The sequence below is a fragment of the Anopheles stephensi genome, chromosome 3 (genome assembly GCF_013141755.1).
Source record: "Anopheles stephensi strain Indian chromosome 3, UCI_ANSTEP_V1.0, whole genome shotgun sequence".
NCBI classification, from domain to species: Eukaryota; Metazoa; Arthropoda; class Insecta; order Diptera; family Culicidae; genus Anopheles; species Anopheles stephensi.
Genome location: NC_050203.1, coordinates 41,206,694 through 41,464,274, shown reverse-complemented (window position 1 = coordinate 41,464,274; position 257,581 = coordinate 41,206,694). Strand labels below are relative to the sequence as shown.

General features: G+C 45.0%; 13 protein-coding genes across 39 annotated transcripts; 7 read left to right on the top strand and 6 right to left on the bottom strand.

The window, feature by feature from the left end:
* The first annotated feature begins 11,965 nt into the window (after positions 1-11,965).
* Positions 11,966-31,042, top strand: LOC118512271. The gene is made up of 5 exons (XM_036056460.1): positions 11,966-13,233; positions 29,471-29,920; positions 29,991-30,111; positions 30,185-30,533; positions 30,670-31,042. The coding sequence occupies exons 2-5, from the start codon at positions 29,488-29,490 to the stop codon at positions 30,982-30,984; spliced, it is 1,218 nt and encodes a 405-aa protein (XP_035912353.1). The 5' UTR covers positions 11,966-13,233; positions 29,471-29,487; the 3' UTR covers positions 30,985-31,042.
* LOC118512269 (arrestin domain-containing protein 3-like) lies at positions 18,364-20,415 on the bottom strand. The gene is made up of 4 exons (XM_036056457.1): positions 20,182-20,415; positions 19,960-20,091; positions 19,128-19,892; positions 18,364-19,046 (listed from the first exon to the last, which is right to left on the bottom strand). The coding sequence occupies exons 1-4, from the start codon at positions 20,300-20,302 to the stop codon at positions 18,811-18,813; spliced, it is 1,254 nt and encodes a 417-aa protein (XP_035912350.1). The 5' UTR covers positions 20,303-20,415; the 3' UTR covers positions 18,364-18,810.
* Positions 31,043-34,388: 3,346 nt separating the features above from the next.
* LOC118512259 (paramyosin, long form) lies at positions 34,389-48,587 on the bottom strand. The gene is made up of 10 exons (XM_036056423.1): positions 48,159-48,587; positions 47,095-47,151; positions 44,641-44,727; positions 44,407-44,573; positions 42,442-43,441; positions 42,252-42,364; positions 35,972-36,491; positions 35,805-35,900; positions 35,445-35,726; positions 34,389-35,377 (listed from the first exon to the last, which is right to left on the bottom strand). The coding sequence occupies exons 1-10, from the start codon at positions 48,276-48,278 to the stop codon at positions 35,171-35,173; spliced, it is 2,649 nt and encodes an 882-aa protein (XP_035912316.1). The 5' UTR covers positions 48,279-48,587; the 3' UTR covers positions 34,389-35,170.
* A 5,817-nt stretch (positions 48,588-54,404) lies between these two features.
* On the bottom strand, positions 54,405-55,744 carry LOC118512273 (chitinase-3-like protein 1). The gene is made up of 2 exons (XM_036056462.1): positions 55,640-55,744; positions 54,405-55,563 (listed from the first exon to the last, which is right to left on the bottom strand). The coding sequence occupies exons 1-2, from the start codon at positions 55,701-55,703 to the stop codon at positions 54,452-54,454; spliced, it is 1,176 nt and encodes a 391-aa protein (XP_035912355.1). The 5' UTR covers positions 55,704-55,744; the 3' UTR covers positions 54,405-54,451.
* Positions 55,745-59,019: 3,275 nt separating this feature from the next.
* LOC118512251 (FH1/FH2 domain-containing protein 3-like) lies at positions 59,020-135,576 on the top strand. 14 transcript variants are annotated; one of them, XM_036056395.1, is made up of 16 exons: positions 59,020-59,125; positions 67,494-67,868; positions 70,997-71,083; positions 72,291-76,762; positions 77,252-77,270; positions 107,316-107,425; positions 108,417-108,475; positions 124,784-125,192; positions 125,856-126,607; positions 126,804-127,418; positions 127,578-128,149; positions 128,214-128,361; positions 131,356-132,172; positions 132,238-132,477; positions 132,550-132,854; positions 134,582-135,576. In XM_036056395.1, the coding sequence occupies exons 2-16, from the start codon at positions 67,848-67,850 to the stop codon at positions 134,653-134,655; spliced, it is 8,700 nt and encodes a 2,899-aa protein (XP_035912288.1). In that variant the 5' UTR covers positions 59,020-59,125; positions 67,494-67,847; the 3' UTR covers positions 134,656-135,576. The 14 variants fall into 14 exon arrangements, 11 of the variants coding, with proteins under 11 accessions (XP_035912288.1, XP_035912287.1, XP_035912291.1 ...); XM_036056394.1 differs by lacking the exon at positions 59,020-59,125 and adding an exon at positions 65,274-66,147; XR_004906275.1 differs by lacking the exon at positions 59,020-59,125 and adding an exon at positions 133,298-133,583 and having other exon boundaries at positions 66,562-67,868.
* Positions 66,147-67,437, top strand: LOC118512291. The gene has a single exon (XM_036056513.1). The coding sequence runs from the start codon at positions 66,260-66,262 to the stop codon at positions 66,518-66,520; it is 261 nt and encodes an 86-aa protein (XP_035912406.1). The 5' UTR covers positions 66,147-66,259; the 3' UTR covers positions 66,521-67,437.
* A 4,236-nt stretch (positions 135,577-139,812) lies between the features above and the next one.
* LOC118512270 lies at positions 139,813-147,382 on the top strand. Its single transcript, XM_036056459.1, has 4 exons — positions 139,813-140,183; positions 143,679-143,831; positions 143,920-144,183; positions 145,352-147,382. The coding sequence occupies exons 1-4, from the start codon at positions 139,946-139,948 to the stop codon at positions 145,990-145,992; spliced, it is 1,296 nt and encodes a 431-aa protein (XP_035912352.1). The 5' UTR covers positions 139,813-139,945; the 3' UTR covers positions 145,993-147,382.
* On the bottom strand, positions 147,114-211,090 carry LOC118512277 (band 7 protein AGAP004871). 5 transcript variants are annotated; one of them, XM_036056472.1, is made up of 8 exons: positions 173,878-174,018; positions 172,228-172,508; positions 158,774-158,806; positions 154,872-154,981; positions 151,480-151,552; positions 151,160-151,242; positions 150,685-150,944; positions 147,114-150,597 (listed from the first exon to the last, which is right to left on the bottom strand). In XM_036056472.1, exons 2-8 carry the CDS (start codon positions 172,256-172,258, stop codon positions 150,306-150,308), a joined length of 882 nt encoding a protein of 293 aa, XP_035912365.1. In that variant the 5' UTR covers positions 172,259-172,508; positions 173,878-174,018; the 3' UTR covers positions 147,114-150,305. The 5 variants fall into 5 exon arrangements, with proteins under 5 accessions (XP_035912365.1, XP_035912363.1, XP_035912366.1 ...); XM_036056470.1 differs by lacking the exons at positions 158,774-158,806; positions 172,228-172,508; positions 173,878-174,018 and adding exons at positions 210,703-210,720; positions 210,892-211,090; XM_036056473.1 differs by lacking the exon at positions 158,774-158,806 and having other exon boundaries at positions 173,878-174,017.
* A 5,132-nt stretch (positions 211,091-216,222) lies between these two features.
* On the bottom strand, positions 216,223-221,385 carry LOC118512254 (tripeptidyl-peptidase 2-like). The gene is made up of 8 exons (XM_036056407.1): positions 220,942-221,385; positions 220,052-220,682; positions 219,058-219,981; positions 218,484-218,989; positions 218,307-218,412; positions 216,986-218,240; positions 216,737-216,920; positions 216,223-216,656 (listed from the first exon to the last, which is right to left on the bottom strand). The coding sequence occupies exons 1-8, from the start codon at positions 221,368-221,370 to the stop codon at positions 216,447-216,449; spliced, it is 4,245 nt and encodes a 1,414-aa protein (XP_035912300.1). The 5' UTR covers positions 221,371-221,385; the 3' UTR covers positions 216,223-216,446.
* Positions 221,386-221,741: 356 nt separating this feature from the next.
* On the top strand, positions 221,742-232,559 carry LOC118512267 (tumor protein D52-like). 7 transcript variants are annotated; one of them, XM_036056449.1, is made up of 8 exons: positions 224,377-225,205; positions 225,837-226,682; positions 229,514-229,635; positions 229,786-229,946; positions 230,181-230,240; positions 230,610-230,621; positions 230,905-231,067; positions 231,146-232,559. In XM_036056449.1, exons 2-8 carry the CDS (start codon positions 225,968-225,970, stop codon positions 231,260-231,262), a joined length of 1,350 nt encoding a protein of 449 aa, XP_035912342.1. In that variant the 5' UTR covers positions 224,377-225,205; positions 225,837-225,967; the 3' UTR covers positions 231,263-232,559. The 7 variants fall into 7 exon arrangements, with proteins under 7 accessions (XP_035912348.1, XP_035912342.1, XP_035912340.1 ...); XM_036056450.1 differs by having other exon boundaries at positions 224,385-224,623; XM_036056447.1 differs by having other exon boundaries at positions 224,377-226,682.
* Positions 232,560-233,625: 1,066 nt separating this feature from the next.
* Positions 233,626-235,531, bottom strand: LOC118512288 (V-type proton ATPase subunit G-like). Its single transcript, XM_036056511.1, has 3 exons — positions 235,296-235,531; positions 234,986-235,086; positions 233,626-234,895 (listed from the first exon to the last, which is right to left on the bottom strand). Exons 1-3 carry the CDS (start codon positions 235,375-235,377, stop codon positions 234,722-234,724), a joined length of 357 nt encoding a protein of 118 aa, XP_035912404.1. The 5' UTR covers positions 235,378-235,531; the 3' UTR covers positions 233,626-234,721.
* Positions 235,532-235,784: 253 nt separating this feature from the next.
* LOC118512252 (death-inducer obliterator 1) lies at positions 235,785-245,576 on the top strand. Its single transcript, XM_036056405.1, has 9 exons — positions 235,785-236,596; positions 236,668-239,431; positions 239,500-239,677; positions 239,745-240,086; positions 240,157-240,879; positions 241,036-241,275; positions 241,351-243,105; positions 243,182-243,521; positions 243,590-245,576. The coding sequence occupies exons 1-9, from the start codon at positions 236,383-236,385 to the stop codon at positions 244,537-244,539; spliced, it is 7,506 nt and encodes a 2,501-aa protein (XP_035912298.1). The 5' UTR covers positions 235,785-236,382; the 3' UTR covers positions 244,540-245,576.
* Positions 245,577-249,980: 4,404 nt separating this feature from the next.
* Positions 249,981-256,855, top strand: LOC118512276. Of its 4 annotated transcripts, none has more exons than XM_036056467.1 (4): positions 249,981-250,346; positions 252,291-253,001; positions 255,710-255,841; positions 255,907-256,855. In XM_036056467.1, the coding sequence occupies exons 1-4, from the start codon at positions 250,307-250,309 to the stop codon at positions 256,143-256,145; spliced, it is 1,122 nt and encodes a 373-aa protein (XP_035912360.1). In that variant the 5' UTR covers positions 249,981-250,306; the 3' UTR covers positions 256,146-256,855. The 4 variants fall into 4 exon arrangements, with proteins under 4 accessions (XP_035912360.1, XP_035912358.1, XP_035912361.1 ...); XM_036056465.1 differs by having other exon boundaries at positions 252,291-253,013; XM_036056468.1 differs by having other exon boundaries at positions 249,984-250,346; positions 252,291-253,013; positions 255,923-256,855.
* Positions 256,856-257,581: the final 726 nt, after the last annotated feature.

Below are 257,581 nucleotides of genomic sequence, written 5' to 3'. Positions count from 1 at the left end.
CATCTGCCAAAGATCACCGACGGAGCGCCAATAGAATGTGCCGCTAGGCAATTGCATCTACCTCTTTGCTGTTGTTGTTTTCGTTCTGTTGCATTCGTTGCACGCCGGCTAGCAAAACTTTCAATGTCATTGCCACGCCGGATCTAGGGCACGCGACATATCGCACGTACTATTTTGTGCTAGTACTGTGAGTTTTCAATGGATGCGTTGTTTTACAAGTTTTGTTAAATAAGGGAAACGGTGCCATTCTACCTTAAACAGTTTTACTATCTTATCATTTTATTATACGTTTGTTTGAAGCTTTCAAATGTGTAGATAAGTATAGTTAACTCACCATTCCTTTCAATGAAAAAATGAAAAGGTTAAAATAGAAGTTGTTGTCAAAGTTAAGCAAGATTTTGTCTGTAAAAATATTTTATACGGTAAGTCTTGTAAAAGAAAGAAATGGCCGGCACGAATTACAAGATTGTTAAGTTAAGAAAAAGAATAAGATACAAAAAGTAGGACTGATCAGTTGGACTTCTTCTTCCTTGGCACTACAACCTCGAGAGGTCTCGGCTTGCCATTTCTGAGTTTCTGTAACTTGATTTTACCTGTAGCAAAGTAGTCAGCCCTGCGTACAGGGAGGCGGTGTCCCGCTAATGTATTATGATTGGTTCTAAAAATATTAAAAAAATAGAAGCTGACACGCACACACAGCTTTAAACACACTATATTACCGTAAATGTATGTATGATTTGTTTACTTAAACGTTTCTGGCCTTTGGTCATTTTTTTATTCTTAAGCAAAGTGAAAAGTTAGTGTATAGTTCTGTTAAGGACTGTACATACAATTTTTATAGCAATATCAGGCAAAAGGCAAAGACCAGGTTGTTTTATAAAAAAAAACATAATTTTTATTTATTTTTTATTTATTTATTTTATTTTATTATTTTTATTTTTAGTGTTTTATAAACATGACCTTGCCAGCAATACGGCCAATCTATTTCTAATGAATAAAAAATCACAGCCCGGCCGAATCTCCGGCTCACAACTACAGTCCTTAACACAACTATACAACACCTGTTATTTAGAAATTGAAACTACGAAGATTTGTTTAAAGCCGATTACACAAACGTTTCTGTAGCTGTTTGTCAAGAAGTGTTACTAGCCAACTTGGGCAGTGAGATAATTTTTGTTATATTTTTTCAACATTCTGTTACATTTTATCTTTCTGAAAACCAGATGGCTTTATTTTTACACAAAGTTTTCGATTTTCTGTACTCCGATATTTGCCATCTTTTCGCTTTGCTTAGCAATTTCTATCAATGCGTGTGGGTGTCATATTTCAAGTACAAATACATCATTTAAAAAATTATTAAAAAAGCCTTATTTCTTAAAAAAAATTGTATGAATAAATGCGCTACAAAATACTAAAATTAAAATTATGAAAAAATCGTGTCTTTCCCGTAAACACCGTATGGTAGGGAGCTAAAACCGTTTACGTCAAAACTACATCAAAAATAGTTTTACGTTTTGAACGATTTTTAAAACCATTAAAATAGCAAAGAAAAATATTTAAAAATATAAATATAAATAAATTATATTTAGCAATATTGTAGGTGCCAAAATAGATTGTTAAAGTGTGTGTAAAATTATCCTTTTTTCTTCAAAATGTGTGTTTTGTAATTCTCCACAACTTACTTGAACATCAGTTTCAGCAAACTCTTCTAGTTTTTATTTTATTCTAAAAAAAAAAAAAAAACAGGTGTTCGTATAATTGTGTTAAGGACTGTATTATTCACGCTTTAAAGTTATTGCTACTTTCAATATTGTCGTAAACTTTAGAAAAAAATAAAAATTAAACAAGAATTAATTAATTCAAAAAATTTAATTAGCTGACTGTCGACGCTCCTTCATTAGAGCATGAGTTCTTTGAAGTGGTGACCTCTGGACATACCATTGTGGAAGCTTTTCACCTTTTTGCTTAATCTGCGATAGACAAGAAACTTCATATTGACTTTATTTTTTTTTCGTAGTATATAATTAAAATTATGCCAGGAAATTTGATATGCATCCAATTCTATGTAAGCACTCGCGATAAGACGATTATCACTTAAGACGAGGAAATCAAAGAAGTAAGACAGTTTCTCGCCTGCAGTATTGCGGTGGCAACCCCTGCACAATGCGTTGCACAGTGTAGACAAGACAATTTGCAACTGAATAAAAAATAATATCAAAAATGATTCTATTTATGCTTTATGATTTTGCTTTGTTGAAAAATAGAGATTTTTCACATACGTCTTTTGGAGACGGTGATGTATAATACAAAAATGAATAAAAAAACCATAACAAAAAATTAGAAATTTAAAACATGTTTCGATTCTTTTCAAAAGGAGCTTAATGTAAAATATATGAACACTTAGCTGAAAACATAACTTACAATTACAAAAGCAAAACATTAAATTTAATCATTTATTTTCAATCAAATGCAAATATTATATTGCTCTAAGATATACTCACACATTTGCTCACTCGTGTATTAATTATTCAAAATCGTTGTTTGACAAAGAATTGAATATGAAAATGAATACATTCAATAAAGGGGCCTCGCTGTTCTGCACACAATAGGAAGTAGTGCTAAAGTAAGAAAAATATAGAACAGACATTCTCTTGGTAATTCAGTGAAAGCTTTCAAAACGTTAACATAACCGTCATTTCAGAACGCTGGCATCGGTGAAACAGTAGAAATTAAATGTTCGCCTCCGGAACACGCCCAACATGCCAGAGCGCCACTTCCCAGCAGGGATTTTCTAGTATCAGTAATGCAGGTGCCAGAAAGTCAGCCATACAGGATAGCGGAAGGTTGCAGGGCCCAAGGGGAAAATTTTATTAAACTAAAATCCAGTCAAATAGCTCGACTTAATCATAGTTTTAATCTACACTACAAACCTCTTGATTTTTTCAAAACGATTGTTCTTTGAAAGAAAAACTATCAAACGATGCATCAACCGGACAGTTGGATGATGCTCTACAGTTTACTCAACTGGTCAAATAAAGCATTCAAAAATAATATCAGATATGGTGAATCACTTCGTGCAAAATGTATTATATTTCTCATCGGGCATTTCATCGCTTGTTTTCGTTTTCCAATGAATTCTTTCAAACTTCGTTCCATACTTCCATTCTATGCTGCAACGTTGAAGTACTATTTGCGCACTGAATAATTAACCTCTTCGTCTTCTTTCAGCTTAAACACCACCTGACTGACTGTTGGTCAATGGTCGACGATCATTGACCATCGGTATAGTGAATTTTTGAGGTTTCATTCTCGTTCCGTTTCGATAACATATTGGCAGCGATATCCGACGTAGCAATGGCTTTATTGTACGTAGAATGCAAACATTGTGGTTAGGGAAAAAGTAAAATAAAAATACCTATTTTTTTCAATAAAACTGGTTTGCTATATAATAAAACTGGTTGCTATATAAGTGTCAATTTTAACCTTTTAAACTTTCCTTACACAAGTTGCAAGGTGCTTAGAGAAGAACAGATTGTTATGTCCATAAATTTCGCGGTTGTACATCGAATGCCACACTTCTGACCGAGCTGGATGTTTAAAATCCCATAAAAAAGGAAGGATGACTTAACTGACGCGTTTGGGGCCGATTATCGGGACGAAAAATCGAAGCAACTGTGCAGGTGATGAAGGATAAAATCGCATCCCGCTTCGTCCCGGTGTAAACGTTCTCATCAGACGAGTGATGAAACGGGCGAACAACTGTTTAAGTTGGTGCCGTCTGCCCGAACCGCATTCCGCACACGAAGTGGCCACCCGTCCCAATCGGGCCCCGTTCCAGCCGATGATTAGATAATGTTGCTTCGTGGGATGCTCCACTTTATTGATGTGGCGGTTTATCCCCTGAACGTGTTGGACAGCTCTTTGCTCTCGATTTCGTTCTCGAAAGCCAGGCGGCCATGTACGTGTGTGTGTGTGCTTGTCATGCCTCCTCTGCTTCGATCCAGTTTTGCAAAACGTTTCAACGATTTTCAGCAGTGCGTTGTTTTAAGCGTGCGGAGCAGTGGAAATATCTTAATTTATACAAACCGCGGGAAGCTTGACGAATCGTGGCCAAATGCGATGGGAGAGCATTCGCGAGCCTTCCTGAACTGAAGGCGAATGCACCCAAAAGGGAACGAACAAACGGTTGAAGGCAGGGCAGATTTGGTGATGTGCACAGGAGACGTCCATGGAGCAGGAAGGTTAAAGAACGTTCAGGTAGGACTTGCCTGAGGCAGATACCGCCGACCAGAATAAAGGACACACTGAGTCAATAGGAAACGGACGTGGATGTATCAATCGCATGGATGGTCAAAGTGTAATTGGGATTGGGCGAGTGAGTCATGAAAGTAGTCAAAAATCGGTTGCCCTTGTGGGAAGTGTGTTTTTGAGTTGAGTTTTAGCTCCTGATATTGGATAACCAACAAGTCATTTGGCCTATAGTTGGCTATAGTTGTAGTTGCATGGGATTCCTATAAGAAGAGGAGGAAGCAATAATGTTTGACTGAGCGCTGATCTCTCTGCCCGATGGCTTGGAACCATTTAATTTCGCATTTCACAACTTGTAGCGAATGACGACGATCAAGTGATTTCTTCCTCCATTCTTCACTCATTCACCCTGGCCGACAGGCAACACTGCGCCTCTTGGGCGTTAAGCAAGTGCCAGCTTTTTAACCTCCTTTTTTCAAAAAAGAATCTCATGATCTCTTGCGAGATCTCCCTTGATCTTGCACGGACGATTGCCCTGTGTTTTTTTTTTGTAGGCATTACCTCTGGCAGAGATTTTTTCTTGGCGGGCCAGACAGATAGGACGAGTGGTCGGAAGTTTGATAAAGATCTTTCGCTGGTTTCGTTGTTGTAGTCGTCGTAAAACTTTCCTTGCTGGCAAATGCAACAGCAAAATAAGGGGTACAGTAAGCATGCGCTTCGATGCAAACGTAGCTGGAAGTGTAGAAGCTACATCCGTTGATTAAGACTCGCGAAGAATTGTGTTGTTGGAGTGCCCGTAAGCCCGTGATTTGAAAAAAGCCGAAAATTGCGACCATGACAGGAAGGCGGGTCAGAATCACTGCAGCTGAGCTTTTGGCAGAAAGTCAGTTATGGTTTGTAGGTGTGTGTGTTTTTACATGTAGCAAAAGTCATCTGCTTAAGTTTAATGATCCATTCGTTAGACGATAATGTCTCTTCTTAAAATCATTTGCACATACATTGGTCACAGTATGCGACAATGAGGAAATGCATGAGATGTGTAACATCTTTGAGAATGACAATAAGGCGAAATTACTAAAGAATTGGGGCGGTCCGGAGTAAAACTAAGTCACAGAAAGCCAGAAATGGCAGGCCGAGACTTCTTGAGGTTGTAGTGCCAAGAAAGAAGAAGAACTAGAGAATAAATTGAATATCCTTGTTAAGGTTCTCATTCCTTTGGTTCTAGATTATCCATAGCCATAGGCAGAATCGATGGTGGCACCACCAGAGCATCCCTGTTAACAAATGCTGATACAAGCTGATCAACAATCGAGAGGTCCAGAAAACTATCGAGACTCGTTAAGCGTTACTGAGATACGTTAAAATGGACTAAGACGCGTTCGAGAGGAAGATGTTCGGAAGCATTTTTGGAGAAGTTGCTATGACGTCTAGTGGTTCGACCTTTATGGTGCTTTCACCATCGTGAAGCAAATTAGACTTTCCTAGCTCCGGTGGACAGTTCATCATGTCTATAAAATGGCACCGGACGACCCAACCCGTAAAGTCCTTTAATGCCATTCTTTTTTTCTTCTTTGACACTACAACCTCTATAGTGGTTGGTGGCATTGATGCGTCCATCAGCAGGGTCGGGACGTTGGATTGGCAGACTAAGGCGACTGAGAGCACTAGCAATGACTTCTGCAACAGGTAGAAGGTTGCGAAGCGCTTGAAGCGCCTAATAAGTAAGCATGAAAGTAAGTCAGAAAGCAAACACTGTGTCTATAAAGGACGTTCTTTGACTTACATACGCCTTTGAGACATTAGATTCGTTCCACAACTAAGATAAAGAAGGATTTTCGACTAAGATTGATGCCGGACAACTCCAGCCAGACTCTTGGTAGGCCCTCAACATGCCACAGACGAAGCGTGGCATTCTAAAATTGAGGTGGCGTTGATACTATTCGAACCAATTTTTTTGAGTGATTATTTGAACAGTTTCTGCATTAAAACAATATGAATAACAACTTCAGGCAGAGACATTTCTGGATCATCGGAGATAAACATGGCTTCAAGGCACCAATACACGGTCGGCAAAGTTCAAGCATTCGTTCAAGGTTCGAGCATATAATTTTGGGCTTTTGATTTTTGGCGACCGGTGACTGATCGAATGATTTATACTGAGTTTCTATTAAAATTTTCTTGCGAACTTACATAGGTATGGACAAAAAACTAGCTTAAACTTGCTTTGATACCTTTTGATGTTCTCGTCGATAGGGCTATTAAACCTATTTGATGAACATTCAGACAGTTTTTCAGTCCTTTTTTTGTTAGTGCATTTTACTTTCACTTGATAAATTTATTATCAAGAACATTAAGGGTTTCTTTAAAACTCCTTCAAACTAAAAGAAATTAGTTTAATGGAGTTTCTCCTGTAATAGTAGCTCCTGCATTTAGTTCCAATGCAATCCACATGCTGCGAACCATAATGCGCCGGTAAGGAAGGAAAGAAGAAAGGTAATGTTTTCTTGATGATAAGTACAAGCCTGTCATGCACAGGCTTGGAACGGTAGTAAGCTGGAACCTTCTTGCTAATTATCTAGCTCCATACTGTTCACTTTCATCAGAGTAAAATGCGAAATGAGTGCTGTCTGACCCTGGTGCCTTATTACGCTTGCCCTGTTTTTGCATATAGCTAAGTGCATACGAATAATTGGCCGCTGGAAGATAAAATTTACATGACTGTTGTTTTTGATTGACAGAGAGATAGATACTTAAAGGATAGTTTATGTACAATGCTTAAGCAATTTTAATTTATTTAATTTTTAAAGTAGTTAACAAACGTGGTCGACGTCAGAAGATATTACTTTATAGTTTTGAGGGCTGATGTGAAGACACTAAGGACATCTAATAAAAGCTGTATTAGCACTTAGCACTTTGGCATCTAATGGCGCATTTCTCGGAGCAGTAAAGTAAATTCGAATTCGATGTGGGATGTGGTATGTTGAACTACACTAAAAATAGAGCACGTAGCACAACCACGGAATGCTGGAAAGCGAGGAGGTTGATGCATTATTATAAATTCATCCCAATCGAGAGGAGGGAATTGAACCGTTCCCTGCTATGATTGCGATTAACAATCGATGCTGTGTGGATTAGTTCTATATAAGTCTGTGAATGTGTGTGTGTGTGTGTGTGTTTGCTATTTAAAACATAATCTATCAATCGCTCACTACGTTCAACCGCCTTCTGACCTCAATACCTTGCTTCGGGGCGGAAAGAACGAAAAAATGGCACGGTCGGAGCGTCGGCACCGACCGGCCAGAGCAGGAAGCGTGTCTGTGTGTGCGGTTTTTTGCACACAGTTCAGTTGTTATTAACTGCAAACGACATCGAAGGGCACTAGTCTGCGTTTTGTTTCGCGTCCTTTGCATGGATGCATTTGTAAGACAAAAGGGTAAGGATTCGGTACGTTAAACAAAAACGAGCCGAAACGCTGCCATAGAAAGAAAAACATGAAAACAAACTGCAGCCTCTAAGCACAATTACATTCCCAGAGCAGAGACGGATGCATGCCGGCGAACAGGTTGAGAGGTTGTAGTTTTTTCTGTGCGGTGTGTTCACTCCTAACAAGTCCCGTCAGCACACACCCCTCGTCAATTCTGCAGCATTTGTTTGCATGCAAAGGTTGGCAAAGATGGCGGATCGAAACGGCACGGTAAAGCATGTTGGCGACATGTTTTCACTCCTATGGCGATTTTGCAGTGTTCAGGGTTCTCATTGTTAGATCGTTCGGGGAGGGTTTTGTGTGTGCGCTGTTTGTACATTTCTCACTACACTTCGACACGTACAAGTGTCTTGAGTGCCAGAGGGGGAGGGAGGCCGCCAAGGTTTCGCCGCCGTCTGCATCTGGTGTCGAATATCAACCGAACTGGGGATTAAAATTTCAGAACTTTACCATACGCTGGATATAGATATCAGTGGTGGTGGCCATTGATGTGTGAAGGTGATTTCGTTTTTTTTTGTTCGCACTACATGTGTTAGGCTAAGTTAAGCAACTAAGGACACATGCGAAGAAACTACTAAACCCATCTAATAAAAAAGTGGATCAGAAGGAGTTCCTCTAGGAACTAGTCCTTTGAAATTTTTTTTAATTATTAGAAATTAAATTAAAAAAAATCATCTTCTACCATGCAGATATCCTGGACGACTCGGTGACACCGATACAAGCTTCATCAACTTTACGATTTTGGTCTGGTGCGAACTTGGTCTACCACCCAGTGCCCCCAAGTCCCTATTGCTAGGACACCTTGCCCGGGTCGGAGGGGATGTTGATGGGCATGTTGCCTTAGTTCGATTTGTGCTCTTCCCCATTACCACGCTATGCTCCACTTTTTGTATGCGACCATGGAAGGCTCGTGATGACGCGTCGGCAGACAAATAAGCTTGTCACTTCGTATAAGTGCAATGAAATCTACACCACGCCACCACCATTTTTGCTGAGGGCGAGGGTTCCGCATGCAAAAGTTCCGTGCAGTATTTTTTGCTGCTGCTGCTGCTGCTGTTGTTGTGGTGGTTGTAGTTGCCGCAGTTGATGCCTGCAGGAACTGCAAGGGCGAAGGGACTTGCCCATACACTTACTGATGAAGCGTGACAATAGCTGCTCTCCAGGCAGGGTTTTGATGTCTGGAATGAAATTCGGGCAAGGATCGGTCGGTCGGATGCCAGGATGTATCGAAGAAGCACTTGGGCACGTTTTCCGGTGTCGTTTTGTTTTTCTGAGTTTTTTATCGGCTACCCTAACTGGTTCCTTCCCACATCAGCGAACGGGTGATGAAAGGGAGCGGGAAGGGGCCGAGTGCAATTGCGCTTGGTGGGAATTCGGTGCAATCACATGGCATATTTAGTCATCAAACATCCGAACAGAGAGCAAGAGAGAGAGAGAGAGAGAGTGAGTGTGAGAGAGAGAGGGAGCACGTGGGGTTTCTATGGTTTCCAGTGCTGATTAACATTTAGAGCGTTCTAATGTGTCATAAAGACAGGCCTCATATGCATTGTGATTGGACTCCATTGGTTGTGTATTGTTTAAGGAGTGATGAAATTGATGATTAGTCTGGTTGATTGTAGAAATTAATTTATCATTATTTTTCATCCCTTTAATAAGTTCAACGGACTTGTCGTCCAAAGTTACGCAAGATCAATTCTCAAACGGGTTGGCAAAGAATAATATTGTAATTCTAGGGAGAAGAATAAATGATCGCTATCGCTTTAAGAATGCCAATTACCATCTTTTACATTTTCCCGATCGCTGATTGATAGAATCATTAGCCGGCGAGGAACTGATACAGCAGCCGTAAAACGGTTCGATCGCATGCTGATCGCATGTGGAACCGTAACGAGATGGTGAATCAATCGGCCCATTGAGTGGAGAGCTGGAACGGGGGAGAAATAAAAAAAAAAAACAACCACTCACTCCCGACTCCGAAAACCGGTACTTTTGAAGCCGTACGCGTTTCGGCGTTCCAAAGGCTCTAAATTCTCGAGACTTTGGTTCGGTGGAGCTTCGGGGCTGAAAGTCTCTACAGTCTCTCGACTCAGCGTGGACCAGCGCGGTGAGAGCATTCCACGAGACGGCAACGTACGGTCTGAGGTGATAGTGTTGTTCTCAACCCAAAGGGGCAGGTTAAAAACTACACAGTTTTACCAAATTTTAACTATTTGTTCGCCCGAAGGTATGGTTCCGTATGGATGTGCGTATGGCGCACACACACATCGGGGTTTTTTTTTTAAATATCGTCGGATGGAAGGGGATTCCTTGTGCCTGCCCGCACACTCCTGGGCTCCCATTTCGGCTTTGTGCATTTTTTTGCTCGGGCCGTCCGCGTGTACCGTCTTCTTTTCACACCAATGGAAAGTGCAGTTGAACGTGTGAAGGATAGAGATACAAAACAATAAGAGGTCCGTTCTAATGAGAGAGGGTTTCAGGAAAAGGGTTCCTGAGAGCAACACAACTACAAAAAATGTGCGCGAATGCAAAGAAGAGAGATCGTTGCGAATAAAAACAAAAAAAAAAGGCGATGAAGGTGAATGAGGAAGGTGCTCAGCTTAAAACCGTTCAACCCGCCGTGGCGAATAACGCCGACGACGATGATGACGACGATGATGGTGGTTGACGGTGGAGAAGGCTGGTTGAGAACAATCCGGTCTTGGGTCGGTTGTGCAAAGCGTGTGTACAGTGGGACGTATGGGTACAGATGGGCTGGCCAATATTTGTGATGGAAAATGAATTATTACAGTAGAACGTAATATCCACATTTTTGGCACTTTGATGATGATATAAGACAAGTAGATAAAAGTTTTCCTAAACCAAAAAGCTCTGGAGTATTTTGATAGCAATCTTAAAAGCAATGTGTACCCAATACATTCTACATTGAGTTAGCTTAACCATTGACAAACTTTTTTTACTACTTACTTTGTCTATAAAGATTTTGTCCATTAATATGTTTAAATCTATTTTTAAGGATGCATGATGGATAAGCCACAGTAATGATGAGGTCTGCATTTTACCCGTCAGGCTCCGGTGGGCTGGTCATGCCATGTGAATTGCATCGGACGATTCTAGCCCGTATGGTATTTTTATTCCGGCCGAATTGGCAGACTAGCCCGAGTTTCCTAGATCCAAGGTAAACAGCAGTGGGACTAATTTTGGTATTTCCAAGTTGCGATGGAGTTAGGGTGATGCTGGGAACACCACAAAGGATGGGATAATGGATCTGATCATGACGACCATGAGCGTAAAATGTTAAAACTAGTCGTTTAACACAAGAGCTAGTTTAGAATTCCAGAATTTGTGCACGGATTTCAAATAGATTAAATCAAATGATCTAACGTTATGTACAGTTAGCCTCGTAGCTAATGACTTAATTACACACTAAACGGAGTTCATACAGAAAGCTCAAAGTTCAAAAACAGATTTTCCTTTTGGTCGAGATCGTCAGCTCGATTATAGTTGGAAATAATGGAATGGTGCTAAACAAAGTTGCTACACTTATAAAAGTATAGTTGTAGCTCTTACATAGGACGGTAAGAAGTAGGAGAGTGTAATGTAAGTAATGGAAGTGGCAATCCGGTGATATAATGGTAGAGGAATCACTGGCTAACATAACTGGACTGGTATCAAATCCCATACTGGACGTAGGACTGATTATTCAACTACGGGTTAACTAAGTCAAGAAGGACAATCCCTCACGTCTCGAAGGATTTCGAATAAGATTCAACAAAGAAGCAGAAATCGTGAGATATTACGGTCCTCTTATAAGGCGTATGGAATATTAATTTTGCGTAATAAGAGCATCTCTAGAACAAACCTCAGATCCGATTCTTTAATATAAAATGCAAGAGTGCGGCTTTACATTAAAGGCTAAAATTATCATCACTGTCCCTTAGTTCCTTTCTGACCTTGTCTGCCGGTAAATGCAAGTAGCTAGTCGTCAAGCTCAAATTATAGCTGAGTGGTATAAAATGGGCGCTGTACATTCAGAACAAACTTGCTGGCAACCTAACCGTCCATCGAGACTCCCGCGGCCCATAGTGCGCGGGATAGGCTTCAGGACATTTTTTGCAAATAATCACGCATTGGGCCTTCGAAAGAGTGAAAAGGAGACCGAGGGTAAGCACGAGCGGGACCGAACCATTGAATCAACCTGGTGGGTCATGATGGTGAACATGCTGCCGGTCGGGTTTATTCGATGGCCGACGGTGCCGTCACGGTGGTGATGGGCAGGACGCGCTAGTACAACAAATGCACCTCCAGCACACCTTCCGTGGAGGCGAACGCTGCGCGAGGCTCGCTGGTTTTGCGAAACGACCGGATCGGCGAACGCGTCGAGTGCGTCGGGAGAAAAAGGCTGTTTGGACCCGGTTTTCGGCATCAGAAGGGCTTCGGCAGCCGCAGGTCGAACAGTGCAGCAGTGCCCGCTGCAGCGTCAGTTAATATGTGCAATCGGATGTGCGCGTACGTGCAACGGTTGGCACTGTTCGGGTTCTGCATCGTGGCGTTCAGCGTGTTCTGGTGGTGCTTCTTCTGCAGCATCTACGTCGTCATGTTTGGCGATGCGTTAACGGGCCCGTCCGCGACCACTGATCGTGGCACCGCTCAAAACACTGCCCGGGTTGGCATGATGGCCAGCTCCGACGACGGTCACTTTGGTTCGTCGTGGGCTTAAGCTGTGTAGCGTGTGTGTGTGTTTTGTCCTGCACACAAGGGACAGTGTTGATCAAGTGCTCTAGGGCGTACAGTAACGAACAAACGTAACGCATCCGGGACAGCGAACCAAACGGTGCTAGCGATAAGCATCGAACGGCATCCGGGGACGCGACAAGTGCCAAAAAGTGTGGTTGTGAGTGAGATCCGCGTGATTCGGCTTTTGTTGATCGTCGGCCAGTGTATTTTTTTTGTTGGCGCTGAAGATATCGTCAAAAAGAAAAAAGAAACCAAAACAAAGCAGCGAGAAGATCAAACGGCGACGCACAGAAGACCAGAAGAGAGCGTGCGAGCAAATGAAGTTATTAGGCGGGAAATAATAATCATCGTCGCGGGTTTTCGGCGCCAGCACGCGAGGAATGTGTTTGGTGAGTCAATTTGGCGAGTGAGTTAAAATGTGTATGTGTGAGTTTGTGTGTGATGGTAGCGTTTTGGCTTAGCGTTATCAGCGAATGAGGTGGTATCGCTATTACTGAGCGGTCTTCACGCGACTTGTTGCAACGTTCCCAACGCGTTTACAAGAAGCTGGTATATTGTGAGGTTGTGCAGGCAATAAAATTGCCCCTTAAATGTGTGCAACAGAATTCGATAAGAAAACCGCAAAGAGGCTAGACTTGTAGAATAATCACAATAATAACAATAAAGTGATCGTGAAGATATAGTACGACTCATTTGACCACTTGTCATAGCATCAAGATCAACCCACAACAAAATAGCAGAAAATTGTGAACGACGGTACGATTCAGGTAAGTTTGTTCCCTTATGTTATATCTTGCATAGTGCGGAAAGACCCTAAACAAAATTTAATAATGGAGGGTTAAACCGACACGCTAGCCAGCAAATGCAACCCCATGTCCGGTCCGGTCCGTCTGCAATATAGCAAGAACGATAAAATTACACCACACTTTAATTGCGTCATGTGTTGTGTACTTTTTACCGGGGTCCCCCGCGATTGCGATCCTCCCCCCCACTCTCTCTCTCTGTTTCATCAAGGGCCGGATGTAAAATTTATGAAGTTGCATTTCCAGCCCAGTCCGGTTCAGGGAAGGAAGCCGCAAAAAGAGCAGTGCTCAAAACTCAATCATTAGTTCGATCATTTCGGTTCCGGATGGCAAAAATGCAAATAACAAGTATGTTTCGGTGCCATTTTGGGCAACCAGTGCCCGGTCTGAATGGAGAAAGGTGGTTAACGCCAACAAAAAAAAAAAAAACCATGCAAAACTTACACCACAGACAGGCAGCGGACACCGACGATGAAGCCAATGTAACACGTTCGGACAAATATCGAATTGCAAGCGAGCAAACGAGCGAGCGAGAACTCAGACGCAATTTTAATATACTCGTTAAGGAGGGAAGCTTTTTTTCCGTTTCGTTTTTTCATGTTTTGTTCACAGCTTTATACGGGCACGCAATAATGCGTCCGTGGGGTGGGAAAGTGAGCAAATTAAAAAGTAAGATGGCAAGTTGTCCAAGCGTCCAACGGGGTGGGAGATACTAAGAGATGCATGCCTGGCGGCCGGGAAACAGTTTTACAGTCGGCAGGTATACTTGCCGGCGAGCGGTCATAAAGTAAGCAAATGTTTAACAACGAGAATATATTGAAAAGAATCATTAAAACCGATTCCTTCGGGTTTTTAGAGGTGGTGAAGCAGTAAATGTCAAGAAAGGTAGTAAAATATGGGCGCGTGTGTGTGTTTGTGTGCAGATATAAAACAATGTTATTGGTAATGAGATCGCCGCTTGATCACTTGATCGTTTCAGTAAAAGAGCGTGCTAGGATGGTAAGAATGCTATCGGAAAGCTGTTCTTGTACATCAAATACACTGTGAAGCACTGCATATGAAGCTTCCGTAAGAAATTTAACTATCTGTAAATATAAAGAATATGTTGTATACACAAAACTGGACTCAAACCGCTTGGATTGAAGCGGCGTAACTGCAGCTCGCGACAGAACGACTGTACGAAGCAATGAGCACCGAATCGTTAAACGGCTGCATCCAATTAGTCGATCCGAAAGCGATCCTGGGGAGGAAATATTTTATTTCTTCTAAACGATTGCTTGCGTTCCGTCTATAAAAGCGATCGTTTGCTTCGTTTGCTTCGGCACCGAACAGCAAGTCATCATGATCACATCGGGGCATCCGAAAAGGTGTACGCGAATGTTGCCTGCCGGCTGAAAACTGGCAGGATCATTGGTGGTGACGGTGGTGATGGTGGCCGCCCATAGGTATCCAGGGTTCGCCGTCGTCGATTATCTGCAAATTGGCTCGGGAAACAACGGACCCATCGACTGATGGCAGATCGCCCAATTAAAGGCTTTTGATGGTCGTGTATGGCGCTGCATGCGTAGGAGTTTCACGAGAACGAGGTCCGCGTGCGTTTATGGGTTTCTCCCGCCGGGAAGATTTCCCATGGTGCTCCCGGCAGGCAGGGTAAATGAGCCGAGTGCGATTGCAGCGCATTTCCAATTACGTATGCGGTTGCTTCTTTTTGGTTTTGTTTAATGAACTTTACACCACCCAGCCTACGCATCTTCCTACGATACGAACCTGGCATTATCTTCGAGGCATAAAGCTACAAACCCGGGATGGAACGGGAAGTGCATCTTTGGTAGATGAACTAAATGGGCTTATGCTGATTGGGTGGTTGTAAGGTAATAATATAATATTTGTCTTACACAAACGGATGTCACCGATGTGCTCCAGATACATATTTACATTAAGCTAAAAGCTCCATTTAGTGCTCATGTTAAGACATTAATGTCAAATGTTTAACTGTCTATTGTTTCCGATGTACTTACCTGCAAGTTTTGTGCTATGAGCTGTGATAAATAACATCGAGATTTCTGTGTGTATGTGTGGGTCTGCTTGTTTGTCTCTTACATCATGACAGACGTTTCGAACCCATTCATAGTCGCTCCAAAGTCTCATTAGAAGGCAGCTATGATGGGCGGTGCGGGTCGCGGGAAGGATCCGCCGGCTCTTGGGTGCAATTTTATGCCCCTGGCAGTCGGTAAAAGCCACTTTTGAAAAGAACTCAACTCAACGGACGAATGGGTAACATACGGGCGCGTGTATCCTTTCATTGGTAAGATTGTGTTTTTGGAATATTGCTGCTGGAGTGGAAAAGAAAAACGGCTTCGCCATTATCCGGCGTTTCGTCACGGCCAAAGATGCCGTCCGGGCGAGCCGGGCTGCTGTGGGACTGCTGTGGGGATACGGTGTGGGCTTTTGAGAGCAGGAAGAGGAAGAAAGTAATTAAAATTTATGTGTTTCAGCAACAACGCACCAGCTCTACCAGCTTTTGATGGTGCGATGCACCGGCAGGCACAAACGTAGGCGAGGGCGTTTTGGGATGAGATTTTCCAAGTTTGCTTTTCACTTTCGATGAGGATGGGACATGGTGAGGAAGGGAGGTTGGTTCTTCACAACAGGAAAGCCCATTCATGCATCTACCTGGCCGGTAAGGTACAAAATGAGTCGAAACGGGGCAGGGTAAGCGTAACATTACTACGAGCATCCGAGTTGCGGTTCATTGCGAGTAACAAGTAGTGAGGTATGTTTATGTGCATTTACATATAATTTAGCCGCAGGTAGAATCGTTTTTTTTTATCACGATTTGAAAGATGCTTGCAAGTGCAAGACTGGTTCGCATAAACGGTGCACTCGAAGCATCTTCTTTTTGCGAATTGTGAGTGAAAAATAATAACATGTGACAATGTAAGTTAGTATCGTGGACGGAATGTTAGATATGTTGCTAGCTCATAACAATCATTCAGTTCGTGTATAACGAGCTGGTTTTTTGTTGGATGCTTCTTGTGATGGTTGTTTATTTTTAAATATTTCTATTAAAGTCAAGGGAAGCCCGTACCTCGATTAAAAATATTATCAAACTGGTTAGATGAATGGCATATATTAAAGTTTTTACTATCGAATCAGAGTAACTTCTCCTTTACCAGAATAACTTTATTACTCTCTGACCTGGTCACTAATGTTAGATTTGTGGACACTTTGGGGGCTGTAAATATGTACGTAAGGTGTAGCTTTTATACGAGTAGTAGAACCATACGTTCAGTCTGTTTCTGGGTTCCATACGACCAATCTGAAATCTGAGTTCTTAATATCATTCGATAACACAGGACTATTTGTTAATGTGTGGTACAGTCCCTGTACACGTTTCCTGTAATGCTGTAGTGGATGCAGTTCGTGTCAACGTTGATTTACAGGGCACATAAACTCTTGTATCTGAGTGACGAGATCTTGAGCTCTTTGCGAGTCTTTGGGAGTGAGTACAATACCAGACAATAGTTTTTGTATAATAATAAGGAGATTTTATACAATTTTTAAAGAACTCAAATATGCACATATTTAGTTGATTAAAGAATGGAGGACATACTATCGAACTAGGTGGTAGCTATAACCCTAATAAGCCAAAAATTGCAGGAATGACCTAAGAGGTCGACGGAAGGCGAAGCATGCTGCAATACAGATAATCTACTAGTTGGCTGCAGTTTCAAAACGTTTGGTTAAATATAAACGAAATGGAAAATGGCAAACTTAATCGATTTGGTCCTCTTTAAAAACCTAATATTTCATACTATACTTTCCAGTGCTATCATTAACGTGAGAAAACCGTTTTTAAGTTAACAGTCTCCTCCTAGCAGTATTTTTTTTTGTTCAGCAAAGATTGATAACCAACTGCGTCGTGAGTAACTACTACTCGCGAAAGCCACATGGATCCGTAAGTGAGTCATTTTCTTGCCAATTCTATACCGTACGTATCTTATTTTGTGTTGCAGCTGAAGAATAAACAAGAAAGAGTAACATATTCACGGTTTAGACGGACGGGCACGAAGCGGACACAAGCATGGTGAGCAACTCCTTCGTCGTCCAGCGCAATTGTCCAATACATTGTGCTGACTTCCTTTGAAAGTGGTCAACCTGCTCAAGTGCAACCGTACACTGTGTTTCGCCAAAAGCTGATCAAAACTTCCCTCTCTCCGCGTCCTTTTATGGGAACCACGGTAGTTGAAGCGACTGGGGTCGAGACTAGTGATGGGAAAAGCCACCACCATCCTGAGTTGATCAGCATAGCTACTTAAATAAAAAATATATATCTTTACGGTTATTTTAGAAAAGATGGAGATCGTTCTCAGGAACTTATAATCAATATTTGAGGCGTCCTCATTCATAGCATAAAACTCAAGAACACTAAACTTTGTTGAACCTATCGATATCATTCACTGCGGTGAAGGAGCGTTCGAATCGTTCCACCAGGAATCGTGCATAGTTTCCCATCACTATGTCGGGACCACCCTGGCTGAATAATTTTCCTCTTCTCCGGTGCTTCGTCGTTACCATCGCTCGGGATCCGGAACCGAGATGGTTTTGCTCAGAGGTGTAATTTGTGGAGAGGTGGTACAACAGCAGAAACATAACTACCGATCGGGCCGATCGACCACCACGGAAAGGAAAGTGTGGCGAGGTGGTCTCTGTTCTTTTGGTAAATTGTCCCGTTTTTTTTTTTTATTTTCTTTTTCCAGTTGCATTCCTATACATGGAACTTTTACACGACTCGAACGAAGCACTGGAACGGTCGTGGCACTTTTCCGCCCGTGATGGAACTGAGTTGCAGGCACCCAATTTCAATGTTTGCATCTCGAGGCAGTGGCAATGTAGTTCTTGAGCTACATTTGAACAATTATTAACTATACATTAATCCTTTAAATATTAACCTTGAAGCAATTCCTAATTTGCTGCGTAACGGTTACTAACAGTTCTCATAGTTGTAACAGTCAAAACATTCCCTCGACGGTACTCGACCTTGTGGTCTTTAATATTAAATGTGTTTTAATGTGTAATAACTTACTTTAATGTGTGCTAACAACGTGTTTTTGGTATTATTTATTGCTTTATGTGAAGTTTTCGCTATGTTTTTACACTAAAAAAGTCATTCTCGAATAATCAAGTAGGAAGAAAGATTGAGTGCGCTGTTGACCTGTTATGTTGCCTTTCCTTGACCGCAGTCGTCCACAAGTTGTCAAGTACGTAATACAAGCTGCCAAGTACGTAATACAAGCTGTCAAGTATCTATTCTTAAATTGATTAATGAATCTTATTATAGCATATCATAGCTTATCTAACACGTGCTAAATAAACCCCTTACCCAGTAGCTGCTTTACGATCAAGAATCTCTTAACATACATCACATTGAAGATAGTATCATTGGGTGCTGATGTTTGTTTTAGGTAAATAGAAGTCTCTTACATACGGAATTGGCACAGTGTCTCTCGGCAATCGGTCAGCTTATCAGTATTAATCCAGCTATCTGTCCATCGTTGTCGGTTTTTTTGGTGGCAGTTTTTCGTGTTTGTAGCTCAGTGCCGTCTGTACGTGATGCGCAGGGTGTGCTCCACTGTGCGTAACAGGTTTATCATCTACGTCGAAATGGAACATTGGATAGCGCGGTGTAAAGGGAACTGCGCCCAGCGTCGGGGCCTCGTCATCATCCTGAATGTTGACATCGGCTCGCCCAGCAGATTTTTCAAATGTGTGAGGAACTGATTGATAGGAAATTTGAGAAAAAATGTCATTCAACGTGAATAGGAAATAAATCTGAAAAGTATTTTGGCGCAACTTACTGATGAGCGATGGCACACTACCGTGAAAATTTTTTCGAGTTAAGGTCGATGCAGTCGTCATGTGGGCCTCAACAATGGACGCCCTCTGTTGTCGTTGGTTGAGGTTCATTAGTGGCACGGTACCGATCATCACAGGAATTTGCACCTCGGGACTGTAGGCCATCCCCAGCACCTTGGCTGTCACCTCCACAAAGTACTCGAGCCGAATGATAGTGTCGCTGCGCGTCGGAGGTTCCGAGGGTACTAGAAACCGTCTTTCGTATCCGGCCGATCCCTTGGCATCGACACCACTGCATTGAAACTTGGCCAGCGTGTTGTAGACCGTTCGTTTCTGCTGGTAGGGCGTTTTGCTACTGTATCGTACCTGTCGGCGAAGCTTGAGCTTCACTTCAGCAATACACTTATTGCTTCCGTTCGAAATGTCCACCGTGACGAGAATAAACTGTCCCGGGACGTATCCCGTCATCGGCAGCTTCACGGTGATAGTGAGTGGCTCGGACCGGCATGGACCACAGTAAAAGTGCTTGATGTGCTCTTGCACGACAGGTACGTTCAATGGGGGCGAGATGGTGTTGAGGTTAAGCTGGTGCACGACGGTGAACGCAATTTTATAGGTGAGATCGAATTTCCACGGCCGCTCGAAGATGACCCGAGCCGTATAGCGGATGTAACCGTAATCACCTTCGAAGGATGTGGGCAGCGTGTTTGGCAGCTGCAGAGCAAACTTGTAAACCTGACGTCCCGGCTCCATTACTATCGGTTCATCTGGCAATGAGAAAGGAGGGAAGCTCGTACCGCATTCGCTAGATTATGAGGGACGTGTTTTGCGTACCCGTTTCGGAGTGTACAAAGACCACTGTATGGTTGAGAAAATCTTCCCGTCCCTGGAATACCATCGTTGTGCCTGTGCCGTAGGTTTCTGTCCACAGGACACTGGCTAGTCCGGTAACTTTTAATGAAATTCCTGTGGGATATTTTTGGGCACAAGAAGACTAGTGTCATTCTAGCTCTAGCACGCAACATCATTTGATGGTTTTGAAATCAGGAGTCCTACCTTTCACTTTCTTTGTTTTAGGAAGATCGATATCGACCGTGCCAGTAAACTTCTGGCCGGCAAAGAATACACCGTGAAAATTGTCATCGAACGAGATTGTACAGGCAGGGGAAGATGCCATCGGTTCGTTGAATCAAGTGTTTTCTAATATCTTAACCGACTGCACACACTTGAGCTTGGAGAAGTTTCACTGTCACGCTTCCGTAACGACTGTGGGCCGTTTCGACACAACACTAGGTCGTACGGATTTTTTTGCAGCACAACGCGTAAAGCTTATCGTTTCGAGGCAAACGCCGATAAGATAAGATTGGGTTTGGGTAGAGGAGTTTGCGATTTCACTGGGGGCTAGTTTTGTTGACTAGCGGATTGAATCCACCAATATCTTAGGCGTTCCGTACAAGTGACTAATGAGAGGTAAGAATGAGAGAAGTATGATTTGCGCAAGGTAGAGCACAAGCTGAAACGGATTATAATGGAGTCGCTGATAAGCGGGAAGCATAATTATCCCACGCAATTTTGACATTAGGATTAACCGTGGCCGTCATCAATCATCATATTTAGAATTTGAGCTTGAGCTTGAGTGCTAGTTTTGCAGGGTTTGAAAAATGATTGCTGTTTCTATCTTTCAATCAGATTGATAGTTCTAATGGGATATTTCTGTCTGCAGCATAATCTTCAATCAAGTAGTTATCTTTCCAAACACAAGTATTTGTATACCAATATTTGGGATATAAGCAGGGCCGAGGTGAAAGCAGAGTCGGTCTTTAAATGACAGGACCGAGGATCAAATCTCGCCCGGACCGTTCCCCTGTAGTACGGACTTGCTTATCTAAATTTTAACTTACCACTTGCTTAGATAAAGCTGTCCGGGTGTTTGGTTAGGCCAGACGACGGCGTAAGTTAATTGAGCCCGAAAAGGTAAGAATGGCCGCGGATACATGTTAAGTTAAGAAAATGAGAACCGTTAGGTTCTGGTGACTGGTATGGTGGAAACGTGTTAATATTGTTACATGCCTCAGGCATTCTTAGGAGTTAAGTCTACAGAATAAGATAATATAAGCTTATGCAAATGATCAAATACAAATATAAAAATACATTTCGTTATTGACTTTTGGACACATTCATTTTTGTATTACTGTACTGTACTACTTCGCCATTGATGAATTACAAGTGCGATCTTTTAAGTGGGACGAGAGAGGTTACCTCACCAGTCAAGCGAAAGAGATTTCCAGGGTGTGCATGCTAAATTTGACAGTTTCCTATGCAAAAAGAAAAAAAAATGATAAGTGAATCATTTAAAGCACTCTTTTAGGAATTGCAGCTTACCAAACTCTTGATTCGAATTATTGTAAAATAATCAACCTCTGCATCAATAATTGCCTCGATTCGGTACCGGAACATGGAACAAGCTCTGGCGACTATTTTCCTGAGAAAGGTCGCAGAGACGGATACTTTCTTTTGACTAATTCCACTTTAGTATTGCTCGATGTTCTATTGAAATCTGTTTTAACTTCGTCAAGAACGAAATAGTCCAATGCACTCAGGTCTGGGGAGTTAGGAGGCCTTTTTCCGGAAGTTTGACAGGAATACGTCGATCGAACGCAATATAATCGCCGGTGGTGAATCATCATCATACATGTGATTTGTTTTCCAAATTCGGGGTGGGTTCCACTTGTTTGACTCATTTAACATGATGGTCACTATAGTTCACACACGTTGTTAGCTTATGAATGAGATATTGCTTGTTTTGATATGGGAAGCCAAATTCGAGTAATAAAACTAACACGACTATATAATTTAGCTGGAACACCCTGTATGGTTCTAAGGATTATAAGCACTTTCAATGAAACACACTACAGCTACCTCTATGAATATGATGTGCTTTTTTGCTCAATGATTTGAAAGTAGCTCATCAATGTACTTTATGGATGCTTAATAGGGTTGTCATTGTATTGAAGAAGTATTGACACTTAAATAAGTTTTGTAGAAGCTTTGAATTACTAGACTTAATTCGTCTCTAAAGATGCTCAAATATAGTACAGGCCATCTCGTTACTTTGTACTGATGAGAAGCTTAAGGACACAGTCCGTCTGTCATCCGCTAACTTTGAACTCGATTTCAATTGGTTGCTGTAAGTCCTGAATGGTTTACATGAATGTTTTTATGTTTTAGCTTATCTACCCGTTTTCATCTCGTTCATTTGCATTCAAATTAAAATGCTGCATTTGGATAGAAAAATGTACGGTGTCAACTTGGCACAAGTCCGCGCGCACTATCGGGAGAGGAAAAGCCTTTCCTGGCCTTGTTTTAAGAGCACAATGCGTTTCTCGTTACATATTTCATGTAAAATTCCTGTGACCCCAAATATGGCACCACCAATCGAAGGCCCGATTGGTTGGTCTGGTTCGAGCCAGCGCAAAACATGGCAAAGCTCTTAAGTGGGTCCGGCAGTCACTGCCACCCTCCTCTTTAGCAGCACCATCACATTCTGAGCGTAAGACATAGCCTTACTTCAGGTCGCGCGCAATTCCAAACGGTTTGCGCTTGCAGTTGTTCCACGCAAAATGGGGGAAGATGTGCCTTACACAAACTGCGAACACCGGGCATACCCGTATGCGCAAAACCGGCCACTGCAGCGTGCGGTTTCGTTTGTGAACCGGGCTTTGTCAACGCGAACACTCGATTCATCAGAAATGTACATATTTTGTGCATTTCCAGAAATGCATTTCTATGCAGTCGTCTGCGGTCGCTCGTGTCTGGTCTGGTGCGGGAAGGCTCGGAGACACCAGGCTCAAAAACGGAGCGACTGCGAAAACTATTGATTGGTGCTGCAGGCTGGACATAATTTGGTGTGGCATGTGTTAAAAGGAGAGGGTCGGGAGGGGAGAGAAGGTCGGTTGAGGGTGGTAGCACTGATTTTAATTAAAATAAATTAAGCAAACCTTTCGGGGAGCACCGAAAGCGCGGACTATGTGTTGCCAATCGGTGCTTGCTGCAATACAGCAGATTGTGCCGTAGCGATAGGCTGGATGATCGATCAAACGATCAAAAAGTTAGACATGTTGCATGTCCAAAGATTGTGACACGGTACGGATGTACGGATTAACGGAGGCGATCGTACCGGGCACAACGCACTAAGCGCTGAGAACGGACACTATCGGAGGATTGGTACGTTGATTTATTCATGGTACAAAATGGAAAAGGTTTCACTGCAAGCCTACCTTCAAAATATGCAACTGTACCAGCTGTTGCATGTGATGTTGTTAACCGATATTCAGTTGTTACTTCGGAGAAACGAATGACAGTTGAAAGTCAGTTTTGCACCGATTGAACGCTTTAATCTTATCCAATTCTCGAAGAAATGTACGTATTAGCATAAGAAAATGTTACGCGAACCCGTTATCAAAACTAAACTGTCCATCCACGGTGGATGGTACGGAACGATCTTGCATCCGAAGCACTCCAATCTTAATGTGTGATCTTTCTTCACGATCCTGGCACCACTTGGTAATCGGTTCGACTGCACCTGCAGCTGTGTCCGCGCTTAATGAACTTAACGTTCGTTGGGCCACAATTTGTAGTCTGAAAATGGAAGCTTCGAAAGGATCGTGACGCTGTTACCGGTCGTCGACATTCTTTTCCGCTTTGCGTTTTTTCCATGTTATGTAGCGATCTCGGACATGTTTTGTCCTCTCTTTCTTCCTTCTGCCTTCATGGCGATCGAGATTATGTAAAGGTTTCTTTTTTTCTTGTTGTTGCATCTCTTTCCCATGAGAAGAGATGAATTTGACAACCATATGTGGAGCGTATTGTAAGATAAATACAGTTGCATTTAGAGTAAACATTGGCACATCCAGGAACTTCTGTCTTGATCAGTTTCGTGTAACAGCGTGCAAAGGTCTATTGTTGGGATAAAATCAGTTTCAATGTCATTAAGTTGGAGTGCTTCGGTTAAATACGTTTGTAGATTGGAAAGACAAAAACTATAGCAATATGACGTTTTGCTCCAAGCAGAGTCCTAAAATGAAGTAGAACATGCTCTGTTGATTTATCAAATAAGTTCTGCTAGAAGTGGAATTGGCGGCATAGTAAATACAAAAGGTTTGGTTGAAAATTAAAAAACAAACTTTCTTCGCATGCACAAATCACACTATCCTTCTTCTTCTTCTTCCTGGGCACTTAAACTGTCATTTTTGGCTTTCTGTACCAGCCCTGCGTACGGGAAGGCGGTCTGCGTGGGATTTGAAGTCCGGTCCTGCCGTATGAAGAACCGTTTACTCTACCGATTTATACGGTTTACTTTAAGGATAAGTAATGCAAATAATTCATTATAAATGTTATGAAATCGGAACAAATAATAAATTGCAGGGTTAAATGTTACCGGGTGTGTAATGTTGATCAAACAAAAATCTTAATGTTTTTACATAATTTATGATATTTTTATTATGTTACATTAGACTAAGAAAATATATCATGTCGTAGAAGATATTAGTCTATAGTTGCTACAGCATTTAGCAAAAAAAAACAAAGTCTAGTCATAAATTGAACTTCTACCGAGAGTGTTCGTAAATTCATTAGCTCCAGCTAGTATTCTCAAGCTTTAAACATGCTCAATGACTACAGTTTAAAGAGTGTGTCATTACAAAACTTGCATTTTATTGGTAGCAACTCCTAGAAAAGCGATTAAACTCAATTTAACTCGAATAAAACCATCCTACGCTTCGAATCAACTCGCTCAACTCAAACCTCATTTGTCACAGCTATTTTAAGCCAGTTATGTTGACGCTCGAGGTAGCGCTACGAACAAGAACACCTGGACAGGATTATTGCGGCTGTGAGTAGGCTCCCTCCTTTCGTAGCTCCGATTATTGCTGCAATTGCATTTGCATATGCAGCAGCGTGACAAAAAGGCTTAAAGTTGTTGCTGTGCAGTTTCAGCTCAAGAGCTCGGTGGAATTAAAACCTATGGTGGAACGATTGTTTTTTTTTTGTTATTGTGAAGAGTGAAGTTTTGTAACCTTTAGCAAACGAAAATGCAGGTTATTATAGTTATAACCAATTTAATACCATATATGCAAGAGTTGTAGTTAACTTTTTTGCAGTTATTCAGGCATTTCCCATTCAATTCACCTCGGTACGGTTTGAAATGCTCAAGCAATGGGATGCAAATGTTCAGCTGCTCGAAACATCCCGTAAGACGAAAGCGCTTGGGCAGAAGTTTGATTGGGGCGGAACATGAGTGCCTATTCATAGCAGTGATCCACACTTGAAATCGTGTCGGACTGGGCAATTGCTGCATCGCAAACTGCAGTCAATTTGAGTGTTTTGCTCAAGTGCGAGTGGTAGGATCGAGTATGATCATAAACCGACCACTTGAACACGCCTCCACTCCATCCGGTCGAAACTTACATGCGTTCGTAAGGAGTGCTTCTACGTAGCGTATTTTGAGTGTGTGTGTGTATGTTTTAATTGTAAGTGTGTGTAGCACGGTAGCTCTTGGCGAAAAATAAGTTTCGGGCGTACAATGCGTGAGTGCATTGAATTGAAAACTATCAAATGTGGTTGAAGAATCATGTATGCATTAATATTGCACTAGCACCAGATGTTTGTCGAGCGTGAAACACTTTTGCGCCAACATTTGGTAGAGGGTTCGGCTACTGAAAACTGTTGCAAATTGTGTCCAATGCAATTTTTAGTGAAGGTTCCCAGCAGTATGAGGCTAGAGCAGTGTAAGGCAGTACGGGATTGGACGGAACTCATATATCGTTTGTATGTCTGAGTAGTGATTCCAGACTTATATTGCTCAGATATTCGGGATGTTGTTATTTTAAAAATAAATATTAAAGTTTTTCTTTTTATGCAGTATTGGCTTGTGATTATTGTAATAAAACATAAAAATATGGTAAAACAAATAAAAGAAAAAAAATGTTCAAAGTATAAACTTTGTGATATGCGTGCACGTGAAACAATATTTCCTTTAATATTTATATTTTTTTTCAAAAATTTCAATTTTTTTTTAATAAAACCACAATATTTTATTGTCAAACAGGTGCTGGAGTGTTGGTAAAAAAAATGGCGAAACAAACGTCGGAATTACCTTCACTACATAGTGAACTAGTGGAGCGAGACACTAGTCGTCTGGCAGTGCTCTGGAGTGCTGCTACACATCAAAGGCGGGCAGAATTTTTAATTACGGTTTTTTAGTCACTGCTTCCTTTCCAATTGCTTTCTTTTTTTCTTTTTTTTTTTCTATTCGACCGGTTCCTTTCGCTGCGTCCTTTCGCGCGGGCGTTTTTTTTGTTCGTCCCCGTATCTGGCAGCGTGGTGTTTAAGGCCTTCTGGAGGAGGCCTATCATGCGGGTATCATAAGCCGTTGCATGATTAGAATGCCGCTTTATTCACGCTCGCTGCACATAAATGGTTTGCAAGTCTGGTGCACCTCTTGAGAATGTGAAGTTGTCGGCGAATATTATGCCACACAGCGATCGCTCATTACTGTCCTTTGAATAAAGATGTGCACAAGATACGGCACTCTAAGTAAAAGTCCTTGAAGCAATGATACAGCCTGTGGTGAAATGATATTATCGGACCCCCGTCTAAGAGGGACGGGGAGCGCTCTGGCGTGCGAACAATGCAACGGGTGAAAGAAGTCTTGCTTGGATGGAGTTTCTAGTTTGGCGATGTACATCGTGTTTGTGGGCAGCAAAATTTAAGTAGTTAAAAAATTGGTCCCGCACTTGAAGGTTGCAACTTAATTTACTTTTCCCTACGCGACTGTCCCCGAGCGGATGTGAGGTTTGATACAAACAGTTGAGAAAAATGGCGTAGATTTAGGACTTGCAAACTTTATCCGAACTGGCGTTGATTTGTTGGAAAGTGTTGCCGGCGAATTTCATTGAAATCTGGCAGAAATAATCGGTCCTTGAGCGAAGAATGTTACTACCGTCCGGACGCTCGTTGTACGGCGTTGTTGAGTTTGTGGGTGCAATATGCACGTAATGTTTGCACAAATATGCTCACCGAGACGCATTTGGCTCGCGTCCTCTGGGGGGAGGAGGAGGGGACCGTTTTATCGGATGATGAACGCGACAGCGCTGACAGACGACGGCGTGACGTACTTCACTCACGGGACCGACGCCGGATGCGACGACATATCACTGTTTGACCATGCAAATGAAGTCATTTGTAAAGTGTTTGAGCATTTTTTTCCTCGCCTCACATCATCTCATCGTTGCAAAAATGGGTTGCAAAAAAAAAAGAAACTGACGACGGCCACATTTCAGAACGATGGTGTTAAAAGGCTTGTTCCCAATACGAAAGGACGATGAACTTGTTGCGAACGGCTGAAAGCGCTGAGACCGGCTAAAAGCCAGCACTGGGTGAGATGAAGTGGTGCGGATTGCTGTTGTGCTAAACGAAGAACACTTCGGATGTGTAGTCTACGCAAATATAGTCGAAAGTGGATCTTGAGATTGATTTGAATCCGGATGGTTAAGCTATGTGTGATGCGGGCGATAGGTTGGGAGGTGTGTGTTAGGCTTTCCAATGTTTCTGACACTCCATGTGCAAGTTGGTGAGTAATTGGAAAGCTTCATTTATGTGGTTGTGTGAATTGAAATGGAATATTGCTTGGTTTGAATTCTCGACTGAGGCAGACACGGTTCAGCGACACCGTTTGATGCATGGGCATATTGGGATTGGTGTCGTTACACAACGCTATCCCGAAGTTGGCGCCGAGGAGCACAGACTATAGGGAAAAATACATAGTTATGAAAGCACGATTCAGTTGGACATTCAGTGACTCAAATAGATGTACGGACAACACAACTGGAGCAACTGTTCGATTTTGAAAACGATGTTTTTAGTCTTGGGCTGGATTTTCTTAGGCTAGTGGATGATGCTATTGCTCATCTGTTTATACACCTTTTATATTAATCATTTACAAAATAATCCGCTACAAGGTGTCCAAATTTCCGTTTGAGCCACTGAAGCAAAAGTTTGCCAACTTAATTCGATGTGTTGAGTGCTTGAGCACAAGTACCTATGATGCTCGGGTGTGATTTGAACTCCTGTTCTACCGTCTAAAGACGGATGCCGTCTGTCGCTTGATGATAGAGAATGACGATTTAATTTTAATAATTGCTCCGTCAATCAGCTTTTAGACACCCTTGATGTTGTGATGCTGAGGTCGCAGAGGTCGCCAAAGTCCAGCCTGCCAGCTGGTTTTATCTGGCCCACTAGAACATAGTAATTACTCTGACAAAGCACACCATCTATTCACCAAAAGTTCAGCTTCTTTTCCTGTGAATCTACTTGAAGCGGAGTTCTGGAACGTTCACGTCGAGAAATGTAATGACATAAAAAGGTGCTCGAAAGTCTTCAACACCACAAGGTTACGGTGAATTGGTGTTTTAACGATTGTAAGGGAGACAGATATCAAACATGCCAAAAAGTACTAATGGATAGTTTGTAGTCTTAATTTAAGAATGGTAGAAGTATAACCCTAGAGCTCGATATTCAGTCCTGAATACGGGGAGTCAGCACGGGCGCGAGTCGATACCTTGTCCTACCGTGTACCAATACCAGGGCCGTCAACTCCTCGGTCCTCAAGCAGACGTCCAACGAGTAAAGAAGAAGTGAAACATGGAAAAGAATGCTCGGGAAAGTCCTGCATAGTTTTGCAAACTTGACCCCCCTAGAAGGGAAGACGAAACACGACTTAAATTTGCAAATGGCATTAGTTAATGTGGACTTTGTAGGTCTTCTTCCATTGCATCCCGTACTGGAAAGAGTTTGACGAATACGGAAATTCGAGCGAAAGGTGCATTACCGTCACAAGGGCACTAATCGATTTTTGTCTGTGTCTGACCCGCCCTGGGACGATGTCATGAACATGACCGGTGTATTCTAAAATTTCTTAATACTGTTGCGAGCTGCACTTGGTTCGTGTTACATTAAATACCGCAAAACTTAACACGCATGTATGTGTGAGACTATGTTTTTTTAGTTGGTTAGCAGTGTTGAACAGCTTAAATTACATTTAGGAGGAAGTTAACAGCCAAAGAGATTGGTGATAATAAGGGGGCGATGGTTGAAGTGAGTGTTAGACGGTCGTTATGTTGATTATAAAAAAGAGATCTAATGTAAAGAGCTCATGCTATAGCCAACACTCCAACAGTTAAAGCAGTGATACGATCATAAATACATCATCCTTATTTTACGCTTTTCCTGTACTTAAATATCGGCAAATTACCATGTTGTTTGCTTTTGTTCCATCTCCTATCTGCAGATCGTTAAAAATGAAGGATGCTCACACAACTTAGCACTCGCGTTGGGCAACATGATTCCAAGTTTGCAAGCAGCAGCAGCAGCAGCAGTAGCAGCAGCAGCAACACCAGGAATACCAAAACATTGTCTACCTTCATCGCGCCAAGCCACAACATTACGATAGCCAACGATCGACTGAGTGGTGCACAATTATCCGCAGCTAGCAACGCAGTGAAACGAGTGAATTCTCTAAGCGCTTGGAGCTTAGAAGCAGAAAGTGTTTCGATGATCGACGACGAAATGCAGGTGATCGACACGATCGATCAGAGCTACTGGAATGGAAAGTTTGTCCCACCACCACCGAGACCGCAGTTCCTTGAGGAGTCCATTGCACCGGACGGTCTTACCACCTGTGATCTCTGCTCATGGGCCTGGCAGGACAAGGGTACACTATCTCTCGACGGAGCGATCAGTAAGTTCCGCGGAACGGGGAAAGCGTTTGAAAGGCGAACATTATAACTGATTGTTTCTCCCTTTTTCAGAGGAAATTTTTTCGTCTTCAGACACGAAGGAATTTAATTGGACCTTCGCGCTGATAGTAGTCTCGTTAACATCGGCTTTTCTCGGTGCCATAATAATGATAGTATTTCTTAGATGTAAAAGGTAGGTCCGATGGTAAATCAACTGCAAAGGGAAACGAGTATAACGCAACATTCCGGCGCTGCTGTCTTTCTAGGATTCGAACCAATCAGCATGGACTTCGGTCGCTGTGTTTCGATTCCAGTAGTACAAAGGACACCAGTGGGTTGAATTTTGATAACCAAACATCGAAAAACTCGACCAACGGGTCATGCAGCCCTCGTAGTACAAATTCCGGCCTGTGGACGTGGTTCAGCAGCCGCAAGAATCTATCAACGCCGGACCAGCTGGTGAACTCCCACACGCTGCCGGTGGAGAACCACTACACGCACATGGACGACAATAACTACAATCCGGTGCAGATCGATGAGGCGTCCTACGCGGAAGTGGGAAACGAGATCGGTCCGTCAGAAACTACCTCCTACAAATCAGGCTCCGTACAGCATGTGAGTAAGTTTATTGGTGTTCGGTGGATATGGATGTTATTGAATGGTTTACGTGCAAGCTATTAGCTGGGCCCCCTAACGATGTTATAGCAAGCGAAGAAGCAAACAGTTTCAGAGACAAATGCTTTGCTTTCAGGGTACAGACAACGACATTCTAATCATGAACTGCCCGTTACCAGCAATACCGACCGGATCACATAGTGCGGGCGGAGGGGCTAGCGGATCCGGCAGTGCGTACTACTCCGGCCTGCTGAACAACGCGAATATGGCCGGCGGTGAGGACGAGGACGAGCGGCCGTACGAGATTGTCGATTTGAAGGAGATGTCATCGCCTCACAAAAATCATAACGTACAAAGCCACTTTCTGAACGAGACGAACAATTTGCTGACGATTGAGAAACATTCCGAAACGCTGCCGGAAGGGACGATAAGTGCGTCAGACTATGTTTGATAATGTTAGGGTGTAACTCGTTGAAGGGAAACAAATCAACACAAAATGACAAAAAAAAGAAAACATTATAAAACTCCAAGGAAAGCAAACATCTGATCTAGATCAGTATGAAAGCAAATGTCTTATGTAGTGTTGCGTGTAGTTGTTAGAGGAGGAAGAACAGGCGTTTCGTTGGAGTTATATTTATTTCAATACTTTCGACATTCAATCCAAATACTCAGTAATGGTAGTCTAAGCGATATACTTGTGCAGAGGTAGATTTGCTGCATTTTATTCTACACATTTTACATTGAGATATGTCTTTCAAATGCGATTGGAAAATAGTGAATGTTTCCATATGTTAGGACTCTTTCGCCCAACAACAGTAACAAGTCATTTATCGTAGAAGGTGAACAAATTAGTGTGTAGATCATCACATAACATTATCGATCGACTGTCCACGTTTTATGTGTGCTCGTGTGCCTATTTGTAAGTGTGTGTGTGCGTTTCATCCCCCGAAGTAGCCTTAGTCATGTGTCGCAAAAGATCCTGTTGCATCCGTAGGAGAGTAGCGTTGAAAATGAATGAATTAAAAAGTAATAAAATCACATTAGCATCTGAACCAATTCTCCCCCGCCCAAATCGTACCTTCGTAGCTCGTAAAAGTTTCTTTGTACAAGAACTAGTCGTAAGTGTTAGTGCAGTGCGGTTTGGTCGTTGGAAGTCAAAATTAATGCAATATCTTACTGTAAAAGACTCATGTGAACTTACAAACATTTCATACAGGTAAACTTAAACACAATAACGTAGAACAACAGTATTGTCGATGAGGGACAACGTAGTAGCAAGGTAATAGATTTTCTTCGAAGAGCAATATCGCGATTTTACTAGAAATTTTGTAAACATTTTTAACACAGCAACAAGTACCACGTTTTGATGCGAAATTTACAATGAAAATAAATACTTTTGTCAGTTGGTTTTTATTCATGGTTGAGATGATATATCACGTACATGTTTGGGTGTAAGTATTCACTGTAGTACACTTCACATTGTCCTATTTTACGATGCACTGTAGATATAATCTTGTATTTTGAGAGATTTTTTTTTGATATTATCGGCAAGACATAAATGAGGACACCATGAACTAAACACTTGAAGAATTTTCTTTGATTCTACGAAAATTCTTAAAGAACATGGACTGAGGCATTCCAAATAAACGTATTAAACTTAACTGCATACAGCGTCCAAGCTTATCGGATCCGTCTGAACGAAAGTGATACGATGATGTGACTGCTGATTATTTCATGCATCAATCTTGCCACTGAATCTGCCACAAACAGGCGATGGGCGATCGTTTGTCAAATTGAGAGTGGCCGCAGTCCCAACAACGGTGTCCGGTTGGGGCGGTCCGGTGGCAGATTGGACAGCGGCGCCGGTCTTCACACGGCTGGACCGCATTTCAAATCCCATCCAAGACCGCCTTTCTCGTACGTAGGGCTGACTACTTTACTACGGGTAAAATTAAGTCGCAAGGGAGTAGTGCTAAAGGAAGAAGGCAGACCCAACAATAATCATCGACTAGCGTAATACGGGCAAATGTCGCCAGGTCTCCTCAGAAGAGACTCTGTACTGCACGCTACAATACGTTGACCCCAAACACGTGCGGCATCAAAAACTACTAGCATGGGAAAATCTGGTAATCGCGGCTTAAGTAAAAGAAAGCGTGCTGATGGGTTCCCGAATTATTGCTGCAAAATATTGTGTGTGTGTTTTTTTTACCAGGTGAACGGCTTAATTTTATTTAATGCACAAGAAACCCAAAATTTCTAGGACAGTAAAGAGATTTACATCATTAGCGTACACTAAAATCTTGTAATGGATGAGTAATAGGGCGGCGTCATGAGCGATGTGCAGGTATTACAGCGCTCAAAGGTTGCTGATTTGAGAAACACCAGGGTTGCTGTTGAATAGACGTTATAAATTGCCTTCAACCTTAACACGATTTGGCTGACAGGAGGAACATATGAATCGATCCATTTATTCATACCTTTACGAAAGCCTATGACAAAGGTTAGCTTGAAATCATCGAGGTATTCTACATATATTCGAAATCTAAAAATTTGACGTGTATAGTGCATGTAAAGTCGAATCCGTGTTATATAGGACACACGATCTCGAAATGTCTTTTCGATGGTAACCCAAATATCCCTGTGAGACCTTGATCTCATGAGGAGGGCCATCAGTATGAAGCAAGGGCTTCGAAGAGCTACCACGGCCAGTATGTAACGTCGAGGCAAAAAGCAGCAGAATTGGCGTCTCCAAGTCCAGCATGAGGATATTGAATCAAGAAATCAAGACATATTTTCTCAGAGGCGTCTTGTTTAGCTAAAATAAAGATGGCACCATTGTACTCATGAGTCATCGTGTCACTTTACAGTCTTAAGAGTTTGCAATTCTCCAACGCAGGAGACATTAAAAGATAATCAACTGATCTGCCAGTTTGAAGTTGTCAATTGACGACTTAGCAATCAGAATCAAACGATCAAACGAAAAAACCGAAAATGTCGTCGAGAATGTCGTGATGCTTTGTTCAAAAGCGTGCAATATTGTGTGCAATGTTGCATGATGCAGAAGAAATTGTGTGCAATCAACGTGAGCAGAGGAAAATTCGCAACAGTTTGAAAAACCACGAACTTTGTTGTGCTGTAGATCAAGACCAAAAATATTTGCGTATGATACATCCCTAAATCGACATTGAAGGATATCAGAAAAACGGTCCGAATAAGACATAAAAAGCTCCTAATTGTACGTCAACTGGTTTTGCAGTTTGAGTGAGTTTCGTGTAATATACGATCTAGTTTAATTCCAACGTAATTGATCTCTTATCGTGAGCATTGCATCATGTGTTAAATTCGTCGTTTTTCTTTTTTTTGGCTTTTTTTTAAAGGTCTCAGCCAGTCATTTCGGTGGCTTTTTGTGACTTGATTTTACCCCCAGCGAGAAACGTACGATAGCGTACGGGGAAGCAAACTTGATGGGATTTGATGCCCGGTTACATATATCCACTGCTCCCAAAAAATGGAAGAAGTATGGAATGCCCAGCGATCTTTGCTACAAAATGATACCGACAGCATTCCAAATTTGTTACCAATAGACGCAAACTGATCTTGGCAATTGTACGTAATGCACAATTTTACTAGCAAAACTGCACCAAGTGCATCGTGCGGGCAGGATATGGTGTTGTGCAGTTCCGATCGAGCACGATTTAGTATAATGTATTTTTTTATTAATATAAATCTTTATCGTACAATATATATACGGGTAAAAAAACAACTCAAAAATCCATTCGTACGCAGCGGTGTGTGCGCAGAGAGCGCTTTTGGAAAATCAACTACCAGCGATAAAACTCCAACGCCAGCTCGTGATATTGTTGTTTTGGTAAGATATTTTTTATCAGTAAACTTTATTCTTTCCTTTACAAGCGGTTTGTGTGCTGCGGTTGCTGTAGCTGTTTTGTTCGGTTCTGTTGGTCGGTTGGCTGGGGTGTTGGTTGGTTGCAGGTTTGCTCCACCGCATAGATCGTGTCAAACCCATGATGATCGGGCAGAGTATCCACATTTCTTCAGAGCAGCAACGATGCGCAGCACATACACTGATCGAGCTCATATGTCACAAACAATCACGCACTCGTTAAGATTTAACGCCTTTCCTTTTTGTAAAGAGCTGTTTTGTTGATATAGATTTAGAGATGTTTGCAGAGTACGTTCTAGTACGCGCTCTTTAGTTTGTTCGAATTGGGTTTAGTTCGAGTAACTTTCCATCTTACGCTGGTATTCTCCATCTGACGTTGTTTTTCGTAATAAAATTAAAGTACGCGGGAGACGCAAATGTTAAACACAACTATACACAACGAAACGGGAAATGAACAGAAAAAGGTAGCGAGCTAAGGAAAAACGGAAGAAAGGACACAAAAAATCTGCAAAACACAACACGTACACGCAGGACGCATTCGAGGCAACTCGGCTAAAAATAATGAACTGAACCAATTAGGCAGCGTGCTGTGTCCAGAGTGTGTTTCCGTGCTATGCGGCCGAATTGGGCTGGGACCTCTTGGATACGCTTTCCGATTTTTCTGCCGTCTAGCATTTCATTGACGACCGTTCGGCCAATGGTAAGGCACTCTGGAGGCAAGGGACGTAGCTACAATTTAGGAGGAAGTTTCGTTGATAGTCCGGGTGGTCTCTTGAACCAAGTAGACCTGGGATCCGGGCACGGTCGAGGTGGTGACGAACGTGCGGTGCTTGGCGCGGACCATACTCAGGTTGCTCTCAGCCACATCGGCACGGTCTTCGGCGGCTTCGAGCTCTCGCTGGAAACGGCGAACCTTGGTGACGCACTGCTGTGAGCATTGTTCCTGCGGGAAGACGATGTGTTAGACAAGCGCACAAAAACAAACAAACAAAGAGACGGCCCTTTCGTACCTGTTCGGTTAGCTGACGCTTGTAGGCAGCGATCTTCTGGTTGGCCTTCTCCAGGGCGTCCTGCAGGATCTGGATGTTCTTCTGATCCTCCTCGATCTGAATGTACACCTCCTTGACCGAGCGTTCCTTCTTGCGCAGAATCTTGATGGTTTCGGCGTGCTTTCGTCTTTCCTCGTCCAGTTCGACCTCGATGTCACGCAGGCGGGCCTCGAGCTTGTTGATGATGCGTCTGCTACCGGCCACGGCGTTGACCTCGACTTCTTCCAGACGAACAGACAGTTGCTGTTAGGCATGAGAAAAGTGTGATAGTAGATAATCCCGTTGCGCAACTTCCTGTATAACCAAAAGAACGTGACCTACCTTAACCTCAACTTCCAGCGACTTCTTGATGGCTTCGATCTTGACGATTCTTTCCTGCTCTTCGTGCAGCAGCTCGACGGTGTGCTTAAGCTCAACCTGTTAAAACCATGAGAACGATCATTTGTAAATCAAGTCAGAAGTGTCACAGCCGCGTTCTTCGATCATACCTGAATCTTCTGGTAGCGTTCGTCGCTGACGCGCAGCTCGCGGGTGACTTCTTCGTAGTCGGCGGCCAGGGTCTGCAGTTCGGTTTCCAGCTTAGCCTTGAGCGAAGCATAGTTGGCGTTAACCACGCTCAGCTCGTTGATACGAGTGGTGGCCTCCTCGAGCGAAACCTCCACCTGGCGCTTGGAGCGCAGCGAGGAATCGTAGTTGACGCGGATCTCCTCCAGCTCGCCGGTGAGCGACTGGATGCGGCGCTGAGCAATACCGTACTGGTCGACGGTAGACTGCAGCTGGCGCTGGATCTCCTCGTAGTGGGCCTGCATCTCGGTCAGCTGCAGCGACTGCTTCTTGATGGTCTTCTGCAGTTCGATGTTGGTGTGGTTGGCCACATCCAGCGACATCTCCAGCTCGGTGATCTGGATCTGCAGCTTCTTCTTGATACGCTGGACCTCGCTCTTCAGCTTGGTCTCCGCCTCGACGACACGGGCATTCAGCTGCTCGATTTCGATACTGGTCTGCTTGCTGTGGGCGGTAGAGAAGAAGGGAAGCCAAAAGCGTTACAGTCAGAAGTGAGCAACAGGTGAGATCACAAGCGCCATACGATGAATCATTCAAGGCAGTAGTAGGTTCGGTTGGGCGAGTACCTTCTGCATCTAACTATTGTAGCTACAGCACTTTATCTCTAGCGGTAGCAGATTGATAGGCACAAGTTAAAAATAAAATAAAACACAACAAATTAATGCTCGTCTCGGTCTTGTTCTCGTTCAACGAGGACGCTACGCACTGGGCGGATTTCCCGCGTATTGTTAGATGCTGTGAGTCATAGCACGGGTCGAGAGCGACCTTTAGCCGTTACGGTCACCTGCAATAGTGCTATAATTAATTGCACTAGGAGGAGGCTTTTCATCACCGTCAATGAGTTGATTGAATCATAACAAATCGTTCTAGGATAAAGAATGGCATTTTAGAGAAGCGATTACCGTTTAATTGAATGTTTTGTTGCAGCATGAATGTCCACTTATTCTGAGAGCATTTGATAGCGGAATGTCGACTAGACAGAAGTGAGCACCGTTCTATTGCTTTTGGCATGTTGCCGAGTCTTCCAAATGTGCTCGTAGAGAATATTATTAGATGTACTTCGTTAACTCGAGTGTGAAGCAATTACTGTTGTGGCCCAAGTGTTGGTGAAACGGAATCAGCTTTGTTGTTGACATAGTCCTTCAATTCTTTTGTTTGATGAAGCGAGCGATCGAATTCTAGACCTTCTTATCCTCACCGCATGGTATCTAAATCGAATTTCATGAGCAGCAGTAAACCGCACTCAGTTTTTATTAATAAATAAACAATCATGGTGATGAGCCACGAACAGCAAGTAAGCCAAATAAAACCGTGCAAATCGTGCCCAAAGTTATAGCTCAATATTAATATCAAACAACTTCACAGCCCCATTTTCACCGTCTGGCAGTTCGGTGTATGAGCTTTATGGCAACAGTAACATTTGTTCCGTGGTTGACACGCGAGAAGAGCAAGTGTATATTTATGTAATAAATTAAACCTTCGGTTGACAAGACTGTGAGCGTAAGCGGGTGCGTTACATAGTACACAAAAATTTCGTAACGCACGTAATACAAATAAATAAACTCAAAGTCGCTTTGTGCTTTGAAACGGCTCGGAAATGCGGGAAAGGCTAGACGAAAGCAGTTCAAGGTAAGGAACACACAATTCTAGGACATCTTAGGGGTAGCAACGGGTCCCACAAATAACATATCCCGTTCCGCGCAGAGACGACGGTATGCAAAAATAGTAAAAAATAATACCGTTGGTATGTGCCGACTTCAAAATGAACGCTCTTGTGGTGTCGTCCATCCGTCAGAGACTGGTGGCATCTCTGTCTAATACTACGCCTGTAGAACTCATGTGCGAAGCAACGGACGTAAATATATATATGGGTGTATAAATATATATTTAACTTCGAAAACATTGAACAGGCCATTCGGGTCGGTATTTATAAGCAGTTGCGGTTCGCTCTAGTCAATGCTACTGATCGCGTACAGGACTTGCCTAAAGTTTTACTGAACGTTGTTGGCGAGCTTGATGAATGGATTAGATTGGCAGAGCCGACCAAACGATGGGGAAAATGGCGAAGGCCTTGGGAGAAGAACGTCGATGGAAAAGATTTATAAATGCACAGGAAATGATGGCCCATCTGCATGTGGTGGAGAGTGGTAAAGAAAAATGGTAATTATGTAGAAGCAAACTTTTGCATGGCTGCAAAAATGTCACTCGAGAAAGCAGTGACAGACGAGGTCACGTACAATCGGACCGCCGCATCTGCAACTAGCGGAATGAGATCAGCACACTTGTTGTGCGGACTTTGAGTAAAGGAACCATCCAAGGACATAGAAATTTCGAGCAAAGATGCTCTCGACAGTGATTCGATACATTACCTTGCATTGGTGGGGCAATAGATATTCTGGATTCACGGCGACAAACAGCACTTGCTGGGGTTTTGTACGAGAGTAACAAATTACAAGGGATGATTGGGAACTAGCGACAGAGAACAAGTCCGTGTACGTGTACGTGTGTGTTTGGAGTTGAAGGGCAATAGAAGGACAAAATACGTTTGCCGTATGGGCGAATAAAGCACAGGCTGAGACTTTCCCATCAATACTAATCCTATACAAAAAGCAGAGCAGGAACGGCACATTGTGTTCGAGGTACTTATCACTGGACAAACTAAACACTAACGCTGACTATATCTGTTGCAGGATAATAAGGTAGGGGATGTGGTGGTCATAGTTGCGGTAGTTCACCTGGTATCGTGCAGAAATTCCTGCGTCTTGACGGCGAAGTTCTTAATCTCCCGGCGCACATTGTCGACGGACGTGTGGACGGCCTTGTACTGAGTGGATGCTTCCTCCGCGGCCTGGCTAACGTCGACGGTGCTGGTCGAACGCTTGACAATGTAGCGCACCTCGCTGTTGGCCCGGCTGCCCACCGCCTGGCGCGACACGGAAGAACTGTACCGGCTGTTAACCTGGCTCAGCGACCGCTCCTCGGATTCGCGCGTGCGGCGCGACTCGTTCAGCAGGATGTTCTTGATCTGGTCGGCCGACTTTCCCTTGATCGCCTTCTTCAGCTGCGGCGACAGCTCGTCCGAGCTCTTGAGATCGCCGTAGAACTGGGTGCGCTTGATCAGTGCCATCCTGTTACGTCGTTCGTCTGCTGCGTCCTGTGCGTTCCGTTCGGCAACTTTGCGCTGGTAGCGATCGATCACACTGTCCGCGGGTACGTGCTTCTTGAGCCTTGCTGCGTCGGCAGTCGCGGTCACACTGAGTACTGAGCGCTTTATATCGAATCGGTAGTCGGGTAGGTACCGTTCCGCCGTGTCGACGGCTGCCTCCGATAGTCGGACGACCTCCCGGTCGCTGTACGGTCGGAAGTGGAAGTAGCCCGTGTGATAGCGGTTCAGACCGCGCTCCTCCGTGTACGGCAGGTACGGACAGCGGGGATCGGGCAGCGGGGTCGGCTCGACACTCGCACTCTTCGTATCGAGATAGTCAATCATGGGCTGGTAGTAGTGCATCGCGTGTCCGTAGTTGTTTTGGTAAATCTGAGTGGGGATGAGCCTCTCGCGTCTTTCGCACCGGTTGTCCAACGCAAACAGTGGTGCCATCTTGATTGCGCCCGCCGAAGCTTACGCAGCAAAAGGAAGCGTGAGCGAGCAAGGCGCAGGATGCGCGCACAGCGGTGAGCAAATTGAGCAAGAGAGAGAGAGCAAGCGATGGAGAGAGCGAGCGAAAAATCTGCGATAAACCTCAGGAGTTTATGCACGGCAATCGATAGAATCCGACTCCCAATATTTCGATGGCTTTTATCGTTCACAAGGACCACACGCACGCAATCTTTAAAAATGTGTGATTTTTTTTAGAGAAATCGTCGTTTCAATCGCAAATTTTTCGCGAATTTTCTAAGTGGCCAGCGTATTTGTCGTTTTTGCACCTAATTTTTCAAACTCACACACAAAGACAACGTTTGTTCTGACTGTCGCTCCCCTGTTTTCGTCTTGTGTTGTGTTATGAGGCAAGTTACGGTTCGGTGCGGACGGAAATTGTCTACACTACAGCACGGGAAAGAAGAAATGCCGTAAAGAAGGAACGTCAGTGACGTGACGAAAGCACAAAAACCAGCAGTGAGACCTTTTCGAAATAGAACAAATGATTTGAAGTATTTTTAGCGCATGATAAAGGACAATGAAATGCACTGATGGCAATGATTAGAATGGGCGGTGTGCGAATTACGCACCGTGCTTCGTGGCATGGGACGGTACTGAAGTTCAGGCTCCCGTTGCTGTGGTAAAAATTAGAGTAAAAACACGCTCACGCACGCACACGGTTTGTGCCATGTTTGCGTAGTAAATTAATTGAGCAATTACGGCGTGTGTAGATTTTTATGGCAAACACGTTCCGAGCTCGGTTCATTATGAAATATTTCGAACGTACTCGTGACTACATTGTGGTTGTTTGTTTGTTGCAATAACAGTGGTTTGAGTTCATTAAATTACTCGTGAGTTATTAATTTATTGGGTATAATCGAAAACACTGGCTGGAGAATCTATATTTTGCAATTAATTGGAGGAACGAAAGAGTATTAATCAAGGTTTCTTACTATTTATCGGACATAAATTGAAATAAAAATTAAATTCAAATATTTAAACAAATATCACGTAAATATGAGTGTAAAATCTTTTACAACACACCATGATCAAATTTTCCTCCTTAGTTTCCCTTCTTATAATCTGCAGGTAACAGCTATAAGCGACGCCATTGACAGCTTTCAACATTGTGATATCGTTAAAAGCAGTAAGATGTCACTCCGTATGAGCCAATAAAAGGAAGAAATCGTTAGTGGCTTGCTGTCACGATCTATCAACACAATTGATAGTGTTGTAGCATATTCGATTCACAATTCTATTTATGGAGACCATTCCAGGCTCAGCGGCACAATCCAAGAGAGCATCACCAGCACGTAATGCATCGCAATGTGTCGTCACGATATTGGCAAAGTTATTTGGCACCGATTGGAATTAATTTTCCACTCAATAACAAGTCGAAGTACAGCAAATCGATTGCGCACAAAATTATCACAGCAATTTGGAAACGGTATCTGAAGCGACATTTAGCACTGAATCAGGGAGTATGAGCGTGTTGGAAAATAATGACTGTGTTGCGCGAAGGTCACCACTGCTTGATCACTGAACTGGTCTTCACCTTGGCTGCCGGTCGACTGACAGTAAGGTCAGTACCAGTTCTAGAAGGCAGGGGGAAAACTATCGCGAAAGTAAAACCAATCGAACGTACCCGAGCGAAAGTGATCGGTCAGAAATGTGGTAACGAATGTGGTTTCCCATCAGATCAGTGTCCTCGCGCCAGTGCTCGTGACAATAGCCACCGGTGGGGTTTTGTTTCACTTTCAGGACCACTGTCAGCGTTTACCGTTTCGTAGCGTAATGTAAGGACAGATCGATTATCGCATACGGGAAGCGTAGAAAACGTGCACGAGCATGAGATATTTTCGTATGCAACTCGTGCTAGCAACGTACTTTAGTGATGCACAGTGTGTTCAGGGGACCGCGGGAAAGAGGAACATTGATTCGATTGTTTTTCGTACGGTTGCGGTCAACAAACTGTGCACGGTTTCGTTCTAGGAAGAAGCGTACTCGTTTGTGTGCGATTTTAACGAACGGTTGTTTAAAGGTCGTCGCAGAAAGTGGCACATTGCTGAGGCAGCAGCACGAGCAGCGGGCCGATGGTGCCATTTAGCCTCGAGTCAACAGGAATGTGCATATTGTTTGTTTGATTTCGGCCGCGCTAATTTATTCGTGTAGCATGATTGTTTTATCCCGAATCAAAACGAAGACGATAAAATTACAACAACGATGGAGACGCCTGGTAGCTTGTAGAAAATCGTTAGCGGATAGTTGTGGGAACTAGAAGATATCAGGAAAAAACTCTTCTGACAAAGTCCTTAAAGGTGCGAAAACGTATTTGAAAATATTTCGAACCCAAGACCTTTAATAGCTACCCCTGCTAAACGACATTTAATCGCTTAGTCCAACTGCAGTGCAAGAGTACACGCGGCTTCAATAGTAATGCGCCATACGAGAGAACTTCACAGGTCATGTTGTTCGTGCGCAGTTCTTGGCATATAAAACAGCTGGCGTAGTATTCAACGTGACATTTGATACCGTTAGCACAGAGTGCACGATACGATTGTACTTACCGAATAGATTCAATTTCTTCATCCTTCTCCAACAGACGACGCTCGGTGTCATGACGGAACTGGCCGTACTCAGCAGAAAGTGCCTGAGCGCGCTTCTCCTCAGCCTTGCGGCCCTGCAAGTGTCGAAAACGGTGCAAAATTGATTGGTTAAAAACTGCTCCACAACCATCAGGCACAGCAGTGAACTTACGGCTTCGGCCTCCTTGTACGCGGCAGTCAGCTCTTCACGTTCATTCTCCAGACGACGCAGCTCGATTTCATACTCGTGAAGGCGGCGCGTCAGTTCGGTGACAGAGCTGCGCGATTCGTGCAGTTCGTTCTGCAGCTTGTTGTTATCGCGTCCCAGCTGGTCCTTCTGCTCGCGGGTCTTGTCCAGCTCGTGCGACAAGCGCTGGAAGTCGGCCGTCCGCTGGCGGAGATCGCGCTGCGACGCATCGTACAGGGCAATCGTTTCCTCCAGCCGGGTCTTGATCTCGATGTTCGTCTTCTCGAGGATCTCGATGCGCTTGGTGTACTCGCGGATACCGTTGTTCGCCTTCTCCAGGTCGATGATCAGCACCTCGATTTCGCTCGTCAGACGGCTCTTCTCCTTCTCCAGCTTGCTCAGGCGGGCCTGCAGCGACTCGATGTGTTCCTCCGACTCGGTGATGCGCACCGTGTACTTGCGGCGGATCTCTTCCACCTCCTCGACACGGGACATGCACTCGGCTTCGTACTTCGACTTGAAGGTGCCGGCTTCGCCATTAGCCTTAACCAGCTGGCGCTCCAGGTCCAGACGGGCCTCGGACTCTTCCTCCAGCTGCAGACGAATGGACTCCAGCTCCGTCTCGACCTGGTGCAGGCTGGACTCGAGCATCGAGCGGCGGCGGTCATCCTCCTCCAGGCGGCGTCTCGCCTCCTCGAGCTGTGAGTTGAGCTGGGTCTTCGAGAATGAGATGCTCTCAACGCTCAGCTTCAGGTCCTGGACCGACTTGACCAGGTCGATGTTTTCCTGCGACAAACGTGTCTTGTGCGAGCTGATGTCAACGATCGTGCGGTTCAGCTCCTCGATGCGAATGTTCAGCTCCGTCACCTGGACCTCGAGCTTCTCGATCGTCTTGATGCTGATCTGCTTGTCCTTAGAGATGCTTTCGACCTGCGACAGCAGCTCGTAGATTTCGGCCTGCAGCTTCGATTTTTCTTTTTCGACTCTGAAACGGTAAAGTGATGCAAGAGGAAGGTTGCGTGTGGATTAACTCATCACATACTCTGCCCTAGTCGATGGTTGAGTTACAGCGCAGCGTAACGGTACATGCATGCAGCGGCACGCAAGGTGCGAAAAACAACAGGTGATCAATGTGGGAGATGAAGTTTGATGCCAGCATCGCGCTCCGTGCAGTGTGGAAGGAACAAATCGGTAAGGAAAAGTTTCGTGCGCCTACCGACATATTTGGCCCGTATAAATGAGCAGCTCGTCCCAGTCTTAAAATAGACCGCCAGCCTCGAAACCTGTCATGTCATCTTCCCAGGTTTTACACGTTGCCTCTCTCGCAGGCAACCGCGAAAAGCGCTCGCTGGCGTTCTTGGGACGCATCGTTCTGTTTACATACCAGCGGCGGAATGATGATGATGATGATTGCACCGATTCACCACCGTCCATGTCCTCGGCAGAGAGCAGTATGTACCACCATATTCCACCGTGCCAGCATGATGGTGGTGTATCGCGAGCGAAGAAGCAATGCGAGCGAGCGAGTGAGTGAGTGAGTAAACCCATATGGAAAATGGGCAGTCACGGCGTTAGCGATAGGCAGTTATGTGATCACGCTTCGATATTACCGCCAGCAGTCGCGAACCAACACTGAAACGTGTTGTGTGACGTGCGCAAAGAGTTACGAAAAAAAAATGGTGGCATATCTTGAGAGATGTCGGCGGAATGTGGGTACGCGAATGAAATGACGAATCGTAACTTAATCATCACCCACAGCACGGCGGCCACTCGGGGATGAGTGGGTGTTAGTTGAATTGGTAGCTTTTGCTCTGCGATAGAATGCTGAAGCGTGAGAAGAATAGCTACAGATGTGGGTGCATAACTAGTGGAAGGAGATTTGATGGTGCTGTGGTTTTTTGTTTCAGATGTTAGTTTTAAGGGTTAAGCAAAGCCGAAAGTTAGGTTTACCTCTGCCTTGACTTTGTCAAAGTCTCGATCTGCTCGTTGAAGTCGCTGACAATCTCCTGGTGCTTGCGCTTCAGGATATGGGCAGTCTCTTCCGACTCCAGATGAACATCCTCAAGCAGTTTTCGCAGCTTGGTCAACTCGGCATCACGCTTGCGGTTGATTTCCAGCTGTAGCAAAGTGAGGGGAGGATTCGATCAATCAGTCGTTCTGTGTTCAACTATTGGTGTCACCTACCTGTCCCTCTGCACCACCCTCGGCTTCCTCGAGACGCTCCGAAAGTTGGATCACCTGCACGCTGAGGTCAGCCTTCTCGCGTTCAATCTAGAACGAGAGACATACGGTGTTAGGAGATGTTGCAATCAGAGGTTTCAGCTGGTTATGATTAGTTAGTACAGTTATAAAATAAACATGGTAACATTCCTCCTCACTTAGTACATCTTATTGACCTAGTATAAGCTTATTGAGGTGACTCGGTGGCCGAGGCGACAGGATACGAACCATATGCCCGTAGTGAGTACCGATAGCGATAAGTCTTATCAGCTAGAATTGGCAGGTCCTAAGGACTTGATGACCGAAGCAGGTCGTTAAGACAATGTGTAATTGACTGCTTTTCACATGAAAGTATGCTATTGGAAGTAGTAAAGCTTTCAAAATAGTGCTTTCTAGGCTAAATAATTTTCAATAATCATCTAATACAACCTTACATTCCGTACGGCGATCGCATCAATTGCACAACCTTTCGTAACGGTGTCATAATGATGGAAAGGTAGATTTCCCTGCCCTCGGGCGCGCGAGAATCCACCGGAGAAATTTGGTGAAATTCGCTTACAGAAATAACAGAAAAATGTGGCAATAATTTGCGGGCCGCAGCGCGCACCGCGCAGAAACCAAGGCAGGTAAGCTAGCACCGTTCATTGGAAGGAGATCTATTTTTGGCAGTCCCGCTATAGGTGTTCGAGAGATGTGTGCATTTCGGCAGCGGGGTTTTCGAAACGCAAGAAGGCCACGTCCTACGCAATGCGGCAGTGCGGCAGGCAACACGCATATGTAGTACAGATATTGGATACAGATACGAGGAAGCGGCGAAAAATGTGTCACATGGAAAATCATAATGATCACCCTCGGTTTACACTTAACATCGAGCGTGATTTAAATTTGTAATTGCAATGTTATCGTACCGCATGGGATGTCTCACCGGTTCGAAAATAAGAATGTAATATAAAACAGAACAGATCAAACCGTCAACCTCGGTACGGCAAGCGGCACACGCCACGCTAAGGCGACGAGTTTTATTGCAAGTGATTTTTTTTTTATTGTCGAGCGACGCAATGAGCCTGATTCATGTACTATTAAGACACGTCTGCCACGATAGGTCCAATGTGTCGCAGCCGCCAGGCTAGGCACACGCGCGTTCCTTAACTTGCTGCCCTCTGTGGAATGTGCCGACGAAAATAAAGGTGTGCGTGTGTGCGTGGTGCGTATGGGTGGATGGCGGAGGAGTATAGCAGATGGCTTACCGAAGAGTCACATCCCGATCGAGTATTTCAACTCGAGATGACTACGGTAATGTACTTTGGTTTATCAAAGTGCTTTTCGAGGGATTTGAGCTTAGCGCGCTGCAAAACCGTCTTTGCGGACGGCGCTGATCCAAGTTCAGCTCCACTTTAGCCTAACTAACGATCGTCTGTTCTATCGGAGGGAAGAGAAAACTATTTTCGAAAGGCCAATATTCTCTTTTGCCGTTTTCGGCTCATTTAGACATGCACACACACACACACGCCCGTACCAGTGTCCAAGAGCAAACTTACACATGCACAGACATGTGTGTACATCTTCTGTATGAAAACGATCTGAAAACCACCTTCTCCGTACGATCGCAGGAGCGCGAGCTATATTTAGCGCTCGAGGGAACCATCTCACACATTGGATGCGATAGTATAGTGTTTTGCCGTATCTGCACCAAACAGTTGGTCGACCTGTCGAGCGGGCGGTAGAAACTACCGTCGAAATCATCCCCCAAAACTTTATACCAACGCAAGGAACGAGGAACAATCGGCGCTCGAAGGTGTACGGAGATGATGTAATTTGCTTTGCCACTCAAGGACCCTTTTGCTAACCCCTGCCAATCAGCGGTACTTGTCCCGGAATGTTTCGCAGCCGCTCTCAGCCCCCGACTTCAGGCCAAGGTTAGGTGGTGTTGGGCGGTACACTGCGGCAACACTTCAAATACGTTTGTCCGACTTCTGACAGGTCGCATTTGCAAATCGATGAGCATGGGTGTCCGCCTACGAGGTGTAAAGCACAACAGTAGTAGTATGGGGGGCTGGCGATGGTCACTGCCGGAAGTGCGATTGACGTGTGAAAAAAGAGAGCAGGTCGTTTGAATGAGTGCAACCGATCGGTGTCGGCTGATTGAACGGTAGCGCCTATTTTTACAACTGGCCCCAAAAGAATCGAACCGAAACGTCGTTGATATGTGCCATTCTTCAATGTTTGATGGCTGGTTAATCATTAACATTGTACTTTGAGTAGGAGCACCAGAATGGATTATCGAAAAAAGCATATCGCCCCTGTATCAACAAGGTGTATGCATCTTATACACCAATGTATGTTCGTTATTTGTCTAGAGTCTAGAGTTATAAACTATTTAGTACGATCGTTTGTATGATCGCCAAAAGCATAACTTACCCTTTGACGAAGACCACGTTCCGACTCCAAGTCTTCCTGAAGGAGACGGATTTTGTCCTGAAATCAGACGAGAACCGTGGAAAGTGTGAGCCGTGCCTTATGCTGGTTAGCGACGAGTGTTGCACGCATGTTTTTGGGGAACCTTTTCGGGAATTTCACCATCTCACTAGAGCACACCTCCACACCACTAACACACTTGTGTTCGTAGTAGATGTAATGTTTCTCACACTCAAGGAAACGCACTGGTAAGCTTTGTCACACAATAGTAGTAGCTAGTACGATGATTGTTATCAGGGGTATACAAACGATCCGCGATCTTCGCAACATGCACTTGCTTCGGGAGCTGTGGTGTTTTAGCGGCACTTGGATTTATTTTCACCAAACAACACTTTAGCTTCCACAGCATTTGAAGCGATGGAGCATTGCAAGAATGCAGCAAATACGCATTGGTGTTGAGTTTTTTCATGGGATAAAATTTTGTAACACTTATCACACTGTACCGATCGCAATAGCAGTACTAGCAGTAGCAGCGGGCATTCAGGTAGCTAGCAGCGGAGCTTTTCACAAAAACCTTTTTCACCACGTCACCGAGAAGGTTCTCGAAACACACATTTATGCTCACTCAGAGTTGCACCATCGCTTATTTGGCGGGGACTTAGTGGAGTGTGTTAGATGTCACTCGATCGCGGTAGTGGTCAGTGTGGGTGAGTGCTAGTGAGGTAGTGTTGAGAGCTATGATCAGCTTGAAGCATTATGCAAAGGCGTTTTACTGTTCAATGGATTGAAGGTTATGCAAAAACAAAAACCACTCCAGTTGCAGTGTGAATGTTGTGTGAGAATATAAGTAATGTAGCATGTTATCAGGACGGCATGCCGGTAGAGATAGTGTTCGGTAGAGTTTGTTTTCCGCAGGCTACGAGTGTGAGTTTGTGCTTGTGTGTGTTTGTATGGGGCTCGTACGTTGAGCCTTGGTGATGGTGCCCAGGTATCAGGGCCGTAGTTCCCGTTTCTTGCGTGAGACACTGATGTTTGTTCGGGACGTTTCCGTAGCCCGAAAAACTCACCTCCAGTCGGGACAGAGCGCTCAGGTCAGCACTGTACTCGATGCTGACATCGGCGGTACCACCTCCGGACGAGCGGTAGGTGTACTTGGACGTTTTGGTAGTGACGGCGGACGACGACATGGCTTGCGTCTTACAATGGCGTTAGCGAACACAAATTCTACACTGGGAAAGATGCGCCTGGAACACACGAATGTAACCGACGCAATGGCGCGCGGAAGGTTCACACTCGTTCGATCGTTCGATTCGAGAAAGAGAGAGAGAGACAGCAGGAGAACGGAAAGAGAACGCGAAACAAAACACACTAGAACACGTCCCCTACTCAGGCTTAAACCAGGATCAATCCACCCTGAACACCGATTGAACCGACTGTCAGAAGCACACTAGGTGCCGTGGTTTTCATAAATGCCGGAGCAAGTTTGGTGATCTACTAACCGGCCACCGGTTTTTCCCGAGCCATCCTCGGCTTACGCATCCGCATTAGGGGAGTGAGTCGCCTGTGTGTGTGTGTGCGTGTCGACCGCTGTACCGATCCCTCTAGCAACCCATTTCGCATTTCCATCCGATCCGGCATGGTGCCGCTGCTGGCGGTGGCGTTTGCGCAGATTGCCGTTCGGCCGCAATCGTCAGTGTTGTGGCGCTGTGGGTATGGGTGCGTTTGCCACAGTAGTGGTGCTGACGGAACGGCCAAAAACCACCGGCTGAGGCAAATTGGAAAGGAAACTATCCCGATGTAATGGTACCACCAAGGTAGAGATTTAGGGAGCGTGTTTCCATACGTACGGCTCGGATCGCGTACCGTCGTCCCATCTATACACGGCGCACACCGTGATCCGTGTTGCGCACGCATCAAAACCGTTCCGTTCGCGTTAGTCAGGTGTTTTAAAATTAGCACGGACACGGATTGTTTTATTGTTTTATAAATACTCACGGTTTACTCATATTTTGTCCCGCCCGGCCGGCACTTCCCCGCTGTGTCTAGCGTTGCTGTAGCGTTCACATTCACCGTGCACCTCCATGGCGGTGCCGATGGCGTCATTCGCTTTCGGGAGGAATTTTCATCCCATTCGACACCGGCCTGTCCCATCGGGCCCGTGTGGTGTGTTGTTTTTCCCGACGATTCTGCTCACTGCGAATGCCCAGCGAACGCATGTGTTGGTGTCGTCAAAAGTTGTGTTGGACCGAACCTGTTGGTCGGTGTCGGTTTGCAAATGGCGGAAGCATACACCAACTGACCAGAGGGAAATGTGCGAATCGCAATGGATAGCGCTAGCCACAGATCACCATAACGATGATACGGTGGCGCGATAATTATCTCACATAAATGCAGCCAGAAACAGCGGCATCAGGCAGGCAGCAGACAGAGACAGAAAGGCACAATGTGGCGGTACATCACGATGACTGAAAACTCCTCTTCCATCGGCCGTGCACGTGCATGTGTGTGTGAGTGTGAGTGTGTCTTAACGGGCTAGGAGGGCCACCGTAAGTGGGACAACAATAATATTTGAGCCATTGATGAATTGAATCATGGGGATGCTTTGCTGTTGATGTTTTTCGCTCGAGCGTCTCGAGTGGGGCACGCTCACACTTGTTTATTGCCCCGTGAACGCTTGAGTTGAATGACTAATGAGGGGGTTGATTAAACTCAGCAAGTGGTACTTTCGAGACGAAAAGTCTGATCGTTTTGTAAATCAAACTAATCCTTCCAAGAAAAACCAACAAAGTTAGGAAATTTATCACATCTTCCCGTGATTTCTTCTATAAAAAATAACTCTGATAATCAACTAATCAACTGCATTACAATGTTAGTATATGCAAACAAACATCATGGAGATCCAAATTTATGATGTGGAAATTGTACAAACACCCGCAAGAAGCTGCCCTTACATTAGTTTATTTTTGGCTGCGCCAGCCCATATCCATGTCCACCAAAACAAAACCAAGCCAATGGAATGTTGGTTAGGTCGTACGTGCTGGCAAACTTTTCAATGTATGTGCGTTTAGCGCCACTGGACTTGGTGTTAAGATTTGAGAGCAGTACTGTTTGCTATGTAAAAGTAAAATCTTCTCTAGACGTCGATTGATGACCAGGAACTACTTTAGACCTTGTTGGTATTTGAGAAAATGGATAAGCTTGTAAGAATATTTTATTAAGACTGTTTTAAATTTTGAATAGATTAAATCAGTTTGGGGGACGAGCTAATTGACAGTTGAGATATTAAGTTTTGTGTATTATCACTAATATGATCTTGAAAGTGTGATTGCACTTAGAAAACATTGTAGATAACATTAAAGTGTTCCTTTTGAATCTAATCTTTGTGACATTCAAGCAATATCTGTTAAACTTTTCATGGAAAATAAAATGAAAATCTAACGATTCTGTCAGTAGTTCGATATGCGCATGCCTTTTATTATGATCGCATAATTATGGCAGGTTAACATGAGTGGACCGGTACAAAACGTAAAAAGAAGTAAATACAAGGAACCGCGCTCGGTTTGCATACAAATATTGTGAGACAACACGGGAGACCAACACGTTCATCGTAATCATCATCATCATCATCTCCATCATTTTCATCATCATCTTCAACAGTAGCAGCAACAGCAACAGAACCAGGAGCAGAAACTCCTCTTAGGACGACAGTTAAAATGTGTCGCATAGGTAGGGCCATGGCGTTCGGGTTTATATTTTTAGCTATTTTTCACTTTGCGATATTGGCCCGAACCGCCAAAGTCCGCAAGCATTCGCACCCCGTCAAAAAGGTAAACCCCGCGCTAGGTTGTCACTGGCCCGCGCTCTTCGGAGAAATGAGGGTAGCTTGGGTGTGTGTGTGTGTGTGTGTGTGTGTGTGTGTGTGTGTGTGTGTGGATGTGTAGACAGTGGGAAATTGAGGAATTTTCCAGCCTACTCGTATGTTTGCGACTGATCTTCCTAGGAAAGTGTCGCTCGTCGAGTTGGTGACGCCGACACCGTCGTCGGAGTGATCGTCGTCGAGGCAGGAATGCCGAAGCGTTAGGAACGGGCCGGACGGACGGCGATCTGTAGTGGTGAGATACTGCTGTAGAGGGCGAGAACGATGGTGATCGTTATAAATGTGAGGCAGTTCTCCGTTGGCCAACCAGCATCAACCGGTGCCTTAGGTGTGTGATGTGGACAGCAGCTTATTCTTTCCTGCCCGTTCGGTACGGCCCTGCTACGGATTCTAAATATATTCTATAATATTCCACTCAAACGATGGTTTGAATCCACGAGTGTGTGCTCGTGTGATGATAATGCAAGAGTGAATGTGTGCGTGAATAGTAAGGATTATAGTAGCAGCTAACTAATAAAGATTTGGTCCTATTACGAAATTGTATGGTATTTACCAAAAACACACCTTTTGTTTGGTTTAATTTGATATTGTAGTCTCATGAGTTTTCGTAAAATGTTGCAAACATTCTTTTCACTTGAAATTGTAGCAAAGCAATACCTCAACATGTAGCAATACGGCCAGGCCGTTCTTTATGAATAAAAAAAAATACCTCAACATGTATTTTCCCATCGTATGAAAGGGCGAAAGTTTTGGAATGAATGGCGTTTCTTTAGGAGAAATCTGAACAATGCATATTATCGCAATATTCTATCCTCGGTTCCAAGAATAGAGTACATATGAATTAAGGAACATTTAGTATCGCTCAGGAGAAAAGGAATGTTGGTTATCAATTTTCCTCAAAAAAAAAAAAAAAACGGGCCATTCCGAATGCGAATAATCGTTATTTGGCTTGGGCAAGGCACAAAACGATGTGAAATTGTGCGAAGCAGGTTACTCTCGCCGCGCGAACTACTAAGCGATCGTCACTGTCTTACATAATGATAAATGATGAACGTAAATAAATTAAGACACATGTTCGCTCCATGAGTCACCGGAGCCGGATCGAAAAAGGCTTGGATGATATAGGACGCATAGCATTCGTTGGTGAGCGCGGCAAAAAGGAAAAGCAAATCGTGTTTTTTGGTGCGGCTCAGTGTGGCTTCCAATTTTCTGAAGTTTGTTGCGTTCGATCGAGCTGTTCCATGTCTGGGCAGTGGTAAGCGATCGCGACTATGCGCAAAATGCCAGTGCTAATTTTAGTCCGTATGTGTGGGATGCTTCAAAGCAGCTTGTCTTAGACGGTGCGGATTGTGGACCATGAGATGTGCATCTCAGACAGTCAAAAATTGTATGCAGTACGGTACGGCGATCGCCGGAAAGCTAGCGAGAAAATGGGATGATCGATTGTACAAACATGGACAGTAGAGTATTGGCGTTAGCGTCCATTTATTATACCCTTAAGTAATAGAAACTTACAATTATAAATTGTTTATCTATTTTGTTAAACAATGCAATTTTGCCATAGAATATTAAAAATCCAATAAATCAAGAATAAAACAAACCTTCGACACTCTTATGTACGTGGTGGGGCTGCATCAAGCAAAGAAACGAAGAACATGCAGCGAATGCCAACACGAACATTTGTTTCTAAAAATAGGTCAACCACTTATGAAAACAAATATTAAATATGGAGTGACGATTTGAGGATGTTTTTGAGTTCATGGGTCAGCTTTGTTTGTTGATTTTATTGTAGGTTAGCGAGGTACACTTTGACTAGTTTGTTTTAGGTGTGGAGATGTTTTATGCATGGATGAAAAAACAGTGTACCTTTGTAGGGATTGAGACGAGGGAAAAGTGAAGTTTAGGCAATGCAATGTAGATTATCAAACTTGTTACTAGAAGAAATATAAAATTAGAATAAAAAGGTATGAAAGTAACAAAAGAAATAAGACAGTAACAAAGCGAAAGAAAACGTCAACGAGCAAAAAAAGAACGAAATGGCAGTCTTGTGATTATTCGCGCGGAGAATATAAGTAAAATAAAAACTTTGATATAAAAAATAACACAAACCTTACAATGTGGAAATTGCAAATGTTGAGTGAAGATCACGACAAGATAGATAAAATGGTTTACAACGTTTGAGTTACTAAACGTTGTGCAAACAGTTCGGGTTGTTAGTCTTTTACACGTTATTTGGAGGTTTTTTGTTGTTGTAAGTATTATAAATACTTTTTGGTTAGTGGAAGCACTGCTGTCATGATGGCGTATAGCAAAAAGCGTTAGATCACAACAGATAATAATACTTACGGAAGGGGTTGGGATGCAGACTGGACATTGATACGAATTTACGAGATTTCAATTGAGGAGATTCCAAGCACAATGACATCACAATTTGTGCTGACTTTCAACGTACAAGTTAAACGAAGAGATCAGCACTAGACCTCTAGATACTACTATTGAGGAGCCTTGTGATGCAAGACAATCGTGCATGCTCGATACGCTTCTTAAGAAGTGGCAGCCAAGCATCAAAAACCTAGTCCTGTATTGAAGACAGAGCTTCCATGACGGTGTTCTATAGTAAAAGAAGAGATTCCGAAGTTTATTTAAAATTCCAAGAACAAATACTAAACACGACAGTTGCATTCTTGGTATATTGGGTACCAGTATGGAGGCGCCCAGTACTTTTCAAAACATTCGGGTTATGAAACGAACATCGACTTGTTCGTGTTAATTGTTTTAAACATGTGTTTTATGCTCTAGTTATTGTTTACCGCGCTTCTCCAGCCATCTTTCTAATGGCGGATTAAGACTCTTGGAATCCCTAAGTGGAATGGAAGTGTTGGGCCTGTGTGTATGTATGGAAGATCTGCTGAAGGAATCTTGTGCAGATCTCTTGTGAGCTCGAGAGAGTTCACTGAAGCATAATCGAGCTTTGTCACCGTCAACAGCGCAATCGACGTGCCTTCGACAATTGACCATCGATCGTTTGTCGATCAAGTAGGGTAGTAAATCGCTGATAACGGTCAAACAATCGGGAAAATGTTAAGCTTAAAATATCCTACGTTTGGTCAATATAGGCAGTTCATCAGTAGGAAACGCTAGGAATATGCGTTGTCTTAATAGATATCAAGAACTTTAAAAAATGAACCTTTCATAAGATTATTAAAATACCTGAGATTAGTGAATCATGGTCTCAATAGAGTCACATTATCATAAAACTCCGGGATATCCTGTAGCAGGGTTGAAATTATGTACTGATCATGGCATAATACTGATTTGCCAACTGGTTTGTCATAACGTCAGAAAGTGCATCAAATCCCATGCTCTCGGGTCTGTTTTTATAAAAAAAATACTTCCAATCTTACGTGCTTGAGCCAATGAACAATGAAATGACAAATCAAGTTATTTATCTGTATTTATTTATTTTTTTAAAATATGCCACATTTATGTTAAACAATCATTGATAGCTCTAAGCAAATTAAACTGACTACCGCAGTACCCGCGAAAATCATCCATATCGATGGACCACATCATCATACCGGCAAGATTACGATTATTCACATAGTTGCACTTTTCCAATATGCTGTCTCTATCGTCGTATCCTATCCATTGGCTGTCCAGAAACCCATAAGGGATGCGTTGTACTGGTTCCCACACACGATGCCAGCCGGATCCAGGAAGAAAATGGGCACATGCCTCATGATACGCCATGTAACCGGACTGAAGTGTGTACGGGCCCGGTAGCCCAGGGCCATCCGATGGTGCCCGCAATCCATTGGAAGCCGCATTCGACAGTGTGAAGGACCGTCCGTACGCTGGAACACCTAGCACTAGTTTGGAAAGTGGAGCTCCCTGGCCTAGCCAATAGTTGATGCTGTGATCCACGTTCAGCATTCGCTGAAAATCGTTCTGATCCGAGGGTCCAGCGAAGAGCGGTGCATTGTGGCCAGTAAAATTGTTCCACGCTCCGTTGTAGTCGTAGGCCATGAGATTGATGAAATCCAAATGTGGGACAATACCGGGAATATCGTAAGAAATGGATGCAATTGTTTGACTTGCAGCAAGCGCACCGGTCAGAAGCAAACCACGAGACCGAAGCTCTACAGCCAGTTCCGATAAGAGCAGTACAAAGTTCGCCTTATCATTGGTGGTGTCGCCATCGTGCATAGCTGGAAACTCCCAACCAACGTCCACACCGTCGAATCCATGTGTGAGACAAAAATCTCGAGCATTTTGTGCAAAGGCACCACGCGTACTGGCACTCGCTGCAATCTGCGAAAAGAGCGTAGGATGAACGGTCGCTCCACCGATGGCGGCCAGTGTCCGGAGCTGAGGATTCTGCTGCCGAAGCTCATTAAAGCGACGAATGTTTGCCCGACCACCGTTCACCTCCAGATCGAGCCATGGGTCTAGCACCGTTACTGCGCCGGATTCATCCACTCCAAAGAACGCGTACAGCAGATGGGTGCAAAGGAATGGATCGATGTGGTCCACATCGAATCGTCCCCTTCCTGGGCGGTACGTTGCCCATGAGGCGTAGTAGCAAAACACTGGCTCTGAGCGAAACGGACACGAAATTTAGAATTAGCAGTGAATGATGTCTCGAAGTGATTGAGGTCCGTATTGACTTACTTCGTGCCTCTATGCTGGAAAACACAACAAACAAGCTCAGGCACAACAGAATCGGTCGAATCATTTTATCTCGTTACGTACAGCGTTTAATAAGGACTGAGGGATCTTTGTAGGGCAGCTGGTTAATAATTGAAATGTTTAGTCTGCCACAGATAAGCGAAGGTGAGATAATGAAAGATAAGACTGAGCTAAATTTGTTCAATATAGATTAAAGCTAATCTTGAGGTAGCCGTTTTAGTAATCGTGGTAGACGCGTGTTGTTGGTGGCAGTTTAATGGTTGAAATGTGTAAACAAACAGTTTTGGATGTATGGTGCGTCGGCTCTAAGGGTACGGTTTCGATACCGTTGACATAATCTAATTTGGGAAAGACGCGCCATTCATAGCGTGCATGCGGTATATTTATCTGGTGTAAATATGACAGGTGAAATGGTTTAGTAAATAGAAATTCTAGAATCGTTTTCTCTTGAAGTAAGAAATAAAATCAAACAAATGTTTGAATTGTATAGAACAAGTTTTTAATCACTGCTAGTAGCTATACTTATTCAACGTTTATACCAACTCCACTCCTTTGAGTTCTGGTCAAATCATATGCATATCACAAGCGTCTTCAAGAAAGAATTAAATCGAGGAAAATACAATTCCTGCTTCGTGTTTCCTTTAGACGGCTTTCAATCGTAATACGGTGTAAAATTCTTGATGAGGTCGAGAAGGTTTCGAAACGTATTTCCACCCAGGTCGTGTAGGTGAGATTATCCAGTAAAATAGCAGCATGCTAGAAAGCAGATATATACTGTTCAGCTGCTGCTATACTACCATCAGCAGGGACGGTTCTACGCAGCCTACGAAAAAAAAGAGTCAGTCAGAAAGGTGAAATTGGGAAACGGACACAACCAAGATGCTAAATTTTCGTAACACTGCTGCGCCAAAAGCAAACATTTCAACTCGACCACCTGGTGTACCCTGCAGGTGCGTTGTGAATGCGTGAGCAAACAGCCAACGCATGCTCTGCTCGCGTGAATGGATGCTGAGGAGTAGGAGTGGTTTTACCAATCATGGTGATCAGATAGTGTTCTGATGACAATTTTATAAAGAATTTCTTCAATTAGAGAAAATAAAAATTGAAAGAAAGAAAGTGGTACACACTCAATATAGTCGCTCCTCAAATTAACAATAGAAGTCGTTCCAGTATTTCAGTCGTTATACGAAAAACATTTTAAATGTTCTGGGATTGTCAAAGTCAAATTGAATCTATATATTCAGCATATCGGTCGGGGTGGTCCTTTAGCTAGCGGCCACCGAGATAGCGGCACCAGTATTCGGCAGGCAGGACCGAGAAACGACTCCCATCCAGACCGCCTCCCAGAACGCAGGATTGACTATCCAGCTACGGGGGACATCAGGTCACAGAAAGCCAGAAATGGCAGGCAGAACTTCTACCATTCGAGGCATTCGAGGAACTTCTACCGCCTAAGAAGAAGAGGAAGATATAAGTGTTCGGGTGGTCGAGTGTCAGAGGTGATAACGGACTCTTAATACGGAAGGAGCGGGTGTCGAATCTCGTCTATTCCGTTTCTTCGTACGCAGGACATAGTTGCATAGTCACATCCACGAGTAAAATCAATTCAAGGGAGCCATACATGAGAAGTGAATTCGCCTTGATATAGAGGGTGAATGGTTTCAAAGGAACTGAACCAGGAAATATATGAAATGGAATAGTGAAACAAGCAAAAGTAAATTAAATTTGTAACATGGAAACCCATTGTGCGTTGTTTGATCGATTGCCACAGTTGATATGCTCCATGAAATATTTCACTGTGAATGTGTGAAACATTTCAAGATTCAAACTTTCGTCGATTGCTTTAAACATGCCGTTATATTAATAGAACGAATTTTTGTTCGGATGTTTATATTTTCCATGTATTAAAAAACGGATGTTTCCATGCAATAAAAAAAAAAAACAAATTTCATAGAAATAATTTTAATTAGAGGATAACTCATCTATCCATACTTTTTTTTACCCAGCATATCTTATCCAGCATATCTGCGAGGCTCACTAGACCACCCAGCCAGTTATTCGGTTTATGCAGCTGGAGACTGGTACTGTACTAGTACTGTACTGTACCTCATGGTGAGGTGTTTAAAAATGTAGCATAACAGAAAATAGAAAATATTTTGTTCTGATTCAATTTTCATTGAAATACTGCCGTTATAAGTATATTGGATTAACATATGAATGTAGTAAACCGTGATCGGTATTGCACACTTCAACTGCACAGAAGAATTTTCAGCTCTTTACAAGTATGCAAGTAAGATGATAGAGAACCATTTGTACATATTATCCCGAACCGGATTTCTTCTCGAATGAATCGCACTTATTACGCTTCTGGTCCAACGGCATCTCATCCCAATTGTTGCTAATGAGCTTCGTAATGTGGTCACTTGATGTTCGCTCTGCTTAGCAATTACGTATAGTGGAAGGTAGGTGGTTACGTATAGTAGGCGGAAGGGTACAAAGTTCTATCGACGATATTTGCCGTGTGGTATGTTGTTTAATTATGATGAAAAACATACAGATCGTCCTGGAGCCTGGAGAGTCTTTGAAGTGTCGAGGCCAAAATATTCTCCAGATCCTTGACGGTTTAGTAAACATCAGTAGAGGTTTCTCACAGACGGAAACGGTCTCGTACACCATCATCGACGAGGTGGTTTGAGCCCTCGGAAAGTTTATGTGAGACGTGGGGATGTTGATCAACGACGGCGCTCTCAGTCGATCATTTCGACATTGTTCAGTTGTTTTTAAAGAAAGAGTTTCTCATCAGAAAACACCAACCTGCGTGCAAATAAAGTATTAGTTTGACTGATGTGAGTTATCATCCAATTATCAATAAATTTTATGTTTCGCGATATAAACATTGTTCTTGTTACATTGTTATTGCATGGTGGTCCCCTCAGCAATGTTTCCATATTGGTAAGGATTATCCAGGATTAGCAATGCATTTTTGTGTAGGAGTACTGAGATGAAATGATTTCTTCTGTTGTATCATGACTCGAAAGGGTTTTGTCCTGTCAATGTTGGGTTTCTTCACTTGGTATTTCCATGTGGCTGGGTGCGTGGATGTGAATACTCCGAATTAGATTTATTATTGGTAAGGACCAATGGGTGATATCACTTCACCACTCTTTGACCCAAAGAGTCACCAGAGTGAAAATTAACAATAAAAAAAAAAAAACATAAATATTCCCGAACTCCTAATGAGCCTTCCGACAAACATCCTACTACAACATACAATGTGTAGCGCTAATCATCGTGCCCGACAGAGTCGGTCAACGATCTTTCACGGGTACCCATACCACGCGGTACACGAGTTTTGAGAGAGAGGATCAGTTTCAGTGGCAACACGATCGCCGCGGGATGCACACGCACTCCCGATGACTGTTAGTGTATCGTCGCGTTAGTCATCTAGTAGTCAAGTGACAGTGAAGCGTAAGATCGTGATCGTTAATAACCTGTGCTTGAGGATACATTGAACGTGAGTGTGCAATGCTCGTCGAGTGGGCATGTGAATGGTCCGTGTGTGTGTGAGTGTGAGAGTGCGCGGTGAATAAACACTAGTTTTGAATAGAACTCTTTTTAACAATCGCGCTGTGTTCTGGTGCGATATGGTGATTGAGTTTACATTCAAATGAAGGTTGCAATGAACTGTGTTTTTTAGGTTGGCTGTCAAAAACCACATGTCGAATTGAAGCCGTAACTTCACGGAAGCGGTTTAGATGCTGTGAGTTCGTTAATGTTTCAGCACGGTTTTATACGATAAATTCCTTTTGTTCTGTGGCACGGAGTGCGGCAAGTGATAAAAATAAATCTGCTGTCTCGGGCCGTAGCGCTCAAGCATAATGTACGGAAATCTCCGCCTGTCGTTCTGTCGACTTTCTAAGTTCTTCCTACCAAAGCAAAACACCGAAAAAGAAACACGTAGCCTGAAGACAGTCAGCTATACGGTGTTTCCCTATCCACGAGAAAACTGTTTAGAAGATGCACGAACAGGAGTTTGAGCATTGCAACTCACAGAGAAAAAGCGAGAGCGAGAAAAAGAACTACTTTAGAAGCGAGCGAAAGAAGCAAACAACTAGGCAGAATTTAGTTTCCTCGGGTGAATTGCAAGAACCCAAAATTAGATCATCGCCTTCCGTCGTCTGAGTGTGGTTGCGTTGAGCCGATCCCACCAGTAACGCATTCTCGAACGCACACAATCGATCCCACAGGTGGGACCTAGCCAGAGCTGGTGTGGCTCGCAGTATTGGAAAGTAAATGCACGCACTGTAAATTCAACTAACAGGACCAACAGACACACATTGAGACCGGTATGAACAGACTCGTGAATAATTGTGCAAAACGATAAACAATCGCTAGGACACGCATGCAAATGTGAACCGCACGAGTATGACAACACCCGACTGTTTGTGAGTTTCGACGTCGGTTTTGAGGTTAGGGCATTGTTTGTGCTGCACTGTATGGGTAAAAACTGCCGGCGAGATTGTGTTTCTATTTTCATCCTCATTTCAACAGACAACTAATCGAACTGAACGCTGTGAATGACGCGAATATACGTTTGCATTAGAGATAAACAAACAGACGTTTTCGGCCGATGTGTTCCGATTAATAGTAATATTGTCTTTTTTTGTTTAAATTGGAAACTGGATGTGATTAGTTGGGGAGGCAAATGGAATTAAACCAATTGGAGTAGAATGCAGTTGATTGGTGAATCGCACTTAATTTTGTTTGATATGATGGATGTTATTTACTAGATTTGATGCATTTTAGAGGCGTTCAAATTCAATTGCACATCATTGATGAGAAAGATGCATCACTGTTGCTATAAAAGAGGCATTATAACTATCTAAAATCTAGTATCTGCTACCTGTTTGATTAAACAATTTTAGTCTCTAGCTTGAAGGTCACCTCCTCAAATCCCAGTCAGACCTTCCGTCGGTACGTAGGACACACTATCCAGTTAGATGTAAATAATGCCAAGGCAGTGAGAGATGCCAGACCAGGTTCGGTTGAGGTTGTAAAGTGAATGAAGAATGTTTACTTTTTTGTGTTGTCCATGAAACAAAAAAATCTTTCCATTCGTTAAAAGGATTAGTAGCGCTTCAAATGTAGATCAATGTTCAAAATTTCGGAAATCCGGGAAACAACAACGTGCATTGTTTTGCACCACATAATGAAATTTAAAATTCACTAAAACAATCCTTTCAAATGGATAGTGAAAAAATGCAAGTCAATTGTGGAACTTTGAAATCGTAAAATGGAATCTTACTCTTACACTTAGAGAATTTAACAACAAATCTCCCTTAGTTGCTCCATTATAGGATTGGAAAATTGCACAGTGAACTTGACATATTTCTCTGTTCATTTATTTATTTATTTTATTTATTTATTTATTTACTAATTTACAATTGTCTGCTACCTGGCTTAACAAAGATGAGTAAACCTAACCTAACAGCTAATAAATTACACAAACTATCGAAAAACTACCGAAAGCTCTATGCTGGAGAGGCATAAAGGAAAGAAGGAGAGACGGAGTGGACAGCAAAAAAAAAAAAACACTAAGAGACATGAAGAGAGGATACAACACGAGACCGGAAGGATCTTATAGAGGTATTAAAATCGAAATGGACACAGAATCGATTAAACCATCTGAAACAAGAGAGGAGTGGGTCATTAAAACAATACAAAGAATGACGCATTTCTAAAGATAAAGGATCGCGAGGACGGAGGGAGCGGAAAGGCGCATGTAAACAGACAAGGGAAAGCAGATCCGGAGCATCTGTAGACCCTCGAAGCATGGCGCCAACGAAACAAGGCTGAGCAATGTGGTGTCTCAGATTTAAGGAATCTAGTCCAAGGAGTGGACTATATCGTCGGAGTTGGAGAAGGAGTTTATGTTTCAAATTTAAAATGTTTCCCTAATTGATACTCTGTTAAAAAAACTATACCTCTTCTATGGCATTACAACCTCGTATCTGGATGAGATTTGAACCGCGGTCCTGCTGTTTGAAGATGGATGTCGCTCTCTCCTCGGTCACTTAACAGTCACCGAAAGATAAATAAACAAGACTATGGCGATTGAAACAAGCTAGCAAAAGGTATAAATATGCTTAAATTTGTGTATGTTCTCAAAAGCAGCAGTGTGGACACTCTATTTAAATTATATTTGTATCACACCATCCCGGAGAAAGCATGTCTTGCGAGAGCGAAGGCAAATGTGAAACTAGTTTTCACCATTTTCCGGTCACAAACGAATCACAAAGATTCCTTTTTTGAAGCGAGCAGCAAGAACTCGGTATAAATTTATCCCTGTCGACACAAGGATTAAGAAGCAAGTTTAGCTAGAGTTCTGACATGTGGGATTTTCTTGACACATGAACGGATTAGGGCGACGGCGGCTGTTTTTCTCATGCAGAACCAGGGACAACATCTGCTGCCCCCGGTACTGTAGAAGCGTCTGCTGCTAGAATCCACCGGAGTGGGTGTGTGTGTGTCAGGGCTGGGGAGAGATAAGCTTCGGTGCAGTGTGCAAATGAGAACGGAGTGGCAGGAAGCAAACTAAATATTGGATGATGGAGTTTACACTTTTCAACTTCAAACTTCTAAAGTCAAATGGTAGAAAGACGCTCGCTTTTAAATGATTAGTGCGGTGCGAAGGAAAGGCGAGCTGCAGAGGTTCTTAGCTTTGTACCTGATGCTTAATATAATGTAGACAAAGTTGAACAATCTTTTCACCTTTGTAATACGCTTGTATAAATGTGTAATTCCAACCCGAAGGCAGATGTTTTTTCCTCCCTCTCGTGGTTAAATGTCACACAGAACCAAACGCATACCAGATCGTGCGACGATGCACTCAAAACACAGACCACCGTGTTTTCGTTCAGCTAGTCCCACACGAAGGAGAACGTTTGGCGATACGCACGGTGACTAAAATAATGGAAAATGTGGGTCAGACTTTGGTACTAATATTACCAGCGCTGGTGGACACCCGTTTGCAGCATGCGTCATACGCGATTCTGTGTCGAAGCCGTTCCGAAGCCACTCACGGTGGCAGACTTTACTGGGGAGTGAATTGAGTGTGATGAAGTGTCGTGAAAGTCTGGCAGGGACACGTGACGGGATTGCCATCCGCCTTCGCTGTCGGTCGGTCGGCTGTTGGGATGCGGGTGTTCCTAGCGTTTGACGATTGCGGAAGAATTATGACCCAAATCTGGTGTGTGGCGAGAGTGGTTCTGACGATTGGAAACACGTTGCATCATGGGTGAGATGTTGATGTATTGAAGCTGTTATTTTCGAACACGCAGATTCGTTGCATCAGGTGAATTCAACGCTTGACGGGTAGAAGCAGTTACTGCTACTCTTAACATAAGGCAATATATAACCTTTTTAAATGCATAACACAAAAATTGAAAAGCAATCGAAAGGTGGTAGCTCGTATTAGGACTTGTGTCCAGAAAAATGTTTGAAATCACTGAAAATATTCTCTTTCGTTTGGCTCAATTATTCGCAACGATACAGCGTCAAGGAACAAAGCATAAAAAAAATGGCTGCAAACATAAAATTGCTACACCGACGAATGCAATGTTTATTTGCGGCGCGTTGTGAAATTCCGCCCTCGCTCAATAGACCCAATTTTCCAGTCAATTTTCACACGACGATACTTTCCAAGGCTACCACAGCTGGGCTAATGGAAGTTGGAGTTGGCCGTCGGCCGGTAGTTGTCACTGTGGTATATTTATTTGTTTACATTCGAACCTAAAATAGGACCGCAAAGATGAAACTATCAATAAAGAACCGTGAAATGTTTTTGTAAACAAGCGCGCCACCACCATTGCCACCGGATTCAAAGAAGAATAGCGGAAAACAACACATCCAACACGTTCCCTGACCCAATGAATCAAGCAAATCGTGGATTATGTGTGAACGTGGCGGGTAAATGGCCGTACGGAAGGGTATATTTTGGAGGAATCGAACGAAAGCAAAAAACAAAATGGGCTCAATTCACGTGACATGCCCACAACCACTGCTCTGATGCCGGATGCAGCCGTAACGATGTTTATGGTTCACCTCCACGTGTAGATTGTAGAGATGGGCATAATTGGCAAAACAGTGGAACTGGTTGCGGATGGTTTAAAAAAAATGGAACCAGTTCCCGAAGGTAGATTCAAACAAACCGTCCGGAACCATCAGAATCGTCGGAACCTTCTGGAATTGTCGGAATCGGCGTAACCTGGTCTTCTTTAAAATCGTTGGACCATTTACCAAAGGTGGGTACAATCCGGACCGTTCCAACGATTTCAGATGGTTCCGGACGATTCGGATGATCCCCCACGAATCCGCATAGAAACGACGGTTCAATTTCTTCGGAATCGGAACCGGCGTCAAACCAGCCTGTTCCGGTGAGGAAACGTCCAAACGACCCATCACTAGTAGAATGCAGTGCAATATGACAGGAGCACGATGAGTGATTTATGAGAATCAGTAACGATTTGCCACGCTGTGTAAATGAGGACCATCCGCCACTCCAGCACCAGCCAAAACGAAAAGCCTGGATCGTATCTCCCAATTCGGTATGATTTATTCACACTTCCATCCCAACTTCATCGAGTTTGCCAAAGGGCTTGAGCGCATTTGGCTCCGAAATGCACTCACCGACGATGGCCGTCAGAACATGATCAAAGCCGTTGGCTGTGATTTTCGCTTCAACTACCGCGTGCCGTTTAATGCCGCGAGCCGGCCAAATGGTGGTGCATTGATGTTTGCCAGATTTTGCCCACGATTCCGTACTCAAACAAGCTTGCTTCCGGAAGCTGTTCCGATTGTTGAATGGCACAGGGAGGGGGCGTCGAAGTAAACCACCGATGGGTATGTTTGGATTAGCCGGTTAGCGTGCTGACCCCGACCGGGCGTTAGGGTGGTTTTCGGAAGAGGATGTGTAAGCACAATCGGAGTGAAGTTTTTTGCTTCAATGGAATGATTTATTGGACAGGAGATTACAGAATCTATTAATGCAGGTGCGTTGTGCGTTAATCGGCCGAGCAATTGAAATATTAATTGCTTGGTGTGTAATAAATCCTACGATTGACTGCCAGGACTACAACTATTCGGCTTACCAAGAAGTGGCTGAACGCTCAGATTGTTTGCGATTTCGCATGTCGATGCTGTACGACACGTGATGTCAAAAATAGTTTTCCCGACTGTCCTTGAAAGTTTCCTCACCGCGCATTGCCGGCCATCGTCGCAAACGCACATCTGAGCGGTGGCCATCCTGATACAAAGCCGATCGAAACACAGCCGAACGTAGCGAGTATTGAGTGATTGTTCGTTGCCTGTCTCATGACTGCATTCCTCTTGGCAAGCGCATCAACAGGGTGTGTTTTCCACAGGGCTTCTGTGCTCGGTGGCGTCGTCGGTTAATATGACACTTTAATTGTTATTTATTTAACAGTGCGATCGTCTCCACATCTCGCAAGACGCGTATCCGCAATTGCTGTCGCACGAACCGTACCGATGAAACGGCAGTGAAATTGAAGCGCTAAATATAAGTCACCAAAGCAAACGGTCCACACAGGTCTTCCGGTTGTTACGGTCACGAAACACCGCGCTAATGGTGAAGAATGTTAGAACACCGATTTGGTTGGAGTCGGAGTCTGGCTGTTCTGATGCCGTACGGAAATGGAAAATCGTGGAGACATTTTTGGAATGTCGCTTTGTTCGTGGTGGCCATTGTTTTAGTGTGTGTTTTTTTATCCGCTTTCGGTCGCATACAAGGGTCACATTCCGGAATGAATCCGAATAGCTTTTGCTTTTCTATTTTCGTGTGCGTGGTTCGTATTGATTCAGAGCATGGATTAATGCTTTCCACTAAATGAATGAATTTTTCAATTTTCCGTCCAATACCAAACAATGGTAAACTGATCGTTTTTAGCTTCTGTGCCCATTTTGTATCATCCACGGCACGGCACGTCATCCGTACGCGTGTATCTTTGTAATGGTTACGGTGTCGTATGTCCTGCTGACATGCGCGCTGTCACCATCTTGCGGCGTTACGTTTGTCAGCGTTTCCCGATCTACTTACGATCTGAGTGATTAAGGCTGTCGTTCCCGGCGACGGTTAAGGTGGTTGACCATCTGCCGGCAGCGCCAGTATCAACGAACCGCTTCACCGAGAGCAACGCCTCGGTTTCTCGACTTCGAGTCCTCCACCGGGAAGGGGGCCGCTTTGTGGCGTGACGGCCCGTAACGCACACCTCCGATGGGCCCTATTGACGCCCCAAAACGATAGAGTTAGCGCGATCACGATCGCGAAAAAGAAGAGAACAAAACCGCGAAAGGTCGCGAATTTCACGATCGATACGTGCGTGCGATGCACATTCGAGTGTTCGAAACGAAAAATCGACCGTGTGTACGAGCAAAAGCTGCATCGGAATCGGAATCGGTATTGATTGTGAAAGGTGGTGAAAATCGTCCGACACAACGCCATTAAACAATTGCCAAACAGCACGAGTGTAGCTGCAGTGCGTGAAAACGGGGTTCACTTTACTTTGAGGCGATTGTGCGGCGGTGATGGCAATACTCTTGATACACTTGCGCCGCATTCTGCTTCTGGTCACGGTCGTCTATCTGGTGAGCGAGTTCGTGCGGAAGCTGCTGTACGGTGGGACAGCGGCCGTACTGCGCTCGTCGCGTTCCGTTGGCGGTTTCCTGTTTGCCAAGCGGCTTCACCTGCAGCCCTGGTTCTACATCTACACGCTTTATCTGTACCTGCTGCTACAGACCGGGGCCGGCTTTAATCAGTTGAATCTGTTCGATAACTTCTTCCGATAAGAGTGCGCCGGCTTTGCATATCCAGCGGCCGTGTTTTTGTGTCTAGCGGTGGCCGCTCGTGTTCGACGATCGAAACCGTGCTGGCTGGCTCCGGTAAGGTGGGCCGCGAGTGTGTCCGTGTGTTTCGCATCGGTTCGTTGGTGAAATAAGGGTGTTTACTTACGAGTGACAGGGAGCACGAGTACAGGCCGGATCTAAAAATAAGACTGCGCCAGCGAATTAGTCCGCCGAACACGAAACCCGGCACGGATACTGTACGAGTACGGATGGTATGGGTAGCGATGTTTGCGATCGTGGTACGCACACACGAGTGATCTGCGGTGATCTGTGGCAGTGCGTGTGTACGATGACTTTTGCACCAATACGCGGCGATGCAAGCGTTCGATGTGTTGAATGCGGTGCGCAAGGAGAAAATCCCTGAAACTCCCTGCCGCATTACTCCTGCGAGTTTTCCCTCTAGAACTCGTACTGGAAGAATCGGGTGCGTGTGTGTGTGTGTGCGTGCGTGATCTGGTGCAAGCGGCTCGGGACGTGCAGTACAGGGCCTACGTCGCCAGTTGTGTCGCGATTGTGAGCTAGTGTCAGTGAAATGTGTGCGAGACGAAGACATTCCCGGGCACCACAGCACATGGTTCGGGAAAGCCGTTTTATTTTTTATTTTTTGCGAAAGTGTTTCATGATCTGATCTCCGCGTCAAGTGTGTTCTATCGCGGCGTTAGATAAGGGCCATTATTTGGGTGGTAGCTGTTCGGGGAGCCGGTACGGAAATGTTCTAGGGCGAATCTAGAGCTCGCTGCAGTCCACTCCACGGTGAAGCAAAAGTGTAGCGTAGCGAACGTTAGTTCGAAGACGGAGCTCCGAGAGCACGAGTGATGCAACAAGTGGGCCGGCGAGCTCAATTTTCAGTGTGAAGTGATTGGTTTTGCAACGGACAACGATTCTAGCTAACGCCACTTTTCTCGGACATTTCCAGCCGAATCGTTCCGACAGTCCGGCGAGTGGTTCTTCAGTGCTTGATGTAATATCGATTGACAGCGAGCAATCGAGAAGGTTTTAGTTTAAGCTACCGTGAAAGAGTGTTTTAAGCCGTCCAAAGGTGCAGTGTGGTGACCACAGACAGAGATCTAAATCACATCATTGGGTTGGGTTTGAAATGGTAACAATTATATTGGTGAAGCGTTGTGTGGAAAGTATGTCAGTGTTCCAGTTAGAAGAAGTCTACACGAAAACAACCGCTGGTGATAATTAGTAGCAGCACGAGTCCAGTAGTAGTCGTTCGAACGACTCGCACATCTTCAACGTACGGATCTGAACGGATGCTATCAAAATGTCGTATCGAAGTTACAATGTAAGTAAAAGTCTTCCAACTTAAGGTTCTTCTTACCTAAGACGATTTCAAACAACACACAAAAATACGCCACAGTCCTACATGGAACTCGAGTAGCTTATATTGGGTACTTCTTCTTAATGTTGCAAGAACTCTCTACTAGCCTTTGCTCTATTCCGTTGAATCAGACGGTTCCTGCCAGCGAGAAGCCGGGAAAATCCCTCACCAATCCTTTGCACAATTTACGGCTAACAAATTAGGAATCGAGGAATCATCGCTTACAACAAAACTCGTCGTCATCGGTTCTGAGTCAGTTGATCGTTCTATTTTAGATTCAGTTTGTTTCTTTTCTCTGCTCACAAGTTGCATCGTGTACCATTCCATCGGCCCATTTTCTTGCTTGCTCCGGTCCTAGCGCTGTTGATGTACCGTGACTTATGAATCATCCGGGAGTGTCAGCATCGTGCGGAGGCCGGAGACCAATTTATGACACTCTTACCGAAGCGCACCCATTTTCTCAGCGGAACGACCAAAGTCCTCACACTTTTTCCCTCTCACGCTCAGCTGTGTGGAAATTGGGGCTTCGTATCACAGGGATGGTGTGGTGCAAATAGAATTCCTTCCCGATGAGTATCCAATGCAACGACCGCTCATAAAACTTACCTCAGACTGTGGACGGATGGGTGCAAAGCGTTTCGTGGCGTGTATTGTTTACACGTGTGTGTTTTTTCGGTATTGTTTTTCCTTTTTTCTTTCATTCCCCATGCCAAGTGGGCGTTAAGTTCGCGCGAGTACATCAAACACGCTGGTGCGCTGTCAACTCTCAAGATACTAATGCATCCGCTTACGAAGTGGGGAAAAGTCGGATCGTGTTGACGCGTCCGCAACACCGGGACCTGAATGCAGTTTTGTCGAGTGCGAGTGTAGTTTTCGCGGTACGATGGCAAAGTTTTTAATTGCATTCGGCGATGGAAAACAGGTCATGCGCCGAGGATTGGAGAACTAAATATAACCAGCAAGTTAATGGGTACGTGTTTTATCCTCTCATTTTGAGGTGTCCGTGTCGTGCGCTTGGACAAATCCAGGTTATGGGGAAGCGATGTTTTGGCTGGGAATCAGGTTAGATTAGCTAAACAGAAATAAACAGCCCAAAGTTCGAGCGGAAGAGTATTTTTCTATCCAATGATTCATCGAAGATTGTGAAAAGTGATTCTGCTAAGTGATTACTTTTTCTGATAGGCAATTAATATAGCAATATAGGTTATCAATTCTTATTTATATACATTTGTTGATTGGATTGGAATGCTGTTCGCATATTGACTAAAATCCCAATAAATGAGAAAAAATTAAAAATAATCTCCCAAGTAAACTAAAATGTATGCAAATCAAGACCATTTATTATTTAAAACCGACTGTCATGTTGGTGACTTGTAAAATAAATTAGAGAAAAAACTATCATACACAGAATCTACTAGCTATCTGCAGGTAGCATCAAGTCAAGGAAGCCGATAATGGTATGCTGAGATCCTCTCAGGTTGAAGAGGATAGAAGCGGAAGAAGAGAAATAAACTATATAGCTGAAAGAAGCTTGGCAGGATACGTTTTTATTCAGAAATTTAGTAATAAATTATAGAATAACGGTTGGATTTTAATTTCTTTGAGCAGTCACTAGGAAAGCGAACAATTCATGCCTTCTATTGACTGCTGGATAGATAGGTTAAAGTTCATCTTCTTCTTTGGCCTAACGACTTCTTAAGTCATGCCTGCCATGGTTGTGGTGTTGTCCACCGAGCCGCTCTTTAGTTATAGTTCTATTATGAATTATGCATAAATTTCAAGTTACTTACTTATCAGGCTCTACAACCGCTTTGCGGTCTTGGCCTGCTGCAACAATCCACGATACCGCTCACGGTTCAGCGCCGTCGTCTGCCAATCCGTTATCTCGGCCGTTTTGGCGGACGCATCAACGCCATCACTCCATCTCAATTTGGGCCTACCACGCCTCCTCTGTCCGTGTGGACGGCCTAAAAGGACGTTAAGGGCTGGGTCGTCCGGTATCATTCTCATGACGTGACCAGCCCACCGGAGCCTGGCGAGTCTAATGCGCTGCACGATAGTGAGATCATCGTACAGCTCGTAGAGCTCGTCATTGTAGGGGCTCCTCCATTGTCCTTCGTTGTCCTTCCACACATACGGGGCCAAAAATCCTTCTGAGCATCTTCATCTCGAACCCGGCTAAGAGGGCTTCGTCAGTTTTGGACAGAGTCCATGTCTCAGAGGCGTATGTGAGTACTGGGACTATAAATGTTCTGTACAGTCAAAACCTCGTCCGTCGCGACAGGTATTTCGAGTGGAGAAGTATCCTCAGGCTGTAGTATGACCGATTGGCAGCCAGCACCCGTGCGCGTAACTCAACATCAATGTTCTTGTCGGTGCTGACTTTTGACCCCAGATAGGTGAAGTTTTGGACGACTTCGAAGGTGCGGTCACCTATCTGTACATCACCCCTGCGTACATAAATTTCTACATAAAAATTCAATTAAAAATCTCCAGTTTGTAGTGCATATCCATCATTGCTTTTTGATAGGGAAAAAACATTTTTCAACACAAAAAAATGCTTGATAAGTATTACACGAACTATTTCCTGTTTGTAGACCTGAAAGGAATGCACACTGGAATAGAATTTAGGCCCAGTGATGAAATAGTCGCTGAAACAGAGAAAGAGCCTATTTTGAGGCTAAAAACAAATCTGGAAAGGTTTCGGCCTACCATTTCTAGCTTACTGTGATATTACCCTTAGCTGGATAGTCGTTCCAGAAGACGGGGAGGCGTTCTCTGATGGGATTTGAACCCCGGTCCTGCCGTATGAAAACAAATTATGTTATTATGTGTTATGGCAGCGAAAAGAATAGATTTAAAAAAAGTGAATTAAACGCAAAGCAAATCTTTTCTCGAAGATAGGACTAAGCCTTATCTACCCACCTGTTAATGTATACACATTTACCCTTCTAGTCACACTACTCTTATAACATGACACCAATTTTGAGAAAACTAATATAAATCAACAGCATCTTACAGCCTATAGTGAAAGGAAAGAGTACAGCTGTAAGATATTGATATTGATACGCTTACGTTCCGGCCCGTTTCAGTATCCTTGGTCAACGTCGAGTTACAATTCAAGCTCATCATCGTATTCTGCATCATCCAGTCTGCCAAGTTCCTATCGAAGCTCCAGAGTATGTATTTTCAAGCCCTCTCTTCCATGTTCTGTTGGGTGTCTCGGTGTGGTCAAACAATTCATATTTGGTTCCACAGCTTCTCGAAATTCCTTATTGTATTTAAATCCTTGAATTATTTTATGCTTGTTGTTCTACTCCTTACGTTATGTACTTTGTAACAGTTTTGTAATGTGTCCCATTCCCTTATTGTCCGGCTATTGTTGTCTTTTGTTTGTGTGATTGATTCCCTTACTCCAGATAGCATACTGATAAGCATATCTGGTTGTTGGTTTTGGTGTTTTGATTTGTCCACTGTCCCACAATGTCCCACAAAGCGTTTCCCCGAACGACTGATTCGGCTCACTCCCATTTAATTGTACCAATGTGTCCAATGTGTTGTGTATCGTCGTGTGTAAGTGTGCATAAAATGGTGACTCGGCTGTCGTCACCGATAATGCCAGCGTATGACTTCGCAACATACGCCGGGGTACGCCGGGTTTTTCGTCAGCGTACTGATTGACAGGTTGGCTTGCCCGCGATATTTACGTCGTTGCGTTTCCGTGCTATTTCTGTAGTAGCGCGAGTCCCGAGACTGCAAATAGAGGCAACTGCTTGAGCGTGAAAGCGGTAAATTCTGCTAGTTTCAAATGGATGCCAACTGTTTGGTAGACTAGGTGACGATTGGTTAACGCTTGCTTAAGGACACTTCTTACGTCTGAGCAGCAGATTGTGCATCGTGCTGTGTTGCTTTCCAACAGAAATGGCTGAAAAATAAGCAACACGAGATCGGATACAGGCTTAGAATTGGCGTCAGGAATTGAAGATTTATTGTTAGCAATGCAGCTACATGTCTGAATTTAGCCGATGCAGCTTCCTGCAGGAGCATCAAAGGATTGATGGATGTTGCTTTTTTTCGAAATCCGTGTGTAACGGCATGTTTCAAAAATGCAACCGTTTTGCTGGCATCCGCAGGTTTATTTGCTGGCGCTTGCAGGAATTCTCATAAATCAATGTGACTTTGTTTGTATGTAGCGTCTGCATGGGTAACTCATGTTACGGCTCGGGGAAAAAAACATTTAAATGTCCCTAGTCCCTTATTGAATGAAATTTATGTAAAAGTTTTAATTTGTTTTCGATTATTACAATTGTCCGCTCACTAAAGCTTATTTATCCCTTCGCATTGCTAGTGAAATTAATATATTTCGAACATCTGTTTCCATTGTAGTTCTCGACCGAACCCTCAACGACGTCTCGGTTCGGTTCGTTGAGTTCCACGAGCACTTACCGTCCGTCATTTTCTTCCGGGAGCTACCGAACGCCTCGACCAACGACGACCACCACAGCTCCGAGCTCGAACGTTTCCTCCTTCATCAGCCGGTACTCTAGCTTGGCAGCCGATAAGGAGAAGGAAAGGGAAAGAGACAAGGCGAAGGAAGAAGAACGACGGAAGGAGCGTGAATTAAGGGAGAGGGAACGCGAAAAGGAACGCGATCGCGAGAAGGAACGATTGATCGAAACATCCAAGAAGCTCGAGGCAGAAATAAAGGAGAGCAAACCTGCTCCACTGAAGAAGTCTTCACTGATTGCGGCAAAGTATGGTTCCAGCAAGGATGTAACAGCGGCCGATGATTCATCGTCGAAGAGCGGTACAGCTAGCAAGATCCAATCTACTAAAGAATCTGGATTGAAGCCAAAAAAGGATAACGCACCGCCTGTTACGTTCACCACACGCTATGGACGAACCGGAGTTGCACGGGAACAATCCCGAGAACCGAGTCCAGCGACAAGAACAAACTCTTCCACATCGATCGCTACGCGAAGCAGGCAGCGTGATCCAAGTCCTGCCGCTACGGCTGTCACTGAGAGGGCACGGTCTCGTGATCCAAGCCCCGCCGTAGAACCAAAGCGTACCGGAGGGTATGCGTTGGCAATAGCTAGTAAGCTGTCCGGCACAAAGCTACCGCAACAGAATGCTCCCAATGAATATCGCAGACAATCGAGCGGTACCACATTTGGCCAGAGTAGGGCACGATCGCGCGATCCCAGCCCAACCGTTCGTACCAGAACTTCGCGCGAACCAAGTCCCATGGAGCAAAGGCGAATACAGTTGGCGAACAAAATGATCGCTACAGCAGCTCGCTCTCGCGACCCAAGTCCGGCACCGGTCCAGCAGTTAAAGCAGCCGGGCGGGACGAGCAAACAGGGTACTAATGCTGATCAAAAACAGCGGTTTACGAGCTCCATAACAATCAAAACCGCACCTGGAGTACGGTCGCGCGATCCCAGCCCAGCAGAACCGAGGAAGATCCCAACGTTCGGTAATGCGAGCAAGGTGCGATCGCGAGACCCAAGTCCAGCGGACACGAAACGAGCAAGTGGACGAGCATCTCGCACGGGTAACGATTCTGGTATAGTGAAACCATCGACGTTTGGCTCGGCTACAAGAAAAACGCGTGATCCAAGTCCCAGCGTCAATAGTAAGGTGCGCAGTCGGGATCCAAGTCCAGCAACGGTTCCGCGACGATCTTCACGAGAACCAAGCCCTGCCGAATCGGTACGAGAGAAGTATGGACTGGGGGCGACTGGAGCGTATCGACCGTACGGCCGATCGAACAGTGCTCTGGGCGCTAGTCATCGGTTTGGCGCCAGTGCCAGCCCCGTTCCCAAGAGCCCAATAGCAGATATTGCACTGTCGTACATGACGTCCAGCGAGGCAATTGCATCACGTACAAACCGGCCTTCCTCAAGACTACGGCTCAACTCACAGTCTCGCGAGCCATCGCAATGCTCGTCACCGCTTACAGCCAGTCAGATCTTTTCCCCGGAGCCACGCCCAGCTTCCAATGAGGACCAAAAGCGAGAAGGATCCTCATCGTCGTCGGAAACCACTGCGACAAGCTCGTCGTCAGAGGAATCGTCGGAAGAAACGGAAAGTAGCGTAGAGCCCGAACCAAAAATATTTATCGAAATAACGCTGGTTACGCGTGGAACGTCCCCGACGCCACCGGGCGCAACACCGCTCATTCGAGCCCGCCGGGCAGAAATGTGTAAAACCATCGAAAAGACTATTCAGAAGCAACTGCTTCCTGTGGAAACGGCTGACAAGCAGATTCAGTCCGATCGGATGGATGATCCTACGAAATACCTGCGCTACGGACAACCTTCCACACGGAGCTGGTCCCCATTCCTCGACCAAAAGTACGGTACATCCTCACCGACGCTTGGGTATACGCGTTATTCAAGCGCGTCTTCACGATACAGTCGCGACAGTCCGAGTTTCAGTCGTGAAACGAGCGTCAGCTCATCGAAGAGTGACGCACCGGAGAAGAAGGAGCTTTCAACGCTAGCTGCCAGAGTGAAGGAGCTTAGTTTGTCCAAATCCAACAGTACCAAATCCACTGCAAGTCGATCGTCGACGGGAAGCTCCCCGGGTGGCAAGCAGAAAACGCCACCCAAACAGAAATCTCCGGAGAAACCTCCACCAGCACCGACCAAGGATAGTCCATCGCCTGTTCGTTCGGTCGCGAATAAAGACTTCCGCAAGTCGGCACTGAACATGGGTCCAGCTCCCGAGCGGCCACGCAAATCATCCACATCGTCGAGCAAATCGTCCAGTTCTTCGGCATCGACGGCAACGCCAGTCGCCGAAACGAATGGGCCCTCAAGTCGCATTCCAAACGTACGGCAACAAAATGGAACGAAGCTAACAAAACGCTCAGATCGTTCGGCTTCGACCAGCTCGGAAGACACCAGCAGCGCTAGCGCATCCTCCGGAACTGACACAGATCGTGAGCAGTCGATCACGCGTACGGCACCAAATGAGCCGGACGATCTGAGTGCCGCCACGGATGCCTCCAACGCCAACAATGAGCTGCTTTTGCGTGCGATACAGCTGGCAACAAACTTTGTGAACAACCAGAATCGTAATGCAACCAGCTGGTACGATAACGCTAGCACAACTAGCATGTCGGAGAGCTTCGCGGCGGACCCGAACGGTAAATCGGGCTGGGAGGCGGGAACACACTACATGGAGAGCATTAAGGATGACTCCAGCAACGACGAGGACGAAGAAGATGATGAGGGTGATGGGAATGAACGACAGGAAAAGGAAGGTGACGACGATGGTCAGAAGCCGACCAGCGACTATCAGCAAGCGATGTGGTGGAGGCGCTCGGGTAACTTTGAGCAAACGGCGACAGTGCAGGAAACTGTGCCGAGTGCCCGTAGCTACACGTACCGCATCAGGCGCGTAGAATCGGGCGAGAAACCGTGGTGGTTGACAGACGATGGAAATAAACCAGTGCCTGAGTTGGAACCGGACACGGCGGAAGCGTCCAGTACAGCCGAGCAGGATATGGCGGGTGGGACAGAGGCCGCAACCGACGATGGTCGTACGACGGCTGCAACAAGCATATTTGAGAGCCAAACACTCAGTCCGTTCCGTCCGATTAGGGTGACGCGTGTCGAGTCCGGTGAACGGGCATGGTGGATGAAGAGTACCGAGAACGTAGCGGCAAAGTCGTCCGGCGAGCGAAGCAAGCAGCCCAGCAAGGAACAAACCCCTGAATCGGTGGGCGGTGGCAAGAAGAGTCCCGGATACACAGTGTTTAAGCTTGAAGCGGAAGATGAGGAGTGGTGGGAACAGGCCATGGCTGATCTTTCCCGCAAAGATCAGACGTCCGGTAGCAGTCCCAGCAGCACGTCCGGCAGTCGGGAGCCATCGAAGGAGCCTACACCGGAACCGCGAAGTCAAGGAATCATGCTGACTCGTGTCGTGTCGGGCGAGAAGGCTTGGTGGTTGTACAGCTCCGAGAAGGTGAACGAGCTTGGCAAAACGTCGGCGACAGAAGACACCGCAGACAACGGTATCGAGAGCAATGAATCGGTGCGTGAGTGTAGCCCGGTGAAAGCGAAACCGTTTAAAATAACGCGCATCGAGTCCGGCGAGCAGCCCTGGTGGATTTTGGAGACCTCTGACGCACCCGTGTCCCGGTCAGGATCAAAATCGAACGTTGTGAGCCGATCGAACAGCTTCAACTCCAAGGCGAGCGGTAAACAGACCAGCCCGACAAAGTATCGCATCACGCGTGTCGAGTCGGGCGAAAAGGCCTGGTGGATGACCGGTGACAGTCCGGACGAGAGCGCTGAAAGTCCCCGCAAGCTGTCCTCCTTTGTCGAACAACACGGAGAAGAGGAAGCGGATCTGCAGAACGCGGACATCGAGGCACAGGTGGAGCAGGAGCTGCAGAGCATCACAAACTTTGTGGCCGGTTTGCCGAAATTCCCCACGGGTGACTACACCATCGAGCCAATTACCAGCGAAACGCCACCGCTGGGTGATCGGGCAAGCCCGGAAGGAGAGGCTGGTGGACGGGCTTCCCCGTACGATAACATTCCCTCGACCATGTCCTCCGTTCCACTGCAAGCGAACGTTCAAGCTGTTGCGACCGTCTCGTTGGAGCACGGCGCGAACGTTTCAGCGGACGTTGGTGGTTTCAGCACGCGGAAGGATACGCAGTCGCCGGTGTTCATCTCACGGCACACAAACATTGACGATCTGTTGGGTGGTTCGTGCCACCCGCTCAGCCCCATGATGGACAGGATGTTTGTTATGGATGAGCTGCAGGAGATCACCCCGAAGGACGTCCGAGTGCACGACAGTACACCGCAGTTCATTGATTACGCAGGGCAACAGAGGTAAGTTTGTCGTGAAGGAATCATCTATCTTCCACGTAGTATTTGCAGACTCAGTACATGTTTAAAGAACCCACACAGTAACAGGTAGAAATGCAGCTGGTTATTTCAAATATATAAGAGAATAGCCTTATTATTGATATTTATATATCGATACGCATAACAGCGTAACACTCAAACGAACAGAAAAACTTTTAAATGTCGCTTTAAATTTCAGTTCTGTTTCTATAACCTAATTGATAGAATCCCCTTCTATTTATAGAATAAGCTATTACTTTGAACATCAACCAGAATTTTCTACCGTAGTTATGGCAATTGAAGTAGTTAAAATCTTTCAAATCGTATTTGTGATTTTAGTACAGTTTAGTACACCGTTCAATAAGATCGATACACCGTATTCACCACATCGTTGTGGTTTGTGCCTCGGCTAAATGCACATTCGTTCTCACTCGTAACGTAACTCACCACATTTTCACTTTCTCTCTTTCACAGGCAACGCAAAGCGAGTACGGTGAGTATATTTAAACACAATCAATCTACTTTATTCTGAATTATTGCTTTTTACACAGCATTACTAGCTTTTTATCTTTTAAACGATTTTCTAGTTTTATTACATGTAACACACTATGGGAAACAATTTTGCCCTTAATTTTTTGCAATACTATTCTATTCTTACTGTGCTCGATCATCTTGAGCATGCGATTCGCATGAACCGGTACACATGCTGCACCCACTGGTACACATTAACCACCTGTGGAATCTTTCCGACTTTCATAAATGGACCATATCCCACCTACCATTGGAAAATAGAAGCAAATTTTATGTTTCACTTGCTAGCTACAGCCAGTTTGGCAACAGTTTGAACACATCTTGGTAGCATTCAGATGTTCCACGGAACCGAACAAAGTGGATTGGAGGTGGTGACGGCAATTTGCGGTCATTTCACCAACCATTCAGGTGCTATTTTAGGAAGCATGAATCTATTGCATGCAACAAGTTTTCATATTTTAAATACATTTATAGACAGCTGTGATATTTTAAGTTAAAGTTTTACGGGTACTTGGTTTCATAATTATCCGGAAGTGAATATTTTTGAACGTGGTAGTTTGAGTATGCAGCTTGGGTCATCGACCCACCGGCAGCTTGACCCACATGCGCACACCCGTGAGGTGAGACATGCAAATCACCCCGTGGCCGGGTTGCAGAGATTATGATCCATGCAGGCGAGCCGTTCGTCTTGGCACATCAACCGATGATCATACCGAAGATAGGATCACGTGACCGGCGAATAATAAAACATTTATTTGAGGATGAGGATTAAGAATATATGCTTGAAGTATTTCCATGCATCGAAAGATTTATGGTTGGATGGTTGGTTGGATTGGTTCTAACAGAAATAGCTTAACCGATTAGAACAACGTCCAACCGCTGTTCGCATTACAGTCTGATGTACTGGTATGACCAATTGTATCAAATGATATTTTAATGGATAATTGCTTGCACGCGTTCCCCATTATAAATTATATCGCGAAGAGATCATTGAGCCTGGAGATACACAGAGCATCTAGGATAGTTAATATAAATTGATCTCTTTTACTCAAAATGGAGCAGCTAAGATGAGCTAACCACCTCACCACGGAGGAACCACATGTCTGCGAATTTATTTTCAACCCGACTATCTAAATGCGCATTTTCCATACGCACGCAATATGCACCCACATTACGCGTCACACAAACGCAAACCGCCCCTGCCGAAACGAATCTCCTTCTCCCGCGGGGTACAGTCTAAACAATTTTTATCGTTTAAAAATAGGCATTATTTCATCAGCAATGAGCTGAAATCATCCATCTTTTCCGTTGTGATAGCAGCGCCGTGGTCAAACATGTGGAGGGAAAAAAAGACAGCAACGTGGCCGCGCGTTCGTTCGCAAACACAAACATTGCGTACGATACGTCAGGCTTCCTGCATGACGCGTCCTGGACGATGGACGACTCCTCCCGGGAGGGGAGCCCGTTGAGTGAAGCAAACCACGAACTAACGAGAAACGGTCAATATTTGAGCTCGTACCTCTCCCACGCCCGTGCAAGCAATACCGGTAGGATTGCTCGGAGATGCTGGGGCCAGGAAATTGCACGCCCCGCGAATGATCATTTTCTTTGTTGGCCTTCGAAAGGCAACATTGTTTGCCTATACACCACCACCACCACCATTGGGTACCACTTGGCAAATGGGTAGAAAAAGGCACACAACGACTACTTGTGTCGGGTGAACCCATACTACTGCACGACTGCATGTTTGGTAGTTGTTCTTGCTGTCAGCTGGAATTAGGTTGGCTAAAACCGAGTGAGACTTCGAGGTCTCACTTCGGCGATATCTACTCGGTTGAGCGTTCTAGCGAGCTTTGAAGCGTCTGATAGCAGTGAAGGGTTCAATCGATTTAGGTTATATTTGGTGCAAATTTATTAATGTTTCAACAAGAAGCTAAAATAGTTGTACGACTGTTTTCAAACTTTGGGCACCTTCAAAACTGCAGTAGAAGAGGTTTGTAATAGGTTTATAAATTTAAAAATCAAACACCGAAAGTCCGCCCCGAATACTGCAACTCAAACCACCCTACTGCCCTTGGTAATGCAATCCTGTACGTGCAACCGTCGTGAAGCCATCGTGGCGAACAAACTCGACCGGCACATAGCATATGCTGCGCCATCGCTGTGTGCGTGTATTGCAGTGCAAAACGGTGACAGACCCGGCTGTCGGTTGCTTTTTCGAATTCTACACAACCCCCTACGGTGGTGCATGGCAGTGTGGTAGAATGCTTGCTCCACCCGGGTCCCTAAGGGTGGAAAAGAAATGGTGCACGCACGCTCGTACTGAAATCGGACAACTACACCGAAACGGGATGACCTACACAGGTGTGGACCGGCCCGCTCCGCACTAAGAAGCCGGTGACCGGTCGCTGCCAGCCGGACGAGGCGACGACGGCGGCGGCGATCGGGAGCGGAAAGAAAAACCCGTTTCAAGGCAAGCCATCGTATGTGCGGTGTTGGTGTTGGTGGCTCGGCGTGCAAGCGAGCGAGCGAACCTGAACCGTGCCGAGCGAGAGAGCCCTGAACGTCTTGGGTTGCGTGGAGAGCGAACCGCGAGCTTTTTGGCCTTTCAACCGAATCGCTTAGTCAGTCGCTGAAAGATCGTTGCCGCGGAAGCTTTGGGGTCGATCGCGAGCGTCACGCGAGAGGAGACGCATTCCGCACGCCGGTTAGATTCACGGCTCGAGATCAGACGGATTCGATTGTTATCATACCGCCGCGGCCGAGTGAACGGTGATCGGGAGTGGTGTCACCTTCCAGTGCGCAGAAGGACAGTGTTTTTGGCAGCCGTACTGAACTGCGCTCCAGACCGTGCTTGTGGACGAACAGAGCGAGTGATCGTGCTGGTGATCGATGTGCGCGGATGCTGGAACTCGGTCGATCCGTCCAAGAATATAGTTGCTGCGGAGAGCAAAAGTGTGTTAAGTGTGCACGAAAATAGAACCATATTTCACGGTCTACCCACCCACCGACCGGTGGCCGAGCCCTTTGTACGGGCTGTGGAGTGGTTAATGGTGCAATTTAGGGGTGGCAGAATTTATGACAACGTGTAGTACATACTTCGCTGTTGGTGAAGCTTCGTAGTGGAAAAGATCGATTGGTCGGCTCAGTCGGCTCGGTCGCTCTAATTTCAACTGTGAAAACTAGAAACAAAGGTTCGTTGGCAAAGGTTTCGGGAAATTGAACCCCACGATATGCATGGAGCGTAAAACAAGCCGGTTAATTTGACTATTAAAGTGCGTTTAGGAGAGGCATTGAAATTGGTGGATCGTTTAAAAAAAAAGGTGGAGGCCGGTTTTCCCCCTACTTTGGTCGAAAGCAAGTGCAAAAAGTGAATTTTCATGGTGTGAGTCAAATTTTTCATTATCAGATTCAACGTCGTAAACGAAGGTACGAAGTAAGTCAAACAAATGCTCCTGGTGAGGCGCAATCGTCTGTTGAGTTTCGCTGAGGTTTGTTCCCGTCTGGGTCGTCGCTTCACATCGTGAGCGTTTTTGGCAGCAGGAAAAAGTAAAAGTAAAAATCAACGGCTGAAATGGATTGAAGCACCATCGGGGAGTGGACAAGGCATGTTTTGGGCTTTTGGGGAGATAGACAAAAAGGGAAAGAATAAGAACTCCAGCACAGCTAACTTCCGTGACGGATGTGATGGAAAACACGGTGAAGGTCACCTTGGAGGCAAGGCTTTGCGTGGGCACCGTGAACAGCGCAAATTAAGTACGGTTGAGCTACTCAAGATGCACCGCTCCTCACGTTTAACACAGCCAATTCAACTATATAAGCATATGTGTGTCCAACAAGTTCTACCTACAAATTGCATAACAAATTAAATCGTGCCAACCCACTGTTCGCAAACGTATGGCGAGTGTGGCGAGGTATTTAAGAATTCATGTCCACGAAGGACGGCGTGCCATGGAAAGCGCACTATCGATTGGTGTGGCTCGAAGAATCGCGTATGGAAAATTTAATTATATGCAAAGGTTTAGCCACACACACACACAAAAAAAGAACGGACAAACCGATAGGTAGGAAGGCAGGCAGGCAGTAGACAGTAGGAAAATAGAAAGCACTACAGCATTCTAGGCACACCGAGCGCACGAGAACGTGTGGAATGGGCACGATAAACGCACCGGTCGTGCGCACCTACATGCGAACAGCTGAGCAGCGGTCGAACAGTATGGAGTGCCGAGCTTCCAAAGTGTCATGACCGATACAGGACAGCTGGCTGGGTTGTTTGCGAGCTGTTGCACTTTATTAAATTGAGGTGCAGTTAGTCGCAAATTATTAGTTTCCTTTCCCCTATCACACCTTTCACCCTTTTTGGGGTGAGATTGTTTGCTGTCATTGCTGTGTTGCGTTGATGTCGATGGTGGTTCAGAAAGCAGTCCACCGACAGAATTGCGAAGCAACTATCAGCTTGAAATGTGATAAGCGTTATCATGAGTGGAACGATCGATATTACATGAAGCTATCTGTCTGAGGATCGGGCAAATTGTTTTCGCATTACTCATCAAATATGGATGGGAATGAAAGACTCTTGAGTTAAATTTTGGCATCTTTGATTCTAGGTCTTGTTTATGAAGTCTCTTTAATATAAGACACTGCCATGCTTTTAGAACTGGGAGTTGGTTGAATTAGATGGATTTTGAAGATCTTTTTGAAGAAACTGATTAAACAATCAAGAATAGAACACCAGTAATGCCAACTTTTCAGACAGCCTTACACAATTATTAGTTTAAATTAATGTAATTTTTAACTCTCGAGCGCGATTAACTGGCAATGGTTAGGTCATTTCTGGACTCTGTTCAAGATTAATGGAGCGACGTACCTTGCGAGTTGGACTCCGATGTAGTTTTTTGACCAATTTTAAGATGAGGTGGAATTCATATAGCTAGAACAGTACAGATATACTCTAGTCTTGCTGTTGCTGATGCACCAATATTTTGTATAATGTTTTTAGCTAATCCCAAAACCGTAGTATTTATAGCGGTTATGCCCTGACATGACATCTCGGAGGAAAGGATTTCGGTAGGCATCCTGTTGAATTACTTATCCATATATTCTACTGAACGATAAACGAATTAAATTATTTATAATTACGGCGATTAACTGCCCCAAACCAAACCCAAACAGAACCTGAGCACGTGTCCTTGTATCAATCACGTTTAAACGCAACTGGTCCTCTATCCATTCGCATTATTCAGAATTATTTTTGGCTGTGTTTAGGCGTACCTGCACTAAACAATATGCACCAGTAACGCTCAACGAGCTAGAACTTCTCAGCGAGCATGCGCCAAGACGTTCAACTGTACTGTCTTCTCCAACAAACGGGACTATCTGTTGGTGCAGGAAAACAGGCTTGCGAAATGGTTAGTGAGATTGGTTTGGTGCCGTTTCCTTCTCTAGCTCGAGCAGTTGCTGCCGTTACGATCGGTTTTTGCTAGCAGCTCATTTGTGCTGCCGTAAGGTTGGTTCGTTACCAATTTACCACTTCCCAACATTTCCCAACGGTCGTGCTGCTTTTTGCTGCGCTTTGTTTTGTTGGTTTGTACTTTCTTGGATTTGCTCGTTACGGATCAGGATCGCTGAGAAATGGTGCCTTTGACCTCTACGGGCAACAAGCAAAATGGCTCATATTCTTGTAACCGAGCGCGCGTCTACTAGCGAACCCAGCTGCTCCAATCGGTTCGGAGGCATTCTCGATCCGAGACCCAGCTAATCCGTTAACGATCGCGACGAAGCAAAACCAAAACAAAGACTAAAACCCATCCAAATCAGATCATAATTTCTCGCCGTTGCCCCTGTTCTGCCGTCGCTGAGATATCTGCTCTACGCTGGTGCAAACCTCAAACCCGTCAGCCGGAAACGATGGCTTATTTATCGATCGGTGCCGTTTTGCCGTACATTCGCAAACGGACCGTGGACCGGGCTCCACGAATCGAGATTTGGTACGCCTTCAATGACATGAACTAAACCCAATCCTGGGACATGGTTGAAGCGTGGTTCCCGCAGATCTTGAACTTGAGCCTGGTTTGTTTACCAGGCCAAGCTTAACCACGGACGATCGAGCGTTCTCTCGCTCTATCTGTGTGTGTGTATGTGGAGCTGATTTTACCCGACTTTTGGAGTTTAAAACCAACATTTTCGGGAGGAGTAACATGAAAAAGCCCTCCTGTTACACGGTCTGCCACCATTCATTGATAAGAGTTTTCACTGTCCAATTTATTTACTGATTGAGACGGTTCGCGCTCGGGGTTCCGATTCAACGGTGTCGCGTGTGTAACAGGTATGAGCTGGAAAACAGGTTTGCACAAATGCAGAAACGGACCCAAATAAAACAGCACATAAAGAGCGATACATAAGCCATGGCCTGCAGTTGGCCCGAGTACCATCCAAAGCTTGATTCTCGCCCGGCGACTGGCGACTGTTTGCTGCTGCTGCTGGCGCGTTTTTTGCGGTCGTCGTGTTTTTTGTTTGGCATGTGTGTGTGTGTGTGTGTGTGCTTCTTCTTGCGGAAAAGAGCAGAGGAAGAGCCTGGGAGCGGCCAGAAAGCATCGGGCGAAGAATAAAATAAACGACGAACGTGAACAGGTTTAGGATTGCCGGTACGCTCAGGAGCATCTGGAGGCATCCAAAGGGCTACTGCTGCTGGGCCGTGGAAAGTGGACGAGTTAAAGAGGGGACAAAGACAACGACAAGATTGGCAGCATAAACCTGTTCTGGATTTAGGATGAAGTTTTTTTTCTCCCTCTCCTGAGGTCTCGCCCCCTCCCATCCCCTTGGTGTTTTGCTGCTTTTGTTTGTCTATGCTCTGTGCAAACAATGTGTAACAGTTGGGGATCGATTCTTGGGGGTCGCGCGAATGGAGTTCTGCAGCTCTGAAGTCATCTCACCACCCGGTCTGGTAATGGAACCTTTTCGGGGCAATCGAGTGGAAGAACTCGAATCGAATAGTGTGTTGGATGAAACTTTTTCCATCGGCGACACCGGGAGACAGTTGTCCCGGGGTGTCCAGCTGGCGGTCGACCAGTGTCTACCAAACAGTGCCGTGGTATGAGTATTTGATGGACGATGATGTTTACCGCTGGTGCTGAGGTGCATGTGCCTTAAAAGCCCCGAAAATGGATCCTTGTGTCCTTTGGCACTACGGGAAAGCATTTGGTAAAACGACCGTTGGCAGCCAGTTGAAGATGCAAGGATGAAATATTCATAAGCGAATACATCGAGCTGCAAAGTGGATCGAGATCGGTCGGGTCGCTGGGAAAGGTGGATGGTGGGAAAACACAATTCGCCAGTGCCCGAAAATTGAGCGATTCGTGTCGTAAATGGTAGAAGAGAAGCAGAGGCGAATGGACAGCGAAATCGACCAAACGAACCGAACCCATAATGAATGATCAGGTGTTGGAATGGAAACAACGAATGCTTGAATCGGCCGAATGCAATCGACCAGAAAAGCGAACATTGAGTCTTTGGATGCGGAAAAGGGGTGAATGGGGGGGAGGGGAGGGTTACCTTTCCTACCCTCCGTCCCATGTGGTTGGGTCTGCAACATGATCGACGAAAACTGATATCGGGAAAATTGGAGAACGGGACCGATTGGTGGGACCGAAACGGTGTCGGTAACGAAACGAAGAGTTTGCCATCTCTTGCTTTTCTACCCTTGCTCCCTTGTAACGGCAGCGATTCGGTGCGTTCGGTGTATTTTTCGCGCGTATGTCATTAGCACGAAAACACAACAAAATTTGAGCCCATAGGCCCCATATAGGGAGAAGCTCGCGACGGAGTGAATACAACAACAGAAAAATGATTAAAGTGCAATGATGTTAAGCTTTTTTATGGCTTGTTTCTTTTCTCTCTTTATTTCACATCAGCTTCCCTCCCGAACGTAATTGCCACGAAATTAAACACGAACTTTATTACGGTTTCGTCAATCACAACAGGGCACATTGGCAGCAATGAGGGCTTTTAAATGAGAGCCATCAGTTTCGTTGTTTTGTTGCAGAAATAATATTCATAATCATGAGCTGAGTGCAGGCTGCAAGGTGCAGCGTCATTTGATGGTCCGCCGTGATGAAGTGCGTGTGTGCTATCAGAATAAAAAAAAAAATGTGGAAAAAGGATGTCGTGTTGTTTCAGAATAAAACAAGGAACAAATTATGAGATAAGCGAAAGAATAGATTAATTGATCCCCACCATTGTGAAGAGCACCAAGCGTAATTTTAAGTTCTTAGTTTTTAATACTCATGGATAAGTGTTAAACGATCGCTAGGAAAGCCAGCAAACAGCCAGGAAATCAAGGCGGTTGCCTAACTACAAGGCTCAAACCGGAAGCAGTTTCACAGCAATACAAACAACACTTCACATCCCAACACATCACAGGAAGAAAAGGATGTTCTGCCGGAAAAATAATTAAAGTTGATTAGAGCATTAATATCGACAAGCAAGTGTGTAAGGCAAAATGGTACCACCCTCCAGAACTGTAGCAGACCTGTAACGCGAATGGAACTGGGAGAACACAAGAACAAAAAAAAATCTCTCTAAATTGCTCGTCAAAATTATCCTCGCCCACCGGTAGAGTAATGGGCACGTTCAGATAATGCTCTATTAAAGCAATCAACTAACGCAGCAGCCGATCGGTGTGTCCAGGAAAGCGCGTATTGCTCGAACCCACTGAAACCACTTGACCTTCGGGCGCAGCTTGGCCGCATTTGAACCTGAGCGGATGCATTAGATCGAAAGTGGCTTCCGTTTTAGCGAACGGCCCCTCGGAACGCCAGAACCCTGCCCGAGAATGGGTCGGACGATATATCCGCTTTCCTTTTCGCGCTACCTGTTCACGTATCACGAGCGGAAGTGAGCTATTGCAAACTCCTCGACTACATCCTGGGAGGAGCCAATTTTCCGTGGCAACACCGTGAGAGACTGCATCAGAAACGTTTACGATGAAAAACTTTTCCAACTGCTAACACTTTTTCGCTCGCTGGCTACCAGGTCAGCCATCCGATCCAATGGTGGACATTAGGCGCTAACAAAAGACAGTTCCCATAGGCTTTGCCGGCGTGAACCACCATCTGTATCGTAAAATTGTAAGCAATTTTAATTCGTTTATCTGTTCCTCGAGATTCGTAATTTTAGAGCTTCTGGCACATCATTTTGATGACGTTGATGGGGCTGCCGGGCCATGTGTTGGGCCGGGGGGACTATGAATTCGTTTGCATAATTTTATGCCTGTACGTGGCCTTTTCGCCTGCGTTAAGAGAATCTTTCGCCTTAGAATTGGAAGGAATGCACCGTGGCCAGCCCAGAGGAGGACGATCTGACTGATGGCATCGCAGCGCTGACGAAAAATGGAACTGATAGAGCTTCGCTTTAAATGCTGAAGACTAACGCTACGCTATCTTCTTGATCTTGGTTGCTGGGGCCAATCTTGAAGAGGTCAACCCGATGGCGGCCAGCGGCTTAACTTGCGCCAAGGGTAAGGGTTGTCACAGGCGAGTGCACACCGGGTTGCGCGGGGTGCTTGGCGCGGTGGTACGGTAAGGACAGTAAAATATTGGTTTTATGCTTCCAAGAAGGCTTCAGGTACGGTAGCAAGCTGTTAGAATGAATAGTGTGGATCGGAAAGAGATACATGCACGAAGGGGCTCGTAAATTCCTTCATTCCGAAACAATGCACGACTCTTATCCCTCTTAGATTGTATGAGAAAAATAGGGCGAGAACTGTACATATTCTTAATCATACAGGGATGCCATAAATTATGCAAGTATCATAGGTATGCTCAAATTAAGTAATAAACCGTCCAACTATTCTGAAGTGCATCGCTTAACTACTGTTTGGAGGTAGTTTTGGGAAGTAATGCTATTTTCCTCATTCTTTATGGCTCACTTTAACCTGATCTATTCTCGCTCTAAATTCCCCACGCCCAAAGTGGTCTACCCGAGTGCCCGAGTGTACCGAAAAGAGGAGCCCATTTAATTTGTTGGACAAGCGATTCTCGGCCGCGAATGGTAACAACGATTTAAATTCAATTACATGTTGTAAATTCCGGCCCATCACTTGCTGTGTTGTCGCCCCTGATTACACTACTGCTCACTACTTACCCGCCACACAGAGAGACCCTAGGGTTTGCCCTCAGCCCAGTCAAAGCTAAGGGAAGCGTGAAGGGCGTACAGGACTCTTTTATTTGTCGTTGCCGCATCGTCGCCCGCGCTGCGTTTGAAGAAACATCCCACGGGGAACCTTGGGAAACATCCGAACACACGTTCTCGTTCCGGTTCGCGGGGGACTTCTTGCCTGCGTCGTTGCGTTCTGTTGGGTCGCAGATTACACAAGCGAAACACAATGGTGTGAAATTGGGACCTGTCAGAGTTGTTTGGGATAGAAACTCTGGAACTGTTGCGGAACGAATCACTTGTTTGCGTTGTCCGTGAACTTCATTAGAATATTCGTGAATCGATTGGAACTGTTCTCGCGAAACGAATGGCGTTCAAGAATTTCAACTCCCAATATTCAAGCCTCGGTGTCGTATGACTCCCTGTAGAATACTATCGCCCCTTGGGAGATAGTTTTCACCATCTCTTTTTTAAGGCTCCGTTTCATCATTTTCCTCTGCAGCTCGTTCTGCTTCCTCTTTCAACGCTAACCAGTACGATTCTAGCCGGCGTCGGGAGGTCTCCGGCAGTGAGTTGTCGTTTTTTTACGGGTTCGCGGATAATTGTTATTGCCAGCAAGTAATTAACGAACCAACCGAGCTTGGACCGGGGGACGTGCTGGAAACTTTCTCCCACATCGCGATGGTGTACCATGGTTGTGCCATGGCCGGACGCAAATGGCACGGATGCGCTTGGCTTTGTTTTTCCCAAATTGAGGGTGCTTGGAGTAAGTGCCAGAGAGCGTGTGTGTGTTTTGTTTTTGGTGGTTTGTTATTCTCTCTATTTTGCGCTCGGTTTCATTAATGGCTATTCAAAGATCGTATCAAAACGAATTGTTGGTCACGGCCCGGCACGGTATCCCGGTGGTGGATGTAGGAGCACGCCATTGTTTTGTGCCATTTTTGCACCGATTGTAGGAGTGCTGGTGATGCGTCACCAGTGCCGGGTGCGAGAAGAAGGACGACCGATGCCGGCTATGGCATCCTTAATTGATTTTTAAACATTATTACCCGCGATGACGGTGGTGGTGTACTGTTTATTAAGCTATTGAAAGGGTCGAAACCAATAGCTGTCTGTGTGCTTTGTTGTACACGATCATTAGCGCTTGAATGAGGTTTTCCCAATTTTTTTATGTAAGTCATAGAAGCTGAGCTTGAAAATTGTATTTTAAATGTTTCGATTATCACTACAACATTTTGATTACATCCTGAATTTTACAGACTTTATGGAATGCTTCCACGTACATGGAGTAGAGACATTAAAAACAGTGGAACTAATGATGAAATTTAATTAGAGCTCGTCTTCTCTGACCCCGAACGATCGCTCGCCGGGAAGCGCTGGTAATTTTTTCCCACCATAGATCCTAGGCTAAGGCAGCAGAGAGGAGCTTTATTTGCTTAGTAGATTGAGTCCCGAGGCACTTCCTTCCTTCCATGCTTCCTTCCTTCGTGTCCCTTACTTCCCTCACCCCGGTGAGCATCGGTGCGCCATTTGTCGTAGAAAAGAATTCTTTCCATTTCCCATAGCGCCAACACGACCATAACGGATCCGATCCAGAGAACGATCGCGCAGTATGATGCGGAACGAAAGACGGAACAAAACTGTGCGCTGCAATAGGTGTACAGGAAAGGTCGGAATTCTACCGATGCCCGGGTGTTACCGTGTTTTATTCCTTCTTTACCTTCCTTGTTCTGTTGCCTTTTACGCTGCAAGCCGCTGTTGTATCGCTCGGTGCAAGAACAAGCTTCGGTCTCTTTGCGTGGTCGTCCGTCATTCGAGGAAGGCAGCGGGTACGGTCCGATTCTTACCTCGTCACGGCAGGTGGAAAGTGTAGAACAATCTAGGCGATAGCTAATGAGTGATTCAGTCACCGGGCGATATGTATGCGTCACTCGTCCCGTGGCGATGGGAAAAAAGACGCGCCAGCCCCCTCGAGGAACGCTTTGGATGCGCTTCGCCCAAGAATCTCGCTTCGCCGGTAAGGTGTTAAGAGGTTAAGCAAGAGAATCTCAAGAATGTTGAATCGACTAAGCGTAGAGCGTCGGTCTGGGCGGCTGTGGTGCACTCTTGCTGCAACCCATTGGGCAAGAGTACAAGACCGGGGCAGAAGGTGGCAATGGACGACGAGGATCAATTTGTGATTCCATCCCGTTTTTTCTCGGTATCAGCGTATCAGGGCTTCGCTCGAGCACATTGATCCACGGTGAATTGAGATTTTTAGCTCAGCCGTTTGAAGGCCGCCGAAGCCATTGCGCTTGCTATCGGCAGCGATGGTGGTGAATCATTTTCGATTTCACCGCTAAAAATTGAGCTCACGGTGGCATAGTGACTTTCCACGGTGAGGCTTTACCCTCGAAGGCCATTCAATTTTTGATAGAATAGTTTTCATATGCTCCTTTGTTTTATAACTTTTGTAACAGGCGACAGTAGCAATATTGAATATATTTGAGTGACTTGATGCTCCTATCTCATTCAAAAATGTTGACCCTTATCACGAAGACTCTTATCACAAATGACAGCTATAGCAACAAGATCTACAACCACTGACAAGAGCACCTTTCCCCAAAGAAGAGCCCTTTCAACACAAGAGCATCGAGCATGAGCGGCCCTTATAAATTTTGATCGAGTTATTCATGCTAGGCTAATCAAAAACGAGATTGCTGCTAGTTTAAATCTCACATACCAGCAAGTGACTACCATCATGTTCTATGGCTAGTAGCCTTGTCACAGGTCCAAAACACTCATTGGCATGCTGTTGGTTTTTTCGCCAATAAATCGTGCAGAGTGTTTTTAAAACATTTGCATTTAATATTAAATTAGTGGTAGCGTTGCATCCTTCGGCCCATGTTAAGCATCACCAACAGGGAGTTTCCAAATTTATAATCATGCAAAACGACGCGACCGTCAGCCATTATAACATTGGTCGGCGAACACACACACACACACACTGGTGGTTGGTGAAAATCATTATGTCTCAATTCTGTCCCCTGTCCGTTGCTGAAGGGCAAGGAAAGGAAGTACAACACAGGTAAACCACCGCCACCACTACTCGGCTCATGCATGCATGCATACAACTCTACATCGTGTATGTGCAACGGGGGTAACAGGCAAACATGTATTGCGTCAAAATGTTGCGGCGTCTGGCTTCGTTCCAAAACGTGACCAGAAAGCGATAATTGATCGGTAAACAGGCAGGGCAGGGCGGGGAAGGGGGGGAGGATGGTCTTGCCCCGGGAGCAGGCAGAGTGGCAAGGTGGAAAAGAGCAAGTGTTGAAATTGAACTGAAAATCTTCCCTGACTTCTCCGGTGCTCCGGTTCACGGCGTTGGCTGATGGTGAGGTGCAGAGGCTCCACGGGGTACCTCGGGTTGTTCGAGATGTGCAGCTGGGAAATCGAGAGCAAAGTGTTGGAAAAGTTTTCAGCCCAGATTATGCATATTTTTAGCCGCAACACCATCATCCGCTGATGTGATGGATAGACTGGAAGCGGAGTGAAACTCAGCCAGTTTGTTTGGATGTACGAAATCGATCTTCGGCATTCGTGGATTTCGTGGGTGTTAACGGTAGCTTGAAGATTTTAGTTCTATTGAATCACATTCCACATTTGAGTTAAATGAGTTCACGTAAGCTCAAACTGTGCAGAACAACAGTTGGAGTAGAATCTCTAACTCTTTTACATCTAAAGAGCATCGAACCGATACCGAACTCGCCGTGCGTGCCGTGACCTTCGCTGGCGCCACCTCACAGCCTAGATCCGCGCTTACTTTCTATGCAACTTAAACAACTACCCCTGCCTAACGAACGCAACGAACTGCTGCGGTTTTCGGTTCAGCACATCAGCCTACGACGACGGCGCAAATTCCAAGTCACCAAGCGCGGCGAGGGCATTACGGCAACGCGAGGAAGCAGGTATCAATTTCCTTACCGTCTGATCTGATTCTGTAGCGCATCGTCACTCTTTACCGATTCGATAGGATTCGTTATTGTGAGGAGGGTGGTTTTGAAATTGATTCCATTGAAGCGGTTCGTCTTCACCTCGTTTGCCATTCTTAACGAGGAATAATCTAATTTATGGTTTCCTTTTTTTTGGTGAAAATAAAAACCGACCCTGCGCTGATGCAAGAATTTATCAATCAAATTTCTGGAATCAGAAAAAAGGTGGGGTTTAGTGGTACCTCTGCCCGGAATAATACCCATGGGGAATGTACGGGTTTTAAACATGTGACGCCCATGTCCCACGAACAGTACTTGGATGCAAATCGATGACGAGCTGACGTAGGAAGAACAATGTTTCGCCTGGTACTTGCTGGCCCAAACGAAGTAAGGTTCCCATTTGCATAGTAATTGGGTATTATTGCATTACCACTAGTTCCTGTTGAAGAACGGACAGTGGGATGGTTCGTGTGTAGACAGGGAACCTACCACTGATCACCAACTTCTCGTACTCGTGTAGGATTTGCATAGCATTTGAGCTGTTTTTGTGCGGGGAATGTTGTGCATTTAGCAATATTTACGTAGCAAAAACGAAGCTACAAACAAAGCCACAAAATGGTGACATACAGTCAGCTGTTCTCCGTCACATATTCATTACAGACACTCGTATCATTAAATTATAACACCAAGCTTAGCCAATCAATCGTTCGAGCTGGAGAAGGATACAAACGGTCTGGTCTGGTACAACAAGTTTATGGCCATTTCTGGAATCCCAGAGCAATAAACGATCTACGGCACTACGAATGATGCGATTATGTACCGTGCGTCGGTGTGTGGCATATTCTTGGGAAAGGTTCTGGGCGTAAACAAACCACAAGCAACGGCAGATCCAGAAATGGTGTTGTGTAATTAGAGTGCGTATTTTTTCTCTCGTTCTCTCTCTATGTAATACCAACACCGGAGAAGTGTGGTGATAACGTACAGTTACTCGCATATAAACCCCAAACACCACGCGTGGAGCTATCTGCTTCCGCTTGAGTATGGCATGGGAACCCCTCCCCCAAACACCCGGGATCTTGTTTACTGGTTTCCCAGGGGGTGCGAGCGGCCATCCGGGTAAGGACATGTCGCGTGTAGAGAGCTAAAGTGCAGGCATGCCGTTGACGACACACATATCAAGTTGCACACGTGTATGGGTGCCTTTCCGCACTGGTATTATCGACAATTTGCTGACGTTTATAGGATGTAATCGATTCTTCGCTTCGCTCGACTGGGTCTGCTCCGGTCCGGTCTGCTGGGGAATGATAAAACAGAGGGAAGAAGTGGGAAACACTGGTTGGAGGAGTACGGAACCCTAGCTGCGGAGCTCATGATGTGCTGATAGCGAATGGTGATTGTAGTGTGTCAAAAATGTGGATCCAGCCAAAGGAATGTATGGAGCAGCTATCGATTTGGAATAGTTTGGGCAAGCAATGGATTAAATTGTGAAAGTGGTCTAAAGAGAATCTAAAGAGAACTTCATTCTTGTAGTAACATGCCTTAGAGATACGATAGAAAGTGATTTAATAGTACCCGCTGCTATTAACGTAAGTAGTTTCGTTTTCAGTAGAAGAAACAGAAATTCTGTCTCGTTCTCGTTAGCTCCTAGTTCCGAGTGGCTCGCTCAACGGCCACGGTGGTTGTGCAAGACTCCCATTCCTAATCCCTCGTTAATCCAAAGGGATGAAACCTCTTTACGAGATTATGTCGGTCATTTGTGGAAGCAAATCGACTTATCCTGTAGCCCTGCCTTCGTCCGTAATCTTGCGCGATGTCATGCTAATAGCGAAGAGAAGACCAGAGGAAAAGAAAATCGAACAACATGAGTCACTTACACAATGCGTTCACGTGTTCAACATTAGAAAACACATCAAAGCAAAGCAAACGTCTTCAGTTTTCCACCGTTTGTCCAATAGCAAACAACTGACTGATCTGCTCTACATACATATTGCTCGTATGGAAAACAGTTATGGACGTAACACCGTCGTAAGAGATTTTAAATTAGGCTGCACAATTATTGCACCAGCACTGTGCCGCCTCGGGGATTATTTTATAATGTATGAAAATTATTACAAATTGTTATCAAAATTGCTTTAATAAAGCAAAAAACGACGGAGCGACTGTTCAACGATGTGTTTTGCAATCGAATGACGTCGGTTTTGTTTTCGGAGCTGCTCCGGGAGCCTTCTCAAACACGTTGGACAAACAGTAGAATATAACTAGGTAAACTCATTCGCATGTGATACAAGCAGCGGTAAACAAGGCATTCGTTTTGGAGACGATTTTCGGTAATTTCATCCAAAGCTCAATTATCGCTTAGGATCGCTCAAGACAACAGTCATGCGTTGAACTTTGATCGGTGTCAGCGAGCGAGCGAGAGACCTCATAACCGGTAGCAATTGCATACTTTCCCACAGACAATGGTGAACAGTGCATTTGCAGAGGGACAGAAACACACACGCGCGCGTGTGTGTTTGAGCAATTGGCAAAGTGGTGCATGGCGTGAGGAGAGGGCGCTGGGTAAATATTTGCTCAGGAAATATAGCTCCAGCCGCAATCGACTGCTCACGTCCGGAACCGGATAGAAGCCACAGCCTCTGTGAAATCGCAGCAAGCTTTCAATGCACATCTTCTTCGTTCGCTGTTCACAGGGTGCATTTCCGCAGCCAGAGTTTGAATGAAGCTCGGGAATAGCTCTTCTTTTTTGTGGGTAAATGGGAAGATGCTGCTGTTGCTGCTGCTGCTGCTGTTTGCCGGAAAGTGAAAGCATCCTGGTGGAATTCTTCCGAAAGTGCAAGATCGGATAAAGTGGATCGATTTAACTTTTCACCTTTTTGCGTGTCGCCGTCGCCTGAAATGACCTTCCAGAGTGGACAGGAAGCTCTTTAAAGCAGCGCAAGGAAAGGTTTGAGCTGTGCTTGATGATCTTAAAGAGTGGACTACTAAATCAGAGTATTTGTCCAGGTAGACCAATGATGGTCATGTGGTTAGAATTCGAAAACACATACCCAAAAAGGCAAATAGCAGGGTGATAATGCTCTCAAGAGAAGCAGTCTTTGCCGGGTTTGTTTGAATTACATCGAACCAGATCATGTCTTAAAGCCACCCAGTTCGCTTTTCTTTGATCTTCACCATTCCGAAATTGAATATCGAACATTGGCACAGCACAGTTTCACCCGATAGTGTACTGCTTTCGGCAACAATAGAGCTATTTTGTAATCATTACCTGCCGGCACCTGCCACTGAACCACACCAAACCCCGGATGAAAAGAAACCCCTGGTAGAGGTAGATAAAAATATGCTCTCGATCTCAGCCCACCCCAGGTAATGCCGCTGAAAGCCTGGTTCGATTGTGCCATTTCGCATCCTCCGTACGCTCGCATGCAAACTTCAAACAGGGCAGACCCATGCAGCAGCCATACAGCAACCGGATGGTACGAATTTGGATTACTTCCTTCTATGTTAGCGCTCTGTTTTTTTATATCTTTTTCTCTGCACAATTGTGCTCTTCCTTTTGCTTTTCGTAACCCGCGCCATGCATCTAACAACACACACACTCGCACACCTGGCTCTATTGAAAGCACACGTTTCACGGCTTTTGAGCGTAAGGAAATTAGCAATCATTATAGCTCAATATTTGAATAGATGCATGGTGTTGGATTTGTTACATTTTCTACGGCGCACGGCGGTGGCGGTGGTGCGAAATTTTCTCTCGCACCCATATCATCACGCACGGGTCGCTGGTGAATTGCACAAAATTGTTCAAATTTTGATTTGCACAACCGTATGCGATGGTGGAAGCAGACGTGGGGAAAATGAAGCTGAGGTTGAATAATGAAATATACTGCTCCCATTTGTGGCAGCACGGGGTGCCTTGGGTAAGGCGTAAGCGAGATTCAGCTGAAGTTGTATGATGTTTGTATGATTGCAATATTGTTACCACAAAACACTTATAATGGTGAAACTTATTTATGGTACGAAAATGTCTCCTTAAGTTATGTGTTGTTAATCTTAAGCCTCAGATATATGTTTCTCAGGAGGTTGATCAACGACTTTCAAAATGTTCTGAACGATGTGGTCATCATTAATAAGTCTAGCAATCCATCATATGGCCAAGACATGGCTCGTTGGAGATCGTGAAGCCAAGAAGAATAAATACAGTGGGGTGCTCGATCATCCGATCATACTTATAATTTCATGCGAATACCTAGGATTCGAGAGCATAGTCCTGTGTCTTCACCGTGAAACAATTGAGTGAGCATCGATCCATTTACAATAATTGGTCGAAGAAAATAAGTGGCAAATAATTTGATTAATTTACCAACACAGGCGGTCAAGGCAGGACCATGATTCAAATCCCAACGAAAACCGTTTTTCTAACCAAGAAGAAAAATCACAAGAAACCGGAAATGGCAGGCCTAGAAAAGAAGAACAACACTGAACTATTGAAGCCTTGAAGAACACCTGAAGTAATTTATTAGGTAGTGTAATTTAATGATACGTGGTCTTCATCTTTGGAAACAGAAGTCTTAACGATATATTTATCGTCTGATATGGTCTGATGACATATCTGCTTTATTCTTTTTCCATTTGAATATCTTACGAAGTTTGTCACAAATATGGTTGATTTAAGCTCCAATGTTATCGAAATATGATAACTTAGCGAGAGAGCATTTGCAACTGTGTTTGAAAATATTTTATTAAATTGCTTAAAAAAACACCAAAGGATAGTACACAGAAAGTTTGAAACCTTATATCGAAGCTCAAGCACAACATTCTATAGTTCAAGTTCAATAGACCAACAATGTGATTGATTTATACCTACAATAAACTATTAAAACTGTCCATACTAAGTAAAACGATTACCGATTTTTGCAACACTGTCGCTTGCATCCTCTGGCCAAAGGTTGCGTACGGGGAGAATTTGAAACTGGAGAGCCTTGCTACTCGCAATAGTGCAATTAATTTGTTGATCGTTATTGCTACTGCTTACAGGAGTGTGAGATGAAGTGCGTAACTATTTGCCTAGTGCCTCGCGACTGCATGTTGCATTCAGAAACACATCTTGTAAAAACACACACAGACACGACCGACGAATGAGGAAGAGAATGGTAAACAGCGTCACGAAAGAGAGGTGTGCAACAACAATTGTGAAGAGAAAACCCACAAACTACGCTCGCAGTACGACGGCGCGCTGTGGGGTAGAGCAGGACCAACCGTGCGGCGTGGTGAAAATGCCATTTACATGACTTTCCATGCGTTTGTTTGCAATGGAAATTATTTATTGCTACGTGCTTGATATCAAAACAGGAAGCAGCACAACGACGACAGCGCCAGCGACAGCAGGAGTGCGCTGTGCAGTGCGCGAGCAACCATGAGGCACGGTGGAGACTGTGGCGTCATCTCAAAAACTTGAAACCTGATCAATTATCGCCTCCGGCTGGCACAGTATCAAACGGAGGCCCGATGAAGGGCACTCAGCAAGCTGAAGGGGGTGGCTAGGTGGAAATGCGGTTCAGCAAACGCATCGCCGCATGATGCATTACGAGCCGGGTCGGGCATTTTCCCAGCTAGTGGTTGAGGGTTGTTTGCTGACGGAAAGGAAGAAGAAGAATTCGCATCCGCCACCGGAAGTGAAGGGAAATGTACGTCAATTCTTTCGATCCAGAGTTTTGAGCTGATTTATTTTGCCTTTCTCCCCCTATTTTCATTGCGATCCTCGCGAGTTCGCATGCCTGTACGATTCCGGTGCATTTTATCAAAACGACGCATTCCTGCAACCGCATGACAACTGCATTTGTGGCGCGTTTAGGAAAGAAAAAAACTCCATTCCGCGGTTTGTGTAGTTGATTTTTACTTTCCTTTTTTCACAATCTGCTGAGCTGCGGAGCTGCCCAACGAGAGGAACAAACTTCAGCGAAAGCTCGCCGAACCTGAACGGGGAGTACCGGAGCCCGAGAGCTCTTGCAGGAGCTTTTGTTGGATTGATTTTCCGACGCTTTCGACTAAACATTCAACTGCTCTATTCTTGCAGGTTGTGCAGTGTTCCGTATCGTATCAGATTTTGCAAATCACTTCCGGCGGCCGTCCTCCGAGTGTGTGCGTGTGTGTATGGTGTTTGTGTGTGATTTCTGAAAAAAATGCACCAGATAACGGCACTGCATAATGGTGCATCGCGGCCCGCCGTAGTAGTTCTGTATGCTCGTGGATAGCTCCCACCAGGATGACGCAGCTGCACCACTGTTAACGTGTGCAATTTTCATTCGGGTGTGTTTGTGTGCGTTTGGTGTATGTGTGATTTTTCCCAGTGTCCGCAACTGTTCACGGCTGGTGCGTTTGCAGGCAATGCAGCGTGACCGCAACCGATCGTCTATCTGCTGATGTCCTTTTTTGTTGGCCTTGAGTACGCGAAAACGCGAAAATTTGCAGAAATCTATTCACTACCGGTTGGATTGCTGCAAGAACACATTGCGTGGTGAATAGCTGTGTGAAGATAGTGATCGAAACGAGCAGAAAAAATAGCAAAAAAGCAGCAAAAATTGTGAGCACAGTGAGCACGTCAAACCATCAACGACAGAATGGAGCCGGACGAACTAATCACGGTTCGAGTGCAATACCTCGTAGACAGTGACCCGTTCAACAGTCTGTCGATGTATCCGATTCCGTCGCGGGCTCCAGTTTTTTCGTTCGCCAGTGGTGTGCCCTTGGCTACACAGCTTGGCGCTCTGCTGCGGCATCTTGGCGCTCCGCAAAGGGTAAGCAAGAAGTAGCTTCGTTAACATGGTGATGGGTAGCAACATGGCTAGGCCGTTTCTGCTGAGTAAGGAATAGGTGGCTAATGTAGTAGTGAGTTAATTTAATTTTTCAGTCCTTAACAGTCCTTACATTGTTGTGTGTAGCGTGGAATGTAAAAATATGTTGTGAAGATAAATATAATGTTCTAGTACGTGATTCGTGGCGGTTTAAATAAACTGAGGAGCTTTGAGTCACTGATGGATTTTGTTCAAGGTGTAGTGAAACATTTGTAAGAGGATTTTCCAGGAAATTTCTCAATTCTGTTCAAGTTGGTATAGTATTTTTCCAGACATTCCTAATCCGACATATTTTAGATATCGCTCACGGTTTAACGTCAATGTCTGCCAATCCAATATCCCGGACCTTCTGGCGGACGCATGTTCTCCATTTTTGGTTATTACGTCTCCTTCGTCCATGAGGTTTACTACGAGCTGGGTCTTCCGCCTCTCTTCTAAATTCCCACGACATGACCTCCGAGGCCTGGAGAGTCTAGTTTGCTGCACGATGGTTGCGATCACTTTACAAGTGACTTCACAAGTTCCGAAAATCCTACTGACTATTTTCCTCTAGAACCCGACTAGAAGGAATTTATCATTTTGGACAAAGTCCACGGCTCAGAGGCATACGTGAGTATTGGGACTATCAATGATCTGGAAGTGGAATCTTCCATGAAATATATAGTTTGTGCTCATTTTAGAGCACAAAAGAGTCTTCAAAGATGGAATCTCCTATCTTTACATTACAACCGAGTAAATAAGTGATTGTTAGAAGGACTGCTAATGATTTTGGTAGGACGATAACTTTGGTTGTCGTTAATCTCCATTCCGAAGTTTTTTTGCCGTTTGCTATAAGCTTTAGGTAGCTTCGGCTTCATAGGAGAGTCTCAAATCAGTGATGTCTACGTTGTTAGTGTATTCCAGGATGTACAGGATGGATTGCATGATAGAAATTAATGCACGAAGTTTCTATCTCAGAGCCTCGGTTATCGCTCCCAAGCACCAGTTTGAAAAGAGTATAGACCAGCCCTTCTCCTTCAGTTCAGTCATTGCTACATCACGAATGCTTCCAAAGGTTTCTTTCCCTGAAAAGACTCCCTGAAAAGACTCAATCTTGAACAGTGTTGATTAAGCAGCGTTCAGAAATAGTTCAGCTAGCAAACTCATCGCAAAAACTTTGTATTGTTTCAATTCACACTTCCTCAATAGACACTTTTAAAAAATATCAGAATATTAGAAAAATGAGGAACCCGACCGGTTATCGAGCAGGAGCTACGGAAACAAGAAGCGTCGTGGAACCAGGGAAGATCGTTTTTTCTTCCTTCTCAATTTGCTTTATTATCCGAGCGTCCATTACTCGGCCATTGGCTCTTCCGCAAATTGAATTCGTACAGTTAGATAATATCAAACACACATCGGCTGGTCAACCGCGCACCATTCATAGCGCCGGACGGTTTTGTGGCGCGGCACGGCAATACGACCCATTTTTCCGCACGTTCACCATAAAATTCAATGATTGGCGCACCCATCGTACCCCGGTCGTACGCACCGGGTTGAAATTGGCCTCCAAGTTTCGCGCGGCGCTTGACGCGAAGACGCTCCCGATTGCAAGACAATTCGCTTGTCGAGTTGAGCATCAGTTTCAGTGATCCGGTTCACGTACAATGTTCGACTTCTTTTTCGCCTTCTTGCTTGCTTGCTTGCTTCTAGACCATCTTTCGTATTGGGTCACGTTTTGTGTGGTTGAAGTGAGAGAGCTGGAACCGCGGCTACTGCAGCCTCAACCGAGCCTGCATCCGAATTGCTTGACCTCGTGCGCACCGTGTGAGGTAGGCAGCACGTTGCGTTTCAACTTCCGGCTCCGGCTGTTGGACAATTTTTCGCCATTGCACAGCGTTCCGTTTGGGGTTTGAAGTCACGGCACACGGCGAAGAAGAAAATTGCAAAGTTTCCATCCGTTTTCGGTGGCGTGTCGGGCGTTAATTTGCGAAAACAATAACAATAAATTGCTCGGCCGGTTGGCGTTTGTTCGGTTGGTTGCGGTTTTTTTTTTTTGTTGCTGAGGTTTATTATGTCTTGCCCAAAATCGCAACCCACCCTCACGGGGTGGGACTGCGGGAGATGAAGCCAGACGTGGAAAGGTGATACACATGCAATGGCCGTTCGGTAGTGGTTGCTGCTGCTAATGTTGCTTTTAGCTGGAGATTGGTGAATTTGTCGCGAATATTGTCACTAATGGATTGTGTTTACTTTTTATGGAACAATCATTTACAAGCGGGTGCTCTTGAAGGAGAAAGGGCTTGAGAGAGAGAGAGAGAGAGAGAGAGAGAGAGAGAGAGATGGAGGGTACAATGTGACTCGAACGGGAAAAGTGTACCAAGCTTCCGCGAAAAGCTGTTACTTCCGAGGGAACAATTTTATTACACGTAAGACACCCGTCCGCCAACGGGGTGTTAATGGTCGCGCTGGATGTTTTTGATAAATTATCGTCTTTTGTGATGATTGTTGTATTCGGCAGGATGTTTTCTGTTCGAGTTTTTTGTTTAATGGCAAGAGGAATGATGATGAGAAAGGTGCACATTTTTCATAGTTTAATCGATCGAGGCAAAATGGAAAGTGAAACGAGCTGAAGCATGCATTCGAGGATCTTCTCAACATAATATCTGATGTTACGGTTGCTCTAAACAAAAGCCAAATAAATGGCAGGAAGTGATATTCTCACTCAAGGGTTAGTGGATTGAAGTTGAAGATATCAAGTAAGATCAAAACCGCGACTGAACCGATGAAGTTAACGCAACTTCATCAATGATCAGCAAGCTATTAAACTGCTTAAAACGACACTAAAACGATGTTGATAGCTTGTGTACTCTTTGCGGTGCAACCAGTCTCACTATTGTCTCGATCACGATGGCGCATACAAATCGCACAGATTCCCTTTTTTATTTCCAATTCAAATTCAAATGCTGCAGCCCTTCCAGCAACAACATGCCGGGCGAACTGTATTCTGACGCCTCATTCGGTTGCCTCATCGTTAACCCTTCTCTAGCCGATGCAACCTATCGAAAGGGGAAATCTTGTGGCGTTGGCCTACATTTCCTGCACGTTTCCATCGATCACCGAGCGGGTCACTGCTGGGAGGCAAAATGGCCGATTTTGCACTGACCCTCAGTGCGGACCAGGCGAGGCGAATCCACCCGAAAACGAATCAGATTGATGCATTCGATTCATTCATTCGCCCGGTGCCAAATCCAATGCACAAATGTGCCACGTTCGAGGGAGCACATTGGCGCGTTTGGTAAAGCGTATTAAGCTCTGCTGGTAGGGAGCGCTTCACGGGGGTGATCGTTTCACGCGTAAGATTTATTTTTGGCCTTCCGGACAGACAGATGACTGTGGACGGCCAATCGGTCGGAGAAAATCGTCAGGAGGCAAAACCGGCTCGTGCAAAACGGAAATGCGGTACCGGTCGTCGTTGTCGATTTGCCTTTCGTCACGCGTACGTAGCATTTAGTGTATGCAAATGACCAAACGGCGAAGACGGAGTGGATGCCGTCGGTTACATAAAAGAAGAAAACGGCGCAATCCATCAGGCAAACCGCGAACCGTGCATTGAGGTGATCGATCGAAAGTAAGTACGAATTCAATTAAGCTGTTAGCTGCTGCTGCTGTACGCAAGACATCCTCGGCACACACGGCCGTCACGTCTTCATGCTTGACGTGTTTTTTCGTTTTGTTTTTTTTTATTTTCGTCAACAAAAGCGAAACCCGCGTAGTACTATCGCTTTCAAACCGGATGCTACACGTTAGACGTTGCGAACGACACTTAACCATGTACCAACGTACTACTTTCAATGTTTGGCGGTTGCAGCTTGTTTTAGTATGCAGCTGTTAGTGTCAAACGCATTTCAAATTTGTTTTGATTTTATTCTGCAAGCTCCCCAATCTATAAGTAGGTTAATGGAATATGCCTTTATTATCAAATTCAAAATTATTTTTTCCCCTTTTTTCTATTGTTGATTTTAAAATGAAACATCTTTAAGGATGATTTTTGAATAAAATTCAATAACACCTTGCTTTATTGTCGAAAGGTTGCTTTATGGAGCACTCAGCATCATAAAAATAGAATAAACGCACCAAAAATTTATGTAAAAGTTCTGGACGAGCCCATATCAACGTTAAGACATGACTGGAATTTTCTCATTGCATAGAGATCTGCAACGCTCACTCGTAATCAGTTGCTGGTGCCTAGCTCAAAGGAAAAGAAAGTCATAAAGGAATTCTAGACAACAACCTTGGTGATTCTGCGTTTGCCTTTGACAAGTTTTGCCATTAACAGTACTGGACGATAACAATCCTTTGAGTTTTAAGTCTCCTGGTTTCGATCCCGAGTAACAGCACATGTTTTTTGTCAAGCTACCAAAAGTTGGGCCAGTGAATACCATCCAATTTTATTCTCAGATGGATCGATTCCAGTCGTTTTATAAAGTGAATGTATGAATAAAATCGATGTATGAATTCCAGATCGCTGACTCTGCATATGGAGACAGAGAGTCATTGAGTCACTCAAGTCTTTGATCCATTCGATATATGAGTTGGAAAGCGTGTAAGGCGTTCGAATTTATTTGGATGTAGTGAATCGAGGTCCCAAGTAATGGGGTGGTCCGGTGGCCGAGGCGACAGCGGCGCTGATCTTCACACGGCCGGACCGGAGTTCGAATCACATCCAGACTGCCTCCCTATACGCAGGACTAACTATCCAGCTACGGCTAAAATAAAGTCACAGAATGCCAGAAATGGCAGGACGAGACCATTCGAGGTTGTAGTACCAAGGAAGAAGCAGAAGAAGTGAATTGCGAATGTTAATTTACTGTCTAAAACTTTGCCAAAGTCCGGAAATTATCATCATTTCCTTAAAATAGGTACTGCAAGGTTCACGATACCAAAGCTGATCCAGGATCAAATTGATTAAAACTGCCCTCCTATTATTTATTAAAAAACTGTCATGGAAAATTGTTGTTATGTAGTTCAAATCAATAACAGTAGTTATGTCATAAACAATAACTGAAGTTTGAACTAAAATTAGGTTACAAATTTCTAGCGGAAATTTAGATAAATTAGAAGCAAATCAACTGAATGAAGCGCTCGCGAGCAGCACAATCGACTCTAGCACAAAACCAAGGAATACTTGGTAACTGCTACTGCCACTACCCATTGAACTAGGTTAAAACTTTCAACACTTCCCATTAATCGATTTGACTATCGAAATTTACAACTAATCTCACAAAACTAACACTTCGATCTATTCCAAAACTACCTCCCTCTGTTACAACGCGCCTTGTGCTTGGTGCTTAAATCTTCCGGCTCTATTGATTGGATCACTCGTTTCGTTTCGTTTGTCTGACTATGGTTTTCCCATTCTTCCGGAGGCCATCTTAGCGAAATGAACGCGCCGATCGCCGAATCACGACATTCGTGTATACACTTCCAAACTTTTGCCCCACACAGATGGGGCATATCGCGTTGCACCGCGAGACATCGTGGGCTGCCGTGCTGAAGATGCTCAGCTTTCGCGAAACCGAACCGAACAAACGATCGCTCATTCGCCTCATCTATTACAGCATCACATCATTACGCGCATCGAAACAAGGGGGCACCGATTGAGAGCCGAGAAGCGTTGGAAATGGGTCCTGCTCCCCCGGGGCGGCACTTCTAGCCCAGAGCTTTGAGCCACTCGGTCGCCCGTATGGGTGGGCTAGGAACTGGAGCTCTGCAGCAAATCATAATAATGACTCAGTTATGTGTCGTGTGAGGATTTCTGTGTGTGTGTGTGTGTGTGTGTGTGTGTGTGTGTGTGTGTGAGTGTGTTTAGCAGTGGCTACCAGCCACGAGGCTCCACGTAGAATGCGCCGATGCTGCCTGGGGTCGGAGTACGAATGATGCGGCAAAGGCTGTGACGGTTACATATAATTAATGGCACCTTCGAATGAAATCGAAAGCTCATGCAGCTTTTGCTTGGGGTACAAATGGCCATCGTCTAGTTTCGATTTCAGTAAATGTGTGTGAGTTTGTCTGTTTCGTTTGCGATCGCAAGAACTACACACCGTCCCGGGCAAGCAAAGACTCGTCGGAGCGTAAGAGCGTATCGCGGAAGATACGTAACTCGTTCACAACAACGCACCGCGCTAATATGTGGGACCTAGAAACACCGAAAAGCTTTCCGTGTCGGGTAGCACAAACGGTGTGTAACTTCTGTTTTTATCCCACGTCAAACAGGAAGCGTTGTGTAAGCTGATTCGCAAAGTTAGGGTAATGCATCACGAATCGCGCGAAGGTATAGAATAAAATCCCAACGTATTCGAATCGACTTTGAGCGAAGCAGCACTAGTTAATCTGGCCCTAATTGATAGCTTGCTCTACACGAAATTACATGCAGAAGCGCCGTTTTTATCGTGTGGCCAAAATGCACGCCAAACATCTGTAAAACAACTCAACATGCGTTCAAGTATTTGTCCCTTTTTTTTGTTTCGTCGCGCTATCGATGGAAATTTGCGGAAAAGTGACATAAAACTGAAGCTTTTTCTTTTGAGCAACGTTTTTTTTCATCACAGTTCATTAGATGTGAAAACAAAGCGGCTGCAACCGACGAAGCTGACAAAGTAAAGCGAACAAACGATAAAAACTCGCTTAAATCGGGGAGATTTTTTTCCCCTCAAACGAGCTGCTAAAATTTCGGTCGGATTATGCATCACATTAATTATAAATGGCTAAAGAAGTGTGTTTTCCTTGCTGTCAGAATGTGATAAATTGTTTAATCATTTGCATCCTGCGCACAAAGCACACGCTCTCGCCTCACATACACAGATCCGTCTTGTATTGCATTTCACCGCTGCGGTCTAGCCACTGGGACATTGGTGCGAAGGGAGCGAAGGGGTCAGCCGATGGGATTGCTGGAGGTGCTGCTGATGGCAAGACCCACACAAAAAAAAGGCAACAAACGCACCGAACCGTTGCAGGCGCATCGCTTTTCCCGTATCGCTGACCGGTGCACTCGCATTGTGCACCATTCGGAACTGATCCAGTTGCAGTGGGACGATTTATAACCTTCAATGTTTCACCAATTTGGACGATGGAACAAAAATAAAACGGTTGGGATGGGGAGATGGGCCAAGGGAATGCGTATAAAAATGGCCACTAACGCCATTCGGTGTTTTTTGTGTGCGTGTGTGTTTGTGGCTGTTACCGTTCGTTATTGTGTGCTGTGCTCGGTGTGTGTTTCGCAGCTCCGTGCTCCGGTTATTACAGTTTCCAATTTTTGGGATGCACTTTGTTGTTTTCGCTCATCCACGCGAATGTTTACAGACACAGACAAGATAGAGCTAATATTCATTTTTCAACCGTGATGAGCCACACAAAAAAGCTCTCAGAGGCAACCTCTTTCAAGGTGTTGCCGGAATATGAGCACCTACCATAAAATTAAATAATAAATTTTCATTTTCATTCGCCTTTTGTGCAGCATTGTTTGTTGTGTGGTCAGGTTCCTTCAGCGCAAGGGATTATTATTGGGAGCGAAATTGGAACCGTCGAGAGTGTGAGAGAGAGAAAGAGAGAGAGCGTACAACGGTGGCATCGCTATAAGCGGTCAGATGCATGAAGAGGTTTTGCTTTGTTGGACCGACCCTGGACAGATGAAGAACTTAAAACGTTTGACGGGCTTGTATTAATTGCTAAGTCGCCATTGCTTACGATCGTGTTGGAATTGTATTTAATAAATAAAGTCACTATTTAACTTCTTCGAGTGGAGTTGAAGTTTTATGAAACAGATGAATTTTTTACAACACTTATATTTAAAGAGCTTAAGAAAAACACTCCCGCAAGAGACATTAAAGTCCGAATTACCATGCTCCAGTGTATGACAAAAACTCTCTAAATGGACATATCGGTATATTAAGGTTGTCAAATTCGAAATCCGTTAGACAGCGAATTACAGTATCGCATTACGGGCTCTGACATTTCCTTGGAAGGATTTCTGCGATATGTTCCTAACGGTTTGTAAGCTCATGAATAATGTTTAATTAATTATTTATATATTTGTAAACTTTTATTGAAAATAGATGGAATATGTTCAAATTTTCTCTCACTCAGACAAACCTTTTCCATCATCTTCTTCTTCTGTGGCACTACAACCACGAGAGGTCTCGGCCTGCCATTTCTGGCTTTCTGTGACTTAATTTTACCCGTAGAAAAGTAGTCAGCCTTTCGTACGGGGAGGCGGTCTGGATGGGATTTGAACCCCGGCCCTGTCGTGTGAAGACCGGCGCCGCTGTCGCCTCGGCCACCGGACTCGCCTTTTCCATCATCAGTCTAAGTTTATTTGAGCAGCAGAATATTCGGGCATCTATGGCATGCATATCCACACAAAGTCAATCGATCAGTCAATTTGAGAATCTCTATGATAAAGGCAACTGTTGCATTATTTGCTGTTAAATCCATATTCTTAGGACTCAGCACACCTACAAACAACAGGATGCTGCTAATAAATATGCTTACTAGAAGACGTATCATTGATGGTCAGATGGGGGATAGTATTATACTGCACAAAATGGTGTGCAGAATTTAATTTTTATGCATGAACTTGTCACAAACATTGCGCTCGTCATTATAACAACCATAAAGATAAGAAAGAAGAATAAGAAGAAATGGCTGAACTTGAAATGGTTTTCGAAGGTCCATTTTTTATGGTGTTGGTAGCTCTGAGGTAATTTTCAATCAAATACATTCACAATGGTTTACATTTTATATACACTTTCGAACCGACATCATCACTTTGATAGCTAGGATTGTCGCGACTTGACGACAAAAAAAATGCTTTGCGAAAGTATGACTTCTCTACCGCGATGCCGATAATACCGCTCCATTCGAAACGTGATTCGACTAGCTTTGTTTGAGAGCTTTCCTGTTAGCGAACTGATATCAGCAATGATGTTTTTGTTTTGAATCCCAGTGTCACATTTCAATAACTGACCCACACTTCTCTTCTCTCTTCATCCCACACAGCTCGACGATGCCGCGCTCCAAGTGTACAAGGACGGAGACTATGGAGCGTACCTCGATCTGGAGTCATCGCTGGCCGAACAATCGGAAGACATCGAGGGTCTCAACTCGAAGTAAGTCAAAAATGCATCTAGTATTAATTTTCACAACCAGTTCCACACCATTCCACACCGGTTGGGGATGAATTTAAATTGCTCTTGCAGCCACTTCCGGTGCCCGGGATTGCCCGGTCTTCTAATTGCAACACATTAATTTCCCGCGAAAGAATGAACGCACAAATTTGACGGTGCGCTTTCTCCGTGCGAAACCCCTTGCTTTCCACGGAAAACTCCTGGCGTCCACTTTCGCCGGGGCCAAGTTTTCTTTCAAGCACAGTTGAAAAGTTTGGTCGGCACAAGTGCAAGGTCCCGGCACCCTTCCATAGTTTGTAACGACTTCGTTTTGTGTTGTCACCAAAGTTGGATCTTTGGAGTTCGCTTTCATCCGGAAATGCGTCCAATGGACCAACGAGGAAATTCTTAAGGAAGCGAAGGAGAGTAAAATATCCCCATTTTTTCTGTCATTTGAACACTTTGTTCCGTCGTTGGTCGGTTTATGCAGACACCCTCTAATGACAAGCGCAAGTGGCAAGAAAATATCACTGGCTAGCAAACTTTCTTACCAAGCGCGGTGTAGTTTGTGTGTACACTATCTTCTTAAAAATTAGGCGAAGAGTTGAAAATAGCACCGGCGAACGTAGGTTTTGCAAATCAGATTGAAACCAGAGTTTTATTCTCCTTCGCTACGCTTTTCACGACTGTAATGTGTGTAAAAAAGCTTTGCCAACTAATTGGATAACGATCGCAACTGTTCCATTTGGTACACAAGGACTTCACTCTGCAAAGAAGAAGCTCTCCAAAAGGGCTTTGTTTCGGCCGGAAAAATCGGCCGGAAAATATTTTGCAAACCTTAATTAAACTTTCAGTCAAAACTATTCCAAAAAACCCGCCACTGTCGCATGGAAAAGTTTCCATGAAGCCCCCGTGTGCTTTAGCTAATAAACAGCACTATTTATGGTGTTTCTTCTTTTCTAATTTTATTTTCCTTACCTTCCTTCGTTCGCAGCCGCAAAAACTCGCTGGTCGTCCGTACGCAGCTCAGTGTCCGAGTTCACTCCATTATCGGTAAGTCCCCAAGAATTATTGCAGACCTGACTCGCAGGGCGCACGTTCAGTTTCGTGTGCGCCTCAAGCCAAAAGCCACCCCGGCCTCGTTCTTTCCGGGGTGAAATGACAAAACATGCTGGCCTGAACCACCCGGTAAAACGGTCATAGGTCCCATCCGTGAGAGCGTGCAGGCACTTTAAACGTACAGGAATCATATTCCACTTTCTTTGTCGTCTACGGGCATCGTGACGCTGAGAGGGGGTGAGGACCGATGGGAAAATAGGATCTTCAAAATCGTGCTCCGCTTGTGAGAAGGTACCGGAGGAGCTTCAGGTTATAAATGTTTATGGTATATTAGGATGTTTAGATCTTTACGGCCTGGTCAAACAAGTTAATTTTATTTCACTGAGCGGTACACGTAGCTGAGGTAAAACGCCAGAAAAGCTCGTACTTACTTACAGGAAGCGGAATCTTTAATATTTTTTAACACGAGGACAGCATCAAGCTTGAAAATATTTCATCTTCAGACCGAGCTTGTGCTGCATAACAAAGGCAAATAATTTGCAGTAAATCATTAGATTAAAGAATACACGCTCCACTCTGTCTGTTGTTACACAAAGGATGGATGTCTTATCGTGTGTCGGGTCTCCGATTTAAGGATTGCCTGTCCCTGACCGTCTTTACACGCTAGCTGGACACCATCCTTGGAAGACAAAGCACATTCCATTCCAGTGCGACGAAATTCCGGATCCGGATTAGTTGTGAAAAAAGTTTGGTCGCTTTTCCTGCCAGCATTGCTGCAGTGCACCCGGGGACAGGCCAAACAAAAAAAAAAAAACAAAGAAATCGAACAACTCCAAGCCCCAAGGTAACGCTCGGCAGCTGGGGCAGCGGTGGCCCAATCGTCTGCATAACTTGTGTTGTGCCTTCTTTGATGTTTCACTCAATTAACTTTGGTTTACGTTCGAGTTTAGATTCGTTACAGCACACCTGGGTGTCCCGGATGAATTCCGGTAACTAACCTGCCAGAACCCTTCCCGAGTAGATGGCTTTCTTTGCGCGTGATGTGTTTTTCCGTTTTTTCGTTTTCGTTTTGGTTGCTTTTATTGTCTAGAGCAGCTCCTCAGACTTTATCCGGTGCTCTGGCTGGTGCTGGTGGAAAATCGAAAGTGTAGATCCATTGTAGGAATTGGACCGTTACCAACCGTTAAAGCATAACGTGCTCCATAAAACGATGGCATTTTTTGTCCAGGTCCATGTTGCTGAACCGTGTCCCAGGACCAGGAACGTGGTCTCGTATCATAACCGAAAGGACAATGAAAAGTAAATAAATTTCAAATTGGATACAACAAAGGATGGGGCCCGGGGTTGTGGCGAAAGGAAGGAAGCACTCGGTCCGTCACAACAGAGTGACCACATTGGCTGGGAAGGTAATAAATGAAATCTTCTTAATCTTAACTTTCCCTAGCGAATTCTTACGAAGTACGCATAATAGACATCACTCAACATTGATCTGGTTATTTTCTAACTAAATTTAATTTTATTTCGCAATAGTTCCCAAGCACCGTACTTTGTTCCCAGGTGTAATCGTACGTCAGGATGGGTTGCATTTGACATTATCTCTCCTGCAGACTCAATAAGCAACAGGTCCATCAACCGCAGCCTGGCGAAAAACGAATTTCCCATTAGACTTACAGACAGATATTTTTCGATGCGATTCCCAAACAGTTCGCGCCACCCGTTCCGAGCCTTCAGACGCCACCTTTTCCCAACGGGATGGAAATAAAATTTATTCCATGCCATTACTCCAAACGCTTCACAAATTCTCCACCAAAGTTTGGCAAAGAGCGGCACAAAAAAGCCACGCAACACACTCACACACACATAGAATCTCATATCGTTCCGGATGGCATGAAATTGGTTGCAATGTGCGCACACCGTGCATCCCTCTGCATTGGAACGCTGCACTTGCAAATAGCAGTCCTAGTCAAGGGTGGCGCCTAGTATTGGCTGGCTGCAGCGTAATGTAACGATCGAGTATCACCATTTCGGCCGGTAAAGGATATAGACGCAGGTCGGGGTTTTTGTGGCGGTACCAGCCACAATTCGTCCCAGCAGGCTTCGGTCGGCTCGATTTGCTGTGCGGGTTGTAGTGTCGTGCCGGGTGCAATGAAGTGGTTTGGCGAGCAGAAGCTGATAAATTTCCCATTTCACTTTGGCGGTTTTTGCTCCGGCCATGCTCCAGCTAACCAGTGCACCTCTAAATCACTATTAGATGCAGGTCGGTTTCGTTTAGTGCGGTTTTGTGCCGATGCCTTTTTGCAAATTGATTATCTACCGTTTTGGGGCTAAACACGTTTAGCTTAACAACGTTGGCCACACTCGTCTTGGTGATCGTAAATTGGATTGCGGGGCGGCCTACAAATTGGTAAAAGAAAGGCTGCCGTTTACAATATTTCTTGATACGATTTACAGCGATGAGCGCCCATTCTCGTCAAGCTTGAAAAGGACGGTAAAGATAGTAAGAATTTGCAAATCAGGCACCAGTTTGTGGGTTAAAGCCGACCCGCTAAAGCCCTTCCGATAGCGTGGAAGTTTATTGCTGAAAATGGGCAAGAAAATAACAGTTAGTACTAATCGTGCCCTATCATTAATTACCGTTTGATGAGCTTTGGGTACGCATCGGGAAACCAGAAATGCTTCCAGAAAGTACGCAAAGCGTCACAGAAAGTGAGCTTCATACTCTGCTAGGGATCATCAGCTAGGAGAATGTGGATACAAGAAGCGGGAAAAAACGAAACCTTACCACAGCATTAATCCAGCGGATTCATTCTACGCTACCGCCCACAACGCAATCTGACGATCAACAAGCATCAGCAGTTTGGATAGCTCATAACCGTTTGCCTCGACGATGGCCGGACGATGGTGGTGAAGCTGGGAAGAGGTGGCCGTCTCTCCCGTGGGCTCTTCATAGTTTGCGTGCGTCTCCTGGCTGCTGTGAATCGATGTTTTGTTATGCTAATTAGGCAATTATCGCTATCGAAAGAAAACATAACCATCGATCGGCTTGTGATTCGGTCATAAATTCATACGAATTCAACGAACCGAACACGGCCCTACCCGTGCGTGTGCCTCACAGCCCCCGTTGGCCTGACCCCGTGTCTCTGCTCTGTACCATTATTATGCTGATGATGCTCCTGTTGCCCTGACCCCGGCTACCACTTACGCTCTAACGCGGCGCGGATGATGCTCGGCCGGAAGATGATGTTGTTGTGCTGTGTCGTGTGGTGAGTGATCATTATGAAAATGGTAATACGGATGAAGTGTGCCGCAGACACTGTGCTTCATTGACTACCACCATTCTCATTGACTGATCGGCTGTGTGCGGTCCAGGAGACGTGGTGAGCGAAGTTTGAACCCGGTTCTATTGCAATTGTTGTCGGCTGTGTTTGCACATAAAATTGTTTCGCAATAGAAAAGGCATCTCATCCACATTCACTGGGGTGGTCGTGGGAGTTGATGGATTCTGGAAGTGGCTGTATCCTTCTTACAACGTTCAGTGCTTGGAAACATTGTATGTATGGACCACCATAGACAGCCTTTCACTTGGATGAGCACATTCGTGGCCAAGGAAGCACTTACTCGACGTTTTGGACTGAGCGTGAAGAGTGTTGATTTGCATGTGGATTTGCATGTGTCGTTGGTAACAAATTAAGCATCATTATTTTATTGCACAAGTTGGTTGGTTGGTTAGCGAGTTTATAGCAACTCCGAGCCATAAGCCGCGTCACCCGTCGTCTTTTTATTTCAGTCAGCATATGCTTGTTCTGGACTTGTTATTGAGAGCTTGATTCTCATATATCGGAATTCGTCTAAAGAAACAAATTTTAAAGTGTATGGTCTATACTGTAGAGTATAGACTAAAATAGAACTGAGAAGTTTAGAGATGATGTTAGAGTACGTTTAAGGCATCTAAATACCATCTAAGTCATTTTTATTAATTTTGTTTAAACAATTCAACCGTTGCTGTCTGGATGGTCCGGTGGCCGAGGCGACAGCGGCGCCGGTCTTCATACGGCAGGTCCGGGGTTCAAATCCCATTTCTAGCTACGAGTAAAATCCAGTCACAGAAAACCAGAAATGGCAGGCCGAGAACTTTTGAGGTTGTAGTGCCACCCAAGAAGAAGAAGAAGAAGAAGTTGTTGTCTGTTTTCAATGAAGTACTAGAACATATTCAAAAGCCTAATCTGAAATAATAGTATTGAAATTCTCAAAAAAAAGTTTCTATCACTGAATTTGTACATGTACAATACGTCCCAATAAATCCTCTTTTCCTAATGCACTTAAATTTCTACCGAGGGCAATAGGCACTAATTTGCCGAGGTCATATGTACCCAGTAAACCTAAAAGTATTTGAACAAACAAAACATGTCGTATGCTGTGTGAAAAGCGACAGCTAATGATGATGTCAGAGGGCAGCATCCCCATTTATCTACGCACGCATCCAACGACCGTATGCGCGTGTGTTTGTGTTTGTGTGTATGTGCGAAATCCGTTCCAAAATACCGAAGCCCAACGCCGTATTGTCTTGAACAAACATGACCCTAATTCCCTCCACGTCACGCGCCTGTCTTCCATCTCGCTCCCTGTACAGAGTACCGTGTACCCCACTACGAGCAGGTTTGCCCGCATGTTTTCATTCCGAAGCTCTGGAAAGCTCTAGTCGCAAGCTCCAGTTGTTAAATTCTGCTGCGTTCCGAGAACCCCCTCGGAAGGAAGAAATTTTGCGAAAGGCCAAAGTCACCGATTAGCTTCATTCGGTATTCTGGCGTCGAAATCGATAATAATACCTCCCGAATCGGGGCCGAACCAGTGACCATCAGTGGAAGTTTTGCGAACGAGAAATAAAGCAACCTCACACGGTCAAATGGACGATAATTTGAGAATTTTCAGCGTAATGCTCCCCAACCCCAACCATTCTAGCTGCGATGTGGTTCTTTTCGCGCGGCAAGTAGATGCTAGTTATGGCCGACAGCGATGGTACTAAACGGTACTTTATTAGCATCGAACGGCGATGATAGTTCGGTTGGGATTTGTTGCCATACGGTGGGCAAGCAATGATCGGGCAGAATGCACCAAATTTCCGCAACCGCTGCAAAGGGTGGGATAGTACGTGATGGAACGTAGTTTACACAACAACAATGTTGCATACGTACTGGCGAGGATATCAATCGGCCAAAAATGCCTCCACTGGGAATAACGGGAATCGCAATCTCGATGACCAAACCTCCATTAGCCTTCCGACGTCGAGTGTCTCTGTACATCACATTCGGCTTGAATCGTCTCGAGTCCTGGAATCCTGTGGATCTTAACCTCCGACCACGGCCCGTGACGTTGCAGAATTGGCAAGACCTGCAAGCAAGCTGAACAATAAACACCGAAATAAAACTAGCTGACGAGATTTCGAAACCCAGGAGCGTTTAATGCAAAAATGGCAAATCATTCAATCAGTGTCCATAAAACGGCCAAGATTTTGCACCGAAAAAAAAAACCTTTCTCGAACTTGATGAGGCTTAATACCGTGCTTTTTTTTCTTTCTCCGAGGTAGTTTATCTCCTATTAGCCATGAAATTGTAGTAAATATTCTCATCGATTCGATACTCTCGACACACGGTACACTCTATCAGAGAAGCTTTCAATCCAGGATTATCTAAGTAGAAAAGCTTCCCCGGCACCAGCAAAATATCAACGAGCGCAAAATATGCGAAAGGGAAAAATTAACACCCTTTCAACGGGTTTCCCTGCTGCTCCAGGAAGGCAGAAGGCTGTGTGTGTGTGTGTGTGTGTGTGTGTGTGTGTGTGTGTTTTTATAATAAAGTGACGTTACGTGCTTTCACTAATCGGCTATAAAAACTCCTGCCGGCGGTCGGTCGCTCGTTCGCTCGGCTGCTACCGGGCTTCTGTTCTGCGGGCCAGAGAAGTGGCAATTTCTGACCGCTCAGGGTTTGGCTGAGGGTAATTTTTTTCTCCTTCTTCTATCGGCACATGAAGGAACCCCCGGAACCGGGAGACTAGATATGATATGCCAGGCACGGTGCAATCGTAACAGATGGATGGCTTCATTTGGCCAGTCGTTCGGGTCCGAAGATTCCTGGATTATTAAGGGTCCAGAGGGCTGAAGCGTGATTATTTATTAGCCAAACGGTAGCAATTATCTTGGCCGGTGCCGAGTGATTTGTTTGCAACAGCGGCACAACCTACAATCAGATAGCTTCCCTTTAGGCTGGATAAGGCTGAGACAGTCGAAACGGCTTAAGCAGTTTTTGGAGAAGTATTTATCACCTTACCGTTGTTGATCGGAATGCTTACGTGCCTCGCTCAATGGCAGTTTCGGGTTTTACATATGTCAAAGTTAATCACACACCGGTGAGGCATCGTTAAACAATGCGCGCACAAACATAATTGAGCAGCACTATTGTCTTTGAATGACTCATTCTCGAGATGATTGACTCACTTCTGTCTCGTCTTTATTTGAGTGGAGCTGTGTAGTGCTTTGCAACGACCCAAATATTTACCCGCAGACTCGCAGCCTGCTGTTGGGGCCATGCCGTCTTTAAAAACCTTTTCAAATGCGCTGTTGAGAAAGGGCTCGAACAAGGTCAGGTGATGGTAAACAGTTTTAAAAAGCGCTGCACTGATGGAAGGTAGTAATTTGTGTTTATGATCATTTTACTCGGCTAATGTCGCAAGTGTTGACACACTCACACACAGAGTTGTAGTTTGTTGGCCCAGTCAAGGTTGGGTACAGTACAGTTCATTACTAGCAGCCATCACAGGGTGGAGTGAAATATTCTTTAAATTAGTCAAAACCTTCTACTGCGTATTTTAGAGAAATTCTACCGAAATATGATGGACTTATCGCTTTAGTCAAAGATTATGTTGGGTACATCCTTCTTTTATTCCATTCCAAATTACCCGAAAGAAAATTCTCAACTCTCTTTTAACTAGCATAACAGTAACTTAATCAGATCCCGTCTGTTATTGGTTCATGATCAGTGTAATAAGATCTAGATCGTGATAGCCGAATGAATTGACCGACACAAATCTATTCCTTTCGAAAGCGTTAATGTAAATATTCTCAAGCTGAGTGATGGCACCAATTTCTTCTATAATGTTTTTTTTTTATGCGCTTACATTGAGCTTCTTCGCGTTTATGTTCTGATTTTGATAGGCCAAGAAGAGAAACAGCTGGTGCGATACTCAGAAATCTCTCCACGCCAATAAAGTAGCCGGAGGCCAGACGGTGCCGGAAGGCATCTGAAATCTGTCAGTTTGTCTTTCCAGATTGAGTATTAGAACTCCAAGTAACGCTGTAGACTTCAAGGATAGGTCATACGAACACGACAAATAAAGTCATTAAACACGTAGGGTCACTTGAATCATTTGCCTGCCCGATCAAAACATTTATCATTTTGTTTGCTTTGTTGGAAATTTGAAGATAATGGCCATGAAAAGAAAGTTTAATATCTAGCAGAGGATTATTTTATAGCACGCAGAACTTCACCAAGATCTTGGATGCTGATAAACCTCATATTAAAGATAAAAATGGCAATAGCAAATAGAGAACAACAACAGACAACTCGATCCATCAGCACAAAAACTAACCTTTTCTTGCTGCAACGGGCCACAAGCGTGCTGCCTCAAAGCTCCACCGGAAACATTCTCCAATGAATTGCTGTAGAGAAAATGGGTAGAAAAAAGCTTCCGTCGATCTTCTCCAGCAAATGACAGTTTTTCATTGCACTCTCTGCAAGCTCTTGCCCGGAGGGGGGGACCGCAAACACGAAGAGGACTATATTGCATTGCATTGCACCCCGTTACCGCCTCTTTTGAAAGCACCAGACGGACCCCCGGGCTCCGTGCTTAAGACGACGGTGATGCTGCTGATGAGCTCGTTGACCATTTCGGTTGACAGCTCGTGTACAGTGTTACGGAAAAAAAGCGGGTAAAACGACCAACACGAGTGGTTATTGGCAGTTGCAACCCCTCAGGCGAACGGACCCCCTTTGGTGGGTCGGTGGAGGAGATGTTTGTCTGGGTGCTGCTATCGGGCGAAAGAGCAGCGCGAGTCGTAAAAGGTGGCTCTGGGTGGCTTCGATTTCGCTTTGCACAGACCGCCGAGCATAACTGCGCCAAATGCCTTTAAATGAATGAACTTGAACTTGCGTGCGTGCTCGTTTTGTCGCTTCCTGGCTCCCGAGCAAGACAAGCAATAATGTACCACACTCTTTCTCATGGTGCGCCTAGTCCGCTGCCCCAAAGGTTTGCTTTATCCATCTCTCAGCAGTTTTTATGACGAAGCGACACTTTAGCATTGGTTAGCACGTTGATTAGCCGAGAGGGCAGACGAGAGCTCCAGTGATTGGAATTTCTAGTCCAGTCGCCACAGTTAGCGGCATTTAAGCCTCCTCTCAGCTTTTGGATCGATACATGCAACGAATCGAAGACTTGAGACTGTGTCTCTATCTTGTGCTGGTGATCTTTGAGGCTTTTATTAATTACTACATTTTTGCCACATTTTTATCGTGCGGCCGCACACCATGGTCGATGTCTTTCAGTTGATCCGATTAGTGTGATGGAGTTTTTATCGTAAATCGTGTAACTGTTGCAGAAGACAGCTTACGTACAGTCAACGGCCTCGTAATGAAATATTCAACTATAACGAAAATATTTCATTGCAAGATCTAAATAGCTGATTTATTTTAACAGATCGGTGTCGAGCTCTATTCGCAAAACGGTTGAAATTCTACCGCGGCTAATCTCATTTTAAGAGGGGTTCTTGCAAACAAATAACCTTTTAATTCTGTTTTGAATCGCAAGAAATCCCTCAAAAGTAACTCATACACACACACACACACACACACACACACACATGCATCATAAACAATGCGTCGCTCAGCGGAATATAATGGACTTTTTATTACCGCCACGGTTCGATACCATCACCAATCCTTATCGAATATCCATCGATGAATCCATTATTAAAAGATAACCATCCGGAAAAGAATCGTGCATTCTTCCATCTTCTTCTGCACGAAAGAATCGTACTGTCGAACGGTCGGCTGTCGTATCGACTGAAATATACATGGTCGACTGGCAGAACCAAAGCGAGGAATCAAGATGCAATAAAATCGAATAAATTTCACACAAGGCCCCATACGTCTTGAGAAGTATCGCGGAAAAAATATATTCTCGTGGCGTATTTGAATCCTGCTCGTTCAGTGCCATGCCCGAACTTACACATATCATTTCCAAACGAAATCGTCAGCGTTTCTTGAGCGAATCGACAAAAAAAGTCCCCAAGTCCAGATTGAAACGTCATTGTACTTGTTCGGAAAGAATTGTTCGCCAGATACGGAAGATGAAAAAAAATCACACACAAAACCACGTGGTAATCGCGTTGCAATAACCAGCCAAAGCATCGAAAGCAAAGAAACCCCTCGTCTTCGATACTAATTCGAAATATTAACACCCAACTTCCTGCACCAACGAAGAAAAAAGGCAGAACGGAATCAGTACAGCCAACGCTTAACCGTTACAACCGTACTTCATCACCCTTTTACCAGCTCGGTAGCAGCATTATGATTATGGTGATAAATTGCATCCCGTGCAAAAGGCGACCGTTTCCGAATTAATGGTCACTTTTTACGACGGGTTACAAGGCAGCCGCAATACTTGCCATCGCCGGTCGTTCATTGGGCTCCGGTAAATTAGGGGATAACATTTGTGATCCTCATTTTGCTTTTTATGGGCCCAGGACAACACGAGATGATTTATTTTAGCGCCAAAGCTTCATTTACGCCCCTATCTGTTGAGACTGAACTGAGTGCAATGCAGCAGCAGGAAAAAGTATTCATTAGACAGCAGTGTTCAATATGTGGATGGTCCTGAGCCGATCTTCTTATAATTTAATTTAGCTGCCAATACACCGAACTTGACCGCATTTCGGCGTGGGACGGATCGGCGTTTTAGCGTGCGAATTGAAAGTATTTCACTTTATTCAACCTAAAAATCGATCAGCGCAAAACCGTGAACAAAGAAAACCGTGTGCACCGTGTAACCGATGTTTCGATCGATCTGGCTCGAATAGAAAGGAGCGTTTGTATGCAGGAGGGAAATTTGCCCCGTCAACCGATGGTGAGCGATGGCCTACAAATTATATTTCATTTTTGCAAACTCACCCAACTTAAAAATCACCGCTCGTTCTAAATTGATCATCTCGGTCGGGCTGTGAAAGCAAACTGGCTTCGGTGCACTGGAAAAGATCGTTTGGGGGTGATCGGGGTTTAGGATCGATGTCAGTGTGGTATAAAACACAGGAAATCTGCAGCAAAAAATGATATGCGTCGATTGATCGGTAGATGAGCGTTTTCTTGATTTAGAGGGAACGAGTACAATGGCAAAGGGGTTTCCAACATCAGTTGTACGTTCATATGGATCTCTACTAAGCCATATGTATATGAATCATAATTAAACTCAAATGTCTCATCGAAGCGGACATCCAGGATAAATATTCCTCATCTTCCAACGAGAAGAAATCAACTTCGTCTGCTCCTATCGCACCGCAGCTCGTTATCACATCTCGCTTAGATGCTAAATGAAAGTGATTTTTACTCTCATTTCCCAGTCAGAAGACCGTTCATTCACCTCGATCTAACACGATCGTGTTGAAACGGCTGCAACCCAAAAGGTCGCTCCAATATTGGCTGAACTTGGACATTTCCAAGTTCCGCGATTTACCTTCACGCGCGACACCGAGGTACGCCTAACGCTTCGAGCAGCCTGGTAGGCGTGAAAGTTGTGCCCTTCATTCCGGCCGTTGTCGATAATGATTCGCTTCATAGGCATCACTGTCGGTCGACGTTGCCCGGTACGGTGGGCGCCATTGGACACAAAATTTGGATGAGAGATTGCCACCCATTTTGGAGCAGCCTGCTTCTTCCGTGCGATGAAGGCCTTCCTCGACCTTCTCATAAACCATGTCTAGAAAGGTGAAATTTTATCACTCAAATTAGGAGGGATTACCTAAAATGATTCTTTTCCACTGTGATGGGCTGTTGTTCCTTTCAAGCATTCAACGCTAGATCCGCATTGTACTATCACACTGCAGGGCCCACAAATGCCGAGAGCCTTTGAGAAAGAAAACAACGGACTTACCCTTCGCTAAACCGCTTTATTGTTCGCTAGACAGCTCGACGCGAATTTCGAAAGGCTTTTAGCCGGCCAGGCGCAGCCCATTGAAGCTCAATTTATTTTATCGCCACCCCGTTTGTGGGCCACATTGATTGAATTTTACGTGACGATCTTGATGGTTAGAGATAGTGTGGGTTAAGGGAAAAGGAAGACACACACACAACAACTGTGCGTTTCTACATATCCTCTTAACAGCAAAATCCGGTTCTGCGAATATCTGTTGAACTTCCGAACTGCAAACTGTTTCATAGGTTTGTTTGATAAGAATCCTGAATATTTGGTCAACAATGTTTGACAAACTCTTGGTACCTTCGGAAAATTAGATGAAGACGGTCTGTCTATCTATCCTTTGGGTATCCACGCGTGCGTGTGTGCACACAGCATACAAATCATGAAGGAACGCTTGAAAATTGCAATATCCATAGCTCCTCGGGATATGGTGAACCAGCGCAAATGGCAAAGCCCAAGACCGAAATCTTCACCGCAGCCTACACTATAGCCCACCACCAATAAGGAAAGTGTATTTATGATGCTGAAATCCCGATTCTGTCCCCATGTCCCCAGTGCGAATTCGTTTACCATTCTTATGATTTACATAATACGCTTATTCTCAGCCCCAAAGCTCGTACATATGCAAGGTCAATGTACCGGAGAATGAAGAAATCCTCCAATTTCCTTCGTGCATCCCATCCCTGGTTTCCAGCGAATAGTTTGTGCCTTTTTTTTTCTTTGCTGGGACCGAAAATTTTGAATCGAAGAAACGACATCAGCTATCGGAAAAGGAGCGACATCGCCTGGTACAAGCCACACACTATATTGTCATGAGTTAGTGGGTCCGCGTCGTCGTTTGTGTATGTGCAAAAATTACAAATGCGAAGCGAAATGTTCAATATTCTGAGCTCGTTTATGCTTTGCTTCTTGTTTATGGTACGACCCCTGGACGACGACGACGACGACGATCCCTGAGGCGTTGTTTGCGGGTGCAGTTCATGTGCGAACGGCGATGAACAAATTCTACCCGTAATTGACGGTTCAGCGCCACGATGCAAAGACCATGTTCAAGATTCTCCGCAAGATTGAGGCGCGAATCGCATAAGTCATTCTGCCAACCGTTTGGGACAGGCGAACTTTATAGGCTGCTGCTACTGCTGCGAGGACTCTCCCGACGTGCAGGAATTTGCTGTGCGTGAGTGTACTGGATACTGGAATGGAATTTCGGTCGATTATTTAACAGCCAAAGGAAAGGTTCGCACCACCGACGGCACACGAGACCGGCAGGAATCTGTGCACGATGTTAAGTTACACACTTGTGCTGTGCTGTGTCGGGCCTCTCGAAGATTCCTATCGATTCGCCCCAACGCACAGAAGCTGCCATCGGGTCAATGGGCTGCTGCTTATCCTCCCAGCCGATCCGACGATATAGCTTCGAGCTAATCAAAAGTGCCGGAGGTGGATCATTCAAGTCCATACATAAAAATCGATTATCACACTTGGAACAGTGGCCGGATGTTCGGGGATGGGATTGGATGTGCGTCGTTTGTTGGGGGGGGGGAACGGGATGGTTGTGGAAAATCGATCAGCAATCGGCTGAAAATATAAACAGAACAGGACGGTTTGACCAGGAGAAAAGAAAAACCTTGATGCATCCTAACTGCTCAGGTCTCTCAGAAACTATTTCACATTCTTCACACGCCTGATGGAAGTATTTAATTCTGGATATGGTCAGAGCTGTAGGAGCTGAACACGGATATCTAAAAGAAGAATATTTATTAAAACACTTCTTAAACTCATTTGACGCGCTACAGTACTGGACACTCGACCTGGAGCTTAGCGTAATCACATCCTAAAGCAGAGAACTATCGTATTCACACAGCACGTCTCGAGAAATTGCGACGGACGGGCCACAGTGGGAAGACGAACAGAATAACGGTCAAGGTTGTAATTTCTTCAGATAATTCATTCATCCTCTTTTGCGAGTGTTGTCACGATTTCTTTGCCCAATCTATCCGAAAAAAAAAATCGTTGAGCCGTCGCACATACAGGATTCATCCACAGTGGAGGCGAGATTTCACAACCAAGCCACAAGGGGAATGGCAAAAAAGGCAGGCAAATAATGGCAGAATCTAAGACGGTAACAGATGAAATGTGTGTCACCGGTCGTGTGATTCCGTTGTTTATTTATGAGTATGTCCACACGTGCTCAGGTTTATGCAGGAGAGAGAAGGAAAAGAATCCTCAGCAAAGAGATGTATCTGTTGTGCGGATGAGGAGTAGTTCTTTATGTCCAACGGAAGCATAATTCGGAAGTGCAGCTCAGGTTTATATTTACTACATTGTTTTGTTATATTTGAAAACTTTTTATATGAAGAGAAAATCTTAGAGCAATCTACCCCACCTATCATGTTGCAGCATCGAAAAGAGCTCGCATGTTCTCTTAATCAACTTATCGAATTCTTCAACTCACAGAGCAGAGTACCGGGAGTCGATAAACCTCCCATTTTATGACCTCAGAACGTCAGACGGTAGCCAGAATCAAACCATGGTTACGACACATTGCCGGATGCTCACATGTCCATCACGCTCCGACAGGACTTTGTACCAGCTCCACGTTTGTGACACATGACGACAGGTAGGACTTTGTCGTTGTCATTTTGGCAGGAGGTTTTATGTGCGAATCGGTTACTGTGGAATTGCTATGGCCACGAATCCGCCAATCTCACGAAAAAGATGCAAAAGAGGCTTCGTCCCCTGACAGGAAGCTCTTGCAAATGTCAGAAGAAATGAAAAGCAAAACCATCCCCCAGCCTCTAAAAAGCTCTCTAAAAAGCTCAATGAATGATATGGAAACCACAGATAGCCACAAAACCATAAACACACATACATAAAAGCGATGGAAGCGACGGAACGAACGAACGATTTTGTTAGGATGTTAGGGTTAATGGGGGAGAGCAATGGGGGAGCTCGGAACAACAGCGCCGTGGCTCAAAACCATCTTACAAAACTTCTGTAGAAGATGCCATAAAAGTTTATAACCTTCAGCACTCCGAGCCACCCGGGCCACCAGCAGCAGCAACAACAGCCACATCGTGTACGCGCATAAAACTTCCATCCACAAACCAACTCGAAAGGGTTGCTTGTCACACCATCCCGGCAGGAGTTAAATTCCCTCTCGCTCCCTCCAAAACCTTCATCAGGAAGGGCCAAGATACTCCTCCGTGTAGCACTGCATCCGTTGGCATCTTCGTCAACTCCAACGCCAATGTACCACCAACAGTCGTGATTGGTGATACATGGTTTTCCGCTTTCTTCCAGGAGGTCATTGTCGATTAGCAGTTCTACGGGAGCCGGTTGAAGTGTGTTGAGCTGATTTACTCAGCTGACCCTCACGATCGAAACCGAAATCTGACGCTGGGCTTTTTGTAGCGTGTAGCCTGATTTGATGATGCCAAACGATGAAATTGATGCACGGCTGTTAAGTTCACGATCAAGGTCTACAAATCTGGTCTGGTTTTGTTTCTCGCTGGCAGGATAGGGAAATCGAATCGAGCGTTTTCGAGCTTTCGGTTTCGGACGACGAAAACCGATCCTCACTTACTGCTCGCCTCGGTGAGACAGCATGAGTTATTGCAAGGCAGTGTCAGTGTGGGAAACGAGGCCTAAAATATGTTCGGCTGTATGAAAACGGCCTGGGCGAACCGACGGACGGATTCGGTAATTAAAAGAACATCATAACACAAATGTTCCTATTACTAGGAGCCCAATTTAGAACGACTCATTTAAAGTTTACGATTGTTTTATTGGAAGCAGAAGGAATCGATGGAACAACGGGCTGCAAAAATGTTACGACTGGACTAGGCAGACCGGGAGGCCTCTTGACGTTAACTGACGCTTAATGAGCTCATTTACTTCGCTTTTGACGAAAAGTACTGTACAGCTGGATGGCTGGATGGCTTTAAATACTTCCTCTTTTCTTGTGCTTGAGAGCAGGAAATAAATCACTCGCTGGTGCGGTTCTCACTACGCGGAACACTAAACCTATCACCTATCGCATAACACTCGCCCGGCCCGGTGAGGCCATGACGTCGTTGTTGAAACCACCATTATTCTGCCCCGATAGCGTCAGGCTGTCCAATTTTCTCTTATCTAATAACGTGTATAATTTAATAATGCATCAAAACGCGATTGATGCGTACGCAAAGCTCCGGTGCACGTACGCTGTTTATGTTGCGTAAAATAAAAGCACCGCAATCCCCGGTCGTCAGCCAACCAACCACGTGCACCGGTCGTGCCCACGACACGACATCAACACAATGCGCGAAGACACACACCCGCGGCTTCTGCTCCACTCACTGCTCGCTTCATGCTCATCATAAATGCCCTTTCAATCAAGAGCATAAATGTGTTTATGCTTTCCTCAACAACGAACGGCCTGCGGGCATAGCGCATCGGTCTAGCGTTTGCCAGAGTTCCTGCTGCCGACTGCATGAAGCATCCGTGGCGTGTTTCCGTTTTTGCCGTTTGCTGAAACTGAATGGACCATTCGACTTTCGTTCGCCAGACACCTTTGCTGCAAGATGCCACCGTCATCGTCTTGCTGGGTACGTTCTCCTGCTGATCGTCACCTTAGCACCACTTGGGAACCCTTGTTGTCGTAGCACATTTTCCACCGTCGCACGACAAACAAACTACAAGCGCTTGGCAAATTTTGCAACTGCCCGAAGCAATCCTTTCTCTTCCTAATCTCGTGGCTGGCGCCATCCGCGCGCATTCATCTTGCCGGTTCGGTGGGCCGGTTTTGCGGCCGGTTCTGCTTGAAACGGGTGGCTGTCGCCATAGACACCGCCGGTACGGATGATTGATGTCTTTAATGGCTTACGTTCAAAGCGGCACTGATCGGTCAATTCCGATATACCGATTCACGTACCGCGCTCACAATAGCGCCAGTACGCCACCGTAGAATGTATTGATTTCTTTCACTCGTTTCCGTTTGGACAGGACAGGGATTTATGCTCCTAAACCAACCGCTACCACTATCTAATGCTATTCTTTGTGCGATTTCTTTCCCAATTGCAGAAAAGCTTCTTTCCTCCGAAGGCCGCGAACTGCGACGGGTGCTGTTTTCGCTGAAACAGATCTTCCAGGAGGACAAGGATCTGGTGCACGGGTTCGTGGCACACGGTGGCCTTAACTGTCTGGTGCAGATCGGTAGCGAGGCGGACCAGAACTACCAGAACTACATCCTGCGCGCTCTCGGACAGGTGATGCTGTACGTGGACGGTATGAACGGTGTGATGAAGCATTCGCCGACAATCCAGTGGCTGTACTCGTTGATCGCTTCCCGCTATCGGTTGGTGGTGAAGACGGCCCTGAAGCTGTTGCTGGTGTTTGTGGAGTACTGCGAGGGCAACTGCTATCTGCTCGTTAGTGCCATCCGGTTCATGGATACGGCACGGGCAGTGGTCCCATGGAACAACATCATGCGGTAAGTAATGAAATTGCTAGGAGAATCAACTCTAATAATTAGAATCATAAAAAAAACACAACACAATTCAAAATTATGACTAAAAGTCACGGGATAAGATCAAACAGGTGTTTGAAATCTATGACGTGTTCTATTTCTTCATGTAGTGTTAAGCTTTTTAAAACATTCTTCGAAAATTGTGCATTATAAGTTCCTTTTTATCTAAGGGTTAACCCTACTTAGGGCTACTTACAGAACGATCTAACCTTCAACCAAAGTTCCTTGACTGTTTTTGTTTATCCGTCGCTGCTCAAATTGAACTGATAACACTGTATCATTGTAGTCATGCATAAAAGAACAATTTGGGAAAGACAATGAACGATCGGGTTGAGCGCTAATATTCAGAGCCAATCACATAAACTCAGCATTAAATTCAGTCAATACCAATTCAGTGTTAATGCAAAGGTTAATTCTTCCGATATAAGATACTCTTTCTTCTGAGTTGCAAAGCTTTCATCTGTGGTTGGCAATCTAATTCAGGACACGTTTTTGAATTGGTTCTAATTATCCTACATTCAGCGATAAATTTGATAATATGATTAAAAAGCCACTGCTTACGGGTATGATGCAAGTTTTGTTTAAAATTTCCAATGCATAACTATTTACAACTTTCATCCTTTCCAGGTTACTCAAAGACTACGAGAATGCTGACACCGAACTGTTGATCTACGCTACATCCCTTATCAACAAAACCCTGTCGGGATTAAGCGATCAGGACAGTTTCTACGACGAGAGTGACTTCCTGGAGCAGCAAGGCATGGAGGGCATCATCCAGCGGTACATGTCCCGCCCGGGCACGGATCTCGATCTACTCGATCAGCTGCAGCTGTACGAAAACGTCCTACGTTTCGAGGACGGTGAGTGTGATGGTATACGCATACCGGACAATACTGTCCGCAAGACGCTTCGGTATCGTTCCACCGGCAACGATACGACTGATCGACGAAAATCGCGTCGACACAGCACGGGTACTGCTCCACCTCCACCTCCCTCAGTTGCTCCTCCGCCTCCACCTCCCCCACCACCACCACCTCCTTTGCCCGCCTTCCCCATGTATGCGGCACCACCCAGTGGTCCTCCACCACCACCTCCGCCACCACTACCCCCACCAATAGCACCGGTACAGCTGTACGGTGGACTGCAGCTGCCCGGACAGCAGCGTCAACAGGACGAGGACAGTTCTAGCTCGGCGCACAGCGGTGATCATCTGCCGGGAGCCGGTTATCACGATCCGTCTCGCGATACTACAGGTGTAACACCGGGATTGCGTCGACGACGGGAACGCGCCGAGCGACAGAAGAACCTTCTACGTGAACAGCAAGAGCTTGGCCAGTTCCAGAACGGGTGTATTCCTACGGCAGAAGACGCCAACAATGGTACGTACGACTCTTGATGGATTCTGTTCCTTTGAGCAAGCTTATCCTGCTAATACTTCATGCTGTGTGAAACATTATGAAGCTCATTGTTACTAACTTGTGTTCATGTATTCCTTCTGCGCATGCTTACTTTGCCTTTACGTGTGTGTGTGTGTCGTTTGTTTGTGGTGTGCTCGATGTGGTCAATGTCAACTAGGATACTCTACGGCACACTGGAACGGAGGATTCTACCGCAGATCCAGTGGACTTACTAACGGCAATGGCACTGGAACGTCTACCAACTCCTTGCTGCTAACACCGCCAACCATCCACGAAGAAGACAAACTTCAGCTGCGGCTGAACGGCGGCCTAACCTCGTCTGTGATTTTGCACAAGCAACAACCCCTTAATCATTCCGAGCACACAAACGGTATCGTTCAGACTAATGGGAACGGCACGACCAATGGCGCATCTCCACTGGACAGTTTGGAGTATCGCAACAGTCGCAATCTGCTGCTCAACAAGCACGGCATCAGTGGAACTAACGGTACGGCCACCGATCGCTACAAGGTAGATCTCAATGGCAATAGCGTAAGAAGTGCGCGCGGTGGAGCCAGCATACTGGCGGAACCGGACGCCGAGAACAAGAGTCCCAACATTAAGACACAGATGAGTCTCTCGGCGTACGGGAAGCAGCTAACAAACGGTAAGGATTCCTCAGACTCGAGCTATCAACGGCGATCCGCTACAAACGCGGGCTACGAACGGACGAATGGCACCGTGAACGGAACGCATGCCGAGACGAAGAGTCAAGATCTCCCGCCGGTTCAAGGTAAGGCTCTGTAACTAGGCTGACCACCATCAGATTACTGTTTCTATCCAGACTGAAACAGTTTAACCTTTCCATTGTATGCGAGCGATACTAAACATTTTATTTAACAGATTTACTCATCTGCAGCCCTCAATCTAAAACGTTTGCTTTTCATTTTAGCAGAATCGGACAACGAAGATAAGAAACTGATCCTCCAGCTGAAGAAGGACCACACGGTGAAGGATCTGACCCAGAAGCTCAGCTGTCTGCCGCTAAGCCCGCAGGAGGAAAAGCCTCAGAACCGTATCGGTGACATGTCGGGTCTGATTTCCAAGGCCAAGGAAGGTTTGGCCAAGAGCAAAAGCAACAAGGACATCTCGCGATCGCCCAGCGTGGACAATGACATCAAGAAGTTGGCCAACGGCGAGCCGAAGAAATCGGAAAATGAGCTTCACTGGGAAGAGATTGTCAAGAACATGACGCGCAAGCTAAGCCTGTGCGATCTCGACTTTACGGATCTCACGTCGGACGACGATAAGGATTTGCTGGCTCCGCGCGGCTTTGGTGGTGCGGTGCCACCACCACCACCTCCGGGCGGTATGCTGATGAACGGAATGCCACCTCCACCGAGCATGATGCGTCCGCCGCCAACTAACCTTGTGCCACTGCCGGGTAACATGCTCAACGGAAACGGCATGGGCCAACTGAACAGCTTGGACGGTTCGGCCACTATTAAGAAAAACAAAAAGACTGTACGTGTAAAAGGTCGTGTAGCGGTGGATTTTGGAGATTAATTGATCTTGCGTTCCTTTGCAGGTGAAACTGTTCTGGAAGGAGGTGCGCGACGACATGATTCCGGCTATGATTCAACGCACCATCTGGGATGAGCTGCCGGAAGCGATAGTCGACACCCAGAAGCTGGAGCATCTGTTCGAGTCCCGAGCCAAAGATTTGATGACCAAGGTAAGGGACGATCATTGCCTTGCAGGATCACTGCTGTGGAAGAGTCGAGTCCGAGTTTCGTGTCATGTCATCAGCATCGTGGATGATGGAGCAGCATCTGTTACTACTTACAGTACTAATGTAATACCCCGGGGTCAGGTTGCCATAACTCATCTGTTTCTCTTTACCTTCTCTTTCTCTCTATCCATCCATCGTTCGTTCATGGCCACAAAAAAACCAAAACAATCGATCGCACATCGCACTACTCTTTGCTATGCAAACATCATTCGATTCGAATTTATGCACGCGCGGACGAAAACTGTGAACGAAACCATTTGCGGCCACTTGCTATCATACTGCATACATGAGCCACTCGTTTTCCGAATTTTCTCGGGGACCACCATTCCATCACTGTGTATCACATATCACCTACTTTTCGTCGTGCAAATCAACACCAAATCTCGATCAAAATTCCTCGTTCACCGTCATACTCGTGTGTCTGTTTGTATCACAACCATCATGACTAAACTGTGTACACGACCTAACCAGGAGGTGAGTGGTTCCGTAGTTCTTTCTGTTTCCCCCGTTTTGGATGTTTCTGTGTCACGCGTGCTGATGTGTTTGCTTAGTTACCGGCTGCTTCACTAGATGCATTAACTTACCACCTGGTACAACTCAAAGCTCCTCATCCTTTAAGCTTTACTAGAGCAAAAAAGAAACTTTTAGTATGTAAAAGCTATCCGGGATCCTTTTGCCTTTTTATTAAATCGTACAAATGTTTAACTCAAAATGGATCGCATAACACAAAAGCGGAAAACCGATAAGGAAAGGAACATTTCAATCCACGCTTAATCCCGCCTTATTTAATTTTACGACCATAGACATCAATTGAGCTAAATCCCATCTTACCGCCACATTTAATTTTTTGACCGTTTCGAGTGCTTCGGTGGTCTACAAACCATACGCCAAGGGCTGCCTAATATGCGTTCACTATGTGTGTTGTGTATGTGTGTGTGTATGTTTTGCATGGATTTCCATTTCCTATCCCTTAGTAAAATTGTTAGCCTGTAACCCGCATGGAGCACGATTGGGGATCCCTTTTTTGCAACTCCTTGTTTGCTTTCAGAGCGTTGTTTTGTACGGTATGGCTCGTGTTCCTAATCCTCTTTGCTGCATCCTTTCTGTTGTTGCAGCGATTCCATTTGATTTCCCCATCCGAAGCTCCAATTTGCTCCTGGTGGCCTCACTTCGGTTCTGTGTCTGTGTGTTTGTACGTCTAAACGAAATCGATCTGTTTAATATAGCACTTTCTATCTTTCATTCCCTTGCCTCGTTGATGCGAAGCGGTACGAGGTCTTTTTACTTCATTTCCTGGTAAAAGTGTGCCTGGCTCTTACATTGTCGTTCCAAAACTCACACCGTCACTGGAGTCGCGTGACGAAAACCTCTCCCAAACCCCTGTCCCAAAGTTACATAAAATTTCCTTCAATGCCTCATGAGCCGAGTCGAGGAAAAGGATGAAGGAAAAATATGGAGCAGGATATAGTATTTGTTAAAAATAGATGAAAATAAGCAGATAGACGGCATGATGAAAGCGTTGCAGGAGAGCAAAGGTTAGTAGCAAAGGCATCATTTGTTAAGGAGCCGGCCCCACAGGAAATTTGGAGCAGGCTGAGTTGATTTATCGCACCAGAAATCATCGTTTGATTGGGTAACCAATATACTTAACCTGAGCTGCCGATGCCAACTACACCACACACTGACACACGGACTAAAAGATGAATGCGATACTCTTATCCAACCAATTTTTCCCCATATTTGTCTGTCTCTCGCTTCTTATACTCCCCCCCTGGGTATTTTCTTGAGGGTGGTGCTGTATTGATTAAGTTACTAACGAGACGAGATCGGGAAAGTTTCCTCCTGCAATTCCTACAAAGCTCGGGCCCTCAATTGAGATTTAACGTTCACTGGAAGCGTTCGGTCCCGTTTCAACATTCCTGTGAAGCAAAGACTGGATCAACTTTTATTCCAGCTCATTCTTTTTCACAAAGAAATTCCTTCGAGGGATATCCGTCTAGACCTGATGCAGTTTAAACTTACCTTGTGGATGCTTTCGTCATTGTCTTCAACACTCTTTTCTGATGACTTTTCAATATTTCCCCAACCAAGCGTTTGCTCCATCCATACCAGCCAAGGAAAAAGCTCGGGAAACTTTATTTTAGATGTATGATTTTGCATTCTTGTTACTCCATCGTGCCAAACAATGGAAGAGGTTGATTCCAGCATTCCAGCAAACCTGGAACATTTATATTCAACAGGGAGTACACTTTTGTTTGTATTAATAGATCCTCTCCGGAGAAACGACTCTCTTGGGTTTGAAAGTAAATAAGCATAGGAGGTGGTTATTCTTCATTTTTTTTTAAATAAAATCAATTAAAATTAACTCCAAAACGAAAAGGCTTCAACAAAAACCTGCACAAAAATTGAACATTGAGCTATTAGAAGCTTAATCATAATATTAAACTATCCGTCGGCCCCCGTTTTTATCACGTGAACTATCTCGTCACTAAAACCCTCCAAACTCGTCAACCCACTGCTTCTTGGCTAGCTCGTTGCCTGTTCCGTACCGCCCTGTTTGCACTCATAAATATGCATGAACCTATTTTACATCTTATTTAGTTTCGCTGGAACTTATCCTTTTACCCTTGTGCCATCTTTTGTTGCCACGTGTTCGAAGGCAGTACTGCCACGACGCGTTCGTTCACCGTGCTGTATTTTTTATGGCGTCCGTCTCCTTCTTTCTAGCGGACAGGACGAGGAAATTTAATAAAACCGTACTGTCCTTGTACCACCACCTTCGGGGAGACCATTTAGTAAACTGTTGTTATCTCTGTGTTTCGTTTTTTTTCTCTTTTCTGTTCTCTTGCTCTTCTTTTTCGTCTCTACCCTTTTTGGTGGCCCGGTCCTGCCACGTTCCAACGTTCAACAACGTGATTATCAAATTGTCCACCCGTGCAGAAGCAACAGGAGCTGAACAAGAACAAGGAAATCATCGTCCTGGACCATAAGCGCTCGAACGCGATCAACATCGCCATGACGAAGCTGCCTCCCCCGAGAGCCATTAAGGCGGCCATTCTGAAGATGGACTCGACGGTCGTGACACGTGAAGGCATCGACAAGCTGCTGAACATGCTGCCGTCGGACGAGGAGCGATGCAAAATTCAGGAGGCTCAGATGCTGAACCCCGAGCTGCCGCTCGGTACGGCCGAACAGTTTCTGCTGACGCTGTCCTCCATCTCGGAGCTGGGCGCCCGGTTAAAGCTGTGGGCGTTCAAGCTGGACTTTGAGAACATCGAGAAGGAAATAGCGGAACCGCTGAACGATCTGAAGCAGGGCATCGAGCTGCTCAAGTCTAATCTCACGTTCAAGTGCATCCTCTCGACGCTGCTGAACATTGGCATCTTTCTGAACGGCGCGCCAGTCAAGGGGTTCCAGATCGATTATCTGGCCAAGGTGCCGGAGGTGAAGGATACCGTGCACAAGCACTCGCTGCTGCACCACCTCTGCCACATGGTGATGGAATCGCAGGCCAACACGACGGATCTGTACTCCGAGATTGGGCCGATCACGCGCGCCTCCAAGGCCGACTTTAACGAGCTGGCCCACAACATTGTCTACCTGGAGACGGAGTGCAAGGCGTCCTGGGACCGGTTGAAGCTAATCGGCAAACACGACACGGCGCCGCATCTGAAGCAGAAGCTGATCGATTTCCTGGCCGACTGTGCCGAACGCATCATCATCCTGGACATTGTGCATCGACGGGTACTCAACAGGTAAGGAAAGAATGGAGAAGAAGTCCAGGTGGACTTGCATTAATCGCTTGCACTCTCGTTGCTAGGTATCGGAAGTTCCTGCTCTGGCTCGGTGTGCCCCAGCTGCGCATCGCCGAATCACGTCCCAATGAGTTCTGCCGGATCGTGTCCGAGTTTGCGCTCGAGTACCGGACGACGCGCGAACGTGTCCAGCAGCAGATCGAGAAGAAGGCCAACCATCGAGAGAGAAACAAGACTAGAGGCAAGCTGATAGTGGACGTTGCCAAATTCAAAACCCAGGAAGATCGAGCTGATGACGAACTGCGGTAAGCTTTGCTACGGGACCCTGTGATGAAACACCGATCGTAACACGTACTTTCTTCTTGATGATTCCAAAGCACTCTGCTTGGCACGCCTACCAAGGGCCCCGGTGGCGAGGAGGTAGAGATGAGTGGTACCTTAACCTGGCGCCGGCGTCGCGGTGATGCGACTGCATCTCCGGTAACGCTCATGAACTCGGCGCACCCAACCGTACCTAGCCCCGGTCACAACTCCATCTCGGTGATCGGCGGCCGGGACGAAAGCTTCACCGACGGAGATGACGAGATACTGGAGTCGTTGGTGAAAACAGCCACCAAAACGGCCACCCCACGACCGACGCAAAGGGAGCGGAAGCGAACACGCCAGGCAGATCGGAAATCATGTAAGTTGACGTTGGCCAGAAACGGAGGATGGATTCCGTCCCAGTCCAACCTTTACTTCCCAGGATGAAGAATGTTTTATCTTATTTTTTTCCTGGTTGTTTTAATCTCACCACAACCACCCATTGGGGCAATCCGTTCGCGTGAGGTCTCTCGCACTCTCGTACACACACACGCACACTCTTGTACAACGAAACACGGCAAGGCATTCCTACAGAGCTCGCGAACCGAGCAGAAACAAAGCACAATAACAATTAAGTAAATCCACCGTTTAGAGCGGGTTTATTGTACATTGCTTGAACCGTTTTGCTATTGTGTCATACAGCAACAAACAAAAAACAACCGAAATAGCCGAAGACTGTCCACCCAGTTTGACGGAGTATTGTTTCCCATTCTTTCCCTCCATCTTTTTTTTTCTTCTTTTTCCACCCATTCGACGATACAGTCAAACGATCTAGAACGCGCGAAGGATTCACAGTGGAACGAACGGGAAGGTCACCTCCCCTTTAGCGAGCGCCTCTCGCCAAACATCTTCCTTCCCGTGTATCGTGTTAGGGTTTAGACCGACCCCTCTCCGGTTGTTTTCCCCAAAACTCCCCGCCTAGCGTCTCGAATGGCCACTAGCAGTGTACCATGTTGTGCGTTAGTCTTAAGTGCGCCCACCGACTTCCAACTTTGGACCGACTTTCCAAAACTTTTCCATTCGTATCGGTTCGCCATTATACATACCGGTGAATATTGCCTCAATGTTTTGCTCATGGTTTTTTTTTCGCTTCTCCAGAGTGTGTTCTGATATTGCGTGTGTGTGTGTGTGTGTTTTATGTTTCGTTCTTTTGGTTCACTTTTTTATTAATTGTGTTTGTCAATCATGTTTTATGCCTTCCAACACTTGCTATCTTCCCGTTAGGATGAATCGTTTTCGTTTTAACTAATTTAGTAGTCGATTCCTTCAGCATGATATTGTTGCATCCAAGATAGTTTTATATCGTACGACTTTTGTTATATTTTTTAATACTCAGCATGTTAGTAGGTACCTTCAATCTTTTCGAAACATTACAATCAATGGCATTTGTAAATGCATGAAACGACCTCAACAACCGTTCAGAAGGGGTGTGAAGCTCGTGTAAGCTCGTCCCTATAGGAATCGAGCTTGACCAGTAAGCACTACATGTTCAGGTCGACCCGTAAGTTCGAGGAGTTCAAGTCGATTTTCTGATGCAACGAATCCTATCGAACTATTTGCACCCAAGGATCCGCCGAACTCACAGATCGACTCGAAATCGTTACACCTACGGGTCGACTTGTTGGAACTAGGAATGCGACTCGAACCAGGTTCGATAGGTTCGGGTCGACCAGCCCATCACTAATCCTTACCCTACCTTGGACACATGGATAAGCGCATGCATCAGTGACTGACAATGCCATCGTTCCACGTATTTCCCCTACTCCTCCCCAACCCCTTTCTGTCCACCGTTTGCATGACAAAGAAAAGTGCCACAGTTACGCGCACTCATTCCCCAGCCCAACTACGCTTGAAGCATGGACAGAGAAACTTTATCAAGCATTAAACGAGTTTCTTTTTTCACTTTCATCACATTTCTTGAATTCTCTTGTTTTTTTTTCTCTTAAACGCCTCTCCAATCCTGCGGCTGCCAATCATCGTCATCGCCAACAACGACAACGGCGAAAAAAAAACATAACTTCCTTCGGCGCTCACTCGCACACACAGTACGACGCACGTTGAAGAACGGATTATCGGAAGAGGAAAAGCAACATGTGGCCTCGTTAATAAAAGGATATTGAATTCGGGCCGCATCATCACCCGCTCGCTGGGGGAGGTCCTGGTATGGAAGGGCAAACGGCGGACGGACGAAACCAACCCGAAGGACATTTGTGCTTTGCGGCTATAGTCCGTGCGGCTAGACAAGGACAGTGAAGTTTTGATAGCGATACCAGTGAGAAAAGTGCCAGCCCGGCCAAGTAAATGATGTTACGCCACGATCGATACGCCTCATTCAACATTCTGTTCCGCATGAAATAATTCCAATGGGATGGGATCAGTTCGGGCAGCTCGCCGTGTTCACCACGGCGCGTGAAACGGATCACTTTATGTCACTACCAAAATCTGCATCCGAAGCAAACATTAGCTAGGCTAAATAGGAAAACGAGCAGCATTGCACTATATTGCTTCAAGGCGCCGGGACAAAAAGCTTCGGCCGATCAAAGATAGAATAGGGGAAAGAAACGTTAGGCCTCCTAAAGACCGCCTTAATAGCAGTGACCGTATTAAAAGAAATTAAAAAAAAACACACCTACTGCTGTTACATCGCCAATGTGATACGAAAAACAAAGGTACGAACGATACTTTTAACGAACAAAAGACTCAATCCTTATGAAAATCAAAGAATAATCGGAGAAAAGCCCCATGCGTCGAAACAACAGCAGACCAACTGGCATCGATGGCAGAGAGCGATAGAGAGAGAGCTATAGAGAGCGAGAGTACAGTGTACAGAAGAACAAAGAGTTGTTTTTTTACTCAATTCACTTAGAAAAACAGATATAACAATTATTCAATTCAGAATACGACAACGACAGGTTCGATACGTCGGGCAAATGTACTGGACGCTTATACAATACACAAACGTGCGCTTTCACGGGCAAGATCATTTTCTGCACCGCGGAATGACACATGTAAGCAATATTAATAAATTATAGACCATTCAAGATGCGTTTTGATATGTTGTGAATAAGTGTGTTCAATTGCTTGGATTGAATGTGAAATGGTAAGTTTAATGCTCGATTTCTTCATGGTTTTCTCCTTCTTGGTCAGCTAAGGGTTGGACTTGCCTTAATAAATGGCTCGATCGCCTATCCGTTTCCAATAAGCTCGGTCTAAGGCCGGATTCCTTTCAACCAAGGCTGCATCCGATCTTCCCCAGCTTGCTGTGCTCCTTTATGCCTCGTGAAGAGCGGGTTTTTGACGATCTCTTTCCTGTCGGGACTGAGTCCTCGACCCATGCCCCAGGTGTCGTAGCTTTCCGACTTTGACTATCGTCAGTATATCTACATCGCTAAATAGCTCATTCATGTCGTGGTTCATGTGGTTCACTCTCCTTGGCCACAGTCGTTTCCTCATATGACATCGCCAAAGATGGTAACCGTTGCTTGAAAATGACGAGTACACTCTGTATCCGATCAATTTAATATAATGGGTTAATATAATGGGCCTCAGAATCTAGCCTAATTTTATTCTCAACCTATCTTACTTAACTATCAGTCGCTTTTTGAAGGTCTTGATCAGCTGCCGAAATCTTTTGAACCCGCTATCTAGCGCAGTTGTCTTTCGAACGAATCAACGTTCTAACGAAGAGGATGTACTAATAAGACTTAAGTGGCTGAATCGTCCGATGACTGTACGATAGTATCTCAACTGGGTTCAAATCCCACCCAGACCGCTGCACCATACAGAAAGACACAGAAAGCTAGAAATGACAGGGCAAGACCTCTCAAGGAGTTAATACCAAAAAGTAAGACGGGAAAGCTTTGGAGGCCGACTAATTTGGGGGAATAAAAAATATAGAGGTGAAAGAGGACACACACAGAGACAAAGACCCAAAGCCTCTATCAACAAACGATTTAAAAAAAACTAGCGCCGTTGTCGGCCAAACCATTATCCCAGCCATACCACATCAACTCCTTCACTCTATCTTAGTTGGGGTCTGCTATGCTTCTTCTACACATGTGAACTACCTAAAAGGACTTTTCGGGGTGGATCGTCTGGTGGCATTCTTATGACATGACCAGTCCACCGGAACCTAGCGAGTCCAATTCGCTGACCGATGGTGAGATTACCATACAGCTAGTATGCGACCCAGTTTTTCACAAACACAAGAAAGTTAACTGCACGTATTTGTTGAAGATTTTATAACAAACCATTAAAACAATAGAACACCACATTATTGTGAACACCAGGGAAGAACAGCAATAACAGCTTATAAAAATTCACTCCTCTTTGTTACGCATAAAACTCGCCAGCAAATATTAATAGACATTGCACAAGTTCAGCGCAATCAAAATGGTGTTGCAACACTTGTTACCTTCGCCCAATCTCAACTCCAATCGTTAGTTCCTCTGTGCATGTCAAACGTTAGCGTGTGATCCCGATCCACACCAACCACGGGGCGTGACATGTAACATTATATCACTCACAAATCAACGACTTGTAAACATTGGCACACTTCCTGCACACCAGCGATCTCGCAATCGTTTTGCATTGTACGTAAATGTCAGCCGAACGAAGCAGTTAAACAGTGAGTGATGAATAGGTTCAAAGTGCGAATCTGGAACCGTTTGATAATGCTACCCATTATGCAATAGCAAAGAGGAACAATCGACAGGAGTAAACGAATTACATGGTGTAAAATCTGTAACGTTCCACTAACAATGGCATGCTTGTACCAAAGAAACGCTAGCTTAAGCTCAAACTCTGAGGACTAGGCAGATGTAGTTCAGCACGAACCTGACATACTTCCACACGTAGTAAAGATACGGATTGGTTATATTACTGGTTAGTCATTTTCATAAGTTTTTTGCCTCATTTTATCATTGCGGCCTGTCATTTCTGGCTTACTAGACTTAACGATACCACGTAGTCAGTCCTCACTACGGAGTAACAGTACGAATGGGATTTGAGCCCCAGTCCTGCCGTATGAAGACCGGTGTCGCTGTCGCCTCTACCAACGGGATGCTCTTTAGGACACAAATTTACATCTTTTTAAAATATCTTTTACATTTTCCTGTTTTATAAAGGAAATTATCAACGTCAGAGGTAAACTTCGTTTCCGTGGATATTAAATTCAATTTCGTGGTGTTTTACTTCAACGTCAGGGCAGTATATTTCAACAGTTCTGTTGCACCGGGCAGCTGCAGTAAAAAGAACACTTTTACCGGTCCTCGAGACAACAGGATCGTAGTTCAATCCTGGCCGCCACCCCATACAGTAAACCATACAAAGCATTGTTTAATGTATTACGAACTTACTTTTCAATTACTTTCATTAAAACATCTCTCCCAAATTTGGTCTGTTTCATTTATTTTTAATACATCTAAAATCGTTTACCTACTCGCTGAAAGCTATCAACACGCTTTATACTGTCCGTCTTAAAGAATTTAAATGTCAGTGATTTCCACATTACCATCCGGTGGTTCATGGCTTCCAGAATGCTTCATAAAGTTGGGTAGTGAAAGCGACATGATTGTTCATAAAACTGGCCCCATTCCGGGTGGCAAGTGCTGGCTCGCACTAGCTTTTGTCAGCTAGCTCACATCATCAACTCGTTGTTGATTGACTCCCATATAACTGTTGGCCCCCGTAACCAACGCGCGCTCCCGTAACGCTTCCCTGCCAGCGGTATGAGCCACAAATTATTTACGCTTCAATACAACTTACTTCCGGTGTGAGCATCGATATCGTTCCCGTCCACATTTCCACTTCCTCTTTGGCGAGAAACTATTCGCTGATGGCTTGAGGGCCAACAATTCACTACCATCTCTGGCTTCGGCCTCGGTTACGGCTCATTGAACAGCAGTAAGGCAGACCGGCCGGAACTGTCTCTGTCGGTTATCAAGAACGATGCTCCCATCGTGTGGTAGAATTGACGGGAAAGACTCGCGAAGTGAAGAAGCTGGCTAAACGCTCGTCTTCATCGCAAGGGTCCGTCAACATTATGCAACAAATCTTCCTCAACACTGAAGGAAGACTTCCCTTCTTCCAGCGCACCGAAGCGGAATGCATTCCGGAGAGGTTAGTAAAACAAAGCACAACGGCTTGGCGACGATTTTGGGGTGACATTTTCGCACTTTCGCTCACCACCTGGCCGCTGATACTCATCAAGCACAGTGCTCAGTGAGTCTCAGGCGTTACTGATGCTTCCTGTCGCTGGCACTGATGCATGATGGCGCTCGTGCATGGTCAGTGAAATTATTGTCGCACAGTGCAACGAAACCGGCCCGAGCAACATGGAAGTAAATTAAACATCAACACCGATTGTACTACTTCCCGGCCCGGCATGCCGTTGGAACCTTTTGTTTTCTGTGGCCAACATGGGCGTGCTCTGGCATCCCCCAGCTTTACTCCGGTCGGTCGGCATAATTGTGTCATTGTTGTTGGAAAGTGCAATTTTCTTCTTTATCAGCTGAGCGCATCACACCGTACGCGTGTGCCTTTGGCTCTTTCACTCTCGTTCCGGGAGCCGTTGTGTGCAACAGAGTGTTTACTTTTCATTATCTATTGATCATGAACTCACCTCAGTTGACAAAGGGGCGATGGGCGCTGAGTTCATTGTGATGAATTGTTTTTGTTTCCCCCTGTGTGGAGCGTGTTAGTTATAAAAATGTTTTCTAAAATTAATTCCGTTTGTTTTAGAATTAAAGAAATTTTAAATTAAAAGCTTATTTTTCTATTTTTGAAATTCTACCATTTTTTCTAGAAAAGAAATCTCTGTTCAAAATTAAGTTTATTCAAAGTTCTTACATGGCTCTACAACGTCTCGGTCAGCTATTGTTGGCTTGCGCTGACTTGATTTTACCCGTAGCAAGATAGCCAGTCCGCGTACGGGGAGACGGTCTGGATGAGATTTGAAACTCGGTCCTGCCGTGTGAAGACCGGCGCCGCTGTCGCCCTGGCCATCGAGCCGCCCATTTAGTAAACATAACAATGTTTACTAATTGTGCCCTAAAAAGATAACAATGTTTAGGACAAAGCGTAAAAGAAAGAATCAAAACACAACACAAACAGAGGAGTCAAATAACAATGCTCAGTTACAACTGCACCTAGACCAGTGACGGTGATAGTTTAACAACCATTACACACGAATCGAAGCGGATCGTAACGAAAAGGGACAGGCTGAGCGCGAGTACAACAAAGTGATAAATAAAGCCAAACAACTCCCAGCGAACCGCAGTCACTTTGAACAGTTCATGCGCAAGAGCACGTAGGCAGTGAGCGCTTAAAAGATGTCACTTTGAAGTTAAATTTACCGATCCCGCCATCCAAAGTGAATCGATAGTTGTTTTTTGTTGCCTGATGTGGTAGATGCAAGCTTCGTTAAAATCGTCTAAAAAAAAGTGTAGCAAACGGTGCATCATGTCCGTAACAGTGTGCCAGCAGTTGTGTGATGATTTTCATAAAAAAGTACTGTTTGTGGCCGTTGTGCAGACGCTAGTGTTTCATCTGCTCGTGCAGCAGACAACAGCAGACGTGTTTGAGCAAGAGTTCCGGGCACAAAGATCGCTTGCCAGTAGGCAGATTGCAAATCGACGGGATACACGGTGTAAGAAGATTCAGCATTCTGCTCATAAGAATCCATCTACTCAAGTGCAAAGAGAATTAGGTTGAAAAATATGTGAAAAATTCCTATTACACGCTCCGTTCCCAAAAGCACTCACTAAAAGGCAAAGAGTGATGAGCAAACAACGCGAACGCCAACGGACAACGCGCCTAGGATGATTAATGCGGACATTATCCTTTACCAGCGCATTGTGTGTCGGAAACCAATCGTCGCCATTCTGGGGCTAACACTGCTAACTGCTCGACATGCGCCACTCTTGACACATAAGTCAAGAGCCGGACATGGTGGCGTCCAGCGTCCTTGGAATATTCGATGAATGACTTTATCTACTCTCGCATCATCATCATCCGGTCAATGTAATCAAGACTAAAACAGTCTTGCCCCTTCAAGCGACCGAAACGGAGGTGAAGTGTTCTTCGTGTAGCTGCTCCATGGATGCCGGAGTGCTACTGCCTTCGAGCCGAACCTTTAAACGTTTCGGTTACGTATTGCAGACACGTTCATTCAGTGCCAGTTTGCCGCACTTCCTTCGAGTGAACGATGGACAAGATGAAAAACACACGCACACAGAGCAACATAGCAAAGAAAAACAAATGGAAGGACATTCCCGGCTGCCCTTCTGCTGTTTGTGGAAGTAATTTTTGTCCGACCATCCACCCAACCGAGTACGTGCAGGTTGGGTAAGGATCGAAATCCTGCAGATCGCCTGGTTTCCTCTGTGATGGAAGTACTTCTTCGTCTTCAATATTCATAACTCTAGCACTGAGGACCCTAGCTCCCGCTCTGTGCTCAGCAGGAGAAGCATTGTGGTGGATGCTGCTTACGCTTCGGTTCCTTCATTAAACACGCAGGGCATACACCGTTCGACCATCTAGCAACATAATTTCGACCCTATCCCATATCTCTTGCCCGGGACAGTAGTGATTCGGTAGGTTAAAAAATAAACTTGCCATTTACTGTTACCGAGGGCACCGGCTCCTCCAGCACACCAAGCCCTTGTTCGTCTCGCAGATTGGTTCAAATTTAATTAACTAAACAACACTGGCTGCCCCGTACAAGCCAGCAGCCAGACTGTGATGCGAGCTCGTGGCACATGCAACGTTGTATCGTTCACTTAACGCAACGACTCCCGCCATCGTCGGGATCAGTGCGAGACGTGCGCTTTTAAAGCTGGTAAATCCCTCCTGCTTTCCCGACCCAAGGACGACGTATGTGCGCTGCGGCATAAGGGCGAAGGGGCGTGAAAGCCACAGCCAAAATCTCCTGGCCGTGGCAGCTCGACATTGCCCGGATTTGGTTTTGAATATTAAAAAGTTCATTTGATGCTTCCAACGCCATCCGCACCGTAGCACTGTTTTTAAGCTACGGCAAAGAAACTGCGGCGGGATCATTGATAAACGTGCAATGGGAAAGATGGCAGCCTGTTTTCGTTCTGTTCCAGGCATCCATAGCAAGCTTGGACCGACAGCCCGGGCCATCCATAGCAAGCTTTGATAAGAAACGAGGGTTTTTTTGTCTGCGTAATTGAATCGTTCTACGAATCGCTGGACGAATCAAATCGCACGGTACTGGTGAACGGAATCTGTGGATCATATTTCAATCCAATATCTTATGTTCCTTTCATTTTATGAGCGTATGAAATGAGCTTTATGAGGGTTTTATTTACAGTGAAAGGCAAAACAATGAGACCACGTTATTATCCGGTTTTGCAGACCCTGTAAGAATACAATCAATGTGTGCGGGCCAGTTATTTGTAAGTGGTGACCATGTTACAACAATAAATTAGAGTGAGGACCAGACTATGGAGACGAGCAATTGTTTCAAACAAATAAGATAATTAAAAGAGAAGCTGCTTTTATACCTGGCCTTTGAGGTCAAAGTGCTGCTCTGAAAAGTAGAGTGCAAAATCGAGAAAAGTGCTCAGAGTAGTTCTTATTTAAGTTTCATAAAAGGATCAAGAGTGTAGCCACTTAAGATAAGGCCCTTTTCACGCTACTGCTTAACCTGTACAAGCTTAGCTGGAGTATCTCACAATATTTCTTATTTCTAACGCCGCTAGCGACATTACCTGCATGCATTAATAGAGCTTGAGCCAAACCGCATACAAAAGATCGTTGTTAGAGCGGACAAACTAGGCTGACCCAGTATTATTTCCCCTGGCTAAGTAACGAACATATTGAACTCGATATGATCTTTGGTATAAGCAGAAGATTTGAAACATGTGACCAGATTATCGTGTACGTCAAACCAACCGAGTTTTGATAACAATCTTCTTCTTCTTCTTTTTCTTTCCTGACCTAACGACCTCTTAGGTCATGCCTGCCATTGCTGGCTCACTAGACTTATTGACACCGCATAGTTCGATGGTCAGTCCTCACTATGGTGGAACGGCCCAGGTGAGCCTTGAGCCCCGGTCCTGTCGTGTGAAGCCGGATAGCCGCTGTTACCTTTACCACCGGACCGTCCCTTCCCATATTTTTGAAAAGAATATGGCGTAGTTAATCGGGTCAAATTGTGCAAAACATCAGTGTCGACTGCAGCGATATGTGAACAGTCTTTAATTCCCTAACCCATGTGAACACCAACAGTACGGGTATGGTCAAAACAGATCTTTTAGGAACAAACGCTTGTTGCCATAGACTTCAATAGTTTAAACAATTTGCCTGCCGCACAGACGGGTTTTAAGTAGTTTGAGAGCTGTTTTTCTATCGCTTATAAGGCCACGGTGATTGCACATATTGAAGCTCAGACCGTTTTTATACACGAGTGTCATCCAAGAAGTCTTTCAGATGTTAGGACACTGCGATATATGCAGAAAGAGCTTAATTATAAGTTTTTTGTATTCCTGGGAAACGGCCTGGCCGTATTGACTAGGTTAAAAGTTAGTCAAAGTCGATTTTCGGATTGATGCAATATAATCGTTGCCCTCCCAAGAACTTCAACTAAATTTAACAAAAAATATTTAAAAAACACTCCGTAACATATTACAGTCAAATTTAACTACCTGTAAAACAAAAACGGAAAAAGGTGACATCTAAAAGCGTACAAAATTAATGAAATAATATCTAAACGTTTTTATTGTCAAACATCGCTTCACCATCCCATTATCCTACCTACATTATCGCCTTTCCAATCGTACCTGAACGTCCACCGTTAACGGTTTGCTGTAGCCGCTTTCTAAAGCAAAAAATGCAATTAAAATACGGTATTCGGGTCAATGCTCCCATTATCCCGCGGTTCTTCCGCTTCGGTAGCGTTTGCCGTCATTAGTCAAACCTTTGCATCCGACAGCCCATCACACTGGGGCCATTTTATCGCCGTGTGTCGATCGGCCTCTGCTGGAAGTTTTCTCAAACTTCACACCCAACTACGCACCAACATCCTACTCCCTCCTGCTGTGTGAAGCACACCGGATGACGTCAAACGGCTGAATGTACTGAGAGCTACAGTGTTCCCAATCGCTTTCCATCCTCACAGTTCTGCCAATATTTACCGTCTACCAGTGGGGTCAAGGACTGTGTTCGGCCGCTTCCGGTGAGTATGGATCCTGCCAGCCCAACAACGAGTGCGTGCTGCGTGGTGGCATTCCAGCAGGACCCTGTGCCGGTGGATACGGGACGTGCTGTATCTGTGAGTATTAAACTCATTTCTACCGCGATGCACTCGACTCGGCGCACTCCTACAGGTTCTGCTCTTCATCTTTTTTCCCCCCTCACAGTTATGGCATCGTGTGGTGGTGTTGTGCGCGAAAATGGGACCTACTTCGTCAATCCGAACCATCCGGACAGTACGGATGGGACGGGTAGCTGCCAGTTGACAATCTTAAAGATGCATCCGGACATTTGTCAGATACGGCTGGACTTTGACCATTTCTCGCTGAATGGGCCCGAGATCGTGAATCACATCTGTAACACGGACCAATTTCTTGTGTCGGGCGGAAGTCCAGCTCCGACGATCTGTGGCAGTGCAACGGGAGAACACAGTAAGTAGCTTGCAATGGGTGGGACGTCCATGTGCCTAAAGCTTTGCATACATGAAAGCAATGTTAAATAATGAGGAGGTGAAATTGATTTAATTGATTTAAATTGATTTAAATGTTCCAAAACTGAGTAGACTTCTACGGAATATTATATTACTGATTAAGGCAGTTGGTCGTGTAGTTAAATATTATCAACCCTGACGGATCATTTGTTTAGAAGATGTTTGAGGTTTTTTTATCCTTCCGAGCGATAAGGGTGCCCTTTTTTTTAGATCACTACTACACTCGCCGAGCATGTTTCCGCGGAAATGCTCCAGTTTATACTAACATACTTGAGAATAGATCAAACCAGGGGACAAAAACGAGCTTTAATCGACAAAGGGCCATAAAATTCCTCTACTATTCATTGTATTAAACCTAAACCTTTTTTACTCTGAAAATTACTGATTCGATTTGGGGCCTCTAAAACTAAGGCTACTATCGAATATTATACAGAAGTCACGAACGAACAAGATAGGAGAACATCCAGGAGTGCATCGAGGAATAAGGAGGACGAAACCTAGTGGAAAGCAGCCTTAAAATCTGTATAGATTGAGGCTGCCTGTATTCCGGAGTCTAATTTACATTTGCATAAACAGACAAATTGAACATGATTTGTAGCAGTTATTAGCCTAAGTGCAAAACCATGATGCGTATTGCTTGTATAGTTTGAGGATGCTGTCATGAGAGAGTTGTAAAGAGAAAGTTCGAATATCTGATGTAATTTAACAATAGTTTCTAGTGCTTTTCCGATCTCCTTTTTTCTATAACCACAACTACAACCAGTTTCGAGAGATGCGTTGAAGATGTTAGGCAGTAATGGAGCAGAAGCCTCACAGTTTGAAATCAGAACGACAGCTCGAATACCTACAGGGCCAGCATTAGTTGATGGTTTTAGCCGCTATAAACTTGTTAAAACCGAAACTGAATCAACCATCGGAAATGAGGGATAAATTTTTACGATAAAATAATAATACAAAGTTCGAAAAACTTTATGAACATCAGAATATAGCAGACCAAGCAGGGAAATCAAATACTGACCATCAACGAAAAATTAAAAAATTATTTGCAATGCTGGTTGCATACCTACCCTGTAGACACAGCTTAACTTTTCCCGACCTGCTCATTGCAGTGTACATAGATGCCGGAATGGGCCAGAGCAATCCCATCATACTGACCGTCATCACCAGCGGCCCTAGCTTCCCCCGCTCCTGGCGCGTTCGGATATCGCAGATCCCGTGCGGTGCCATCGCAAAGGCTGACCAAGGCTGTCTGCAGTACCACACGGGCGTATCGGGCCGGGTCAAGAGCTTCAACTTCGATCCAATCAACGGACGGCAGCTGTCGAACCAGGACTACAGCATATGCATCCGGACGGAGCGCAACTTCTGCAGCATCCAGTACACGGCGTGCCCGGGCGCGGTCCCGGGCAATCGGTCGCGCACCTTCACCCTGTCGGGCAACAGCAACAGCGTCGTGCAGGCGATGGTAGGCGGCGGCACGCAAGGATCGCCCAACTCGTGCACGAACGATTGGCTGATGGTGCCGTGCGCCAAGATTGCCGACCGTTTGCCGATGGCCAGCACGTGCGAGGACAAGATTTGCGGTGGCACTTTCAATGCGGAAGTCAGCTCAGTCGAGCGAACGGTCGTATCAACGATACGCCCGTTCCGGCTTGCCTTCCACGCGGACTCGATCGAGGCACCGACCGACGTGGATAATCGTGGCTTCTGTCTCGATTACGTGCAGCAACCGTGCACCAGCAATAAGTAGTGGGAAAAGGCTCAGACAGAAAGGAAAAAACACATCATTACAGGTGCAATTTCTTCCGTTCGGATAAGGGTTCGTGCAAATAAATTGTACGCCGAACACTCGGTCAGTTTTTGTACCATTTTCTGTAAAACGAAATGTTTCTTACGAATCTGTTTATTTGAATCTTTTGATCAGTTTGTCACAATCAGTAGGTTGTTGATGTTATTGTTGTTGTACGTGTTTTGTTTGATGATGGCGTGGTGTGATTGGCGCTATGGATAGACGCGTGTACTGCGAGACCTCCGGTGCTGGGGTCTCTGTGTCTAATGATTTTCGTAGTTGCGCTTGGCAGAACACACACTTGTTTGTTTCAGTTGCTTTTAGTTGCTCGATTTATAGACTTTCCAATGAGATGTTTTGGTTTGCTTTTTTGTTTCAAAACCAATGACCATCTTCATAAACTAACGACGCTAACACTCGTAACAATGCCCCTTATCGCTGCTCCATCCAACCCAACACCGTTAATATACTTGTTGCATTCAATCCCCTCCGTAATATGTTACGTTCACGTTTCTATATGCAATAATATACTTTGATTTGATCTTTGTTTTTTTTACCATCAACTAGTAAACACTCCGAGTGGATCATGAAAATGTAGGTAACACGAGAAAAATAGAGAATCATCGTCGTCTGTGTGGTTGTGGGAACAGCACTCTATGTACGGCACGGGACAACCGATACCGGGTGATGAAAAAGGATGCTTCTCTGTGTATGTGTGTGTGAATGTGATTTTCTTAACTAGATACGCTTCTAACTCCCCGCCCTAATAAATTCCATTTTTTTAACATTTCCCGGTCCCTTCTCGACTCTAACTTTGACACTTTCGAGCGAAAGATTGCCCGCTGGCAGCGTGAAGAACCTTCCAGGACAGAGTTGTGAAGCTGTATTGAACACAGCAATAGTGAAATATTTTTAGAACATCGAGGTTTGAAAGTGATCCGTTTTTTGTTTGTTTAATTCAAAACATCATCATATAAACTTTATCGCTCTCTATATATAGATCTACTGTTTCATTGTTTTGTTTTTTCTTTTCTTTTCTTCTCTGTTTTCTTTGCTTCTCTTTCTTCTACTTTTGTCGAATGTTTTTCTTTTGTTCTTTCTCTATTTTGCATCTGTTGTTGTCTGTGTTGAGCTGTTTTGTATTTTGTTCTCCTGTTGCTTCCTTTTGTGTAAGTGTGTGCACCTGGTGGGGCACTTGTTAACATTAATATAATCAAATAACTAACGTGGTAAAGTGGCTCGTTATACTATCATTTTTAAAGAGGTACTCTCCCCTTTCACTTGATTAAACTTCTTAGCTTGTCAAATAGAGCATTTGTCTTTGGTTCGTTTAATACGGCAACATACATGACAACACTGATAGATAAAAAGAGACAGTTTGTTCTGTTCGCCCGGTTGCCCTTGGTTTTGGTTGTAACACACACATGCACACACAAAAAAAAGGGGGGGGGGGGGGTGATTTTTCTTCCATGTTTCACACGATTGCGTTTTCAGTGTTGTAATGTGATAGAAAGAAAAACAAGTTTGATGATGTGCACTCATTGTTTCGTGGTTTTTGTTTTGCGCTCGTGTGGGAAACGGAAACTAGTTCAACCGATGTTTCTATTTAATTTCTCTACATACTCCTGTTTTATGTTTCTTTTCTTTTTTCGTTTTTGTTTTGTTTTCCTTTGTCGTTTTGCTTCTTTTGTTGGTTATCGCTTTATTTTCGCTTTGTTGGATGCATCATTCCTCTTCGGTTGACTCACACGGTGTAACAATGATTGCATTATCTAAGCTTTTGTTTTATTTCCATTGCTTCTGTCACTCTTTCGTTTGTTTGTTTTTGTTTTTTCTCTTAAAGCTTATATCACTTTCAACGAGTTTTGTTCATTTTGATTTATTGGTCATTATTTGCATGTACAGTTTGACACCGTTTTTTGTGTTTTTTTTTTTGCATGCAGTTTCGCCGACTGAACTGCACGATTAAAGGAGACGAACTTATCGGGTTTTATGCCTCGTGAGATTCGTAAGCTTGAGTTGAAATTGCATTTTTTTTTGCTATCTAACCGTAGGGGTTAAGGTCCATCAAAAGCGCTACATCAATGTTCGCTGTTTTTGCGACAACTTATCATTCCGAACAAGCGCCAACATTTGGGGGGTGATTTAATGCATTGAACTGCCATTTTCGTTTCCATACGTGCGAACAAAAGCACATTCTACCAAGTTGCTAAGTAATACGGTGTGACATGTGAGAAGCTAACTCAGTAGTGACTTTGGCGCCACTCATTAGACAATCGTTTACCAGCTCACTCACGAATACTTCAGAGTAGATCAGGTGGTGGTGTGTCAGGATGGATGATATGATGCTCTACTGTAGCTAAACTTTGTGTGCGTTGAACAATACTTTACTTATCTTTTTATGTTTTTGTGGACAGCTGTTTTCACTGAAGAACAGAAGAAAATAAGAGTTCCGAGCTGCAAAAACTTCAAGAATTGTTGCTTGTTTTAGAAGTCTTAATAGCAATCAAAATGATCTTCCTTGAAGCCTTGTAAGTAGACGTTAAATCCAAAAATATTTTCAAACTCGTTTGTGGATACATTAACTTATGTTTATGTTTGAAACACTACTCAACAATACAAAACAAGAACAACCCATCGCAATCATTTCCATCATTTTAGTAGCAACGAATTGTTGTTCTAAATGTATCTTAGCCGAAGCGTACTGCCCAATGTCGACCGAGCACATCCATGACCCGGAACAGGAAGAAAATCCTCGTAGCAAACCCAAACAATCCTTTACCTTTCGGTCCCTTATCTAATTCTCTTCCATAGCCCCCATCCCATCATAACAGGCACCATGATAGATGAAAAAGTTATGCAGGACCGAATGGGACAGCTTCCACGTGCCACTTTCCAGCAGGAAATAGATGCTTAAAAATTCATCCATTTTACCAACAACTTCACTTGCGTCCATGCCACGCTTTGCGATTGGAGCCGAGTTTTTTTTTTCTCTGCTCTTCCACGCTCATGGAAATAGGCAGAAACAAAAAGGGTCTTCAGCTACGCTCGACCAAGAAGAGTCCCTACGGAAGGTTGGGAGAGCTAGAAGGCGAGAGTTTGAGGGACAATATCATCGGTGAGCTCCGGCACCCTTGTAAATGACGCACTGCACTGTGCCTGCCGAGTGACGACCACCGGCTGCCTTATCGATACTCGTTTGAGACACATTCCAAAAAAAATCCAGGAGGCCATCGATTTCCCGCTCGGGGAACTCCTGCTGGCAAAGGAACACCCCATCAGCCCTCAAAACGCTTCGCATCGTCCGGACCGGTGTGGAATACGGAAATGGAAACAATTTGCAAAAGTTATATTAAAAACTTTAACAAGCCTCCAAGGACTGACGCCCTGCAAGCTTGGACCGAGCCCGAGGAAGTCCATGGCTGAGGACGGATTGCGAATAAGGAAAAAAACGTTGCCCAAATATGTCTCACCAGCGTCGGAACGGAACGAAAGTAGCGAGAACAAGGTCCAAGGAAAAGGTCTCTGCCACTCCCATTTTGATCCCCGTCTTCCTTTCGGCTGTGTGATTCCGTTTGACTGTTGTGTCCCTATGATTGCGATTGGCGATTCTTGGCACAGTTATTTCATTCAACTTTACAATTGGGTTATGGGGTTTTCGGCTTTGTTTTATCGTGTTGTCCGATTCATTTCGCCATTTCCGCCGACAGTTTCCGCAATGGGGATTTTCTTGCTGTTGCCCCATTACGCTCTCATGGTCGTCGCTCTGATGGCGCTTACGCTGGCTTTTGTCTATTGTTTGGTCCTACGCAATGGATGTTTGTACGGGTGTTTTGATTTTGTGCTTCATTTTGAAATACGATTTCCCTGCTCTTTTGTCCTGCAAATCATCTGCAATTTTGTTGATGAAAGGCGTCTTTTTAAGAAAAACAGGACCGTGACTGGTGTAAGTAAATCTCCGCATAGAGGTGATGTCAAGATACCGCATAAACATGGTGCCAAGCGTTATATGTCCTATCAAAAAGAATCAATAACCGGCCATTCATGGTTGGTGATAGAGAAGTGGTTGAAAAAGCTCGCAGCATCCTCTCTGTAAACACGGACTATTGTCAGCGGTCGCGTACAGGTTGTGGATGCGATTGATTCAAATGTAACGCACCGGCCAAAAGAAGCACGAAGCTGCAACAATGCGACAACAATGCTGAAGAGTGAATGGATGTGACAGAACGCTGGCAAAGGCAGAAGGGAGTTCGAATGCCCAGCGGCATACGGGCTTACGCGTTCGGTACGAACGCCTCCTTCGACTTCATGAAGTACGTCAGTATATCGATCGGCAGCGGAAATACGATGGTCGAGTTCTTCTCCGCCGAGATGGTGTTCAGCGTTTGGAGGTAGCGTAGCTGCAGAGCGGCTGGTGAGTCACCGATCACCTCCGACGCTTCCCGCAGTGCCCGCGAAGCCTTCTGCTCACCCTCGGCCGCAATCACCTTGGCACGAGCCTCTCGGGCGGCCTCAGCTTCAGCCGCCATCGCACGCTGCAGCTGTACCGGTAGACGCACGTCCTTGCTGTGGTTGCGGGTGAAGTTGAAATATCGAACTGTGAACTCATCACGCAAACGGAGGACAATGGCCGGTAGCCTAGACGATACTTACATCTCGACGCGCTCCACCTTGATGCCCCAGGCTTCGGTCGCTTCGTCCAGCGAAAGCTGCATGCTGCCCGAGATTGTCATTCGCTCGCTGAGAATTTCGTGCAGATGCCGGGTACCCATCGTGTTGCGAAGCGTGGTCTGGGCCAGCAGGCGGGTCGAGTGATGCGCATTCTCGACATTCGCAATCGAAACGGTGGCGTTCGACACACGATAGTACACCACGGCATCTACCGACACGGTGACGCTGTCCTTCGTCAAAACCTTTCGGTCACCAGAGGAGTCGACGATCGGAGACGTTTGTCGAAAAGAAAACCCACCAACATACGCACACCCAAAAGAGCCAGATCAAAGGGAAGATAGGGAATGAGATGAAAATGGAATCAGTAAACAAGGTGCTTCCCGATACGGATCACCAATCAGTGTTATCTGTTGCATTTGCGTAATGCGCCCTGGCTGGCACCAGCTACGCTACTTACCTCTTGCGGTGGTACATCGTACGTTCGCGTTCGCAGATCAACACGCGCGTATGCATCGATGCATGGCAGTATGAAGAAGATACCTACGAGGACGCACAATGGGATGGAAAGACAAAAAATTTAAAGACAGAACCGAAAGCAACACGGGAAAATACAATTAAGGTGTGAATCAATTAATATGCTAAGTACTTCCGAGCGGGAAAATAACGTTCGCCCTTTTCTTGTAGCTTCTTGTGCCAAATACCCTGGTCGGGCAGCAATCACTGGCCGGGGAGTTGGGAAAATTGGAGCGTGGTGGAAAATTGTTCCGGGTAATTTACCTGGTCCTTTGGCGCCTCCTTGCATCAGCCGACCTAATCGGAATATTACGGCTCGTTCGTATTCCTGCACCACCTGCCGACCGTAAGAAAGGAGAAGAATGGTTACCGGAAAGCGGAAGGTGTAATGGCGAGCTTAAATTATTCCCAAATTACCCACGCGACGAGACAGACGGGTTTTTCCTAACTTCAAGCTGCTGTCTAATTGAAAATTGGTGCAATTTGTCCATAAACGCTACACTTTAGGGGATGCTTTTAAAGATGTCAACACCATCCACTGCCAGGTGGAATATGACATACCGGTTTTTGCGGTTGTCAGTAAAACGTGGGTAATTAAATAAATAAATCTTTTACTGAAATCTTTTTACTTAGTATCGGGTTGATCGTTTTTTTTTGCTTTAACTGTTCTTTCTTTTTCTATAACTAATTTTTTTCTTGGCTTAACGGTTTCTTGAGTCATGCCTGCTTTTTCTGGCTTACTAGACTTTTTTATGCATCGTAATTGAATCCCACTACGGTGGGACGGTTCGGACGGGATTTGAACCAGGTTCCTGCCATGTGAAAAACGGCGCCGCCGTCGTTTCTACCAGGAATGGCAGGCATGACCTAAGAGGCCGGTAGACCAAGAAAAAAGAATTACCGCCAGAATCATCTGAACTAGTTTTGAAATTATCCAGATTCATATCAGTAATTAGTTTCGATTGTTTCGATTGAAATCTAATGCATTTAAACCATTTAACAAATGTGTTTGAAGGTTAGTTGTATAAGACACTGAAATCAAATTATGTCCTTCTTTTCAGGCACTGCAGCCTCGTGAGGCTTTGGTTGCTATTTCTGGGTTCCTTAACATTATTAAACCCACAGCAGCTGGAAGATCAGTCCTGAATGAGAGAAAACGGTCCAAGGCACAGAAAATTCGTATTATAAAGTACACTGATCCGTTCGAGGGTCCTCTAAGGACCAGCTCTGGACTACTCAGTCCTCTGTTAGCTCAAAGACCAGCTCTGGACTACAGAAGTAACAGAGGACGCCAATGAACTCACCATTTCGAATGGCGGGTGCTAAGGACTCTCTACAGAAAAGGAGTGAGCACGACGTGCTAGATAAGATTTTTGGTGGGGAAGATATGTAAGAAGTGAAACACAGCTAAACGTTATTTAGTGGTTTATTCTGCTCGACCTATTTTCGACTGCCTGTCCGATCGATCATCTCCCCTTATATAGGGTGCTTAGCACCGCTCTCTCTCTATTTTTCTCATTCCTTCTCTCTTGCCGTTATCGTATGATCATTCTCTCTCTCTATCTCTCTCTCTTGCCGTTAATTCTTTTTCTCTTGCCGTTAATTTCATCATCTCACAGATATATCCTGACGGTGTCCACAATCGGAAGGATACAATGGTTGGGTCACGTGAAGAGGATGCCCTTCTAGGAAGATGCTTGTGTCAGTTCATCCTTCAGCAGGTCCAGAAGGAAAACTCCATACCATTAACGATATTGACTATTTTTCACTATTAGTGTTTGAGTTCGTTCAGGAAATCTGTAAAAACCCCGGACAACTGGCAATTCTGGCAATAGATATCATGAATTGAAATAATTATTGCTGCCTTAGCCATTATTTATGTTGGTGGCTGTAGACTCGTCACCCAGAAGTTTTTTTTCTTGCATTCCCATGTCAGTTGATACAAGAAAGGTTGCTGTTGCTTAGGGATCTACCGGATTCTTATACCTCCTCGAGCATTTTACGAAATATTCCCAGATAACCAACAATGATGTCGAAAGTAAGTGGTATAGATGATTTTTGCCAAGAACAGATCGTCACGACATTGCGCCTCGACAACTTGGTCTGTTTCAGCTTCCAATGATGATCTACTACATGTTGCGGTAGGATTTTCTTTTACAGAGGACATAACCACCGCTACAGTCGGGATTTGCATCAATGACAAGGATCACCCTAGTTATCTCTGCTCTGCACCATTTGTTATGGATGAAACACATCCGGACGATGGTGTTTGCCACAGTCACCTCCTTGCCATTCGGGATGCTCATTCGATGTATCGCTCTAACATGTTTAGCATGTAAGGTGTCTTTCTGAGCTTCGGGCACCCGGTACAACACTAAACGGTCCTGTTCTGTCCATAAATGCCTTTTGAAAAACTCGACTTTTCAATAAAATGGGGCGGTTTCTTCTTACACCTTTTCTTACTCATGCTGCCTCCATTAAAGCGGGACCACTTTCTTATTCTTTCTTGTTATTTAGGTTACTTTTACTTGAATTGTGCAGGACTACCTCGTTTTTTTTTTGCAGGACTATAAAGTATTTTGTTCGATCCTAATGAGCAGACAACGAAGGAGTACGCTCCTTGTCCCCATTTGTAGTTTTAACATAGTTTTTATTATCACATGGTCATAGTCAGTCACAATCCTATTTGTATACCAACGATAGTCACACCATGTCCGCACTGAGCAGTTGCCCGTATAGAACTTACAAGTCTTTATCAGTGATTCAGCCCCTAGCAACTACATAGTAAGCAACATTTCAACACATTTTTCTTTCCCTAATTGGATTTTTCTCACGAACGAATTCTCCACATGCTTCCAAGCCATTCAAATTTTTAACCCCATCATTATGTTCCGGTACCGAATCATTCATCTTAAGTCAATAAATCTGTTGCACAATCAGCATGAGCCTGTTCCCCTCCAAACATTCGAGTTTCCGTCCCGAAGGGCGCCTCGAACCATTTTATTCGCGTGCATTATACGCACCCATAAAGCATTCGGTTTGTTTTCTTTTCTTTCCTTCCGGCCTCACCAGCAGCAGCAGCAGTGGCACACCATCGACGGTTAGTGGTTAGTGGCAGGAGCGAAATTGTTTGCCGGTCCGGGCGGTATTTTCATATTCACATCGTCCGTCACTTTATTTAAGTTCACACTTCATTTAGCCAGTCCACCCTTACGGTTTCCACGGTGTCCTACCCCGTTCGGTAGTTCGGCAGTCCCGAACTCGAGTTTTGGTTGGCCAAAGGAAGCTTTTGGGAAGGGAGGGAAGTTGCGCTGGGAAAATAGATGTGCGCTCTCAAAATGAGAGCAATTTCCCGTCTAGTTTTCCACCGTTCGGACGAGTTTTGCGGTTTACACGGTCGGCATGGTGGATAGCACGTGCGTGTATGTGTCCACGTGTTGGGAAACATGCGTGTGCTTGTGTATGTGTGTGTGTGTGTGTGTGTGTGGTGATATGCAAACCACGTGGAAGCCTGACTAAGGACCGAAATTTAAATTTGATTCCCTGTCTCTTCTGCGTACCCTCGTCTCGTCTGCGTCTCGATCGCGCCCACCAACAATGAGTTGGAATGATAGTGGAAAATTTGGTCGAAATTTGGCTGAAGCCCCGGCTCTTACCTTGAAGCAGACGAGCAGGCTGAACGGCATTGTCAGGACGACGAGCACCCAGGATAGAAATATCAGGATACGGCCACAGGTCGATGCTTCGCCGTTCGTGTCATCCTCGGCTGAAAGATAGTACAAGCAGAGTGTGAGTCAACTGGAAGAGGGCTGACACAACGCGAGAATAACGTCGATACAAAGAAAGAAGGTTAAGACGTGGTACGACTAGCGCAAGAAACCGTTGAAGGTTGTTTGTGAGTGTGTGTATGTGTGTGGTGGCACACACACACACCCAAACGTAAAGTGAAAAACTTTTATTAGATTTTCCACCATTGGCATTGGCTGGTGCGGTTGTTCTTTCGAAAAACTTCTACCACGGCTGCCACTAGTGTTGGTGGTGGTGCTGCTGCTGCTGGTGAGAACATCCTTTTTTACCACTCAGCCAATTCGAGCGGGTAATTGCTACAAGGCGATGGTTCACACCCAGCCTGTCACTTTGCCGGTACGCAAAATGGTCGCATGTGTGACAAGTGTTTTACATTAGGTAAAGCCAGAGAGGTGTAACATGTTGCGCCGACTTTACAATCGGTCACTTTGCGTTGATTGGATCTGTCACACCAGCAGACCAGGGTTAGGAGCTTGATTACGATTGTTTCAAAAGAATAACAGTTTTCAAGTTTGCTTCACTGCCGGTAATAATAGTTTAGTGCTAATGTTTTCAAACAAAACCGGTAAATTACAGTTAATGACATTATCGTTGAAAAACAATTTACTGGAACCTTTACATCATTGAACACAAGGATTGGATTTTTGCAAATTATCTATATCTTAACTATACTAAGTAACACAATTTTAAGTCAACATTAATTATAACTGGGGAAAACCACTAGTGTCAACCAGATAACTGACATTGCTACTAAACAGATACATTGAACCTGGGGAAGTTAGCTACAATTACCACTCAAAAGCTACAAATTAAAGTTACTATTTCGTTCCAGCAAATGATTACTGATCCCCATTGGCTATTCAAAATCCACCTTCAGCCATCGTTGTTTTCTTAAAGGCATGCTTTAAAAAGGCATTATTCTAAACGAGTCGAATCGTATTACGTTACTGTTGCTGGCTTGTTGTTCCCCCTCGCATCTTTGCCACCTTTTGTTATGGGCTCTATTTCTAGATCACACCAGCACACACACACACCCATAATTCAAGCGGGCAAACAAAACAAAAAACCACCCGAAAAAGCAAACATCAAACCGGAATTGAAACTTTTTACGCTCCTTCCTCACTGTACGCCAGTAAATCACTCCTGAAAGTATGCAGCCCGCACATCGCACCACGTCGATCGCGTCGACTTTTTATCCCGCACTGCCTGCTATTTAACAGTTTCTGTGTTTGTCCCTGTGACTATGAAAACTTGGGCTCAGTTCAGTTGCTGCTGTTGCAGGAAAGTGGATTTATGTTGAGACCAGTCCCTCCGGCCCTCCCAAAAATCGCCATTATGACCCCAAAAAACCACCGAAAAACGTTTGCGTTTGCATAGACACCGTTGCATCATCTTCCAGTGTCGATTCGTATCAGCCCGCTTTCGGAGCGGAATGGTGGCCAAACTTTAACGTTGACAGCTTTTTGCCGTCGGTGTGTGTTTTGGCTTGACGGCAACGAAACGACCAGCTTATAAACGGCCACCGAGGCAGAAAGTTGCCACAAAGATAAACAGAATTTAATTTCCAAAGTAAACTGGAAAGCTGGGCGCGCTTGTGAACTGTGCCCTGGCTCATATTGATGATCGATGGGGCCGGAATGGGCACACGCGGTACTCAAGGAAAAAGCATTATTTCGTCGGCGAAGTAATTTGGCAAGACTAATGGAACAAACCACAAAGCCTCGTAAATCGAATATCGAAATACACAATTAACATTTCCACAAATAATCTCAATCCACTTCAAAAGGATCTTTCCCCGCACAGCCAAAGACCAAGCGGCCTCCAATCGCTGACCAACCACCATCACGCAACAAACTGGCCATGTACAGTTGAAGAACTTAAAGCACCCAACCAACGCCCGGGAATCTTTAATACCCAAAAGCTTTAGTACCCCCCGGACACGGCTTGATTCTTTTGCAGGAAAAAATCGCCCAAAAAAAGGAAAAATGTTCCACGGTGAATTAAATGAAATACTTTATCCAGCTTTCACTTCTCCGGACGCACTCTTGGAAGACCTTCGGAGGCGTTCATTTAACGACCGTTTCGCGTCACAGACACAGCGCTTTCCCGGGCTAGTATAAACTCCCATCACTTTCGCCTCATCATAGCATTCATTGAAGGAAGCAGCAAGCGAGCAATAGGGCTCGTACCGTAAATTTTCATAAAAATCCCATAATTGAACCTGGCAGCAACTGAAGGATCCACGTTTAAGGAAAGCCAACAAAGCTAGATAGGACTTTGGAGTAATATCTGAGGGACTGTTTGACAATAGTACCAGTTACAACGGTCGTTGCAATTAAGTTACGCCACGAAGTTTACTACCTGTGCAGGAACTGACTAGCAAATGGTGTAATTTATTGTCAATTACTTCAAGGTGAAATAGGGACGCTTTGAAAGCATGCAATTGATATTTTCGCAACAATTGCTCGATTGTAGGGGAATAAGAAATTGTTTATCCGTTGAAGACGTTTTAAATAAGATTGTAAAGAGAATTTGCATATGCGCTTGGCATTTTTATATGTTTTGTTGAGTTTACTTCAGTTTGATTGAGTGACATGGATGGTGTGGATTATGTTTAAACGTGTTTTTGGTTGGATCATTTGAAAATATAAACCCGAAATTTTAAATTTAGATTAACAATTTGAACAATTTTGGTTTATTTGTGGACCTTATTTATCATTGAAATTGTGAATCGTAATATGATGTGACAAAACAACAACAAGATGTTGGAAATTTTGGTGCAATATTATCGTAAGACACACACATATATATATTTGTATAAAACTTTAACCCGTAATTTTGATAAGGCTACAAACTACCATGCATTGAAATAAAATGTAACGAAAATAGCTTAAACTCATTTATTTTTATTACTGCACCAACCCAGCAAAACTGTCATCTGTAAGGTGTGGTTAAATAGTGATACAACACATATAGAGGTTTGGGAGTATTACGCGACAACTTAAAACACACACACGTGGGACGGTAGTTATCTGTCATGCACGATGTTGTAATTCACGCTGGTGCTATATAAACTATGTGGATTGGTGTGTGCTGGAGTTGGAGATCGATCGTACTTTCTTGCTGGAACCATACGGTACGAGCGGTGTGCTATGCACGGGACAATACACGGGGACATAATACATATGCAAGGATTCGAAGAAGAGGAACAAGAAGAAGAAGAAGAATAATATGATGATGAAGAAGTAGAAGAAGAACAAGTAGATGAACAAGAAGAGTGGAATCAACCAGGTAGTACTATGGAACAAATGGTGTGTTAACTACGTCAACTGCGAGTAATAAGAGCTTTACGTACTTCCTGCAGACAATGCGAATCGGAGATGCCAATGTCGGAGATGGGGAAGATTGGACCGGTGCAAGTCATAAGAGCCGATGGTCGCGAGATGCGTTTTTATTTTATGTTGATGAATTTAGTAAATTGTGCACACCGAGACACCGAGCGAATTTCCAAGAGCGATCCCAGAGCGATGGGCAAGTTACGGGTCACATACAGCGAGAGATAGAGGGAGAGATGAAAGAGAAGAATCGAAACAATTTTGGAGAAAAAAAAACGGTGGGAAAATTGGCCACCGGAGCGAAACCTGGCCACTGGCCACAAGCCATAGATTTGTGGTGTCAGGACAGTCACGCTTTAATGGGCCGAGAAATCCACCGATCCGTCGACCCTCACCCTTCGGCCGTCACCACTTACCGTAGAGCAAAAGTGTGTTTTTCATTTTAACATCTAAAGAAAACAAAACAGTGAGATGCAAGAGATGAAAAGATGAGTTAGTTTTTCGATGATTAATTTTGCGGTAGCATAATTTCGAAATGCTTCGATTCGGTGGGTTGATGGGTTGGGTCAAATTTGGCATTTGCAGGAATTGTACGGTGTTTCGGAATGGAAGCGTTCAATGGATTCAGATGGCATCGAATAGGGGGGGCCAAATACGGTGGGTAGCGTGTGGGTTATGATTGGGTACAGTGTGACTGACTGTTGATGTGTGTGTCCTGGTGTCAGCATGAGGGTATACAGGGCGTTGAAGAAACTTAAATTGGCCAATAAGATAATGTTAAACGATCGCTCGCTCCATTTTAAACCATAACAGTTTGTCTATTTTGTGACAGCAATAATGGCTACATCTTTAATTTAAATAGCTAACCGAAGAAGGATGAAACTGGAACTAGCTTGCAGAGCTCAAAACTCCCTTCCAAATTTTCCAAATCTGAACTGCAGCATTCTCCTTTGTGTGGAAATCTCGCGCCACAACTTAACCCAACGACTAGTGAGCACTACATCTTTGCAGAAATAACAAACATTTGCTTTCAAGCGCTCGTTACCAGCTACCAGCTCGCGATGCACGTATGCACACGGTGCGCCTTTTCAAACCATTCCATTTTGCGACCCGAGACAGAAATTCCATTTTCTTCTACAACCTTTACTTGTTCTTCCAATCCACACCGACTGCTTCTTAAGCCACAAGACTTTATCGGACTTGCATTGCCTGGTGCGGTTCGGATTTCAGCACAAGAATTATGTGCACAAAGGGCTGCACCGGCCAAGCATGATGCACTCGCTGCCATTCCTTGCCTTGTATCGGGCATGAATTACTCCCACATGCCGGCGGTTGTTAGCGGCCCTGTTTATTTGGCATATTTATTTGCGCCAATCCCGCAGCAGCATGGGAATGACTTCGTGGAATGCAAGCCTTTTACTTTTTTTGCGGCCTTTTGCCGGGGGAGTGTCGAGATTTGTTTGAGCTGCACAAATAGATTTGGTTTCTAGCGCTATTCGCTGTCACCGTGGGGATGAATAAGTATGGCAATCTTAGCGGGGTTTTGTATATTCTGAAGAAATGTACGCGAAAGAATTGCTAATCATTTAACATCATGCTGATAAATTTAATTCGTGAAGTTTTCATTCTTCTTGAGCATGTCGGTAAATCCTCTCACCTCCAAAGTACGAAATTTTGTGATACATTTTACCGCAAGTATCGTTCGCTCACAACACACAAAGCCCAAACTATTTGTACATCGACCAAGCTCAATGTATCACCCAGGGACTTGGTTTCGATCTCCTGGAAGCGATGTGGCCAATGTTTATATCCCGTACGGAGAAACCCTCGCACACAGCTTTCATTGAAAAGGTAAATAAATTGCGTTGCACGTTAGCAAAAGGATTCCGTTTCCATTTTTCCCTCCACAGCCGGTGCTGCCAATCTTGAGGAGAGTTTTTGAGTGTTGCTGGGCTTGGTAGACATCCTCATTCATCTATGCTCAAGAAGAAACACGAAAAGAAAAACAGAACTCATAGCTTTCAGTCCTTCATTGTAAGCGATCAGTACGGTTCAGCGAAAAAGAAAAACCTTGTCTTTCCCTACGTTTCTTTTTTTGACGAATAAAAGCTATTTCTCTTGTGCGAGGTACAGCTTCGCCTGATCCCGAATGCTTCAGCCGGGTGGATGCTTCAGAAAATTGGAGCAAACAGGCATCAAGAGCCAGTGGTGAAGGGACATGCGAAGCCCAACCGTACCCAACTTGAAGAATGTTTTTTTTTTTTTTCTTCTTTATATATGAGAGGCCCCAGAACCTGCGTGAAGAGTGTCCAAACAAATGGTAAAGTATATGGTACACGAAACGACGACGACGACGGCGATGGAGACTCTTTCAACTTTTCCCCTTTTGCTGATGATGATCCTTTCAGCTGCTAGGACAATCACAAATACATATCTCATGCAAGAAAGCATAATTCCATTTCTGAACCCGTACTCCATGATTCACATTATTCGCAGGGATACGAAGCGAACGCACGCTGGCAACGGTACAGTGACTTGCCAAGCACTTGTGAAACCTTTTAGAGTGTGGTTCAAAGCGAGAGTGGAACCCGGGTTGTTATTCGCTTTTTCTTCAAATGACAAAGTTTTGAATACTTTTTAAAATACAGGACAGAACCGTATTTTGAGACTGAATTTTTCCTGATTTTTCATTCTTTTATGTTCGATTTTGGAGTCGTAGCGAGAAAGCCACGCCAACTATTAGGAAGCTATATGTACTTCATACGTATGAAGCTACAAGCTATAAATATCAGCATGTCAATTATCGGAAAGCTTTTTTCGTACCCGTCCAGATTCTAAACACACCACAAATTAGAACCGTCTAGTCAATGTTCGATAAGCTGCAGTTGTTGTGTGTCCCATCACACCATTGCCGATTCCTTGAAATAAAACCCAATCTTCTGTCTGCTGCTGCTGCTGCTGCTGATATGCTTAATGACGATTGTGGTTGAACGGTCTGGAGCCTTCCGCAAGCATAGATTACGTAAATGAAGACGCAATTAAAATGATATTACCCATAGAAATGGTCGTCACGCCGTTACGTCCGTACCGAACCTGTCCTTGTGGCTTAGACGTCCTTCCACGTCCTACCAGCGTTTCCAACAGTTGTAGATGGAGCCCACTCAAGAGACTGCTCTCACCGTTCGTCGATCGACATCGAGGGGACATTTGTGTTTCCTGGCACACGGATAGAACGTTACGGCGATGAGGGAAATTAATAGGATTCACAAAATCACCGCCCAAACAACGCTCTTGTGGGATTGCTGCGAGCTGGCCAAGGTTCCATCAAAAATTCCTTCCGGGCTGAAGATTGTCTTTGGGATCACACCCCTAGGGCACTAGAAGCCTAATTAGACGGAAAGAGACGCAGCCGGCCGAGCCACCCCGAAAATCTGAATAACGAGAGACACTTTTGGCCATATCGTTAGAAGGGACGGTGCTAGATCGACACGACGCGATAATGAGACACATTAGAGCTGTAGGTCGGTGTTTGATCTGCTTGCTCCAACAGGGGCGTGATGGCAGCGAATGATGAATGGTATGTGCTTTTGGGTAAGCGTTTCCCATCGCATTGAAACACCCTTTACGCACACGGGGCTGAAGAAAGTGGTGGATCCCGTGTGCTTGTGACACTGTCAATTAGAGATAAGAAAGTATGTTTGCGAACCAATCCAATGTGGCGTGATTCGTGACAATCATGCCAATCGACGGGGACGAAAGAACAACTTACTCCACTACCTTTCAAAGAGTCTCTCAAGTTCTGTATAATATTTCTGAATATCACGTTTTTGTAGCATTACATTGTCAAGCTAAGAAAAACTTCCAGTTTGGAACACCTAGTACGTCTATATAACCATCAAACAGCTCTGCGTGACAGATTCATTAGGCTAGTTCTGAAGCTATGTAGCGAAAGATGAAGGCATCGAAAAACACCCGTACAGGACACTAATCATCGTTTATAACTGCTTCTATTCACTGACATTAAGCGTGCATTCGTTTACAAGGGATTGCATGTCGGCAACTTTCCCGCAGCATAGTTTCACAACATTGACCACGAGTCAATAATTATACGGTTCTGTATTCCAAGGCCCCTAGGCTATGTTCTGCCGGTAATGGAGTTATTTGTGGGTGAAAGACATCAATTAAGTTACTGTTGCCTGTAAGTCTTGTTTTCCACGGCACACCATACCTCTAAAAGCCCCCTCTAAGAGCTCGTTGATCCATGTGTCCTGTTTTAAACCAATCGTGCGACAACTCCACAGGCGACCAGGCGACCCACTATATTATGCCGCACTAGTGACGCCCAATAACGATGCATAACGAGTTCTGATGCTTATCGCGATCATTCATAATCATTGGCACAGTAAGGTATCCCCTCCAGCTGCCTCCAGCGTCTCTGTACAAAAACGTTATCTGGCCGTGCGCAGCTCGAGGTCGTACTGGGAGCGCGTAATCACACCGGAACAACCTTCATAAAAGGACCGGAATTTACGTCCCCCAGCCAAGGATATCTCAATGTCCCAAAGCGGAACCATTACAACCACATGCCACACGGATGTGATCCATCAAATTGGACTACTTTCTAAATACCCGAGCGCAAAACCCCTTTCTGCGCTGTCTAGGCACAATACGAAGCGAGTGATGCGAAGATTTCCATTCATCATCAGCAGCAACCGGAACTGGCTTCTTCTTCTGCTGCGAAATTTTGTGCGAAGAAGCAGAATGCTCATTTTTCTTCACCCATTTCCCCCGGGCCCGATCGGCCACCGAGTGAAAGTACGCTTTTCCTACACCACTCCCGGCGCTAGTTATCCTGACGCTGGTTGCGCCCGCTAGGCAGCGATAAATCTCCTGTCTGCTGATGAGGAAAATTTAAAATTTTGACATTGTAATTGGTGAAAGTTTGCTTGATTTATGTGCGATGTGTGCAGAAGAAGAATTGGCGAGGCACTCGGGAGGCGGCACCCACCTTATTTACCAAACGGCTACCGTCTTCCGCTTGCTGTTCAGGTTTATGTGCACCCATTAATCAGATCGCTACCGAGTGCTACAATTGCTGGCAGGGAAACGGCTGCCGAACGACTACAATTTCCAGCACCGTATTCCAGTTGATGGAGGCGCCTGGTTGTTTCTATAAAACCATACCGTTCAAACGAATCACTTGCACCACGGTCGGTTAATATGCGCACAACTTTTGAGTGACTTCCTACCGATCTTTCTGGTGCACGAACATGCACACACACACACGCGGTCGAAGTTGCCAAATTGCGGTAATTAGGGAGATTTGAATTAATTACTGGCTAGCCCGAAAAAGCTTACCCACACGAAGGAACTGGCGGCTGCCTGTGTCCAACGTCCGGCCTCTCATCACAAGACGAACGGAACTTGATGAAGACAAAATGGTACGAAACTGCCCTGCATTCCCTCGTTCCCACTTCTTTGCGTCACGCGCATTTGTTCGGGGCTCACGGTGATGGGGATAATTTAATTAAAGTATGCCTCGTACTGCGCTGGTGTAGTAGTGTAGCAATGCGGCAGCCATCGTCTGGACTATAGGGCAGCTGCACACTTTCAGGCTACATTACTTCGGTGTATTAGCAAGTGAAGGGACGTTTGACGAAATTTGTCAGGCTGGCATTTTATTAAATGCGAAAATTTTCCAACATTAAAAGCCAAGAAAGAGATCAACTTATAAAAAAGAGGCTTCATCTGACAAATAACGAAACCTAAAGAACTGTATAGTCCTACCACAGCTACGATGTGCAAGTTGAATGCAATACTTTTCACTTATTTTAAAATTTGATTAATTTGATCAAAATTAATCTCAACTTGAGTGACACTTTGAAGTAGAGTGTTAAATTTAAACATGTACCTTATAGTTCCACAATGCTTTCTGTCATTTTAAGCGGGACATGTTAATAGGGTAGAAGGTATCTGTTGTACGGATAAGACATTTGTCTAATTTTGTCTAATGGTTATCTCCTAACCGCAACAAGAACAAATCATACATTATCAAATACTCCAACACTGCATTTTGCAAAGACTGCAAGATTTACAAGCAGTTACGGAAAAGAATCATTCCAAATTTGCTTAAATACAGCTTTACTTTCTCGCCAGTCAAAGAGAGTTTGCTGACTGATTGAAAATTGAAGCTCTAAATCTGGCCTTCCATTTATTCAAAGAGTTTTGAGCGTCTCCCCACGCGTCAAAGGGAATGCTTCCGACTTCAAAATGATGTAAGAGATGTATAGCATATTCCATCCGAATATTCCAAATCAGTACTTGAGACATTAGCCTAGAAGACTTGATCTGACAATGAGCTTCGAGAGTCTCCCTACCCGAGGTAAGGCCTCGATGTTGAGAATGCTCTTGTCAGGAGGATTTTTTAATGGTATTTCCAAAGCTATTATATGGTAGACTTTGGATCGCTCTATACAAGTCCAAAGTAACAAAATGTGCCATTACGAATATGAACTGTTGAAAAGTAAAGGAGTGAAAACCAAGAGCTTAGAGCATATAGAGCCCCTAAAAAATTGTTCTCGATGTCACCAAGCATCTTGGGAGAATTATTTTCTTCTGGAATTATCAAGGTTGTCTGGAAAAGTCTTGAATATGGTATCATTAAGTCGTATAGGCCATTAGATGGTCGGCATGACTACGCAGGCCTTTAAGACAGGTAAAAAAAGATGTACTTATACTATAAATTGATAAATACATACGATTGTTGACAGTTTCCTCAAATTCAAATGCTTGGATTCTAGCACATAAAAACATTTTCCAATGATCAATGTAAACCAAACCTAAAAAAAGACATAAAAGCCTGGCCGTATTGCTAAAAAATTGTCAGCTGATGTGTTGAGTTTATTAAATCTTATAGCAATATAAGCAGCTATTTTATTTTTTGCAATACAAAACCAGCTCAGATAACATGTATAAAAAACCTCCCGGAAATATTTCCTAGTTCAGCGGAAGATGTGAAGATTGAATTCCGAATTCAATTCCCAGCCACACACATCCAAGGAGGACTGCATTCGACTAGCCACAAATATACCCCTTTGTCGACGGAAAATCTCACTCACCAAGCAAGATGTGCTTCCTGAACCAAGAAAATGGCACACACACAGAAAAAATAACCGTCACGTTTTCTATTACATTTTCTTGCGGATTTCAATTCACGTGCGCTCCGTCGAGCAGTCCCGCAACATCCGGCAACACAAGCGTACCGAAATCTACACGTCCGCACTGCAAAGAGGATTCCATGCCGTCAGGCATGATCAATTGTAAGCCTATTTTGTGTGTTACATAATATGACAAGAGATTTGTGGTGGTAGGTGATCATATAAATATTGAAAGCCCAGCACAAACGCAGCAAACCGAGTCGTATTGATCCACGCAAAGTACAAAGAGCCACTGAATTGTACACCCCTATACCATCAGAAACACACACGGTATAGTCACATCTATTCAGACAACGACACGAGTTTTCCAATCCTGAAATTACGATCACCTTGACAACTGTGTCACCAAAACACAGAGCGCGTTCGCATCACACAACTGATAGTCCCGAACCAATCAGAATGGCGACCATTTCATCAAGCATTCAAATGGGCCTCACCCGTGGCTCACCGCACTCATTTCCACGAAACCCCTCGTTGCCGCGACGATATTTTCCACTGCAACAGTCTTCATACATTTGGAAAAACCCATACCCACACACCGCCATGCAGGCCGGTCATTACGGCTTGCCTGGACCGTGCGAGTGTTATTTCCTTCGACCGCAAATGATTGGATTTTACGGTACCGAATGGTAATAAATTGCCTTCGTTCGTTTGGTTTGCCCACTTTTAATTGAATTGAACGATAACGGCAATGCGCTCCAAATCGAATAAGTTTCCTTTTTTCCCACACCCCCCGGCAGGCAGCAGCATTCAACCCGCGGTTGCAATAAATAATGAAAAGCTACTTCTCGCCAAGCACCATCAGTTAAATTCGATTGCGTTACGTTTTTTTTTTCGTTATTTTCATCCTCGATTCAATTCTTCTATTTAGATATCCGGTTTGATTTCGTCATCTGGCAAGGCAGTTTCGGCATGGGCAGGGAAATGGGAACAATTTATTTGAGAATTTTATTCCCTTTTAAGCTCGCGGCTGGCTGGGAACCATAAATTTCCGGCGTTTTATTTACCGCTAATTTTCAGTTCCTTCAGCGGAAATGATGTGATAAGTGAGCAAACGGCTTTAGTGCGACAAAATCACTTTACGGAATGCTATTATTGTCACAATCATCACTAACCACTAAGATTTCCATTGTGACATAATTTACAGATTGAAGGAATAATATGTACTGTAAACCGGCATTAACACAAAACAGCTATGGCCTAAGTGATATGAAACGATCAGTTTTGCTGTGAACCGTTGGTTGCGCCTTCAGATAGGCAATGCGTATTACACCATGGGGGATGAACTTATCTTATACACTAATACCACTTTCTACGGACGCTCTCCTAATTCACACACTATTGCGCTATTAGTTGCAATCCTTCCGCTCATCATTTTGTCTAATCTTCTATTACAATACTAACTCTATCTTAAAATGTAGTAAGAAACAGTATAAAATAGAAAACAGTCAAGATGGATCGATACATTATTTGATAAAAGGTGCATCAAGATCATGTGATCATCGGACGCAAATGGAACAGAACAGAAATCTGTTCCCTTTCTGTTCTGTGTTGAATAATAGAACTCACTAAATGGATTGAAATTGGATGGATTGCCGACAGACTCCCCGTACGCAGCGCTGATAACCTTGGTACGGGTTAAAATCAAGTCACAGAAAGCCTGAAATGTCAGACCGCGGCCATTCAAGGTTGTAGTTCCAATTTAGAAGAAGGCTTATTCCTCCTCTAAGTGAAATTATTGGACGGAGTAAACTCATAAGAAGTAACATATCGCTTGATTTCTTGCACATATTTGCCTATGTAAAATTCAATAATTTAAAAATTCAAAGAGTTGTCCGATCGGAACATGTTAGCACAATAGGTCATATTATATCATTTTATTTTTTGCATATAAGAGCTCATAAGCTGTATATCGAGTATGTACTGTTTAAATGCTTCAACTTTAACTGGAGGTGATTTTGTATGCTTATAAAGCTCCCAGATTAATGGCCAGATCATGAGTAAAAACGACAATTTTTTAAGGATTTTTTTTATGGTATATACAAGGTATTGGGGGTCATTGACTCGTTTATTTTTTCTACGGAATGGCCTAAAATGTACCAAATTAATAGCCTACAGCTGACTAATTTATTTTAAGCACAAATACATTCAATAAAAATCGATTTGCGTACAAAATGTAAATTTAAGAATAATTTGATGCTAAAATGTCGAATATGCTTTGATGCTCAAGCACCTCGGTAGAACAGATTATTATGATCATTAGACATATTATAAAACAAGATATTTTAAAACAGACAACAATTTGGTAAAATACAGGTGCGGCATTAGTACGTGGTATCAGTATAGTATGGGTGAACGTAACACGGGAGGTTGATTGTGACGATGATTGTTCATTTCAATTCGGGAATCCACAGATTTCGACAAACTTTCAAATAGACGTTAATCATCAACGCCATAACATCTAAATTTTTTAAATCTGAATCAGCCCTCTCACTAAAACCTACTCTCGATAAAACATTAAACAAAACTACAGATGTGTTGAATTATCGCCGTTTCATTTTATTTTTCACCATTCAATCTTGATTGTGGCGTGTAGTTTTGTTCGAAAAAAATATCTTACTTCCGCTAAGATAAAATGCCTTGCACAACACACTTCACTTTCTAGATGAAATTCTCTCACAACCTTAAACACATTTCCGGTGAATAACATCAGCACCGAATTCTTCATACTCTTGCTTCGTTACCCACGATTGCTGGAACATGGGACTTTGCGCGACCAAGCATCCCCCAGCCCAAACGGTTACTATCGGCTGCTGGGTCGTCACCACCTTGCATCGATACTGGGATGGAACCAGCTTCATCAGCTCGCTTTGCAAACGGTCCGGAAATCCATTCAGCATCGTCGGTCCACCAGCAAGCACGATGTATGCATAGAGGTCCTTCCGACTGGCCTCCTTACAAGAAGCCACGCTTTCTGCAATTAGCTCTTGCAATGGTGTTATCTGTCGGTGACCTACGACCGATGGATTAAACATTGCCTCTCCACATCGATATCGCTCTGCTCCAATGCTGAGGACCGATCCATCGGATGCTTTAAAATCAACTTTGTTCATCACTTCCTTTTCCATATCGGCACTAACTGCACACACTTTTTCCATCAGCTGTCGCGCTACTTCTCGGTCACTTACGTTGAGTGCACCTGCCAGATAGTCCACCATATCGCACCCAGCGAAATCAACGTTCGTGCTAGCTTCGATGACGGGAGTGCCTTTGTGGATGGGTACAACACTCGTACACCCATCGCCAACATCAACCACCGTGCCACTGGTACGCCCAGCCCCGTACAGTGCCAGCGTTGCTTGCATCGACATGTAAGTGGCAGGTGTCGAGAACTTTTCGAACATTATTTGAACGGCCCGTTCACGATTTGCCTTGCACCCGAGCGGTCGATCTGTGAGCAGCACGTTGTGATCTTCCGGCGCGACCTTCAACACATCTTTGAACGTGTACTCCCAAACCCTTTCCAGCGCATCCCAATCGCATGGCTGCCCTCGCTGAATCGGACTGACAGCACGGCCCGACGGCTGTTTCGACGCCACACCAACACTTCGGATGACGCCATCCGTGCTCTCCGATAACTGCACAACGTTACGAAAAATCTCCGCCGGGTCATCCTCGCCAGCGAAACCCACCTTCACCGTGTGACTGCCGTTGTCAATAATAATGGCGGGACTTTCTTCTACGGACATGATTGCACTCTCGCTTTCTTCGAGTGACTGCGTACGACTGATGGACTCAAGTCCAGTGTAACACCGTTATCTACAAACAGTTGTAACGCTTGGCTGTGAATCATTTGGTGGATGTGATGGGCGACACGATTCGTGTGATTCGTGTGACTTGCAGAATCAACTCTCGTTTCGGTTATCTTCACACTCAACAGAAAAAAAGATAATGATTGTTTGACAACTACAACTTTCAGCTGTTTCTGATTATCTAATCGGCTTTTTGTTGGGTCACTCAGCTCAGAAACTCTTTCATTGACAATATCAACACTGTTTTTATTGTATTATTTTTTCTACCATGTTTTTTGTCACAAAGAATGACCGTTTTCTATATCGCTTTAGACATCTAGAATATCGCAGATTCTACTCCATATTCCATTGATTTACATTTAATGCTTGAGGTAGTATTTTGTACCTATATTTAAAGCTTCACAAGTACTTCTCGATCCAAGCAAAACGCAATCGTGAGCAAAAAAGTTTCAAACGAAATTCCACAAAGTCATGACTGATTATTCCTATCAAGCTCAAAAGAACGGTTCTCGCCATCGCAGCCACTGCGCTTACACTGGTTCAAGGATGTCTGTTAAACGGAACAAATTGGTTCAAATCGTGCTCCATAAATCGCTGTGTCATTACAGCTTGTGATCTTAATGAAAAGCCCTGCCTCTCTGCCCGCTGATTACTAATCACTCTGTCACAAGTTTTCTGCTTTGAGCTTTCGAAAGCTTCGAAAACTTCTCAACGATTCAGCGAAAAAGGCGACTTACTTTCTTTCTCTATCGAGCTTCACCATGTGTCACGGTCATAGCCTTCCCTCACAGCCTTTGCAGAACTCATTAACACGCATAAGACGAATGCGGTGATGCGGAGGACATCTTAGACACTTCTGCAGGCAAACGTTTGACCAAATTGCAGTACACAACTACTTAGCGATAAATCACTATCGAAACTCATCCCTCTCGAAACTCCTTATTCGGACTGACCTTCTTATTCGGCAACGTTTTGGAAACCCGCCAAGGCCGGAGAGTGGCGAACCTGGCGAAGCCAGGGCGAATTTATTACTCGCCCTATGGCATTGCCGGAACCCGACAGGAGCACCAACCTTCGACGGCCGAGCCAAACAAACCCAACCCAAGTAGCACCATTGTGAAAGGTCAGGACGAAGCTGGTGACCGGTGACGCCACTGCAAAGGGCAGCCGGTTTGCAGGCAAACGCTACCATCCGCAGCCTCCAGACGACCCGACGCGTTGAAGTAGGTCAGTTTCGGGCTGCGACCATTTAGCAATGGCAAACGATGGCCATGATTGAGCAAACTTTAAAGGATAATTTATTTTATAAAACGTGCCGTCCGCATACAATTGCTGCGAAGGTCTTGACGCCCGCCCGAAAGACCTTCTTTGACTATCGACTAGTATGGTGCAAAGCTCCCCGGGACGGTCGTTCGGTCGGTCGGTCGGTTTGGCAAAGGCAACACACAAACTGCCGGCAATAAATGCACCGAAGCGTGTTCAAAAAGTAATCTGGAATGCCGGGAATGCATCATCAATGCACAAACAATGCATTGTTTCGGGTTTGTGGTGAACTAGGCGATGGAGTGCCATAGCCGCTGGGTTTGATTGAAAAATTTCAACTCTCTCCATCCTTCATCACAATTCTTTGTTCTAGCAACGGCCCCCGATCAGACATTATCAGACGAGCTGGAGCTTCACCTTTCGACCAAGCTGTCGAAATCGCAAGCTTCACAGCTCGAGCTAGGGACGGAGAGATCTATCTATTCTTTATCGCAGAGTTTCCACTGGATTATAAACTGTATTTTCATCAAATACTCATCAATCACTTGTGAACCCTTTTCAGCCATGGCAGCCTCCGAGTGACAGAGGCGAACATTCGTTTTTATAAATAGGAGACCCCTTGCCACACGACACCCTTCCCCGTAAACGTGTCACTTTTGATCGAGTGTCCCCCGTATTACAAGTGAAGAGGATGCTCACTGGTAACTGTATCTCCGCTAGTGCACTAGGGTGCCTGCAAGTAGTTGTGTACGTGCACAGGGCCAGGTGAAGTCTCCTGTTTCCTGTTGCACTTGTTGGCTGTACTTATAGGTCGGTTGACATCCAGCTTCACTCGGAGCAGTGATTTCGGAACATAAGCGGCCTAGAAAGCTGATGGAAGCGACCGAAAATGACAGCAACACGGAAAGGCTTCGCTTCCGTCTGACCTGTCGTGGCAGTCCGTCATCACGCGGGATGGCAGCACACACTAAGGAAACAACAGCCCGACCAGCCGGGCCGGGACAGGAGCTGTGCAGTGTATCTTGTCTTGTGAGTATATGTCAGTAGGTGTGCTGGATGTGTGTATGGACGGATGGATGGAAAATGGATTGGATGCCGTCCATTGCTCCAGGACGACAGGGAATAGCGGCAGAGGGTTGGATTTGAACTTATTTATACACACAAAAATCAAAACATCGTTTACGTCGGTGCGAGGTAGCATTCTGCTGAAGATCCTCTCACTCTATCGATGGTCAATTCTGTGCGAGGTCGTGCAAAGTGCCTGAACCGCAGGAAACAAAACACAAAGTGCATCTACCAAAAACATCCACAACCCTTTCCACGGGCAGGTGCATATCGGACACAGGCGTTTAATTAAATTTGTTATGTACTCGGTGCAATTCAGGAGGTTCAGCAGTGGTACGGGTCAACCTTGCGAAGAAGCGGTTGTACCACGCACATCCACTGCTGACCGTTTCGCAAACGTTTCGAATGGGAACGGGGACACGGGACACGGTGTAAAAGGGGATGTGCGCACAGGAGACATACATGGGGCGGTTCGAACTCCAACTCAACCTCAAACCACCCGTTCGTCCCTACCTTCCACTATGACAGCACTGTCTTCAGGCATATTTCCGTTTATCAGTGTGATGTGACCAAGCTTGTTTCCTCCGTTGGTAGTCGTCGTGATGGCGGATTGGGTTCTACGTCTGCCGTAGAAACTTGGACGAACACTTTACAACACAAGGCCACTACCCGGCACCTCCCTGAATTCGATCGCTTCGATTGCGACCAATTATCCCAGCGCGGATCTAACGTCGTCTCAGGTTCGTCCGGCAGACCTGCACCGTTCGGGTTAGCAGCAGCGCTGGCGAACGTTGCTGTCGAAAGGATACTTTATTTAGCGATATTTCTGTGCAGTCGGGTCTCTTCACAGAAGTTCGCAAATCAGCTGGGCGAACAGTGTGTATGAGTGTGGTATGGTGCGTGGTTTGCCGTTGTGAGGTCAGTACTTGGAAACAATTTGCCGCGAAATCAATATTCTATAAACATGCATCATTTCGCAGGCACATTGGCTTTACACTGGGCACCGATTTACGCGTCAACTTTTTGCGAAAGGGCTCAAATATGTATACACACACACACTCTAGATTGCGCACAAATACACACACTCGCACACACCACAAGAAGTTGGAGAAGAAGGCCTTTTGCTCCTTTGTAATTTCTCTGCAGACTTAATCCCTCCGCTACCGTTATTGATCACGGTTTGTTCGTGATATTCGTAAACCCTAGCTCACTTGCTGGCACACGGATGTCTTGCCTTTGTTCACCAAGCCGATATCCGGAGGATGTGAAAGCGTTACTCGTTGGCTACCCGTTGAACTAACAAATTACATCGACGTAATAGCACTGCTTCCCGCCTGGTGAAGAGCGCAATGTATTAGATCTGGCACACCAGCATGGACCTGCTGTATTCACAATGGACGGCACAAAGGACACGGCTAATTCGCTAAACGCTAAAACACGAACAAACACACCAAATGCAAACACATGATAGGAACGAGCCTCAGCTGGTCACCTGTTTTGCTTTCGATTTAGCACGCAAATTTCTTTAAAAATCACAGCCCTTCGAGAGCTGCCCGGACCTCAACTCCCACGGGGAGACCTGAACACGCTGCCGTTGCTGCTGCTGCTGCTGTTGCTGCAGGTGCTGCGGATGAAAACTTTTGAAAAGTTTAATAACTCCCTCGAACGCCGCTCGCAGCAAACAGCAGTACGGCGGCAGACTAGCAGTGGCTCATTGCAGTGATGGGAAGTTCATCATGAACCGTTTCCGGGACTCGCGCGGCAACCGAATTTTTGCTTTTCACCAGCATCAACCACGCTGTGTAACGGGGCGAGAAAATAAAGGCTGCCACATACATCTACAAGCTAGAACACAACGGAGCGCACAAAGAACACACCAAGCGCGCGAGGATAACGAATTTGAACGGAAATGAAACCTGGCCCCGGATGCGAGCTGGATGCTGCAGCCAGGCTACACGCGATAATACTCTTCGTGTGGCTGTGTGTAAATGTGTGTGTGTGTGTGTGTGTGTGTGTGTATGGAGGGTCGGAACACACGGCCAAACAAAGCCAACCGACACTACGAGGTACGAGCCGCCGTTCACTTTGTGTGATCTCGTTTACTGTGCATAATGCATAATTTTTATCCTTTAAAGTATCGGATTGGCCGTATGGTTTAGGTACCGTATTTCATGCGTCACACTGCGGATCGAACACACACTCGGGTCGTTATCGAGCTCGTGGACGCAACACTACTGTGTACTGTTAACACTTCCAGCACCAAGGCGCCAAGGATCGCTACCAAAAGTTCGACCACTCGCTAGCGGACGCACAACCGAACTAAACTTCCAGCGAACGTGTGGCGAAGCTTTGAGGTCTCCAGCCTGCTTGGCCTGCCGGAGCGTGCCAGTCCAGTTTTGCCATCGTTACACTTACGGACTCGCAGTTACTCCGATGATGCTCTATCTCCCCAGCAGGAATCTCTGGCTCAGGAGCGCACCACGCTCACGAGAACAGTGAGAGTGTTTGAGAGGATGCGGGAAAGCTTTGCTCCCGGTAAAAGCTTCCAACAGGTCTGTTTAATACGCTCGAGAGCAACATCAAGCGCCCTGAAGTAAGGGAGCTTTTTAGGGACGGCTCAATCAGTGTGTTCTTCCTTGCAGGATGGAAAGCTTTACAAAGGAACAAAGGATTTCTTGTTGGAGAAGCTTTTGGTGTTCAGTTTAACTTTGCGTTTTCAAGGTTTTGAAATCTAGGGGAAATTTTTTAGTGAGAGAGTATTGTTTCATCTCCCGACGAGAGTTGCTCCTGGTGAGAATTTTCTCGTCGCGCTTTTCCACGTTTGTACCGGTGGAGAGTCCTTTTCCAGCGCGCTACCGTTTGTGTGCGCAAATGTCACTAGCGTTCTCACTCTAGCAGGACTCTGTTGCGTGTCGAATTCGACAACAAAAAAGAAGCTTTGTGGACGTTTTGTTTTGTCCTATGGGAAAACGAGCGTAGAATTGCAGATTGTTATTGGTCTTGTAAAACCACAGCTGGACCTCAGCTCACCGGAGTAATTTACATCCATATTGAAACGCTCTATTAGAGGGACCTGCAGGGGCAAATGCACAACGCAAAACAACGGTTTCCTACGCGGATACACAATTGCTCCACAAAATAGCACACCGATGACGCACAATAACCTCTCGAAGAAACGATTAGAGGGTATCCATCCATCTCGTTAATATTAATCATTTCCCAATTCACAATTGGTCGTCGCATCACATTAATGTATTGACAGTGGAATCATTCTTTCATAATTTTACATTTCCAGCTATTTCTCGTGATTGGTTGCTAATGGCCCATCAAAGGTCATTTCAACAATGTGAACGCATACGTGATTATCTTGCAACAGGCCACCAATTTTCTTCGTTCCGAAAGGTCGACAACCTGCCTGAGAGTTTAAGCCATGGCAACGTACGCCGAGGTCGAAATATTTAATGACTCCGGTACAACGACACAATAATAAACTATTATTAGTGAATAGCCAAACGCTCTTCGGCAGAATTTCGTCACATGTCACAGTTCGGAAAAGGCTCTACCGTTTACCTGGAACCTACTACAATACGCAGTGCCTTTGGGAACGCAAAACATCTGGAGATCAGCTTCATACATTTTGTAACGAAAAGCAAACCAAAGCTTTTAAGTAAATAGCATTTATTTTTAAACAAAAGACCCGACAATTATGAATATTAAATTATTTCTCAAAATTACAGCGTACATCGATGGTGAACGATTTGCTCAACAAGAGAAAATGTTGTAATAATGTTTTACATTTTTTCATACGTTAGATGTATTGCACAGAACTCTTTGTCATATGAAATAATGAAATTTTTTTAATTTATATTACAATTATCAGAAAGGAAATTACAGCAACCCATCTAAATCATGGAATTAGGCTTAACAATGAGTTTAAGCCTTACATTAAGGGAATAAGGAGGAGAAGATTGTGAGGAGAGAGTCGTTCTGGCCATTAAGCGTCACGCTTAGTAGGAATGTGAGGAAGTCCTCTTACAGGCAAGTAACGGGAAGGTATTTATAAAGAAACTGAGGAAAAGCGCATCAATGTGGTTGGATAGAAGCTCATCGATATAACAGGATTGGAAATGCGAATGAGGAATTTGCAAAGACTCTAGGCCTAATAACCGACAGTGATAAGGATTGGAGCGAATGGCCGCATGGAGAAAGCCCGAAAGGAAGCGACGAATGACAAGACACGTGGACAGACACGATCAATTTTAACCATCGCCGGCACACCAGCTGGTGACCGAACTACACAAGCATATTCGATTGACACAAGGATTGATCACACTCAGCAACAGTATGAAGGTGTGCTTCGTACATAAACATTAACACAGACACTAGATGTAAAACGAGCAATGAAACTTAGCATACAATTAAGTTATACATCGAGTTCATTGATGGAGCATACATGGTTTATGTCAATGCTACAAATTGTATATCTCCAAGGAGTATGTTGGTGGAACGACCAAACGTTGCATTTCTGTGGGCAAAATAATAGACCGTTTGAACAACGCCAAACAGACAAGTAATCAATGAAATTCTGAAGATGACGAGTTTACAGAATTGGGAAGATTATTCTAAGATCATCCGCGTACTTGAAGACACCAACAATATTCTCAGAATACAGTTAAAAGTATCGGGCATGATAGATACAGAAATATTCCTAACAGACGATCGGACCATAATTCCTCTCAAATCAACAATAAAGGTGTTCAAGAGTCTGCCTCAAACCTCAAAGCCTCTGGAATGACCTTAGACCTCAGCTAGATGCAATTGTTAAACACTCTAGTCAAGCCTGGATTCTGACATTTTTCTATCGCACCAGTCCGAATGTTCCCCTGAAAACTACTCCAGACCTTAACTTTGTGGAATATTTCTGTGGTGTCTAGTTGATCCCACTTCCAATAATATAAAAGCCCAGATAATAGATACAACTTTACTTCAAAGTTTTTGAAGTTCTTCTCAGAGAGATTGCACCATCAGCACGAAGTTCCGAATTAGAATTGAACGCAAAATTGATGTTCCTCTTGGTTATTTTCAGTAAATATAGTTATCTTGCTGCCAATTCGTCAAATGTAAAAATACAAACAAACGTAAATTCTTTAAGTTACATTTAAAATACAACACATTTTCTTGTATTCGAAAGCAAAAAGCATCAAATTTGTAAGTCAAAATTAACCTTAGTTTTTCTCAATCAAACAATCCCAAGGTACTCGGAAATTAATCCCCCGAGCTAAAACTATGCCCATGTTTGCGCTGTCCTTGCTGTATTGCTTCCACGGTCAAGACCAACACGGCCACCATTAATCCAACTTGCAAAACCAAATGCTTGAGCTTGTCGTCCCCAAACAAAGCAACTTTTGTTTGCCCCCCTTTTTAATGTAATGGAAGTGAATTTGTTTAACTTTACGCGTAACTTTGCGTTTCCATTCAATGCCTCACCGTCACCTCACCGTTGATCTATTGGCAGGTATGCAGCGAAAAAAGCTCGCTGCTCGTGCGTAACATTTTCAAAGCCTAGTGTGAAGGGTTGCAAAGAATTAGCACGCGAACGAACAATAAATTCAATGGGAGCGTAAGTCACGAAATCACGCCCCGCGTGTCATGGTTCAGCTGGGGAAGGGCGTCAAGAAACACCAACAAGTATCAACAGCGACTCCAACAGGTTTAACGCCGTAATTTTCCATTGCTTACCTGCGTGCTGAATGGCATGAAAAATCGATGAAACACGCCGGATTTCCTTTGTAATGGTAACACGGATATACATAGCACCACCATACCTACCGCGGCGCTTGTTGCTGAAGTCGTGTGGTCTTAGGTTAAGTTGTACTTCTTGCCATAAATTTGCGATATTTGCCTACGGAACGCCCCAAGAAACGGTGACAAGGATGGTTCATTTGATTCGAAGGGGTTGATCGCGAAATGGGAACAGGCGAAGAAGGAGCAAAAGACGGAATTTGGTATTGTTTTCTTTTTGTTATAAAATCACTTACACGCATCAACAACGTCTGGAAGGCTCTTATAATCGCTACAATACGTCAAGACAGTATTCTTATTATAAATAAAACCTACAACAAGCGTTTAAAATTTGCAACCATAAAGTACTCGTATTGCGTTCCCTTTAATTTGGACCTGCAGAATAGTCAACCCTAGTAAAGTGTCATGTTCCCACCAACCAAGACATAGTTATCTGCTAAAAAAACACATCTCACTTCCCATCCGGACACACTTACACACGTTCCTGCCATTTCTTTCACTTTCGGACCTTTCCCAAGTGGCATGAAACAAGTGGCAAGTACATGTTGCTATCCCGGCTAAGCCTTCATTTCGTAATGTTCTCGATTATCTTCCTCACACAAGTCTTCCATCAGGCTGCAGTTGATTGCAGTCCAGTGCAACTCGTATGTGCGCGAGTGCACTTCCATTCCAATCGTCACCTCGAGTAAAAACATCGAGAAATGGGTGCTCCCCGGAGGCAGCAGATCCTGTTGGGAATTAAGCAAGCGGTCAGAGATTTCTTGGGCTCTCTGTGACTCGAAAACGCTCCGTGAAGCCATGCAAACACGTGCAGTTCCTTGCACGTTCGTTCTTGGTTCCGATTTTCCAACCCGGCAAAATGTTTCCCATCGCCGAGGATGGAGCTCTGCTGCCTAACTCTCTCTGATTACGCTGCCTCTGACTTCTTGCACTTCAGCAGATCAACTTTAGTGCTTTAGTGCAGAGCACATGCAAGTGGCTCTCAAACCGCTCATCAGTGGAGTGTAACGTGTCGTGGTTAGCACCAGGGTGGAAAACGTATGTACTCCTGCACGTTCGAACCAGCACGACTGGGCACCGATGGGCTAGTGTTGCCAATTGACCCTAGCTTTACCTCCGGCGGGCAATCAGAACGCTGTTTGTGTATTGTTTGTTCATAAATGTTTATTCTAATTAGAATGTACTTGAGCGTAAAGTTTTTCGTAACAGTAGTACTTCGACCTCATATAGGTTTCAAGAGGCTCCATCGACTAACAAAAGGGTGATTAAAATGGTTGAATTGAAAGCAAATATTTCCATGACCAATTCACCTTCAGACTAGTACATTCGTTTATTATCATGAATTCCGCTAACGATGTTTAAATCTCTTATTATTACATCCAGACGCTTTTTTCGTCTGCTTTTATTGCTTTATAACCACAATTGATTCCTCTCCATCTATAACCCTAACGCCTTCAGCACGCTTAATCTTAATCCTTCCGTAATCCTTCCTCATGTTAGAGCCGCGTCAAGCTATAATTAATTAGGTCCGGCATCGTATAAAACGCTACATTTCGCTTTCAAGTTCCCGGTCCTAGCTTGCACAGCTACGTGACGTCCAGCGGTGGTAGCATGTGCTTCGAGCTTCCTATGCCACGAATAAGCTAAAAGGATAATCCCTGCTTCCAACTTTCAACACCCATCCTTAGTGTATCAGCGCCTGGACGCACGGAGCGTTGGCCCATCCATCCCGACCGTAATGGGTGTGTAGTTTAAGATGCAATTTTATCTCAGATAAATTCCCACATTCCTGCCTGATTCATTGTGAGGCGGTAGGCTAAACACAACTGCAGCAGCATCGCCAGTCGGTAGGCAAGCCTTTTTTGACTATTATTTATTGGTCTATCTGTTGTGCTATCTACATCTTGTTTATGTAGTTGGAGGTCAACGAGGGCGAGCAAAATAAAAACAGCCGTACTAAGAAAAACACAGGAATGAAACCCTCCGAAATTGCCGGTGAAACATGAGGCATGGACTTTGCTCTAGCTGAAAACTACCGCTGCTTATCTTTGGAAAGCAAAAGCGAAAGTTGACATTTTAAAAAAAGATTCCCATTCGAAATAACATTTAAGGCTCGTATAAACTCCATACAAATCGCGAGTTCCATGTATAGATAAAATATCCTATTGTACTGTCCTCCATCATGCTCCTAAAACAAAAACTTCTTAAAAAAAATTTCATCCCATCTTTACGATATATTATTTCACACATATGACACACACACACACACACAAAGTCTAAGAAAACAGGCACAAAAAAAAACTTGTGTCATCTTGTGCCACCTTCAACGACTGCTCTCCGAAACGACCAGATAAAATGTCGTTCTCACTCTTGAAATCCATATGTTACACCTGTCACCGGCAGGGAAACATATTATCTTTCCACCTCTATCCGTACTTTATAACCCATTGCTCGTAAAAAAAAGAATTCCTCGAAGAAAGCACAAGCCAGCACAAAAAAAAACTCCTTCGACGTTTATCGATGGCTCCTGCCACAGACCTGCGAAGCTCAGGAAGTGCAAAAACAACAACAGCCGCCAGAAAGAAAAAAATAACCACTGGCACTAACACAAACGTAATTTCAGTTCCCGAAAGAAATGAAATGGAAGTAAAATTCATCATCTGCTGTCATAATTGCGTTCGGATGCCGTAACCGTTCTTGCAGCCCGACGGACCAACCGGCAGGCAGGAATAGAACACATCCGTTCCTGTGCGAAAGGTGCTAAGTGTAGGAAACTGCGCCGGAAACGCATACTCCGACAGCGGCTATACGCCGACAAAGGCAAAACGGAAGAGCAAAATGGGAAACCCTTCCCACCATCCTTCTTTCCCGTTCCACCAAATTCCACCGCTTATCAGGTGGTTTTTTATCCCTGAGAGTACCTCGGAGAATGAAGGTGATTGGGAAAATATGAACCATCGAGAGGAGCGCATGGACATGGACATATTTATTGCTGATCGCTTCAAGTGCTTAGAGGTTATTTGCTGTAAGACTGCGTTTTGTAGAACTTTTTGTAGAATATTTGCTCATATAGTCTACTAAATTTGTAATCTAAAGTATTTGAAGGCATACTAACTTTAGAGTAGATCCATTCCAGCGATGTCTATCGATTTTCGTTCACGATGAAATATGCATCACGTGGAGGCATGGTATTGCTACCAATCAATTAGCGTCAATCATTACTTCACGGAGGATTAGGTTTTAATTATATTACCCTCATCCACAGCTGTCTCTTCAGCTTATGGCCATCAACCTTGTCTATGTGCAAGCCTTAGCTAGAAAACATTTGTCTGCAAAAACCTGTTAATAAGAAATACAGAAGTATAAAATATTCTAAACTTTAAATCTGGAATCCATAATGCTACAAATTGCCTATCTAATGCAATAATTGTTAAGCTAATGCGCATTAGAATGTTTCTCAACAACAACAACAAAAAACGATAACAATTCGACAAGCCGACCCTTGGGAGAATGGCAAAACTATCGATTTTCCCATCGCATCACCGCTATGTGGGTAATCATTTATCAGCATCATTCGACCTGTTCGTCCACTTACAAAAGTGGCCGACCAATAAAAAAAAATAAATCGTGTAATGCGTCGTCTCGTTATGAGGTGATGCAAGGACTATGGACGGTGACAGACATCAGACGGAGCAAAGGAAAATGAGCCTGCAGGAAAATGGTCGTCTCATTCAACGTGATTCGTCAATCATTTTTCGACAACATAGCAGCAAAAAACATCCGGACCGCGTTCAACAACGTGAAGGCACACTTAAAACGATAAGGGCGATACGCCTCTCGTCTCGAGTCGCTTCCGAAGAGTTCCGGGAGAAGTATCGACGTGTATGAGGAAGAGCAAGGAGCAGAAAAAAACAACAACGTTAAGTAATGGATGACAAAAATCATGATTAATTAGGCGAAAAATGAGACTTTTGTTAAGAAAGCTTTGCTTGATACTTTTTTCCCATGGCTCATCACCAACTGGTCACGTTAATAGTGTGTACGAAAATGGTTTTGAAATTATTATTGATTCGCACATTTTAAGTTTTTTAAAGATAGAAGTTCTTCCGTAAGTTTAAATTCCATCATTCTTAATTCAGAAATTACCCACATTGATAAAAAAAAAACTCCAAATTCCACTGCAAAATTTAACTTCTTTCCATCGTGAAGGTTTAGCTAAAGAACAAAACTTCCTCTCGAAACTGATATCAGCAAGACCTATGGGGTGCAAAGAAGTAAGAGGCAAACCCACAGGAGAATTAAATATTTACACACAATAAGATGCGTAACCAGCAGGCAAAGGATGGGAATCTTTCCAACCGGAATCTCGTTTTGTTTTTTTCCATCCCATCGTTTCATGGTGCTTAATATCAAGATTCAGAACCTCTCGGCAGTAGCACGCTTGGCGCCGCACTGAAGCAGATAAGATATTGTTACTGTTGGTGGTACACTCATTCTCCGAACCCCAAGCGCACACAATGCAAACGGAAGCACATTGCTCGTTCGGGGCTGACCTTGGGGACATGTTGAAATGAGATTGCAAGGCTTAAGATAAAATGGAAGAATGATCATCCGCCAAATTTGGCAACCGTCTGCGAACCGGATGCTCCCGGAGGCCCTATGAATGGCAGAAAGGAATCCGTTCCCTTTGTGAACCACACACACACACAATTAACGAACTGAAGTAAAAGAGTACTTAGAACGCCATTAGTTGTTACTTCAACGATTTATTCCAGCTGCAAAAAAGCCGGTTTCTTGGCTCGTTCAATTCCGAAGAAGAAAGAAGCAGCAGCGACATACGGCATGACACAATGATATGTCGCCCTTCCGAACAGTTGGTGCGCGATTGCTTATTCCACCCGCTCGAATTAAGTCTCTCACGACCATAAATCAACGCTGAATGCACTGCGTTCCGACGTGACAAAGCTCAAGATACCGGCCCGGGGTAGGTGTATTTCGAACACACAATTGAGAGCACTGTTTGTTGCCAGTGTAATAAAACACCACCATTGACAACACGTATTGACAAATTGAATACGCTGCAGCAGATAGATTTATTAGTGTTTCTCTGTCGTTTGCTTTATCCTGTTCGGGCTAAGAATCTTTCCACAAACGGCCATCATTGTCCTATCGAAATTCGAGCAAAGCGAAAGGAGAGTGAAAGAAATGCTACAAATAAATCGGAAAAGAAGGTGCCGTAATCAATACTTTAGTATTTCAGCAATGTGGCAAAATGAATTTAATTCTTCAAATAAAATTGTATAACAGTTTTGATAACTTATATTGCAGTATCTAAATGCAGTACGGGAAAACGGCGACAAGCCGTTATTCTAAAAATATAACTAAAAATCTAAAGATCACACTTCGAAAGGGCTGAGAGCTGAGTTAATATTCTGATGCACGATTCCATTGATTCCACGCGCCATTGATTGAGCGCGGTTAAACAAGTGAATGAGGTCTCTCTTACTAAACAAGTTAAAAAAAATAACCGAGCGCTCTGTTTTAAACCGATATAAGAGTGGGAATCGATTCAACTGACTGCCAGATGGCTTTACTTCGTAGCTGGATGGTAAGTCCTGTGTACTGGGCAACGATCTGGAAGGGATTCGCCATTTGATCCTGTCGACTGAATATTGACGTGCGCCCAGATCTTCGTCATCATTTTTTTTTGGCATTACTACCTCCATTTCTGGCTTTCCTTGACTTGACTTTACTCGTAGCTTGATAGCTCATCCTGCTTACTGCTCCTGAGAGACATTTTTGAGAAAATGAGAAGCGTGCCCAGATCGTCACCATTCGGAAAATCTTGGAAAAGGTAGCAGAGTAAATATCACTTCTCTAATTTCAAAGCCACAAATGACAATATCAGGTTAAAATTTTACGTCTCAATTAGTTCAATTGGAATATCTAGCAAGTTTACCAGGCTTGTAAGTATTTCAGTTGCACACATTAGGCTTCAAATGCTTGATTCTTTTATCTTTAACCTGGCACTAGTGAGGGCAATTCGTTACGCTGATGACATAGAAGTGATTGGCTTGAGGCTTTTTTATGCAGCAGAAGCTTACCAAAAGGTCGAAAAAACGGCCAAACTGACGAATAGGAATTCGTTGGCCACGATCGAGAGAAAGACAGCGAGAAGGTTTTCTGAAGTTGAACTTATCATGATCCTTATGATCTTTACAATGATCTCACTATCACGGTGTGGATTGTGAACCCACCTGGTTCCTGTGAACTGGTTATGTTGTGACATTGGCATCCTGCGATAGAGCCCTTACATTTTTTAAAGGCAAAGGAACAGAGGATTCCTGTTAGGCCCTAATTGAGGAAGAAATATCCTAAATACTATGTTTATTATATACTCTTTCTTCTTCATCAAATAGTTATAAAAATTGATGAACGGTTCCAAACAGATTGATAATATTTTTCATTTCTTCTTCTTCCTTGGCACTACAACCCCTGAAGGTCTGGGTCTACCATTTCTGGCTTTCTGTGACATGATTTTTACCCGTAGCAAAGTAGTCAGCCCTGCGTACGGGGAGGCGGTCTGTATGGGATTTGAACACCAGTCCTGCCGTGTGAAGATCGCCTCAGCCACCGGACCGCCCCATATTGTACATTTGTATACTTTAACTATCTAACTAGTATTGTATTGCAGTAAACACATAAATGCGTTACTAATTCTAGCGAGGCAAAGAACATTTTAGATAAAATATTCCCAAATTGTTTATAGCGGTTAGTAAATCTGCAACCTCGGTTTGAAGCTTATAACGCTTTTATGCTGTGCCTCTCCATTTAACTTTCTGTTAAGTGTTATATTAAACGATATTTGTATTGTGTTTATACTAAACAAAAAACACACAATTCTATAGAGCACGCAATAAAAAGCTTCGTATAGAGCTTTTCGTCAACCGCATTTCCATAATCTGTGCAGTGCTTCCGATCGATTTTCCGCTCTGCTTATCACCCAGACACACACTCATCCTGCCGATGTATGGTACCAGATTTTATCACATATTAATGAATCCGAAATTAACTTACTGCTTTGAAGCAAAAAAACAACAGGCACCACGATATGCCCTGTGTTCAAAGAGAGTTATCTCCACGAGCAACGGCACAACCGGGAGCTATTGCTCATGAATTTCGAGTCCTAAACTAATGTGCCAATCTGTTCCATTCCTCATCCTCTTTATGCTACCAGAGCTCGGTACGAGAGCGAGGACCTGAGTTGTGTTGCGCTGGTTGAACAGACAAAAAACGCCAGCTACCACCGTCACCAGTGTTCCAGCTCGGTAGGAAGGAAGGTATTCAGTATTCAGCTAGATAGCAAGTATAATCGAAACGACAAAGCGGATTCCTGAACAATTATTCAACGTGCGATGCTGAAGAGGATGCTGGCTGCTGGTTTTACCGCTCAGTTTTAACGCAGCAATGCCCAAAAGTCCTGGGGAGATCCGAACCGTACCGGCGATGGGATTGGTCGCGCCAGCTCAGTTAAGTTGCCCAATAGAAACGGATCAAGTGCATTGCAGGAGTTGTAGCATTCGCTTGAATAATGCATTCGTAATGTGATAATGAATTTTAATTATGGACCAAGATTGCTTCATTAGAGGGGGGACGTATCGTACGCCGAATTTCACATCTGCATGCATGCGACTGTAACGCACTACTTTAGATCGGCCAGCTGAGGTTGCGTTGTCAAGTGCGTTACAAACACGGAGTTTCTACTTGACTGCTGTCAACCCTTAGGCACAAATTTTTAATACGACTGTCGTCCAGTTCTGAACGAATCCTTAGTTGCGAAAGCAAATATTACGAAGGTTGAATGACATATAATTGCCAGAGCTACCTCCCCCTTCGACCATTTCGTTAAGTCACCATACTGTCAACGAACGAGCCTGGAAAGCCTGAAAGCATCCCCGTTTCCACCATGCAATGATAAAATGTTTCTACACGTGTTTGATTTCATTTACTGATGCATATTTCAACTGCGTCAGGCTGACTATTACGGTCGTGTTTGCCTACCGCACACAATGCCTACGCTTTTGACCTGCACAGCGAGCAAACGAAAATCAACAGTCACCTGCAACAAAATTAGGTCAGCCCGAGCATTCTGTTTGCACTTCAATTTTGTTCCATTTACCTCGGCCGAACTAAAGTCGATCCGAAGTTTGGTCGTTTTATTGGAGCGGGTGGCCTGTGAAAGATTAGCATATGAAGCGTTAAAAACTGGCGACGAATAAGGGTCGAATCGTTTCCTCGATTGGGAATTTTCTGCAGCCACAGATTGTTTTATGTACGTCGAAAATAACATCAACTGCTTTTCTCTATTTTATCAAATCTATAAATCGTTCTGCGAGCAAATATAAAACACTCACTCACACACAAAACATCAGAAATCAACGTGCTTCATTTGCATTATTCATAAATCATTCCCGTACATATTTCCTGCTGTTTCCAGAACAATGCCGCTTAATGAATCTAAAGCATACAGAAACAAAAAAAACGGAAAAGCGGAAAACACGATTTGCAATGCTAACCCAAATCATTTACACACCTCAATGCACAAACTCAAGTGTCGTTCTGGGTAGTACCTGGCTCGGTGACTCGGTACTGCGATGCAATCAACTTCGACGTGCGGTCCACACTTTTTGCAGCCAAAATGCCTGCTCGAGGCAAAATTGTATTCCGTCCAATCAACCGTATCGGGCTTTACAGGTCAGCACACTTTGCAGAACGCTACATAATGCACCGGGGATAATTGACTTTGGTGCTCGATCGAATGCTATTATGTGTAGTTAAGCCTCGCAGGTTCGGATGTAATCTGCTATGTTTACGGTAGAATTACTATTCGAGATGATTCAATCACGTTTGAGATCCTCCATTTGCCGATGGGGCAAACCCTAAGCTCGACCGTTACACATAGAAACGGTGTGTAATATTTCCTCAGTAAAAAATATTACATTGAACAGTATTTACATCTTCTTCTTCCTTGGCACTACAACCTCGAAACGTCTTAGTCTACCATTTCCGACTTCCTTGTTTTTACCCCGTAGCTGAATAGTTAGTCCTGCGCTCGGGGATGTGGCCGGGATGTGATTTGATCCTCGGTCCTGCCTTGTGAAGACCGGCGCTGCAATCGCCTCTGCCACTGGACCGTCCCAACTGTATGTCTAGCAAAAGTTTTTAAAACATCTTACTATCTCCATATAAGTCGAACTTTTGATGCATCGCCCTGTTATTGGACCTAATCATGCTGTAACTTATATACTTCCAAAACCTAGCACAGTTTTCATACACAGCAGAGATACGTAAGTTCCAGTCCTGACTTCTTTAATAGGTTAAAAACAGCTTTTATCTTTCCTCTTTAAAAGAAAGCTGACATGAACAAAATTATAACCAATTTAAAACTTTAAGATACTCTACGGAAGCCTACAAGATAATCGGTCTCATTTGTAGGCTTACTTCTGACTTTTCAGATCCCTCCTGGTCGTGAGGCCTGTACTTCGCTTTAGTGCTTAATAGAATTTTGGGGCCTTGCGCTTTCTCAAATGCCATCTTATGGCATCCGGCGTCAAATACTTGGTGTAGAATCATAGGGGGTTAGACGAGTTCGAGTGCAGTCTATCTTTAATGCCGGACTGCTCCTTAGTGACATCAGCGTACGCTTTCTCCTGTCTCTTATCCCCCTGTATATCCCATCTCACGCCTTTTGCGTTCCTTTCTGATCTTCCGTTACACACTCAATATGACCAGAACACTCGGTTTTGTGTCTATCTTCGTTCTTTTAACAACGGTGTCCATCTTTTGACCTTCACTTCGCTGGCTACTCTTTCCATGCTTGTACCTTTACCCTGAACCAGTCCTCATTCGTTTCTTCCCCGTAAAACTGCAGTATAATTTAGTTAAGTTAAGTTAGGATTATTTATTGATACAACTGTGAGGCGGACAGTAAGTTAAGACAGTTAAAGAAAGCAAGCATTGAAACCAATGTTTTAATATTTACTGACTTCCTGCCATCCGACGCTTCATAATGTTAAACAGGTAAATGTTGTATGCTGACTTTGATGTTGCCTTCAACCCTGTGGACCGTACACTACTGCTTGACAATTAATTTCTTCTATGTTTACAACGTCACTGCGCTTTCTAATAGCCTTTAACTGCTGTATGCTGAAGAATGAAGAGCTTTATGACAGTATCTCACTATGATTTCTAATGCCTCATAAATTCTCACAAAAATCATTTGCCAAACTCTTGGCAAATATTTCAGGTCCTTATCAACAATCTCCAATTTCTGACTTACTAGACTTATTGATACCGCATAGTTGGAAAGTCAGTCCTCACTATGGGGGAACGACCGAGATCGGATTTGAACCCTGGCCCTGCCTTGTGAAGACCGGCGCCACTTTCGCATCTCACGCCGGGCCGCCCAGCCTTTTTCCTTAATAGATTTATATTCTTCCATATCAACGTTCATTTGTTATCGAGAATTAAAAACGAAAATCATCTGCCTCAAAATGATTTTCCATTGCCATTTCGTATGGTTATATTTTTTCTCGTAGATTTAAAGCTTATCGAAATTATTTTATAATGTTGTTTTGATTCCCTTAGAACATTTCACACCCACACAAAAAAAACATTTCCATCTAAAGCCACCGCAAAACCACCTGATCCATAAACCGATTTCAGTCACACTCCAACCTCGATTGTTCCCAATGGAATATATAACCTTCGGTTAGCCCCTCGCTCCCATTCTTACCAGCCATTTATTCTCCACCTTTACATCTAATTCCAGCCAACGTTACTTGCTTTAGCAAAGCACACAACCACGGCAAAGATTTGCCCCCTAAGATAACAGCAAAAACCAACATCAACCAACCACCGCCAGATCAGTTCCGGTCGCGCAGCGAAAAACATGCTACGTAAAGGATATCTTTCGCCTTCTAGGAGACTGCAGACACTGAGCAGCAGCAGCAGCAACAGCAGCAGCACGGGAATTTTGCTGCACGTTTTCCTTGATGGGAAAAACTTTTTTCATCCATCCCCGGGCTCGCCGGGCTTCGGCGATGCCAACTGATACCGTCTCGTGCGTCGAAACCGCTAATCCAGCGACCCGAAGCACCTTGCCGTGCTTCTACGCCGTTCGACGGAGCCGGAAGCTCTCGGAATGTAAGAAGAAAACCCCAACGGGAAAGATTCAAAACTTATTTACAGTAAATTGCAACTTGTCGGAAGCGCTGTGACACTCTGATTAAAAGTAAATTCTACTCTTTGTTCTAGGGCACCAGCCATAACCTCCGGCAATTGTTTTCCTCGACCGACCGGTCGCTCGTAACTGCTCACGCTGGTGAGGAGGGAAAATTTTCCTCGCCACGGATCGCGCTATTGACAACGAGAGAGAAAAACTTCCTTTGCCCGGAAGCAACTTTTTCGTTCCATCACGATAAATGGATCGGACAGGCGATCCCGAGCCCGAGCCCCGATGGCACCGATATTTAACGACAAACAACAAGTAGACAATAACAGCCGACGGTGCTGGTATTAATCAGCGAGACTTTAGCGATGACTTTATTCGCAGTTTCACTTCGAACAAGTTTCTCATTTGTTGACTCAGCGAGCCAGCGAGCCCGACACTTTCGGCGACGGAAAATGCGGAAACACGCGATTGAAAAGCACCATTCCAGATGGAAGGCTCCTAGTTTAGTCCGTAGACACGGTTTATATAATTCTGAATCAATCATTACGTTACACGGAACCGTTCAAATTTGGTCAACCGCGATGAGGATGAAGAGAATCGTTAAAAAAAGTGTAGCCTTATTCCGTACCGCCCTATCAACGGACCGGATATTTGCATACAATTTCGTAAGGAGATTACTGAGAAAATACTACTCCCATAAAAATACAGATAATGTGCGTTTTTCCACATTTTTCCATTTACCCGTCACGCGGTTTCCCATTGGTATTGGAATGTTTTAATACGATTTCGGTTCCCTTTTTTTCGATAAAAAGCAAAACCCCCCATTTAAATCGAGAAGCTCGACACGCCTTTCGTTTAAAACGACAGCCGAGGGATGAAAGGAAAAAAATCATAATGCTCCTGGAAAACATTTAAGCATACTGATCGTACGCACACAGTCGATGATTTTATTTATTCATTCGTCCCTCACGTAACCAAAACCCGTACTACACCCGTACTTTCTTTGCAGATGGAATGGTATTTTGTGCCCTAGACGGGTGGCAAACTTCGAAAAAGGGAAATTCGGAAAATCAATCCCAACCCTTTATTTTGCCCAAAACCAAAGAAATCAAGAAGTTACGATGGAAGATGGAAAACTTTCTTCCTCCGCTTGTGCAGTATGGCCAGTAAGTGTAAGCAACTTTTCACAACACAACCGGTACTTAGTTCTGTTCCGGACTCTATTTTGAAACCGTGCTACTTTTCCCATTGAGCTGCAAATCGGAGGGTAAATGCAAATTGGATCCTTTCCGCATTGCACCCCATACTGAACCCCATTGCACGGATGCTCAAGTAAACTTGAAAGGTTGCCGTAACCTCCATTTATCCAGTGTTGCTCCGAACTGGCCTGGATCTTTAAATGGTTTCAACCTGGTCGACATGTTTTTCTTTCTTCGCTCACTTTTTTACTAACGGATGACACCCGCGGGTGATACAGTTCAACACAGCGTAACCAACGATAGGATGCTGAGGTGTTCTTCCTCCAAAGAGTCTGATGTGCATACCTACAATCATGCGTAAACTGTCCTTAAAGTACACATGTGAACTGAAAATCTGGTGAACATAACGGCTGCATTAGATACAATTTGAGTCATTGTAACAGCCATCTTTGAATCCTTCCGGATATTGTGGAAGTCAAAAGACATCCTTTGGAATTTTGGAAAGAATGTGAAATAAATGTAAAGGATATTCTGTTAATCAAAACTTTGAAAACACAATTCGCGCATGTCCTTTTCTTCTTGACTTAAGGACCTCCTAGCCCCGGACCGCGCTCGGATCAATCAAAAAGCCTAATAACTCTTGTATCAACAACAATACTCTATCTCAATTTGTGCCTACCACGCTTCGTTTGTCCAGACGGCTTAAAAAGACTTTATGGGATGGGGCGTCCAGTGCCATTCTCATGACATGACCTGCCCACAGAAGCCTGGCGATACAAATTGTGCTTACGGAGCCAAAAATCCTTCAGAGCATTTTCTTTTGGAACGCGACTAAGAGGGATTCGTCAGTTTTTGACAGATTCCATGTCTCTGAGGCGTGTGTGAGTTTTCTTCTCCTTTTTTGGCTTAACGACCTCTCAGTGCGTATTTGAGTACTAAGACTATAAATGTTCTATCCAGTCCTAGCTTCCTCCGTCGCGACAGGTATTTAGAGTGGAGGATTTCCTCAGGCTGTAGTATGACCGGTTAGCAGTCAGCACCCTTGTGTGTAGCTCAACATCAATGTTGATATCGGTGTTGACTTAAGACCCCAAATTTGTGAAGGTTTGAGCGACTTCAAAGGTGCTGTCACCTATCTGTACATTCAAGTACATCATATATCTTCGCAGGAGACCCTCAAACAGATGATGTCTATGTCATCAGCGTATGCCAGGATCTGGTTTGACTTATAGAAGATGAACCCCAATGTTTTCACCTCAGAGTCACAGTTAGTTAGAAGACAGGGAAGCCTATCTACCTTGCAAAAGGTCCTTAAAGGTAACAAAGGCCTCTGAGAGTTTTCCTCCTGGCATGTGATGTTGGTCATTGTCATTCTTACAAGTCTGGTAAACTTAGCCGGAATTCTAAAAGAACTCATTGCTTCGTATAGTTTTACTCTTGCTTTGCTGTCATATGCAGCTTTAAAATCAATGAACAGTGAAACTGCAGTTCCACTATCTTCTCCAAGATTTGCCGCCAAGTCGCCAATCCAACAAGTCGGTCTTGCAATATCAGTGAGAAAATCTTGTAGGCTGTATTCAATACCGTAATATCCCTGTAATTGCTGCACTCTAGCCTATCTCCCTTCTAGTACATAGGATGGATGAATCCAATATTCCAAGCGTAAGGCGTTGATTCACTATCCCATGCCTCAGTAATAATTTGATGAACTTCCTGTTCGAGTGTCAAACAAATTTTTTCATCCAAAACTATAAAATTGTGCTTAAACTCCCGCCATCCTGTACAAAAACAACTGAACAAATAAACTGTAATAATTTCTCACTTTCTCCTGCTGGGTTCCACGACTCCCTTGTTAATGTATCATACGAATCAACAAAGCACGAAAATAATGGTCATTATCTCCCTTGATAGGAGCAAATGGACTTGCTCCAGACGGCCGTACACTACCACGCGCCACTCACCAACCAACGCCAACCGCCACTGCTCGTTTTATGGGTGCTAATGTTTACTGCGAACAATTTGCACCGTGGACGTGGAAATTCAATTTCAACCCACTTTTAATATGTTTTTGTGTGGCAAGCTCAAACATATCATGGAACGATGTAAAGACAAAAATAAACCCAATGGCGCTACATTACTGACAGTGATCGTTTAGAGAACAGAGATGCTGATAGAATAGGTAATAGTATCAGTATTCTGTAATTGTTGACAAGCATCTCCACTACGAAGTGAAGGGATGGATATCTAACTCATTAGTGGACTTTCCGGAAAGCTCTCAACATTGCTGTGTAATCACATTTTCAAACTCATTAATTCCAAACCCCCGCAGCAGCAGGCGGCAGTTGTCCAGTTGTTTATTTAACACTGTATTGCTCTATCGGTGCTTGCAAAAGTAAACTAAATTCAAATTCATTATTATGTCCAGCCCAACATGCACCTCACGTTCGCACACAATTGGATTATTTGTTCATCCACCGCCCAACATTCGGAGAGCTCTCAGCCTCGCAAGCGTGTGTTTCAGCACCGAGAGCATCATTAATCAATGCCGTGCGAGAACGTGTGCGAATCTCTAAACCACGCGAATCTCTTATCACCACGACTTCCACATTGCGATGCAAGACAGAGGCGGTGATATCTGTGCACGTACAATGGGCCACAGCCCCCACAACCCCGCTTCGTTCGTGATGGTTTCACCCATCAGCCCAATTCGTTCGTCTTCCGCAAACACATGAAACACCATGCGCCTCCATTAGCCACGAATTACCAGGCTTCTCCATCGTTGGGCAAATTTGATTATTCTGCGCAGCAAGAAAGTTTCTCCACCGAAAAAAAGGGAAACCCCAAAACTCCACTGGGACCGGGAGCTTCCTGCAGTGCTTCACTTAAGCTTCACTCCTGCCAATTAATGTTCCCGGGGTTGCTGGCGAAAATTAGTTTATCTTCAAAATCAAGAAAATAACAATAATTTGCTGGACTTGCAACCATCCCCATTCATAATCGCCTCGTTGTGCGATCACCCTAGACCGGCATCTTTAACCCCGCTAAACGCTTTGGTATGCTTTGGTATGTTCCCGCGAGCCTAATGCTTGCCCATCCAACCATCCAGCCAACCAGTCAGCCGATTCTATAAATATTACAAAATTTTGCTACCTTATCCAATCGCACCAGCGCCGAATGGGCTCGTTTTCATAATTAAAAGGCCCGGTCCACCATGAAGATACGGCTCGCCTACCAACCCTTGACGGCAGATGGTACTTTACCCAGACCATTCCAGGCTTTCGAGGACACAGCGAAAAGGAACGGGGTTAGCCAAAAACCTGCGGTACACTCTGTTCCTGCGAGATAATTAATCAACTTTAGGAGTAATTACGTAAATCCTTCTGGGCGAAGCACGGCGTTCGCTAAACCTTCGCGCTACACGGACCATAACGGCTTATCGAGATCGGTTTCTTGCACAGACAAAACGGAATGTTTCGTATAAGGTTGGTTTGGAGGTAAGAGTATGACGACATAATCCTACGCATTAGATCTAAACCGTCTAAATTTGTCTGTTTGATCAATTCCACCGTAAAACTTATTGCTAATCATAGGTAATAAAATATTTGTTCACGTAGATCCGTTCATCTGCATTCTCTAATAATCATACTTACCGGTTTTATATAAAAATTCTTCTCGTGACGTAAGCTATTTCAACAATTGTTCTAAAATCATCTGATTTAAACGACACGAAAGGTTCACCTCATTGAGCTCATGTTTTACTGGCACATGCTCGTTTCTCAAGGGCCCAATCAAATCGTAATTAACGTCTATCACATGATGATGAGTGATGTGATGTACAGACATCACTGTCATCCGGACACCATATGGTTGCTCTTTTTGATAAAGGGCTGTGCACACAGTCATTTCGTTCCATATGAATCCCAGTTGATTCGATAGATGTATTGTGGCGGTTGATTGAGTCGTACGAACCAGCAACCGGACAACAAATACATTTTATCTCTCTTAAATAGTCACTCCAATCCAAAGATAATGATGTGTTAGATATCCAAGTTTTTGAAGATTTATTCAATAGGGTCTGTAGTAGGGTAAAAAGTTCTTTTACTCAATACGATCACATATCGAACCATCTAGATACTTTCTCCGTTGTAAGGACCGACTTAGGCTACGTGATATCAATAAGTTGGCAATACAGGCTTATGATAAATAAAGGAGAATGCTTTAAAGAAATATTGCAAACCCGTTTTGGAATTTTCAATCAGATAATGGAATCTTGCATAGAGTTAGGAGAAATTTGCATAGAAATACTGTAATTTTTCATTATACTGTGTGCTAAGTTTGTGATATCCGCTCATGTCACGTGATGTGATGAGCATGTACACTAACGATCCAATGACTTTTTGTTCAATCTGACAAGTTAAAAGGATTGGAACAAACACTGATCGTTGCATCCACAGCTTATTGCAATGTTTCAAATCTATAGCTGATAGTAGCAGTAAGGGAATGTTTCAAATGAATGGAAAATATTGCCAGTTCGTTGTAGAGCATAGCAATCAGATTATTATTATTATTATTATTATTATTATTATTATTATTATTATTTATTGTCCGCCAATGATGGTTTAACAATTATCTTTTACACTTAAAGGAAAAGCGAGGATGACAGTAGAATAAGGTGGCGTGGAAAGAGGCTTCACGAAGACGGACACGAAAACGAGGCAGGGGGAGATTATAGTCGAACAGGTTATAGCACTTATTGAATGTCGATAAAGCTCGAAGCAGAGGATCGTTCGAACCGTAGCGGGTGTGGCAGGATGGGATATAAAAGGGGGGGTCCATCGCAAAGGCGACGGGAAGGAGCATAAAGAGGGAGGGTAGACAGGAGGGAAGGGACATCAAGTTCATTTAACAGGAGACCTGCAATGAAGCTAGCACGGACATGGAAATGCCTATCCTCAATGGTTTCTAGCCCAAGAAGATGGCAACGGACTGGATAGGGAGGGAGAGCAAGATGATAACCGTTAAGGAAGCGCCAAACCGCTACACGAGTGAATTTGCGCTGAACACTCTCCAGTCTGGCCATCGCAGTAGAGCCTGGGGGAGACCAGACTATAGCCGCGTATTCCAAGGAGGATCGCATCCAACAGCAGTACAGGGACAGGTCTGAATGATCAGACCCAGTGATTTGTTAGACTTGCTGATAACATAATCATTGATCACACGGGAACTGAAGGACAGCGTTTCGTCGAGCCACACACCTAGATCCTTTACAGAGGATACGCGACGTATAACTGTATCACAGAGGATGTAACTAAACGAAAAACGAGAACGAGAACGAGCAAACGAGATCACACAACACTTATCGAGGGATAGGAGTTGGCCATTTTTACAACACCAAACAGAGAAGGAATTAAGTACAGATTGGAGAAGACAACAGTCAGCAGACGAGGACACAGGAAGGAAGAACTTGAAATCACCTGCTCAAAACAGAAGACCTTCGGCGGGAAGGTTGGTAATACAGTCATTAACAAATAACTTTCGTTACACTACTTTAATTACTTTACAGTAATTAACAAATGGAATATTGCAAACTTCAAATATTGAGAATCAGCAGGATATATTAAATATTTGGATAAGTATAGCTTTTTTAACTGACCAACAATTCAGTATTTTCAAACGCGAGTAAAATAATATAAAAGAGACAGTGTTTCCGCCACCGCAACTTCCTGTGAGTGCAGGGATTTTTTGTATCCTCATTAGCTTCTTTCCTGCATATCAGGCACCACGGGCCACCACAAGTAATACGATAAACTTTAAGCAATATTTATCATGGGGATTACATTCTTTTCGCCATCTATCTCCTGGACTATGGCCAGTCCCGGCGTAGTGGATAGCCCCGGCGTTGGGGATAGCCCAAGCACCGAGGCTCACCAGCTGTCGCAGCGCACCGAGCGAGCTCAAAACCAACGCAACCACTGCAGGGCACGACCAAAGGCTAGTGTTACACTTTTGTTTACGACTCCTACGTACCAAATAGGGATGGCCTACACAATGTCTGGATCTGGATTGAAGGTGGCTTGGATTTCGCTACCAAAGCAAAGGTTTGGGTTATTTGTTTTATATATGTTGGCTTTCATTTCTTGGGCTCAGAAACTGCAACTTGTTGCTCACAGGTTTGAAAATCGTGTTGAATAGTAAAAATTCATTCTTTATTTCATCTATACATAACATGATAAATAGTATAATTCACTTAAATTTAATAAAAACTTAGCTCCCAAGAAGCGATAAGTGCTTCATATTGTGCCGCTTGTCATCGTCTCGTAGACTAGACACACACAAAAACTGCCCACAACAGATGTTACACAAGCGTATAGCAGAATCCATACACTTGAGCAAACCACCATCATCAGCATATTATTCCACTCAATGAATACCTTATTGGAATCGAACGACACACTCCGTACCCGGCGTCAGCAGCTGTATGTGTGTGTGTGCAGGCACAACCACAACGCTGTCAGCATTTCGTATTACAAAATCCCATCGACTTCCTCGAAATCTCTGCAGAGAATGTCGTGAGCACGTGCGTCTAGGAAGCGCCGTAAAGGATTTCACAAATTACCCATCGGCTTCGTATACCGCAGCAATTACCAGGGAATTGGGAAGAAGGTCGCTTCTGCCTTGTGGCACGACGAGCACACCCATGTCGTCTCGCGTTTGACGCATAGCTGATGAATTTCACCTTGTAAAGATTTTCCTACATAAAGTCATACAGAAGGTTCTTCCTACCTGCCGAGTACATGGACGACCCTGACGCGGTAGTATCCGGACGCCGCATCGAGCTAGCTCGGGAATTGTTGTTATTGCCAAAGTGCAACATTTTGATGGGATGCGCCGCTGGATTAATAGTCGGTGCCATTCAGTAGGTCGCCTTTTGCACGCGGTCCGAACCAGCATGCACCACTAACCACAGCAAGTCAGGTCGGTCACACACCAGGTCGCACCAGAATCTCTGCTGCACCGACGAAAGTAACGATGTGCGTGAGGTTAAACAACCACGGAACGCCCCGTGTACTGTATTCACACCTCACAGAGCAACCGCAAAACTGTCAACGCTACTCCGAATTATGTCAGCCGTGCCGTGCAGGGCGAAGGGCGAAACTCCCATGTGACAAATTACACCTTAACACTCGACTCCACTATCTCACGCTGCCAGATAATCACCGAAACGGGATGGTTGGTTCCACTAGTTCCGTGACATTTCTCCCGTTTTTCCACGAAACTAATGAGCTGGAAACTGATAAACACGCACACACACGAGTATCCACACACTTATGTGTAGGATTGTGATGAAGGTGGCGCAATCGACAGGCGATTAGCTTTTACTTCCCTCGTGCGGAGTTTCTCAGACATTCGAGTGGAAAGTTCGAAGAATCACACTGCATTCACTGTTACAATTAAAAGCACCAAGACTCTTTCGTTTACGCGCGTACGAACCACTGTATCTCTTCAAATCGCTCATCAAGCACCAGGCGCCTCCATCGACTTCACTTGCCAGACTTCCCTACACTGTTTCGCACATTTTCCTATAACTATACACAGATTACGAATCTCCCAAACAAAGTGCACCGTTCAGCTACTTCCCAAAGCGTCACGCAAAACCCGAAACACGGTTTCGAAAAGTGTCAGACATACAATATTCATGTGCGGAAAAGTCCACCTGTCCTACACGCAAAAACGACGTACCGACGTCGACTAACGCTTGTCACCCACCGACGCTCGCTTTGAAGGTGCTCGACTACCAAGCCAGTTTTCCGCCCGTGCCCATCCATTACAATCGTGGCTGGAAAAACAATCGTCTACTCCTGGCTGGTGTGTGTGTGTGTATCGCCGTGTCCGACGAGCTTTCTACAAGCAGGTTTTGCTCGGTACCCAGCTACCGGTTGCTGTACCGGGGATTCATGCTCCATGTTCATTCGACTTCGGGCAGATCCTTTTAGCCTTACTCGGGACCGTGGCACTCAACACGAAGACTCTCAGCGGCACTCGTTCAGTGCCCCACTCATATCGGGCGTTATCGGGCTGTAGCGGTATCATGGCCGAGCATCATCACCATCACTCACCGAGCGCGTAATACGCGATTGACCGAGCGTTCGAGTGAACGGCGCGAGTGATTTTATGGCCATGCTTTTCTTATTTGTTTTTAACACGCCGAGCTCGGTGGCGGGCGCGATGGCCGGGCAGGGAAGTATGCGCCGGCAGGGAAATTCCATTCCACACGCGAACGATTTCTTTATCGCAATTTTCCGACAAACACCCGTACAGTGTCGCTTACCAGCGTAACAGCAGCACGGCACGCCACAAGTGCGCACACCAGGACGAGTCGCTTTCGGAAGTAACGCAGGGCCGGAGAACAGTGTTCTGCTTTTAGTGGGACTAAATGCTTAGCAGGAGACGAACAAAAAAAATACATTGCTCCTGACAAAAGCTTTTAGAAAATTGTTGAAATAACATCAACGCTTCTCTACCGTAACACATTTTCTACTGAATAAATGGTAAAAAATCAGAAATAAAATAAAAATCACAAATATAAGTGTTATAAGACACAAGCTTCGACAGAGGAAAACAGAGTAATAAAACACAACTGATATAAAGTGAATGTTGTTGTTATTCGCATGTGAAACCCAGAAAGTAACTAACAGAAGGAAAGCAAGAACGGCATCGATATCACGCACGCATGCGTTCCTTATACGAATCGTAAGATCTGTGGTCGTGATTATTCGCCCTCTTCGCAAGAGCCTCTTAAACATCGAGATGTGGACAAGAATCTTCAAGATTTCTGTTTTTTCTCCGACTTTTCTCCGTGGATCATGTGAATCGCCCGTACGCTTATAAACCTTCCAGTGTGCAGCAACCGATACAAGTAGCTTAACTACGCAAGGATCACCGTCGGGGTGTACCAGCATCCGCTTCACTAATGTCTACACGGCTGAAAAGCCCTTCACTACTAACGCCTATGCTTTACCTTCGGATGGTACGAAGTCAGATTTACCTGGCTACAGCTTGTTGACTTGCCAGATCAGCCATCGGAACCAACCGTAAGCATGGCTCAAAAAGAGGCTCAGCAAGAACGAGTGCAGTGGAAAAAAGAGGGACTGCAAAGATAAATATGTACACTTTTTCCCTTAGTTTTCCACAGAACGCTCCTTTTATTCTAACGCGGTCGCACTGCTTTCATGAACGACGTGTTTGCCGTATCGCTTACCCTATTCCGGTACATTCACGCGCCATCTCATCAGCCCTGTGGCTATCATTTACACCAAAACGAATTGGTGCCCGAGCCCGGCCCCCGAGGGTAGATTCTGATTTGAATTGAGCAACTATAATACACACAGTGAAAACCCCATCTCTTCCAGCGAGGGACCGGTCGACCTGGCTGGACTCGCTTTATTACACGCTACGCCATCCTTCCTGTCCTGTGAGTTTCTTCATCTTCAAAGTGACGCTGCCTTGTGAGCCAAACCCACTAATCATCCGCATGATTTCTGATGTCCGCTGAGCCGATAAAAAATCCCACCCCAGTCTTACCAGCAACACAGTGGTCTGCGGTGGTTCTGTTTCTTCTTCAGACGGGCCACAGTCTCAGCTTCACAACTTTACGTCCTTTCGGTCGAGGCCTCATTCCCGTCAGTCCTCGCTCTCTTGTCTGCTCATTGAAATGGCTCGGCAGTTTCAGCAAAAAAAATCACGCCGTCACATTCCCTCGCTCACACAAACAATCTCACTTAACGACCAAAGGACACGTACAAAATGGACTGTATAAGTTGGTGTCATAAAACAGTTTCATCCCGTTTCATTTCTCATTTCAGAAATTGCGGAATCTGACCATGCAGTGGGTGGCGCAAGAGCAAACAGACAAAAAGAAGAGCAAAAACCACACACACACACACACACAACAGCGACGAAACGCCGGAGTTTACTTTTCGTCTGTGTTGTGGCCAGGTTTGGCTGGCCTGTTGTGGGATAAAATCCTTTACATGTTCTCCTGCGGGAACACCGATCCTATTAAGCTGGTGCTGAAGCATGCGTTCATCTCGTGCCTCAACAACAAACAACAACCGTCCCCCTTTTAGCGTACGGTTAATGTTTGTTTTGACCAGGTTGGCGTATTTTATATAAAGAAAAATTTGTGTCAGTGTCTTGCTGAAATATGTTACGGCATTTTTATTTTTATTTTTTTGAAGACCTACATATTCACTATCTCTACTCGAAACGAAACAAAATGTAATGTTTTCACGTAAACACTCACGAATCTCTGCATGACAGTGACAGAGGATTCCGCTAAAACCGTGGACAGAACAGCGACCTTGTGCAAGTACTTTCGTACTACGTGTTTCACCAGATCTGATTGATCCCACCGGGATTGGTAGAAAGGTTTTTCTGACGCACGTTTCGGTTGTCGTGTACTGTGGTGAATAAAAATCGCTAGGTCCGAATTTTGCATACATGTTGATCATGTGTAAGCAGTACGTTGATATGAATATAAAGCTTCAACTTACACTGGAATAGTTGTCATCAGAAGAGCTTACAAAAAATGACAAAATACTCATTGGCATAGTGGGTACCGCAAAAACAAAACACCAGGATAAATGTATGTTTGTGTCTTTTTGTACCAAGTGTGGAATAATATTAAAGAGTTAATGCAAATTAGCGTAAATTAACGTGCTTCTGTAGCTTCTCTCGGCATGACCTAACTATTTCTTACTCCTGCTCCGTTTCATAATGCCTGAAAACGATTTATGCAAGTGTTGTAAGAACCCATGACTTTTTAAAGTTTACATTTATCAAAAAAATATTTTTTATCAAACTTTACTAAACAAACTGTTCAATTTACAAATTTATGATAGTTCTTAAAGTCACTATAAACTTGCAGTATTGAATTGTTTTTCATACACATGACGTATTTTTTAAGTAATTTAATTAAAGTTCACTTTCAACAATTAGCTTCCGTGAGGTAAATATGCATTCTAAAAAATCTAAAACAAACTTTATAAAGCTACCAGATCTTATATTAGTGGCGAACTGCAGTTACAAGGACATGGAATAATTGAAGACAAGGATGATGAACTTTCTTATTTGTATTGGATACATAGTTAACAAAAAATTCTTTTACTACATCTGGCCATAAACATGGATGGATAAGCATGTTTTTACTACAACTGGATCGAGGTAATAGCGGTACCGATCTTCACATGGTAAGACTTAGAATCAAATCCCACCAGGACCGTTTGGACGTGGTTTCATAAAGTCTACTGAGCTATCGAAAAAAATCTTGTTTTTCTTGTATTCGACCTCAAAAAAAAAACCAAACATCTGAATGAGAAGAATGTAAAGCTTTCGTGATAGCGTCTGCAAATATGAAAGTGCAGTGCAGTGGACGAGGCGATAACGGGCCGAGTTTCAAATCCCATCCAGACCGCCACGCCTGCGTCGTACGGAGAACTAACCACTGCGCTACATGAACATAAGGACAAAATTTTTGTTTGTATAACTCTTTCTGGTAGTTTTACATTAAGAATTCAAAAAATTGTTTTGAATCAAGAAAAAAAGTTCCTTTTCAAATCAACTTCAACAGTTGGAAAATTTCAAATATGCATCTTTTGCCTCTTTTTAAAACATTTATAGAGCAATGGCGTGTTGCAACGGTCAAGGAAAGCAGACAAGCCAGAGGGATGGAAGAACGCTGGATCTCGACCCAAAGAATACTGATGATGGCATATCCCAAAAACAAACGGGATGAGATGATCACCTACGATACCGACCCTCGCAACCAACACTACCACGACTACTGGATGACGGATATATATCAACCGAGCTCACCTTGGATAAGGTGCCCTTTCACGGTTTGGAGAAGGAAATGTTTCCAAACCATCGTTAATTGTAATATTATTTGTAATTTAGCTTTAAGCAATAGGGCCAGGCCGTTCTTTATGAATAAAAAAAAAATTATAGAGAAGAATTCTTGCGGCAGTAGGGAATTATGATTTCGGGTTTCTTTTAGTTTCAACCAATAGATTGACTGAAAAATTCTAAATTAACAAAAACTCAAATCTGATTTTTCTCCCGGGCATTCTCCCGGCAAATGCCCCTTTGTGCAAAGGCATCACATTTGTTTCAAACAGCGTCCAACAATAGGCCACATAATGATGGGCCACATGTTTCAAATCAGCTGCCAGTTTTGGGGACACTGCCCGATTGTTCCGACACAAAACAGCCCACGTTGATTATGAATTATATCGAGCGACACTATCATCCACCGCCACGAATCTGCTAGTTGGCCACCGTCATTATGAGCATCGCGTTTAACGATGAACAAAAACTTCGAATAAGCGCCAAAACACAGCCGAATTCACGAGCCTGTGCAGCCTGGACAAGGCTAACATCCACAGAAGCACAAATTCCACGACCGAATAAGATTTTCCATTACGGTGTTCCGCCGGAGGGATGGCAAAAAGTTTGATACACACTGATGACGGTCCTATCGATGTATCTCGGTAAAACGGGGGATTGACACACGACACACGATTTCTATTCCATGTTGTTAGACGGGTGCGGGATGTGCGTCACACACATAAGGTGCTCGACAGTTTGGATGAATTAATTTTTTAAACCAATCACTCTTTGCCCGGACAGCACCTTACATCCGCCCCTGGGTCACATGTCGGTTTGGATGAGTCAAGCAATTTGTGTGAAATGTGATACTGTGTACCTTACAAGGACGCATGTTCCAGCAAGTTCCATCGATGTAAAATTGTTTGACAAATTGGTTACACCGCCACACGAAGCTGAGGTTAGGTAGTTGTTTCAGTTGGGCAGTGCGTCAGTGGGAAAAGTTAGTTTGATGGTAGGAATAATTAAACAGACATGGAATTTAAAAGCTTGTTATAAAATACTTGTTATCAAATTGTTCGATTTTGTCCTTGAATTCTTCCTTCACATTCCCATTTACTTTCGTTGGAATATTTATTCAGTTTTGTAGTATTGAAAGAAGTTGATTTTTGGCAAAATTCGTTATTGTAGTATCAAACATATGTTGAATATTTAAATTTTAACAACCTGATGCTAGAGAAGACCATCTGAGACTCGGGGACTTTAATCTTCTATAAATAAATTCAGATCCTGGCATTGGCTGATGACATAGACACGATCTAAGATTTTTTTGTATCCTTTGCAGCAGGAGCTTTCCAAAGGATTGAGCATGCAGCGCCAAGCCCCAGGTCGGAGATTAATAAAGTGGAAACCAAAATGGTAGACCCCATTAACAATAACCGATGTTGCGACCTCAGCTTGGCCACTACGATTTCACAGGAATTGCAAGGTGACACCAAAAATACACGCACAGAGTCCAGGGGCCTTGTAAAATGGACCCAAATTGTAAACCCGGCTGCCTAGACAGAAGGGACCAGCGGAACTGGTTCCAGACGATTAAAACAAACGAAGCCAGTTCCATAAGGTAGGTACAAACGAACCGTCCGGAACCATGTCCCGGAATCACTAATACTGATCGACTACGATTCCGTTTCTACGGTTCCGGGCGGTTCGGACGATTCCAACGGTTCCAGACGGTTCTGATCGATTTCGCGTAAAACCGACGATTTCCTTTCCACAGAATCGAAACTGGGGTCAAACTGGTGGCATCCGGAGTAGAACCGTGGGTGTTTTACCAAAGAACCCATCTCTAGTGAAGATGCAGAGAATGTAGAGAAATGAATTGTAGAATTTATCACAGTATTCAACAGTGTTTTCACCGATTATACAACAGTAAGAGAAGAAGCAAGGAGTTTTATAGTCCCAGTATTCTCTTATGCCTCTGAGGCACATACTCTGGCCGCGTTCTAGAGAAGTAAGCTTTGAAGGATTTTACAATAACGAGCTCTATAAACTGTACGAGGTCATCCCACTATCGGACAGCTAATTGAGTTGATCATGTCAGAACCAATTAGCTATGTTCAAGACCTCAAAAATGAATTATGGATTACGGCAACAAAGCGTCCGAACACACCCGAGTTAGAGGACCTTTCACGAAACGGACTAAGCCTTTGGATGACGAAACACAACGCAACGAAACAACCTAGCACACGCGGGATAAGGTGAGAATTTGGCCGTATCGTTCTATTGGATTTAAAAAAAATCCTTACTTACTTACTTATCAGGCGCTACAACCGCTTTGCGGTCTTGGCCTGCTGCAACAATCCTCGATTCCGGCCGGTGGACCGGCGTGTGGACGGCCTAAAAGGACTTTACGGGCTGGGTCGTCCGGTGTCCTTCCCATGACGTGACCAGCCCACCGGAGCCTGACGAGTCTAATTCGCTGCACGTTGGTGAGATCATCGTACAGCTCGTAGAGCTCGTCATTGTAGCGGCTCCACCATTGTCCTTCCACGCATACGGGGCCAAAAATCCTTCTGAGCATCCAAAAGTCCTTTACATTGAAAATTATCCGAAATCAACTCTTGCATTACTAGGTCCATTCCAATCGCTTGCGAACTGACGATCAGATTCGTGAAGAACCATGATTGTCTTGGGCCGTGAAAAAATAAAAAGGATTCTTTTCAAACGGTACAGTTCTGCATTCTAATCCCCGTTGATGCATTTTCCAAAGAATCCTTAGAAATACACTGTTTAATTAGCACCACGAAAACAAATCATACAGAAGATACACTACACTAGAAACAAGAACCTTTGCAGGTACGACAGGTACAATTCGCCACAAATTCCTGAATGATGAATAGCGTATCCTGCTTCTACGACTATTGTTTGCAGTTGTCATGTCAAAAAAGTTTCAACATTTTTTCTCCGGCAAATAGCTTCATGCTTCTTCAAGCAAAGCTGACAGTTGAACAGGCGGAGAATGCACTACAACCTCGACCGTGTACAGCTAGAACCATCCGAACAGTTATCAACACCGGCGGGATTGTATAACTCCGCAACTTCAAACCTCACGAGAGATCCAACTTTGCTTCCTTTTTTTCTCCATTGCCGACGGTGAGGGTCCTTGTTTAAAATGAAATCGTACAAATGCTTTGCTTTGCGTTCCGTGCCACGATGTCCAACCTATAAGATTTCACCGGTTTCCCCAGTGAACGATAAAAGTTTCAAAACGTGATGCGCTCGCCTGTGAAGGTTCATTCAAGCTGGTGGCAAAGGTGGCACGTACTTGTGATGGATTTTGAGCGCCGCCGCCTCAACTATTTTGCTTAAATGTTGCCCATCGTACGGCTGAATGTGCTTAGGGATATAGGAAATTGTACCCTTTTCGGTACGGTACTATAGCCTTCTCAAATTTCGAGCATGGCTAAGGCAGTTTATGTGTAAGAAAAAAATACGCTAAAGTTGTTCTGCGCTATTCGCTATTGCCCTGCTTAAACCTATCTCATACAACCAATTAAAAAAGTGAACCCTCTCAAAGAAGCAAAGGTCGAGTGCTCAATTAAAACCATGACCTTCTTCAACGCGATCCGGATGAAAGTGATAGGTCAACACTTTGCACCATAAGCTACACTTGATCCCGATATTGAAGATTTTTATTGATTTTACTGGCATCCTTCACAAGTTTTCCCTGGGCAGCAAGAAAAAGTCGGATGACATCTTCATCCAACGGTGTACGGCATCCCCAGCTCGGTCGGTGATGGCAATCTACGGCTAGATGGACGTGCATCATCGATCAAGTGTTCTCTAGCGAGCGGTTTTCGAAGGCAACCCCACAAAAGAGATAAACCAATAAAAACCATTTGTTGTACTCACACAGGAGTAATCATCCTTTTGCATTGGGCAACGACGAATGCCTCCAGCGCTTGATATGCTGCTCAAAGATCAAACACAAACCGATCCGAACCGAACGAACAAAAGTCACCCCAAAAAAGCGCACACTACGGTAGCTGGGCTGAGCTTTGACCCCTCGCTTACTCGCTCCTGTGACCCCTAACTATCTTGCGTGATTGCATTTACTCAGGGTTTCAAATATGAAAATGAGATTGGAAAATCTCCAGAGGAAATGTGTGTGTGTGTGTGTGTGTGTGGGTGTTTCCTTCTTTTCTCGGTTTCGGCCGCTTTGAGTCACAAATCGTTTCATCTTTTCTGTTTTGTGTAGGCCAGAAATTGACCAGCAGTGTGGAACAACTGTATATTTTGACTTGCAGATTTGCTTCGAGGGAGTATTTCGTAAAACATGCTAAAAAGTTCCTTGTTTGCAACAACTGCAAGGGAATGGAAAAAATGCAAAAAATACGCATCCAAACTAGTGTTGGGAGGTTCGGGATTCGGAAGATTCGTAGATCTCAACCCTCAAGAAAGATTCGAATCAAATTTTGTTTTAAATGATGGATTCGAATTCGATTTGAATACGACACGGTTCCGAATCCGATCTGAAAATCGATTCAAATTTGAACTCGATTGGGATTCCGTTAAGATTCGCTCGGTATTCCGTTGGGATTCCATTGAGATTCCGTTGGGATTCAAATGAGATACCATTACGATTCGATTGAGTTTTGATTGGGATTGGATAAGAGTGACTGGCTTGGAAAAATAATGATGCTTGCTTCTGCCATCAATGCATCATTCTTGGTGAAGTCTTAGATGAGTTTGCTTAGGTCAGATGGGCAAAGTGTGGCATGAAAAGTGCAGGAACAAGGAAAATAATATGCATGTTTGAGAGAATTTTGCTGCGTCAGTCCTAGTCCTAGTCCCCTCCCACCCCCTCTCTCTCTCTCCTTCGTCCTACTAATCAAAATGAAAACAAGTCATAATAGGAGGGACTCGGATTCGAATTCCTGGATACGGAACCTTATAAAAATTGGGATTCGAAGATTTGAATCCTCACTTGGATTTATTTTTGCCATCACTAATCCAAAATGTAGTTCGATAGCCTCGGCCTTCACACAACAGGACCGGAGTTCAAATCCACCACCCAGACCGCCTCCTCGTTATCAGAACTGATGACTATCCCAGGCAGAGGAAGCAGGCCGACACTTTTCGAGGTTGTTGTGCCAACGATAAAGAAGAAAAAGCCAAAGAGGTTTTGGTTTTAAATTAGAATAATCTGTTATTGGAATGATTTCTGGCTGGTTATTGTCATAAAATCCTATTTAAATTTCTTAAATAATTGCAAAGAGTTAATATTTTCGTTATTATATTAATACTATTGTTTATGACAATTTTAGCACACAAATACATTTACTAGTTTTTTGCTCCTCTTGAGAGCCACCTAAATTTAGGCTCAGTTATCGACGGTTCCATACAACAACGATAACGGCTTGCACTCACAACAAGCTCTCGGTCAGGGATAATTAAACTCAACCATGCGAAATGAGTATGCAAATGTAGCTATACGCCAGTGGAATAAAGCTCCCCAAGCACACCACACACAGGGTGGATTTTCGGTATTGAATGTGACGAAAGAAGCCGATCATTGAATTAATCGTAACATTACGCAAAGAAGCACATTTCACACCGGACTGCGTAACCCAAAGGCATGCTTTCAACAAAAAGCGTATCCTTCCCATTCGTATCCCTGATATCGCGTCTCGACAGTTCCTGGCATACTCGACCCCGCCCTCGAACGAAAGTCGAACCCACCCGGTAAGCACACACACACACACACACACAGCAAGGACCTTTTTTCGACTGGCTTAATGGCTTCTTGTCGCTACGATGGCTTAGGCACTCATAATACCTTGGAAAACATGCGCCCTCCAGTGTGCGACCGTTGGCGGAAACCTGAAACTCATTACTTTACCACCACAGCTTTGTTGTGCGGTGCTGACAAGCTTGCCATGGCCATGACCAAGCACCATCCATTCCAAGCATTCGATGTGGGAAAGTGGCCATGTCTTGAAGGTGATAAGTGCTCGGCAGTATCGTAGACGCTCGAGTGCCCGCATCACACCGCTCTATATTTGTGACTTTTTCCCAATTGAATGTCAGTACTTATTGTACGGCTGTACCGTTCCGGTTCCGGTTGGACAAAAGTGCTTCGGAAATCCTATCTTACAGTCAGTTCGTAGCAGGGACCGGAAACCTAGTCTGTTATCTGCTATTTCTCGCATCTATCTCGGTATCCGGTGAAATGAATGCTTCATGTGAAAGCATCCCAATCATGGGAAAGGAAGGATGGTTTGAGAACAGTCAGATTGTAGCTCGCATGAGAACCACGGCCTAGGAACCTTTACTGCTGGAACACCTCGTTAGACACCAGTGTTGCTCATTACACTCAAATGCTGTCGGTTCGATTTCTCATTCATTGCTAGTCGATTATTATTATCTATGGCATGTGAAACAAGGTTCAAATTCATAATAAATGCTGCACAATTGAGTCATTTAAAACTGTACTGTACGTTGTAGGACAATTTCTACAACAAAATTTTCATTTGATTAAAATTGTGTGCTCTCCATAATTGTAATAAAGTATAGAAAAATGGTTCACAACAACAATGTGGTCTGAGCAGTACTAGACTCAGAGCACAGGCTTGCCAAGCTGTAACAGTCATAATCGTAACATAATATACACTGACCAGAGCTATCTTGTACAAGACAAGATATGTACAGACAATTTTGATACTTGTTTTTGGTCAGCCTTTTTATCTATTTGCCCAATGTTTGCCTTTTGTTACCGAAATCATTAGCCTCAAAGCTCCTGGTTACGAGAGCTGAAAATCATTTTCAGAGCCTTTCTTTTCACAGTTTGAGCGCTGAGAATGTTTCTGAAGAAGAAGGCCGCAAAAAATAAGGTTGAAAATCATTGAAATTTTTATAACCACAGGAGGTATCAAAAATGAAATTTCCTTATTTCCTTAAAGTTGAAAATTGAACGTTTTCAAGTGAAATTTTCACAAAACCGCGTCTGTGGCTTAAAATTCTTCTTCCTTGGCACTACAACCTCGTGAGGTCTTGGCCTGCTATTTCTGGATTTCTATGACTGGATTTTACCCGTAGTAAAGTAGTCAGCCCTACGTACGGGGAGGCGGTCTGGATAGGATTTGAACTCCGGTCCCGCCGTGTGAAGATCGGCGCCGTTAACGCCTCGGCCGCCGGACCGCCCCTGTGGCTTAAACAGTTCTTCTATAATGCATTTTGGAGAGTAGAAAAGCAGGGTAGGGTTAAGTGTTGCAAGTTCGAAATAAATTTCCTTTCTTCGTCTATTTCCTGCCCGTCCATCCACGTTAATATAAAGCCTGGCCATGGTGAGGAACAGCCTAATTATCACCTCAGAGTTGTATCCTTAAGTTATGCATAACTCAATACTATATAATGCAATTAAACGTCACGTACCGATCGAGATTTGAGTCCAGGGAATCATTGTTTATGAATTTTACTTGGCTGGCTAAGGACATACAACAACTTGATGTACATGCTCGCCAACCTCCTGAAGCAGCTGCTTTATAAAGGCTCAATCGCGCAATAGAAAGCTTTTGCTTGAAACTTTACAAGACATTCGGACATTTAATTTAATTTTAATCGAGAATTTGTTCAAATTATCGATTTTGCCATGGAATCTTGGTCAAACACTCCGATGCTTAAGTACGTGTGCTCTCCGCTATCGCCAGCAAGACTCAATCGTTCATATTGCAGGCTAAAGAAGCGTTTTCTTCCTCCTCTTTGGCATGACGACCTCTGAATATTTTGACCGCCCATATCAGCGGCATCGTGGGCTTTTTACTTACCATAACAAGATATTAATACCACCAGAGTCGTAATGGCTCTGGTCACAAGACCATCACAGACATCTGTTCACAGTATAACTGTTTATCGTTATAATATGGCCGGTTTGTAAATATTATTAGTAAGGTAGGAACTAGGAATAAGAATAGTCATTAAGTACTACTTTAAGTTTTTCCTGTATCTTCACGAGGGTTTTTCAATTTCGTCACAATTTTTCCCTCACTCCCACGGTTTAAATCTACACGATCGTAAAATCTAAAACTCATTAGCCATAGATAGCTAACAAAATATCAAACCAATGCGGAGAGAATAAGAATTCGGACCCATTATTTCACGCAACCCAGCACAAATGTATTATAATTATGTAACATTGGAAATAAATTTAACTAACTAACTAACTAACTATAATATGGCCGGCAAGATTGCACCAAAAGTATGATGAAGTAAGCTGGGCTATTTGATTTTACTTGATGTTTGATTGAAACCGCCCAATACAAACAAAGAGGTCGTTTTATGCTTAACTTTAAGTTGATTGTTACATGTAAGTCACAAGCTTTTGCGTATGGGAAAGCAGTATATTATAGTTTAAATGTGTTGCAAAAATGAATTCAATAAACTTTTTATATCACGTACATGGCAGTCCTTAAAATTCCATTTCTATATAGCATTTACACAGCATATGCTTCTAAAAAAATTTACGAATTCTTATGCAAAAATAATCCAACTAATGCACAAAGTTTAGTGTTCAATAGAATTTTCTGTTATCTAATTAAATTTTCCAACATTTTATACACATTTTATAGCGGCATCGGAGAAAGTTTTTTTTTAATGTAAAGCAGCAGTTGCTGTATCTTGTTGGAACAAAACGATTTAAAACTCAACAGCCTCGTTACAGTGGATTGTTCAGTTAAGCAAGAATCCATTTGAGGAGGCCGTGTAATATATATGCAACACTCACAATTGAACCTTTTGGGCTAAAACTGCACTCAAACTAAAACCCATTTAAAAACATTCATTCAAAAGCACAGGGAAACAAACACTCACCATAATTCCGCACCGTAGCTGCATTATTATTCGCATCGCAACAAAAGAGAACCGAAACAATAGATTAGTTTCAACGGGATGCAAATGGGTTTGTTGTTTTGTTTTGCTGGCCCCGGTGCTGTCCGCCTGCCAAAAGCGGCCACATTTGCATTCCATCAGCGGCCGGCACTCCAGCCAAAGGATACTTACTTCCCATTATTTTGCTCCGATATTCGTCATCGCGCCTTCGAAAGGACGCGTTCGTACTGATGGTCGCTATGCCGTAGCTGTTCGCTACGCCCGATGTATCGCCAGCACCATTAGGGCCGTTACCACCACCACCACCACCACCATTCACCACCGGTGGTCCCATAGGATCGAGAGGAACCATCATTTATGTAAATATCACGTTCGATTCACTTGCGCTACACGTTTGCTACTGACCAAGATTGCAACTGCGGTGTGCAACAAATTGCACTTTAGATGGATCGAATGATCAGAGGCACACACACACACACATACACGCGCGACCACGAACACTCCCTCGCAGCACTTGTTGAATGAAAGAGCAAATGGAAAGAGAATTAAATCCTTAAGGGGATCTCCATCCAAATGCGTATTACCTTCTGCTAATGTAGTGAAGAGAAAATTATTCTGCCTGAAATGAGAAAATAAGTGCAGTGCTGAGCAACAAAGTTGGTAATTCTTCATCGGATCGGTGCTGTCGGGTGAAAGCGTCCCACTATTGCTACGGCCTTATCATTCGACTTCGATCATATCATACAGATATTGGATACTAATTCGAAACGCAACAAATCGCTCGTCCTGCAGGAGGTATTAGCATGAATTATTCACTCATCGAAGCTCCAGCTGTGCAGCAAATGCATATTGACTGGATCAGAAAATAGAGCCTTGTCGATCGATAACGCTAACGGCGAACTTCGTCACCCATTGGCACACTGATATTCATATGGAAATTTACTACGCTAAGGGTAACAGAGGATGGTTGAGTTGAAATTTTACAATTAAATGTAATCATTACACTGTAATTAACCAACATCCTTTTTCGTTTTTTACACTCCACTTCAACTCACAACATCCTTGTTTCCTTGTTCTGGACATCAGTCAAGCAGCTTCTTCCGCACCACACAATCCCCACAAAGAGCACATCCATGCTGCATTCCCTAGAAATATCTCAACACCTTTGAACATTCCTTAACATCCCCACCATATAATTTAGCTGAAAGCTTTTCCGACCGCATCACTGCACTGCTCCCACTGCAAGCCAACTGACCGTTGGAAAAATGCAACAGGTACTGCACTGATACGACCAAGTCTGGCCGTGGCTTTGTTGCAGCAGCAGCAGCGTTTCCAACCAGTAGCACAACTTTTCTCATCGTGAAAAGCGAGTGTGTAAGTAGAAGGCGAACAGCAAAACAAACAACAACAAAAAACCTGCCCACACGCAGATAATAACTGGCGCCAAAAACTAATAAAAATGGAAAACCTCTCCGAAATGCTCAACGAAGCTGGGGTTTCGCGGTACAGACAGGCTGTATCTGTGCTGCTTCCACAACAAACCCGGGAACAAAACTAACGAAGCTGCGGAATTTTTCCTGGCCGACCAACTCACACCGAACTCGACCAAGATGCAGATGCGACGACGGGATGTCCCGATGCTGTCTGGCGAGCTGCGAACACCAGCCGGACGTGTTGTGAACTGAGTGAAACTTTTCCCTGCCAACCCTGCCAGAATGTTCCGATGCAGTTGACACAGAACGCGCATTCGTTCGTGGAAAAAGAAATAAGCTCGATGTGAATTCCATCCCTTGCTGGCCACGACCTCCCCAGCTCCAGGTCACCAAACCATTCAGCCGGACTGCGGTGCACTCTCGGGGAACTCTGTGCAGGAAAGGGATGTGTAAAAAAGTATACAAATAGGCAACGGCAAGACGATCATTAAAACACACCAGAGTACGGTGTGCGCTGTCACTAGAAGGAAGGCGGAAAGCGAAACTCTCAAGGGAACCTCTTTTTCTGCCTACGTGAAGTGGACATTTCTAGGACTGGTCGTTCTTGACGCAGCTGCAACGACTCTCACGTCTCCTCGAACCGCCATTCTGCCTACTGCACACAACACTTACTCACTATGTGCCGTGTGCCCCAGTGTCCTAGTGTGACCCTCCCGAGTGGGTGTGTGTGTGTGTGTGGACAGTGATGCAGATGAGGGTGGAGAGGTTCCCTCTTCACCTTCTTTCCAACTTATGAAGGCCAAACGAATAATGTTTGTATCAAACCTTTAACGGCTGGCTTTGAGGAAGAAGGAAGCACCGTCCGAAGCAGACGGCCAACAATGAAATAATTCATAAATCATACCTTTGCTACCTTTTTTTTGCACATCTAAAACTCCTAACCGTATACACGTGTCCTGGTAAGAAAGAAAAGTTAATCTACTGTCCTCGAACCAGTTCAAACGGTTTTATTTGTCCCTTTGGACTTTGATACACCGTGTCACCATGGCGGTGGAAACGAGCAAGGGGCCAGTCAATTGTCAATTCCTCAACTATCGAGAACATCCGTCGGTGGTAATTATTCTGATGTCCTGTGACGTCAGAGCGCATTTTGCAAAACGCCACGTCATTCCGTAGTTATGGTGGCATCAAATAAGCGGTCAAAGCTTGAATAAGTTAGCAGCAGTCACAACTTGTTTAAAAGGGTTGTCACAAATTCATACACATCTAAATTGCTTCTGGAATCTCTAGACCCCACTGTCTTATGTATGATTTTCTTTGGGTGTCCTAAAGTTGGGTTTGTTCCAAGGATGCATCGGTAGGGTTGTACCGTGAGGTTTGGAGGATTTGCAAGGGATTCTAACCGATTCTCCAATTTTGTTAATTTGTTAACTTAATTAAACAAAGCCCTCTTGGAGCGTCTTGAAAGAAAACTTAAAATTAATACACAAAGAGCAGCTTAAGATTTGGATGCTAACGGCTGCAAGACTGACAGCTCGGGTGCTATTCAGAAACGACACTCAGTGCAGGACACGTTAAAGGAAACGGATCAAAGGAAGAAATCTCCTACACACGGAGCGATATCGCCCAGCAGGGCAGAGCAAACTCGTAAATGTTTCGCTGGAGTTACTCTAGGAATCACCAAGAATCGAGTAGCCGTCATCGACCACCCTTCAAATGCATACCCAGCTACGGATAGAAAAAAACGAGCGATAGAACATTTCCAGATGCTCCAGTGAGACTTCCGGCTGGTTGGCCCTTTCAACGATGTTCTCCAGCTGGTCGTAGAATCTCAAATTATCATCAAAGATCAAGAATTGAGAATGTGCAGGCCCACTAGTTATTCAAATTGGCTGATTTGATGGTTTCAACGCTTGTAAGACGGTTTTGAAAAGCAGCTAGGCATGATCGCCTGCTCCTCACTCGTCCGAGTTCAGTATAGATAAGTGTATCGCAATCGCATGCAGCCTGTGAAAGAAACATAACCTTGCAAACTTATTTTGTCAAGAATTTAGCCTTTCGTTAAGTCTGTCTTTCCAGAAAAAGCTTGATCATGCCAAAGACACAGCTAGTGTCTAGCTACTACTGGACTGGACATTGACATATATGACGCGTGATATTCGTGGCCCCGCGGGCTCAAACAATGCTGAGCATAACTAATTTACCGAGAGCCAAAGAGGTGTTTAGCCTACGCTTTAAATTTCTCATAAGACTAGAAATAAATCGAATCACTTGCTTCCTTTTGGTTGATTTATCGTACAGTTAACAACTGCTAATGATGCCCCATTTAGTTCCTCAGAGTTGGTTAGTTCAAAGAGGCCTGAAGTCTTTAGATTACATTCGTCTATAGCTTAGCTTGAAGATCATACTGGTACTTAACTAAAGCAATAGCGGATGATGTCTTTTCCAGCAAACCTTTATCATGGGACAACCACATGTCTGTATCAGTGACGGCACCCTAAGCACCTTGGAAGCCTTAAGCTGAATAGTAGTGGGAGCTATCTGCTTCAGACCCGCATCAGATTAGATCGAGCGATCTGCTGGTCTCATATGTATCCTCCGAATATGTCCACAATGAATGGGCAAGCAATCGGTACAACCTCTAAAAGTGGCATGCCATTTCTGGCTTGCTGTGAGTTGATTTTACCAGCAGCTAAACTGGAAGCCTATGGAATTGGATGTTGTCGAATTGGAACAAAAAGCATAAAAAAGGGCCGGCTTGACCTAGCAGGTCGTTGAGCCAGGAAGAAGATGTATAAAAACTCCGTTAAAAATCCAAATCCTACAAATTTTAACAAAAATGGAACCGATCCAGTCTAATAAAATACAAGATTTTTTAAAAACCATTAAATGCTTTAAAATTACGAAACAAAACATACGATTGGAAAGTCGGGACATGGAACTGCAGATCCCTCACAGCACCTGGAAGAACCCGCATGCTTACGGACAACGTGAGGACCCCGTGAGGTTCGGAATAGTAGCACTTCAGGAGGTGCGCTGGAAAGAAGAGCGCCCCTATCGCAGTGATTGCATGATTTACCAGAGCGGTAATGAAAAGCATGAGCTCGGTACGGCGTTCCTGGTCATAGGTGAGATGCGAAGCTGCTACGGCTGTTGAGGACTACTATGGACGGTGTGCCGTGCAAGGTGAGAGTGTCGAACATGCTGAGGCAAGAGGACGGAATCTCCTGTTTACTGTTCAGCATCGCTCTAGAAGGTGTCATGCGAAGCACGGGCTTCGCCATCAGAGGCACGATTTTCACCCGGTCTCTCCAATTCCTCGGCTTCGCGGATGATATCGACATCATCGGACGGACATCTGTGGCGAGGTGCGAGGCGTACACCCGACTTCGCGGGGCCGATAGAATTTAATTGGGGATCAAAACGACTCAAAAAGACAAAGTACCTGGTTGCCGGAGGCTCTAACCGTGATACAGCACGACCCGGAAGCAGAGTATCGGCTGGCGGCGACGATCTTGAGGCAGTAGAAGAGTTTTGCTTCCTCGGCACGATCGTAACTTCGGACAACAATTCGAGTGAAACATTCTTTCATAAAGCACATTCAACATGTTCAGTAAAGTTCGTTAGACAAAGAGCAAAATTTTTTATTTTACTTCATTTAATGCATTCGGTGTTTAGGTCAGTCCAAATGATACCCTAAACAGTTAAGTTTTAACTATGTTACATTTACTACCAAATGTACGTATTTAAATGTGAAGCCCTGATGAGAACTCCGTCCACGTTTGGCGGTGTAATGGAACAAGGTAAAGTGCATTTGTTGGCAGTTAATCTCCGGTTATCCATATGAATAAAGAAATCCACAAAAAACGCGATTATTGAGAATAATTTGCTAAATAATTAACTAATTTCGGTCTGCAGAAAAGCAATCAATGCACGCATGTTTGAACGTTTTGTTCGTGATTCAAGGTGAAAGACACCATACAGTCCAGGTTTACACTAACTGGCGCATGAAACTATTGTGGTCGGGCCCAAAAATTAGATCAAATCATGGTAAAACCGAAACACTGCATTTTTAATACTACGCTCGCTTACAAACGATCGATTCGCAGTCTTTATTTAGTGTAAAACGACGCTTTTATGAAACACGGGAAAAGATTTGCGGGATTGATTTATTGAAGCCGAATAAATCAACTGCCCGAGAACGTTTCGAAGAGTTACGTTAGTATAAAATGCGAAATTTCTTCTATCCAGCTGACGGTGAACCCCAACGCGCTCTCCAAGCCAACGGCCACCTTAGAACAGTCGATATCCCTGAGGGTTGGATGATACGATAATTTTCGAAAGCTGCTGATGAACGTGCGGCCACTTCTTCTCCTCGACGACGGCACGTATTTCCTCCAGTATGTCGCGGCTAAGCTTGTCCTCGTACAGCTTGTTCAAATACTTGATCATGCGACCGTGCTGCTTTAGGGAAAATGCATGCCAAATCGTGAGCAACAGCACCTGGAAAGTGGATGTGAATAAACGGCGTTAAATCGGTGTTGTTCCCTCCTCGATGATGCTCCTCGCTCATCGCAACGTACCTTCGAATCGGTGTATTCGATAAATTTGCCCACATCACCGTACAGCTGGTCCAGCTCGTCGGCATAGTCCGGTTGGCTGACGTCTTGAGCATCGTACAAGTTTTGCAGAATCTTCAGCTTGCACAAGGCCACGAACTTACGCTGGCAGGCGTCCAGCAGAAGCTGCTTCTGTTTGTCCATTTGACTGAGCAAAAGAGAGAAAGGTTAGCAGGATGGCATAGAAAAGGACAACTGTCGCGCTACACGTACACTTTAATCTTTGCTGCGTTCGGTCGATTATCAACCTTCATGCCGTAGTAAGCAAGAAGCGCATTCTGATCCACTTCCTTCACCACCAGGCCGGTCAGCTCGATGATGCGCAGCAGCTTCACCTTCAACAGTGTCGCCGGTGCCGGGTCAGACGGATCGAGCGATCGCATAAATGCGTGCGGCAGGTTCAGCTTCAGCTCGCTGCTATCAAAGTGATCGGCCATCGCCAAATGAGCTGCCAGATGGTTGGGATTATCCTTCAGCACCGCGTGATACAGATTCTCCGCGTGTTCCGAATCCAGTTTCGATATCTGCGCCGTCTGATAATCGCGCAAACCTTCGCAATATTCGTCCCATTTGCTTCGGGTTTCCTTCGCCGGCGTACCATTGGGCAGACCGCCATTTGAAGCTCCATTCGGCCCGCTAGTAACGCTGCCGGTTCCGTTCGAACCACCACCGACCGCATTGTTTCCGTTGGCAGTGACACCGCTATTCCCAGTGGTCGCATTGCTAGCGGCCGCAGTGGAACTCTTCTTTGCCGGTGGACCCTCGGTCAGTATGTACTGGAAGCTGTGCGAAACACACTTCTTGATGATGTCCTCCTTCGCGTACGTAATGTTGCCTTCCAGCCAGGAACACTGCGGCGGTATGGACGCTTTCTGCAGCTTCTCGCTCGTGATTGGTGCTAGGTAGATGGGACGGCAGACGCCGGCCGCTAGGAAGCAGCTGGTCATTTTTTTGGCACCCGACAGCACCTGATTGTACGATTTGTACACGTCCACCGAGAGGCTGTTGCTGGCCAGCTTGAAGTTCACGATCATGTTCGCTTCCGTCAGCTTCTCGAGCAGCTCCTTCTTCTCGTGGCGCACCTGCAGACGGATGGTATAGTCGCCCTTCTCCAGCTTCTCGTACTTGTCGTACGAGTACGCATCGCCACAGCGCACCATCATCTTGTTGGCATCGAACACCATCCAGAACTGTGACTCGAACTCACTCTCGTAGAGAATGTTACTGAACAGTGGCGTGTAGAAGGCCACTTCGTAGCCCTTCGCCAAGTGCAGCTGGTACGTGATGAGCGTCTGATAGATTTGCCTCGCCGGATGGATGACATCGCGCGCCGTCAGCGGTGTCACCTTGGTTTCCGATGGTTTTAGAACCATTGCGGCCGTTTTTAACGAAACCACCGGATGCACTTCCTCGCTGGCCAGAGCAGTTAAATCGATCCGATGGATCCCACTTGCGCTGTGCATAACCGCTGGAAGGATATACGTTCGTAAGTGTCGCTCTCACCAATTGCGAGCCCTTGTCTTAGGATACTTACAGCCATTCAATGGGCTTATACCATGGAATTTCACCGAATAGCGCAGTGGCAGCGTTCCAAAGTTTGACCAAAACTTGGCAATACAGATTTCAATTATATGATCTCCCTGCAAGTACAACAAAGGGCGTTTCGTAACCAGCCTCCGGATATCGGCGCTCCCAAACCCAAACCACCTACCTCCACTCGCACGGGCTGCACCGTCGGTGCGATACCATTGACCGGCAGTATTTTTTGCATCTCCATCGCCTTGCAGAACTTCATCGGCAGGATCTGAAGCGTGTGCAGGAAAAATTTACCTCCCACTGCATCGTTCGAATCGGCCGAACGCATCTCAATCACGGCCCAGGTCGCATACTTCGGCACCAAGATAAAGTCCCGTATGATGGTGTGCGGTTTGCAATCGACCGGCAAATCGCCGCGCACAAATTCATTCGACTTAGGATCGACTACGTGCGGCTGCACCACTGTGACCGGGATCTCGAACAGCACTCCCTTCTCGGGACAGGCCGAATCGTACGCTTTCACGCTCGCTCTGTACACGCCCGGTGCCAATCCGGACGGATCCACCTTGACGGAGATCTTGCGTGCCGAGTAGCAGAGATCGAGATAGTTGCCACAGGTAATCCAAGGCTCCGTCGGTATGAGCGTTAGCCGCACGTTGAAATTGATCTTGTCTGTCGCTTCTGCAAAGGGAGGGAGGACGTAGTGTAAAACCCTTTTATCGTAAGGATCGAAGCTCAAGCGAACTCACCAGCATACTTCTCATTGAACATGACCGGCTCTATGTTGACGGAAAAGTCTTCCACCTTCGTAAGCACGCCGTGCCGCATATGAATGCCTTTCGCGTTGTTATTGCCCACCGTAACGGCGAACCGGAGCTTGTTTTCTAGCAGCCCACTGTACGTGACAAGATTGTCGAACGCTTTGCCCACATTTAACAATCCATTGCCTTGCGCAAACTTGTCGACGTAATCAATTTTGGTGGCCGTATTCCACAGGGCGCGCTTAATGCTGAAGGCTGTGTATGGGACTGATTTTTGCTTCAATCCCGAAATCAACAGCCCGACCGAACCGGCCACATGCGGTGCGGACATACTGGTACCGTTCATCAGCTGTGCCTTGGACATGGTAAACTGTGGTACGGAAGCAATGGCTGCACCCGGCGCACAAACCGTCACCCCGAACCCTCCATCGATGCAAGGATCTCGCGAGGACCAGGTGTACACGTTGCCCGGTAGCTTCTGGTGCAGTGCATACTCCGCTTCCATCATTTCCGGCGACACGTACGCCCCGACACCGACGCAGCTCGGTTGGCTGATGTCGGGCGGTGTACCGATGGTGCAAAGTGCCGGACCATGGTTACCGGCCGAAGCAACCCACACCACGCCGTATCTGTTTACAAGCTCGCTCATAAGCTCACCAACGCGACCCGAATTCGACCAGTGGCCATGCTCTCCGTAGCTCATGTTGATGACATCGATCTTCCGACCCGCTTCACACAATTCCATCACTTTGATTATGGCCCGGACCAGCGCCGTTCCCGTTTCCATCGATTCCAGCCGTCCATCGCCGATGGTTAGCGACACGATCTTGGCTGCCGGTGCGACACCATTCAGCTCGGGATCATCGGGATGGTAGCCGCTAGCAATTGACGCAACATGAGTTCCATGACTCGCTGCAACAAAGGGGGCCAACAATTATTATTCAAAGCTCAACGGTGGATTCTTTTATCGTCCATCACTTACAGCATACACCGACGACCTCAAGCACGTTTCCGTCGTCGTGCACGTTAATCGAAACGGACAGAAAATCGTCCAAATTGACGACCTGATGCGACCGGGTGTACTCCACGACGTGGACCGCATTTTCCAGATCACCTTTCTCGGTAGTGTCGATCACCGCCATCCAGCCATCGTTCGTCGGAAACAGCACACAGTCGTACGACGTTTTCAGATCGGTAAACTTTTTGTCGCACGTATTCAGGAACTCGAGCGTGCTCTCGAGATTTTCCTTCACCAGCTTTTCCTTTCCGCTCACTCCGGACGGGGGAAGCTTGGCCTCGAAATCGCTCAGCTCTCTGGCCGCCTCGCTCACTGCCACCTTATGCCGATCGTCCCAGGTTTTTACCTTCAGGTCGCTCAAAATGCGTTCGCGGATGCGCGACGGTGAAAGATCGTGCACACTCTTCAGCCCTACACGATACTCTGAGCCGGCGGTATTTTTCGCCTTCATTGTGGAGGACAGCTGCAACTTGCGGCCGGAAAGACCCACAATCGTTCCATCCTGACCGGCCGTAACCGTCTTGCTGGTGTCCACATCGCCGCACCCGGAACAGTCGAACCGTTCAATGACCTTAACGCCTCCGCCGGGGACTTGCTACAACGTATTCCGACCGTTGACCGAAGTGGTGCATTATTATTATCCGAAACAGATTGGAATAAAGAGATAAAACAATAAAATACAAAAAGGGTTAGTCCGCACCGTCATTGTTTGCATTGCGTTGGGAGACGAGGAACGATATCAGTGTAATTCGCGACACAGCATGATTTGAGAAACTTGATACCCCACCTTTACCCCACCGTGTTGTCTTGCGCCGCCCCACGATCTGCGTTGCGTGCCCCTGCCCTGCACCTACCTCTAAACCTTTTGCCCGGGGATCAACGCCGGAGTCCAGGATTGCAATCGTCACGTCCCGGCCGTCGTACTCCGGATACATCCGGATGAAGCTAAGCGCACCAGTTTCATTCTTCGGCACAAGGGATGTTACGGGAAACTTTACATCAACAACACTTTCCATTTCCTTTCGCACAATACTATCCGCTGGTGGTACGCTGGTCTGGTCTAGAGTCTTCGCCTTTTTCCTACAGAATCTGTTTGCCGTTTGCTGCGCGCTGGTGACAGTTTGACAAGCAGCTACCGCAATTGCCGATTCATGCCCCCCGGCAGCGCTGTTTTGCTTGTTCAGTTCAGATAGCCACCGCTTGTTGATGTGCCGCGCGAGCGAGCAAATCTCCCGATGGGCCGTTTTTCGGAAGCAAATCTTTCCGGCGGTGGACAGTATCATTTATCGACGTCTGAAGCTGCCTGTCTCCTGTTTGCACGCACCGCAGTTTGCTATTTTTACTCGGAATTTCGATGCATGCGTTACGTTACGCCTATACGTAATATATAACTGCGGAAGATGGGCACGTGCGTGTGTTTACATTGTCGGTTTTATATTTAACATTTTTTCCAGCTGCTTTCATTGGAGCCTAATGCAGTTTTAATTCGTACCATAAAGAAAAAGGTGGCAGAAACGTTCGCAGAAAGATAACAAAATTATTTGTACCACTCCGTGGGTTTGCTATTGTCAGCAGCTCACTGGCAACGGCATCGAACCAACCTGGCAATCACTTGTTTGACGTTTGAAACGTCGTCTACGTCATATGTCAAACATTTGCATCCTTCGGGGAGAAGAAAAAAAAACTAACTTTGCGGTATTCACAAAAAGTTCGAAAGATTCGTGTATTTTGCGTGCAATTATTTTCTAATTACACTGTCCTCGGTTCACCCGCGCTAATAAGTTCAGCCTTTGGAGTAGTTATCGTACCGTAAGCAGCACAATGGAAGAAACGTCATGTAAGTAAAGCGAGGCACTATCTTTGGTTTACGTATGCTGTGCACCCTCAGCCGGGTGGTTGCTGGTCGACGATCGTTTTACATTTTTACAGCGTGAAGCCAGAACTGCCCACATACGGTTGCGAGATTTTCAACGTGTACGTCTGAATCATTGGTTCTACAACCGATTTTCGTTCCGATTTTTGTTTACAGGCTCAGTCAGTAGTTGGCTCATATTCGCTGCCACACATACTGCTCGGTGTCTGTTTCTTTGTTTTGTCTCTGCTCGATGCGTCTTGCGTGTCAGTAAAAGGGTAGAACCGATGCAAATGCAACCCCGAATCAGTAATCAAATTAAATTGTGGCAGTACATGCACACTGGCTCGTTGGTAGTCAGTTGCGTTTGCAGTAGAGTAATCGGTCTGCATCCTACTACACAGACACCGACCATACATACAAACCCCGTAATGGTAGCTACATCTGGCCAGAAGCCAATTGTGTTATCGAGCCGTGGTGGTGATTCATCTTCTCAAACAATGTTATCACATTTAAATGACGAACCTCGGTTCGAAAAGGCAGCAGAATTGCCGTTTTACAGACAGAAGCTGTGCACACATGTGAAGAAGCGATATGTAAAGACATAAACCTGTTTTTAAACTTTCCCAACCCTGCGATAGAACATGCAGGTGAAAATCAATTAGCACCTTCACTGACGACTGTTAGCACCTCTTTTGCGTTTTTAGCTTTTTTTTTCCTATGCGACTCACATAATCGATACGCTTGTTATATTCCAATTAACAGCGGTGATTACTGATAAAGTCTTAAGCTTTATCATCCCCCTCGTTGGTATAGGATAAGCAATCTCCAGGAGGATATTAAAGAGTGAATCGAAAGCTTATTACTTTTATACACTAAGCTTATCTGCATCGATATTAGCTGTTGTGAAGCAATGGGATGTGTATAACTCAGTTCTCACAAGGTATTACCGAGGGTTCCCAAAATCCTGTTTTATCGCCAGAGACTTTCTATTGTTTTGATCTACAGCTTTGGTGTTTTCGAAAAAAAAAACTTTATCCAATCAAAGCTTGAGCCAATTGGGAATTGGGTGGCAAATAGTGAGGAATTTCCAACTGTTTCGATTTTTATAATATTTTTTCAGTTCTAGAAAAAGAGAATAGCTTCTATTACAGGCCTACATCCGACCAACCATCAGTCTTAGGATTTTTTTTAAAGAGCAGCAGAGAATTTTGGTGGAAACCAAAGCTTTATTTCAAAGTTTGGCATCCCAGAAGCAGAACATCCATTTAATCGCTAAATTTGCAAAATGAACAGCTGATGGTGGTTGTGAAAATCGTCGCCGTCGATCGAAGAGACTCCCAGAGCTACCATTAGCAGCGATCAATAGATCCTTTTACCCTTACACAAACCCCCTTTTGGAGGATCTTATTCAATCGTACTCTTTCCAAGATATAGTATGAAATTATCTGTAAGGTTCAGAAAGAGTTGAACAAAAAAGTTCCTCCTTTCGGGACAGCCGTATTTGCCGTATGGCACCTCTAGGGATCGTGTGACAATATTTTTGTAGATCGCTCCTTAAGCTAAGAAATGGAGAGAAACTAGGTCCATTGAGCTATCTGCTGTACTTTTATTGTAATCTCTACAACGTTACATTTCATTTTTTAAATTGAGTCTAAGTTGTTTAAGTTGTGTTTAAAATGTCTGAAAAAAGGAAACGATTCTTGCAATTTCTTCAGAATAATTTTTATCATCTTAGTGAGAAAGGTGATCCCAAATCAAACGATTCATTCATTTTTCCACCTGAAAGACTCGACAATCGGGAAAGGCCAAACCGAGGGCCGTTGAGGAAGTCACATAATTGAAAACGTGACGCTAGATACCTCTAGCTAGTGCGACTCAGTCACCTTTCCGTGCAACCTGAGAGTAAATGGTAAGCTAACTGGATCTCGACCTTAGTCTTTTTCGGTAACATGAGATGACCAACAAACCGCATCGCGGACAGCGAAAAAAGTCAACCAAGTGTACGATCGTCAACGTGTCTCGTTAAAGACACGGCGTTGGTATCGCCATTTCGCTTTGGTGGATCGAGCAATAAATCCTGCAATTAGACTCTCGCGACGGGATCCCTGAGATGTTGTAACTGTTGTAAGGGGGAAGAGCAAGAGAATGAGAGTCGATGCTCGCGAACGATCACCACCGTCAATGATCGCCGCTGGATTCGCCGTGCGCTTGAAAAGGGGGGTAGTTCGTCGCGGTTCTGCACCCCCCCCTAGAAAAAGAGGGAGCAAGAGAATGCTTTCCGAAGCATGGAGAGCTTTTTACGCGTACGCGCGCCCCCCTATTACACCCCGCGCATCCAAAGGTAACACCGAAAGCAAACTGAACCATTTTCTCTCGCATGCCGCGGTCTCTCTCTCTCTCTGTACACCCCTCGTGGAGGGTTGCTTTTCAGTTCACGACCGCGCTTTGAAGCTGGCGGACGCCATCATCACCAGCTTCTTCATCAACCGATTCCCGGCGGAGTGCTTGTTACCGGAAAGCTTCGTTCGCGTAGCGGTGGCTAAACCAAACCGAACGGGAACTGGTTTCTTTCTCTGTCGGCTCCTGCTTTTTTGTTTGTGCGTGAAGAAACGGTCGTTTTACCGGTTGATGGAAAGGAACGAAACAGTGTGCCAAATTGGCGTTCGAAGATGAAAATTTCGGTAGCAATGTTTGCAGTAAATGGCGCAATACCACCGCAAACGGGTGCTTTAAGCTTTTCCGTTTGGGGGGTTCCCTCAGTTTGGTCAATATAAAAGGCCCCGTAACCGAGCCGGCCATGTAACGGGGAGCATACTTGAGCGGTGCAAAACTTCCCCCGTGATTGAGGAAAATAGATCGGCATAAATACACCTTACCGACCTTACGACGTAGCGACTTGGGAGTAGGGCATGCGGCTCGTTCAATTTTCCATAATTATGAATGTTACGTTTGATGAGCGTTTTCGTTAGGGCTTACGTGTGACGCAAGGATACGGAGTGCGTGAACCAATCGTGGAAGTGATTTTATTTTTATAACGGCGCTCCCCCTTCAACCGAGGTCAGCAGAGCATAAATCGAACGTTCGTGATGAATAAAACACCAGGCGGAAGAAAAAATCAGTCCAGAGTGTTGTTGAAAAAAAACGAGTGTCCATTTCAGAGTCAGCAAAATGACACTTTCGAATGGCCACAGAGTCAGCGCTGAGAAACAGAGCTGTTGTGCCGATCTAGCAGAAGCTTCTCAACCGTTCGCGACTCTCTTGCGGTAAGGGAAACACACTTACCGCCGTGGTAACACCCGTTACATGGAACTGCTGTGTGAATCTCGTGAAGAGACGAGCGAGACGAACAACGCCGTTCAAATTCCTTTAAAAAACGCAGCCATTCCACGCCGTACGTCCAATACACATGACGGTGAAACGGAACGATCATAAAGCAGTTGATTGCAATAGATGCATTTAGAGGTTGAAGTTTGGTAGGAAGTTCATTCAACGCTTGGCACTGGTTTCCGATCGTTTGCATCAAGACATTACACATCGCGATTGTCCCAAGTTCGCCAGCACTTGAAGCTTCGTCGGAGTTGCTGGTATTGTTGGTGTTAGTATGTGAGAAACCCTAAACCTAAAGCGCCTCTTCAAAGCGCACCACTGTTCGGTACATTCGGCTGTGTTTGCTGTGTAAGGCTGGCCTTGCAATTCCCTGATTGCACCACCCACCTTTACCAACGTTACGCCAAGAGGAAAAACAGAACAGGGCGCGAAACACGAATTGGACATGATGTTGGCGATGCTTTTACAAGCTCCGCACAATTATTTCATCGTTGTGCGGTGGTGCTGTAACAGCTCCAGATCTCCCTTTCGTTAAGGGGAGCTATCGATTTGTTTGATCATTTACAGCACACACACACAAGGGATGGTTTGGCGCCAATTGCTGGCAAGTAGTGTGGTGAAGTGTGACTGGTGGTGCGTTGTGACTTGTGGTCTCTGTGATCTGTGATCCTCTCAGCAGGAGGACAACTGTACGTTGAATGGGTGAGTCCGGCGATAAAGCGGACCCATCGTCGGAAGGCAAGCAGCACCAGCAGAAAGATCTTACAGGAGGCAAGATGCGGGTGGGCGAGGATGATCTGCCGAGCCTCGAGTACATCGAGGACCCGTACATTCCGAAGCTCGATCCGAACTGCTTTACGCCCTCGCTCGACGAGGTGTACGACATCGACGAAGACGACGGTCTGATCGGTCACGAGGAGCAGCACTGGTCGGACGAAACGGAACGCTATCTACGCTCGCTAACGCTCGATCAAATACTCGGTGTGCCGTCCGATGACGAGGATATCGATCCAACGTCGGAAGTGGAGCTGCAAACGGTTGAGACGGAGTTTAATCCACCCCTATCCTCCGACGAGGGAGACACTGGCGAACAGGCATCCAACCGTACCAGCCGATCGCCCGGCAAAGATCCCGGCGAGCGGCTCGGTGTGGGAATTTGTTTCGAACCTGCCGGCAATGCTGATACCGCCACCAGCCGCCCATCGCCGGGTGGCGGTGGAGGCGTAGTACGAAACATTCTGGCCAGCCGGTTGCTGCTCGGCAGTGCCACCAATCGACGCATCCGGGCGCTGTTCAATCGGCGCAAAATTCGGGACGTGCGAGTCACGTTCATCGATTTCTCGAAGCCATACCTGGCCCGTATCTCGAGTGGTGATAACTACAAAAGCTTCCTCAACATTGGGAGTGCGACAGGTAAGAGCGGTAACAGTGGGTCCGGAGTGCGTGCGTGAGTTCTAACGGAGAGACTGGTTGCATAAAACATATCCACCATGCCTGGAGGAATGTTGGATGACGGTCGGTGAAACCCGTAAAGTGTGGAAACTTTTCCGTATGACGTCGCAGAGGACAACGATCGCGCACAATGCAAAGACACTGTGAAGCGTCGGGGGGGTGTGGGGGTTGCGTATACATTAGCTAATAGTGCATTGTAAAGCACAGCATTACGCGGTCCCACTAGCATGACGATGGTAAATGGGTAGTGTATTTGAAACAAACATTTTGTACACAACCGCCACCGAACGTGGTGAAAAGAAGCGTACTCTGTGATGTTGCTTCGCGCGATCTTGTCATGCGCTTATCAGGGGGTTGGGGGGGTCACTTTTTTCGTTGTGTATGGAATTTGCGTTCCTTGGACTCTTGGAGAAGCATGCGTGACACATTTATGGTCTTATCACGAGAGCGGACTTGAACTTGTTGTGCCACTTACAATCGCCACAAAAATTCAAGAATAATTGCAATTAGGCAGTGACGTAAGCACAACCATATGATCGCTTTATAATGGATGGTCAGCGACACGTGTCATTGCCCCACACATTGCCAAAAAAGTGTTGGAAGCAGTTCACCAAGCTGGATCAGCATACGGAACAGATGGAAAAGCTAATCACTTTTACCTGTGTGGGTCATACACGACGAGGGTAATTTTCTTGTGCAAAGTTTAGGTTCATACGTACTCGCAGTTCACGAACTAGGGAATAAAATAGCTTAAAGTCGATCAAGAGTTCTTTCACTTTTTCAAGGCCATTGATACCGTTCAATGGTTGCATGTGTGGTGGTGTGCCAGGGCTGCGCATTCATGTAAATGAAAACGGAAAATGCAAAGGTCTTCACCACGCCTATGCAATGCGCGAACGGAATGCGGTTTTCGATCGTTTGGACAGCGCTCATTTTGAAATTTACCCTTACAAAGCAAATTCATTTGCAAAACTGGGCTACGGTTTTATGTAAACTACCCTTAATATTTGCTTTAAATGTATCCCAATGCACCCAATATAAAACTTATGATTGTTTTGTGCCTGGTTGTTAAAAGCACGCGTAAAGTATGAAATATGTCTATGGCGTCACGTCAGCTTCTGTACATTTTCACGTTTCCAAAGCCATACAAAACCAGGAACTTTGGCTCAGAACAATCCAACTTTTTCCTCTGGGGTTAGAAAAACAACACCAAAAGCACATAAAAGCATTCAAGGCCTAAAACAGCCCAGAAACAAGAACAAGGTGAAACATCCGCTCTTGGAGCTGCAGGTGTTGGCAGTCGTACAAGTACGGTGACACGTTGGGCAAACTGTATAATGGAAGGCTGTTCAAAACTTTACCTTCTGTCAATAGCTAGGTTGTTTGTCGGCTTCTCCTTCTTTTACAACAATACTTACTGGTAGAAAACTCTTCTTGAAGAAAGTTTGTAGATTTAACATTAAATTCTAAACGATGAATGGAGTGTGTCGATTGAATTATTTCTGTAATAATTCCGGAACGACTGGAACTATCTTAAACATTTCACATTAAGAAAAAACAACAACAGTATAATACAAGGGATTCATTGTTTTGTGTGTCTTATGTTCTACGCAAATATTGTCACAAGGCCCCGACCGAAGCCGGAGCTTTTCAGCTCTTTCTCAATCTTGCTTCTACTCTGTATTGAATGCAAAACGATTAGCTGATGTTCGGCCATGTAGTTTTGCTCCATAAAATCAATTTATCGCTGCAGAAGTCGGTTAGAAGTATCTTCGATCGACGACGCGGCTTCGACAAGCATTGTCAGCCACTTATTTCGACTGATTGTTGTAAGATGGACGATTTTTCGGCACGCAGCCGTCACGTAGTTTCACGAAGCGAACAAGGCACGAAGTAAAGGAGCGTCACATGGAAATCGTCTTTCGGATGCAGCGTCTAAAAATGATCCTATCTTGCGGAAGAGATGAAGCGTTTTTTCTAAGTAGTATGGGTATATGTACGTCCGTTGGTCTCGGAGGCTGATGATGAAGAGAGCGATCGATCTGTCGATCGTACGCACGAAGCCTTTCACAAAAATCCTATCGCAGGATCGGAGAGAGGATCCACGCCGGAAACTCTCTCCTACGCGCTCACGCAGTTGACAAGCAATAAGAACACACTTATCGCTCCAGAAACGCATTCGAAAGCAGGGGTTTCGCGGTGATGATACGCGGTTAATTGAACATCGTTATGTTCGATAACCAGACGACTTCGTCTCAAACATGGATGTCCGGGATGTGCTTCACCCTACGAAAGACCCCTTTTATCCAAGTTTTAAAAGGATACAATTTACTTGTGCATAAGTTTAGTTTCCTCGAAATTTACTGCACAGACACACTGTTGTGGCGGCGGTCTTCATACGACAGGACCGGGATTCAAATCCCAACCGGACTGTTCCCCAAGTAAGCTAGTCTAGTAGGCATGATCGTAAAAGGCCGTTAGGCCAAGAAGAGAGACTGTTGGTTGGTCTGAATCGGTTTCTACATTCGTAAATCTTAAGTCTTATTTATTTCTCCAGAGATGAGAAGATGTTTTGCCAGTAATCAGAACGTGTTCAATTTCCAACTTCTTTGTTCAGCTGTAAAAAATTTTCATGCACATAAAAACACAATGAAACCTTGGGTGGCCAGTATATGAAACATCTTTTAAATCAGTTTAAAGCATACGGGCATACGTTACCAAGTATAAAACTGTACGATACGAATTCTACTTTCGACTCATGCTTTTGTGATCATTTTTACATCCAATTACAGACAATTCTGGAAAATTATCTGATGCATCTCCGGTGGGATCGATCAGCTCGGCCGAAATAGCGAATGAATTTTCCGGCCTATCCGCTGAGGAGCAAACAGCGCAGCGCGAAGAATGGAGTCAGGTAGGTTTGTTTGCTCGTTGTTTGACCAGCTCGTTGTTGATTGCTACTATGAAAAAAATTGCCAAGTTGCAACACCTGACCGTGTTCCGTACCCTGTTTGTTAGTTCTAATCGTTTGTTGGATTTCTCTGTGCACACGCACACCCTCCAGGAACTGGCACGTGTCGAAGAGGAGATAACCACGCTGCGGACGGTGCTACAGTCAAAGATGCGGCATGCCAGCGAGCTGAAGCGTAAGCTGGGCATTACCGTGTGGAAGGAAATCACGGACGACGTTAGCCAAGGATTTAAGAACGTTAAAGAAAGCAACGTGTAAGTATTGATTGCTGACCACCGGACACACCTAAACACCGGATATTGCTACGCTCGTTCAAATCGAATTCATGTCGCGTTACTCTCTGCACGATCAATCAAGAGCGATCTCGGTCGATCAATTATTATTTCGCGTTCCCCGTTTTCGTTTTCGGTTGTTGACGTATTTCTTTTTACAATTATTCCGTTTTTTTTGTTTATTTCCACGGCATTTTCTATGGTATGCATCTTCAGTTATCAAAGCGTCGAAACGAAGGTCGGGGAAATAACGAACGTGGTCACAAGTGCACCGATGTAAGTAAGCTCTGCTAAAACAGTACGCGAAAACTTGTTGCTACTGACCTGACCGTCTCTCAATTTCGCTATTGGCACGTATCTGCTATGTGGCTAAATTATCTGTGTGTGTGTGTGTGTTTGTGCTTTCCCCCACTAACAATAATGCGTATACAGTCCTTATTACCTTCGCATCGATGTTGCCACCGAACCGTTGATTCAGTTAGTTTCTTACTTTACTCCCTTAAGTTAATATGATTTATTACAACTCCTTTTTTTTTGGTAACAAAAAAACCTCCCCAAAAATGGTTGACACGTTTTTAAATGTGTAGCTTAAATGTTTGTTCAATAAGCTTCCATTTTTTCTCTTCCGCTTGCATGTTAAAATAGGATATCGAGAGGGTAAGTCCACTGTTCCCTATATATATAAATACTACTAACATGTTGCCTTCTACTTAGTAGTTAGCTTATAACCGTCTATTAGTTGACACTAATGAAACCCCCAACAACCACAATCTGTTTGCTCAAGTGTGTACTCTTCCAATATATGCTTGCTTGCTTGTTGAACACCTATGTAGTCAGCCAAGTACTTACACTAATCTAGCAGCAAAGCAGTGAAATTGAGCTAACAAGCAAAACTCACTCTTCCTGTGCACCTTTCTTCGTTTCTTTTGCATCGACGCAGCTATCAAAAGACGGAAAGTGCGATCAAAACGACGGCCGGTAAGACGACATCTGTGATCGGAGGCATTGCGGGCAAAATGACACAAAAGCTGACGGAAATGAAGCAGTCCGATTCGTTCCGGTCGTTCGAAGAGCGGGTCGGAACGGCGTACGAGAATGTTCGGGTAAGGCGCCACATGAAACACGCGCAAACATGAAACTTGCTGCTAACCGTAACTTTATCTCTTGACGCATGCCCGAAGTCGAAGGTTTCATCGCGCTCCAGCTCGGTGCAGAGCTTGTCTGATATTCAGAATGACGAACGTCGCAGTTCCGTGACCACGCCAACCGCCATCCCAGAGGAGAAACCGATCCCCTAAGCTCGTGACCGGCTGGCGGGAGCTATGGACGTTTGGGGGTGTGTTGTGTGTTGTGCTTTTTGCAAACTATCTACGGTTCGACAGGATCGCCGTTCAGGAACACTCGAGTTTGTATCTGGGAACGGAGCGTATTGTCCGTCTCTTTCGTATGGCTTCATTGCGGTTAAACCTCTTCAATTTGTGCTAACCCTTTAGTTTGCGTCTGTGTGTGTGTGTGTGGGATGATGCTCAACATGCCTTCAAACCTTTATTTAACGAACATAATGAATCTAAACTACTGTCGGAATGCTGCGCGAAGATTAAGGCCGAAGTGTCGGATACAGGATGCAAGAAGCCTATCATACAATTTTACTCTTAAGTTACATTTGAGTCCAGCCCCGTTTAAGCTAACAAGCGGTAAGCACACAGCTGCATCGCATAGGAACGATAATCAGGAACGGTCCTTTCATGTGGAGGAAGAACACAACGGACGGCGCCGCGTTAACATACAACTAATAAAACATAGCAAAAATCGCACTCTCCGTAAAGCAAAACTAGCAAAGTAAGTAAGTGTTATTTGGCGGCTTCTAGTTACACTGAATGTGGGGTGTGCTTTCGATCGTGTCGGGCGGCAAACAGAAAAGGGATCATTGGCGCGCTTTACTTCTCGCCACCACCTTCCGTCAACCTCATATTCCGGTCCGATAGACAGGTGCTATTTCCTACCTAGAAAGAATTAATATTCCTAGCCAGAAGACAGAGGTAGAGTGGCGCGTTCGCGCTAAAGTTTTGCTTTTCCTTTCGCTATACGCAAAGAAATGATATTCCTATCGGACGGTAACGCTTAGCTAGGCATTGTACAGCAACTTCTTGTGGCGAGAGACAGTACTATGATCGCGAACCGGGACACACACACACACACACACATACACGAACTCTAATGGTGCCTAAATTCATAGTCATACCCACATCCGAGTTAAGTTTTTTGCCGAGTTAAGTACCGCGAACGGGACGGGGGACAGGAGAGATAAGCACATTCATATATTCTTGTACGTTGTAGCCACTCATACACACACACATACTTTTTACAAACCCCTGACCACGGCGTAAATGATTAGGATGCAAATTTAATATATGTACGTTTGTATGTCCCTCCCGCGGCTAGAATAGCATCATACATCAGCAAGAAAGGATGGACGTGGACGAAAAGATAATTATTTATAATGGTCCCTCCTCGTTCGTACTTATGGAATTTCATGAAAATTATTGCGTATATACAAGTGGTCAAAATAAAGAAAGAGAGTACACTTCTACTATACACATGCTTCCTTCCATACTTGCTCTATGCTCGACTATCCTGCGAAACGATTATCCCTGCCGTGCTGGCGGATGCATCAACGCCATCACTCCATCTCAGTGTGCCCAAGCCTTCGACGCCACCTCTGTCCGTGTGGAGGGATTTAAAAGGACATGACCAACTCACCAGAGTCGGGTGAGTCTAATCCGCTGCCCAATAGACGAATCTTCGTACAGTACGTAGAGCTCGCCTTGGTAGCATCTGATCCAGTGTCCCTCCAGTGGGGTCAAAAATCCTTCTGAGCGTCTTCCTCTCGAACGCGGCTTCCCTCTTAGGTTTCGTCAGTTTTGGACAGAGTCCATGTCTCAACGGTGTATGTGAGTAATGGGACTAGAAACGTTCTGTCGCGACAGGTATTTAGAGTGGAGGAGTTTCGTCAGGCTGTAGTATGGCCGGTTGGCAGCCAGCAACCCTGTGCGTTGCTAAACATCTATGTTGTCGGTGCTGATTTTGACCCCAGATAGATAAAGCTTTGGACGATTTCAAAGGTTGCGGTCACCCATCTGTACATACATGTACATCATATATCTTCATAGGAGAGCCTCAAACCAATGATGTCTATGTCAACAGCGTATACCAGGATCTGGAATGACTTGTAGAAGATTGTCCCCGAAGTTTCCACCTCCGAGTCGCGGATGGCTCTCTCTAGCGCCAGACTGAAGAGGAGACAGGCAAGCCCATCTCCCTGGCGCAGGCCCTTGGTGGTAGCAAAGGGCTTTGAGAGTTTTCCATCCACCTTCACCTGGCATGTAATGTTAGCCATTTTCATTCTTACAACTCAGGTAAGCTTGCCCGACATTCCAGAAGAGCTCAATGCGCGTCGTATGGTTTTATCGTATGGCTGGCTAGGCTATATGCTGTCATATGCGGCTATAAAATCAATGATGAGTTGGATGTAGGAGTGGAGCTGCTGCTCCGCCATCCTCTCCAAGATTCGGGGGCCACATCGGGAAGATCGTTTTTATTTCGGATACCTTTTCTCCCTTCATTGCAGGTAACCAGCAGACCGGAAATAATACAAAGTCGGTTCAACCGCATTCACCATAACTATATATTCCATGTAGAGCATACTGGATTCTTTACAATTTCGAATTATGAGATAACGTTCCGTGGGTTACTACTTCTGCACACACACACTGTAAAGATAGTTAGTTGTTGCTTGCAGTTAAGGAATAATACGAGAAGGGGGCGCATATATACGTGTGTAGATAGATATACTTTTCGCTTGCGACTAGGCGCGCACCTAAATAGATAGATATAACAGACAGACAGTATTGCGATCCGAACCATGGTCGGCAAAGACAAAAACATTGTATGTATGATTAAACAAAACAAGGGAAGAAACCAAACCGGGCTAAAGCGAAAACGGAACAGAACCGAGCAAAACAAAAGCATCGTTTGTGCGGCTATTGTAGGGGTGGTGTATAAGGGCGAAACAATTTAGAACCAAACCATTCATCCAAACCGGTATTGCTTAACCGCAACGAAGTCTAACATCGTCCCTGCGCTCTCAAAGCTTCCTTCGCGTGGCGCGCCAAGCGGGTTCGATAATATTGTCATGTTTGTTCTTAGTAATTTCTCTAATTTATAGCAAATATCGACAATGGCATGGGAACAACAACAAGATACTACACCGATTGAAGAGATTTGGAATGGGGTTGTAGCATGATATCAGATGTGGCCCTTCTACGCGGCTATCACCGCGGATTCGATTTCGTACTTCAAAACTTCAAATTAACAATAAAAAACAAAGGAAACATTCCTTCTTTTGGGCCGAGAAGGTGGCAACAAGGGAAACAGCAAGTCCGCCGCCGATTGCCGGCGCCACAATAATTTACGCGCCTTCAAACGGTTTCGATGAAAGCTGCGAGAACAAACGAGTCCTGAATTTAGGGTATCGCTTTCGAGGCGAAAGGGAGAACAGCGTTAAACAATTATGTACAGCTTCACTACTATTTTTCATCAAGACCACGACATCGATAGGTTCTAATGCCGTTTTGTTTGTTTGTGACTATTTCGCTCTATGTGTGTGTGTGTGTGTATGTATGTTTTGCTCATCTCTTGCGGAGGCCACCCGCACAGAACTTGGAGAATCGTTTGTTCGCCGCACTTTCATAGACCCCTTACTTGGTGTATTGGAAGTTTTTGTGCACCGTCGGCTTGATGTCGTACACCAGCGTGAGGATCTCGCTTAGCAGCGCTGCCTTATTAACCGAAATCGAGCGGTTCATCTCGACTATCTTGTTGGCAGTATCCGCATCGATCTTGGCCGCTACACCTTCACGGCTGCCCATGTGCTGCGAAGCCATCGAGCCAACAAACCATCGACATTAGTATTAAGCAAATCGGATCCGATTACCACGGTGACCATCACCGTGTACACATACCTTCGCTTCGAACTCCTTAAACTGCCGCTCCCGCTCCTGACGGTATCGTTCGATTTCCTCCTGTGCCTCTTCCTTGGCCTGTTTCAAACGTCGTTGCTTTCCTACAAACAAGATACGAGAGGTTTTTCTTCTCAGTTAATTATTCAGCCGTTGGGCCTCCTCCCAGTCGGATGATGGTGGCGATGGGGCAAGGCCATCCCGAAACTGGGATGGTAGCGCTGCTCTTGCGATCATTTGTGCTATCGATTTTTCCCGATGACACTGCGCTACGGACGAGAGTGAAAAAAAACAGAACCGTCCCAAAACTTACGTTTTCTTGCTTCGCCCACTTTTTCCGCAGCACGCTTTTCGGCAGCCAACAGTTGCTGAATTCCTTGCGTTTGGCTAGCCATTTTGTTCGGTCGGTCGGTTTGATGCGTGCTAATCCCGGACAGAGAATTTATTAATTCGCACTAGATTCCACGCAATGGAACAATCAGCTATTTTTTGCTTTCTTTCTTCGGGAATACAAAATGACTTTTGTGTTGACAGCAAGGGTCAAAGTGAAAAGTGGCCAGGTTGGGCCAGAGTTGCTAAAAGGGGTCCTGGGATTGACGGTTCGTAGAGTCGTTTTTGAAAAGCACTTAATTTTATATCTGAATGAAATATTAAACCACCAAAACCATGCACTTAAATGCATATATTGGCCTGTAAATTAGGGTTTGTAAGCCCACCCAGAACAGCTTACAACAACAACATCCTGACCCGCGATCTGTCAAACCGGTGCTTGACGTTTGAAGCGAACGTGCATGAACCAACCGCTTCTTGGCAGAAGCAAAGCGAAAAGATCGCATCCCAAATTATTGCAAAGGTACGCCAGAGCGCAAATTGTAAGCCTTTTCCTTGATGGCCGCTCATTCGATGGAAAACTTTAATGAAATCACATTTTAAACACCTTATCAACCGAGCCTTCTCTCTTTCGGCACGAAAAAACAAGAAAAGGGCCGTGCGTGTGTGTGTTTTCGGTACGGGTTTTGTACGGGCGATGGTGTGCGAGCGAGAAAAAAACATGGCGTCGGCTGGCCAGGCGCACATTCTAGTGTTGTTTTGTGCGCGGTTCTCGAGGCATTAATTGGCTGGAATTGAAGTACGGAAAAGTACAGTGATATGGTAACAGTTTCGAACGGAACAGATTGAACCTAGGTGTACGGCATCAACATTGCCCTGTGCGGTTTTGCATCAGGTGCAGCATCAGTCGGTCGGTCAATTTGGGCGGGCACTTTGTGCGAGTAAAAACACAGTGCCTGGACGATCCGGTTGCATGTATGTGGTGTCATTTTGTGCTGCTCTTGGTTTGCGACGAACATCTCCGCCGGGAGTGTAGAATGCTCACTGCAAACGGCGCGAGGACTTAAGTAATGTCAAGCTCAGTGTTCAAAGTGTACGACTCCTCCAGTCGCGATGGATTCGCAAGCGATGCCGGTGCAAGCGGCACTATTGGCGCCAAGGACGGTGGCTTGAGCAACGCGTCGACCGTTCACGAAGAGCTTAAGCTCGACTCTAACCTGGTCATAGTGGTCAACAAGGATGGATCCGTTTCGGTGGATCAAGCCACGCTCCAGAGTCTTTTAGGTAATTGTGCATTATTCATTGGTGTGATTAAATGAAGCTCATATCGATTTTCTGTGTGTGTACGATTGTAGCCAACGAAACGAACGATACATCCGTCAGCGTAGTTCGAATTTCGTCACCGACGCCAAGCATCGAGGAGGAGATCGAAGAAGAGCAGCGACTGCTGAAGGAAGAGAAGCAAAAACTGGACGCCGATGCCGACGGTGCCAGCTCCAATGAAGATTCGAACGAGGACAGCAGTTCCGTAGCTGGCACCAGTTCTGCTACGTCTAGTGTCGCCGGAATACCGACGCGCCGGGGTCGTCTAACCGGCAGTAAGAAAAGTTCTGGCACGATGCTGCTGGGCGAGGAGGACGATCCGAAGCACGTAAGCCTCACAGTCGAAGCGTACTATCCGCCTAGCGAAGCGTCCAACTTTGCCGCCCAAGTGCTTAGCCTCACCGGGTACGAGCATCCGCTGCGCAAGGAAGCGGTGGACATCGAATACCTGAAGCAGCTCGTTTCAAACGATCACTGCTACACGCCGCTTTCTTCCCCAACGCAAAAGCTTCCACCCCGAACCGTGTTGGATGATGTTGATTCTTCGGAGGAATCCGCGATAACCACGACAAACAAACCAAAGCCGAACGCCAGCTCGGTCGGTGCCAAGTTTGCTGACGTTCGTAAAGGAATCGACGTGAAGGTGAATAAGGCAGGTCCTCCAGCAGCGGCATCAAGCACGACTTCGACATTACAGAGCAAACAGCGAAAGCCGGCAACCAGCACCGGTGCTGTCGCATCACCACCATCAGAGCAGAAAAAGGCAACCAAGCCCGGTAAACCGATTGCGAAGCCAGTGCCGGAAGAAGAGGACGAAGATAACGATGACGAAGATTTCGATTCGGATTACTCGGAAGAGGAGTCTTCCTTTTCGGAGGACGATGACGAGATGGATGTCGATTTTAGCGTCAGCGGGCGTACGACGAACAAAAAGCGAAAGCAAGCGGTCAAAACTAAAGCATCGCCAAAGTCATTGCAGCGCGTGCAGTATAGAAAAGCGGATGCGCGAGAGCAAAACGAACCCGCTGGCAAGGAAGGGGACAAGTACAAGCATGGCAAGGTTGGTGCCAAATCGGTCAATCCTACCACCACCGTTAAGACGTTACAGCAAAAGGCCACATTGGCAAAGGCGGAGCAATCCTTTAAAGGAACGCCAACAAAAAAGGACTTTTCGAAGGTTTGCCCAGGCTCATCATCGTCGTCAGGGTCATCGACACCGACGAATGTCGGCAGCAAGCATCCACTGGGAGCAGTGCCGGGTAAAGCTGTCGCAAAACCGGACTCTAGCCAACCGAAAACGCCCACAACGACGGCCGTTTCAACGACAGTTTCGGCCACTGCTTCTGGCACTTTGTCGGTGCCTAAAAAGGAAAAGAAACCCAAAACCAATCCACACGATGCCGCACTATTTAGTGACATGTCGGCCCTATTTTCCACTCCGGACATCATAAAGAAAGTTAACGCTGGCAAAGCTACTACCCCGACCAGCACTTCCGGGGCGAACAGCGGTATTGCTGGGGGGCCATTAGGTACCAATACGGGTCATCAGAGTGTAGTAACACCCGTGAAAACACCAATTCTGGCGAAACCTGCCGAAAAGCAGAAGCAACCAGAAACGCCAATGCAGGTGGCCGTCGCTCATCCACTGCCCATCGAATTAATCGATGCGATCGTGCAGGAAGATCTACGCCAATCGGCGGTACCCGCCGTACCTATTGTCAAGTCTGGTAGCACCGGGCAAATGTCCCAGCAACAACCACCACCACCACCACCACAGCAGCCGGCAGGAATACCTGGCATTGTAAACATGTTGGAACAAACATCCGCCAGTGCGGTCGAACCGAATGGATCAGCAATGCTGCCCGTTCCGCTGCTACCGGAGATGAAACCGATTCAACCGGTGGTCGCACCTATGGCGGATCTTCTGCCCGACACTAGCATCCTCGAGGCGCTCAACAGCAACGACGATGCACTGCCGGAAGAGTTACTCGAGCACGTCGCAGAACTGGCGAAAAACAAGGAGCTACAGGAAATACTCGACAAGCAAGTGCTCGGAGTTATCGGCTCGGAAGGGTTGGGGCTGGTCCCACCAGTTATTCCCATGGCACCAGCGTCCGTAACGCATCTCTTGCCGGAACAACCGCTGGTAGTGCAGGAAGCTTCAGCCAGCACCACATCCACTACCCCCTCTTTCCCAACAGTTCCGACCGTGCAAAACGTTGCTTCGGATGCTTCCCTGTCGTTAGATTCCACCGAACCCGTACCGCAACAACCTGCAACGGTTAAAGAGCAAACCGTACCCCGGAAAGATGCGATACAGATTCGTCGGAGTGATGGTCGCGTCATAACGCTACCACCGATCGAAGCACCTGCAACGCGTGCCTCGAAGCGACGAGCGCAGGTAAGCGAGCCTAGCACACCGACATCGGTCCGTAAGTCGATCGATCAATCGCCGATTGTCGTCAGTGTGGCGGCTGGCTCGGAGATAACAGCACCCGAAACACCGAAGCTTTCTAGACGACCGTCCATAAAGGTCGCAAGCACACCGGCATCATCATCTTCGCGGCCTATGACACCTGCCGGAACGGTCGAAACGGTTAGTTCGAACGATCAGGCCGAACAGCAGCCTGTGGACGAGGCGGCGAAATCGAAACGCATCAACAAACCCCGCCAGTCGATCGATAATAATCGCGCGAAGCGAGTAAGCTCAACGAATGTGGCCATCGCGATCGAAGCGGCACAGGATGATGATTACGAGTCGGACGAAAGCTGGAACTCGGAGGATGATCCGGATCGGTAAGTGCGGGGCAGTGGCAGTTCGACTCGAGTTTTTACGTTTGATTTTTGTCTTTTGCTGCTTGCAGACTTTGGTGCATCTGTAGACAACCGCACAACAATCGCTTCATGATATGCTGCGATTCGTGTGAAGATTGGTTCCACGGAAAGTGTGTCAACATCACCAAAGCGATGGGACAGCAGATGGAGCAGGACGGTATCGAATGGACGTGTCCAAATTGTCTGAAGAAGAAGCAGGATCGTCAGGTAATTGCGATCGCTTTACTTGCAGCGAAGGAGCTTGGGTAAATGTATATCTTCTCTATAATTTTAGCAACCGAAGCTAATGGCATTTTGGCAAAAGGCCAACGAAGCTGGAGCTACCGATCCATCGGCCCCATCCGCGAAAACTCCACAGCCAGGAGGAGCAGCCGCCTCTTCGGCAGCGGCGACTGCTGTCAGTGATGCGGCTAACAACTGTGTCGCATGTAGCAAACAGGCTAAACCAAGCTCGATTTACTGCAGCGATGATTGCATTCGGAAGCATGCTTCGACTACCGTTGCCAATGCTACGTCCGCCTCCAGGCCAGACAAACCGAAGGACCGCCCCAATGTACCGTCCACATCGGTTTCAGTGGCGGCCGCTGTGTCTGATTTAACGAACGACAGCCAAATCGTAAGTCCCTTTGCCTTTGCACTGCACAGTGGCCCAACGGACTGTTTAACACATGCTTTACTACTCTCAGGTCATTGTCATGGAACGGAAAACGGGCCGCTGTTTAACGGGGAAAAATGCACCCCGGCTAGAGAACCTCAAGAGCTGGCTGCAGGCACACCCAACGTTCGAGCTCGTTCCGCCCACCTCGCAGCAGGGCCAGATCATCCTTAAAAAGCAGGCCGAAATGCGGAAACAGCAGCTGGACAAGGAAGCGGCAGAGAAGAAAGCTTCATCGTCCGTAAACATCGTAACCACCACATCCACCGGTGCAGCAGCGAGTGCACCATCGCCCAAGGTTCAAACTCAGCTTAAATTTAACGAACAGCGAAAGATGATCATCTCGGCTTCGGCATCAGCTTCAACTAGCACAACCGGCACCAAGTCGCAAAGTTCGCCCAAAATTCTCTCCACAACAAGCAGCAAGGGGCAGGCAGGGCAAAAATCATCCCTGTCCAGTGCCAGTGGCGCTTCTCCCGGGTTGCTTGCTAAAGGCACCGGGGCGCCAGGTGCCCGAACGGTATCTAGCTCTGCAAATCAACAGAAGCTGCATGTGGTAGTATCCGGCATTAATAGCAGCACACCGCCGACACCTACCACACCGACAATGTCGACGAGCATCAACAGCAAACAGAAGAAACCGACGCAAACACCTTCGCCCGCGTCGGATCAAACGAAGCAGTTCCGAAGCTCCAAATCGACTACTACCCCCGCAGGAGAGAACATTCGGGTGACGGTCAAGAAAACGTTGAAGGTGCGTATGGAATTTCCTTTCTCACTAGCTATGAATTGTGTGTTCGAACGTTCGGTTAAGCGGTTTTGTAGGATTCTCGCGTGAATGAATAGGACCGGTCAAGCCAATTAGATTCACTCAACGTGCAATAATTACGATGATTTCCATCTCTCTCAGGAACATCTGATGCAACGTACCGCTGAGCTACAAGAAGAGAGCACATTTAAACGGCTCACGGAAGAGGAAATTGACCGTTTCGTAGAGGACACCGAACATCAAATGTTTATGCTCTTCAACAAAGACACGGGCATGAAGTACCGCGCCAAGTACCGATCATTGGTGTTTAACATAAAGGATCGCAAGAATTTATCGCTTTTCCAGAAGATATCGGAAAAGCTGATAGAACCAAAGCAATTGGTAAGAGTGGGCTTTGTTTTTTGGGCTTTGACGTAGAGAAGCTCCCGTTTAACTTTTCCCGCTTTCTACTACCAGGTTCGTATGACGGCAGACGAGTTGGCGAGCCAGGAACTGGCGCAATGGCGGGAAAAGGAAGCAAAGCATCAGCTGGAGATGATAAAGAAATCGGAACTAGATTTGCTTGCCTGTGCGAAGAATTACGTGCTGAAGACGCACAAAGGCGAGGAAGTGATCGAAGGAAAAACGGACGAACGTGTTCAGCTGGATCCATCCGCGCCCGTTGAGGATGTGGTTCTGCTGCTAAACAATTCGGCCGTTAGTAGTACCAGCGAACTGGATGACACGTCCAGCTCCTTCATGGACGGTTCGCATCGTTCGAAAGATTACGACTACGGCGTGTATGGTAAATCGTACGCCGGCATGTATGGCAGTGGATCAATATCTAGTAGCAGCAGCGCGCAAGCGCTCGGTACCGGAAAGGCGGACGGTCAAGCGACTGGTGGTGGTGGTGGTGCTGGTTCATCATCATCTTCGTCACGCAAGAAGGAATCTCGTCGAAGTAGCCGCAGTCGCAGCCGGGGACGCAAGCATGAGCGCGATCGGTCTCGAGATCGTAGCCGATCGAAGCACAAACGAAAGCGCAGTCGGGAACGCAGTCACGAAGGACATTCTAGCCGTGACCGGGACCGGGACCGGGACCGGGAACGTGATCGAGAGCGTGATCGTGATCGTGAACGAGAGCGGGAGCGGGATCGGCATCACAAGGGCCGCGAACGGAGCAAAGATCGCAGTTCGAAGCATGAAGCGAAAAGCTCGCGAGATAAAGAACCGTCAGCCAAAAGTTCTTCGGATAAACGTAGAACTTCGACTGCCAGTCGTGGTATGGAAGCCACCGATCCGACTCCCACCAAAGACGTGCTCGAATCGGAACGGAAGGTTAGCAAAACTAGTGAAGCGCAAAGTAAACCGACAACCACGGGATCGTCGAAGAAGCGGGTAGATGGTGCGAAAGAAACGACAAAGCTACCACCAGCTGCAACGGAAACGGTGATCAGTGATAAGGAAACAGAAGTCAAGGACACAAAGATCCCGCAAGTGGAACAGGCGAGCGATGCTGCTGCCTTGGAAACGCAACCGTCGACCGTGGAAAAGAATGACGATGCTACAAAGCCTACTTCGATAGCGGCTGACGTTGCTAGCAAAGATTCGAAACCGGACCAGGACCAAGAACCGTCAAGCACGGTCACTATTCCAACGCCACCCCACTATCCGTTCGATGGCCAGCCGACGGAGGAAGCGAACAGCGGTGGGGGGGTGGTCGATCCGAAAAAGGCCGAGGCCGAAAAGAACCACTGGACGGGCAGTGTGCACATGATCGATGTGGCGAGCATCGAAATGTCAATACGCGCCGTCAGCGGTGAAGTTCACGATGTGGCCAAAGGCTTTACGGAGGATCTCAACATTTGCGGCACCATCAAGCCCGAAATAGTGTGGGAATACATAGGGCAGATTAAGAAAAGCCCCAACAAAGAGATTTGCTTGGTGCGGTTCCATTCGACGGAGGCGAGCGCCTACTACACACTGTACAATCATTTGCACTCGCGCAAGCGGTACAGCGTGGTGAAGTCGCCGTCGCCTTCGATAAAGGATTTCTACATATTTCCCCTGCCAGCGGATCAAATGATACCGATGATTTTGAAGCCACTCCGGGGCATCGGTATTATCGAAGGGGACAATAAGCCGAACCTTTTGCTGGGGATACTGGTGAAGATTAAAGGTGGCAAACGGCCATCATCGTCAAATGCGGCGAATGCGTCCACCGCTTCCAAGGTGTGTGGTCTACATCAGATGTAGTGCGCTGTGTTCTGTGAATTAATTTCCTCTCTTTCATGCATTATTTTTGCAGATCGTGCGCCATCAGTCAAGAAGCACGGTTAGCTCAGCAGGCGGTAAAGCGAACGCTCTTACTACCACTCCTGGCGGTACATCCGTATCGAATAAACCCGATCTAGTGCAGCAAGTTATCACAAAGTACGCGTCTAAAGAATCCCCCAACGAGGCTACTGGTGTGGCGAAACCTGCCGGATCGGAGAGTGGGTTGAAGCTCGATACGACGGCATCGATGCGCGTTGAAGCGAAAGCTAGAAGCGAATCTTCCGATACAAATACTCCCGATACGCCGGTAAACGATCCAATGGATGTGGAAGTTGACATGAACATTATTAAGGCGCCGATCGCAGGAAAAGGTAAAAATGTCACGAAAGTTGCATTATTGGCATTAGATTATTTTAATATTCTTTCTTCTGTTTATTAGCTGTATCCACAGAAGGAGGCAGCAGTAGCAGCAGCACCACCGTAGGACTGGGTCGTGTGCCGGAATCGAACTCGATGCTGCTCGACGACGATGACGATGAACCGTACTCGCCCGGTGGTGGTAGCGATGATAGCAATTTCGCCGATGTAACCGCCATCGTCGATACGTCCAAGGTCCAGCGTTCCGCCGTGACCGCCTCCGAGCATGGCGTTGATCCGGACGAAGAACGGATGCGGATTGCGATGGATGAGTTGAACAGAAAGATTGCCGAGCAAAAGAACGAAATCGTAGGTCTGATCAGTATGGGAGATTTCAAAGAGGAGGAAATTAATTCCGCCCTACCCCCGTCGCTAATCAACGAAATACCCATACCACCGAATTTGTCACAAATTCTGGCCAGTATTAAGGGAGGTGGCGCTGCTGCGGCGGTTGCCGGAGGTGTAACCGCTGCAGAAAGCGTTGGCGAACTTTCTTCCGGTCCGTCGTCCGGTGGAATGGTTAGTGCCGCAGCACCGGTAGTGGTGGAACCAATGTCGGCTCTTATTAATCGACCGTCCGAAGCGCAGGACGACGAGGAAGAGTACAATCCGACGACGCCGGCTCTGTACGGTTCGTACAAAGCTGCGCCCTCGATGCCGTACGCCGCTATACCCGTTGCCAACAGTCAAGGTGATATTGACGAGCGCATTCTACCAGCAGCGTTACTACCAGCGACCGTAGTGGCACCAGTGGCCACGTTTGATCCTCTTACTTCCCAGGTAGCTGTGCTGGCTAACCTTGCCGCTTCTTTATCACCGGTCGCTGGTGTCTCGCAACCGGCGGCGGCGACGGCGGCGACGTCTAGTGCCGGTGAGGGCGAGAGTCGTCTAGCGAAGCTTACTGACGAAGAGCTGCTCAGCATGGTACCCGATGATGCAATATTACCCGATTCTTCGTCGAAGGATGGGTAAAGATATGGAAGCTGCCAGTGCAGCATCAAGCTAGAAACATACGAACAGTAAGGTATGATTGAATGATAAAGGAAAGGTACGTAGAAAGTGAACGTTAAAGCCGGGAAAAGGGTCGTTTAACATATAAGGCTTAAAGTTCCGCAATGCATAATAAGCAGTTCCGATCGTTCCGGGGTTTCACTATGGGCCTACACTTATACATAGTAGTGTTATGGGATTCCTTGCCATTCCTGCAAAGTGCACAATTTGTGTTCAAAGTACTAAGCGTGGGCATAAATGCAATATACACGAGCTCATAGCTGCACTGACCGTAGTTAGAGTGAACGTTCCATTGCTACATATTGCTAGCAATGAGAGACATAAATGTTTCCCTTGTTCAACAACACCGTTTCTCACAGTAATTGCTTGAATGGAATGAATATGCGCTCTGGATAATGTAGGTGGAAGATCCTGAACAGCACACGCTGCTGTAAAAGAATAACCAATCATTGGTGTATAATGTATTGCAGTAATGTACTACCTATTCGCGTAGTAATTGCACTAGTTTAACAATCCCTTGTAAAAAGATTCATGCACACGTGTCTGCACTGCTTAGCGTAAGAGCTGAATCCGTATGTTGTGTAATATATATATATCGATATGTATGTGAACTAGCCGTTAGATTATATTTTTGTAAAAAACAGAAGAAGAACCAGGAACAAACATTTGGAAATGTGATGTCAAAAAAGAAGGGAGATTAAAAAAAAAAACCATTAAACCTGCATTTATACATTTGAATAGTAAGTTAGGCGGATAGGTATCAGCGACGCAAACTACATTTAAATCGAACGATTAAAGCAAGATACTCTTCCACTGAAAGGATGCTGCATAGTAGTGCTAACGATTTGTGACTATTCCCTGCATGACGATAGAAGTAAACTATTCTAGCACCTCTGGAGGCTTCCGTGTTTCGTTTGCAATAGTCAACACAATTGAAGAAATAAATAATGACAACAGGAACGGAAGAGATGGCTTCGTTCTGTCGAATGTGGCAAGGATGAATCCGAATTTTATATTCATAACATACCACATTCTTGCTAGGATAAAAATCAGTGAACATCAGTGAAGAACATACGAAACGATACTCCCTGTTTCAGGAGCGATCGAGCTGCCTGCAAATCGGCTGAGAATGGTGGAATCATCTTATCCGTCACCACGATCAACGACCATTGAACGAACGAATAGTTGGACTAAACGTGCTGGAATGAACGATTGGCCTCGTGACAGGTAGCCAAAGCAATGGTTTGATGATGAGTGCCGGCAAGCACTATCTGAGAAGAATGCAGCGCGAAACCCGGCAGAACATGGAGACTGCCCTTGATTGAACAGACAGTAGACAAGGCTATTCAGGAACAACCCGCGCAGCTTCGACGAGTAGCTTCGATGAGCAGCTGATGTCAGCAACATCTATCTCAGTCCGAAGTAAGTCCCAAGTTCCACAGGATGTTAACCATGATCGCTATGTGCCGCCACGTGAAGGTAGGTATACTGTCGGACGAGCGAGAAGCGATGAAGTTTGGATGAAGTCATTAGCGTCTCCAAGTGGCAGAGTTGTTTAAGATGGGGCTCGGGGACCAGGGGACACCAGGACTAGGAAGAACTATCAGACTAGTGGAAGCAGGCTACAGATTTCGTCGGAAGCTACCATGCTGAATTTGTTGGAGGGAAATCCACGACCGACCAAATCGTCACTCTACGGCAGATTCTTCAAAAATCCCCCTAGAGCATCTGAATCCACCAGTGATCCCCAGGGCTCTCCTGTTTAGTTTAACATATTTCCTCGTGAATATTTTTGGCATTCGAAGGGTCTTTGCTCTGATAGTATCTGATAGATGTTTTTTGAATTTTGATCCATGTGGGAAATCATTTCTTTTTTGTTTTAAATCACGAAGCAAATCTGCAAACAGACACCCGCGAGACCAAACATTTCCGGGCCAACAGCTACAGTATTACTTCAGAAATGAACGGCATAGACATTGCAACTCCTGAAGGAAACACCTTGGCCACACACTTTGACCACTTGGTTAGAGTAGTCTGGCCTCCTCGCTTCACAATCACCGCTGGATTCGTCTAAGTTGCAGGTGACTTACTATATGCTTGATCGTATCATCTCGGCAATGATGACACAATTTTTGCGGCTGAAACACATTAATGCTGGAACTCTTTTTCGCGGTCACTTCATTATCCACTCGAAAATTCTTTGCAGCGGCAGCAACATGCATGGTTTATGTTCCGATGTCTTCCTGATATCCCTGCATTCCAGGCGATGAGCTTGTTGAATTAAATTCAGCTTCTCAAGATGGCCCTCAATGAAGCGATGTCCCATTAGCAGTTGGGTGGTGTAAAACTCGACCTGCCCAAACCGACCTGAGACCCAACAGGATACCGACGAGAAGAGTTGGCGAGTCCAAGCACCTTTTACTTCTGCGATAGTGAGATGCAGCGAGATCCTACAAAAAGCGCTGCAAACGCGTTGTACTACGAGGGCTGACAATAAAGTAAGTTCTCCAATTTTTTTTCATAGAAAATGACACTTATTTACAAAAAGCGATACACCGTTGGAAAGGTCAAAGTCTTGGCTACTTTTCTACATAATCGCCATTTTTTCCAACACCTTGCGCATCCGCACGATGAACTTGTCAATGCCGGCAGAATACCACTCTCCGTCCGCCTCGCGCAGCCGACCACATGGTTCGTGAACATGGTTATATCTTTTGTGTTTGTGCACTGGTACTTATTTTTATTTCACATAAAACACAATAAAACGAACATTAATTTTGTACTTTTAAAATGGTATGGATTTATTATCTACAATGTAATATAATACATAAATTAGTACACTTATAGAACAATAACAAACGGGATTGAAATACGTCCGTCGTACGGGCCGGTCGGGAGCGAAGAGACCGAAACTCGTCACTCTCTCGCTGATAGCGCGTATCATCAGGAGTGATCGGCTTATCCGTCGACCGATCGGCAATCGCGACACAGGGTTTTCCCAACAATTAAAAACAAACGTAAAATACGAGGCCGCGCGACAGCCACGTCTATCCCGGAACCGTGATGAGCAGAGAGTCTTTTAGGATCCGCATGATCCTTACTCACGAATCGGTTAGGCTACGTTCTTTCTAATCAGGATGCAACAATATCTATGATCGTTTCCCTCCTTTTCGAAAGCGGTTTACTTCCATTTAAGCTCATCATCACCAACAGACTCGTCGCAGCTGCAGCTCGGGTCCTTGAGAAAGGAATCGTCGCCCCTGCCCTGCCAACACCAACTTGCAACAACCCACCAACCACCAGCTCCCTCTGATCATTCAATCCACCCACCGAAGAATACGTCACTGGTACCACCGGACTCCTGCCATAGACTGGAAACGACATGTGAATTAACTACCTTATGTTCACCTGTGAAGAATGGCGCCGCTGTCGCCCCGGCCACCGGATAACTGCCCCATCAAACGTCCTAGCCACTCATCTGTTTTTTCAGCCGAAGCAATAGCCATCCGACATGCCGCCGACATTCAGAATGTCATCTTCACCGATAGTGCCAGTGTTCCCCCAGAGAGCCCCTACATCCAGCTTCTTGTCGACATCCCCTCATCACCTGGAATAGTTTTCTGTTTGGAAACGAGAAAGCTGATGGACTTTCCAACGAAGGTCGGTTCCGTCCAATCAAACCACACAGCACCCTTTCACGCCGAGATGCCATCCACTTCACTAACGCAACTAACTGTCGCTCAACACTGGAACACCACCTGGCACAACCTAGACCTCTCCATGAAACTTCGCTCCATCAAGTCCAACACCGCACCCTGGAACGATCCTGACTCCAGACACACTCCTGCCTTCAGGAGTCGACATTACCGTCCGCCTCATCTTTACGGATTGCCATGGAACCATCGAGCCACTTGCCACTTGATACCGACCTAGCCATCATTCTATTACCCGGCAAACAACAGCAGAACCGCCTTATCCGATTTCCACGCATCAGCAACCTGTAACGAGAGAGTTAAATACATAGCGCAATAGGGTTACCATCACACGAGCCACACGCTCAAAAGCCATACTCACAATAGTTGTACCACCAATATGTAACAATAGACAGGAAACAGGCGAATGAGTTCTCTGACACCCAAAGCCTCTATAAATAAATGAAATAAAAAAGGGGCTCCAGGTGCGGAATGCTCCATCCCTTCACCGTGAGAACCAAATACTCGGTAAAGTCCAAAGTGGTGGGATGCTGTAGCCGCAGAACTCCATTATAGAAAAATTGTTCTTCAGAGGTCACTAGAGAATTGGACCTTACTTGTTACTTGTCCTTACTGCAACGTGTTACTGTTTGTTAACACGGAAGGACCGGAAAGATATCCCATCCGGATCGTGGAAAGGAGGTTTAGTGAGTGTTAGATATGCTTTCTTCAAAAAAATTTCCCTGGCCCAGGCAATAGCTGAAATATAATTACACACGATTTAATAAGCGTGAAGAAGGTGTAAGTTACGGCAGCACTGCCGTTCAAATCCCATCTGGACCGTTCTCCCGTAGTGAGGACTGACTATCCAACTACGCGGTATCGTATGAGTCTTGTAAACCAGAAATGGCAATCATGACCTACGAGGTCGTTTAGTCAAAGAAAAAGGGGTATTTCCCCACACCCACATTTCCACAACACCCTTGCCGACCGTTTTATCACCACGTTGACGCATGCAGTTCACCGCTCCCGTGAGACTTCCGTTTTAAAGTCCCCGTTACATCGTTAGGGGTTTGGGTTGTACCCACGAATTTGTAGCACATTAAGTTCTTCTCCACGACTTCTCCTGACTCTTCACACGAGATGAAAGATTAACGAACGATGTATTCGAGTTTACTGCATCAACGCGAAAGTCCACGACTTCGTCACTGGCCAACCAACAAAGTCAAAGTAAAAAAAACGAATGAAGAAAAACATCATCGTGGGGGAAGATTTGCGCGGCGTAATATTCACAGTGCATTAATTTTTCACAAGCAAAAAGTGAAACTCATGGCAACACTTTCTACCTCAACCTTCGCCGCCCCACCCAAAACCAATCCTGTCCACGAATCGCGGAAATGCTTCCATTCCGGGGATCCATTCATCCATTGCAGTTAGCCTGCGCTGTTTACCGTCGCTAAAATAAGAATCGAAAAGTTTGTGGATACAACGTGCAATTAGTCACCAAAGTTTGACCACCAATTAATCGGGACAGATCGGACAGGACGAGTGGAAACACATCGCTTCATTCATTGAGATTCGTTTCGGCCGTGTGACGAACTTCCGAACGATCCGTTACACTGGCAACACGCATGTTCCGCAGCTCACATTCTCACCGATGGTGGCGCCCGCTCACTGGTTCACACCGCGCCCGACTGTGTATAAAAGTGCAGGCCGCGCTGGTTCATTGGTTCAGTGTCCCGAACCGGAAGCAACAGGTCGCATCCGGCGTTACGGGTGGGAATTGTGGTTTGCACTAGTTAAGCCCAGGTCCCAGAAGACCATTCAGTGTGATCGTACCCCAGTGACCCCCTTATCATGGTGACCTGTGCAGCGGTGTAATTGTGTCGAACGACCCTAAAGGATCCACATTCAGTTCCAGTCGGTGTCGGTGTTTGTGTGTGTGTGTGTGCGCCGGTGTGTACTGTACTGAAGGAGTTGAAAGTGAAGGAAACATTCGGGTGCCTGGCCAAACCAGGCACTAGCGATCATCAACGATGTGGCACCTGTGGATTGTTCTACTGATATTTACAACGGGTAATTATCGCATTAACTTTTACTGTCATGCTTTTGTTTCCCCAGTGCAAATAGGATGTTTCACCATCACCGGTTAATGTGCTTCTTTCGCGCCGTTTTTGGCACCCGTTACCGTTTATGTGATTTTTATTAACTACAGCGTGTCCGTGGCAAATGAGTTGGTGGAGTACGTGGTGGAGCAGTTGGTTTAATTTGACTATACCGCCGATCAGGGCTTCCGGGGAATGTGCATACAAGGTTTACCAAAGCTTTAGTGGCTAGTTTCCTTTCTTTATGGCACTCTAATTATGGTACTTTAATATTGGACTCTTATTCTAACGCGTTCAATGGATTGTGTAAGCTTTATAGCATAAATATAATTTTGTTTAACACATTTTGAAGTCCCATTTGTATACAGTACATTTCAAGTGAAAGTGAACAGCGTGTATATTTGCGCGGGAGATAATAAGATGTGCTATGCAAAGCACGTTTCGAGTAGGATGGGAATGGTCAGGAACTGAACTTACGAACAAGGCACACCAATTTTCGGCTACCCCTAGATAAAGAGTGATAAATTACTTTCCAGTAATTATTTATGTGCGTATGCGTTGCTCGAGCCCGATAATACGTACGTCGCAAAGGAAGCATGAGAGGTCTCAAAGTGTCTTTTGTAGAAAAGTTTGTTATGTTTCTTGTTGAATGAATGATTAAGGCTTTTAAGCATGAAATAAGTAATTTATAGTAGGGATCTCCTGTACGGTGTTTGGAAATTGAATGCATGTCTGATGAAGTGTTAAATCACGCTTACAGTACAGTCCCTCCCTTCGTCGTGTGAAAAACTTTCCACAGGCCACAAAACGGATTTTTGTTTTCTTTCAAGCCTTCAAGCCTAGTAAGATCACGCATGAAACCAGATTCCTAAAATTTCTTAGATCTCAATGTAATGCAATTGTAAAATGTTCGTTTTGTGCAAAAATGGCCAATGGTTGACTAGTTTTTGTATACCTTTTTGATATTGACTGAAACCTACAAATGGCTCGTACAAGACCATTTATCCACCAACAACGTTCATGCCTATTCCGGGTGAACAAAGCTCCCCCCTTCCCTCCCCCAGGGCATCCACCAACTAACGTAGTATTCAAATAGATTTTTTTTATTAATTTTCTATTAAATTTTTTGAGCAGCAAATGGGCAAATGTGCAGAGTAGCAAAACACATAATAACATTGGATTTCATAAAGGATCAGGATATCTTCGAATTGTATAACGATATCCAGCAAAGTTCTGAAAACGACCTTAAATACTAAATTGTTTTATAATGCTAGGAATTAAAGGTTTAGTGATCCAGTTAATTAAAACTGGCTTTAAAAAATAAAAAATTAATTTTTCATTTTAAACATTGACCAGAGTTTTAATTGGGAAATATAACATACTTTGTATTCCAAGATTCAAATTATAGTTTAAACTAGTAATACGGCCAGTCCGTCCGTCCGACGGTCCGTCATTAATCGCGAAAGAAAAATCGCTATGCTATACTTTCTTATAGATAATCCTTAATTAAGGGGGAAAAATCATGGCCTCTGGTTTATTACAAATACAATTTCAGTGGCGAAATGGCTATGGAAGACCATGGGAGAGCTAAGAAACAATTTTAACATTCAGGAATTTAAATTTGTGAAATGTCCGCCAATGTCAAATCGAAATTTGATGTTTAATTAACTTAAGCTTTTGAATTGGAGAGTTACAATTTGTTTGCTGAAATTTGGACGATTTTAAAACGGAACGACTTAAATAAAATTAAACTGTACTTAATGAAAGTATTGCTAATGAACTTATTGAAAGCAGAACAAGAGATTATTATTATTATTAATGTCTCATAATGCGTTGTTAAATTGATAGACTCACATGGAATAGCTCAAGTTTTTAGTTCTACTTACAAAAATCCATTTCTAACTGCTACTCACAGATTTCTCCTGCTCAGACGGCACCGTGTACGGTAGCGTTAGCGAAGGCCCCGATGATTCTGGCCACGGTTCCCAAGCCTCACTGTCCGGTTCCCGATCGCTGCCAACCCAGCCCATAGATTTCGTCGACACACGCCCCGCTGGGATAATGGCTCGAGAGCACGGTAACGAGGCCGGCCACAGGGAGATGGATCTGTTCAGCCAGCTTAAGCACATGCAGCATATGTCACGCACCGGGCCCAGGCCAGCACCATCCCTCGCGTCCGAGTCCGAGTTGGCCAGCGTCCGGCGATCCCTAGCAACGGTGCTGCAAGTGTTGCTCCCGTACGGCCAACTGCAACAACGTCCCCGACTGTCGACCGATCAAGATGCGAGCGATCCCTTCGACGAGGATGCCCTCAATCTCGGCGAACCCCTGATACCCGACCGGCCGGATTCGGCCAACTATCTGCTGCACGGCAAGCTGGTTGAGATTGGTCCAAGGCAGCGCAGCACCTTCGGTAGCCCTGCCTCCGACGCCGAGGTCCACGGTTCTGGGACGCCGGAGGACTCTGTGGGTGCCGTGGGTCAGAAGCGAGCGGCAGCCCTTCGCTCGACAGTTGCCCGTCGCTCGCACATTTTACCGGCCGTTTCCGGCGCAGGAGGAGGAGGTGGAGGAGGAGGAGGAGGCGGTGGAGCGGACGATGGCAGCTTTATGCCTTCCATCAGTGTTGGTGAGTTTTACGGTACGGTCATAATGATGAGATTTTTTATCCCAAACTATGTAATCGGTTCGGCACACATACCAACACACGGATGCTAACGACAATGCTGGCACGCTTACGCCACTCGCAACCATCAGCTTGGACGCTTTAAAATCTCGCATTGTGTATATTAAACAATTAACTGGGTATCTTTGTGCATGTCGATGTGAAGAACTGGTAGCAATGCTTATTTTGAATTGTGTTTCGGATGTCTATTTATTATGAGTATTATTTTAGATATTCATATCTCTTCATACTAAGAGCTTTTGTTTTTGATGGTAATAGTATTGCATAAATGTTGTGCAGTTTAGATAATGATTTCGAGTGTTGTTTGAGTCTTACGATCTGATCTTTTGTGTGTGTATGTGTGTGTGAAACCAATCTGATCTTTTTGTAGAGAACATTGTAAGGAGCTTTAACTAGAATTTGAAAGCGATAGCGATCTGTCTAGCTCAAACCTTTGTTGTTCCAGTATTACTGTTGTTTTAAACAAAGCTTTTTTGAAATTACCAGCATTTTAAAGGTCTTATGATATCTCTCCCTATAGCCTCACTGCAAATTTTCATATTATTGCTTTGCTTTTTTATAATACTTCTGATCATCATTTTACCTTTTTCTTTTTCATATAGTAAAACATAAGCAAACATTTCATTAAAAATCTATAGCATTCGGTTGGTTACTTAACCTAACCCATCTTTTGCATCTAAACTTGAGCGATCAATGTCGTGGCTATAGAATCGAACACGCAGTACAATTTTAGTTGCAAACAGTTTCAAAGAGAAAACTGTCTAGAATCAACAACTTGGCCGGCCACTACTGGCTTCCTTGAGCTATGTTACGCGTAGCTAGATAGTCCTAGGCAGTCCTTCCTGCGAATTGAATTCGATAATCAGTCCTGCTCAGCGAAGACCAGCAGGCTCCTCTACCATCTTAACCATTGGACCGTCTCAGCTAATACGAACATTATGAGGCCCAAAATTGAATAGGTCCCAACAGTATGTCTAAGGTTCTCTATTCAAAGTATTTGGAGTTATTGCGCTGTACCAAAGCAGCAGGATATTTTATCAACATCAAGAGTATTTCCTGTTTTAAATGATTTTCTTTCGACTGAAGGTGATCTTTTGTGATGAAATGTTCAATCTGGAGAGTCGAAATGAGCTTAATGAATAGCGCTCAATGTCAGTCCGGTGGCCGAGGCAATAGCGGTGCCGATCCTTCACACGGCAGGGGCCAGGGATCAAATCCCATCCAGACCGCTTCCACGTACGTAGGGCTGACTACTTCTCTACGGGTAAAATCAAGCCACAAAAATGGCAGGTCGAGACCTCTCGAGGTTGTAGTGCCAAGAAGGAGTAAGAAGAATAGCGCTCAATTTGAATGGTTATCAGAAATAAATGAAACATATCTTAAATACGATTACGATACAAAACTTCACCCCGAAACGCCTTGTAGTAAATCTTATGAGCCTTAAGTTCAGTTTCACTGATTTCAGAAGATTTTGATTGCCAAATTTGATCCGTTGTTGGCAAGCACAGAGTTTTTTTGTAGTAATGTGTATAATACAAGACTGTAATTTAATTTTCAAGCTACACTAAACGATAGAAAATAGCCGCGAGGGTTTAGAAAACAACCGTGAAGCCGTATATATCAAGTGAATTTTCCGCTATTTCCCCACTAGCATGTTTCAGCAATGTTTTGCTTTGTGTCGTAATATAAATTTAAATTCCTTTCTATTATCGCCCAAATAAATTGCCGCGATAAACTGCGACATTGCACAACACGCACACACACACACGCACAGATCAAAACTCGATCTCGTAATGATCACCGAAATTTCTCAAATTAGCAAGTACAAAACTGGCGCCTGGCCCGCTAAGCTGTACCATCAAATCAGTGCTAAACTATTTAATTGGCAACGATGAAAATAGATGCGTGTCGGGAGTAGCAGTTCCAGGACTGCGTATTCACAGTACAGCCCGAGCGCTTGCATCACACCAATTGATTAGCGGCAAAAATTGATTGATTGATCACCGGTCGCCTGACGAGGGCGGGAGACGATAGTCAACGTGCTCTCGATGATTGAAAACCATTATTCTTGGGCACTGGGCGCCTTTAACGTCCGCCACCGAGACCAACCAAGGAGCAGCCATAAATACTCCATTTTAATTGCCATCTCACCAACTATTCGAACAAACAGCTCCCCCCCCTCGCAAAGCTCCGTCACTTTGCAACGCGACGTAAAATTTATCATCATCATTGGCCGTTCGCTACCGTCGGGAGCTTTTTGCCGGGCAACACCTGTACGTGCGAGCATATCATCGTCCTCGTGCCGTTGATAGTGGTTAATTCGTTTACATGCGATAGTGATGATTTAATTCATCTGCTAGCGTTGTTGGCGCTGGTGGTGGTGGGACCATGCGGCCCTCAGTTGGCAAATGCGCAAATCCTAACGCGGTCTCGCGTCACTGTCAGTCGTCGGGTGATGAATTGTATTTCGCGCCTCGCCTGGATGTTTGCATGCATGCACGTGTGTCTTGTGTGGGTTGTTTCGGGATGTCCTTAGCGGCGCAACGCACTAATATCCTTAATTGGAGCACGGCAACCAAGGCACCAAGGGACTGTGCACTCGGCAAAAGGTTGTAATGCGCTGTACCATTGATTCACACATACACACACAGGGGCGCTGACAAACTTGGGCGACTTCTTCCAGAACCTGAAGCACAATCTGGAGTCGCTCGAGTCGAAGAATCTGAACAACGATCAGGTGAAGCTGCTCGAGGGCCAGAACATGATCAGCAATCTGCGCAAAGGTAAACGTCCAATTCCCAGCGCGCCGCCCGTCCCAAGGTCCCAAATGACTCCAACTGTTCTGAAGGGTTCTTCTATTCCAGAGTTTGTCGAGGACTATCCCAAGCCGGCGGGCAGTGCCGCTTTCCTGCACGCCATCCGGAACTATCGGCCCTCGCACCGGATTCGGGCGCTGGTGTCCACCGTGCCGGAGCTTTACCGTGGAACCAACTTTCACGATCCCGTGTACATGCTTGCCGGACTCGGAAAATGAGCTACCCGCCAACGATCCGGCCGCCCCACTCGGTCCTGCTGGCATCCTGCTAGGTGCGAAACCGGGCCACATTCCACGTGCATCGGATGTCACCCGGACCAACGTGGAGAAGAAGGCCGTAGTTCAAGGCAGTCGGAAGACTCTACTACCGCGGACCTGTCCCTGGCGCAAACACATCGGTTCCGCTTATTGCCCTGCTCGTGTACTGGATTGTAAATAGGTGCCAATTTGTTGCCGTACCCGTAGGAACCAGCCCGCCCCGATAGCATGCTAGAGTATGCTCCGCTTCATCCAACTGCTGCTTAATTATCTATCAATTCCATTAATAAAAGTAAATACCAAGGAAGGGGGGAAAACAAAAACAAAAACAATTATAATAATAAACACAAGAACAGTGCGTTGATCGCATCCAAGATCAAACAAAGCACCAAAAAAGTGATTGGTACAAACAAAAACAAAAAAAATGTGGACATTTTACGATTCTAGGCATAGGGTGAATAAACGCTTGGAAATTCGAAAGAGAGAGAGAGAGAGAAAAAAAGGAATCATCCACCAGCTACGCACGGTAGTTTAATCGAACTTTTGTTGCGGCAGCAAGCGGCAAGACCTGCAAAAACCCGTCAGATAGCGTGCCTCGGGAAATGGCGCTGACCCATACATATGGGGAAAGGCTGCGCGAGGGTTGATGCTGAATTTTCATTATTACATGTCAATAAACTGTACCAACCATCATGTTTCGCTTTTGATGTGTGGAATAAATTAATGATCACTGGCACTGTTTCGTCTGTTTTCTTTTTTTGTTGTCTCGGCCGCTTTTCTGATATGCACCGTACTTCGTGGCCGGCTGATTGAATCACGATTATAGCAGCAATCGTGTGTGTCGTGTTTGTGTTAGTTTTTTCTCCTACATTAAAAAGTATTTTTGTTTTTTTTCGTCTTTTCTCAGTGTTAAGTGTAAAGTTTTTTTTTGTGAAGTTTTTAAAATTGTTTGAAGGAAATTTGTAGTTAAAAATTTCAACGATTGTTTTGAAACCGCAAGACCCTACTTGTTGAGCGCACTCGACCGGGTACAGGAAGTTGAGAAGTGTTGGCCACAAGACACCTCGTCTACATGAGGCTCGTCTACCGATTCGCCACAGACTACGGTCTCTAGCCTTTGATTCCGCATCCCCATTATTGTCCTCCCCATCCTAATTCCTTCTCCTTCATTCCGTTTTGTTATATGTTGTGTTGGCCGCGGGGGTTAAAGGGAGGCAGTATATTTTCTGTAACAGTGTACTTCATCCCAGTCTTGCCTGGATAGAACGAGTTCGGCCTCGCTGTCGTTGGAATCGGAAGTGGTCGGCAAGTCCAACCTCGTGATTAGCAGAGCCGCCAATAGGTTCGCCGCGGTGCAGGCCTGGTCGTGCTTGGACTATCACTGCCGGGATGCTTGAGGAACATTTTACGCAGGCAAATAGCAATAGAACCGGACCCAGCTAACGAACAT

Bases quoted from the DNA above. Each gene is read 5' to 3' on its own strand.
- LOC118512267 (XM_036056449.1), top strand. From the start codon at position 225,968: ATGGGTGAGTCCGGCGATAAAGCGGACCCATCGTCGGAAGGCAAGCAG. The intron at 226,683-229,513 runs GTAAGAGCGGTA...ATCCAATTACAG, and splicing joins CAACATTGGGAGTGCGACAG to ACAATTCTGGAAAATTATCT. The intron at 229,636-229,785 runs GTAGGTTTGTTT...CACACCCTCCAG, and splicing joins AGCGCGAAGAATGGAGTCAG to GAACTGGCACGTGTCGAAGA.
- LOC118512291 (XM_036056513.1), top strand. From the start codon at position 66,260: ATGGCAATACTCTTGATACACTTGCGCCGCATTCTGCTTCTGGTCACG.
- LOC118512251 (XM_036056395.1), top strand. From the start codon at position 67,848: ATGTCGTATCGAAGTTACAAT. The intron at 127,419-127,577 runs GTAAGGCTCTGT...TTTTCATTTTAG, and splicing joins AGATCTCCCGCCGGTTCAAG to CAGAATCGGACAACGAAGAT. The intron at 128,362-131,355 runs TAAGGGACGATC...GTCCACCCGTGC, and splicing joins CAAAGATTTGATGACCAAGG to AGAAGCAACAGGAGCTGAAC.
- LOC118512270 (XM_036056459.1), top strand. From the start codon at position 139,946: ATGCAAGCTTCGTTAAAATCGTCTAAAAAAAAGTGTAGCAAACGGTGC. The intron at 140,184-143,678 runs GTAAGAAGATTC...CCATCCTCACAG, and splicing joins AAATCGACGGGATACACGGT to TTCTGCCAATATTTACCGTC. The intron at 143,832-143,919 runs GTGAGTATTAAA...CCCCCCTCACAG, and splicing joins ATACGGGACGTGCTGTATCT to TTATGGCATCGTGTGGTGGT.
- LOC118512259 (XM_036056423.1), bottom strand. From the start codon at position 48,278: ATGTCGTCGTCCGCCGTCACTACCAAAACGTCCAAGTACACCTACCGC. The intron at 36,492-42,251 runs GTAAGTACAATC...TACCGCCCACAG, and splicing joins GAAGAAATTGAATCTATTCG to CAAGCAGACCAGTATCGAAA. The intron at 35,378-35,444 runs GTACGAAAGGGC...GTCTTCCCGCAG, and splicing joins AGCGTCAGCTAACCGAACAG to GAACAATGCTCACAGCAGTG.
- LOC118512273 (XM_036056462.1), bottom strand. From the start codon at position 55,703: ATGATTCGACCGATTCTGTTGTGCCTGAGCTTGTTTGTTGTGTTTTCC. The intron at 55,564-55,639 runs GTAAGTCAATAC...CGTTTCGCTCAG, and splicing joins TTCCAGCATAGAGGCACGAA to AGCCAGTGTTTTGCTACTAC.
- LOC118512269 (XM_036056457.1), bottom strand. From the start codon at position 20,302: ATGGCATCTTCCCCTGCCTGTACAATCTCGTTCGATGACAATTTTCAC. The intron at 19,893-19,959 runs GTACGCAAAACA...TCTCATTGCCAG, and splicing joins CTTTGTACACTCCGAAACGG to ATGAACCGATAGTAATGGAG. The intron at 19,047-19,127 runs GTAAGTTGCGCC...CCTATCAATCAG, and splicing joins TAGTGTGCCATCGCTCATCA to TTCCTCACACATTTGAAAAA.
- LOC118512252 (XM_036056405.1), top strand. From the start codon at position 236,383: ATGTCAAGCTCAGTGTTCAAAGTGTACGACTCCTCCAGTCGCGATGGA. The intron at 240,880-241,035 runs GTGCGTATGGAA...CATCTCTCTCAG, and splicing joins CGGTCAAGAAAACGTTGAAG to GAACATCTGATGCAACGTAC. The intron at 241,276-241,350 runs GTAAGAGTGGGC...TTCTACTACCAG, and splicing joins TGATAGAACCAAAGCAATTG to GTTCGTATGACGGCAGACGA.
- LOC118512271 (XM_036056460.1), top strand. From the start codon at position 29,488: ATGCTCACACAACTTAGCACTCGCGTTGGGCAACATGATTCCAAGTTT. The intron at 30,112-30,184 runs GTAGGTCCGATG...CTGTCTTTCTAG, and splicing joins GTATTTCTTAGATGTAAAAG to GATTCGAACCAATCAGCATG. The intron at 30,534-30,669 runs GTGAGTAAGTTT...CTTTGCTTTCAG, and splicing joins AATCAGGCTCCGTACAGCAT to GGTACAGACAACGACATTCT.
- LOC118512288 (XM_036056511.1), bottom strand. From the start codon at position 235,377: ATGGCTAGCCAAACGCAAGGAATTCAGCAACTGTTGGCTGCCGAAAAG. The intron at 235,087-235,295 runs GTAAGTTTTGGG...TCTTGTTTGTAG, and splicing joins AGTGGGCGAAGCAAGAAAAC to GAAAGCAACGACGTTTGAAA. The intron at 234,896-234,985 runs GTATGTGTACAC...ATGGCTTCGCAG, and splicing joins TTAAGGAGTTCGAAGCGAAG to CACATGGGCAGCCGTGAAGG.
- LOC118512277 (XM_036056470.1), bottom strand. From the start codon at position 211,075: ATGATGGTTCCTCTCGATCCTATGGGACCACCGGTGGTGAATGGTGGT. The intron at 151,553-154,871 runs GTAAGAGCCGGG...TACGGTCGGCAG, and splicing joins GCCTGCTCGTCTGCTTCAAG to GTGGTGCAGGAATACGAACG. The intron at 150,945-151,159 runs GTAAGTAGCGTA...GGTGACCGAAAG, and splicing joins ACGATGTACCACCGCAAGAG to GTTTTGACGAAGGACAGCGT.
- LOC118512276 (XM_036056465.1), top strand. From the start codon at position 250,307: ATGTGGCACCTGTGGATTGTTCTACTGATATTTACAACGG. The intron at 253,014-255,709 runs GTACGGTCATAA...ATACACACACAG, and splicing joins CAGTGTTGGTGAGTTTTACG to GGGCGCTGACAAACTTGGGC. The intron at 255,842-255,906 runs GTAAACGTCCAA...ACTGTTCTGAAG, and splicing joins GATCAGCAATCTGCGCAAAG to GGTTCTTCTATTCCAGAGTT.
- LOC118512254 (XM_036056407.1), bottom strand. From the start codon at position 221,370: ATGATACTGTCCACCGCCGGAAAGATTTGCTTCCGAAAAACGGCCCAT. The intron at 220,683-220,941 runs GTAGGTGCAGGG...AATACGTTGTAG, and splicing joins CCCGGGCAAAAGGTTTAGAG to CAAGTCCCCGGCGGAGGCGT. The intron at 218,990-219,057 runs GTGAGTTCGCTT...CTCCCTTTGCAG, and splicing joins GTTCAATGAGAAGTATGCTG to AAGCGACAGACAAGATCAAT.